This window comes from Pan paniscus, chromosome 12 (assembly GCF_029289425.2).
Source record: "Pan paniscus chromosome 12, NHGRI_mPanPan1-v2.0_pri, whole genome shotgun sequence".
Lineage (NCBI taxonomy): Eukaryota > Metazoa > Chordata > Mammalia > Primates > Hominidae > Pan > Pan paniscus.
Genome location: NC_073261.2, coordinates 78,746,528 through 79,034,885, shown reverse-complemented (window position 1 = coordinate 79,034,885; position 288,358 = coordinate 78,746,528). Strand labels below are relative to the sequence as shown.

The following is a 288,358-nucleotide window of genomic DNA, read 5'->3' as shown; positions in this document are numbered from 1 at the left end:
ATAGACTTTATAAATGCTGTACATTTAGGCTACATGAAATTAAAAATATATATTTTTCTTGGACGGGCATGGTAGCTCATGTCTGTAATCCCAGCACTTTGGGAGGCCGAGGTGGGTGGGTCACTTGAGATCAGCAATGCAAGACCAGCCTGGCCAACATGGTGAAACCCTGTCTCTACCAAAAAATACAAAAATTAGCCACATGTGATGGCGCATGTATGTAGTCCCAGCTACTCGGGAGGCTGAAGTAGGAGAATCGCTTGAACCTGGGAGGCGGAGGTTGCAGTGAGCAGAGATAGCACCATTGTACCCCAGCCTGGGCAACAGAGTGAGACCCTGTCTCAAAATAAGTAAACAAATAGAAATAAAAAGATGTCCAGTGCCTAATCTAATCAACACTGATTGGAAAGGCAGATGATTAAGCACAAATAAAGCCTGTTTAGTCAAGAAATTTACTATTGGATACATAAGATGAATCTATATATAAAAATGAAAAGGCAATGTTAGAGCTATGTAGGAATGAATGCAAATTAATAAAATGTCATTGGCGTAAGAACAGAATTTACTGACAAGACAAGATTTCCATTGAAATCTTAGTGTGTGTGGCTTTTTTTTTTTTTAGATGGAGTCTTGCTCCATTGCCCAGTCTGAAGTGCAACGGCTCGATCTCTGCTCACTGCAAACTCCACCTCCCAGGCTTAAGCAATTCTCCTGCCTCAGCCTCCTGAGTAGCTGGGATTACAGGCACCCATCACTACGTCCGGCTAATTTTTGTATTTTTAGTAGAGACGGGTTTTCACCATGTCGCCCAGGCTGGTCTTAAACTCCTGACTTCAAATGATCCACCAGCCTCAGCCTCCCAAAGTGCTGGGATTACAGGCATGAACCACTGTGCCCAGCCATCCTAGTGATTTTTTTAATCTATATATATATATATATTTTTTGAGACGGGTCTCGCTCTATCACCCAGGCTGAAGTACAATGGCACAATCATGGCTCATTGCAGCCTCGATCTCCCAAGCTAAAGCGATCCTTCCACCTCAGCGTCCCAAGTAGCTGAGGCTACAGGTGTGTGCCACCATACCCATTTAGTTTTTTTAAATTTATTTTTCTATTGTAGAGACAGGGTCTCACCATGTTGCCCAGGTTGGTCTTGAACTCCTGGGCTCAAGCGATCCTCCAAGGCCTCCCACCTCAGCCTCCCAAGGTTCTAGGATTATAGGTATGAGCCACTGTGGCCCCTCTAGATTTTTAAATGATGTTATTATTTGCAGTAATTCTTCAGTTCATAGGAACTTAATCTCAGGGCACAGCAAGAGATCAGAACTTCAATGCATTTTTATTCTTGAGACAGAGTCTCACCCTGTCGCCCAGGCTGGAGTGCAATGGTGCGATCTCAGCTCACTGCAAGCTCCGCCTCCTGGGTTCACACTGTTCTCCTGCCTCAGCCTCCCGAGTAGCTGGGACAACAGGCATCTGCCACCACGACCAGCTAATTTTTTTTTTTTGTATTTTTAGTAGAGACAGGGTTTCACCCTGTTAGCAAGAATGGTCTTGGTCTCCTGACCTCGTGATCCACCCACCTCGGCCTCGCAAAGTGCTGGGATTACAGGCGTGAGCCACCACGCCTGGCAATGCATTTTTTAAATAACCATTTTTTCCCACACCATTGAATGAATTATCCATCTCTTTCCAGGGGAATGAAATTCCCCTGTAAAGATGAGCCCTTGACTCACACCTCTAATCCCAGCACTTTGGGAGGCTAAGGCGGGTGGATCACTGGAGGCCAGGAGTTTGAGACCATCCTGGCCAACATGGTGGAAACCTGTCTCTGCTAAAAATGCAAAAAGCAGTCAGGCATAGTGGCATGCACCTGTAGTCTCAGCTACCCGGGAGGCTGAGGCACTAGAATCACTTGAACCTGGGAGGTAGAGGTTGCAGTGAGCCAAGACAGCACTACTGCACTCCAATCTAGGTGTGGAGAGACACTCTGTCTCATTAAAAAAAAAAAGATGAGCCCTCAATTACAAACTTCTTTTGGAATCAATCAGAAGTTATTAAGTGCTATAGTTTGTCTGATGCAGAAGTAAACATTTAAAGTTTTGACATAAACTTTAGGGTTGGCAAGAGCATTGAATGAGTTAATGCATACATGTTAGCTATTACATCACAAATCACTCAAATGTTGTAGTTTAATGTCAAATTATTACAAGTTGCTAAAATAGACTTGCATGGGAATCTAAAGTACAGTAAAAATAATGCTTAATTATTAGCCAAAGTGCTCTCTCAGCTAAAATGTTTACTCATTGGTCTGCCATGAATGCTTTCAAATAACAATCATTCTTTTTGGTATTCAGGAAAAGATCAGTATCCAGACTTAAATTTGGGAGCTCTGAAAGGAAAGCAATGAACTTTTCCTCCAACACTTTTGGATGTTTTTATGTACTCCCTCAACCCCATGGGCCCCCACGGTACCCTCACGATACTTTTGGGAACCATGATGTCTCTTTCTTCTGAAAAGCTCAATGCTGCACTGTGGTACTATTGCCTGATATTAATATGTAGTTATTTATTTTTTAACTTTATGTGTATGTCTGATCCCTCCCAACTGGGACGGAAGCTCCTCAAGAACAGGATCTGACTTGGCACAGTGGCTCACACCTGTCATCCCAGCACTTTGGGAGGCTTAGGCAGGAGGATCACTTGCACTCAGCAGTTTGAGATCTGCCTGGACAAAATGACGGAACCACGTCTCCACAAAAAAACACAAAAATTAGCTGGGTGTGGTAGCGCTTGCCTGTAATCCCAGCTACTCAGGAGGCTGAGGTGGGAAGATTGGTTAAGCCTGGGAGGTTGAGGCTGTAGGGAGCCATGATTGTGCCATTGCACTTCCAGCCTGGGCATGACTCTGACTAAAAAAAAAAAAAAAAAGTAAATAAGTTACAAATTAATACCATACGAGCCTGTGCTTCAGTACAGTGATTAGAAAGGTCCTAAAAGGCCCTGATGCCTGAAATATGTCTCTCAAAGACATGCTTCTGTGCCTTAGAGTCTCCACTATTGCTTACTTCTTTTATTTTTATTTACTTATTTATTTATTTATTTATTTATTTATTTATTTTTGAGACAGAATCTTGCTCTTGTTGCCCAGACTGGAGTGCAGTGGCGTGATCTCAGCTCACTGCAACCTCCGCCTCCTGGGTTCAAGCAATTCTCCTGCTTCAGCCTCCCGCTTCAGCCTCCCAAGTAGCTGGGATTACAGGTGTCCGCCACCATGCCTGGCTAATTTTTTTGTATTTTTAGTAGAGATGGGTTTTCACCATGTTGGCCAGGCTGGTCTTAAACTCCTGACCTCAGGTGATTGCCCACCTTGGCCTCCCAAAGTGCTGGGATTACAGGTGTGAGCCACCGCGCCCGGCCATGTATTTATTTTTTTGAGACAGGATCTCGCTCTCTTGCCCAGGCTGGAGTGCAGTGCTGTGATTACGGTTCATACCGGCCTCAACCTCCTAGGCTCAAGAGATCCTCCTACCTCAGCCTCCTAAGTAGCTGGGACCACAGGCACCACCACATTAGCCACCACGCCTGGATGATTTTTTATTTTTGTTTTTTGAGACAGAGTTTTGCTCTTGTTGCCGAGGCTGGAGTGCAGTGGCGTGATCTTGGCTCACTGCAACCTCCACCTCCCGGGTTCAAGCGATTCTCCTGCCTCAGCCTCCCTAGTAGCTGGGATTACAGGCATGTGCCACCATGCCCAGCTAATTTTGTATTTTTAATAGAGATGGGGTTTCTCCATGTTGGTCAGGCTGGTCTTAAACTCCCGACCTCAGGTGATTTGCCCACCTCGGCCTCCCAAAGTGCTGGGATTACAGGCGTGAGCCACTGCTCTTGGCTGATTTTTGTATTTTTTGTAGAGATGGGGTTCCACCATGTTGCCCGGGCTTCGCTTGCTTTTTTTAGATAAAATGTTGTCTCCAGGCCAGATGTGGTGGCTCACACTTGTAATCCCAGCGTTTTGAGAGGTCGAGGGGGGAGGATCACTTGAGCCTAGGAGTTTGAGACCAGCCTGGGCAGTATAGTGAGACCCCTGTTTCTACAAAAAATAAAAAATTAGCCAGGCATGATGTTTCGTACCAGCTACTTGGGAGGCTGAGGCAGGAGGATTGCTTGAGCCCAAGAGGCTGAAGCTGTAGTGAGCTGTGAGTGTGCCACTGGACTCCGGCCTGGGCAAGAGAGTGAGACTCTGTCTCAAAAACAAACAAACGTGGCCGGGTGCAGTGGCTCATACCTGTAATCCCGATACTTTGGGATGCTGAGGCGGGCGGATCACTTGAGGCCAGGAGTTCAAGACCAGCCCGGCCAACATGGCGAAACTCCATCTCTACTAAAAATACAAAAATCAGCCAGATGTGGTAGTGTGTGCCTGTAGTCCCAGCTACTCGGGAGGCTGAGGCACGAGAATCACTTGAGCCCAATAGGTGGGGGTTGCTGTGAGCCAAGATCATACGAATGTATTCCAGCCTGGGTGATAAGGCAAGATCTTGTCTCAAAACAAAAAACAATAACAACAACAACAAAAACACAAAGAACAAAACAAAACAAAACCAAAGAAACACAAATTTTGTCTCCAGAAGGCCTCTATTAGAATCTAAATACCTAACCTTCGAGGTGTAACTCACTAGCACGTTGTCTCTCTAACAGTTTCCTAGCAGACAGTTCAGGTCTAGGATTGTATCCAGGGACAGAGCTAGAGAAGCCGGAGCCCCACTGTGGGGATGCTGATGAGGCAGACCCCTCAGTGAGGCCAGTGAACAGATGAGTCCACTGGGCTGGGCACCTGTGAGATGGGGCAGAGGAACACCCAGATAGGTTAAAGGGCATCTTGACACAACCAGAGTTTATCTGTATCATAGTCTTCACAAACCAAGCCAGAACCCAAGCCAGAACCGCATGAGAGTGAATTCCCATCTGGCTTTGGGGGACAAATGACTCATCCAAGGCTACACTCACAGCGCTGAGTGGTGACTGGGAGCCAGTGCGCTCTGCTGACTGCTCCACTTTCAGAAATACTTGCAGATCTCAATTATCTAATTGCAATTGCAATGAGAACCAAAGCAGGGGAGCAGAGACAAACAATTTCTGAGGTAACCAGATGGCTTTATTAACTCAAGTTCTCACCTAAAATTGCCCTCAAGAATCCTGTGGGAATGGGTTGCAGTGGTGTGGCCCTGGATTCACAACCGACAGAGCTTCTGAATTCTGAGTGATCTGTACACAAACACACCTCTGCCTCGGTTACATGGTAAGGGCCTCATGTACATAATCGCAGCATGCTTTCCTAGAAATCGCTTGGTAGCGTGATGGGTGGGATTCAGAAGTCAGCAGGAACCCAAAGTGAGTGGAGAGGTCATGGCCATGAGTCAGAGGCCTCTGTCCTTCAGCAGCCTCCAACAGGAAGCAGACAGGGAAGGTTCCTATAGTTACAAGGGCTTGGCTGGTTTATTACTTTCATTCTAATGGGCGTTTTTATAAGACATAAGCAAAGTACGAAATATTTTATAACCATTCGGAGAGGAAGTCTGCCACACATTTCAAAGAATGAATGCCCTCTGTAAGGATAAGCACCTAACTACAAGCTCCTTTTGGAATTGACTAGAAGTTATTAAGTACCAAAGCTTATCTGATACTCAAATAAATATTTCTCTAAGTTTTGACTCTTGAGAGGTAAACTTCAAGGTTGACAGCACCGAGGCTATGTGGTATACTAAAAGGGTGTGGGATTTAGAGTCCCACAGACCTAGGATCAAGATTTATGGCCACCATTCACCAACACAAACAATAGGATCTTGGGTTTTACTTAATTTTGGTTAACTAGTTTTCTCATTTGTAAAATAAAAATAAATGATACCTAGCTCACAGTTTCTGTGAAGATTAAGTGAGATAATATGAAAGAAATCACATTGTACTTACCAAATGTTTCGTGTTCTTTTCTCTTCCTTCATATGTGTTAAGCTGAATTAACAAACTACTAAGGAAGATTTCTTTTTTTTTTTTTTTCCCTGAGACAGGGTCTTGCTCTGCCGCCCAGGTTGGAGTGCAGTGACATGATCATGGCTCACTACAGCCTTGACCTTCACCTCCCAGGTGCAAGCCATCCTCTCGCCTCAGCCTCTCATGTAGCTGGGACCACAGGCATACACCACCATGCCTGGCCAATTTTTTTTATTTTTAGTAAAGACAGGGTCTCACTGTGTTGCCCAGGCTGGTCTCAAATTCCTGGGCTCTCCAATCACATTTGGGATTAGGTAAAAAATTAAAAACAAAAAAAAATAAAAAAGAACTTCTGGGCTCAAGTGTTCCTCCCACATCAGCCTCCCAAAGTGCTGGAATTACAGGGATGAGTCACAATGCCTGGCCTAAACCACTTACTCTTTTTTTTTTTTTTTTTTTTTTGAGACGGAGTTTTGCTCTTGTTGCCCAGACTGGAGTGCAATGGCACAATCTTGGCTCACTGCAACCTCCGCCTTCCTAGTTCAAGTGATTCTCCTGCCTCAGCCTCCTGAGTAGCTGGGATTACAGGTGTGTGTGCCACCACGGCCAGCTAATTTTGTATTTTCAGTAGAGACGGGGTTTCTCCATGTTGGTAAGGCTGGTCTCGACTCCTGACCTCAGGTAATCCGCCTGCCTAGGCCTCCCAAAGTGCTGGGATTACAGGCGTGAGCCACCATGCCCAGCCTTTTTTGTTGTTGTTGTTGTTGTTGTTGTTGTTGTTTTTGAGACAGGGTCTTGCTCTGTTGCCCAGGCTGGAGTGCAGTGGTGCGAACTTGGCTCACTGCAACCTCTTCCTCCCAGGTTCAAGCCATTCTCCTGCTTCAGCCTCCCCAGTAGCTGGGACTACATGTGGGCACCACCGCACCTGACTAATTTTTGTGTTTTTAGTAGAGACAGGGTTTTACCGTGTTGGCCAGGCTGGTCTCAAACTTCTTCTTTCTTTCTTTCTTTTTTTTTTTTTTTCCTTGAGACAGAGTCTCACTCTGTCACCCAGGCTGGAGTGCAGTGGCGTGATCTCGGCTCACTGCAATCTCCACCTCCTGGGATCAAGCAATTCTTCTGCCTCAGCCTCCCAAGTAGCTGGGACTATGGGCGCGCGCCACCACATCCAGCTAATTTTTGTATTTTTAGTAGAGATGGGGTTTCACCATATTGGCTAGGCTGGTCTCGAACTTCTGACCTCAAGTGATCCACCCGCCTCAGCCTCCCAAAGTACTGGGATTACAGGCATGAGCCACCGAGCCCAGCCCTACTAAGGAAGATTTCTGGCCAGTAGCCAAATAGGACTTTGAAAATCTTTAAGAGTAGGAAGAATCTAAAAAATAATCTTCAAAAAAGAAAGCAGCATGTTTCATGAAAATGTGTAATTATGTAGAACTGGTAGTGGCCAGCCAATGCTAATTCTACTAATTCTGTGTACTAGAGTTATCTATGTGGATATCTAGAAACTCCTCGAAGGAATGTGTGAGGATGGAGAATTCATCTTGCTGACCATGAATCTCTACAGAACTAAGTACAGAGCCTTATAGTTTGATAATTCATTAAAACAGAATCATTTTATATCCCCTTCCCACTAACTGGTTCTGAAATACCATTCTCCTTGGGTAATTTTGTTTTTTTGTTTTTTGTTTGTTTGAGACAGTCTCACTCTGTTGCCGAGGCTGGAGTACAGTGGTGGGCACTATATCGTCTCACTGCAACCTCCACCTCCTGGGTTCAAGTGATGCTCCTGCCTCAGCCAACCGAGTAGCTGGAATTACAGGAATGTGCCACCACACCCGGCCAATTTTTGTTTTTTTAGTACAGACGAAGTTTCACCATGCTGGGCAAGCTGGTCTTGTACTCCTGGCCTCAAGAGATCTGATTGCTTTGACCTCCCAAAGTGCGAGGATTACAGGCATGAGCCACTGTGCCTGGCCTCTTCAGGTAATTTTGGATCCCCTAAAGGCTCACTCACAGGCTGGCTCTCACATTTTTGCCCGCACTTTATGTTCAAAACATGTGTCAGTGGTTACCTATGCTTTCGGACAGAATATTCCTACAACAGTGAGCCAGCTTGCACCACAGTCAAGTCAAACTATGCCTGTGTCCTTATCTGTAGCTGCATAATCCCAGTGGTTAGTGATCTCCATTCCATGGACCCCGTGCTGTCTCATACAAAGCATTTTGTAGTTAAGGATAGAAGCAAACTGCCATGTCCTCTATGCCACGATGCTTACTAATCCTTCACCACTCTGAGATTTTCTTGGAGCTATTTATAGCTGATTTTCCTGGGCTGACTTTTGACCAAAGAGGAGATGGAAACTTTGTTCTTAACGGTGCTCCAACTGTGTGATTCAACTTGGCTGCATTCCAGCAAGTTCTGTGAGTTGTTAATGGAGGTGAGAAAGGAGTGGGGTGGGGAGTCACAGGGATGCTAACTGTAGATCTGCTTTTTCTCTTTTTTTTAAATGTTTGTTTTTAGAGACAGGGTCTTGCTCTGTTGCTGAGCCTGGAGTGTAGTGGCATAATCATGGTTCGTTGAAGCCTCAAACTCCTGGGCTAAAACGATCCTCCCACCTCAGCCTCTCAAGTAGCTGGAACTACAGGTATGCATCACCAGGCCTGGCTAATTAAAAAAAAAAAAATTTATAGAGACAGGGGTCTTGCTATGTTCCTCAGGCTGGTCTCAACTCCTGTCCTCAAGCAATCCTCTGACCTTAGCCTCCCAAAGTGCTGGAATTTCAGTTGTAAGCCACCATGCCCAGCCCTGCAGATTTGCTTTTTTTTTTTTTTTTTTTTTTTTGAGACGGAGTTTCGCTCTTGTTGTCTAGGCTGGAGTGCAATGGTGCGATCTCTGCTCACCGCAACCTCTGCCTCCGGGGTGCAAATGATTCTCCTGCCTTAGCCTCCTGAGCAGCTGGGATTACAGGCATGCACCACCACACTCGGCTAATTTTGTGTTTTTAGTAGAGACGGGGTTTCTCCATGTTGGTCAGGCTGGTCTTGAACTCTCAACCTCAGGTGATCTGCCCACCTCAGCCTCCCAAAGTGCTGGGATTGCAGGCGTGAGTCACAGCGCCCAGCCTAGATTTGCTTTCTATAGGACTTTATATTGTCATCCTCATCACCACTATTTTAACAAGCTGCTAGTTTACCTAATAAATCCTACATGAAATAGAAATGTGGTCATTATTGGCCGGTGCAGTGGCTCACGCCTGTAGTCCCAGCACTTTAGGAGGCCGAAGCGGGTCGATCACAAGGTCAGGAGTTCGAGACCAGCCTGGCCAACATGGTGAAACCTCGTCTCTACTAAAAATACAAAAATTAGCCAGGTGTGGTGGTGCGCACCTGCAATCCCAGCTACTGGGGAGGCTGAGGCGGGAGAATTGCTTGAACCCAGGAGGCAGAGGTTGCAGTGAGCTGAGATCGTGCCACTGCACTCCAGCCTGGGGGACAGAGCAAGACTCTGTCTGCGCGGGGGGGGAAAAGGAAGAAGTTTGAGACCAGCCTGGCCAACATGGTGAAATGCTGTCCCTGCTAAAAATACAAAAATTAGCCAGGCGTAGGCCGGGTGCGGTGGCTGACACCTGTAATCCCAGCACTTTGGGAGGCCAAGGCAGGCGGATCACAAGGTCAGGAGATTGAGACCATCTTGGCTAACACTGTGAAACGCCGTCTCTACTAAAAATACAAAAAAATTAGCCAGGTGTAGTGGCGGGCGCCTGTAGTCCCAGCTGCTGGTGAGGCTGAGGCAGGAGAATGGCGTGAACCCAGGAGGCGGAGCTTGCAGTGAGCCAAGATCACACCACTGCACTCCAGCCTGGGCAACAGAGCGAGACTGTCTCAAAAAAAAAAAAAAAAAAAAAAAAAAAACTAGCCAGGCGTGGTGGCTGGCGGCTGCAATCCCAATCCCAGCTACTTGGGAGGCTGAGGCAGGAGAATCACTTGAACCCGGGAGGCAGAGGCTGCAGTGAGCCACGATCACACCACTGCGCTCCAGCCTGGGTGACAGAGCAAGACTCCATCTCAAAAAAAAAAAAATGTGGTTATTACTTTATCTATTCACAACACTTCCCTATAGACTCCTGGAGTTCACCTTCTTTCCGTAAACAGGGAACCAACCAACAGACACGACATGTCCTCCCTCTCCCACTACTCTATCCACATTCTTGGTTTCCTTTTTTCTTTCACTTCCTTCTGGAACTTGAGAGCTTGTTTGGAGGTTCTAGCAGGGGAGCACAGCTACTTGTATACCCTTGACTGAAGACCAGTCCTCTATCGGGGCTGGTCGTCCTCTTCGACCTAGCATGCAGCTTCGGGAGGGACGCACATGGAGCGGTGAGAGAGAAAGGGGACACCTACCTATCCAGCCAGATCAGCTGAATCAACCCTGGCGATCAATGGGGTGACAGATGTCATAGGAACCTTATCAATCTGGGTATTCTGAGTCAGTTTCGTGTACAGTGATGATGATGATTATGTATAGCTCAGCCAGACTATGACACTTGACAACTCCCTCATCCTGAGTAGGAGTACAAATAAAATTAAGTTTGTGACATTTAGTTCATTCTTTTTTTTTTTTGAGGTGGAGTCTGGCTCTGTCACCCAGGCTGGAGTACAGTGGTGCAATCTCAGCTCACTGCAACCTCTGCCTACTGGGTTCAAACGATTCTCCTGCCTAGCCTCCCAAGTACCTGGGATTACAGGCACACACCACTATGCCCGGCTAATTTTTTTTGTATTTTTAGTAGAGACGGGGTTTCGCCATGTTGGCCAGGCTGGTCAAGTGATCCAACTGTCTAGGTCTCCCAAAGTGCTGGGATTACAGGCGTGAGCCACCACGCCAGCCCCGTTTAGTTCATTCTTACTACACACCTTGATTTTCCATGAACATCTCAGGTATCGGAACATACAGATAATTCCAGAAAGGAGAGGAATCTGTGTATTTTTCCTCTTTTGTTTCCTTATTATGCCTTGTGAGAGGCCAATGCATGAGTTTTTAACTAGGTCCATGAGAACCCACAGAGACAGCCTCGTTTAACCCAGTCTGGTTATCAGAAGAGGGAAGTTCCTTATAATTGTGTATGTATACCTGGTTGGTTCACAGATGTCCTTAAACATGAGAACGACTATGTCTGAAAAAAACTCTCAAGTTTCACCGGGGCTGTTGCACACCCTATAAATGACCCATCATAAAGACCTCACCCCTCTCTGATAGGATAAGGCAAAGGTTAAGGTCCATCCTGTTAGCCACACTCTATTTTGCTTCCAGCTAGGCCAGAACATAATATCTGGAACCAACTGTTCTCTCTCTCAGCTGGCTGTAAGAATGCTGTATGCTTTTTTTTTTTGAGACAGGCTCTTGCTCTGTTGCCCAGGCTGGAGTGCAGTGGTGTGATCTCGGCTCACTGCAGCCTCTGCCTCCTGGGTTCAAACGATTCTCCTGCCCCAGCCTCCTGAGTAGCTGGGATTACAGGCACACGCCACCATGCCAGGCTAATTTTTATATTTTTAGTAGAGACAGGGTTTCACCATGTTGGCCAGGCTGGTCTCGAACTCCCTACTTCAGGTGATCCGCCCACCTCGGCCTCCCAAAGGACTGGGGTTACAGGCTGTATGCTTTTTATAGTGTTGGGTGGTTAAGTCTTACACAAAGTAAATGCCCAGTAAATACTTATTACTGGTCATGACTCAACCATTCAGGTTGTTACTAAGCTAAGACCAGTCACCCCATAGTCCCTGCCATACCATATGCTCCCAGAGAGAGCACTTCTGGCCCTCCCTATGATGGCTGCCACCACCACTACTTTGTGGGGAAGAATAGTCATCCTGACGGTTAGTCATCCCCAACCTTTGGACTAACTATTCACAATTCAGTTTAGGCTGATTTCTCTTTGCACCTTATATTCCTATGTGCCTCGGTCACTAGAAGAATAAGCCTTCTAGATCATCCAACATGGATAGATCATCAACAGTGGATACTATCCCAGTACCCTGAGTCCACTGCTAATCTGATCAAGCCCCTCTCCCTCTCCTTCCCAAATTCTTCCAATGTGCCTTTGCAACTCCAGATCTTTCGCCATCAAATGTCTTTGTAGCCTCGTCCTCTTCTTTGAATGTTCCCTTCACTACTTGGCAATAAATGAACCTGGCTGTCCCTGAGCACCCCATCTCCTGAGCAGTCCTCTGAGGTAGAAGCTGCTTTACTTTTCCCCTGACATTTCAGGCTCCTAAGGGCCAGGGGGTATAGTAGGTTTCCTACTTGCCATTTCCAAACTGTTCCTTGCCTCTCCTCCTTCAGACACGCAGCTTCTTTGAAGCCTCTCTGATGACCTCCTAACCTTCCAGCTCACTTACTCAAGAACTCCCACTGTCTCAGTTCTTCAACTGTATCTGACACCATTTCTCTCTTCTCTTGTCTTCACTTCCCAACCTCACTTAAGTTCCAGGGCCCAGCATTTTTATTCCACATTTGCAAATACTGTCCACAACAAACTTATCCTTCTCTCTTCTATCATATTTTATTTCTAAACAGAGTCTCGCTCTACAATAGTCACTTTTAAAATTATTTATTAGCCAGGCGAGGTGGTTCATGCCTGTAATCCCAGCATTTTGGGAGGCCAAAGCGGGCAGATCACCTGAGGTCAGGAGTTTGAGACCAGCCTGGCCAACATTGCGAAACCCCATCTCTACCAAAAATACAACAATTAGCCAGGTGTGGTGGCACGTGCCTATAATCCCAGCTACTCTGGAGGCTGAGGAAGGAGAATTGCTTGAACCTGGGAGGCGGAGGTTACACTGAGCTGAGATCACGCCACTGCACTCCAGCCTGGGCAACAGAGCGGGACTCTGTCTCAAAAAAAAGACTACCATTCAGACCATTCAGCAAACTCCAGTGCCCAGGTGGCCTGGTCCTCCATCTCGCCCTTCGCTCCATCTTGCCCTTAGCCTGAGCAACCCTGCACCCTGCTCCTTCTCCCCCTGGCCATTTGCGGTCACAGTGCACCAAGAGAAGAGGACGCCACCTTCCTGGTCTCATCCCTACTCAGGTGTGCACCCTTTGCTAGGGCCCGTGCCTCCACCCAGGTCAGAGCTTGGAGATTCACCCCCTTGCTTTCACGTTTAAATAAGATGCAAGCAAGGGCCGGGCGCAGTGGCTCACTCCTGTAATCCCAGCACATTGGGAGGCCGAGGCGGGTGGATCACGAGGTCAGGAGATCAAGACCATCCTGGCTAACACGGTGAAACTCCGTCTCTATTAAAAATACAAAAAATTAGCTGGGCATGGTGGTGGGCGCCTGTATATTCCCAGCTACTCAGGAGGCTGAGGCAAGAGAATGGCGTGAACCCAGGAGGCGGAGCTTGCAGTGAGCCGAGATCACGCCACTGCACTCCAGCTTGGGCAACAGAGCCAGACTCCGTCCCAAAAAGAAAAAAAAAAGATGCAGGCAAAGGCTGCTGTAGAATAGGCGCTGCACACTTGCTCATAAGCACTTGGTAGAAGCACATAATAGGTGCTTAACATTTACTGAAAAGTCTAGTACCTAGTAAGTGCCCAAAACCTGGTGAAAGGCCAGGTGCGGTGGCTCACGTCTGTAATCCCAGCACTTTGGGAGGCCAAGGCGGGTGGATCACCTGAGGTCAGGAGTTTGAGACCAGCCTGGCCAACATGGTGAAACCCGTCTCTACTAAAAATAAAAAAATTAGCTGGATATGGTGGCAAGCGCCTGTAGTCCCAGCTACTCGGGAGGGTGAAGCAGGAGAATTGCTTGAACCTGGGAGGTGGATGTTGCAGTGAGCCGAGATCGCGCCACTGCACTCCAGCCTGGGTGACAGAGTGAGACTCTGTCTCAAAAAAAAAAAAAAAAAACACAAGCAAAACCTGGTGAAAATAAAGCACCTGTCAACAATGCTTGGTGCCCAATGCCTGGCACTTAATATATGCTCCATGAGTGGCAGTTATAATTGTTGCTATATTCAATCAGTGTTCCACACTAATTGACATTAACTTTACAAATATGCTGAGTTGGCCAGGTGCGGTGGCTCACACCTGTAATCCCAGCACTTTGGGAGGCAGAGGTGGGAGGATTACTTGAGTCCAGAAGTTCAAGACCAACCAGAGCAAGATGGCAACACCTCCAACTACATTAAAAAAATAAATAAATAAATAACATTCAAACTCCTAACCTTTCCTTAAGGCATTGTATAAGCTCACACCTGCCCTCTCTCAATCACCACATCTCCTCTCTCAATCACCAAACTCCAGCCCCATTGACCTCCTTTCTGTTCTTCCAGCATACCTTGTCCATCTTATCAATAGCAATATGACACATCAGGTCAAATGTGTTCCTGAAATCAAGGTAGGTTATTATTTAAAGCAGTAGCTCTCAGTCAAAAGTGGTATTGCCATTCTCAGAGGGCTGGGAAATGTGTGGAGGCTTTTTTGAGGACTGTCAAAATGACTAAGGGGATTGAATGGGTAGAGGTTAATCTCCATGAAACGTTATGAAGAATATCCTAAAATTCCAATAGTGCTCCATGTAGAGACATTTAGTGCAAAACATTCTTGTGTCCACAAAAAGACTTGTGTAAGCATGTTCATAACAACTTTATTCATAATAGCCCCAAATTGGAAACATTCTGCATTTTGCTAATTTGCTGCATTACGTTGTTGTTGTTGTTGTTGTTGTTGTTGTTGTTGTTATGGAATTTCGCTCTTGTTGCCCAGGCTGGAGTGCAATGGCAAGATCTCAGCTCACTGCAACCTCTGCCTCCTGGGTTCAAACAATTCTCCTGCCTCAGCCCCCTGAGTAGCTGGGATTACAGGCATGTGCCACCACACCCAGCTAATTTTGTATTTTTAGTAGAGACAGGGTTTCACCATGTTGGTCAGGGTGGTCTCAAACTCCCAACCTCAGGTGATCCACCTGCCTTGGCCTCCCAAAGTGCGGGGATTACAAGTGTGAGCCACTGCACCCGGCCTTGCTTTTAATTGTAATAGATATCACTTAATAAGCGTCTACATGTTAATTAACTAAACTTTAGTTTAAGTGCTTACTATATAGTGCTTTATATTTTACAAAAGAATTTAAAGTGGAAAAAGATATGAAAAAGGGCTTTTTTCATGGTAAAGGGTTAGAAGTTTGGCTTTTGGAAACAAAGCTAATTTTTAGGCTGGACGTGGTGGCTCACACCTGTAATCCCAGCACTTTGGGAGGCTGAGGCCAGTAGATTACTTGAGGTCAGGAGTTTGAAACCAGGCTGGTCAACATGGCAAAAACCCATCTCTACCAAAAATACAAAAATTAGCTGGGCGTGGTGGTGCATGCCTGTAATCCTAGCTACTCAGGAGGCTGAGGCATGAGAATTGCTTGAACCTGGGAGGCGGAGGTTGCAGCGAGCCAAGATCCTGCCACTGCACTCCAGCCTGGGTGACAGAGTGAGACTCCATGTCAAAAGAAAAAAAAAAGTTGGCCGGACGTGGTGTCTCACGCCTGTAATCCTAGCACTTTGGGAGGCTGAGGTGGGCAGATCACTTGAGGTCAGGGGTTCCAGACCAGCCTGGCCAACCTGGCAAAACCCCCGTCTCTACTAAAAATACAAAAATTAGCTGGGCCTGGTGGCATGTGCCTGTAATCCCAGCTACTTGGGAAGCTGAGGCAGGAGAATCGCTTGAACCCAGGAGGCAGAGGTTGCAGTGAGCCAAGATTGTGCCACAGCACTCCAGCCTGGGCAACAGAGTGACAATCCATCTAAAAAAAAAAAGAAAAGTTAATTTTTAATGACAGATACAATGACATGGTAGAAATTCTACATATACATTTACATATTATATATATATTAAGGTGAACTCTGAATGTACAGATGCAAACTATTGTTATAAATTTAAACCAACCAAATATTATCCCCCACTCTGTGGAGTATATCCTATGAACCCAGGTTCTTTGGGATATGTGAGAAAAACTAATGAACAAGTAGCATAAATATAAAACTATTAACAAAGAAGATCTAGAATAGAGAAGGATTTGCTGCATAGTGGTTAAGGACTTTTACTCTTCATTCTATATAAAGGACTTCTGTTTTCTACTCATCTATTACTCATGGGATAACAAAAATTTTTAGAACTGGTAGTCTAATTTTATATATATATATATATATATATATTTTTTTTTTTTTAGACAGAGTTTTGCTCTTGTTGCCCAGGCTGGAGTGCAATGGCATGATCTTGGCTCACCACAACCTCCGCCTCCTGGGTTCAAGTGATTCTCCTGCCTCAGCCTCCCAAGTATCTGGAATTACAGGCATGTGCCACCATGCCCAGCTAATTTTTGTATTTTTAGTACAGACAGGTTTTCACCAGGTTGCCCAGGCTGGTCTCAAACTCCTGACCTCAAGTGATCCACCCGCCTCAGCCTCCCAAAGTGCTGGGATTACAGGCGTGAGCCACCATGCCTAGCCTGAAAATATTAATAAATGTGCTTAAATATGGCACTAGAACTACAAAAGATTCACAATTAAAACATAAAACGAGTAATTTTGAGCAAAGAATGACAAATTGAGAAGGTGTTAAAGAGGTATTAAAATAAACAATACCGGCCGGTGCGGTGGCTCATGCCTGTAATCCCAGCACTTTGGGAAGCTGAGGCGGGTGGATCACCTGAGGTAAGGAGTTCAAGACCAGCCTGGCCAACGTGGTGAAACCCAGTCTCTACTAAAAATACAAAAATTAGCCGGGCGAGGTGGCAGGCGCCTGTAATCACAGCTACTCGGGAGGCTGAGACAGGAGAATTGCTTGAACCCAGGAGGTGGAGGTTGCAGTGAGCTGAGAACACGCCATTGTACTCCAGCCTGGGTAACAAGATTGAAACTCTATCTTAAAAAAAAAAAAGGCGGACACGGTGGCTTGCACCTGTAATCCCAGCACTTTGGGAGGCTGAGGCAAGATGATCACAAAGTCAGGAGATCAAGACCATCCTGGCCAACATGGTGAAACTCTGTCTCAACTAAAAATACAAAAATTAGCCGGGTGTGGTGGTGGGCGCCTGTAATCCCAGCTATTCAGGAGGCTGAGGCAGGAGAATTGCTTGAACCCAAGAGGTGGAGGTTGCAGTCAGCCAAGATCATGCCACTGCACTGCAGCTTGAGTGACAGAGCAAGACCCCATCTCAAAAAAAAAAAAAAAAGAAAAAATACCCTGGATCAGCCGGGTGTGGTGGCTCAAGCCTGTAATCCCAGCACTTTGGGAGGCTGAGGTGGGCAGATCACCTGAGGTCAGGAGTTCAAGACCAGCCTGACCAACATGGAGAAACCCCATCTCTACTAAAAATACAAAAAATTAGCCGGACGTGGTGGCACATGCTTGTAATCCCAGCTACTCAGGAGGCTGAGGCAGGAGAATTGCCTGAATCCGGGAGGCAGAGGTTGTGGTGAGCTGAGATGATGCCATTGCACTCCAGCCTGGGCAACAAGAGCAAAACTCTGCCTCAAAAAAAGAAAGAAAAAAAAAAAAAAAAAGAAAGAAAAGAAAAAATACCCTGGATGTATACTCAGATACAATGAGTCAGAGATTAGTCTGGTATTTTGTCATTTATTTAATAATTATGCTTACTCAATTCACTTTATTGTAATTAACAATAAATAGCTGTCCAGTTATAAGAAGATGAAGTTCTCCAGATTAGGTAAACAGATTTAGACCTCAGAATGGAACATTTTGCCAATAAAGCCACAATAACCAGTTAGTTTATTCTTGGGAAAAGTATATGTAATTTGGAGAAAGGCAAACTTCCTGAAAACATCCAAAATTCAGCAGACAACAAAAATCTGGTTAACTTGTTCCTGATTTGTTAGTACTATTCTTTTTTTTTTTTTTTTTTTTTTTTGAGACGGAGTTTCGCTCTTGTTGCCCAGGCTGGAGAGCAATGGCGAAATGTTGGTTCACTGCAACCTCTGCCTCCCAGGTTCAAGTGATTCTCCTGCCTCAGTCTCCTGAGTAGCTGGGATTACAGGCGCCCGCCACCACGCCTGGCTAACTTCTTGTATTTTTAGTAGAGACGGGGTTTCACCATGTTGGCCAGGCTGGTCTCGAACTCCTGACCTTAGGTGATCCGCCCGCCTCGGCCTCCCAAAGTGCTGAGATTACAGGCATGAGCCACCGTACCTGGCCTAAATAGCTTATTTCATATACCAGGTGAAATTTAAATTATACAAAACAAATTATAGAGGTACTTAGAACAGCATGACTATTTACATTAATCAACTTGCCGGCACTTCAACAGAATACAACATAGAAATGATTGTTTTAATATAAACATAAGCTTTGATTTGACATATACTTGTAGAAATTAATCAAACTTAGCTGAATCTTAAAATTGCTTTTTTACCTTTCCTCTTTTTTTTTATTTTTTATTTTTTGAGATGGAGTCTTGCTCTGTTGCCAGACTGGAGTGCAGCGGTTTGATCTCGGCTCACCGCAACCTCCGACTCTCTGGTTCAAGCGATTCTCCTGCCTCAGCCTCCTGAGTAGCTGGGATTACAGGTGCCTGCCACCACACCTGGCTACTTTTTGTATTTTTAGTTGAGATGGGTTTCACCATGTTGGCCAGGATGGTCTCGAACTCCTGACCTCGGATCTGCCCACCTGTGCCCCCAACAAGGTGCTGGGATTACAAGCATGAGCCACCATGCCCAGCCTCCTTTCCTCTTTTTAACTCTTACTTTTATGATTTCTTTAGTGGATAAAAAGCTTTTAAAAAATAGGTTACAATGATATTACAGCTAACAAAAAATAACATTTAAAAACACTAAGTAGTATATATATGAAGTATTTATAATTTTTTTAATATTGTAATAATATAGTGTGTTGTGATTTGAATTCATTTGCACGGAAATCGATTACTGTCCTTTCTTTCTATTTCCCTATATTTTCTTTCCGAAGGCGTCATCAACATTGTTCTTTAATAGTAACCAAAACCCGAAATCATCTCGGTTCTCAGTATATGGCTCTATGGGAACACCTTTTCTTTTCTCTCTCTTTTTTTTTTTTTTTTTTTGAGACGGAGTCTTGCTCCTGTCGCCCAGGCTGGAGTGTAATGGCACGATCTCTGCTCACTGCAACCTCAGCCTCCCCAGTAGCTGGGATTACAGGCATGCGCCACCACGCCCGGCTAATTTTGTATCTTTTAGTAGAGACGGGTTTCTCCATATTGGTCAGGCTGGTCTCGAACTTCAAACCTCAGGTGATCCGCCCGCCTCGGCCTCCCAAAGTGCTAGGATTACAGGCGTGAGCCACTGCGCTCAGCCTGGGAACACCTTTTCTTACATCTTCAAGTGCTAGAAATGCTTATGAAAACTAAAAAAGAATTATTAAGAGTAATTATAAAGAAACACTCATTTTCTTCCCAAGAGAGCCAAGATTTCTTCTTTCCTCTTCTTTCTTTTTTTTTTTTCTAATTTTAAAGGAGTATAATTAAATTGCCAGGTAAAAGCTCAAAGGTCTTTTTTATAGTGTTCTGGAAGGTGCTCTGCTTGTGTTTGTATTTCCTTGAGCCTCCACGTTCCTCTATCCAGTTCCCGCACCCTTCCCCCCAGGCCCCGTTCTTCAAGGCTTCAGAGCAGCGCTCCTCCGGTTAAAAGGAAGTCTCAGCACAGAATCTTCAAACCTCCTTGGAGGCCACCAAAAATCCCTAACGCGGCCATGGAGACGAAGCACCTGGGGCGGGGCGGAGCGGGGCGCGCGGGCCCACACCTGTGGAGAGGGCCGCGCCCCAACGGCAGCGCCGGGGCTGGGGGAGGGGAGCCTACTCACTCCCCCAACTCCCGGGCGGTGACTCATCAACAAGCACCAGCGGCCAGAGGTGAGCAGTCCCGGGAAGGGGCCGAGAGGCGGGGCCGCCAGGTCGGGCAGGTGTGCGCTCCGCCCCGCCGCGCGCACAGAGCGCTAGTCCTTCGGCGAGCGAGCACCTTCGACGCGGTCCGGGGACCCCCTCGTCGCTGTCCTCCCGACGCGGACCCGCGCGCCCCAGGCCTCGCGCTGCCCGGCCGGCTCCTCGTGTCCCACTCCCGGCGCACGCCCTCCCGCGAATCCCCGGCCCCTCCCGCGCCCCTCTTCTCGGCGCGCGCGCAGCATGGCGCCCCCGCAGGTCCTCGCGTTCGGGCTTCTGCTTGCCGCGGCGACGGCGACTTTTGCCGCAGCTCAGGAAGGTGAGGCGCGGACTTGGAGCAGAGTTGTGGAGCTGGGCTGGGGGGCAGCGGCCCCCGGCCCCCGAAACGGGAATAATAGGGAGGGGACCAAGAGGCCGCGCTTTCCAGCCTGGAGACCGGACGGTGCGGCCGTGCTGCGGCTCAGGCCCTCGGCGCGGTAGGAAACGGCGAGGCGGCGCTCACTCGCGCCGTCCCGGGGAGCAGCCTCACTTTGCAGCTTTGCTCGCCTTGGTAGGGAAATGGCCTTGGGCGGAGGCGGGGGACAGGCAGGGAACGGAGTGGCCACGTCCAGGTTTCCTGCGGCCACCGAACCGGTGCCTCGCGCTCTGGCGCCCCCACGTCCTCGGTTCGGGGTGGACTTGGGGTTCCAAAACAGCCCCAGCCGGTGGCGGAGTCTTTGCCACAGGGACCAGCGGGCTCGCCCTTGTCCTTGCAGCGGGTCCCGGATGTGGGCCTCAGGCGGGGACAGGTGCCCGCAGGGAGGCCTCCAGGGCCGCTATGCACCTGCGCGCGGCAGGCGGCCCGGACTACACAGGGAGTGTGGGTGTTTTCCCTTTTCTAAGGATCATATGAGTAATGCCAAGCTTATTGTAGGGAACGCAGAAATAATAACTGTAAAGAGTAAAAACATATAATCCCAGCATTTTGAGAATCCCATAATTAGTAATTAGGTGTATCTTTCTTTTTATTTGTTTATTTAATTTTTTGAGACTGAGTCTTGCTCTGTCGCCCAAGCTGGAGTGCAATGGCGCGATCTCGGCTCACTGCAACCTCCGCCTCCCGGGTTCAAGTGATTCTCCTGCCTCAGCCTCCTGAGTAGAGTAGCTGGGATTACAGGCGCGCGCCACCACCCCCCGCTAATTTTTGTATTGTTAGTAGAGACGGGGTTTCTCCATGTTGGTCAGGCTGGTCTCTAACTCCTGAGCTCGTGATCCGCCCGCCTTGGCCTCCCAAAGTGCTCTGATTACAGGCGTGAGCCACCGTGCCCGGCCTATTTTATTTTTTTATTTGAAACAGCCTTGTTCTGTCGCCCAGGCTGGAGTGCAATAGCAAGATCTTGACTCATTGTAGACTACGCCTCCCGGCCTCAGACCATCCTTCTGCGTCAGCCTTTATGCCTGGCTAATTTTTGTATTTATTATTTATTATTATTATTATTATTTTTGAGACAGAGTTTCGCTCTTGTCGCCCAGGCTGGAGTACAACGGCGCGATCTCATCTCACTGCAATTCAGGCGATTCTCCTGCCTCAGCCTCCCGAGTAGCTGGGACTACAGGCATGCACCACAACGGTCAGCTAATTTGTATTTTTTGTAGAGAGGGGTTTCACCATGTTGGTCAGGCTGGTCTCGAACTCCTGACCTCAGGTGATCCACCGACCTTGGCCTCCCAAAGTGCTGGGATTACAGACGTGAGCCACCGTGCCAGCCGAATATTTGTATTTGTAGAGACGACATCTCGCTATGTTGGCCAGGCTGGTCTCGAACTCCTGGGCTCAAGTGATCACTCCGTCTGGGCCTCCCAGAGTGCTGGGATTACAGGCGTGCATCACCACACCCGGCCTTAAAAACAAGATTTAAAATGGTGGCTGGTATGTTGCACCGTTATTCAAATGTTAGACATGTAGTTTGATTTCAGTTTCTCTTAACTGTGGAATAAACAACTTGGCTGCCGTCTCTCTCTCTCTCTCTTTTTTTGGAAACAGTGTCTCCGTCTGTCGTTCAGCCTGGAGTGCAGTGGCACATTTACATGTCACTGCATCCTCCATTTCCCAGGCTCAAGCGATGCTCTTACTTGGACCTCCCAAAGTGCTGGGATTACAGGCATGAGCCACCGGTCCGGCATCTCTTGGTTTATTTGTAAGATGGTGCCTAGAAGTGGAGTGGCGTTTGCCAAAGGTCTCTGGAAGGGCTTTTACACTTCCACCAATGGAGTGGCCTAAATTCAGTAATTATACTCTCAAAGTAATGCAGTTTTAGTCAACTCATGTTTTTCTGGCTTCAATCTGGGACTACGGACTTAATGTTAAATTGCTTTAAAGTGGTCATAGCTGCTACAGGTTTGTGCTCAGAAAGTCTGCACCTGACTGGTCTGATTTAAATTTTACGCCCCTTAGGGATGAACAGTGTGTTTTAAACAAGTACAGGATGGGGCTGCAGAAGATTTAAACGCTTGAGAACAAGTGCTGTATTTTCCCCTTTTGTGACCCCAGTATTGAGTTTAGTGTTGGGCAGATTAAAGGTGGTTCATATCGACTATAACTTGAACAGGGAAAAATTGAAATCAACTTAGGGTACTTGGGATACGAAGGATCAATATAAAAACTCTGGTTTGTCATGCTAGCTTTTTCTTTTTTTTCCTCTTCAGTTGAACTGAGGAGATAGTTTTTGTTTTTAATGATTGTGCTCTTTTAACTAGACAAAAGGAATTAGATAGTCTTGCCTATTCGAAGTTAAATGAACTTTTGAGGTTGTTAAGGACAAAACTATTAAACTGACATCAATAATCCAGAATGGGCTGCTTAGTATCACTTTCCTTATCAGGTACTAGAATTTAATTTAGTTAGGAAACTGACTTAAAGGGAGGACTATAACTGCAGTTGAAAGTGTAATTTTTCCAAGATATAAAATGGTTTAAAGATTGAATATATTCCTGTTAAGCCCCAAAGGAAACATCCCTCATTTAAGAAAATGGGGTGGGAGAGCGAGAGAAGGTGAGGATTCACAGATCCTAGAATTGGAATAGTTGATTTTTTTTTGTAAAAGAGGCAGTGACAGCCGGGCATGGTGGCTCACGTCTGTAATCCCAGCACTTTAGGAGGCCGAGGTGGGTGGATTACCTGAGGTCAGGAGTCCTAGACCAGCCTGACCAACATGGTGAAAACCCGTCTCTACTAAAAATACAAAAAAAAGCCGGGCGCGGTGGCTCACACCTGTAATCCCAGCACTTTGGTAGGCCGAGGCGGACGGATCACGAGGTCAGGAGTTTGAGATCAGCCTGGCCATTATGCTGAAACCCCGTCTCTACTAAAAATACAAAAATTAGCCAGGTGTGGTGGCATACCCCTGTAGTCCCAGCTACTTGGGAGGCTGAGGCAGGAGAATCGCTTGATCCTGGGAGATGGATGTTGCAGTGAGCTGCGATCGTACCACTGCAATCCAGCCTGCACGACAGAGTGAGACTCTGTCTCAAGAAGAAAAACAAAAAAAGGCAGTGACTAACAGGGATGTTACTTAGCAGGACAGGAGTGTGGAAGGAGCTAAGACTGGGAGTTTCACAAAGACAAAGCTAGAAATGATACTTGGAGAGCTGTGTTCTTGTTTTAAAAAAATTGTAACAGGAGGCCAGGCACAGTGGCTCATGCCTATAATCCCAGCACTTTGGGAGGCTGAGGCAGGAGGATTGCTTGAGGCCAGGAGTTCAAAACCAGCCTGGGCAACATGGCGAAACCCCGTATCTACAAAAAGTTAAAAATTAGCCAGGCATGGTGGTGCATGGCTGTAGTCCCAGCTACTTGGGAGGCTGAGACAGGAGGATCACTTGAGCCCTGTAGGTCCATGCTGCAGTAAACCAAGATTGTGCCACTGCATTCCAGCCTGGGCCACAGAGTGAGACCCTATCTAAAAAAAAAAACAACCAAAAAAAAACAGGAATGCATGCAGATTAAACTATGTGTCTGTATACAGTATGCAAACTTTAGCAAGTGCCAGGCACTTAGGCAGTAGTCTATAGCTGAAAAATAAAACATTCAGGACCACTTTTTAAGGTTTTGTGTCCTTGTAACTTTAGGCATTATTATTACAATATAACTTAGCTGGGACATGAGAGTTAATAGATCCACATTTTAAAGTAGATTTTTTTTTAAATTTTCTAGAATGTGTCTGTGAAAACTACAAGCTGGCCGTAAACTGCTTTGTGAATAATAATCATCAATGCCAGTGTACTTCAATTGGTGCACAAAATACTGTCATTTGCTCAAAGCGTGAGTAAAATATCCTAATTACCTGTAAGCTTTATTTTGACTTAATACTTCTTTAATTGATGTGCCTTGAGTTGGAAAGAGTTTTATTGGCTTAAATCTGAATCATGTTATAAAGTAAGTGTGGGAACACATAAATTTCAAATAATCTTTGACCCTGGAACTTTAGAATTAATTTTTTTTTTCCCGTAATCATGAAATCAGTTATTTTTCAGTTTGGCATTAAGGTTTCTTTTTCAGTGGCTGCCAAATGTTTGGTGATGAAGGCAGAAATGAATGGCTCAAAACTTGGGAGAAGAGCAAAACCTGAAGGGGCCCTCCAGAACAATGATGGGCTTTATGATCCTGACTGCGATGAGAGCGGGCTCTTTAAGGCCAAGCAGTGCAACGGCACCTCCACGTGCTGGTGTGTGAACACTGCTGGGGTCAGAAGAACAGACAAGGACACTGAAATAACCTGCTCTGAGCGAGTGAGAACCTAGTGAGTGGGGCTGCCTATACTACTTGTTTTCATGCTGTTCAGATTCATTTAATTAAATTTATTTTTGATTATGTAATATGATTTCATGGTTTAGAATTCAGAAGATATGAGTGTCCAGTGAAAAGCTTCCTTATCATTCCAGTCCCCCTCGCTACCCATTGGACCTCCACAGAATTGATGTTATTGATTATTCTATAACCTTCCAGAGATAGTTGATGAATTTGTTATATATCTGTTTTATTATTTTTACATAAATGATAGCATACTAGGTATAATTTTTCTTTTATATCTTTACTTAACATTATTCAGTATTTCATTGTTGCATTAGTAGTAAATGTATGTAATTTAACCTATGTATTTGCTTATTGATTGTGTTTTAAAAGTGAGATATGCTTGTTTTAGGGATTGTTTAATGAAAAGGCACAGAAACCCACTCACGCTAGCTTAAGCAAAAAAAGACTTCATTGGAAGGGACTAGAAACTGGAAAGGATGTCAGGACCAAAGTGGGCACTTTGTTTTTCTGCTTTGGTCTTCTGGAGCCTCGTTGTCAGTTTTCTCTTTGTGCCCTTTCTTTTGTTTTTTCTTTTCTCTTTTCTTTTCTTTTTTTTTTGAGATGGAATTTCCACTCTTGTTGCCCAGGTTGGAGTGCAGTGGCACAATCTCAGCTCACTGCAACCTCTGCCTCCCGGGTTCAAGCAACTCTCCTGCCTTAGCCTCCTGAGTAGCTGGGACTACAGCTATACCACACCTGACTAATTTTTGTATTTTAGTAGAGATGGGGTTTCACCATGTTGGCCAGGCTGGTCTCCAACTCCTGACCTCAGGCAATCCACCCACCTCCACCTCCCAAAGTGTTGGATTACAGTTGTGAGCCACCATGCCCGGGCCTTTCATGCCTTTTCATCTTTTCAGTTGAACAGGGCATGACACTGCCAGCTAAACTTTGACTTAATGTGACTTTATGTATTGTGTCCAGGGAACAGAGGGTCAATATTAGAAAAGGTGTTCCCTCCTGGGTGTGTCCTTTATGAAGGATGTGTAAGGGAAGAAATTATAGGAATAGCTACTGCATAAATTTTTTTTCTCTTAGTCCTTATAATTCGAGAATTTTAGGATTAGCTTATTAGGAAAATAGTATGGAAGACTGAGTTATAGTCAACTGACATTGTCTTTTTACTTTATAGCTGGATCATCATTGAACTAAAACACAAAGCAAGAGAAAAACCTTATGATGGTAAAAGTTTGCGGACGTAAGTGCAATTAAATGCATCATATTCTTGCACAATTGGTGGCTCAAATCTTCCATCCTACACCATTAGAAAAAGCAAGTCTAAATGCTTTTTTATATTTCTGAAAAATAAAGTTACTTGAAATAGAGTTGCAAGAATAGCACAGAGATTCTGGGAATACACTTCACTCAGATTCACCAATTAACATTTTGGCACATTTGCTTTTTATATGTGTATGTGTGGATGAATATGTGTGTGTGCTTTACATCAGTGTATCTATGCATGTATAAATATTTTTCCCAGAAGCACATGAGAGCAAGTTGTAGACATCAGGCCCGTTTATCCCTAAGTACTTTAGTGTATGTTTTCCTAAGAACAAAAGGCATTCTTTTATATAAACCACTATACAACGATCAAATTTAGGAAAATTTTTTTTTTTTTTTAGACGGAGTCTCGCTCTGTCACCCAGGCTGGCGTGCAGTGGCGTGATCTCAGCTCACTGCAACCTCCGCCTGCCGGTTTCAAGCGATTCTCCTGCCTCAGCCTTCCAAGTAGCTGGGACTACAGGTGCCTGCCACCACGCCCTGCTAATTTTTGTAGTTTTAGTAGAAACAGGGTTTCACCGTATTGGCCAGGCTGGTCTCGAACTCCTGAACTTGTGATCCTCCCGCCTCTGCCTCCCAAAGTGCTGCAATTACAGGTGTGAGCCTCCGCGCCCGGCCAGGAAATTTAACGTTATATCACGTTGTGCCCATTTTCCCAATATTGTCCTTTGTAGTAATTTTTCCCCTCTGATTCAGGACCCAGTCCAAGATCATGTATCACATTTAGTTGTCATGACTCTTTAGTCTCTTTTAATATCGAACAGTTTCTTGGCCTTTCTTTGTCTTCCATGAACTTGCTATTTTTAAAGAGCATGGGCAAGTCATTATATATAATGTCCTTCAAATTTTGATTTGTCTGATGTTTCCTCCTTTTTTTTTTTTTGAGTTGGAGTTTTCCCTTTTGTTGCCCAGGCTGGAGTGCAATGGCGCAATCACGGCTCACCGCAACCTCTGCTTCCCGGATTCAAGCGATTCTCCTGCCTCAGCCTCCCGAGTAGCTGGGATTACAGGCATGCGCCACCATGCCTGGCTAATTTTTTTTGTATTTTTAGTAGACACGGGGTTTCTCCACGTTGGTCAGGCTGGTCTCGAACTCCCAACCTCAGGTGATCTGCCCACCTCAGCATCCCAAAATGCTGGGATTACAGGCATGAGCCACCTCACCCGAGCCTTGATGTTTCCTCTTAACTAAAAACAGGTTATGCATTTTTGACAGGAAAACTACTTAAGCGATCTTGTGTCCTTTATAATACTTCACATTAGGAGTTGCATGATGTCAGCTTCTCCCTTTACTAGTAATGTAAACTTTGGTTAAAGTGGTATCCACCAGGTTTTTCCATTGTGAAGTTACCATTCTCCCTTTGTAATCCATAAATAATCTATGGGCAGATATTTGGATACTAAGTAAATGTTCTTTTTCTAATTAAACTGGTACCCAGCAGTTTGAATATCAATGGATGATTCTAGCCTGAATCAATTATTATTATGATAGTTGCAAAATGGCAGAAAAATTTTAACTTTAATGACAATTTTAGACCCTGAGCTGTCTGCTTAAAGAGTAGTGCTTCTTACTGTTGTGTGGTACAAACATTTTTTTTTAATACAGATTTTAAATTCTTTACAGTGCACTTCAGAAGGAGATCACAACGCGTTATCAACTGGATCCAAAATTTATCACGAATATTTTGGTATGATTTTTTAATAAGTGAGCTTTAGCAGACAGTTCGTGAGACAGTATGTTTTGAGTATAAGGACAGCCAGTGATTTAAGTTGTGGTTAAATGCACTTACTGGAGCAACAGTTTCGGATCTGGGTACTTAATGTGAATTTCCTGTTACTGTTTTTTTGTTTGTTTGTTTCTTTAAGACAGATTATTGCTCTCTTCCCCAGGCTGGAGTGTCATGGCAAGATCTCGGCTCACTGTAACCTCTGCCTCTAAGGTTCAAGCAATTCTCATGCCTCAGCCTCCCGAGGAGCTGGGACTACAGGCACATGTCACCATGCCCAGCTAATTTTTGTATTTTTAGTGTCGACGGGGTTTTGCTATGTTGGCCAGGCTGGTCTCGAACTCCTGGCCTCAAGTGATCTGCCTGCCTCAGCCTCTCAAAGTGTTGGGATTACAGGTGTGAGCCACCACGCCTGGCCCATTGTTTTTGGTTATCGTTGTTTTCCTTCCATAGCCTTTGAAAAGCCTAGTTTTACTCCTAAAGAAAACGTAGTATCTCTTAGTATCCCTAAAACATTTGAGTTTTCTTATCCTGGAGAACCTGTCCCTGTGGATGAGCTCCAGTAACATCTTAAAGTAAATATGCACCAAAATTACTTTTGGTAAATATAGTTTTGGTGCATATTTACTTTAGGATGTTACTGGAGCTCCCATCTTCTCTGCTTTAAGGGACTAGTCCTTAACTAGTTAGCCCTTACTTAACTCTTTAAACTCTGGTTTAAAAAATAAAAAGAAGCTTGAATAGTGTGACGGAACTCTTTAAAGGCAGTATGAATTTATTCAAGAGTCTTTAGAAAGAATGTACTTTTTTTACTCTTTAAAAACAAAATGATGGCCGGGCACGGTGGCTCACGCCTGTAATCCCAGCACTTTGGGAGGCCAAGGAAGGTGGATCACAAGATCAGGAGATCGAAACCATCGTGGCTAACACAGTGAAACCCTGTCTCTACTAAAAACATACAAAATAGCCAATTGTGGTGGTGGGCGCCTGTAGTCCCAGCTACTCGGGAGGCTGAGGCAGGAGAATGGCGTGAACCTGAGAGGCGGAGCTTGCAGTCAGCTGAGATTGTGCCACTGCACTCCAGCCTGGGCGACACAGCGAGACTCCGTCTCAAAAACAAAACAAAAAAACAACATGGAAAATGCATACTGCGTTTTACCTTGCGTTTCTTTTTCTTTTCTTTTCTTTTTTTTTTTTTTGAGACGGAGTTTCGCTCTTGTTGCCCAGGCTGGAGTGCAATGGCGCCATCTCGGCTCACCACAACTTCTGCCTCCCAGGTTCAAGCGATTCTCCTGCCTCAGCTTCCCTGGTAGCTGGGATTACAGGCAATGTGCCACCACGCCTGGCTAATTTTGTATTTTTAGTAGAGATGGGGTTTCTCCATGTTGGTCAGGCTGGTCTCGAACTCTGGACCTCAGGTGATCCGCCCACCTCAGCCTCCCAAAGTGCTGGGATTACAGGCATGAGCCACTGCACCCGGCCTTACCTTGCATTTCTTTAGTAATTTAGTTTTAAAGTAGTTCTAATCCAAATAAAATACTTTCATATCTTATTTAAAAATCTTTTCAATATAAGAAAATTCTCTTAGGAAAAATTGTACATTGTAATTATGTTTGGTTGCATGGCTGCCTTATTTCCCTTTGATAGATTTAGAGACCTCCCAAAGATTTCTTGATTAGTGATAAACTTAGTTATCCACTAATGGAAAGGAACAGTGATGCATGTAGATTATAGAAAATCCAACACTGAATATTCTGATTCTCAATTAATGTTATTTTCAAATGATTTTGATTATATTAGTATTAATTTGTATTATTCAATTTTTTTCCCCAGTATGAGAATAATGTTATCACTATTGATCTGGTTCAAAATTCTTCTCAAAAAACTCAGAATGATGTGGACATAGCTGATGTGGCTTATTATTTTGAAAAAGATGTGAGTATCATCTTCTTTATTCCTGTGTTCAGGGATGTAGTCTATCATGCCTCAATGAATTAAATATATTTCATCACCTTTTTATCCACTTACAGATCAACCAAATGGTTCGCTGCTGCCATTAATTTTGTCCTCCCTGTCACTCACATGCATCTTGCTTGTTTGTATATTTATGCCTCTTATCAAATTGTTCTGCCTAAAATATCTCCCCTCTTTCTTATAATTCTTATTTATTATCTACTTGGTGGTTACTTAGTTTGTGCATATATGCTCCCCTATGATATTTATAATTTACACAAATAAAAGTCTGTTAAAAAAGACTGTGTAACTGATATGATTAAAATATTTTGTTTAAACTTTAATATAGTGAGGTATTTTCTGCTGAAATATGAGGTTTGCTTCAAAATAATCTGGGCAGGGGTGAAAGGATAAAAGGAAGAAAAGATGAAGTAAGAGAGGCCATGTGTTGTTGGCCTTGCATCTGGGTGATAGGTACATGGGCATCATTGCACTACTCTTTCTACTTTCGTGTATGTTGAAAGGTTCCTGTAATAAACAGTTTTTTAAAGTTCCAATAGATTAGATTGTTATCACTAAAACCATAAAGATTCTTGGCAGCGGTTCTTTTGGCATACAATTTGTATGTAATTATATGTGGCCATGGTTGGTTTTCTTAAATATTTTTAATTCCTTTTCTCCTTTTCAATACAGGTTAAAGGTGAATCCTTGTTTCATTCTAAGAAAATGGACCTGACAGTAAATGGGGAACAACTGGATCTGGATCCTGGTCAAACTTTAATTTATTATGTTGATGAAAAAGCACCTGAATTCTCAATGCAGGGTCTAAAAGCTGGTGTTATTGCTGTTATTGTGGTTGTGGTGATAGCAGTTGTTGCTGGAATTGTTGTGCTGGTGAGTACAGAACAAGCAAAATTTCATTTAAGGGTATATTTTTTCGAGAAAAAGTAATAATGGCTGGGCGCGGTGGCTCACACCTGTTATCCCTACACTTTGGGAGGCTGAGACAGGTGGATCACTTGAGCCCAGGAGTTTGAGACCACACTGGGCAACATGGTGAAACCTTATCTGTACTAAAAATACAAAAATTAGCCAGACGTGATGGCTTGCACCTGTGGTCCCATCTACTTAGGAGGCTGATGTGGGAGTGGTCAGTTGAGTCCAGGAGGTCAAAGGTGCAGTGAGCCATGATCACACCACTGCACTCCAGCCTGGGCAACAGAGCAGGACCCTGTCTAAAAAAAAAGAAAAAAGGAAATATGAAAAAGTAACATCCATATTCCAAAACATTCAGGGAAAAAAATCTTCATTTTTAAATAATTTTTTTATGGTGAATGAATCTATTGTATCTCTGGTCTCTTTATACAAAAGTCATTTTATGAAGCAAGAAAGGATGCTAATATTAAAAAGCTTGTGGCTGTGCACCTCACAGGCCAGTTAAATTGCTATCTAGCAGCAAGCGTCTTTCAGTTGTCATTGCAAACAATTCAACACCTAGTGCAAAATACATGAACCCCCAAACCACTCAATAAGATGAAACAACAGAACACAAAGTTAACGTTAGCCATAGAAAAGAGTTAAAAGTGATATGTGAATCAATACTTCCAAGTAAAGATGAGCAAATTGAATTTAACAGTGCTTCAGCAAAAGAATGTATTGCTTGAAGAAGTGAAAGGTTTATTTTAGGAATGTAAGGATGCTTCGGTATCAAGAAATCTTACTAACACTGGCCAGGTGTGATGGCTCAGGCCTGTAATCGCAGCACTTTGGAAGGCTGAGGTGGGTGGATCACTTGAGATCAGGAGTTCGAGACCAGCCTGGCCAACATGGTGAAACCCTGTCTCTACTGAACATACAAAAAAATTAGCTGGGCGTGGTGGCACATGCCTGTAATCTATTCGGGAGGCTGAGGCAGGAGAATAGCTTGAACCTGGGAAGCAGAGGTTGTAGTGAGCCAAGATCATGCCACTGCACTCTAATCTGGGTGACAGAGCAAGACTCTGTCTCAAAAAAAAAAAAAAAAAAAAAAAGGCCAGGCACAGTGGCTCATGCCTGTAATCCCAGCACTTTGGGAGGCTGAGGCGGGTGGATCACCTGAGGTCGGGAGTTCGAGACCAGCCTGACCAACATGGAGAAACCCCATCTCTACTAAAAATACAAAATTATCCGGGCATGGTGGCTCATGCCTGTAATCCCAGCTACTCAGGAGGCTGAGGCAGGAGAATCACTTGAACCCAGGAGGTGGAGGTTGCAGCTGAGATCATGCCATTGCACTCCAGCCTGAGCAACAAGAGTGAAACTCCGTCTCAAAAAAAAAAAAAAAAAAAGAAATCTTACTAACACAACAGAATTCAGAAAGAGGTTTGAGGGTATTTAGGAACTTAGATTTCCAGTTCAATCAACCATGTTTGGCTATCCATCTGGAACAAAACAAAAGTTGAATTCCTATTTCACTCCACCAGGCTGGCCATATTGCCCAGCTGTGTGAGGGTGGCATGTCCAGAGCACAGTAGTAGGAAAGGAGTTGGGCAGTGTATCCATTTTGAAAGACATTTACATATTTAAAAATACAAAAAAGTAAACTCCCAAGAAAATTGAGGGAATGTTTGTACAACCTTGTGGTAGGGGAAATTATGTAAGGCAAGAAATCTGGAATCCATGAAAGAAAAGATACATATATGTGTATGTATATTTTGAGAGAGGGTCTTGCTGTGTCACCCAGGCTGGAGTGCAGTAGCATGATCATAGCTCACTGCAACCTCCAATTCCTGGACTTAAGTAATCCTCCTGACCTATCCTCCCAAGTAGCAAGGACTACAGGTATGTGCCACTATACCTGGCTAATTTTTTAATTTTTAGTAGAGACGAGTACTTGCTATGGCTGCCGAGGCTGGGCTTGAACTCCTAGGCTCAAGCAATTCTTTTGGCTTAGCCTCCCAAACTGCTGGGATTACAGGCATGAGCCATTGCACCTAGTCCTATATATATATATATTTTGGCTTCATTAAAATTAAGCATTTTATAGGGCAAAGAAACTGTAAAGTAAAAAATATCAACGATGGGCATGAAAAAAATATGGCGCATAAAGCAAAAATGGATATTATACATAATACACAAAGAGTTCTTACAAATTGATGAGGAAACCTAAAGAAAGAATGACAACAGGTAGGGATAGACAGTTAATAGAAATTTCAGATGGCAAATGAACACAAGTGGTTAATGCTGGAAGTCTAATTGTTCTGTAGAAATAAATGAAAACACAAGTGCAATAAGGAAGCACATTCAGTTATTGTATCATAGCATTGCTTGTAAAGGTGAATCTGGCCAGGCGTGGTGGCTCACGCCTATAATCCCAGCACTTTGGGAGGCTGAGGTGGGAAGATCACCTGAGGTTGGGAGTCCGAGACCAGCCTGACCAACATGGAGAAACCCCGTCTCTACTAAAAATACAAAATGAGCCAGGCATGGTGGTGCATGCCTGTCATTCTGGCTACTCAGGAGGCTGAGGCAGGAGAGTCACTTGAACCCAGGAGGCAGAGGTTGTAGTGAGCCGAGATCATGTCATTGCACTCCAGCCTGGGCAACGAGAGCAAAACTCTGTCTCAAAAAATGAATAAAAACAACAACAAAAGTGAATCTGGAAAATAGCCTGAGTGTGTATCAGTAAGAGAGTAAATTATGTTTATTGTATCTACGATAGGGAATAATGTGAATGGTGAATGAGTTCTATCTTTATCTTTGGATCTGGAATGGTTGCTATGATGTTGATACAGGCTGTGCACAGGTGGTGATGATACTGCATGGTCCCATTTTTAGACCCCAAAACTTAGATGCATGTGTTTATATATGATATTTGTATTAGTGTGGAAAAGGAGGATGTGGAAGAATGCACACCAAACTGTTAAATTTCTTTCTTTTTTTTTTTTTTTTTGGAATGGAGTCTCGCTGGCCGGACGTGGTGGCTCACTGCTGTAATCCCAGCACTTTGGGAGGCCAAGGCAGCTGGGTCACGAGGTCAGGAGATCGAGGCCATCCTGGCTAACACAGTGAAACCCTGTCTCTACTAAAAATACAAAAAATTAGCCAGGCGTGGTGGCGGGCACCTGTAATCCCAGCTACTTGGGAGGCTGAGGCAGGAGAATGGCGTGAACCTGGGAGGCGGAGCTTGCAGTGAGCCGAGATTGCACCACTGCACTCCAGCCTGGGTGACAGAGCGAGACTCCATCTGAAAAAAAAAAAAAAAAAAGAAAAGGAGTCTCGCTGTGTTGCCCTGGCTGGAGTGCAGTGTCATGATCTCGGCTCACTGCAGCCTCCACCTGCCGGGTTCAATTGATTCTCCTGCCTCACCCTCCCGAGTAGCCAGGACTACATGCAGAAGCCACCATGTCCAGCTAATTTTTGTATTTTTTGGTAGAGACAGGGTTTCACCATATTGGCCAGGCTGGTCTCGAACTCATCACCTCGTGATCCGCCTGCCTCGGCCTCTCAAAGTGCTAGGATTACAGGCATGAGCCACTGTGCTGGGCTGCTGCTGCTTCTTTTTTTTTTTTTTTGAGATGGAGTCTTGCTCTGTTGCCCAGGCTGGAGTGCAGTGGCACGATCTCGGCTCACTGCATCCTCCACCTCCCAGGTTCAAGCCATTTTCCTGCCTCAGCTTCCCAAGTAGCTGGGACTACAGGCGTGCACCACCATACCTGGCTAATTTTTCTGTATTTCTAGTAGAGATGGGGTTTCACCATGTTGGCCAGGCTGATCTCGAAATCCTGATGTCAGGTGATCTGCTCACTTCGGCCTCCCAAAGTGCTGGGATTATAGGCGTGAACCACCATGTCTGGCCTAAACTGTTAAATTTCTTTAAAGATTATTCATTGTTTCCTTTTTTTCTTTCTCTTTCTTTTCTGTTGTCCCATTGGATCCAGCATTGTTTTTGATTTTGATTTTTGTTTGTTTGTTTCACTTGTCGTGGTAGACTTTTTTTTGTTTAGTAGTGAAAGTTTTTATTTTATTATATTTATTTATGGAGACAGAGTCTCCTTCTGTTGCCCAGGCTGGAGTGCAATAGTGCATGATCTTGGCTCACTGCAACCTCTGCCCCCTAGGTTCAAGCTATTCTCCTGCCTCAGCCTCCCGAGTAGATGGGATTACAGGCGCCTGCCACCACGCCTGGCTAATTTTTGTATCTTTAGTAGAGATGGGATTTCACAATATTGGCCAGGCTGGTCTTGAACTCCTGACCTAAAGTGATCCACCCACCTCAGCCTCTGAAAGTGGTAAGATTACAGGCATGAGCCACCATGCCTGACCTATTTTATTTTATTCTAATTTTTTTTTAGAGATGGAGTCTCACTCTGTCGCCCAGGCTGGAGTGCAATGGCGCCATCTTGGCTCACTGCAACCTCTGCCTCCCGGGTTCAAGTGATTTTCCTGCTTCAGCCTCCCAAGTAGCTGGGATTACAGGCGACCACCACCGCGCCCGGCTAATTTTTTTGTTTTTTTAGTAGAGTCAGGGGGTTTCATCCTGTTGGCCAGGCTGGTCTTGACCTCCTGACCTCAAGTGATCCGCCCACCTCGGCCCCACAAAGTACCGGTGAGCCACCACGCCCAGCCCAGCCCACCTTATTTATTTTTAAGAGACAGGGTTTTACTCTGTAGCCCAGGCTGGAGAGCAGTGATGCCATCTCCACTCACTGCAACCTCTGCCTCCTGGGTTCAAGCAATTCTGGTGCCTTAGCCTCCTGAGTAGCTGGGACTACGGGTGCGTGCCATGACACCTGGCTAATTTTTGTATTTGTAGTAGAGATGGGGTTTCACCGTGTTGGCTGGGCTGGTCTGAAACTCCTGACCTCAGATGATCTTCCCGCTTCGGCCTCCCAAAGTGCCGGGATTACAGGCATGAGCCACCGCACTGGTGTGAAATTTTTAATTTAAGAAGCAATAAATGTTTATGGATAGATGTTAAAATTAGTTTTTTTTCAGATCAAAATTATGTCCATTAAAAGCATATATGTCTGTTTAGATAATCTTTTTTTGAGTAGCAGTCCTAAAACAATAGTTGTCTTTCTTCCACTCAGGTTTTTTCCAGAAAGAAGAGAATGGCAAAGTATGAGAAGGCTGAGGTAAATGGATTACTTACCTAAATAGAAAGGCCCTGTTGAATCTCTTACTCCTAATCACTCTACCTTCCTACACACTGATGCATTTCAGTTATACTGGAGTCCCTTTATACTGTTGTCTTTAGGGTCTTAGGGACAGTCTTAGAATGTACTCTTACCTAAATCTCCTTGCGTGAGTTCCATGGCAGATCACCATCTGTTTTCTGCCTCATAGAAGAGTGGAATGGGAAGCCTATGGTTTTTATTTTACAAAGAGTCAACATCTAACAGAATCTTCTGAAGGCATACTCCAGTGGATTCACCTTGGAGAAACTCATTGTGACTGATGATCTGATTTATTATCTCTATGCCAGTGAGATAATCATTTAATATGAACTTAATTTGTCATAATCTATTGTGTACTAACTAGTCTATACTAGTGTAACATCAAAGTGTCAGATTGTTAGTGTGTTTCAGTCCCTTGGAATTGAATATGAACACTTATCCTTGAACCCTATCAATAACATTTTTCATATATCTATCAATTTTTGTGTATCTTTGTAGTTGTATATGGGCCACTTACTAATATTTTAGCAAGTAATAAAAATAGAAACGTAAAGGAATATTGGAAAAAGTCTAATAGAACCAGAAAGTTCTAGCACTTTTTTCCCATTCTGTAGTAGGTCATCTGGTTTATTTGGTTTGGTGACCCCAAGTCTAGAAGACTAACCCTGAATTGAATGGTAACAGACAGGCAGAATGACAATGTAGTGTTGCAGTGCAGAGCAGTACAGACCTGGGTTTGGCTGGGCAAAGTTATATAACTTCTTTAAGCCTCCATGTTTCCTCATCTGTAAAATGAGGATAATAGATAGTATGGACCTGTTGCAAGGATTAAACATAATCGGTGTAAAGTGTTGGTCCCATGCTTGCCACATAAGAAAATATTTGTCAACAGAGTGGTAGTTGTCATTATCATTGTCTCAGTTTGCCTGTAACTAGTTGTGTGATCTGAGACAAACACTAATTTTGAACTTGAGTTTCCCCACATGTAAAATGAAAGATTGATAATAGAAAGTAAATCAATTTTTTCTAGCATTAAAAATAGTATGCATTTAATAAAAATCTTAATGATCTAGCTTACCTCCAACTTGCCCTAGTCACTTTGGCGATCTTGTCTCTAAATAGAACCTTGAAAACACTTAAATGTGTGTTTCCTTGCAATATAACTTTTTCTTTTTTTATTTAAATAAGTCTTATAAATGTGGGAAAAAATTATCTTGTGTTCCTTTAATTTCATTTTTATTTAATACTATTTTCAGAATGAACAAAAGATTGAAAAATTATTTAGAATTTTTTTCTGTGCTTTTTCCTGTTTCAGATAAAGGAGATGGGTGAGATGCATAGGGAACTCAATGCATAACTATATAATTTGAAGATTATAGAAGAAGGGAAATAGCAAATGGACGCAAATTACAAATGTGTGTGCGTGGGACGAAGACATCTTTGAAGGTCATGAGTTTGTTAAACATCATATATTTGTAATAGTGAAACCTGTACTCAAAATATAAGCAGCTTGAAACTGGCTTTACCAATCTTGAAATTTGACCACAAGTGTCTTATATATGCAGATCTAATGTAAAATCCAGAACTTGGACTCCATAGTTAAAATTATTTATGTGTAACATTCAAATGTGTGCATTAAATATGCTTCCACAGTAAAATCTGAAAAACTGATTTGTGATTGAAAGCTGCCTTTCTATTTACTTGAGTCTTGTACATACATACTTTTTTATGAGCTTTGAAATAAAACATTTTAAACTGAATTTCTTAACTTTGACATTTCAAATTTCTTCTTCTTTTTCTTTTCTTTTTTTTTTTTTTGAGATGGAGTCCCACTCTGTTGCCAGGCTGGAGTGCAGTGGCACAATCTCGGCTCACTGCAACTTCTGCCTCCTAGGTTCAAGCGATTCTTCTGCCTCAGCCTCCCGAGTAGCTGACTACAGGCGCCTACCACCATGCCTGGCTAATTTTTGTATTTTTAGTAGAGATGAAGTTTCACCATCTTGGCCACACTGGTCTCGAACTCTTGACCTCACGATCCACCCACCTCTACCTCCCATAGTGCTGGGGTTACAGGCGTTAGCCACCGCGCCTGGCCTCTTTTTTTGTTTTTGTTTTGTTTTTTCTTTTTTTTTTTGAGACAGGATCTTGCTCTGTGGCCTAGGCTGGAGTGTAGTGGTGCGATCTCAGCTCACTGCAGGATTCAAGCGATTCTCCTGCCTCAGCCTACCAAGTAGCTAGGATTACAGGCTCCCACTAACATGCCCGGCTAATTTTTGTATTTTTAGTAGAGAAAAGGTTTCTTTTTCTTTTTTCTTTTCTTTTCTTTCTTTTTTTTTTTTTTTTTTTTGGGTGAGACAGAGCCTAAGTCTGTTGCCCAGGCTGGAGTGCAGTGGCACAATCTCAGCTCACTGCAACTTCTGCCTCCCAGGTTCAAGCAATTCTCCTGCCTCAGCTTCCCAAGTAGCTGGGACTACAGATGTGCACCACCATGCCCGGATTATTTTTGTATTTGTAGTAGAGATGGAGTTTCGCCATGTTGGCCAGGCTGATCTCGAACTCCTGACCTCAAGTGATCCACCCACCTTGGTCTCCCAAAGTGCTGGGATTACATGTGTGAGCCACCGTGCCTGGTCCTATTTACTCTTTATTAAGTGGAAGTGGATCATCATAAAGGTCTTGATCCTCATAGTTTTCACTTTGAGTAGGCTGAGGAAGAGGAAGGGTTGGTCTTGCTGTCTCCGGGTGGCAGAGGCAGAAGGGGTGGAGGAGGTAGAAGGGAGGCAGGTGCACACTGGGTGTAACTTTTATTGAAAAAAAATGTTCAAATGTACCCGCACAATTCAAACCCATGTTCAGGGTCAATTGTAGTTGTGACAGACCCAATGGCCCGCAGAGTCTAAAATGTTTATTGGAAATGTTTGCTGACCCCTGCTCTAGGATGCTGGGGGAAAGCTATTCCTAGGTAGGTGTCTCAGCAGACATGGAAAGCAGCCTATAATATTGCCCCAGCAGGTGGGGTATGGAACAGATGCTCAGGGAGGCTGCTGGCTGCTGTCCACTGCAGGCCCAGAAGCGTCCTGGAGAAGCCACCCCATGCTGCAAGAGCCAGATGATGGAGCAGCCCTGGATGCTGCAGGAGCCTGTCAAGCCAGGACACCAGAGCTAGGAAACAAAACCTTCCTTTTCAGTGCCTCTCTAGCACCCTTTGCTGACAGAGCTTCAGATCCATTTTCACAGAGAGGTGCAAAGGGTGAATTTGTTTTTTAGGTTTGTGTGTGTGGTTTTGTTTTTTTTTTTTTTGAGACGGAGTTTTCACTCTTGTCTCCCAGGCTGGAGTGCAATGGCATGATCTCAGCTCACTGCAACCTCCACCTCCCAGGTTCAAGTGATTCTCCTGCCTCAGCCTCCCAAGTAGCTGAGATTATAGGCACCCACCACTACACTTGGCTAAAATTTTTTTTTGTATTTTTAGTAGAGACGGGGTTTCACCTTGTTGGCCCAGGCTGGTCTTGAACTCCTGACCTCAGGTGATTCACCTGGCCTGAATTTGAACTAAGAGGCAATAAGTTAATAACTGGCACACTCTTCAACCCATTGCCTTCTAGACTCTGTCCTGTCTCTTCTGAAGCTACTTTCGCTAAGGTCAACACTGACCTGCTAATTGCTAGTGATCCTCTTCCCCCGGTGTTGAATCATTTGCTTTCTCTGCAGCCTGTCACCAGGATGACTTCCCCATTCTCTACCCCACTGTGTTTTCTTTTTTTTCCTTTGGCTTCACTGGTATGAATCTCTCCTGATTTTTTTCCTCTTCTACTGATTCTGTAATACTGATGTTCCCAGGATTTGTCCTTAGTTCTATTTTTCCTCCCTTTTTCTTCCTGGAGGATTTCATCCACTATCTTGCCTTTGTTACCTTCTGTGAGGCTCAATGAGAACAGAAGCACCATCTCCATTTCTGTTCTTTTTTCCTGAGATCTATAGTAAAGTATGTATATTTCACATAACTAGTTTTTAATGATTTGATCATCTTCACCCACAAACATATTTTATAGCTTGTATTCTCAGAATCAATTGATGGCATTGCCATGAACCAAGTCCCAAATTCCTTCTCTTTTACTTCCTCCATTGTTTTAGTCACCAGAGCCTGTGATCCTCCCCGAGAAATAAATGCTCCTCAAATCTGCCTTCTCTTACACACTTTCCCTGGTCTCTTTATAAACAATCTACTCCCTCTCCAGCCCAAACCTCATATTGCTCCCAGGATTATTTGCCTAAAGTTGATCACAGCACTTTTTTACAATATAAGATGTACCCCTTTCCCCTGCCAGAGGGGCATATATAAAGCCTTTCAGTCTGGCCCTGTAGTGTGAACCTTTTCTCCTTTTGTCTGTCTGGCATCCCATTTCCTCTGCAATTTGGGAAGAATTGTCTGCATGTTTTGTAAGAGCCAGGTCTCTACCTCCCTCTTTAGAAGTTTAAGGGCAGAGATCCTCTCATGGCTCTCAGCATCCAGGGCACAGGCACCCCCACATAGTACTTGGAATCTTGTGATGGAAAGAAGTAAGAACAGTTGAGAAAACACCCATGGGCAGTGGTGGCATGTTGCAGTGGTGGCATCCCAGCCCTTGGTCATCTCTGCCCTACATGACCCTGTGGCCATCCAGCTGTGGTTGCTCTGCTTGGCCTCCCTTGGCTGCTGATTCCTCTCCCCTCCCATTGCCAATACCCTGCTCCAGAGCTTTATCACATGCCTGGATTAATTTAATTTCCGACTTTCCCAATACCAAATTCTCCCCACTCTCAATCCTTTCCCAACGTCATTCCCAGAATAACTAAAATCTAGTCACAATCTACCTTATTTCTCACTGTACCTCCAATACATCAAATTTTCCTGCATTTAAGATTTCCCTTCCCATTCCTCAAATGTTCCTTCCTTCCTTCCTTCCTTCCTTCCTTCCTTCCTTCCTTCCTTCCTTCCTTCCTTCCTTCCTTCCTCCCTCCCTTCCTTCCTCCCTCCCTATCTTCCTTTCTTCCCTTCTTTTTTTCTTTTTTTCCCTGGACAGGTCTTGCTCTCTTGCCCAGTCTGGAGTGCAGTGGCACAAACACAGCTCACTGCAACCTCTACCTTCAGGGCTAAAGTGATCCTCCCGCCTCAGCCTTCTGAGTATATATAGGATCACAGGTGTGCACCACCACGCCTGGCTAATTTTTTAAATTTTTTTTTTTTTTTTGAGTCAGAGCCTTGCTGTGTAGCCCAGGCTGGAGTGCAGTGGTGCAATCTTGGCTCACTGCAACCTCTGCCTTCTGGGTTCAAGCGATTCTTGAGCCTCAGCCTCCTGAGTAGCTGGGATTACAGGCGCCCTCCACCACACCCAGCTAATTTGTTGTATTTTTAGTAGAGATAGGGTTTCACCATGTTGGCCAGGCTGAAATAATTTTATAATTTTTTTGTAGAGACAGGGTCTCACTGTGTCGCCCAGGAGTCTCGAACTCCTGGACACAAACCATCCTCCTACCTTGGAGGATGCAATACTGAAGTGTTAGGATTACAGGCGTGAGCCACTGTGCCTGGCCCCTCTGTCCTTTTATACCTTGACTTGGGTTCTATCCTGCCTTTGCTTATGTTCTTTCTTAGGCTTGGGAAACCCTCTGCTTAGTCAAGGCCTAGCAGAAGATCTTCTTTTACAAATCCTTTCACCACTTTAACCTCATCTTTTTCTACTATCAACACTCACAGCACTTTTGGTAGATATACTTTCCCAATTCTTTCCTATCATCCTAAGACATGTTCCCCCTCCCTCATTAAAAATTCCCACTTGAAGGCTGGGTGCTGTGGCTCACGCCTGTAGTCCCAGCACTTTGGAGGCCGAGGCCAGAGGATCACCTGAGGTCGGGAGTTTGAGACCAGCCTGACCAACATGGAGAAACCCCGTCTCTACTAAAAATACAAAAAATTAGCTGGGCATGGTTGTGCATGCCTGTAATCCCAGCTACTCAGGAGGCAGAGGCAGGAGAATTGCTTGAACCTGGGAGGTGGAAGTTGCAATGAGCCAAGATCACGCCATCACACTCCAGCCTGGGCGACAGAGCAAGACTCCGTCTCAAAGAAAAAAATTCCCACTGAAGGCAGGGTGTGGCAGCTCAAGTCTGTAATCCTAGCACTTTGGGAGGCTGAGGTGAGAGGACTGCTTGAGGCCAGGAGTTCAAGACCACCTGAGCAACATGACAAGATGCACCATCTCTAAAAAAATAAAAATAAAAATTCCCACTGATCTTAGCCTTCTAACAAGCTACCATTCCCATCTCTTTTTCCTTCTTATCAAACTTTATTTTTTATTTATTTTTGAAATGGGGTCTCAGCCTGTCGCCCAGGCTGGAGTGCAGTGGCTCAATCTTGGCTTATGGCAACCTCCTGAGATGGGATAATTCCCTTGACCTTGACCCCCTTCGTGGGCAGGAACTGGAGTGGCTCCTTTCAGCCCACTGCTGGCCACTTTTTGGAAGAGGAAATGTGTGAGCAAGCAGTGTGGGAACCAGAGTGAACGAATGCTGGAACTGGTTGGTCGGTCCTCTCTGGCGGGAGCAGGCTCTGTACAGCCCTGGCAGCAGCATCCAAGCCCCTGCCCTCTTGGCACCCGGGTTCTTGTCTGGCATCCAGGAAGAATCAGGACAAATGAATGGATTGAAGGGGTAGTGTATGTGGAGGATTTTACTGGGTGATGGAAATGGCCCTCAGTGGGATGGCAGCTAGAATGGGGATGGTGCAGGAGGTACCCTCCGAAGTTAGCTGCGTCTGCAGTCTCTGACACTCAGTAGCTTCTCTGCTCGCTGCCCAGGCGCTTATGTTGCTCTGCCAGCTGAAGTCATTATGGGCACAGGATAGGGGCGTGGCAGGCCAAAAAGGTAACATTGGGCAGAAAAATGGGGTCAGCTGTTTTCACTTAGGGCCATGGTTCCAGGCCTTAGGGGTGGGGTTTGGCCAGTAGCCCAGCCATTCTGTATCACTCTGCCTCCCAGGCTTAAGCCACCCTCCTAACTCAGCCTCCCAAGTAACTGGGACTACAGGAACCCACCACCAAGTCTGGCCATTTTTTTTGTATTTTAGTGGAGATGGGGTTTTGCCATGTTGGCCAGGCTGGTCTTGAACTTCTGACCTCAGATGATCCACCCACCTCGGCCTCCCAAAGAGCTGGGATTACAGGCATGAGCCACTATGCCCGGCCCCTTTCTTATCAAACTTTAAAAGGGAACTAGCCCATTCTGCTTTCAGAATGAACTGTTCAACCTATATAGGGTTTCCGTTCCCCACGTCAACCAACCAAAGAGCTTTCTCAAAAAATGACTTAATGGCTGGGGGCGGTGGCTCATGCCTGTAATCCCAGCACTTTGGGAGGCTGAGGTGGGTGGATCACCTGAGGTTGGGAGTTCGAGACTAGCCTGACCAACATGAAGAAACCCCGTCTCTACTAAAAATACAAAATTAGCAGGACGTGGTGGCACATGCCTGTAATCTCAGCTACTCAGGAGGCTCAGGCAGAAGAATTGCTTGAACCCAGAAGGCAGAGGTTGCTGTGAGCTGAGATTGCCCATTGCACTCCAGCCTGGGCAACAAGAGCGAAACTGTATCTCAAAAAAAAAAAAAAAAAAATTCAGATCCTTTGTCTATTTTTACTTTTTATTTTATTTATTTAGAGACAGGGTCTCGCTCTGTCCAGGCTGGAGTGCAGTGGCGCGATCTTGGCTCATTTCATTCTCCTCCTCCTGGGTTCAAGCCATTCTCCTGCCTCAGTCTCCCAAGTAGCTGGGATTACAGGCACCCACCACCACAGCTGGCTAATTTTTTGTGTTTTTTTAGTAGAGATGGGGTTTTTACCATGCTGGTCAGGCTGGTCTCAAATGCCTGACCTCCAGTGATCCGCCCGCCTCGGACTCCCAAAGTGCTGGGATTACAGGGGTGAGCCACTGTGCCCAGCCGCTTTGTCCATTTTTAAATTGAGTTCTTTATCTTCGTATTATTAAGATGTAAGATATATATGTTCTGGATACACAAGTCTATTATCAAGTATAAATTTTGAAAATAATTTCTTGGCTGGGTGCAGTGGCTCACGCCTGTAATCCCAACACTTTGGGAGGCCAAGGCAGGTGGATCACTTGAGGTCAGGGGTTTGAGACCAGCCTGGCCAACATGGTGAAACCCCGTCTCTACTAAAATACAAAAATTAGCTGGGCGTGGTGGTACACGCCTGTAATCCTAACTACTCAGGAGGCTGAGGTAGGAGAATCGCTGGAACCCGGAAGGCAGAGGTTGCAGTGAGCCGAGATTGTGCCACTGCACTCCAGCCTACATGACAGAGCAAGACTCAGTCTCAAAAACAAAACAAAACAAAATTTCTCCGATAAATAAATAAATAAGTAAATAAATCAGTTTCAACACCAGCTGGTGCGGGGGGAGGGCAGAATAAATGGAAATGATTTCTCCAAGAAAATACAGAGAACATAAAAAGATACTCAACATTACTAGTCATTCGGGAAATGCAAATCAAAACACAGCAAGATACCATTTTCCACACACTAGGATAGTAATAATCAAGAACACAATATAATAACAAGCATTGGTGAAACTTTGGAGAAGTTGGAACCCTCACACATTGCTGATGAGAAAGTAAAATGTTGCAATTGTTTTGGAAAATATTTTGGCAGTTACTCAAAATGTTAAACATAATCATATGGGTTGTAGTTTAACATAAGTATTACAGTTAAACATATGTTAAAAGGCTGGGCCTGGTGGCTCACGCCTGTAATCCCAGCACTTTGGGAGGCTGAGGCAGGCGGATCACCTGAGGTCGGGAAGTTCCAGACCAGCCTGACCAACATGGAGAAACTCCATTCTACTAAAAATACAAAATTAGCTGGGCGTGGTGGCACATGCCTGTAATCCCAGCTACTCAGAAGGCTGAGGCAGGAGAATCGCTTGAACCCGGGAGGTGGAAGTTGCGGTGAGCCGAGATCTCGCCATTGCACTCCAGCCTGGGCAACAAGAGTGAAACTCCGTCTAAAAAAAAAAAAAAGTTAAAACTATGAGCCAGCAATTCCACTTCAAGTTATACATCTAAGGGCAATAAAAACATGTCCACATACAAACTTGTACACAAATGTTCACAGCAGCATTATTCATAATGGCCAAAGAGTGGAAATAACCCAAATGCCTACCAACTGATGAAGAGATAAATAAAATATAATATAGCCATACAGTGAAATATTTAGTAATAAAAAGATGTGAAGTACTGATACATGCTACAACATGGATGAATGTTAAAAATATGCTAAATGAAAAAAGCCAGTCAATAAAGGCCCTATATTGTATGATTCCATTTATATGAAATGTCCAGAAGAGGCAAATCTATAGAGACAGAAAGTAGATTAGTGGTTGTCAAGGGCTGGGGAGGAGGATATGAAGAGTGACTGCTAATGAGTATGAGGTTTCTTTCTGGAGTGACAAACTTCTAAAATTAGATTGCAGTGATGATCATGCAACCCTATTAATATACTAAAAGCTATTGAATTGTACACTTTAAGTGGGTAGATTGTATGGTATGTGAATTATATCTCCATAAAGCTGGGTTTTGTTTTTTGTTTTTTGTTTTTGTTTTTGAGACAGAGTCTTGCGCTGTCACCCAGGCTGGAGTGCAGTGGCGCAATCCCGGCTCACTGCAACCTCCGCCTCCTGGGTTCAAGCAATTCTCCTGCCTCACCCTCCTAAGTAGCTGGGACTACAGGTGAGCACCACCACGCCTGGCTAATTTTTGTATTTTTAGCAGAGATAGGGTTTCACCATGTTGGCCAGCTGGTTTTGAACTTCTGGCTAACATGGTGAAACCCCATTTCTACTAAAAATACAAAAAATTAGCCGGATGTGGTGGCACCCTCTTGTAATCCCAGCTACTCGGGAGGCTGAGGCAGGAGAATAGCTTGATCCTGGGAGCTGGAGGTTGTAGTGGGCCAAGATTGCACCATTGCACTCCAGCTTGGGCAACAAGAGCGAAACTGTTGTCTAAAAAAAAAAAAAACCCCCCCCCACACACACAAGATTATTTAGGCCAAGTGGGGTTGCGTATGCCCGATGCCTGTAATCGCAGCACTTTGGGAGGCTGAGGTGGGCAGATCACCTGCGGTCAGGATTTCAAGACCAGCCTGGCCAACATGGCAAAACCCCATCTCTACTAAAAAAATACAAAAATAAGCCAGGCATGGTGGTGCGAGCCTGTAGTCCCAGCTACTTGGGAGGCTGAGGCAGGAGAATAGCTTGAACCTGGGAGGCGGAGGTTGCAGTGGACTGAGATTGAGCCACTGCACTCCAGCCTGGGTGACAGAGTGAGACTCCGTCTCAAAAACAAAACAAAACAAAAAAAACCCAGTCATGTTGGGGTGATAATTTTACTGGATTCTATGAATCATGCTATGTCTTCCAGTTATATTTTTGCAAAATTCCTCTTAGTTATTTTCAGAAATTCAGATTCCCATGTGGGAGTGGAAAGTATATAAAATATCTGTAAGACAACTGAGACATGAATAATACAGGGTTGTTGTGGGAGAATAGAAAACTCCAGGCAGGAGGCTGGGCATGGTAGCTCACACCTGTAATCCTGGCTCTTTGGAAGCTGAGGCAGGCAGATCACCTGAGGTCAGGAGTTCGAGATCAGCCTGGCCAACGGGGTGAAACACTGTCTCTACTGAAAATACAAAGATTAGTCGGGCGTGGTGGTGCACACCTATAATCCCAGCTACTAGGGAGGCTGAGGCAGGAGAATTGCTTGAAACCGGGAGGCGTAGGTTGCAGTGAGCTGAGATTGCACCCCTGCACTCCAGCCTGGGCAACAGGGCAAGACTCTGTTTCAAAAACAAAAAAGAAAAAAGAAAATTCCAGACAGGCATTTCATATGACTAGTAAAAAGGAAACTGTTGAAATAGCTGCATAAGCTAGAGGCTGATTAGACCCTGAGAACCAGGATGTGGGCCAAGCTGGCTAGGTCCCACTGGATGTAACATGGCACTGGATTTGACCTAGGTTTCACCTGGAACCTCATTGTTCGCTCATTAACATAGTCACACCCCCTCGGTACCACGACAGTTCCGAGAACACCTGTATTTGGTGTAAAAATGGGTGGCGCCACAGTCCAAGAAATCTTCACCTTTTTCCAGAAATCTTCATGAATATTCCACTCCCTGGTAAAAAAAAAAAAAAAGAAAAAACCCATAAATAAAGAGGCCAGATGCAGTGGTTCATGTCTATAATCCCAGTACTTTGGGAGGCCAAGGTGGGTGGATCGCTTGATCCCTGGCGGTCGAGGCTGCATTGAGCCGTGATCGCTCCACTGCAATCCAGCCTAGGCAACAGAAAGAGACCCTGTCTCAAAACAAACAAACAAACAAAACAGAAAAACAAAAACCCATAAGGATAGAAACCTTAAACCCCATAGCATGACATTCTTGAGTATGCTCACACTCCCCTTTCTTGAATGCGTACTTCTCGATTTGCAATTAATCTCTGTACTTTCACTATTTTCCAATTCGTCCCTGAATTCCTTCTCATTTGGTGTCAAGAGCCTGGACACTGGCTGGGGTCAAAGTCCCACTGGAATCGTGGGACCTCCTCTAGTCCCCCGGTATCACAACTGTTTGATATACTTTTTTTTTTTTTAATATTTATTTATTGGCCAGGTGCAGTGGCTCATGCCTGTAATCCCAGCTCCTTGGGAGGCCGAGGCGGGTGGATCACCTGAGGTCAGGAATTTGATACCAGCCTGGCCAACATGGTGAAACCCCGTCTCTACTGAAAATACAAAAATTAGCCAGGTGTGGTGGCGGGCGCCTGTACTCCCAGCTACTCGGGAGGCTGAGGCTGGAGAATCGCTTGAACCCAGGAGGTGGAGATTGCAGTGACTGGAGATCACGCCATTCCACTCCAGCCTGAGTGATAGGAGCGAAACTCTGTCTCGAGAAAAAAAAGCCGGCGTGGTGGTGCATGCCTCTAATCCCAGGTACTCGGGAGGCTGAGGCAGGAGAATTGCTTGAACCCCAGGGGCAGAGGTTGCAGTGAGCCGAGATCACGCCATTGCACTCCAGCCTGGACAACAACAGCAAAACTCTGTCTTAAAAAAAATAAAAAAGAAAAAATTATTTATTTATTTTTGAGATGGAGTCTCACTCTGTTCTCAGCTCACTGCAACCTCTGCCTCCTGGGTTCAAGTGATTCTCCTGCCTCAGCCTCCCAAGTAGTTGGGATTACAGGCATGCACCACCACACCAACTAATTTTTTTTTTGAGACTGAATCTCACTCTGTTGTCCAGGCTGGAGTGCAGTGGAGCGATCTTGGCTCACTGCAACCTCTGCCACCTGGGTTTAAAGCGATTCTCCTGCCTCAGCCTCCCCAGTAGATGGGATTACAGGCGCCTGCCACTGCATCTGGCTAATTTTTGTATTTTTAGTAGAGATAGGGTTTCACCATCTTGGCCAGACTGGTCTTGAACTCCTAACCTCGTGATCCACCCACCTCTGCCTCCCAAAGTGCTGGGATTACAGGCCTGAGCCACCGCACCCAGCCTAATTTTTGTAATTTCCTTAGAAATGAGGTTTCACCGTGTTGGCCAGGCTGGTCTTGAACTCATGACCTCAAATGATCCACCTGCCTTGGCCTCCTGAAGTGCTTGGATTACAGGGGTGAGCCACTGTGCCCGGCCCTGGCCTGATCTACTTTGAATAAGAATTTATCAGCCAGGCTCAGTGGCTCACTCCTGTAATCCCACTTTGGAAGGGCCTGGGCAGGTGGATTGCTTGAGCCCAGGAGTTCCAGACCAGTCTTAACATGGTGAAACCCTGTCTCTTCTAAAAATATAAAAATTAGTGGGGCGTGGTGGCCTGCACCTGTAGATGCAACTACTTGGGAGGCTGAGGTAAAAGAGTCACCTGAGCCTGGGGAAGTGGAGGCTTCAGTGAGCTCTGATCATACCACTGCAATCCAGCCTGGGCGACAGTTAGACCCTGTCTCAAAAAAAAAAAAAAATTAAAAAAAGAATTTATCATGAACAGTTAATACATGCACATGGTTGGAAACAAAGGATACTGTTAAAACAGTTTCAGCTGGGCGCAACGGCTCACACCTGTAATCCCAGCACTTTGGGAGGCCGAGTTGGGTGGATCATGAGGTCAGGAGATCGAGACCATCCTGGCTAACACGGTGAAACCCCGTCTCTACTAAAAATACAGAAAAATTAGCCGGGAGTGGTGGCAGGTGCCTGGGAAGGCTGAGGCAGTAGAATGGAGTGAACCCAAGAGGCGGAGCTTGCAGTGAGCCGAGATCACACCACTGGAGTCCAGCCTGGGCGACCGAGCGAGACTCCGTCTCAAAAAACAAACAAACAAACAAACAAACAAAGTTTCTTAGACAAATTGATTACAATTGCATATCAAATTTTAATTTCAAGCTTATTTCCTTTCCAAGCAGGCTAAATATTCCTCTTAGACATTTTGTAAAAAAGAAGCGTATTAGAATCATCAGTATTAGCCTGGAGAAAGCAAACAATGTCTGGAATTATTAGCTATCTTCTAAGTCTAGTTAAAGGTAACTGTCTTGTGCCAAGGCTGACAGTGAGCTAAATGAACTGTTTTTTTTTTGAGACAGGATCTTGCTCTGCTGCCCAGGCTGGAGTGCAGTGGTGCTATCATAGCTCAATGCAGCCTTAAACACCTGGACTTAAGGAATTTTTCCACCTCGGCCTCCCAAGGATTACAGGTACATGCCTGGCTGGTTTTTTAAACTTTTTTTTTTTTTTTGAGACAGAATCTTGCTCTGTTGCCCCCACTGGAGTGAAGTAGTGTGATCTTGGCTCACTGCAACCCCCACCTCCTGGGCTGAAGCTATCCTCCTGCCTCAGCCTCCCAAGCAAATAGAACTACAGGCATGTGCCACCAAGCCTGACTAATTTTTGCATTTTTAGTAGAGACAAGGTTTCACCATGTTGCTCAGGCTTGTCTTGAACTCCTGAGCTTAAGCGATCCTCCCACCTCAGCCTACCAAAGTGCTGGTATTACAGGCATGAGTCGCTGTGCCTGCCTTACAGTTTTTTGTAGAGATGAGATCTTGCTATGTTGCCAGGCTGGTCTCCAACTCCTGGGCTCAAGTGCTCCTCTGGCTTCAAGTCTTCTAAAATGCTGGGACTACAGGCATGAGGCACCATGCCTGGCCAACTCATTAAAGTGTATCAGAAATGGTAGTAGCTTCTCTAAAGGGATAGCACATGACATCAGACTATAATACTCAGGTTTGAGGCTGGGTGTGGTGGCTCACACCTGTAATCCCAGCACTTTGGGAGGCCGAGGTGGGCGGATCACTTGAGATCAGGAGTTCCAGACCAGCCTGGCCAATGTTGTAAAACCCATCTCCACAAAAATTACAAAAATTAGCCAGGTGTGATGGTGTGCACTTGTAGTCCCAGCTATTTGGGAGGCTGAGGCAGGAGAATCACTTGAAACCAGGGCGGGTGGAGGTTGCAGTCAGCCGAGATTGTGCCACTGTACTCCAGCCTGGGAGACAGAGCGAGACTCTGAAAAAAATAAAAATATAAATATAAAATAAATAAAACTCAGGTCAGAAACACATCTTCTTTCTCAGTATACAGTCTTGCTGCAGATTCTGTAAGCACACAGACGGTTAAGCATACAGAATCTGGAAGAAGACTGGATTCTAGATCTATCACTTACTAGCTCTGTGATCTGGCGCAAGGCCAGGCAATTGAATTTTAATCTGTAGGCCCGAGATTTCTTTCTTTTTTTTTTTTTCTATGGAGACGGAGTCTCGCTCTGTTGCCCAGGGTGGAGTGTAATGGCGTGGTCTCGGCTCACTGCAACCTCTGCCTCCCGGATTCAAGCAATTCTCCTGTCTCAGCCTCCTGAGTAGCTGGGATTACAGGTGCCTGCCACCATGCCAGGGTAATTTTTGTATTTTTAGTAGAGACAGGGTTTCACCATGTTGGCCAGGCTGATCTTGACCCGCTGACCTCAGCCTCCCAAAGTGCTGGGATTACAGGCGTGAGCCACTGTGCCCACCAGAGCTTTCTAAATTGAGCTGATTGTCAGGAACATCCAGGGAGCTTTCAAAAATGATTCCAGGCTGAGGCTGGGCGGGGTGGCTCATGCCTGTAATCTCAGCACTTGGGGAGGCCGAGGTGGGTGGATCACCGGAGGTTGGGAGTTTGAGACCAGCCTGACCAACTTGGAGAGACCCCATCTCTACTAAAAATACAAAAATTAGCTGGGCGTGGTGGCGCATGCCTGTAATCCCAGCTACTCAGAAGGCTGAGGCAGGAGAATTGCTTGAACCCAGGAAGTGGAAGTTGCAGTGAGCTAAGATTGCGCCATTGCACTCCAGCCTGGGCAACAAGAGCAAAACTCCATCTCAAAAAACAAACAAACAAACAAACAAAAAACAAAACCAAAAAAACAAAAAATGATTCCAAGCTGGGCATGGTGGCTCACACCTGTAATCCCAGCACTTTGGGAGGCCGAGGCGGGCAGAACAGGAGGTCAAGAGATCGAGACGAGACCATCCTAGCCAACGCAGTGAAACCCCGTCTCTCCTAAAAATACCAAAATTAGCTGGGGGTGGTGGTGCACACCTGTAGTCATAGCTACTTGGGAAGCTGAGGCAGGAGGATCGCCTGAACCCGGGAGGCAGTGAGCCGAGATTGCGCCACTGCACTCCAGTGTGGTGACAGAGCCAGACTTCCTCTCAAAAAAACAAACAAAGGTTCCAAGGCTCTACTCCAGAAATTAAGACCCATTATGTGTGGGCTGGGCACAGGAATATGTTTAAATCCCCCCCCCAGGGTGATTCTGCTGCTGAATTAGGTTTTGGAACCACTTCCATGGGGAAAGGGTAAACTAAACTGGAGAATGCAAAAACCTTTTTTTTTTTTTTTTTTTTTTGAGACAGAGTCTCACCCTGTTGCCCAGGCTGGAGTGCAATGGCGCGATCTCGGCTCACTGCAACCTCCACCTCCCAGGTTCAAGGGATTCTCCTGCCTCAGTCTCCCAAGTAGCTGGGATTACAGGTGCCCACCACTACACCCGGCTAATTTTTTGTGTGTTTTTAGTAGAGACGGAGGTTCACCATGTTAGTCAGGCTGGTCTCGAACTCCTGACCTCAGGTGATCTGCCCGCCTCGGCCTCCCAAAGTGCTCGGATTACAGGCGTGAGCCACCGCGCCCGGCCAGCAAAAACCTTTTCTAAGAGTTAATTTTGCAGGATGGATCCTGAGCTCCTTCAGGTGTTTGATAACATTTTATTTATTTTTTGAGACAGAGTCTCGCTCTGTCACCGAGGCTGGAGTGTAGTGGCGCGATCTTGGCTCACTGCCCCCTCCACCTCCCAGGTTCAAGAGATTCTCCTGCCTCAGCCTCTCGAGTAGCTGTGATTACAGGCGCCCACCACTATGCCCGGTAATTTTTGTATTTTTAGTAGAGACGGGGTTTCGCCATGTTGGCCAGGCTGGTCTCAAACTCCGGACCTCAGGTGATCCACCCGCTTTGGCCTCCCAATACGCTGGGATTACAGGCGTGAGCCACTGCGCCTGGCTGTTTGCTAACATTTTAAAATTTCATCCTTCCTCTTCCTTAACTGGTCTTCCCCTACCCCCCTCAAGACGGGGTCTCTCGCTCTGTCGCCCCAGCTGCGGTGCAGTGGCGTGAACATAGCTGACGGCAGAAGACCTCCTGGGCTCAAACGATCCTCCTGGCTCGTGCTCCCAAAGTACTGGGATTATGGCGTGTGACACCACGCCTGGCGTCAAACGTTTGTCTTTTTATTTATTTTATTTTGTATTTTTTGAGACAGGGTTTTCAATCTGTCGCCCACGCTGGAGTGCAGTGGCACAATTTACGGCTCACCGCAGCCTCGACCTCCCGGGCTCAGGTGATCCTTTCGCCTCAGCCCTGCTAATATCTGGGATCACAGACGTGGGTTTTACCATGTTGCCCAGGATGGTGTCAATCTCCTGGGCTCAAGTGATCCGCCCACCTCGGCCTCCCAAATTGCTGGGATTACAGGCGTGAGCTACCGCGCCCTGCCACAAACGCATATCTTCTAACGTACCATTTCATTTACTTGCTATATTCATTATCTGAATCTTCTCATATTAGAATGTAAGCAGAATAAAGGCAGTGATTTTTCTTTTTACTGGCGATCCTCAGAGCCAAGAATAGTCTGGGACATAGCAGGCCATATAAATGTTTTCGAATGAGTGAATCATCAACGAGTGGATGAAACGATAATGTGGCTAACAGGCAGCAGTAAGGAGGCTGTGTAGAATAAACCCGTAATCCCGATGTTGGCAGTTTGCTTAGAAAGAAAAAGGGAGGCAGTCGGAGAGGGGCACACGTTTTAACAAAATACTGGGGGGAGGAGGAGGAAGGCTAGTTTTTTTTTTGTTTTCAAGTTTCCTTCTGATGTTACTCCCATGCTTCCGGGCACATTACGAGCTCAGTATCTGCCGGAAATCTCCCACCTGGTGGCAACCTACCCTTGCATACACCCCACCCAGGGGCTCCAAGCCTTGCAGCTGAGTAAACACAGAAAGGAGCTCTACTAAGAATGCGCGTCTGCGGGTTTCCGCGCGACCTAGGCGCAGGCATGCGCAGTAGCTAAAGTCACCAGCGTGCGCGGGAAGCTGGGCCGCGTCTGCTTATGATTGGTTGCCGCGACAGACTCCCACCCACCGAAACGCAGCCCTGGAAGCTGATTGGGTGTGGTCGCCGTGGCCGGACGCCGCTCGGGGGACGTGGGAGGGGAGGCGGGAAACAGCTTAGTGGGTGTGGGGTCGCGCAGTTCCTTCAACCAGGAGGTGAGGAGGTTTCGACATGGCGGTGCAGCCGAAGGAGACGCTGCAGTTGGAGAGCGCGGCCGAGGTCGGCTTCGTGCGCTTCTTTCAGGGCATGCCGGAGAAGCCGACCACCACAGTGCGCCTTTTCGACCGGGGCGACTTCTATACGGCGCACGGCGAGGACGCGCTGCTGGCCGCCCGGGAGGTGTTCAAGACCCAGGGGGTGATCAAGTACATGGGGCCGGCAGGTGAGGGCGGGGACGGCGCGTGCTGGGGAGGGACCCGGGGCCTTGTGGCGCGGCTCCTTTCCCGCCTCAGAGAGTGGGCGGTGAGCAGCCTCTCCAGCGCGGAGGCACGGGGGCGGAACGTTGGTGCTTGTGGGGATTCCGCCGTCCCCAGGTTCTGCTTGGCTCCGGAGGGACGCCCCCCTCAGCCCTGAAACCCGGGCCTCTCCAGCCGCCCCGGATCTGAACTTGTGATCACGGAGTGTTTACGTCGTGCCAGGCATTTTAATGCATTGTTCTAGTTCATTTTCCAGCAGTCGCATTCCTCGCCTTGGCCCTACATGTAGCGCTCATTACAAACACGGCCAGAATCTCTTATTAACAAACAGCAGCCAGGAGTGAGATTTAAAATAGACTGGGGGTTTAGGAGACCCTTTTATGACACTCACGTAATTCTGCTCCCACGACGCTCCCATTTATACCGCCGGTCCAGCTAAGGGGCTGGTAATGGAGCGCCGTTGAAGAGCAGTATGATGAAGTGGTCAGGACCAACGGACTCTGGAGCTGGGCTGCTTGGGATCAAGTCGCTGCCCCTCTGCTTATTAACGTGTGACCTTGGGCCAGTCATGGACGCTATCTGCTTCAGCTCAGCATTCAGTGCTCTCCGTCACCCGACCCCATCTATCCAGGATTATCTCTCCCTGGAAAGCTACAAACGTCTCACCCTATGTGGGCCAAATGTTCTGGATAGGCCTAGTTAACCTCTTCTCTCCCTGTTTTCTTTGCGCTTTCTTGCAGCTATGTAGTTATGCTAATGAAAAGAGCATCCTAGGGGGAGTAGAGTTGTGGATTCTAGTCCTGACTAGAGGACTAGTGCAAATGCGATACTCCTGATGAAAAATGTTTCATCCGTTAGATATAAATGTGTTAGGCAGGGTTATGGACACTAGATGAAAAAAGAAATACCTCTACTTTCATAGAGATCAGTATTGGACAGCAAGGCAGAAATAATTACAATTCAAGTTGGAGGCTTATGGAGGTGAGCTTGTAAGAGGTTACAAGAGGCGCCAAGGCAGGATCGCCAAAGACGGAAGACTTTGGAAGAGTCTCATACAACGGAAGAGGCGTTATATGAGACACCAAAGTCCACGTTGAGTCTTGGTGGACTAGAAGTTTGCTAGGGAGAGGGCTTGAAACGAGGTAGATTGGCGTTGCTGGTGTAGAAAAGGAAGGAGAGGAGACTGGCCCAGGTGGGTGGGGTTAGATGACCAAAGGCTTTTCGTGTGGTGTTGAGCTGTTGAAATTTTATGCTGTAGCCAATGAAAAGTCTGAAATTTTTTTTTTTTTTTTTTTTCTGAGACGGAGTCTTACTCTGTCGCCCAGGCTGGAGTTAAGTGGTGTAATCCTGGCTCACTGCAACCTCCACCTCCTGGGTTCAAGCGATTCTCCTGCCTCAGCCACCCGAGTAGCTGAGATTACAGGCACGTGCCACCACGCCTAGCTAATTTTTGTATTTTTAGTAGAGATGGGGTTTCACCCTGTTGGCCAGGCTGGTCTCAAACTCCTGACCTCAAGTGATCCACCCACCTTGGCCTCCCGATGTGCTGGGATTACAGGTATTAGCCACTGCACCTGACCTACATAGATTTTACATAAGACTTTAAAACAGGGCGGGCGCAGTGACTCACGCTTGTAATCCCAGCCCTTTGGGAGGCAGAGGTGGGCGGATCACAAGGTCAGGAGATCGAGACCATCCTGGTTAACACGGTGAAACCCTGTCTCTACTAAAAATACAAAAAATTAGCTGGGTGCAGTGGCAGGTGTCTGTAGTCCCAGCTACTTGGGAGGCTGAGGCAGGAGAATGGTGTGAACCCGGAAGGCAGAGCTTGCAGTGAGTCGAGATTGTGCCACTGCGCTCCAGCCTGGGCAACAGAGCGAGACTCCATCTCAAAAAAAAAAAAAAAAAAAAAAAAGACTTTAAAAAAAATTATAAGAAAGGACAGACCAAGTGCAGTGGTTCGTTCCAGCACTTAGGGATGCCAAGGTGGGAGGATAGCTTGATGCTAGGAGTTGAAGACGAGCCTGTGTAACATAGCGAGACCCATCTCTACAAAAAAATTAAAAAGTTATCTTTAGAACTTACGATTTTTATGTGTAGACTCCATATAAGCAGAGGGTCTATGTTTATTCACTATTTATTACCTTCCATAGTCCCTGCACATATAATAGGTGCTTCATAAACAATTTAATGAATGAATAAATTACTGAGAAAACACTGGAAGTTTTTGGGTTAGCATTGTGTTAGGTGCTTGATATGGTTTGGCTGTGTTCCCACCCTTATCTCATCTTGAATTCCCATGTTTTGTGGGAGGTGCCTGGTGGGACATAATTGAATCATGTGGGCAGGTCTTTCCTGTGCTGTTCTCCTGGTAGTGAATAAGCCTCACAAGATCTGATGGTTTTAAAAACGGGAGTTTCCCTGCACAGGCTCTCTTTGCCTGCCGCCATCCATGTAAGATGTAACTTGCTCCTCCTTGCCTTCCTCAATGATTGTGAGGCCTCTGCAGCCATGTGGAACTGGCTGCAGAGTCATTAAACTTCGTTCTTTTGTAAATTGCCCAGTCTCAGGTATGTCTTTTTTTTTTTTTTTTTTTTTTTTTTGAGACAGAGTCTGGCTCTGTTGCTAGGCTGGAGTGCAGTGGTGCGATCTCGACTCACTGCAGCCTCCGCCTCCCGGGTTCAAACGATTCTCCTGCCTCAGCCTCCCAAGTAGCTGGGACTATAGGTGCATGCCACCATGCCCAGCTAATTTTTGTATTTTTAATAGAGACAGAGTTTCACCGTGTTGGCCAGGATGGTCTTGATCTCTTGACCTAGTGATCTTCCCGCCTCCGCCTTCCAAAGAGCTGGGATTACCTACCCAGCTGGGTATGTCTTTATTAGCAGCGTGAAAACAGACTAAAACAGTAAACTGATACCAATAGAGGGGGATGCAGCTGAAAAGATACCCGAAAATATGGAAGCAACTTTGGAGCTGGGTAACAGGCAGAGGTCAGAGCAGTTTAGAGGGCTCAGAAGAAGACCAGAAAATGTGGGAAAGTTTGGAACTTCCTAGAGACTTGTTCAATGGCTTTGACCAAAATCCTGATAATGATATGGACAATGAAATCCAGGCTAATGTGGTCTCAGATGGAGATGAGGAACTTGTTGGGAACTGGAACAAAGGTGACACTTGTTATGTTTTAATAAAGAGACTGGTGGCATTTTGCCCTGCCCTAGAGATTTGTGGAGCTTTGAACTTGAGAGAAATGATTTTGGGTATCTGGTGGGAGAAATTCCTAAGCAGCAAAGCATTCAAGAGGTGACTTGGGTGCTCTTAAAGGCATTCAGTTTTAAAAGGGAAACAGCATGAAAGTTTGGAAAATTTGCAGCCTGACAATGTGATAGAAAAGAAAATCCCGTTTTCTGAGGAGAAATTCAAGCTAGCTACAGAAATTTGCATAAGTAATGAGGATCCCAATGTTAATCCCCAAGACAATGGGAAAAATGTCTCCAGGGCATGTCAGAGGCCTTCATGGCAGCCCCTCTCATCACAAGCCTAGAGGCCTAGGAGAAAAAAGTGATTTCATGGGCCAGCCCAGGGTCCCCATGCTGTAGTGCAGCCCAGTGACTTAGTGCCCTGCATCCCAGCTGCCCCAGCTGTGGCTGAAAGGGGCCAACCTAGAGCTCAGGCCATGGCTTCAGAGGGTGCAAGCCTGAAACCTTGACAGCTTCCAGGTGGTGTTGAGCCTGCAGGTGCACAGAAATCAATAATTGAGGTTTGAGAATCTCTGCCTAGGTTTCAAAGATGTATGGAAATGCCTGCATGTCCAGGCAGAAGTTTGCTGCAGGGGTGGGGTGCTCATTGAGTTCCTCTGCTAGGGCAATGTAGAAGGGAAATGTAGGGTCAGAGCCCCCACACAGAGTCCCTACTGGGGCACCACCTAGTGGAGCTGTGAAAAGAGGGCTACCATTCTCCAGACCTCAGAATGGTAGATCCACAGACAGCTTGCACCATGTGCCTGGAAAAGCTGTAGACACTTAACGCCATCTGATGAAAGCAACCAGGCAGGGTGCTGTACCCTGCAAAGCCACAGGGGCAGAGCTGTCCAAGGCTGTGGTTGCCCAGCTCTTGCATCCGCATGACCTGGACGTGAGACATAGAGTCAAAGGAGATCATTTTGGAGCTTTAAGATTTGACTGCCATGCTGGATTTTGGACTTGCATGGGCCCTGTAGCCCCTTTGTTTTGGCCAATTTCTCCCATTTGGAATGGCTGTATTTACCCAATTCCTGTACCCCATTGTATCTGGGAAGTAACTAACTTGCTTTTGATTTGACAGGCTCATAGGCGGAAAGGACTTACCTTGTCTTGAATGAGACTTTGGACTGCAATTTTGAATTAATGCTGAAATGAGTTAAGGCTTTGGGGGACTGTTGGGAATGCATGATTGGTTTTGAAATGTGAGGACATGAGATTTGGGAGGGGTCGGGGCAGAATGATATGGTTTGGCTATGTCCCCACCTAAATCCCATCTTGAATTCCCATGTATTGTGGGAGGGACCTGGTGGGAGATAATTGAATCATGGGGATGGATCTTTCCCATGCTGTTGTGATAGTGAATAAGCCTCATGAGATCTGATGGTTTTAAAAACGGAAGTCTACCTGCACAAGCTCTTTCTTTGCCTGCTGCCATCCATGTAAGACATGACTTGTTCCTCCTTGCCTTCTGCCATGATTGTGAGACCTCCCCAGCCATGTGGAACTATAAGTCCAGTAAGCCTCTTTTTCTTCCCAGTCTCGGGTATGTCTTTATCAGCAGCATGAAGTCCAGCTAATACAGTGCTTGAACATGTAATATCTCAAATCTGTAATGTACTTTTTTTTTTTTTTTAAGGAGCAAAGAATCTGCAGAGTGTTGTGCTTAGTAAAATGAATTTTGAATCTTTTGTAAAAGATCTTCTTCTGGTTCGTCAGTATAGAGTTGAAGTTTATAAGAATAGAGCTGGAAATAAGGCATCCAAGGAGAATGATTGGTATTTGGCATATAAGGTAATTATCTTCCTTTTTAATTTACTTATTTTTTTAAGAGTAGAAAAATAAAAATGTGAAGAATTTAATTGTGTTTTAGTATTTTAAGTAGATTGTGATAGTAGAATGGTTTGAGACACTTTAATAGCAATTAGCATGTGGTTTTTAAAAACTTGCAGTTTGGCTGGGCGCAGTGGCTCATGCTTGTAATCCCAGTATTTTGGGAGGCTGAGGCAGGTAGGTTGCCTGAGCCCAGGAGTTCAAGACCAGCCTGCCCAACGTGGTAAAGCCCCATCTCTACTGAAGATAAAAAAATTAAAAAAAATTAGCTGGGGCTATTGGCACACACCTGTGGTCCCAGCTAATCAAGAGGATGAGGTGAGAGGATCACTTGAGCCCAGGAAGTTGAGGTTACAGTTTAACTTTCAGAGGCCAAGGCAGGAGGATTGCTTGAGTCCAGGAGTTTGAGACCACCCTGGGGAATGTAGGGAGATCCCAAATCTATAGAGGGATAGATTAGATAGATAATTTCTGAGGGGAGGGGAGGGGGAGGGCCAGGGAAGGGGAGGGAAAGGGGAGGGGAGGGCAGGGCCAGCAGTAAGGTCATAATAGAGACATGTATCTCTAAGATCCTTATAATAGGTGAGGATGGCCACAAATTAGCGCCACAGATTTGTATTTTTAGTAGAGACAAGGTTTTACCATGTTGGCCAGGCTGGTCTTGAACTCCTGACCTCAAGTGATCCGCCTGCCTTGGCCTCCCAAGGTGCTGAGATTACAGATGTGAGCCACCATGCCCAACCACAAGCATGCATTTATTTATTTATTTATTTATTTATTTATTTATTTTGAGACAGTCTTGCTCTGTCGCCAGGCTGGAGTGCAGTGGCGCCATCTGGGCTCACTGCAAACTCTGACTCCCTGGTTCAAGCTTTTCTCCCGCCTCAGCCTCCCGAGTAGCTGGGATTACAGCTGCATGCCGCAACACCCGGCTAATTTTTGTATTTTTAGTAGAGATGGGGTTTCACCATGTTGGCCAGGACGGTCTCGATCTCCTGACCTCATGATTCACCTGCCTTGGCCTCCCAAAGTGTTGGGATTACAGGCGTGAGCCACAGCACTCAGCCAGTTATTTTTTTATAAGAAAACATTTTATTGGCCAGGCGTGGTGGCTCACACCTGTAATCCCAGCACTTTGGGAGGCCGAGGCAGGCGGATCACGAGGTCAGGAGTTCGAGACCAGCCTGGCCAACATGGTGAAACCCCATCTCTACTAAAAATACAAGAATTAGCCAGGCGTGGTGGTGTGTGCCTGTATTCCCAGCTACTGGGGAGGCTGAAGCAGGAGAATCGATTGAACCCTTGAGGCAGAGGTTGCAGTGAGTTGAGATCGCACCATTGCACTCTAGCCTGGGTGACAGAGCAAGACTTCATCTCAAAAAAAAGAGAAAACATTTTATTAATAAGGTTCATCGAGTTTGGATTTTTCCTTTTTGCTTATAAAATTTTAAAGTATGTTCAAGAGTTTGTTAAATTTTTAAAATTTTATTTTTACTTAGGCTTCTCCTGGCAATCTCTCTCAGTTTGAAGACATTCTCTTTGGTAACAATGATATGTCAGCTTCCATTGGTGTTGTGGGTGTTAAAATGTCCGCAGTTGATGGCCAGAGACAGGTTGGAGTTGGGTATGTGGATTCCATACAGAGGAAACTAGGACTGTGTGAATTCCCTGATAATGATCAGTTCTCCAATCTTGAGGCTCTCCTCATCCAGATTGGACCAAAGGAATGTGTTTTACCCGGAGGAGAGACTGCTGGAGACATGGGGAAACTGAGACAGGTAAGCAAATTGAGTCTAGTGATAGAGGAGATTCCAGGCCTAGGAAAGGCTCTTTAATTGACATGATACTGTTTCATTTAAGGAAAAATAATTTAAAAACTCTTTTTTGTTGTATCTAATTAAAATAATGTTCTGATGTTTACAGAAACTTTGTATATTTAATTGGACATTAGAACAAGCTGTTCGTTGTGTAAGATTTATTTTACCTCAGATCTTTTCTCCCCCCTTTCCTTTCTGTCTTGTGTTCCAAAAGAGTAATTATTACGGTAAATATTACTGTAATTATGGATTTATCAAATAAGATGCAGTTCTTTAGCATTTTTTGATAATTCGAGTGGAACTTTAGCCTGTTATTTTACTATTTGTTTTATTTTAACTAAATTCTGATTGTGTCTTTTTTTTTTTTTTTTTGGGACCGAGTCTCTCTCTGTCGCCCAGGCTGGAGTGCAGTGGTGCGATCTCGGCTCACTGCAACCTCTGCCTCCCAGGTTCAAGCAATTCTTCTGCCTCAGCCTCCCGAGTAGCTGGGATTACAGGTGTGTACCACCACACCCAGCTAATTTTTGTATTTTTAGTAGAAATGAGGTTTCACCATCTTGGCCAGGCTGGTCTTGAACTCCTCACCTCGTGATCCACCCACCTGGGCCTTCCAAAATGCTGGGATTACAGCCATGAGCCACCATGCTCGGCTTTGATTGTGTCATTTGTATAGGCATGTGGTTTATTATTTAGTTATTTCTTTTTTTTTTTTTCTTTGAGGTGGAGTATCACTCTTGGTGCCCAGGCTGGAGTGTAATGGCGTGATCTCAGCTCACTGCAACCTCTACCTCCTGGGTTCAAGCAATTCTCCTGCCCCAGCAGGAGTAGCTTGGGATTACAGGCATGCCCCACCACACCTGGCCAATTTTGTTTTTAGTAGAGACAGGGTTCCACCATGTTGGTCAGGCTGGTCTTGAGCTCCTGACCTCAGGTGATCCTCCCACCTCAGCCTCCCAGAGTGCTGGGATTATAGGCATGAGCCACGGTGCCCAGCCTATTTAGATTTTTTTTTTTTTGAGACTGAGTCTGACTCTGTCACCCAGGCTAGAGTGCAGTGGCACGATCCACGATCTTGGCTCACTGCAGCCTCCACCTTATGGGTTCAAGCGATTCTTCTGCCTCAGCCTCCCAAGTAGCTGGGACTGCAGGCACATGCCACCACGCCCAGCTTATTTTTGTATTTTTATAGAGACGGGGTTTCATCATATTGGTCAGGCTGGTCTCTAACTCCTGACCTTGTGATCCGCCCGCCTTGGCCTCCCATAGTGCTGGGATTACAGGCGTGAGCCACAGCGCCAGGCCTAGATATTTCTTAAGGTATGTATCTCCCAAAGATTCTTTTTGTGGTCCTCAAGTACCATAAGCACCGCTGGAGATAACACATGTGATGGACATTTTTAGCATAGATTGTATCTAAGCAACTTTCCACAAGTAATAGTTCTGTTAAGGGTTGTTATTGTGGCTGGGCGCGGTGGCTCACACCTGTAATCCTGGCACTTTGGGAAGCTGAGGCGGGCGGATCACCTGAGGTCTGGGATTCGAGACCAGCCTGTCCAATGTGCTGAAACCCTGTCTCTACTAAAAATGCAAAGAAAAAAAAAATCTAGCCAAGCATGGTGGCTTGCTCCTGTAATCTAGCTACTTGGGAGGCTGAGGCAGGAGAATTGCTTGAACCTGGGAGGCAGAGGTAGCAGTGAGCCAAGATCGTGTCACCGCATTCCATCCTGGGCGACAGTGAGACTCTGTCTCAAAACAAAAAAAGAGTTGTTACTGTTGGGACTATTTTTTGAAAGCTTTGTGTGAACGTAATTTTATATTTTGATGAAAATTTAGTTTATTGATGTAAAAAGTGTATCAGTACATCATATTATCAGTGTCTTGCACATTGTATAAACATTTAATGTAGGTGAATCTGTTATCACTATAGTTATCAATGTTATAATTTTCATTTTTGCTTTTCTTATTCCTTTTCTCATAGTAGTTTAAACTATTTCTTTCAAAATAGATAATTCAAAGAGGAGGAATTCTGATCACAGAAAGAAAAAAAGCTGACTTTTCCACAAAAGACATTTATCAGGACCTCAACCGGTTGTTGAAAGGCAAAAAGGGAGAGCAGATGAATAGTGCTGTATTGCCAGAAATGGAGAATCAGGTACATGGATTATAAATGTGAATTACAATATATATAATGTAAATATGTAATATATAATAAATAATATGTAAACTATAGTGACTTTTTAGAAGGATATTTCTGTCATATTTATCTCAAAACCTAAACTGTGTATCAATGATATTAAGCTTTTTTTTTTTTTGAGACAGAGTTTCACTTTTGTTGCCCAGGCTGGAGTACAATGGCACGATCTTGGCTCACCACAACCTCTGCCTCCCAGGTTCAAGTGATCCTCCTGCCTTGGCCTCCTGAGTAGCTGGGATTACAGGCATGTGCCACCACGCCTGGCTCATCTTTTTTTGTATTTTTAGTAGAGATGGGGTTTCTCTATGTTGGTCAGGCTGGTCTCAAGCTCCTGAACCTCAGGTGATCTGCCCGCCTTGGGCTTCCAAAGCACTGAGATTACAGGCATGAGCCACTGCGTCCGGCCTATTTTTATAGTTTATGTACTTGGAATTATATAATATATTCTGCCTAGCTTCTTTCATTCAATATTTGTAAGATTTATCCATATTATTGAGTGTAGTTGTGGATTTTTGCATTTATATTTCATCACGAGCATGTCAGAATTTATCCATTTTACTTCCCTTCCGCCCGCCACTGCTACTCTCCCCATTTTACCTTTTTTTTTGTTTTTTTGAGATGGAGTCTCAGAATCTCGCTCTATCGCCCAGGCTGGAGTGCTGTGGCGCGGTCTCAGCTCACTGCAACTTCTGCCTCTCGGTTCAGCTGCACGCCACCATGCCTGGCTAATTTTTGTATTTTCAGTAGAGGGGATTTTGCTATGTTGGCCAGGCTGGTCTTGAACTCCTGACCTCAGGTGATCCACCTACCTTGGCCTGCCAGAGTGCTGTGATTACAGGCGTGAACCACCGTGCCCGACCCCCATTCTAATTTTGATGGACATTTGGGTAATTTTCATTTTTGGCTGTTATAAATACTGCTGCAATTACAGTTAATTTTCACAGTTTTGTTTTTTTTTTTTTTTTGAGGTGAGTTTCGCTCTTGTTGCTCAGGCTGGAGTGCAGTGGTGCGATCTCAGCCCACTGCAACCTTCACCTTCTGGATTCAAGCGATTCTCCTTTCTCATCTCCTAAGTAGCTGGGGTTTACAGGCATGTGCCACCATGCCCAGCTAATTTTTGTATTTTAATTTCACAGTTCTGGAGGCTGGGAAGTTCAGAATTAAGGCACTGGCTGATCTGTTGTCTGGTGAGGGCCCACTTCTTCATAGGTAACCATTTTCTCACTCTAACCTCACAAGGTTGAAAGTGCCTAATTTTTGTGTTTTTAGTAGAGACGGGGTTTCACTATGTTGGCTAGGCTGGTCTCAAACTCCTAGCCTCGAGTCATCCACACGCCTCGTCCTCCCGGAGTGCTTGGATTACAGCATGAGCCACTGCGCCTGGCCCCCATTTTAGTTTTGATGGACAATTGGGTAATTTTCTTTTTTGGCTATTCTAAATAATGCTGCAATTACTGTTAATTTTCACCTTGTAAAAACCATTTTCAAATCTCAAGAGATTAACCTTTAGTTTTCTTGGTTTGGATTGGGAAGGAACACCAAGGAAAATGAGGGACTTCAGAATTTATTTTCATTTTGCATTTGTTTTTTAAAATCTTTAGAACTGGATCCAGTGGTATAGAAATCTTCAATTTTTAAATTCTTAATTTTAGGTTGCAGTTTCATCACTGTCTGCGGTAATCAAGTTTTTAGAACTCTTATCAGATGATTCCAACTTTGGACAGTTTGAACTGACTACTTTTGACTTCAGCCAGTATATGAAATTGGATATTGCAGCAGTCAGAGCCCTTAACCTTTTTCAGGTAAAAAAAAAAAAAAAAAAGTTAAAAATGTTGAATGGTTAAAAAATGTTTTCATTGACATATACTGAAGAAGCTTATTAAGGAGCTAAAATATTTTGAAATATTATTATACTTGGATTAGATAACTAGCTTTAAATGGCTGTATTTTTCTCTCCCCTCCTCCACTCCACTTTTTAACTTTTTTTTTTAAGTCAGAGTCTCACTTGTTCCCTAGGCCAGAGTGCAGTGGCACAATCTCAGCCCACTCTAACCTCCACCTCCCAAGTAGTTGGGATTACAGTTGCCTGCCACCATGCCTGGTTAATTTTTATATTTTTAGTAGGGTTGCGGGGACAGGGTTTCACCATGTTGGCCAGGTTGGTCTCAAACTTCTGACCTTAGGTGATCCTCCCACCTCGGCTTCCCAAAGTGCTGGGATTACAGGCTTGAGCCATCGTGCCCAGCCTACTTTTTACTTTTTTAGAGACTGGGCTTTACTCTATCACCCAGGGTGGAGTGAAGTGGCAAGATCATAGCTCACTGCAGTATTGAACTCCTGGGCTCAAGCGATGTTCCTGCTTCAACCTCATGAGTAGCTGGGTCTACAGGCACAAGCCACCATGCTTGCCTAATTTTAAAATTTTTTCAGAGTTGGAGTTTCACAGTGTTGCCCAGGATGTTCACTCACTCCTGGCTTCAAGTGATTCTTCTGCCTTAGCCTCTAGAGTGGTAGCTCGGATTACAGGCATGAACCACCATGCTCTGCTATTTTTTTTCAAGGCTTTTTTTTTTTTTTTTTTTTTTTTGAGAGACTGGTGTCACTATGTATGCTCCCTAGGCTGGAGTGCAGTGGCTATTCACAGGAAGTGCCATCAGAGTACTACAGCTTCAAACTCCTGGGCTCAAGCACTTCTATCATAGTCTCCAAAGTAGCTGGGACTACGAGTGTGTCTCATTGTGCCTTGCTCTCGAATTGCTTTTTTTTTTTTTTTCTAGTTTCAAGCTATCTATGTAGTATTAGTCCTCACTTTATGAATAATTTTGTATACTACTAATAGCAATTTTTTTTTTTTTTTTTTTTTTTTTTTTTGAGACGGAGTCTCATTCTTGTCGCCCAGGCTGGAGTGCAGTGGTGTGATCTCAGCTCACTGCAACCTCTGCCTCTCCGGTTTGGGCAATTAGCTGGGATTAGAGGCGCCTGCCACCATGCCCAGCTAATTTTTGTATTTTTAGTAGACATGGGGTTTCATCTTGTTGGCTAGGCTGGACTCTAACTCCAGGTGATCTGCCTGCCTCGGCCTCCCAAATTGATGGGATTACAGGTGTAAACCACTGGGCCTGGCCTAGCAATTTAAAATGACATTCTAAGAAGTTTTATGTCTAAATCTGCAGTAAGTGGCTGGGTGACGTGGCTCATGCCTGTAATCCCAACGCTTTGGGAGTCCAGGGTGGGAGGAGACTTGAGGCCAGGAGTTGAGACCAGCCTGGGCAACATAGTGAGACTCTGTCTCTACAAAAGAAAAAATTAGCGGGGCTTAGTGGCGTGCGCCTGTAGTCTCAGCTACTCGAAAGGCTGAAGTGGGAGGATTCCTTGAGCCCCAAGAGTTCTGGCTTGCCATGAGCCAGGATGGCACCACTGCACTCCAGTCTGGGCAATAGAGTGAGACCCTGTCTCAACAAATAAAATAAAACTGTAGTAATTATAAAGTGGTTTTGGCTGGGGGAGAAATGTACAGTTGAACATACGGATTAAGAGGTTGAAAGTTGGTCTTAGGAAGAGGAACTTTTTGTGGAAATTTCTTAATATTTGAAGAATATTATGTTATTGTTCCTCTGTTTTTCATGGCGTAGTAAGGTTTTCACTAACGAGCTTGCCATTCTTTCTATTTTATTTTTTGTTTACTAGGGTTCTGTTGAAGATACCACTGGCTGTCAGTCTCTGGCTGCCTTGCTGAATAAGTGTAAAACCCCTCAAGGACAAAGACTTGTTAACCAGTGGATTAAGCAGCCTCTCATGGATAAGAACAGAATAGAGGAGAGGTATGTTATTCGTTTATACTTTTGTTAGTTTTATGTAACCTGCAGTTACCCACATGATTATACCACTTATTGTAATATGCAGTTTTGCAAGTATATCTTACCATTTAACGGTACAGAGTACATAGTAATAGAGTGGTAATTATTTAGATTGATTAAAGAAGTCATTTTTTAAAATAAGTTTTTTTTTCACTATAAAAGTTTATTTTATTTGAGATGGTATGGTATCGAACATGTTCATATTGTGTGTAATCTTGGGTAAATTACTCAACCTTTATGTCATAGTTTCTTCACCTTTAAAATGACATTAATAAAAGAGCTACTTAATAGGATTATAAGCATGAGATGATTTAATATGCATAAAATACTTACAGTCTGATATATAGGAAGCACTTAACTCTTTATCCTAGAAAAGATTTAAGGTGACCTTAACATATATGTCAGAAAATCTTTAAAATTGTGGAAATAAAAGGTTGTATAATTCTGCTATCCTAAAATTACTAGTATTTCAATATATTTTATTTTAGTCTTTTCTTTTAGATACAAGTTTTAAAACTTTTAAGTGAAGTGTAATGTACGTAAGTACTGCTTGATGAATTTAAGGTGATTTCTAAAGCCAGGTTTGTTGGGGAAGAGGAGTGGGATTTAGTGATTTAGAACCAGAAATTGGGGCTGGGTGCGATGTCTCATGCCTATAATTCCAGCACTTCGGGAGGCCATAGTGGGAGAATTGTTTGTGCCCCGGAGTTCAAGACCAGCCTGGGCAACTCAGTGAGACGCCATCTCTACAAAAGAAAAAAAAAAATTAGCTCAGTGTGGTGACATGTACCTGTAGCCCGAGCTACTCGGGAGGCTGAGGTGGGAATATCACCCTGGCCCAGAAGTTTGAGGCTGCAGTGGGCTATGATTGTGCCACTGAACTCCAGCCTGGGCAATGGAGTGAAACCCTGTCTCAAAAAACAAAAAAAAAAAAGAAATTGAGGCTGGGCACGGTGGCTCACACATATAATCCAGCACTTGGGGAGGTTGAGGCAGGATAATTGCTTGAGCCCAGGAGTTTGAGACCAGTCTGGGCAACAAAATGACACCCCATTTCTACCAAAAAAAAATTGTTTAAAATTAGCTGGGCATGGTGGCATGTGCCTGTGGTCCCAGCTACATGGGAGGCTAAGGCTGGAGGATTGTTTAGCCCAGGAGGTTGAGGCTGCAGTGAGCCATATTCATGTCCCTGCACTCCAGCCTGGGTGACATAGTGAGACGCTGTCTCAAACAAAAATCAACAGGCCAGATGCGGTGGCTCACCCCTGTAATCCCAACACTTTGGGAGGCCGAGGTGGGTGGATTACTTGAGGTCAAGAGTTTGAGACCAGCCCGGCCAACATGGCGAAACCCCATCTCTACTAAAAATACAAAATTAGATGGGCATGGTGGTGTGTGCCTGTAATCCCAGCTACTCTTGAGGCTGAGGCATGAGAATCGCTTGAGTTGGGAGGCAAAGGTTGCAGTGAGCCAAGATTGTGCCACTGCACTCTACCCTGGGTGAGAAACGAGATTTTGTATCAAACAGAGAAACAAAAAAAGACGCCCAAAATCAACAACAACAAAAACGATATTGGAATGATTGGATCCCCAAAGATAAGTGTTTGAGGTGATGGATATCTCAGTTACCCTGATTTAAGTATTATACATTGTATACATGTATTAAAATACTACAAACCCCCAAATGTGTACAATTATGAGGTATCAATAAAAGAGATTGGAAGGACTGGGTAATTTGCAAGTAATTAAGGCAATTTACAATTTTTAATTTTTATTTGTGAATAAGTAGTTATATGTGTCAAAATTCAAAAAGGACAGGTGGATATACAGTGATAAGTCATATCCCCTTCTCTGTCAGCTCCATAAAGAGCCCCTGTCTTGCATGGCTCCAGGGTCACATTTCCTATTGTATTTTGCCACCACCTGCCCTGGGAGCAACAGTGTTAGTTTCTTGAACATCCTTCCAAGCAGAGTCTGGGCCTACACAAGCAAAACAAGTATGTCTATTCTCTCTCCTCTTTAATTTTTTTAAAGGAAGTGATTGATAATTTAACACTCAAGCTATAGGTCATTGGTTATATTTTTAATTTCCAATTTATGGGAATAGAGGAAGTGTCAGTGATCCCCTTCTGGTTTAAGAACTGGAGGATGCATGTGTTTAGACCCTTTAGAAACCTGAAATGTCACCTAATATAATTATCAGAGTAACACTTTTTAGTAAGCAAGCTATCTATCAAAAGTAGGTTTTTGAAGAAGAGGGTAAGGAAAGGTTACTTTCATGGGACATAGCAATAATTTCTAAAATCTAATGGTTTTACAAGACTTGTTCATTAGAAGTAACATCTGTGAGGATGGCTTTATGAGTCAAAATATTATCTGCTTAATACCCCACCTGTAGGGTAAGAAGAAATATTTTTTTCTTGGTGACAATAATTTTTAGCAGCAAGTGGGGAGGGCCTGTGGCTTCCAAGGCCAAACGTTGAAATACCACAGACTAGGAAGAAAAAGATAAACTCCTTATACAGGATTTGTTTGTTTCTTCTTTTTTCTTCATTTTTGTAGAGACGAGGTCTCACTATGTTGCCCAGGCTGGTCTCTCTTTTTTTTTTTGAGCCCGAGTTTCACTCTTGACGCCCAGGCTGGAGTGCAGTAGTGTGATTTTGGCTCACCGCAACCTCTGCCTCCCGGGTTCAAGCGATTCTCCTGCCTCAGCCTTCCTGAGTAGCTGGGATTACAGGCATGCGCCACCACGCCCGGCTAATTTTGTATTTTTAGTAGAGATGGGTTTCTCCATGTGGGTCAGGCTGCTCTTGAACTCCCAGCCTCGGATGATCCACTTGCCTCGGCCTCCCACAGTGCTGGGATTACAGGCGTGAGCCACTGAGCCCAGCCATGCTGGTCTCAAGCAATCCCCACCCACCTCAGCTTCCTAAAGTGCTGGCATTACAGGTGTGAGCCCCCGTGCCCAGCCTGTTTCTTATAATTATTCCTCTTTCTCAACTCTGTCTGCTGTGGTACCTCATGCTTCCTAGTTTAAGCCTTCTTGGGAGTTCTCAGGAGAAATCTGTTATCTCCCTTACTGAGCATTTCGGATTGATCTTCCTTCCAGGTTACATATAAAACCAAGTTTTTTTTGGTTCTTTTTTTTTTTTTTCTTTTAAAAGAAATGAGATTTTGTCATGTTTAGCCTGGTTTCAAACTCCCAAGCTCAAGTAATCCACCTTCCTTTGCCTCCCAAAGTGCTAGGATTACAGGCATGAACCACTACACCCGATCTGTACTGTTCATCTTTCCATTCACTAAAACCTACTTGCAACTATGAGCATATGTTATTGCCATCTAGAAATGAGTTTCTAGGGATTTGTTCCTTTTTGTACTTTATTTAAACAGTCGAATTAGAAATTATTATTATTATTATTTATTTTTTGAGATGGAGTCTTGCTCTGTTGCCCAGGTTGGAGTGCAGTGGCGTGATCTCGGCTCACTGCAACCTCCACCTCCTGGGTTTAAGCAATTCTCCTGTCTCAGCCTCCCGAGTAGCTGGGACTACAGGCATGTACCACCACACCTGTCTAATTTTTATATTCTTAATAGAGACAGGGTTTCACTATTTTGGCCAGACTGGTCTCGAACTCCTGACCTCAGATGATCCACTCACCTTGGCCTCCCAAAGTACTGGAATTATAGGCGTAAGCCACCGTGCCCGGCTGAAATTATTTATAATAAGCAAGGCATGGTGGCTTGTGCCTGAAGTCCCAGCTACTTGGGAAGCTGAGGCAGGAGGATCACAGGTTCAAGTCCACCCTGGGAAAATAGTGAGAACCTTCCCTATCCCCAGTCTTCAAAAAAGAAAAAAATTTGCTGGAGAAGGTCACACAATGCTGATAGGTCCCATTGTGCTTTCATGCTTTCTAGTTTTCAATGATAACTGGTTGTTACTTTTATTGTCTGACTCATTATAGTGACCAACTCCCGATTTTTTACTTTCCCTTAAGCCTTCAGCTATCTCCTACCTCTAAGCAGATGATTTCTTCCTTAACACTTAAAACCTCAAAATTTATCTGTACTTCCACTCTTTTACTCTCTGGCTCTTTCTCAGAAGAAGAAATAACACTTTTATTTCTTTTCAAAGCCAACCTTTCCATACTTTACGTGGAGACATATTTCTTTTTTTTTGTTTTGTTTTTGTGAGTGGAGTCTCACTCTGTCGCCTGGTCTGGAGTGCAATGGCGCAATCTCCACTCAGTGCAACCTCTGCCTCCCAGGTTCAAGCGATTCTCCTGCCTCAGCCTGCTGAGTACCTGGGATTACAGGTTAGCACACCACACCCGGCCAAGTTTTGGGTTTTTAGTAGAGACAGGGTTTTGCCATGTTGGCCAGGCTGGTCTGTAACCCCTGACCTCCCGATCCGCCCGCCTCAGGTGCAAGCCACCGCGCCCAGCCCTAATGTAGCAATCTTAATTAGAAATATGTCTCTGGCTGGGCGCGGTGGCTCATGCCTATAATCCCAGCACTTTGGGAGGCCAAGGCGGGCGGATCACCTGAGGTCAGGAGTTCAAGACCAGCCTGACCAACATGGAGAAACCCTGTCTCTATTAAAAATACAAAATTAGCTGGGTGTGGTGGCATATGCCGGTAATCCCAGCTACTCAGGAGGCTGTGGCAGGAGAATCGCTTCAACCTGGGAGGCAGAGGTTGCGGTGAGCCAAGATCTCACCATTGCACTCCAGCCTAGGCAACGAGCAAAAGTCCATCTCAAAAAAAAAAAAAAAAGATCGCTATGTTAATCTTTTTTATTTATTTATTTATTTTGAGACAGAGTCTCACACTATTGCCAGGGCTGGAGTGCAATGGCATAATCTTAGCTCACTGCAACCTCCGCCTCCCGGGTTCAGGCGATTCTCCTGCCTCAGCCTCCTGAGTAGCTGGGATTACAGGCGCCCGCCACCACGCCTGGCTTATTTTTTGTGTTTTTTAGTAGAGACGGGGTTTCACTACGTTGGCCAGGCTGGTCTTGAACTCCTGACCTTGTGATTTGCCCACCTCAGCCTCCCAAAGTGCTGGGATTACAGGCGTGAGCCACCGTGCCTGGCTTATGTTAATCTTATTTTATATAAAAAGAAATAATATTAAACTAGAAGGCAATAAAAATGCCAAATTCAATACACAAATTATTTTGTCAGCATTTCCACAAGAATAAACTATTTTATATGCTAACATATGTTCAATGTTCCTTACAGAATTCTGACATTAAAAATGAAAAATTACCAAAGCTTCAAATGAATCTATAAATGGACAAAAGAAAAAGCTTAAAAGGATAAAGAGCAACACTCCAAGTGCATGTATAAACATAAGGGACTTAAGTCTTGGGACTTAACCTTTTTAAAAATCTTTAGGCCTAGCACAGTATTTGCTATTTAATGTATCAAATGGGTGGTTTTGACTTCATTAATCCATATATAGGACAGATGAAAAAAAGAATTATAGACTTGTAACTACAGTTCTTTAGGAACCATATTTGCTCTCAGTCTTTTAAATATGCTGTCAGGCAATTCCAGTCAGCACTTTTGAAAAAAACCTACCTACCTACCTACCTATCTATCTTTCTATCTAGAGACTGAGTTATAAGACTAGCTAGTTTTTGTATTTTTTGTAGAGACAGGATTTCATCATGTTTTCTAGGCTGTTCTTGAACTCCCGGGCTCAAGCCATCCACCCGCCTCAGCCTCCCAAAGCGCTGGGATTACAGGCATGAGCCACCATGCCCAACCAATTCCAGTCAGCTCTTAAAATGAAAGCCTAGAAATGGTAGGGTTAAAGAGGGGACAGAATGTTGATTTTAAAATACCTGAATTTGGCCAGGTGCAGTGGCTGTAACCCCAGCACTTTGGGAGGCCAAGGTGGCCGGATTGCCTTGGCCTGCCTCAGCCTCCCAAAGTGCTGGGATTACAGGTGTGAGCTCAGGAGTTCGAGACCAGCCTGGGCAACACAGTGAAACCCCTTCTCTAGTAAAATACAAAAAATTAGCTGCGTGTGGCGGCGTGCACCTGTGGTCCCAGTTACTTGGGAGGCTGAGGCAGGAGAATTGCTTGAACCTGGGAGGCAGAGGTTGCAGTGAGCTGAGATTGCACCACTGCACTCCAGCCTGGGCAACACAGTGAGACTCTGTCTCCAAAAAAAAAAACCCCAAGAATTTGATTAATTCTGTTGGAATTTTAAGGGTTAACTGATCCCCAAAATGACTCAGCTGTATGCAATTTAATGCAATATTAATTCGCATGTTGACTCTCAGAATTGCATACAGCTGAGTCATTTTATTGAGTAGGATTGATAAGTATACTATGTTATGCCAACAGTAACTGTGATACTTCTAAAATTATGATTTTTAAATTGGCATTGTCACAGAAACAGCAGAGTAGTTGTTTTTTTCTTTAAGCTTCTTTTAGCCAGAAACATAAACTGAAACTGCAATTATTACTGCAATAGTATGTTGAATAGACTTGTGAAACTAGCAATTTATTAGGCTTTTAATGATATGTGGACCAAAGGCTGAGGGAGCTGTGCTGTGTGTATGTTGCTTTGTGCTTTGTTTTTTAGAAGCTTGTCGTTTCTTTGCCATTTTACTTCTTTCTTTTTTTTTGAGACGGAGTCTTGCTCTGTCCCCCAGGCTGGAGTGCAGTGGCGCAGTTTCCGCTCACTGCAAGCTCCGCCTCCTGGGTTCACTCCATTCTCCTGCTTCAGCCTCCCAAGTAGCTGGGACTACAGGCGCCCACCACCACGCCCGGCTAATTTTCTGTATTTTTTAGTAGAGATGGGGTTTCACCATGTTACCCAGGATGGTCTTGATCTTCTGACCTTGTGATCTGCCCGCCTCGGCCTCCCAAAGTGCTGGCATTACAGGCTTGAGCCACCACGCCTGGCCCATTACCCATTACTTCTTTCTTAATGTTACATTCTCTCTCCCTCTTTTTTTTTTTTTGTTTTGTTTTTTGAGACGGAGTTTCGCTCTTGTTGCTCAGGCTGGAGTGCAACGGTGCCATTTTGGCCCACTGCAACCTCTGCCTCCCAGGTTCAAATGATTCTCCAGCCTCAGCCTCCCAAGTAGCTAGGATTACAGGCACCTGCCACCACGCCCAGCTAATTTTTGTATTTTTAGTAGAGATGGGGCTTTGCCATGTTGGCCAGGCTGGTCTTGAACTCCTGACCTCAGGTGATCTGTCTGCCTCAGCCTCCCAAAGTGCTGGGATTACAGGTGTGAGCCACTGCACCCAGTCCTTAATGCTACTTTATAGGTGAAAATTGTGAAATAACTTAAATTTCATTTTAATTAAAGTTAATTTTTGGGAAATTAATGAAAGGTTGACATTTTATTCTTTTGAATATTGCAGTTGTTATTTGGGTTTAAACTGGGGGGCTTAGGAAGGAAAGAAGCCTGATGGTTGTTTCTGAATTTTCTGAAAATTATGTTTGATATGCTGTATATGAAATCCAGCTTGGAGAGAATATGTCCATTGTTAAGGAAAAATTAATAAAGATTTGATCTAGATAAGGCATTCCAATCATTTGGAAGTGGTTTGAGTATCTTTTTTTTTTTTTTTAATTTGAGACAGAGTCTTGCTCTGTGGAGTGTAGTGGCACAATCTTGGCTCACTGCATCCTCCACCTCCCGGGTTCAATCAAGCAATTCTCCTGCTTCAGCCTCCCGAGTAGCTGGGATTACAGGTATGGGCTACCATCCCCAGCTAATTTTTTTTTTTGGATGGAATCTTGCTCCCGTCGGGCAGGCTGGAGTGCAGTGGTGTGATCTCAGCTCACTGCAACCTCCACCTCCCAGTTTCAAGCGATTAAGTGATTCTCCTTCCTCAGCCTCCCGAGTAGCTGGGATTACAGGCGTGTGCCACCACGTCGCCACCACGTCTGGCTAATTTTTGTATTTTTAGTAGAGACAGGGTTTCACCATGTTGGCCAGGCTGGTCACCAACTCCTGACCTCAGGTGATCCACCTGCTTGGCCTCCCAAAGTGCTAGGATTACAGGTGTGAGCCACTGTGCCTGGCTTAAGTTTTGTATTTTTAGTAGAGACGGTGTTCCACCATGTTGGTCAGGCTGGTGTCAAACTCCTGACCATGCGATCCGCCTGCCTCGGCCTCCCAAAGTGCTGAGATTACAGGCGAGAGCCACCATGCCCGGCCTGTTTGAGTATCTTTTAAAACCAGTAAGGACAAACTAGAGGTGTCAGCTCTCTTCATGGGCTTTGGAGAAACAAGACAAAAAGGAAAGAGATGTTTCGCTGGGCGCGGTGGCTCACTCCTGTAATCCCAGCACTTTGGGAGGCTGAGGACAGCGGGATCACCCGAGGTCAGGAGTCAAGACCAGAGCCATTGCACTCCAGCCTGGGCAACAAGAGCACAACTTTATCTCAAAAAAAAAGAAACAGGAAAGAGATGTTTTGATTTTTTAAGTCTATAGTGTTCTGTTCTTACTCTACAGCACTTAGCAGTAGTCCATCTATCCACCTTGTTTGTTCTTTACAACAAAACCCCATTGGTTCTCTCTTACCAAGTTTGCTTTATTCTTGGTTTATCCTTTGTAAGATGTGAAAGGGATATGAAGAGCAAATAGGAAGTGTTACTCTTGCTGCTTGAGAGAAAGCTGTTTTACAATTTGTTGGCAAACAATTTGTAAAAGTACAACAAAAGTATGCATTTTTGGCTTCTTATTTATGTTTTATCATTGCTATATCTCATAATTTGTGTTTTTTTAAAATAACTTTTTATTTGAAAAGCACTACAGGGTCACGTCATGTTTTTAAAAAATAAATTAAGAAGGTAAACACCCCTACTTCTACTTTACCTCTAGTCCTAGTCTATGGTGGTAATCAGTGTTAACAGTTTAGTTTGTGTTCTTACCCTTCCAGGGGTTTTTTTTCTCTATGTATACAGATATATACATTTTTAAAAACATAGTTAACACTTAAAAACAATATGGGATCGTATTAGGAATACAATTTGTATTCCTTCCCAACAGTATTTACAGTTTTTTTCCATTTCACTATGTATCTATTTATAAATTTTTTATTTCTAATAATTTCTCTTGAATAGGTGAGACATCATATAGTATAAAATTCAGTAGAAAATCAGTTTTTCAGAGGTACAAAATTGGCTGACTTTGCACAGACTCCTTTCAGTTCACAGGTAGGGATGCACAGCCACCTCTTCCACCGAGGAGAGGAAAGGATATGTGTGCCTGTGGGCTCTTCAACTCTGTTGATTAGTTATGATTTATTTTCTGGTCAGTTTGAGGGGAAACAGTGATAAAATACTGGGAACAGGGAAGAAGCATAAGATTATTATTGTGTTTTTTTTTTTGAGACGGAGTCTTGCTCAATTGCCCAGGCTGGAGTGCAGTGGCGTGATCTTTGCTCACTGCAAGCTCCGCCTCCTGGGTTCATGCCATTCTCCTGCCTCAGCCTCCCGAGTAGCTGGGACTACAGGCGCCCGCCACCACGCCCTGCTAATTTTTTTTTTGTATTTTTAGTAGAGACAGGGTTTCACCATGTTAGCCAGGATGGTCTCGATTTCCTGACCTCGTGATCCGCCCGCCTCGGCCTCCCAAAGTGCTGGGGTTATAGGCGTGAACCACCGCGCCCAGCTTTAAACTTTTTTTTTTTTTTTGAGACAGAGTCTTGCTCTGTCGCCCAGGCTGAAGTGCAGTGGCGCGATCTCGGCTCGCTGCAAGCTCCGCCTCCCAGGTTCACGCCATTCTCCTGCCTCAGCCTCCTGAGTAGCTGGGATTACAGGCACCCGCCACCATGCCCAGCTAATTACGGGACCTCGCTCTGTCGCCCGGGCTGGAGTGCAGTGGCACAATCTCGCTCACTGCAATCTGGCAAGTGATTCTCCTGCCTCAGCCTCCAGAGTACCTGGGACTACAGGTGTGTGCCGCTACGCCCAGCTAATTTTTGTATTTTTAGTAGAGATAGGGTTTCGCCATGTTGGTTGGCCAGGATGGTCTCCATCTCTTGACCTCGTGATCCGCCCTTCTCGGCCTCCCAAAGTGCTGGGATTACCGGTGTGAGCCACCTCACCTGGCCTTCCTACTTTATTAAGATAACTAAGGGATTTCTGTGATTGTTAGGATTCAAATTTCTGTGAGCATAAGAATCAAGCTGTGTGCATAATAATTGCATGGGATTTCACAGCTGGGCCCCATTCCCAGGGATTTTGTATTATCTACCTCCAAGTGATTTTGATGCTGGTGATCCTTGGACCAGACTTGGTGAAGCTCAATGCTTAGCTAGGAAAGCCCCAAAAATTTGCTTTATTGGATTGTGTAATTTGACTACATCCATTGTTTCTTTTTTCAAATGTAGAGTTATATGCCACAAAAATATTTTCTGTAGCAGTAGGCATCCTAATTAATCTCGATGTTTGTTTATAGCCCCATTGATGGGGCTATAAACTTGGCAGCAAATTGTTTTCCCACTAATTTGGCATTTTCCATAAAAAACACTTATCTGTTGTTAGCTGCCTAGACGTTAGCTGGACATGGTTTAGGTTACTTTTCTCTTAAAAAGTAAATTTTAATTCAAGTTCCTTTAAGCCAGCAGTCTCAACCTGGGGCAGTTTTTCCCTCCAGGGGACATTCAGCAGTGTCTAGAGACATTTTTGGTTGTCATGCTGAGGAAGAGAGTGTACAGTGGGTAGAATCCAGGGATGCTGTTAAGCATGGAACAGCCCCTTACAACAAAAAATTATGTAGCCTAAAATGGCAGTGTTGCCAAGATTGAGAAATTATGCTTTAAATGTGTTTTTATATATGGCCATTTTGTGTTTACTCTGGAGATAACATGCTTTTCCTCATATAACATGCTTGATAAACATTTTGGTAACACAGGAATTGTAAATGCTGGTGATGTCAGTAAATAGTTAAGAAATTTAGGGCTGTGCGCGGTGGCTCACGCCTGTAATCCCAGCACTTTGGGAGGCCGAGGCGGGTGGATCCCGAGGTCAGGAGATCGAGACCATCCTGGCTAACATGGTGAAACCCCGTCTCTACTAAAAATACAAAAAAATTAGCCGGGTGTGGTGGCAGGCACCTGTAGTCCCAGCTACTCAATTTAGAAAGCAGATTTGTTTCCTTTCTATACCTGTGTAATTTGAGGTTTAGTTTACTGTCACATCGTTTATAAACATAAGGAAGATCGTTGCTCATCTCATAGCATTCTGAACCTTGAGTCATCTGTAATGCCTATGGCCTCCAGAAAAGCTTCTCTAAAACTGTACTTAGAGATGTGTAAAATATGTAGGAACATTTTCCCATCTTCGATTGTTAGTTTACCTTTCAGTTTCAGTAATTTACCTTTCAGCTATTACTTTAGTAACATCTTCAACATTGTTTTTCAAACTGCAAGGTGTGACCCAGTATTGGGTCGTTAAATTAGTAGGTGACAGAGCATTTTTGAAGAATTAAATACAATAGAAAATAGCAGAGTGGGCTCACGCCTGTAATCCCAGCACTTTGGGAGGCGAGGCTGGCAGGTCACAAGGTCAGAAGATCGAGACCTTCCTGGCTCTAACATGGTGAAACCCCGTCTCTACTAATAGTACAAAAAATTAGCGGGGTGTGGTGGCATACGTCTCTAGTCCCAGCTACTCAGGAGGCTGAGGCACGAGAATCACTTGAACCCGGGAGCTGGAGGTTGCAGTGAGCCGAGATTGCACCACTGCACTCCAGCCTCGGCGACAGAGCAAGACTATTTCAAAAAAAAAAAAAAAAGAAAGAAAAAAAGAAAATAGAGTGTATCACATAATTAGAGTAGTAAGGATTGATTTGTGAAACCTATTTTAATCATAGATCTATGTATGTATGTGCTGGATTGTGATGTAAAGACATTTCTTGCCGTGGTTACACTGAAAAAAATGAAAAGTCACTGATTTCCAATAACTTACAGAAGCAGTATGAACTACATATTCTGTCGTTCTTGAAACAAGCTGAGATTTTATTGACTTTGGGAAGCAGTAAAATTATTTTAGTTTTTTAATTAACAGTTTTTGGCTTTGTACTGTCAAGAGGTAATTTTAGAAAGCATTCTAAAAATGTATAAGAGATACACTAAGTACTGGATTTGGCAACATTCTTGAACTGTAATTCTGTTTCGTTAAACATCACTATTTACATGTGCAACAGCGTGTCTGTAACAATGTCCCAGTAATGAAATTCTTTCTTTATTTAAGGCATGTCTGTTTGATAAAAGTCAAACAAAATTGGGTATATGTCAGTGTCTTATGATACTGCTTAATTAAACATTAATTTGACTCTTAGCTAATCAGGAAATGTTTGCCTCACAGTCTTACAGAGCTTTCCACCTTCTAAAAAAGCTAACGTTTCAGAATAGATTCAGGATTCAAGCTTCTTTCTGTCTTTTGTTTGTTTGAGACAGAGTCTTGCTCTGTTGCTCAGGCTGGAGTACAGTGGCGCTATCTCGGCTCACTGCAACCTCCGCCTCCTGGGTTCAAGCAATTCTCCTGCCTCAGCCTCCCGAGTAGCCGGGGTTACAGGCGTGCGCCACCATGCCCAGCTAATTTTTGTGTATTTTTAGTAGAGACAGGGTTTCACCATGCTGGCTGGCCAGGCTGGTCTCAAACTTCTGACCTTGAGATCTGCCCACCGTGGCTTCCCAAAATGCTGGGATTATAGGCGTGAGCCACTGCACCTAGCCTAGATTCAGGCTGCTTCTTTTTTTTTTTTTTCTTTTTTTTTTTTTTTGGAGACAGAGTCTTGCTCTTGTTGCCCAGGCTGGAGTGCCATGGCATGATCTCAGTGCACCACAACCTCTGCTTCCCGGGTTTAAGCGATTCTCCTGCCTCAGCCTCCCAAGTAGCTGGGATCACAGGCATGAGCCACCATGCCCGGCTAATTTTGTATTTTTTGTACAGACGGGGTTTCTCCATGTTGGTCAGGCCAGTCTCGAACTCCCTACCTCAGGTGATCTGCCTGCCTCGTCCTCTCAAAGTGCTGGGATTACAGGTGTGAGCCACCGCGCCCAGCAGATTCAAGCTTCTTAAATGGAATTTTGAGCTGATTTAGTTGAGACTTACGTGCTTAGTTGACAAATTTTAATTTTATACTAAAATATTTTACATTAATTCAAGTTAATTTATTTCAGATTGAATTTAGTGGAAGCTTTTGTAGAAGATGCAGAATTGAGGCAGACTTTACAAGAAGATTTACTTCGTCGATTCCCAGATCTTAACCGACTTGCCAAGAAGTTTCAAAGACAAGCAGCAAACTTACAAGATTGTTACCGACTCTATCAGGGTATAAATCAACTACCTAATGTTATACAGGCTCTGGAAAAACATGAAGGTAACAAATGATTTTGTTTTTTTGTTTTCCTTCAACTCATACAATATATACTTGGCAATGTGCTGTCCTCATAAAGTTGGTGGTGGTGACTCACTCTTAGGACACATTCAGATTTCTTTTTTTTTTTTTTGAGAAGGAGTCTTGCTCCGTTGCCAAGGCTAGAGTGCAGTGGCACAATCTCAGCTCACTGCAACCTCTGCCTCCTGGGTTCAAGCGATTCTCCTGCCTCAGCTTCCTGAGTGGCTAGGATTACAGGCATGTGCCACCATGCCCGGCTAATTTTTGTACTTTTAGTTTTACCATGTTGGCCAGGTTCGTCTGGAACTCCCAATCTCAGGTGATCCACCTGCCTCGGCCTCCCAAAGTGCTGGGAGTACAGGCGTGAGCCACAGAGCCTGGCCATGTTCAGACTTCTAATAACAGGTTTGTATTGACTCTTAGCTTCATGGCAGAAGCCAAGAGACATGAGACAGCTTAGAAATTTTTGCTTTTTGGAAATGAATGTTAGAGTTACTGGTTTGTGATTAAGGCCTATTGCACTGACAGAGGCAGTGAAAAAGGGTTTGATTGCCAAGGAAGACTCACAGGACCTAGAATGGCAATGGTTATGCATCTACAGTTTATTACAGGAGAAGGATACAATCCAGTAGCAGGATTATGGTAAGGATATGCATCACAGTCAAAGGCTGTCATAGCAAGTCATCCAGAGAGTTCAGGTGCAAGTTCCAGTTTTCCTTTGTTGTGTGAAGTCTGTGGTGGGGTGCATTTTCTCTCTCAGAGCAGGATGTGTGCACAGGACACCTTGGAACCTAGGAGCCCAAAATAGAGTCTTCACTGGACCTTTTAATATTTTTCTTGTCAAGCGGACATGTTCCTGTTCTCTAGCCTCTTTAGTGGAGGTCAGAGGAAGAGCCTCATTGAGACCAAGTGCAACTCATCAATCACATTAAACAATGCTGATAAATAAACCACCTAAATATCCCCTGACCCACAAATACAAAACAACACCATTCAATCAGTATCTTTCATGCCTTGATCAGGGGTCATTGCCATGCAGGAACTTTAACAAAACAGTACAGGCTAATAATAGAATTGTTGGAATTAACTCACACAGCACACCTATGAGAGAGAGTTAAGATAGAGAGTCTTGGTGGTCTCTAACAGTTGAATTCAAAGTGAAGTTACCAGAGTAAAGTGAGCAAAGACACATATTAGTACAATATTGGTAGATAAAATCACCTTGCTCTAATAAGCATAGTTTTAAACTTTAACCTTGTTTCTCCAGTAATTTTAGTAATTATATTGTTGTTATGTCTAATACATAAAGCATTTTTTACTTTTAAAAAAAATTTTTAGGCAATGTGGGGTCCAAAGTAATTAAAAAAAATTTTTTTTAACATAAAGCATCTTAAAATTTTACTTAATCATGATCACTTAGAACTATTAAAACATACCTTTTGATATTATGGGGAAGCTTCGTTGTTCCTTTGTAGACAGACTTAAAGAAATACAACTTTATGATGACAAGATATAAGATAATTATAGATTTAAATTTTATAGAAACCTTTTCCCTTATCTAGTGCAAGAGGTAGCTAAGTGCTTATTTTCTCAAAGTACTGTGTTATAAAAAGTATACCTAGTGTAGTCAAAGCTTCTCTTTAGACTGATAAAACTTAGAGCACCTGCATTTACTTCCAACAAAGCAGAATTAAAGAAAATGAGACTTGTCCGGGCACGTTTGTAATCCCAGCACTTTGGGAGGCCGAGGCAGGTGGATCATGAGGTTAGGAGATCAAGACCATTCTGGCTAACATGGTGAAACCCTGTCTCTACTAAAAATACAAAAAATTAGCTGACATGGTGGTGCGCACCTGTAGTCCCAGCTTCTCAGGCAGCTGAGGCAGGAGAATCGCTTGAACCCAGGAGGTGGAGGTTGCAGTGAGCTGAGATCACACCACTGTGCTCCAGCTTGGGCAACAAAAAAAAAAAGAAAATGAGTCTTTACTGGCTGGGCACAGTGGCTCACGCCTGTAATCCCAGCACTTGGGGAGGCCGAGACGGGCAGATCACCTGAGGTTGGGCATTCGAGACCAGCCTGACCAATATGGAGAAACCCCATTTGTACTAAAAATACAAAATTAGTGGGGCATGGTGGCGCATGCCTGTAATCCCAGCTATTCGGGAGGCTGAGGCAGGAGAATTGCCTGAACCCGGGAGGCGGAGGTTGCGGTGAGCAGAGATCGTGCCGTTGCACTCCAGTCTGGGCAACAAGAGCGAAACTCTCCATCTCAAAAAAAAGAAAATGAGTCTTTATACTTTGCTGTTTTCATACTCTTTTAGTGTGGTGTAGGCAGCCATGTATCCCCCTTGTGCCTCTATTTCTCCATTCTGTGAATGAGTGTCTTCTACTGCTGTGCTTTTCTGATTCCATAACCTCTTGTTTTATTCCAGTAGGACCAGCTAGAAACAGAAGGTGATTGACCAGTATTAGGGATGGAACCAGGGTACAATTATGAAGATAGGCTATCTAAACAATTCACTCTCACCATTTAAATCAGCTGTTTGATCATTTTTTTTCTATATATCTTTACCATCGCATAGTAAATAATATCCTTTTTATTTTCAAGAGGGAGTATTGGCCTTAAGTTAGGAACTCTCTTAATTTTTTTCCCCCATCATCCCACCCGCACTTCTTACTCCTTACTTTCTACTTGCTTTTATTCTTTACTGGCTCTTTACCACTGCGTATTTTTAGATGCATACATCTATTTTTTAAAAAAGCACCCTTGTTCCTGGGTCCTCTTCCAGTACCATCTATTAATATATCTCTCTCCCTCTTTCCACTCCCAGCTGGGTTTCTGAAAGCGTGCACTTCCCATCTTGCATTCATTCATCTGGTTTCCAGCCCTGACCACAGTACTGAAATGGCATTTGCTAGGTGACCTTTATTTTTTGATAAATCCAGTGAATGCGGTATAGTCCCCCCGCTTTTTTCTTTCTTTTTTTTTTTTTGTTTTTTGTTTTTTGTTTTTTTGAGACAGAGTTTTGCCCTTGTTGCCCAGGCTGGAGTACAATGGCGTGATACCGGCTCACCGCAACCTATGCCTCCCCAGGTTCAAGCGTTTCTCCTGCTTCAGCCTCCCAAGTAGCTGGATTACAGGCACCTGCCACCACACCTGGCTAATTTTGTATTTTTAGTAGAGATGGGTTTTCTCGATGTTGGTCAGGCTGGTCTCGAACTCCCGACCTGAGGTGATCCACACACCTCTGCCTCCCAAAGTGCTGGGATTACAGGTGTGAGCCACTGCGCCCAGCCTTGGTATAGTCTTTAATGAAAGTTCACTGATCTTGAAAATTTTGATCTTGAAACTCTTTTTTTTTTTTTTTTTTTTTGAGATGGAGTCTTGCTCTGTCACCCAGGCTGGAGTGCAGTGGCACAATCTCGGCTCACTGCAACCTCCACCTCCCAGGTTCAAGCGATTCTCCTGCCTCAGCCTCCCGAGTAGCTAGGATTACAGGTGCCCACCACCATGCCTGGCTAATTTTTTGTATTTTTTTAGTAGAGATGGGGTTTCACTACGTTGGCCAGGCTGGTCTTGAACTCCTGACCTCATGATCCACCCGCCTCGGACCTCCCAAAGTGCTAGGATTACAGGCGTGAGCCACCATGCCCAGCCTTGAAACTCTCCTAAGGTTATGTTAAACATTTTTGTATTCTTGGTTTTCTTTTTGTTCCATGGGTTATTTCTCTTTATCCTTGTTTTTAGCTTTCTTAAGTGTTCCTTTACCTTATCAAATTCTATTTTTGGCTCCCATTTCACTTAATAACAGGAAAAGCTGGGATTTTTTTTTTTTCTTTTGTGGAGACAGAGTCTCACTTTGTTGCCCAGGCTGGAGTGCAGTGGTACGATCTCAGCTCACTCCAACCTCCGCCTTCTGGGTTCAAGCGATTCTTGTGCCTCAGCCTCCTGTGTAGCTGGGATTGCAGGCATGTGCCACCACGCCTGGCTAATTTTTGTATTTTTAGTAGAGATGGGGGTTTCACCATGTTGGCCAGGCTGGTCTCGAACTCTTGTCTTCCAAGTGATCTGCCTGCCTGGGCCTCCCAAAGTGCTGGGATAGATTTGAGCCATTGTGCTCGTCTAAGCTGGGATTCTTTGAATGAGTTCTTAGAGGCTTCCTGAAACTTTGTGCAACATTTTGTGTATGTGTATATTTTCTGGGGAAAGGATTTGTAACTTTCTATTTTTTGAGAGGGAGTCTCTGTGGCTCAGGGTGGAGTGCAGTGGTGTGATCTCGGCTCACTGTAACTTCTGCCTCCTGGTTCAAGTGATTCTCCTGCCTCAGGCTCCCAAGTACCTGGAATTACAGGCATGTGCTACCATACCTGGCTAATTTTGTATTTTTAGTAGAGACAGGGTTTCATTATGTTGGCCAGGCTGGGAATTTGTAACTTTCATCAGATATCTCAAGGGGGATATATGTCTTTCCTGGTAGAGAGGGAAGAAACAAAAAACGTATGTAAATACCCTCCTCTCCCCCTAGAAGGTAAGAAGTACTGCTCTACACATTCCTTGGGTGATCTTTCTCACTACCTGGGATAATTAAGGAAGTTAGGGATTGGGGTTGAGGGTAACTTGGCATCCTTCCCCACAACCTCCCTGTAGAGGCACAGTCTAATATACTTGATGACAGTTTGCAACAAGTCAACAATTTCCTACTTTTCTGGTGTTAGGTTTAAGTTATATAGACCTATGGTGATCATAACATTATCTAAATCAGATGCTTCACATTATAGGTCTTGCAGCTGATGTCCAGTTTAGGTGTTTGAAGTGGCTTAGCTTGGAAAATGTTACAGGGGAAAATCTGCTTTCCATGTGTTATGCTCAGAGCTGTGTTCTTTTCTTTTACACAATATGTTTGAAATTTGTTGAATTTTAGGTGTACCCTGGTCATTAGGAACTCCCTAAAGGATCTCTGTGAGGTTTTAAAAAAACAAAACAAAACAAAAAAACAGTGGCATTTTGCAGAACTCAGTATAGCTCTTTACCATACTGACTGCAAGGAGAAAGTAAAAAGTGAGACTAATTTTGCAATTAGTCTCCCAAGTTTCTTTACAAGAAAATAGACCAAAGGTACTATGTTTAAAAGCAAAATCATGGCTTAAAAGTTTTTCTTTTTCTTAATATATTGCTATAAATTGAGTATGCTCTCTTGCTATCTTGTGTTTTTTTGGTTTTTGATTAACTCTAAGCTTAATGTTATTCCTGACAAATAAATAAATAAATAAATAAATAAATAAAGTGAATTCAGAGAGACAGTAGAGGGCAGCAGCCGTTTAGAAAGTAGATTCACATTGAGTGATTACGGCTCTTTTAAATCTTTCTCCACTAAGAGATAGCTAATTTCCGAAAAGGTATACTTGGCCTCCCATATTCCTTATGTCTCTTAAAACTAAAAAAGCTGGGACAAAACTTAAAATAACAATATTCTACGGTTAGGGCAAATTTCTGATAGTGCTTAAAACAATTTACCGAGGTATCTTTATTTTTTTTTGAGACAGGGTTTCACTCTGTCACCCAGGCTGGAGTGCTAGAGCCTTGACCTCCTGGGCTCAGCTCAAGTGTTCCTCTTACCTCAGTCTGCCAAGTAGCTGGGACTACAGGCATGCACCATCATTCCCAACTAATTTTTTAAAGTTTTTTGTAGAGATGGGGGTTTCATCATGTTGCCAGGCTGGTCTCGAACTCTTGGGCTCAAGCAATCTGCCCACCTCGTCCTCCCGAAGTACAGGGTTATAGGCATGAGCCACTGCTCCCAGCCTCAGATTTTTTTATTGATGAATTTTATTATAACAGCTACAATACTGAGATGCATAACCCTTCCCTTTCCTGATACCCAGTTATCATCTGTTTCTGTTTAATACACTCCTTCAGTACCTCACATTTGCTATTCCCCTGCCCCCCATGGTCTATGCATCTTCTTCATTGAACTGGTAGTAGTCTTTGTTAGCTCATCTGGTTATGTCATCAATTCAGAGCACATTACCTGTTTAGTTCAGAACACATTAATTGCTTCCCATAGTCTTCAGGACACGGCCCCATTTCTTCACATGGCTTGGCCATTGCTTCCCTGTTCAGCTTCCCCCACACTCCCTCACCTACACCTTCTCTCTCAGTATAGTACTGCTAGTCTCCAGACATGCCATGCCTTTTTATGCTTCTATGTGTGTTTTCCTGTCTTTAATGTCCTTGTCCATGTGATGAACCCCTACTCATTTTTCCAAGATTGAACTCAAATGTCACCTTTTCTGTGAGCTTCTCTGTTCTTCTCATGCAGAGTAGAAGTGTTTATCTCCATTGCCCTTGACCCTAAATAACAGTACATTAGTATAATAATCACATTTTTTACCTGATTGTGTGCTTTCCTTCTAAATGGAGAATAAGAATATAAAAGTGATTTATTTGGCATTTCTGCAAAGGGAGATGATAAAAAGAATCTGCGTTACTTTGCCTTTTTAAAAAACCCTTAGCCTATGAAGGCTACTATTTAAGGTTTGGTTGGATTTTGTATGTTGGAAATATGTTCTTTAAATCTCATCTTCATCAGTTTATAAAAGCAATATAAGTTCTTTGTAGATCATTATCATGCCATCCAGATGTAGTCATTATTGTTTTGATATAGGTTGTTTCAGTCTTTAAACCAAATTATACACAGTCAGTTCCGCTGTAACACTTGTTTTAAAAACAGATTTGTTCCAATGTGGGTGGTATATTAGGGAACAATTTGAGCATAATGTAAATTTTGAGTTTGCTTATGCACAAATCCCTAGGAAACACTAGGTGAATGCAGAAAAATGCATCCAGCTGAACTCAGCAGTGTAGATATATACAAAAGATACACATACACATGCTCTTCAAATACCTACCTTATTTTCCTGTATGTGTTATGAACCATACCCATTCACATCTGGTATTACAACTTTGCCACCCATTTCAGACAGTATTCCTTTGACCATTCTGCAGTAACTCAGAAGCTGCAGCCCTTTAGAAGTCTACTCCACTGTGGCTCACGCCTGTAATCCCAGCACTTTGGGAGGCCGAAGCGGGTGGATCATGAGGTCAGGAGATCAAGACCATCCTGGCTAACACGGTGAAACCCTGTCTCTACTAAAAAAAAATAGAAAAACCTAGCCGGGCGTGGTGGTGGGCATTTGTGGTCCCAGCTACTCGGGAGGTCGAGGCAGGAGAATGGTGTGAACCCGGGAGGCAGAGCTTGCAGTGAGCCAAGATTGCGCCACTGCACTCCAGCCTGGGCGACAGAGCGAGAGTCCATCTCAAAAAAAAAAAAAAAAAAAAAAAAAAAAAAAAAAAAAAAGAAGGCCACTCCACAAGCAAACCGCAGATGTTTTGCAGGATGACTTATTTATTGTAATAGTTGTGTCTTTCTTAACCATTTCACATGTATAAAACTGTGCTACTACTTTTATGAGGTGCCTGTCTTTATTTTTTTTAACATGTCACTGGTGAAGGTTCTGAGAGTTGTGGCTTGAACTCCAGTTTTCTCATAAGCACGGTTTTTTGTTGTTGTTTTTTTTGAAATGGTCTCGCTGTGTTCCCCAGGCTAGAGTGCAGTGGTGTGGTCTCGGCTTTCTGCAGCCTTGGCCTCCCAGCTTAAGCTATCCTCCCACCTCAAGCTATCCTCCCATCTCAGCCTCCCAAGTAGCTGGGACTGCAGGCGTGAGCCTTTGCCCACCTACTTTTTATACTTTTGTAGAGACAGTTTTTCCATGTTGCCAGGCTGCTTTGGAACTCCTTAGCTCAAGCAATCAGCCCGCCTTCACCTCCCAAAGTGCTGGGATTACAGGTGTGTCCTACCACACCCAGACGGCTCTGGTTTTTACTGCATAGTGTTCTGATTTTTAGGAATACATACGTTGCATTATATAGCAGAACTGGCTGTATTCAAAAGTCTAATAGAAAATATTGATAGGGTGATAATGTATATAGTACTAATTGTCAGTTGCCATAATTTAACTAATATTGTTTGACTTTTTACTTTTTTTTTTTGAGATGGGGCCTTGCTATATTACCTAGGCTGGTCTTGAACTCCTGAGCTCAAGGAATCCTCTTGCCTCAACCTCCTGAGGATGTTTGACATTTTTTGACTTTTTTTTTTTTTTGAGACGGAGTCTTGCTCTGTCTCCCAGGCTGGAGTGCAGTGGCATGATCTCGGCTCACTGCAGCCTCCACCTCCTGGGTTCAAGGGTTCAAGCACTTCTGCCTCAGCCTCCTGAGTAGCTAGGATTACAGGTGTGTGCCACCACCACGGCTGATTTTTGTATTTTTAGTAGAGATGGGGTTTCACCATGTTGGTCTGGCTGGTCTTGAACTCCTGACCTCGTGATCCTCCTGTGTCAGCCTCCCAAAGTGCTGTGGGTACAGGCGTGAGCCTCCATGCCGGCCGGCTTTTTGACAATTTAAATAGTTACAGTTACCTATTATAATTGATATTTAGCTAACATCTATTTTTATTTTAATATTCCAGGAAATTATTATGCAGAAACTTTAAAGGTCTGTGTACTTCTCTGGTGTTTTGATTTTTTTTTTTTTCTTTTTCTGTGAGTAATTTTCTAAAACTGGTTTCTAGGCCAGGCTATTTATGTCTTGCTTTTTATTTTTTTGGCGATGGAGTCTCGCTTTGTTGCCCAGGCTGGAGTGCAGTGGCGCTATCTCAGCTTGCTGCAACCTCTGCCTCCTGGGTTCAAGCAGTTATCCTGCCTCAGCCTCCCCAGTAGCTGGGACTACAGGCACATGCCACCACGCCTGGCTAGTTTTTTGTATTTTTAGTAGAGATGGAGTTTCACCGTGTTGCCCAGGCTGGTCTGGAACTTCTGAGCTCAGGCAGTCTGCCTGCCTTGGCCTCCCAAAGTGCTAGGATTACAGGTGTAAGCCACTGCTCCCAGCCTTATTATTTTATTTTTATAGATTCGGGGTATATGTGCAGGTTTGTCCCATGGATATATTGTGTAATGGTGAGTTTTGGACTTCTGTTGTGCCCATGAACATTGTACCCAATAGGTGGTAATTTTTCAATTCTCATCCCTCTCTCTGCCTCTGCCCTTTTGGAGTTCCCAGTATCTGTTAATTCTCTCTGTATGTCCATGTGTACCCATTGTTTAGCTCCTCTATTTTTTATTTTATTTTATTTTATTTTATTTTTGAGACAAGAGTCTTGCTGTATCACCCAGGCTGGAGTGCAGTGGTGCAATCTCAATTCACTGCAACCTTGGTCTCTGGGTTCAGATGATTCTCGTGCCTTAGCCTCCCGAGTAGCTGGAATTACAGGTCCGTGCCACGATGCCTGGCTAATTTTTGTATTTTCAGTAGAGGTGGAGTTTCGCCATGTTGGCCAGGCTGGCCTCAAACTCTTGGCCTGAAGCGATCCGCCTGCCTTGGCCTCCCAAAGTGCTGGGATTATGGTGTGAGCCACTGCTCCTGACCCCATATTTTTTCTTTTAATTATAAAGGTAATAATGTAAAAAGAAGTCAACTCCCAGTTTAACTGTAGCAGAGTAACCAGTGTTAATTTTTTTTTTTTTGAGACGGAGTCTTGCTCTATTTCCCAGGCTGGAGTGCAGTGATGCCATTTTGGCTCACTGCACCTTCTGCCTCCTGGGTTCAAGCCATTCTCCTGCCTCAGCTTCCTGAGTAGCTGAGATTATAGGCGCCCAATGCCACGCCTGGCTAATTTGTGTATTTTTAGTAGAGATGGGGTTTCACCATGTTGGCTAGGCTGGTGTTGAACTCCTGACCTCGTGATCCACCCGCCTCGATGTTGGGATTACAGGCGTGAGCCACTGAGCCTGGCCAATCCATTCCTTTTTATGGATGAGTAGTATTCCATTGTGTGTGTGTGTATATATACATATATATACACACATATACATATATATACACGTATATATATGTATGTGTATATATGTATATGTGTGTGTATATACACATATACATATATATACACCTATATATGTGGTATGTGTATATATATGTGGTATGTATGTATATGTGGTATATATATGTGGTATGTGTATATATATGTGGTATGTGTATATGTATGTATATATGTGTGTATATATGTGTGGTATGTATATATATGTATATATGTGGTATGTATATATATGTGTGTCTGCATATATGTATATATGTGTGTATATATACACGTATACACGTGTATATGTACACGTATACACGTGTATATATACATATATACGTATATACACACACATGTATACACATATGCAGACACACACATATATATACATATATATACATACCACAGTTTCTTTATCCACTTGTTGATTCATGGGCATTTGGGTTGGTTTCACGTTTTTGCAATTGTGAATTGTGCTGCTATAAACATGCGTGTGCAAGTATCTTTTTTGTATAATGATATCTTTTCCCCTGGGTAGATACCCAGTAGTGGGATTGCTGGATCAACTGGTAGTTCTACTTTTAAGGAATCTCCACACTGTTTTCCTTGGTGGTTATACTGGTTTACATTCCCACCAGAAGTGTAGAAGTGTTCCCTGTTCACTGCATCCACACCAACATCTATTTTTGGTTTTTTGATTATGGCCATTCTTGCAGGAGTAAGGTGGTATTGCATTGTGGTTTTGATTTGCATTTCCCTGATCATTAGTGATGTTGAGCATTTTTTTATGTTTGTTTGCCATTTGTATATCTTCTTGAGAATTGTCTATTCATGTCCTTAGCCCATTTTTTGATAGAATTGTTTGTTTTTTTTCTTGCTAGTTTGTTTGAGCTCGTTGTAGATTCTGGTTATTAGTCCTTTGTCAGATTTGTAGATTGTGAAGATTTTTTTCCCACTCTGTGGGTTGTCTGTTTTTGTCTCTTTCCTTCTGCTGACTGTTCCTTTTGCCATGCAAAAGCTCTTTTTTTTTTTTTTTTGAGACAGAATGTCGCTCTGTCGGCCAGGCTGGTAACAAAGACACAGGTACTGGTAATAACTGCCATGGCTTATTGCCTACATTAATAATGAAAGCAAATGCTAAATTTCAGCTAGAGGCTAGAGAAAATAAAACTGGAATTTTCTTCTATGTTTATATACTACTATGAATACCAGGAGTCCTTGGGTTAAGACTGTAGGGCTTTCGAAAGCCTGTGATCACTAGTGGAGAATGTAGCTTTACAAAGTCTAGTTGGAAATTGGCAACTGGGGGTTAGTACAAGTTACAAGGAAGGGATGGAATTTAAGATGCTAGTGAAAGCTTGGAGGATAAGGGAGCAGGTGAACTCATAAGGAAGTTTATAAACTGAGAAGGGCTGCAGCAAAGTGGGCTCATGTGCTTGAGGAGCCAGAGGACATGTTGAGGGTGACATAGGTTCTGAAGTTCATACAGATACTTACGCAGTATGGATTCTTGGAAAACCTTCTTCAGTCATGTGATAGAAAAATAACAGCTTATGGAAAAAACAGGGTTGAGGCAGACCTGAAAATACATGAAATTTTAAAAACCGCTTCTAACAGAAGCGTAACAGACTGTAATAAAAACTGTGGCCTTCCTGGCATTTGCACCCAAACACCAGCATTAGCCAACTCTTTGAAGCCTTAGATTTGTGGCTTTTGTTTTCTCCTGTGAGATGTAGGTCCTTGAGGGCATTTGCTTCTAATAGAGGCTAGTTTCATCAGAATTAAAAATCTGAACCATGGTATGAAATTCAATTCGTTTGTTTTTTTTTTTTCTTTTTTGAAAACACTGGCAAATGTTTTGTATCCTTGAGCTTTCCCACATATCTTAACATAGTGAGTGGAAAGTACAGTGGCTGTTAAGCCAACTACTCTGAGGTCTTCACTGCTAAGGCTTACTCTTAATTGTGTGAGAGCTTAACCTTGATCCCTTTAAAACATTAATGGGCTAGAAAAAAAACCATTCATAAACCAATGCCACCTCTGAATTTTGCTACCACAATTCCCTTATTTACCAATAGTGCATGAGCTAATTTGGAATAAAGAACTAGGCATTGTAGCACAACAGACATTATGTGGGCAAAGTGTTGTTTATATTCTGTCTAAATAGTGCTTCACACGTATGTACTATTTTCTAAATATGTATAGATGCTTTTGTGATTAATAATAAAACATGAATTCTTAAAACAATTTTGCTGACTTCATAGTAGCTTTTCACCGTTTTTTCAGTAGCTGCTAAAATTTCTGGAGAAGTTTGGGAACTATTGTTTTGGAGTGAAATGCAGTGTGTTAGATATCACTTGCAGAATTCTTCTAAGGGAATTTATTGGCGATTAGAAAAAAAATCCTTGTGTTATACCAGTAGTAATACAAAGTAATTGTTCAGCTTCTGTTAAGTGTAAAGGACTATACAAGTATTGTGTATAGTTATCTCATTTATTATTTTCTGGGTAGCTATTGTTATTATTCCTTCGTACAAAAAGGGAAAAGGAGGCTCAAAGTATCATGCTCCAGATAACAGAGCCAGTAGGTAGCAGAGCTGGGATTGCTACCCAGGTCTCTAGTCCTGCTTTTTCACACTATATACTCATTGCTTCACTTATTCCTTCATACATGATTCCCCAGCATGTACTCTTTTTTTTTTTTTTTTTTTTTTTTTTTGAGATAGAATCTCGCTCTCTGTTGCCCAGGCTGGCAGGCAGTAGTGTGATCTTGGGCTAACTGCAACCTCCACCTCCTGCGTTCAAGCAATTCTCCTGCTTCACCCTCCTGAGTAGCTGAGATTATAAGCCTATGTTACCATGCCTGGCTAATTTTTGTATTTTTAGCAGAGATGAGGTTTCACCTTGTTGGCCAGGCTGGTCTCAAACTCCTGAACTCAAGTGATCTGCCCACCTCAGCCTCCCAAAGTGCTGGGATTATAGGCATGAGCCATCATGTCCGGCCTCCCCATCATGTACCCTTAAATACCATCAAGCACAGTTCCATTGTGTAAAAACTTGGCTTGATTTAACCTGTTAATTGGAACACTGTCATTAATGGAAATTAGGAATATGAGGTAAGCTAGAGGTTTTATTTTAATGACTTTGGGTTATTAAATCTATAAGAAATGAAATTCATTTAGTCATAATTAATGTCATGTTTCTGCATCTATATTACTTGTTGGGTTTACAGACGAGGTAATGTATTATTAGTGGGAAGCTTTGAGTGCTACATCATCTCCCTTTCTATAAAATAAATTGAGTACGAAACAATTTGAATTAAAACACCTGAGTAAATAGTAACTTTGGAGACCTACTGTACTATTTGTACCTTTTGGATCAAATGATGCTTGTTTATCTCAGTCAGATTTTTATGATTTGTATTCGTAAAATGAGATCTTTTTATTTGTTTGTTTTACTACTTTCTTTTAGGAAAACACCAGAAATTATTGTTGGCCGTTTTTGTGACTCCTCTTACTGATCTTCGTTCTGACTTCTCCAAGTTTCAGGAAATGATAGAAACAACTTTAGATATGGATCAGGTATGCAATATACTTTTTAATTTAAGCAGTAGATATTTTTAAAAAGCAAAGGCCACATTAAGAAAGTTTGTAGATTTTTCTTTTTAGTATCTAATTGTAGCACCTTTGTGGACAGTGGATGTAATATTAAGTGACAGATGGGAAAAGGATTTTTAAAAAAATAGCAACTGTTTCAGTAGATGAAATAAAGATTATTAGCAGAGAAAATGAATATTGGGCATAACTGTCCTGGTTAAAGACAATCTCATAAATGAACAACTTCATAATTTCGTAAATGCAACTGCGTTTTATTTTCAAAGAGAAGGAAAATTATAGTCACTGGAAACGGAAAGAGAAGTTAGAGGTAAACATAGGACACACAAGAAAACTTTCATTTTGTTTATTTTCTTGTTTTTCTTTTGAGACAGGGTTTCCCTCTGTTACCCAGGCTTAAGTGCAGTGACACTATCATAGTTCACTAACCCCTCAAATTCCTGGATTCAAGTAATCCTCCTGCCTTAGCCTTAGTAGGTGTAAATACAGGTGTGTACCACCATGCCTGGCTAATTTAAAAAAAACTTTTTTATAGAGATGAGCTCTCGCCGTGTTGCCCAAGCTGGTCTTAAAACGCTGGCCTCAAGCTATCCTCCGGCCTCAGTCTTAGCCTCCCAAAATGCTGGAGTTTCAGTATAAGCCACCATGCCGGGCCACTTCTGTTTCTTTTCCATGTAGAGAGTTCTTTGCAGGAGGAGGTTAGAATAGGTGTGCATCTCCTAAATAGTTGTCGAATATAACTAAAAAGTTAACCAGGACTCTAAATACTATTTACTTCTAAAATTTCTTGTTAATCGGGAACATCTAGGGTTTAACTGATCTATATCTCATGTCTTTAACAATTTTGAATGATAATTACATGTAAAGTAAGAACAGTTTGTGAAATAGTTGAAAATATCCTTACATGAGAGTGAATTTTAAAGCACAGTTTATGTAATGTTAATGTTTTGTTTTGTATCTGTTAAAAATTTGTTTATATGAAAAAGTTTACAGGTTTACTGTGGTGAGCCCGTTGAATATAGTGGGTTTTTTTTGTTTGTTTTGTTTTTGTTTTTGAGATGAAGTCTCACTCTTGTCCCCAGGCTGATGTGCAATGGCGCGATCTTGGCTCACTGCAACCTCTGCCTCCTGGGTTCAAGCGATTCTCCTGCCTTAGCCTCCCGAGTAGCTGGGATTATAGGCACCTGCCACCAAACCCGGCTAAGTTTTGTATTTTTGGTAGAGACGGGATCTCACCATATTGGCCAGGCTGGCCTCGAACTCCTGACCTCAGGTGATCCGTCTGCCTCGGCCTCCCAAGTGCTGGGATTACAGGTGTGAGCCACCATGCCCAGCCTGAATATAGTGTTTTTAAGTTGCAGGACTTTAAAAATAATATTTTGAAATTTTTCTAAGTTAAATTCCCTGTTAAAATGGTCATGCAGGAATATATGCTTGCATTATTCATATTAGGGTAACCGTTTGGTTTGCTAGTTGTTAGATTCTTTGCATTCCTTTTTTTTTTTTTTTTTTTTGAGACGGAGTTTCACTCTTTTTGACAAGGCTGGAGTGCAATGGCGCTGTCTCGGCTCACCTCAACCTCCGCTTCCTGGGTTCAAGCGATTCTCCTGCCTCAGCCTCCCAAGTAGCTGGAATTACAGGAATACGCCACCAAGCCCGGCTAATTTTGTATTTTTAGTAGAGATGGGGTTTCTCCATGTTGGTCAGGCTGGTGTCAAACTCCCAGCCTCAGGTGATCAGCCCACCTCGGCCTCCCAAAGTGCTGGGATTACAGGAGTAATCCCCCACCCTTTTAAAAAATTGAGACAGAGTTTTATTCTGTCACCCAGGGTGGAGTGGAGTGGTGTGATCATGGTTCACTGCAGCCTTGAATCTGGGCTCAAGTGATCCTCCCACTTCAGCCTCCCAAGTATTTGGAACCATAGATGTGCATCACCACACCTGGCTGATTTTTAAATTATTTGTAGAGATGAGGTCTTGCTTGTTGTCTAGGCTGGTCTTAAACTTCTGGGCTTAAGCAGTCCTCCTGCCTCAGCCTCCCAAAGTGCTGAGATTATAGACATGGGCCACTGCCCCTAGCCGCATTTTTCTTTTCTTTTCCTTTCTTTCTTTCTTTTTTTTTTTTTTTGAGACGGAGTTTTGCCATTGTCGCCCAGGCTGGAGTGCAGTGGCACGATCTCTGCTCACTGCAACCTCTGCCTCCCGAGTTCAAGCCATTCTTCTGCCTCAGCCTCCCAGTTATCTGGGATTACAGTCATGTGCCACCACGCCCAGCTAATTTTTGTATTTTTAGTAGAGACAGGGTTTCTCTGTGTTGGTCAGGCTTGTCCCAAACTCCTGACCTCAGATGATCCACCTGCGTCTGCCTCCCAAAGTGCTGGGATTATAGGCGTGAGCCACCATGCCCGGCCCTAACTGCATTTTTCTTAGTATTTGTGGTTTGAGTTAATACTTGCCCTATGTGATGCTGATGTATTTTTACTGGATCATTAACTGAGGTTTAAAGAAGCTAAATCCCATTTGCTCTATGCCCTCTGGATTTTAAAAGTGCATGGGTGTGCACGTGTGTAGGTATAAATGTTTCCATATTCTAGTATATTCTGTGTCAGTGATAGAGCAGTCTTAGAGCTGTCTTTTCCATTTACTTGTAGGTTAAGAAACCAAAAAAAGTTGTGTCGTCATCCCGTTTAGGAAAACTTACATTTTGGCTATTGTTTCCTCTATAGTGCTGCTATTAGTGGAATGATTTTAGGTGTTCAACTTTCAGATCAATGGGAGACAGAAATATTGTTCTGAGACATCTGGAAGCCGAATGTGTTTTATTCCTGCCTGTCTGAGGATGTGGACTTGCCTTTGATAGGGCAGAGTTATTTGTAAACATTGCTTTAAATAGAAACATGTAAAGGTGTTTTTGATGGTTAACAAAAACTATGAGTATAATAGAGCCTAGTCCCTATTAGGGACTGGTATTGATCTGGTGTGGGAAGAGTATTGAGCTTTTCAGTGTCACCTACCTGTATTCCCTTGAAGGGACCCAGAGCCCAGGCAAAGCTCTGCTGAGGTCGGGCGTGGTGGTTCACGCCTGTAATCCTAGCATTTTAGGGGACCAAGGCGGGTGGATCACCTGAGGTCAGGAGTTCAAGACCAGCCTAGCCAACATGGTGAAACCCTGTCTCTACTAAAAATAGAAAAATTAGCTGGGTGTGGTGGTGCATGCCTGTAATCCCAGCTATTTGGGAGGCTGAGGCAAGAGAATTGCTTGAACCCAGGAGACGGAGGTTGCAGTGAGCCGAGATCATGCCACTGCACTCTAGCTGGGTCACTGAGTGAGACTCCATCTCAAAAAAAAAAAAAAAAAAAACCTCTGCTGAAATGCTGCAGTTAATTTTGTCATTTGTGGTCAGCATTCTTCTTCTAAATTGCTATAATCTTGCCTTCATATTATGTGTCTCAAATTTAAGCAGATATCAGAATGTCCACGGGATCAAATTGCCATGGCTCTAAGCCCAGAATCAGATTCTTCAGATCTGGAGTAGGGCTGGGGAATTTGCATTTCTAACACACACTCAAGTTTGTTGATGCTGTTTGTCTGGGGTCTACGCTTGCCTAACTTCTCATGTGATTTATTTCTACCAGTTTCTTTTTTTGTTGTTGTTTTATTTTTTTGAGATGGAGTCTCGCTCTGTCACTGAGGCTAGGGTGCAGTGGCATGATCTTGGCTCACTGCAACCCCTGCTTCCTGGGTTCAAGCGATTCTCCTGCCTCAGCCTCCTGAGTAGCTGGGATTATAGGCACACTGCACCACACCCAGCTAATTTTTGTGATCCATTGGCCTCGGCCTCCCAAAGTGCTCGGATTATAGGTGTGAGCCACCCACCATGCCTGGCCCTTCCTACCAATTTCTATCCTCCCTGAAATGCTGCACACTTAGGCAGTCACTGGGCAATATCTGCCCCAAAATTGGTTTGTATAACTGAGAATATTTAAGGGGTTGTTAAAATTTGAACCACTTTCTATTCTTCTGTTAAGTGTACACATCTATTAAAGATCCTCTTGTAGCTCTTTTTGTCTGGGCCATCACATTTCTGCCCAGCAGATGCAGAGGCCCTGTCCTCTCTCCCACCTCCCCACTACCTCTCCTTCCCTACTTTTGGACTGTAAAAGCTGTCTTTCTGCAGTTAATTATTTTATTCTTTGTAGCTTCTACTCGTTGATAATGTTATCTACTGCTGTAATAATTACAGTCGGCAACAGGATGATCAAATCTTGGATATTTTAAATTTACATTATGCCTTTTTTATTTTATTTTTTTAAAGTCTCTGCTTGACAGCAAATAAGCCTAACGTTCCCTAACAAATGATGATGTCCCATTAATGAATTGATGACTTCCTGTTTGTAGTTTTTATTTAGAGTGCTTGTGGGTAGTTTTTCAAAACGACATTTAAAAATCAGGATATAAATAATTTTTTAAGGATTTTTTTTAGGCGGGGCACAGTGGCTCACACCTGTAATTCCAGCATTTTGGGAGGCTGAGGTGGGCAGATCTTGTGAGGTCAGGAGTTCAACACCAGCCTGGCCAACAGGGTGACACCCCATTTCTACTAAAAATACAAAAATTAGGCCGGGTGCGGTGGCTCACACCTGTAATCCCAGCACTTTGGGAGGCCGAGGCAGGCAGATCACAAGTTCAGGAGATCGAGACCATCCTGGCTAACACGGTGAAACCCCATCTCTACTAAAAATACAAAAAATTAGCCGGGCATGGTGGCAGGCGCCTATAGTCCCAGCTACTCGGAAGGCTGAGGCAGGAGAATGGCTTGAACCCAGGAGGCAGAGCTTGCAGTGAGCCGAGATGGCGCTGCTGCACTCCAACCTGGGCGAGAGTTTGAGACTCTGTCTCAAAAAAATAAACAAATAAAAAATAAAAAAATTAACCAGGCATGGTGGTGCATGCCTGTAGTCCCAGCTACTTGGGAGGCTGGGACAGTAGAATCGCTTGAACCCGGGAGGCAGAGGTTGCAGTGAGCTGAGATCACCCACTGAACTCCAGCCTGGGCAACAGAGTAAGACTCTGTCTCCAAAAAAAAAAAAAATGTATTTTTCTTTGAAGCTTTTCTACTTTTAAATGTAATATATAGTATTATAACAAGTGAACAAAATGATACAAAGAAGTATAGTGGGGAAGGTGTGGTAGAGATGGGAAAACATATTTCCTCCAGCCTCTTAGGTTCATTGGAGGAGCTTGGGAATTCAACTGACACACGACAAGATTTACAGGAGAAAAGTTTTATTTCAAGTACACATGAGAGCTTCATAGAAAAGAAGTGAAGACCTAAAGAAACAGACCAGAGAGTTCATATGCCATTTTAATAAAGGATAATGTATTAGTCTGTTCTTATGCTGCTAATAAATACATACCCAAAACTGGGTAATTTATAAAGAAAAAGAGGTTTAATTGACTCACATGCACATGGCTGGGGAGGCCTTACAATCATGGCAGAAGGTAAAGGAGGAGCAAAGGCACATATTACATGGTGTCAGGCAAGAGAGTGTGTGCAGGGGAACTGCCCTTTATAAAACCATCAGATCTCGAGAGACTTATTCACCATCACGAGAACGGCAATGGAAAAACCTGCCCCCGTGATTCAGTTACCTCCCACCGGGTCCCTCTCATGACACATGGGGATTATGGGAGCTACAACTCAAGATGAGGTTTGGGTGGGGACACAGCCAAAACATATCAGATAATAAATTGTGGAGAGGCAGCAAGATTGAAGAAAAGAGGTTTGAGCTTCGAGGGGTGGTAAATTGTGGGAAGGTAATTATTTGGGGCAAACTAATGGCACGTAAGGATTGTTTTAGTAAGGCTTGTTATGCATACCCAAAACAAGGTGCCATCTCCAGTGATTTAAGAGTCTATCGTGATCAAGAGTAATTCTCCTCTTCCTGCTAGAAGAGGGGTGGGAGAGAACACCTTCACAAAGGGAAATTTATATTCTGCCTTCATGCAGAAAGGGGGCGAGCAGAGAGTTCCTACGTATACTGTTTCTTCATTATCTTCCTCTCAAAAGAATACTTATGCTAAAGTGGCATGATTTGGGGTGACATTCTGATCCTCTTCAGTGACAATCCTTGATATTTTTCCTTCTTTCTCTCCAGGTAAACAATGTTAACATCCTGGTATGCTTCCCCCAATTCCATTATACTAACTCTGTATTGTGGGTTAAAGATTTTTTACTTTGATCAGCAATATTTGAAACATACCTGTTATACTAGATGTACTCTGACTGTAAAATAGTGGTCAGTGTTACTTCTTTAATGATGCTGTGGGATTAAAGGATTTTATTATAAATGCCTGGGAAGAGCCTGGATTTGAGGAAGGTAAGCAGTGCAGTTAGGTGGATGTAGACTAGAAGAGGTCATTTGTTCTCATTTCATTGTTGCCCCTATGACATGCCCGTTTCTTTCTTTTTCTTTGTTTTTTTTTTGAGACGGCGTCTCGCTCTGTCGTCCAGGCTGGAGTGCAGTGGCGCCATCTCACCTCACTGCAAGCTCCGCCCCCCGGGTTCATGCCATTCTTCTGCCTCAGCCTCCTGAGTAGCTGGGACTACAGGCGCCTGCCACCATGCCCAGCTAATTTTTTGTATTTTCAGTAGAGACGGGGTTTCACCATGTTGGCCAGGGTGATCTCAATCTCCTCACCTCATGATCTGCCCGCCTCGGCCTCCCAAAGTGCTGGGATTACAGGCGTAAGCCACTGCGCCCAGCCTACATGCCCGTTTCTTAAAGTAGAAAATTTAGTAGTTGATGATGTCAGGGAAGAAAAGCTTTTTCTCTGCCTTATGTTAAGTAGTTGGGGGCAAATTAAATTAATAAAAGACAGATTAGTGAGAGAAAAGGCTGTAAGAATTTGGACTTTATATACCATCATAATAGAGGAAGTAAAGGGAGATGAAGGGCACTTAAGGGAAAACATGACTTTTAGGAAAGATAAATGAACCCTTAAGAGAATAGATGAGAAATATGAAGGTTTTGTGACAATATCTATTTAGGTGGTTACTTCTCTTCTGGTTATGAGAGTCAGTCTTCTGGTTGCTGGAAACTGCTAGGAGATTTATAACAATTGGGCTCTTTCAAGAGGCTCTTCTTTTAAGCAGATAAGGGAGTTCACAAAAAAGCCTGTTCTCAAATGATTTCAGCACACACACACACACACACACACACACACACACTTACGACACAGTTAAGTACTGTGCCAGTAAGATGTGAGTTGTGCATTTTTTTTCTCTGAGTAGACTATTTGAGGTTATTTATATCAGGACTTGTTATGCAGGTAACTGAAAACTCAACATAATCTAGGTTATGTAGTTAAAAGTATGGAGAGAAGGTAGGCTTTATTTAGAGTTGCTTGATCCTGTAGATCTCTTCTACCTTTTGTAATTTTAATTTCAACCAAGGATGGTTCCCTTTTTGGCCCTAGGACCAGTTAGCAGTTGGGGCAACATTCCAAGCAAGAGTCCTGCAGTTTGTAGTGATGGGACCATTTAAACAGTGATTGTGACCAGGGACATAGAATGGGATGATTGGCCCGAGGTAACCATAGTTGGGTATGGAGTCAGCTTCCCTGTAGGAAGAGATACACAAAGTCTGAGCACTCCTAGGAAAGGGGAGGAAGGGAATAACTGTTGTGTAAATCATCAGCAGTGTCTACTAAGATACCATCTGTAACCATAGGCTTCTATGTTTTATAATATAATACTGTCTTTTAAATAAATCAGATTCCCTGTTAAAGATCTGTTCTAGATTCCCTAGGGGGTTGACCTCATATAGTATCTTCTTTTTCTTCAGTTACAAACTTTTAAACTTGTCTGAGGTTATAAGGTGAATTCAACTGTCCACTGTCAATGTAGATATTTTTAATGGATTTAGGGATTTAAATTACATGATTCAGAACCACTTTGAGGAAATCTCTAGGGAATATCAGTTGTTTCTGTATAATTTCTGAAAGCTTCACTGTTTTCTAGGTGTGCACTTAATTCATGTGATGAAGGGAACAGTATTTACATGAGTGGTTTGGTTAATTTTTCCCCTCCTAAGCTTAGCTTTGTGTATCGTGCTTCCAGTGTTTTTGTGGCTGCTTTACATAAGTCTTTTAGAAGTATTTTCTATTTTTGAAGTAAATGTGGATCAAAACCACCCCAAGACAGGATTAAAAAAAGACAGTTTTTCGCAAGAAAGTAAATAATTTTATTTAGCTTGGGACTTTAAATGATATGTCTTAAATGTAAACATTTCTATACTGCATTTTGGCCATCTTTCGATACTAGTTTTCAGATGCATATTGTTATTTCATTTATTATTGGAAAAGTAGTAACTTTAAACAACTTTTTATTGAAAATGCTGACAGAGGCCGAGTGTAGTAGCTCACACCTGTAATGTCAGCACTTTGGGAGGCCGAGGCGGGCGGATCACGAGCTCAGGAGATCAAGACCATCCTGGCTAACACGGTGAAACCCCGTCTTTACTAAAAATACAAAACAATTAGCCGGGCATGGTGGCAGGTCCCTGTAGTCCCAGCTACTCAGGAGGCTGAGGCAGGAGCATGGCATGAACCTGGGAGGCGGAGCTTGCAGTGAGCCAAGATTGCGCTACTGCACTCCAGCCTGGGCAACAGAGCAAGACTCCATCTCAAAAAAAAAAAAAAAAAAAAAAGAAAATGCTGACCAAAAAAAATGAAATAGTTTTAAAGAAGCCACAGTTGCATGATCCTGATACAACTGTATCATTATTGTATGAGTATATATGAGTTATAAAAATAGTATATGTAAATGCTTTATAATTTTTATTATTAGAAATGAAAAAGTATAACAAGGGGGGTATTCATATTCTCTCCACTTAGAATTAACCCTCTCAACATGTTGACATCTTTGTTTATAGTAATCCTTTTTGTTTTTTTTGTTTTTTATTATACTTTAAGTTCTAGGGTACATGTGCACAATGTGCAGGTTTGTTACATATGTATACATGTGCCATGTTGGTGTGTTGCACCCATTAACTCGTCATTTACATTAGGTATATCTCCTGATGCTATCCCTCCCCCTCCCCCCACCCTACAACAGTCCCCAGAGTGTGATGTTCCCCTTCCTGTGTCCAAGTGTCCTCATTGTTCAATTCCCACCTATGACTGAGAACATGCGGTGTTTGGTTTTTTGTCCTTGCGATAGTTTGCTGAGAATGATGGATTCCAGCTTCATCCATGTCCCTACAATGGACATGAACTCATCATTTTTTATGGCTGCATAGTATTCCATGGTGTATATGTGCCACATATTCTTAATCTAGTCTGTCATTGTTGGACATTTGGATTGATTCCAAGTCTTTGCTGTTGTGAATAGTGCTGCAATAAACACACGTGTGCATGAGCGTTTATAGCAGCATGATTTATAATCCTTTGGGTATATACCCAGTAATGGGATGGCTGGGTCCAATGGTATTTCTAGTTCTTGATCCCTGAGGAATCGCCACAGTCTTCCACAATGGTTGAACTAGTTTACAGTCCCACCAACAGTGTAAAAGTGTTCCTATTTCTCCACATCCTCTCCAGCACCTGTCGTTTCCTGACTTTTTAATGATCGCCATTCTAACTGGTGTGAAATGGTATCTCATTGTGGTTTTGATTTACATTTCTCTGATGGCCAGTGATGATGAGCTATAGAAATCCTTTTTAGAAACAACAGAGCCTTGTTGTAAAACAGGTAAATGTACGTGAGGACTTCAAAAAGTTTGTAGAAAAATGGAATCAAAAGATAAAATTTAAAAATACATTTTAAATTTGTTTCCCAACATAAGCTCCTCAAGTTCAAGACACTTTTATAAATGATGATCTCTGCTGTTTAGTTCATCTGTAAAGAACTGAGGGTACTAGAAATTTTACCATGTCAATGCAGTCTCTTTACATTACTAACTAAAGAAAAATAGGTGCTCTTTAAAGATCTTTTAAGATTAGGAACAAAAAGAAGTCAGAAGAAGCCAAATCAAGGTGGATGCTTAACGACTTCCCATAGACACTTACAAAATTGGCCTTGTTTGATGAGAAGAGTGTGCAGGAACGTTGTCATGGTGGAAAAGGACTTTGATGATGCTTTCCCTGGCATTTTTCTGTAAAAACTTGGGATAACTTTCTCAAAACACTCTAATAATAAGCAGAGCTTATGTTCTTTATCCCCCCAGAACATCAGCAAGCAAAATGCCTGAACATCCCAAAAAACTGTTGCCATGACCTTTGCCCTTGACTGGTCCACTTTTGCTTCGACTGGACCACTTCCATTTTTGGTAGCCATTGCTTTGATAGTGCTTTGTCTTCAGGATGGCATTGGTAAAGCCATGTTTCGGCTCCTGTTACAGTTCTTTGAAGAAATGCTTCAGGATCTTGATCCCTTGTTTAAATTTCTATGGAAAGCTCTGCTCCTGTCTGCAGTTAATCTGGGTGCAACAGTTTTGTCACCCATCAAGTGAAAAGTTTGTTCAGCTTTAATTTTTCAGTCAGAATTGTGTAAACTGGACCAATTGTTGAGATGCCTGTAGTGTTGGCTATTGTTTCTGCTGTTAGTCATTAGTTCTCTTCAATTAGGGTATGAACAAAATTAATTTTTCCTGAAAAATTGATGTGGATGGTCTGCCGCTGTGGGCTTCATCTTCGACATGGTCTCATCCCTTGTTAGAACAAGTTATCCGTTTGTAAACTGCTGATTTCCTAGGAGCATTGACCCCATAAAATTTTCATAAAGCATCAGTTATTTCATTATTCTTCCATGCAGACTTCACTATAAATTTGCTGTTTGGTCTTACTTCAATTTTAGCAGAACTCATACTGCTCTGATAGGGGCTCTTTTTAAACTGATGTCTTAGCCTTCGTAGTGTCTCTGACTAGATCCTATTCAGACATGTTATTGCAAATTAGTAAAGTTTATTTTGGTGCCAAAAACTTTTGAATCCATGCATAGTTTTTGCACAACACATTTTCCATGAACTTTTTGAAGACCCTTCATATATTATAAGAAGAAAGTTAAAAATATCCCCTGCATCTACTACTCAGAAATAACCACTGTTAACATTAAGTCTGTTCTCAACTCTAGGCATTATTGAGGGTTTTGAGGACAGGTCTTGAAAATTTCTATGGCTACCTTTTACTGGGGGGAGACTAGGCATGTATAGTTGACCGTATAGGTTAATCCCTCCACTCAAAAAGCCACAATTTTAAAGTGTAGTATTCACTAGCATTTAGTATATTCACAGTGTTGTGAAATGACCACCACCATCTAGTTTGAAAATATTTCATCACAACCAAAAGAAAACCTCATATCTATTAGCGGTCTCTCCTGTTTCCCCAGACACCGGCAACCACTAATGTACTTTTTGTCTCTGCGGACTTGTCAGTTCTGGACATTTTATATAAATGGAATCATGTGACCTTTTATGATTGACCTCTTTCACTTAGTATAATGTTTTAGAGGCTCATCCACGTTGTAGCATGTGTCAGTACTTCATTTCCTTGTGTATTGGTCCATTCTTGTACTGCTATAAAGAAATAGCTGAGACTGAATAATTTATGAAGAAAAGAGGTTTAATTGGCTCATGGTTCTGCAGGCCGTACAGGAAGCATGATGATGGCACCTGCTCAGCTTCTGGGGAGGCCTCAGGAAATTTAAAATCATGGCAGAAGGGGAAGTGCGGCGTCTTACATGGTGGAGCAGGAGCAAGAGAGAGAAGGGGGAGGTGCTCCACACTTTTAAACAACTAGATCTCAGGACAAGTCAGTCACTATAATGAGAACAGCACCCAGGGGAAACCACCCTCACGATCCAGTCACCTCTCACCAGGCTCCACCTCCAGCACTGGGGATTCCAGTTCCAATTCAACATGATACTTGGATGGGGGCACATATCCAGACCATATCTCCTCGTATAGCTGAATAGTATTCCCTTATATGGACATACCTCATTAATTATTAATTTATTGATTGATCGATAGGATCCTGCTCTGTTGTCCAGGCTGGAGTGCAGTGGTTTGATCATAGCTCACTGCAGGCCTTGAATTCCTGGGCTCCAGTGATCCTCCCACCTTAGCCTCCTGAGTACCTGAGATTACAGGTGTGTGCCACCACACCTGGCTAATTTTTTTATTTTTTAGCAGAGACAGGGTTTTTGCTATGTTGCCCAGGCTGGCTTTGAACTCCTGGGCTCAAGCAATCCTCCTGCCTTGGCTTCCCAAAGTTGTAGGATTACAAGTGTGAGTTTAGAGAGGTATAATTTCTTACTCAACTTCAAGTATTTTATTTCTATTATCATTTGTTCTTTGGTTTGTTAATTATTTGGAAGTATATTTTTAAATTTCCAAGCTTAGTGTGTGTCAGTTTCATAAAAGTTCCCCATGTATTTAAAAATTGGATGTGTACTCTAATTTTGGGATTGTTTTTTCATTGTCTATGTATGCTTGCTAATTTTTGATCTGCTGGGTTACTGAGAAAGATGTGGGTTTCTCCATCTAGTTCTATTTTTGGTTAATATGTTAGGCACAGAGCTGTTGTTTTTTTGTGGTGAATTGAATCTTCATCATTCTTTAGGGACTCTGTCCTTAATAATGCTTTTTTGCCTTACATTTTGTTTCATTGTAAGAGAGCTATGTCAGAGTACTTTTAAAAACACTTTTTAATATGGTATATATTTTTTCTTTTTTTATGAGGTTTTTTAACCGTAACTTTAAGCGAAATAAAGCTTAATAACTGGATTTTATTTACTTTTAAATTTAATTTGATGGTTTTTTTTTTTTTTGAGACTAAGTCTCACTCTGTCGCCCAGGCTGGGGTGCAGTGGTGCGATCTCAGCTTACTGCAGCCTCCGCCTCCCGGGTTTAAGTGATTCTCCTGCCTTAGCCTCCCTAGGAGCTGGGATTACAGGCGTGCGCCACCACGCCTGGCTAATTTTTGTATTTTTAGTAGAGGCGGGGTTTCACCATGTTGGCCAGTCTGGTCTCGAACTCCTGACCTCAGGTGATCCATCTGCCTCAGCCTCCCAAAGTGCTGGGATTACAGGCATGAGCCAACACTCCTGGCTAATTTAATTCGATTTTTTTAGTAGCAGTTTTAGTCTATTATGTTTGTTGTAGTTACTAGTATCTTTGGATTTATTTCTACCTAATTATTTGGTGATTCCTCTTCTTCCTGGTTCCACTTACACATTAAAAAACAAAAACAAAAATAACTGAGAATAAAGATGGTGTCTCACTATGTTGTTCAGGCTGCTCTCAAGCTCCAGGGCTCAAGTTTTCCTCCTGCCTTGGCCTCCCAAAGTGCTGGGATTACAGGTATGAGCCACCATACCTGGCCCCCCTTGCCCATTCTGTTTTACTTTTATATTGCTTGGGTTTCTAAAATTCCATTTTATCCTCTCCCTTTGCTCTTCCCCAATCCTATCTCATCACACGCACTGGTTTGGAAGGTAGCCACTTTTTTTTTTCCCCAATGTGTTTACTTATCTTATCAGAGTCAAAAGCCTATCAGTATCTTCTCAGATATCCCAAAAAATACTAGGACCTTAAGACACCTAAAATCAGGTTACATTTCTTCATAATTGTCTAGTATTCTAGTTCTATCAGTTTTACCTCTCAGATCTCCATTCTTCAAGTCAATGTTAAGTTTAGATTTGTCCATATGCATACTAGTTTCTTTGGTATTCAATCCTTCCTGTATATTTTTAAGAAGTTCCTTTGTTGGAGGTCTGTTAGGTTTTATTTGTTTGAAAATGTCTGTATTTCACCCTTGTTCTTGAAGGATGGTTTTTCTAGGTATACAGTTCTTTTTTTTTTTTCTTTGATACAGAGTTTTGCTCTTGTTGCCCAGGCTGGAGTGCAGTGGTGCGATCTTGACTCACTGCAGCCTCCACCTCCCAGGTTCAAGTGATTCTCCTGCCTCAGCCTCTCGAGTAGCTGGGATTACAGGTGCCCACCATCACACCTGGCTAATTTTTGGTATTTTTAGTAGATGGGGTTTCACCATGCTGGCCAGGCTGGTCTTGAACTCCTGACCTCAGGTGATCTACCTACCTTGGCCTCCCAAAGTGCTAGGATTACAGGCGTGAGCCACTGTGCCTGACTAAGGCCTAACTTTCCTTCCTCATTCTTTTCATCTTGTTTCTTGGTTTCATCATCCCATTTTTTAGTTTCTTTTCAGTCTCCTTTTGTGTAGCCTGAAGCAATAACTGTGTTTCTGATGCCTAGGTAAGTATACTGTAGGTAGGCTGATACTGTTCAGCTAGTACATAGTAGAAGTCAGATGTCACATTTTTAGAATACTCCAGTTCTAGATAAGAATACCTTGTTGGGTGATATATTTTATTATCCTGGATTGTTTGGCGGATGTGATGGATTGCTGAAGACGCCCAATTTCGTGTGTGGCCCTTGAGTATTTATTTTAGTAAGTTAGAGGCTAGTTGTTCACTTTTCCCTCGTTTAACTGGGGACTCCTCAGCAGCCCTTTCAAAACAGTATAACCTCATCTGAGAAAGGAAAATGTAAGGATATTCATTAAGTTTTCTTCTCTCCAGATTTGGGATTATTTTTAGGAATTTTCAAGAGTTTTGTTGACTTACCAACTAGGTTTCTTGAAGATGGTGAGTGAGGATAGGAACTTGGCCTGGCCTGGCTCACCTCTCAGATTCATTGGAAGAGGCAAGTTCATTAGCACAGTTTCAGTCCACCATTATAGCATTTTTTTCCTGAATTATTATAAGTCTTAGTCCATATTTCCAGATAATCATCATTATCTGTTTAAATTACTGCACAGTATTCTATTTTACTGATGTACCATTGTGCAAATACTATGATGTTTTATTATTTTTAAGTTTTGCTATAACAGATAAGTCTGCAGAGATTTTATTCAGCTCTGTATTGTTTTGCTTCTGTTGCATTATTTCCTCAGATTGAATTTCTAGGAGTAGAATTGCTATGTCAAAGAGAATAACAAGTATCTCTGAGCCTTGCCGCATACTGCTTTTTTCATTTTTAAAGGTTATACCAAGTTAGATTCTCACTAGAACTGAATGAGTGTACTAATTTTACTGTAGCTAGTTTCTTTTTCTTAAAAAAAAAAAAGCTGTAGAATAATCTCAAGGTTGCTTAAATATTTCTGTCTTTTATTCTTATAGCATTTCCTGTGGATTAGTTCACTACTTATTTTCTTATCTGTGAGTTGTAAGTGCTTACACATGCCCACTTGATGACCTTGATGTTTTCTTATACATGGAAGCAAGTGCTTTTTATAAAAGAATATATTAACCTTTATCTTTTTACATTTTGTGAAGCTTTTTTTTTAATGTTTCATCTTTTAAAAATTAGGTTTATTCAGAATTTTAAATTTTAATATTATATTGAATTTCTTTTGGTTGGTTTAAATTGAGAAAGTTATTTTATGTATATTCTCTTTTTTGCTAGCTTTCTGTAATTTGATTTTAATTCCTTATTCCTTCCATAGTTTGCTTCTGGTATGTTAAAGTGTGCTCTCTCTAAGTGTATAGTAATTAGGAACAATTTATCTCAACCTCATTTATTGAATGTTTTAAATCAAGAGAACGGACTCACTCTGTTATATTAAGCTTCTATATATAATTGTCTGTTTCACTGTAATGCCTAGTAAGGATACACTTCATTCTTTTTTTAGATGTTCTTTCACAATTTCATGTAAATTTTAGTTGTTTTGTTTCAAAAAAGAATTCCTATTGAACAATCTCTAGGAATAAATAGCTTAATAATAATATTAGATCTAGTTTTCTCTTTTCATAGTTTACCTCTTCTTTCTTTTCTTTCTTTTTTTTTTTTTTTTGAGACGGAGTCTCGCTGTGTCGCCCAGGCTGGAGTGCAGTGGTGCGATCTCTGCTCACAGCAAGCTCCGCCTCCTGGGTTCGCGCCATTCTCCTGCCTCAGCCTCCCAAGTAGCTGGGACTACAGTTGCCCACCACCACTCCCGGCTAATTTTTTTTTTTTTTGTATTTTTAGTAGAGACAGGGTTTCATTGTGTTAGCCAGGATGGTCTCAATCTCCTGACCTTGTGATCCGCCCGCCTCGGCCTTCCAAAGTGGATTACAGGCGTGAGCCACCGCGCCCGGCCTCTCTCTCTCTTCTTTTTCTTTTTCTTTTCTTTTCTTTCCTTTCCTTTCCTTTCCTTTCCTTTCCTTTTCTTTCCTTTTCTTTTCTTTCTTTTCTTCTCTCTTCTCTTCTCTTTTCTGTCTTTCTTTGACGAGTCTCAGTCTGTCACCTAGGCTGGAGTACAGTTGCACGATGTTGGCTCATTGCAACCTCTGCCTCCCTTGTTCAAGTGATTGTCCTGCGTCAGCCTGCCAAATAGCTGGGACTACAGGTGCGCACTGCTACGCCCGGCTAATTTTGTATTTTTAGTAGAGATGGGGTTTCACCATGTTGGCCAAGCTGGTCTCAAACTCCTGACCTCAAGAGATCCACCTGCCTCGGCCTCCCAAAGTGCTGGGATTACAAGCATGAGCCACGGTGCCAGTCCAATTCTTGTGTAGTTTTTTAATCAGCTGAATTTAACATTCAAATTCTTCTTTTAAATCTTCCAATATGTAGTTATCTTTATAAAGATCCTATATAATCAAGACTTTGTTTCTGAATATTTTATGTATGTTTTTGCTATTGTAAATGAGATGTATTTCTCATTGTGGTTTCTTGCTGTTATTACTGGTAAGAATTTAGTGAAACAAAGTACTTAAGACTATGTCTTTAAATTGTGAGATTTTGATGAACTTTTAAGAAATAAAATTCTTTAGTTTCTTAGAGCTTTTTGAGAATTCTAAGGTAGATCCTTGGTTTGGGCAACATATAACTATTACAAGTTTTGCACATTGAACGTTATTTGGTCATTTTTAGGGAGGACATTTTAAATGTTTAGGAAAAATATAAATAAAATATAGAATACTATTGGGGACATATACATCATCAGCACTGTAACTGTTTCATATGAATCATTTTTGTACGTATAGAACTCTAAAGTCCTAATGAACAGAATTTTACATTTCTATAAATAGAAACTCCTTAATAGTTGTGACTGAATAACTTATGGATAGCAAATTATTTAACTGAAAACAGTAAAATTTAAGTGGGAGGAAATATTTGCTTTATAATTTCTGTCTTTACCCATTATTTATAGGATTTTGTCACTTTGTTCTGTTTGCAGGTGGAAAACCATGAATTCCTTGTAAAACCTTCATTTGATCCTAATCTCAGTGAATTAAGAGAAATAATGAATGACTTGGAAAAGAAGATGCAGTCAACATTAATAAGTGCAGCCAGAGATCTTGGTAAGAATGGGTCATTGGAGGTTGGAATAATTCTTTTGTCTATACACTGTATAGACAAAATATTGATGCCAGAATTATTTTATAAGTTCCCTGTCCCCAAGATGATGACTGCACATCCCTGTCAAACAGAAATCGCCCAACAGGCCCTTGTATGATGTCATTTAAACAAGCCCTATTTTAAATGTCACCTCCACTGGTAACAGGATACTCCTAGGAGGATCACCAAGCCCAATTCTTCTAGGAGTAGTGCATTGATTAGGCTTTGGGGTTTCCAAGCAGTTCATTAATGTCAGTTTTGGAAAAAGTCTGTCTTCCATACCAGCTTATTAATTCCCTATGGGTTCACACGGTTTTTTTTCCTGGATTTTCATCAAACATGTGTAAGGTACTCAGTACAAAGAAGTTTAGAAATCCAGAACAAAACAGTGTATTTAAGCAGTAGTAAGCTTCCAGATAATCTGATGCCCATACCTACATATATAAAAAATTTGCAAATAGTTCTGTAGAGAGTCCAAACATGGAGTAGATCCCTAATTAAGAGCCTTTGCATTAAAGTCCACCTTCCTCATTTCATAGCTAAGGATATTGAGGCTCAGAGAGTTTATGTGTCTGGAGTTAAAGTTATTTTGTGTTTCCTTAATTTTTCACTTACTAGAAAGTTAAAAGTACCTACAGATTTCTGTGTTTCACTATATGTTAACTTGCTTGGCTGGAAGTTTTTCTGCTGATAATTGGTTTTATGAAGGAAGAATCCTGTTAAGAATGCGTCACTGGACTGGGTGTGGTGGCTCACGCCTATAGTGATCCTAGCAGTTTGAGAGACCGAGGTGGGCAGATTGCTTGAGTCCAGGAGTTTGACACTAACCTGGGCAACATGATGAAACCCTGTCTCTACAACAAATACAAAAATTAGCCAGACATGGTGGCATGCGCCTGTGGTCCCAGCTACTCAGGAGGCTGAGGTGAGAGGATCACTTGAGCCAGGGAGGTTGAGGCTACAATGAGCCATAATTGCACTACTGCACTCCAGCCTGGGTGACAGGGTGAGATCCTGTCTCAAAATAAGAAAAGAGAATGCATCATTGGCCAGGCACAGTGACTCATGCCTATAATCCCAATACTTTAGGAGGATCACTTCAGCCCAGGAGTTCAAGACTAGCCTGTGCAACATAGACCACATTTCTACCAAAAATCAAAAGGAAAAAAACTTGCTGGGTGTGGTGATGCACACCTGTGGTCCCAGCTACTCGGGAGGCTGAGGTGAGAGGATTGCTTTAGCTTAGGAGGTTGAGGTTGCAGTGAGCCATGATAGCACCACTGCATTCCATCCAGCCTGAGGGATGGAGTGAGAGCGACACGTTGTCTTTAAAAAAAAAAAAAACAGAGGAATGCATCATAGTATATATTAAATTATTGCCTATTTTTTAATCTATTTTATTGAATGCTAATGAGAAAATTAATGGCAAAAACTTGTTTTTTACAGTATAAATTAAGTTTAATTTCATTTTAAAATTAAGCAAATTTGTTTTATTAAAAAGTATGTTGAAAGCAACATAAATAGCACTCAAATTGAGGCAGAAACTGTAACTGTAGTATAAGAAGCGTTAGGCTGGGAATTGGGAAACACGAGTTCTAGTTGCAGCTTGGAAACTTTTTCTGAAGCTCTTTACAAATTACTTAATTTCTCTGGTTTTCACCACATTCTTCTATAGCATTAACATGTTGGATTCATTGCTTTAATTCTTAGACCTACGTGTCATCAGAAATGCCATTACACTTTGAGGATTTGAGCCTTATTTTAAATAAAGTGATCCTCATGGCAGCCTAGGTTTACATGTGTTAAATAAACAGTGTTCTATAAATACCATTGTCTTCCATGTTTAGTGATGTTGCTGTTGTTAACACTGCAGTGAAATGCATATATAAGCAAACTACATTACATACTCATGAACATGGTCCTTTGTTTTGAAACTTTGATCACTGATTGTTTGCAGTCCTTCATTGTGGAACTACTCTTTCACTTTGAATGTTTTGAGAGGTTCCTTTGTTCAGATCAGTCCGATTTCGTTTCTGGATGGGTCTCTACTTTCCCTTTTCTCACTGGTCAAGCGAGGTCTGTCTTTAATTGTTTGCTACTACTAACATTTGATGGCCACGCTTCAGCAAGTACGTTTGTAGATTCTCTCTCTCTGTCTCTCTTAGTTTGTGGTCTAGAGATCATATTGGTTAATGAAATTATGAAGAGGGAATGTATTTATAAAAACTCAAATTCTTGATGCAGAAGGTCTAGCTGATTGTGAACCCAAAATATCCGAGACAGGTCTCAACCAATTTAGAAACTTTATTTTGCCAAGGTTAAGGATGCATCCATGACATAGTCTCACAAGGTTCTGATGACACATGCGCAAGGTGGTTAGGGTACAGCTTGGTTTTATACATTTTAGGGAGACATGAGACATCAGTCAACATGTGTAAGATGTACATTGATTCTATCCAGAAAGGCAGGACAACTCGAAGCAAGGGGCTTTCAGGTAATAAGTAGATAAGAGACAAAAGGTTGCATTCTTTTGAGTCCTTGATCAGCCTTTCACTGAATAAACAAGCTTAGTCTGGCTCAGTGAATCTGCGTTTTTACATAAACAGTAGGTCAGAGGAAGCAATCAGAAATGCATTTGTGTCAGGTGAGCCGAGGGATGACTTTCTGTCCCTCACCTGTGAAGATAAGCTATCAGTTTCCATTGCTAGGGTGAAATTCAACAGAATTGTTTGAGAGTGAACATCTGGAGGCCCACAAGGACTTTCCTTGTGGAGGGAAAGTATGTAGTGAGGGAAGTATGTAGTTTTTAAATCTTTGTCGCTATCTTATTTAGAAATAAGATGGAAGGCAGGTTTGTCTGACATAGTTCCCAGCTTGACTTTTCCCTCGGCTTAGTGATTCTGGGGTTCCGAGATTTATTTTCCTTTCACATATCAGTCAGATCATTTGGTTTGTGAAGTTTCCTATGCTTAACAGAAAATATGTGCACTAGTTTTCCTAGAGTTGCATTGTCAGAGTCTCAAGTTTTTGTTTGGAAATTGTATTTGCTCACATTAATTATACTCTATGTTAGTTCCAAAGAAATACCTTTGGTTAAGAAAAGAATTCTCATGCATAACTCCTCGAGGGTGGGGTTACACCTTAATCCATCCTCATGTGCTCATAGTAATTGGGGAAAATATGTTGCCCAGTGCTGGTGCTCTGCAGCCTTGGATGGGTTTACCCAGAAAGCAGCTTTCAAGTCAGAAACTAACATTCATAAGGGAGTTAAGGATTTTATAAATAGATATCCATAATTCATGTAGTTTTCAAGTAAGTAGTATTTGAATCTTTTCTGGTTAGATAATAATTGTGAGTATGCTGTCATATAATAACTATGTTTTTCACTATTTAAATAATTTTAGAATCACATTGAAAAATGGCAGTAGGTATTTATGGAATACTTTTTCTTTTCTTCTTGATTATCAAGGCTTGGATCCTGGCAAACAGATTAAACTGGATTCCAGTGCACAGTTTGGATATTACTTTCGTGTAACCTGTAAGGAAGAAAAAGTACTTCGTAACAATAAAAACTTTAGTACTGTAGATATCCAGAAGAATGGTGTTAAATTTACCAACAGGTTTGCAAGTCGTTATTATATTTTTAACCCTTTATTAATTCCCTAAATGCTCTAACATGATGTGAATGTTCTGTGATAAGTTTTACTAATGTAGTCATCAGGTAAGAGTCAAGCTTTCTTCCAAATAGCAGTCAGCTGTCGCAACACCATTTGTTAAATAATCCGTCTGTTCTCCATTGACTGAAGTGTGGTACTTTGGGTCTATTTTAAAGACTCTACTTTTACCTCGTCTCACCATTCTTTTGTCTACACAAAATATATTTTATCGCTTATTCTGTGTTACCATATCTATTAGAGCTAGTTCCCCCTCATATCTCTGCTTTAGTTATTTTCACATGTTTCTTTTATCTTTTTTTTTTTGGAGACGGAGTCTTGCTCTGTTGCCCAGGCTGGAGTGCAGTGGCATGATCTCGGCTCACTGCAAGCTCCGCCTTCCGGGTTCACGCCATTCTCCTGCCTCAGCCTCCTGAGTAGCTGGGACTACAGGCGCCCGCCACTACGCCCAGCTAATTTTTTGTATTTTTAGTAGAGACGGGGTTTCACCGTGGTCTCGATCTCCTGACCTCGTGATCCGCCCGCCTCTCCCTCCCAAAGTACTGGGATTACAGGTGTGAGCCACCGCGCCCGGCCTTATCTTTTTTTTTTTTTGTCCCCCCTGAGACAGAGTCTTGCTGTGTCGCCCAGGCTGGAGTGCAGTGACGCGCAGTCTTGACTCACTGCAGCCTCCACCTCCCGGATTCAAGCGATTCTCATGCTTCAGCTTCCTGAGTAGCTAGGATTATAGGCATGCACCACCACGCCTAGTTCATTTTTGTATTTTTAGTAGAGATGGGTTTTCACCATGTTGGACAGGCTGGTCTCGGGCTCCTGGCCTCAAGTGATTCACCTGCCTCAGCTTCCCAAAGTGCTGAGATTACAGGTGTGAGCCACCGTGCCTGACCCACATGTTTATTTTTTCTAAGAAAACTTTACTATCATTTATGAAGTTAAAAAAATTATTCTGGTATTTCAATTGGGTGTTTAAATTAGTTGAGGGAAATATGAGGCCATTCACTAGATGATAGTTTTTTTTTGTTTTAATCATGTTTCATGTTGAAACAAAAAAGTTTTTTCCTGCCAGTTTTCTGGCTAATCTCAGGAAGTCCCTGAAACAAATTATTGATAAGTAAAAAAAATTATTTAAAAAATTTTAAATTATATTTAAAATCTTCTGTGACTTATGGTGGGGGGAGGCTAAAGCCTTTCTCCTTCTGTACTGTTCTGGAAACTATGGCCTGTTCTACTCCCTCCCCTCCTGAATTTTCCCAGAACTTTACAGGTAGCTTTTATATATATGATCCCCTGTCATCTGTTTCACAAGTACTTTGAGTGTCTATTATATGCAGACATTCTAGGTGTTCAGACACCCTAGTAATTAGTTTGTTCCTCATAATTCTCAGTAAAGAAGACATGTATATTTCTTATTTTATAGGTGAAGAAGCTAAGACTTTACTTTTCCTCAGTTAGACGGCTAGTGCTGGTGGGTGCCTAAACTTAGATCTTCTGTTGCCAAATCTAGGTGTGTTGTTTTTCCAGCACACTAGAATCCTCCTGGTTCAAGAAATGTATATATTTTAGCTTGGATAAGATACAACTTTTGGAGTGTTCTAATCATCTTCAAGTTTTTCATGGGTTAGTTATAACATATGAAAAAAGATAGGACTGAATGGGCCACATGATGCCAAAAGTGAAAAAGTCACTCACTAGATTATGACCTGCAGAATCTGGTCCTTGCCTGCCTCTGCTTTTATATTTTGCAGCTTGTCCCTTCACACAGTGGTCTCACTTTTATAATGTCTTTCCCTCATGCATTTCTTTAATTCTTTTTATTTGCCTGTTTCATAGTAGTCTGTTTGTGCTGCTACTTGCCCCTGTAGTGTTCTTGAGCTATACATGTCTGCTGTGCCATTGAGTGATTCCATCAAGGCCACAATTATCATCTTGATGAACTGATTTTCTCCCACTGCTGATAATTACTTCTCTCTCCTTTCTTTCTCCTTTATATCACCTCTTTTTGTTCTTAATTTCATTCCCTCCTTGATGCCAGTGAGTATTTTTTTCTTATTTTATTATCATCTTCCTTGAGTATTGTTTATTTCAACCTTTTTTTTTTTTTTTTTTTTTGGAGAAGGGTTTGGCTTTGTCGCTCAGGCTGGAGTGCAGTGGCACAATTTTGGCCCACTGCAACCTCCGCCTCCTGGGCTCAAGCCATCCCACCTCAGCCACCTAAGTAGCTGGGACTACAGGTGTTCCCCAGTACTTTGTATTTTTAATAGACACAGGATTTCCCCATGTTGCTCAGGCTGGTCTCGAACTCCTGGGCTCAAGCAGTCCACCTGCCTTGCCCTCCCAAAGTGCTGGGATTACAGGATTACAGATGCTGTGCCCGGCCCAACCTCTAATTTTAATTTTCTCTTCAAATTGTTCAATAAGATTTAGTTTCAAGACATTTTCCTGGCCGGGCATGGTGGCTTACGCCTATAATTTCAACACTTTGGGAGGCCGAGGCAGGTGGATCACTTGAGGTCAAGAGTTCAAGACCAGCCTGGCCAGCATGGTGAAACCCCATCTCTACTAAAAAATACAAAAATTAGCCGGGTGTGGTGGTACATGCCTGTAATCTTAGCTACTGTGGAGGCCGAGGCATGAGAATCACTTGAGCCCGGGAAGCAGAGGTTGCAGTGAGTTGAGATCACACCACTGAAATCCAGCCTGGGCAACAGAGTCAGACTACGTCTCAAAAAAAACAAAACAAGCTGGGCGCCGTGGGTTACGCCTGTAATCCCAGCACGTTGGGAGGCCAAGGCCGGCGGATCACGAGGTCAGGAGATCGAGACCATCCTGGCTAACACGGTGGTGAAACCCCATCTCTAGTAAAAATATAAAACATTAGCCGGGCATAGTGGTTGGTGCCTGTAGTCCCAGCTACTCAGGAGGCTGAGGCAGGAGAATGGTGTGAAGCCGGGAGGCAGAGGTTGCAGTGAGCCTAGATTGTGCCACTGCACTCTAGCCTGGGTGACAGAACAAGACTCCGTCTCAAAAAAAAAAAACAAACCATTTTTCTTATTTTGAAAACTTTTGGTATTGAAAGATATTTATACTACAGTAATGAGAAATACTGTGTGTGTGTGTATATGTTTGTGTTTTTTTTGTTGTTTTTTTCTTTCTCTCTCTCTCTCTCTTTTTTTTTTTTTTGATAGAGTTTTGCTCCTGTTGTCCAGGCTGGAGTGCAGTGGTGCTATCTCGACTCACCACAACCTCTGCCTCCCGGGTTCAAGTGATTCTCCTCCCTCAGCCTCCTGAATAGCTGGGATTATAGGAATGTGCCACCCACACCTAACTTTGTATTTTTAGTAGAGATGGGTTTTCCCCATGTTGGTCAGGCTGGTCTTGAACTCCTGACCTCAGGTGATCCACCTGCCTCGGCCTCCCAAAGTGCTGGGATTACAGGCACCCTGCCTGTGTTTGTGTTTTAAAAGGGGTAATAGCTTCAATCTTTTTTTTTCTTTCTTTGAGACGGAGTTTTAGTCTTGTTGCCCAGGCTGGAATGCAATGGTGTGTTCTTGGCTCACCACAACCTCCATTTCCTGGGTTCAAGCGATTCTCCTGCCTCAGCCTCCTGAGTAGCTGGGATTACAGGCACGCGCCACCATGCCGAGCTAATTTTTGTATTTTTAGTAGAGACGGGGTTTCTCAATGTTGGTCAGGCTGGTCTCGAACTCCTGACCTCAGGCAATCCACCGACCTCAGGTGATCCACCCGCCTCAGCCTCCCAAAGTTCTGGGGTTACAGGCGTGAGCCACCACGCCCGGCTGGCTTCAATCTTAAATAAGGATTCCATTTAAATATTTTGTAAAAGGACACAGATCACAGTTTTACTCAGGGGAATATAATTGTTATAGCAGGAATTGTGCCATTGCGCTATTCCAAACAGTGTAAAAGAACATTAATAAATTGAATTCTAACTACATTTGTCCCTAAGGAGTTGTTCGTTTTCCACTTGTATTTCCATTTTAATTATCATTATTTGGATGTTTCATAGGATACTTTGGATATGTTTCATGTAGTACACATTGCTTCTAGTACACATTTTAATATTTTTAATAAAACTGTTATTTCGATTTGCAGCAAATTGACTTCTTTAAACGAAGAGTATACCAAAAATAAAACAGAATATGAAGAAGCCCAGGATGCCATTGTTAAAGAAATTGTCAATATTTCTTCAGGTAAACTTAATAGAACTAATAATGTTCTGAATGTCACCTGGCTTTTGGTAATAGAAAAAAAATCATGATATTTGAAGTGTGTTTTGTTATTTTCGCAAGCCATTACATTCTGACTATTTAATACGTTAGGTTTCCTATATAAAATAAGGCATGATATGTTACGGTAGGACACATAACTGGAAATTTCTCTTGCACATAGAAACAAAAAATGGCAGAAAAACACAAAACTTACTATAGTTGTAACAAGGAAAGGAAACACTAGGGCCTACAACGTACTAATGTCTTGGGTCATCTATGGGCTCATGAGGCTCTAGGTTATGGAAGTAAATACCACTGAAAAGCAAATATTAATTACACATGAGGCAAGCCTTTTTGAGTTCTGTATGTCATTTTGTAGATTTTGAGTTCATTCTAGTGGCACCATTTGAGATCATTTTCATGTAATTAAAGGAACACAGCAACCTGGCACTGTGTTATTGCCCTTAGAATGGAATGAATATATGTTTAGCACAAGGTAGGAAGTGATGCGTTAAGTTGGAAGGCTTTGCCGATCATGGTGTGTATGTTGACTAACCTTTATTGTGCCTTTAAAAAATATACTCAAGAACTACCTTAATCAAGTAATTAAAGTTAAGATTACCAATCGTGGGACAAATGACGTGTACTTCTTTGTGTGATATAGAAGGAAGGACACAGTATCACCTATATAGTATTCTTGACCAGAATATTTAACCTGATTTTAAACAAGAAGTAAAAATTCAAATAAATTTAGATTGTGGTGCATTCAAGGCCTGAACTTTAATAAATGTCCATGTCACGGCAGCACAAAAGAAATCAACAGGTCTTAAAGAGACAGGGCAACCAAACGCAGTAGACAGTAGTTGATTAGATCCCAATTTAGAGGTTGGAGTTGGGGAATAGCTATAGAGGACACTATTGGGGCAAATTGAGAAAGTTTAATATGAGACAATATGGTGTTAGTGTCATATTTCTTGTGTGAAATGGTAGTGTTATGATTAGGAGAATGTCCTTGTTCTCAGGATATGCATGCTAAGTTATTTAAGGATAAATATTTTTTTAAAAGGTTATGTGCATGAGTAATTCTATAAATTGTGTTGCTATTATGAATTGTCATGGTAAATCAAAAGGAAACATAAAACTCAAAAGGTTTTATTTTAATACACTTTATGTATTGAAATGAATGGAATTGATTTGTAAAGATTACATTTTTGCTTGTTGGTATCAGATAACTGTGACATAATAATCTTTTGCTGAATTATGTTTCTTAGGCTAGATTTCATTTTAAAGAACCCTGTAAATACCATTTATTTGAACTGTGGATCTTCCTTAAAAAATAATATTTATTAAGCACCTAGCAGGGTAAAGTTTTTAGATTTTAACAGTTAAATTGAAGGTTTTATATTAGAAGTCAACCTGAATTTAAATGAAACTTCTTCTTGGTCTGATATTACATATTATGAGCTATTTTTATTTAAAAATGTAATGGCGTCCAGACATGGTGGTTCACACCTGTAATCCCAGCACTTTGGGAGGCTGAGCTGGGAGGATTGCTTGAGCCCAGAAGTTTGAGACCAGCCTAGCCAACATAGGGGGACCCCAACTCTACAAAAAAATCCAAAAAATATTAGCCGGCTGTGGTGGTACATGCCTGTAGTCCCAGCTACTCAGGAGGCTGAGGCAGGAGAATCACTTGAACCCAGGAGGTCGAGGCTGTGGTGAGCCATAATTATGCTACTGTACTTCAGCCTGGGCGACAGAGCAAGACTCCCATCTCAAAAAGTGTAATGGATCACTTTAATAATTTTCTATCACACAATTAAGTCATAAAAGGTCATGCTATTAAGAGCCAGTTATGTGACATGCCAAGTATAGACTCTTAATTAAGATGCTTTGGTTTGCTTTTGGTTTTTATTTATTTTTCAGATGGGGTCTTACCATGTTGCCCAGGCGTTAGTGCAGTGGTGCGATCATGACTCACTGCAGCCTCAACCTCCTAGGTTCAAGGGATTCTCCCCACTCAGCCTCCCAAGTAGCTTGGGACTACTACATGTAGTAGTGCCACCACACCTGGTTAATTTTTTTTTAATTATCTTTTGTGGAGATGAAGTCTCGCTCTGTTGCCCAGGCCAGACTCAAGCAGTCTTCCTGCCTTGGCCTCCCAGAGTATTGGGATTACAGGCGTGAGCCACCCTGCCCAGCCTAGTTTTCTTTTTTTACTATAAACTTATTCTTGTCAGTATGCTAGCAATTTTACAAGTTTTAAAGTAGTTATAGCAAGTACTTCACTCATGTTTAATTCTTAAAGGCTTCTATTGCTATATAATAGGGTAGTGTGAATTCTTCCTTTCTTTTTCTTTAGAAAGACGTATTAGGTAAAAGTAATAAATTTCACAAGTGTACTGAGGCCAGGTGCAGTGGCTCACACCTATAATCCCAGCATTTTGGGAGGCCGAGGCGGGTGGATCACCTGAGGTCAGGAGTTCAAAACTGGCCTAACCAACATGTTGAAACCTGTCTTTACTAAAAGTACAAAAATTAGCTGGGTATGGTGGCAGGTGCCTGTAATCCCAGCTACTCAGGAGGCTGAGGCAGGAGAATCGCTTGAACCCAGGAGGCGGAGGTTGCAGTGAGCCAAGATCACACCATTGCACTCCAGCCTGGGCGACAGAGCAAGACTCTGTCTCCCCAAAAAAAAAAAAAAAAAAAAAAAAAAGTATACTGAAACAGAGGAAGATAATTATGTCTGCTTGGCCATTGTTAAGTTGATTTTTATTTTCAAAACATTTGATCACTGTTGTGGGGAACAAGGGAATAAAAAATAAGTTACATTTCCAGCCCCTAGATTAAACTAATAATTTTTGGTTTTCCTAGAATTAAATGCTTTTATCTTGAATGTTCTTTGAAGCTTTTGACATGATTGATAGCTGTATGATAGTCTGAATGACATGTGGGTCATGCACCAGCCCCTCCAACCTGTTAACATTTAGAATCTATTCAGAAAAATTTAAGCATTGTTAATTTCCTTCATGTTTTTTGTCTAGCATGTGTCAGATTTTTTTAAATGTATCTATTAATAGCTTTTAGTGTTAATACTCTAGAACAGTAGAATCTTGAAAATGTTTTAAGTGACAATTAGAGATTTAAATTTATGCTGACATTCTCTGCATGTGATACTGATGAGGAAAGAAAGCCAAACTGTCTTACGGTCAGTTCGTACAATATACCAGGCCTTGATGGTCACATTTCAACTTTGCTACCTTTTTGCTTACATTTTTCTTATGGTGATTTTGAGGTGTCATTCTGGTTTCTCCGATACTTAAAATATAGGAAAAGGTGTGTCTTAAAATTGAGAGAATGTCTTGGATAAGCAGCTGTGTAGTTTTATATTTTGCTGATAAGGGAAGGTACTCTATTTTTGTTTTTTGTGTGTTTTTGTTTGTTTGTTTTTGAGACAGAATTGCCCAGGCTGGAGTGCTGTGGCGCAGTCTCAGCTTACTGCAACTTCCACCTTCTGGGTTCATGCAATTCTGGTGCCTCAGCCTCCCAAGTATCTGGGTTTACAGACATGCACCACCATACCTGGCTAATTTTTGTATTTTTGGTAGAGATGGGGTTTCGCCATGTTACCAGGCTGGTCTTGAATTCCTGGCTCCATGTGATCCCCCGGCCTCATGCGATCTGCCCGCCTCAGCCTCCCTAAGTGCTGGGAATATAGGCGTGAGCCACTCAACCCAGCCAGTACTCTGTTTTTGATAGCTATTCACAATGGGAAAGGATGTAGCAACACATTTTAACCCTATGTTGAGTTTTAGGTGGGTTCCTTTCAAATTTTGTTAAGGCTAACTTTTGTTAATTTTTTTTAAAAAGTGTAAATTAGGAAATGGGTTTTGAATTCCCAAATGGGGGGGATTAAATGTATTTTTACGGCTTATATCTGTTTATTATTCAGTATTCCTGTGTACATTTTCTGTTTTTATTTTTATACAGGCTATGTAGAACCAATGCAAACACTCAATGATGTGTTAGCTCAGCTAGATGCTGTTGTCAGCTTTGCTCATGTGTCAAATGGAGCACCTGTTCCATATGTACGACCAGCCATTTTGGAGAAAGGACAAGGAAGAATTATATTAAAAGCATCCAGGCATGCTTGTGTTGAAGTTCAAGATGAAATTGCATTTATTCCTAATGACGTATACTTTGAAAAAGATAAACAGATGTTCCACATCATTACTGGTAAAAAACCTGGTTTTTGGGCTTTGTGGGGGTAATGTTTTTTTTTTTTTTTTTTTTTTTTAATCTTGGAGTAGCAATATATTTAAAATTGATGGAGAAAATTCCCAGTTCTTAACATTAGAAAGGGAACATATTATTCTTACCAGTTAGTAATCTATTCACGTTTGGATTAGAGGGAAGATTTAGAAGGTGAGATAAAAGCTTGTGAGAGAATAGTGTATTCATGTGAAACTTCTTCCATGGGTTCAGAGCATTTAGAAACAAACATCCCTTCACACTCAAAGCTTACCTTTGAGCCAGTCCTCCAATAGTGAGGTCTTTGAAGGTCAGGCCAAATTGGCTGTGGGAGGACCTCAGGTTAGGATAGGAATTATTTTAAGACATGGCACTATATTCATGTGAAACTCGCAAAAACTAGCCTTGCATATAGGCTCATGTATCATGTCTCAGCTGAGATGTTTGAGAGATCTTAACTAGATTCTAGAAAACAAAAAAGGAAGTAGTTTTGGGGCAAATATATTTGGGAAACAGTTTATTGTATTTCCTTTCCCCAAATGGATTTTCAAGTTCTTCATATAATCTAACCCCAACAAATAAATTGCCTGTTTTTCAAAAGAAAGATCATGTCTTCAGGTTTTTGTGTGGGTTTTAAATGATTCGAAAGATTTGACCATACTGATACATTCACTAGTAACCTCATTTACTAATGAGTAACGGTTTTGAGTTAATCAGGCCTGAACTACTTTTCTGGAAGTTAGTAAATTATCTCACAGGCAGCCCTGTGAGCCATGGGAAAATGTGTATATGGTCTTTCTAGGCCACAGTCAAATTACAGGTATATTTGTCATGGCTTCTCTTGATGAAAGGCCCAGTATCAGTTTGTCTGAAGATAAATAATAGCATTGCTTTTGGGGGGTAATATGGGCAGTAACTCTGTCCACATCTTTGGGCAGCCTGTGGTTCTGCTTTTATATGCTATGTCAGTGTAAACCTACGCGATTAATCATCAGTGTACAGTTTAGGACTAACAATCCATTTATTAGTAGCAGAAAGAAGTTTAAAATCTTGCTTTCTGATATAATTTGTTTTGTAGGCCCCAATATGGGAGGTAAATCAACATATATTCGACAGACTGGGGTGATAGTACTCATGGCCCAAATTGGGTGTTTTGTGCCATGTGAGTCAGCAGAAGTGTCCATTGTGGACTGCATCTTAGCCCGGGTAGGGGCTGGTGACAGTCAATTGAAAGGAGTCTCCACGTTCATGGCTGAAATGTTGGAAACTGCTTCTATCCTCAGGTAAGTGCATCTCCTAGTCCCTTGAAGATAGAAATGTATGTCTCTGTCCTGTGAGAAGGAAAAGTATATTTGCAGATTCTCATGTAAAAACATCTGAGAATGTTTGTCTTAGTTTAATAGTTGTTTTCCTGTGGACTTTATATACTTTGTATTGTCTTAAAAGAGTGATTGATGATAGCTACGGAAAACTTTGATTTTTAAAATTGTCTCTTTAAGTAGACAATTTATAAGCTACTGGTACGAGTTCACCTTATAAATCTCCACTACCATGTTTTTGCTTGGACTGTTCACACTTCCTGTAATGGTCCTTCTTGCCCTTTATCCAACTTCTTTCTAATTTTTAAGTCCCTAATGATGGGAATTCTACTTCTGTAGTGATTTTTCTGGTCATACGACCCTAAGGTCATGGGTGTTTTTCTCTGAATTCCTCTTGAGATGCCTGTAACTTGAACCACGTTTTTATTCTAGACATTACTGAAATGTTTTGTCTTTATTTCACTTTTTAGGAGCTTCCTTGAAGGTAGGGACTGTACCTTCTATTTCTTGGTATCTTTTTCTTTCTTTTTTAAAAAGTTTTTTAGAGAGACAGGGTCTCACTCTTTTGCCCAGGCTGGTCTCGAACTCCTGGGCTCAGGTGATCTTCCTGCCTTGGCTTCCCAAAGTGCTGGGATTACAGGCATGAACCACCGTGATCCTCCTTATTTCTTAGTATCTTCTACAGAACATTGAATATAGTAGGTGCCTAGTAAATTATGTATTGATTTAACTTCTTTGAGGTTCTGTTGTTTGTGAAGTATTATAAAAGCAATACAAATGTTTGTATAGTAATTAAGCAACAGGTTAATATTCATGACTTAAAAGATTAAAGAAATAAGCAAAACATGTTAGCTGGCAACTCACAGAAAAAGAATTAAATTGCCAATGAGCACACGAGCACATGAAAAATTAGCAAAAGTTTCACCCCTTTACATATATTTGGTTAAAATTGAGAAAAGAATAGTAATAGATGGTATTGGTAGGACTGTGGCAGGCACACAATTTACATGACCACCAAAAGTGTATGCAAGTATCCATGTCACCACACCCTGGTCTCATCTTCATTCAGTTTTATTTATTTTTTTTAATCTCGGCCTGTTTGATTGGCACGAAATGAATGATAGCTGCCTTATTTGGAATTCCTTTGATTACTACTAGTGTGCTTGATAATGTAAAACAATATTTATTCAAAATCTGTTTTTCCTTTCGTCTGTTGTTTGTTCATGTTCATGCCCTTTTTTTTTTTTTCCTATTCTCCTCCCTCCCTCCCTCCCTCCCTCCCTCCCTCCCTCCCTCCCTCCCTTCCTTCCTTCCTTCCTTCCTTCCTTCCTTCCTTCCTTCCTTCCTTCCCTCCTTCCCTGCCTCCCTCCCACACAAAGGTGTGTGCTACCATACCTGGCTAGTTTTTAATTTTTTTTTTTTTTTTTTTTTTTAGAGGCAAGGTCTCACTATGTTGCTCAGGCTGGTCTGGCCTCAAGTGATCCTCCCACCTCGGCCTTCCAAAGTGCTGGGATTACAGACGTGAGCCATCATGCCTGGCCCTTGCCCATTTTTCTATTGAAGTTTTAGTGCTTTTTATTGACTTTGTTTATATATTAAGATAATTAATCCATTATGTTTGTGGCATATCCTTCCCAATGTATTGTCTTAATTTTGTTTTTGTATGTGTATGTTACCACATTTTATGTGATGGGAAATTTCATGTAATTATGTGCTTCAGGTCTGCAACCAAAGATTCATTAATAATCATAGATGAATTGGGAAGAGGAACTTCTACCTACGATGGATTTGGGTTAGCATGGGCTATATCAGAATACATTGCAACAAAGATTGGTGCTTTTTGCATGTTTGCAACCCATTTTCATGAACTTACTGCCTTGGCCAATCAGATACCAACTGTTAATAATCTACATGTCACAGCACTCACCACTGAAGAGACCTTAACTATGCTTTATCAGGTGAAGAAAGGTATGTACTATTGGAGTACTCTAAATTCAGAACTTGGTAATGGGAAACTTACTACCCTTGAAATCATCAGTAATTGCCTTATTCTAAGTTAGTATAAATTATTGATGTTGTTACAGAACCCATTTACCCCTTAATTCACAGTCTGGGGGTAGGAACATGTACATCATATTTCTGTATCTCATAGTAGGACCACTCATTCTAAAGCATTCGCAGAAAGAATTATCTGTACTCTTTTTGGGACAGAATCTCGTTCTGTTGCCCAGGCTGGAGTGCGATATCGGCTCACTGCAACCTCCGCCTCCTGGGTTCAAGCGATTCTCCTGCCTCAGCTTCCCGAGTAGCTGGGATTACGGGTGCCTGCCACCACGCCTGGCTAATTTTTATATTTTTAGTAGAGACGGGGTTTCACCATGCTGGCCAGGCTGGTCTCGAACTCCTGACCTCAGGCAATCCACCCGTCTCGGCCTCCCAAAGTGCTGGGATTACAGGTGTGAACCACCACGCCCGGCCAGAATTATCTGTACTCTTGAACATCACCATGGAGGCATTTTCTGCTACCTCCCATGGCAGTATGTTTTCTTGTTGAATTAGGATAACAAACAATATGCTTTCAAGCTCCAAAGTTTCTAGCTGTTATTGTTTAACAAAATCTTCATTATAATTAGCTTATTTTATGTTTAAGAGTGTGTTATAGAAACAGGTTCATTTAAAGCTGGGGGTTCCAGAAATCTTGAAATAGTAGTTATCACATGCAGAGTGACTTATCTGTTGTTGTTTCATCCTTTCAGGAAAGTTTGTCATTCGTGGGCTTGGGTGGGATCTAGTCAGATCCCTGTATTGATGAGATTCACATGTTATAAGGCTTTCTAAGGTTTTAAAAATCATACTATAAGGATTGATTTCACTAGTCACCAGAATAACTTTTTCAGATAGCGCTCTGATTGTCCACGAACACGTTTTTCTGCATCAGTTGGTTGCACATGAGTGAGATAATCTTGGTTCTTTATCCTTTGTTATTTATACTTCATTGGGAATCCTTTTGAGTTACTATATTTGAGTCATTATTATTATTGCTGTAGAATTCAGGAACTTTTAGTAGATCTGGCAGTTAGCATAAAATTTTGCTTTTAAATCATTGTTTGTGTTTTGTATGCTATAGAAATGGGTTCAGAATATTTTTTAAAAGGCCAGATGAAGTGTGAAGATAGAAAAACTTCATCCTTCACTGTGAATGTTTAACAAACATTTGCTTCTACTTTATTTTTGTTTGCTTCCTTTAGTTGTGCAAAGTATTCAGTTCTAGAATGCATGAGATATATGACAAAGCCAAAAAATTCTTTATAGTTGATAAATAATTGTGGCAAAAACAGCTGTATAGTAACTTTGCAAGCATCATTTGATTAAATGCTTAAAAAGTCTTGACTCAGTTTTAACTATTTCCTGCAAATAATCAATATTTAATTAAAGCTACTCCAAATTAGTGACACTTTACGTGTCTTTCTTTCTCCCTCCCCTTCTCCCTTCTCCCTTCCCCCCTTCTCCCATTCTCCCATTCTCCCTTCTTCCTTCTTCCTTTCCTCTTCCCTTCCCTTCCCCTTTCCCCTCCCCCTTCCCTTCCCCTTTCCCTTCCCCCTTCCCTCTTCTCTTCCCCCTTCTCTTCCCCTCCCCCTTCCCTTCCCCCATCCCTTCCCTTCCCCCATCCCTTTCCTTTCCCCTTCCCTCCTCTTCCTCCTTCCCTTCCCCCTTCCTCCTTCCCTTCCCCCTTCCTCCTTCCCTTCCCCCTTTCTCCTTCCCTTTCCCCTTCCCTTCCCCCTTCCCTTTCCCCTTCCCTTTCCTCTTCCCTTCCCCCTTCGCTTTTCCCTTCCCTTCCCCCTTCCCTTCCCTCTTCCCTTCCCCTTCCCTTTCCCTTCCCCTTTCCCTTCCCCCTCTCCTCCCCTCCCTTCCCTTCCCATGAAATGAGAAAGCCTCAGAGATAGTGGCTTGATTAATTTTTCTTTAGATTAAGATATTTGTCTAAGCCTTTAAGGTTTATCTATTGAGCTTTTTTGTCTCCTATTTTTATTTTTCCTACTATGTTTGTCAAGGATAAAATACAGCACTGTGTGCCAAGTCATAATCACTTTTCATTTGAGACTTAATTAAAATTCCTTTATTTTAATGATATATTTGGCTAATGTATTTGAAGTAATCCGAAATTAAGTTTTCTAATGACAAGGGGAGAAGGATAAATTCCATTTACATAAATTGCTGTCTCTTCTCATGCTGTCCCCTCACGCTTCCCCAAATTTCTTATAGGTGTCTGTGATCAAAGTTTTGGGATTCATGTTGCAGAGCTTGCTAATTTCCCTAAGCATGTAATAGAGTGTGCTAAACAGAAAGCCCTGGAACTTGAGGAGTTTCAGTATATTGGAGAATCGCAAGGATATGATATCATGGAACCAGCAGCAAAGAAGTGCTATCTGGAAAGAGAGGTTTGTCAGTTTATTTTCATAGTTTAACTTAGCTTCTGTATTATTACATAAACAGGACACTAAGATGAAGGTTTTTTGTTGTTGTTTTCCTCTGTGTTTCTAGTGCTTATTTTTTAATCAGTTTTTTTGATGACAAAGAATCTATCTCTGTGTTATTTTGATTTCTGCAGTATATACATCTGCATGATCAATATTCGATTTCAAGTACCAAAGTAGGAGTAAAGGAATATTAACCTAGGTTTAAAATTAGTCATTTCACTAAAGTTAGTTATTATGGACGATAGATGTCTAGGTATATCTTTGTTCATAAACGAATATATCAAGTTCAGTTATTAAATTACACATTAGGTAAGAAAAGGACAAAGAAATAAAAAAGCATGATTCATAATTACTGCCCTCCATTTGTCTAGAATTTAGCTGGGAAGATAAGAATAACGAACGTGACACAGAGAATAAAGTGGCATATGACAAATATTTATTCAGGAAAGCTATATGTGGACGGGATGTTTCAGTTCTCATGGGAGAAGTGGATTTTATGGTGCCTTTGAGTAATGGGTCATATTTGGGCGTTCACACAGAAAGACCCAAGCATATGCCTAATTTTTTATTATTATTTTTATTTATTTATTTATTTATTTTTTAGACGGAGTCTCGCTCTGTCGCCCAGGCTGGAGCGCAGGGGCGCGTGATCTCGGCTCACTGCAAACTCTGCCTCCTGGGTTCACACCATTCTCCTGCCTCAGGCTCCCGAGCAGCTGGGACTACAGGCGCCTGCCACCACGCCCGGCTAAATTTTTTGTATTTTTTAGTAGAGATGGGGTTTCGCCGTGTTAGCCAGGATGGTCTCGATCTCCTGACCTCATGATCTGCCTGCCTTGGCCTCCCAAAGTGCCGGGATTACAGGAGTGAGCCACTGTGCCCGGCCCTTTTTTTTTTTTTTTTTAAATTAGAGGATTACTAGTTCTCTTCAATTATAAAAATCAAAGAATCTTATTTCACTGCCTGGTCCTGGAAACATGTACTGCAATATACATTGTGACAACTTTTTACCTGTCAGGTTTTTAGCTTTTACCTGTGAATTTCTTATCATTGTTCTTATGTGAAGGATAGATAGTGGCTACAATAATAATAGATGATGTGTATGGTTTTTGAGCCTAAAAAGTGTAGTTTTATCTGTTGTACCTATACAAGCAGGAGAAATATAACTTGTTAATAATTTTAGGTATGGCAGGTTGCCATCCTAAATATGAAGTGGTCTTTGTATTTGCACTTTAATGTGTTGAAATCATAGCTTTCAGTGATCCAGGATTAGGCAGACTCTTTTATGTAATCCCTTTTTTCCAGTTAGAATAGAAGTCGTGTACTTTTGATAACATTAATTATAATATATTTTGAGCCCTGTGAGGTTGGTAACATTATTCCCATTTTATGAATGAGGAATATGTGTTAAGGAATTTGCCCAAGAGTCACATAGCAAGTCATAGTCATGCTCCCTGAAGCAGCAATAACTTGGCAATAAAATAAAAATGAAGCATCTTCTGTATGTGATAACTTTTCAGTGACTGTTTATGCCTTCCAGTATTCTTTGTAAACCTTGAATTCTTTTTTTCACAGATGATTAAAGTTTATCAATTGTAAAGGTGGAGGAATTTGGGAACTAGACAGTGCACACATAAATAATAAATATATTCTTCAAATATTGGGTGGGCTAATGTGGGAGGAGTTTGAGACCAGCCTGGGCAACATAGTGAGACCCTCATCTCTAAAAATATGAAAAATAAAAAAAAAATTTTTTAAATGGGTGATATGTTTAGATGGAAATGAAACAATTTGTCACTGTCTAACATGACTTTTAGAAAAGATATTTTAATTACTAATGGGACATTCACATGTGTTTCAGCAAGGTGAGAAAATTATTCAGGAGTTCCTGTCCAAGGTGAAACAAATGCCCTTTACTGAAATGTCAGAAGAAAACATCACAATAAAGTTAAAACAGCTAAAAGCTGAAGTAATAGCAAAGAATAATAGCTTTGTAAATGAAATCATTTCGCGAATAAAAGTTACTACGTGAAAAATCCCAGTAATGGATTGAAGGTAATATTGATAAGCTATTGTCTGTAATACTTTTATATTGTTTTATATTAACCCTTTTTCCATAGTGTTAACTGTCAATGCTCATGGGCTATCAACTTAATAAGATATTTAGTAATATTTTACTCTGAGGACATTTTCAAAGATTTTTATTTTGAAAAATGAGAGCTGTAACTGAGGACTGTTTGCAGTTGACATAGGCAATAATAAGTGATGTGCTGAATTTTATAAATAAAATCATGTAGTTTGTGGAATTTGAGATGCATTGTAGTTCTTCGCAGTGTGACTTCAAATATTTTGGAAGAAACAAATAGCTCAGAGACCTCGTAAAATATCTTAAACTGGAGGGCTCCATGGAGATCATTGCGAGTGACTCCCCCAGAATGTCCATCTGTTGACAGGAGCCAGGCTGGCTGCATACGAATTAGCTAAGGAGCTTATTATATATCCAGAGTCCTACCGTGAGCCTCCATCCTGTCTGCCATTCTCCCATCCCTGGTCTGTGATAAGACTTAGAAATCTGGATTTTTAACAAAACCTTTCAGATTGAGAACCTTGATTTAGTCTACTTCTCCTATTTTACAATAAAGAGATGACGCGGTTGAGAAGTAGCAGCTAATCCTACGCAACGTGAGGGAAAAAGGACAGTCTTTTTAATAAATGCGGCGGGCTGGTGGGTTATCCATATAGGAAGAAATGAAATTGGACCCCTACTCCATGTCATATATAAAAACCTCCACTTTGGGAGGCAAAGCAGGCAATCACTTGAACTCAGGAGATCAAGACCAGCCTGGACAACATGACGAAACCCCATCTCTACAAAAATAAATGCAAAAATTAGCCGGGCATAGTGGTGCTTGCCTGTAGTCCCAGCTACTCAGGAGGCTGAGGTGGGAGGATCACCCGAGCTGGGAGAGGTTGAGGTTGCAGTGAGCTGCACTCCATCCTGGGTAATACAGTGATAACTGGGTCTCAAACAAAACAAAACAAATCACCTTCAGTGATTTTTAGACCAAATGTACAAGGTAATACTCTCAAGGTTTTAATGTTTTATAGTTCTGCAGAAGATAACATAGGAAAATATTTTTATGTCCTTGGCTTTGGGAAGAATTTAAGTCACAGAAAAACACCATCCATAAAGTTTGACTTATGTAGCTAATTGAAATTAACAACTTCTATTAAAAGGCACCACAAGTGAAAAGACATGATTCGTAATGGAAGAACATACTGGTACCTTATAAAATATCAAAGAGTTGGGCATGGTGTCCCATGCTTGTAGTCCCAGCTACTCAGGAGGCTGAGGCAGGAGGATCACTTGAGCCCAGCAGTTCAAGTCTCAGCAGTTCAAGTCCAGCCTGGGCAATATAGCAAGACTGCATTTCTTTTCTTCTTCTTTTTTAATACCTGGAATAAAGAACTCCTATAAAATCACTAAGAAAAGGGGTCACTTAAGAATCTCATTAACAAAAAGAATTTGAATATTTTTCCAAGGAAGATATGCAAATGGACTATAAGCACATGAAAAGATGCAGATCAGGGAAATGCAAGTCAAAACCACAATGAGCTACAACTTCACACTGATTACGATAGTTAAAATCAAAAAGTCAGATGGTAAGTACTGGCAAGGAAGTGGAGAAATTGAAACTGTCATGCGCTGTTGGTGCGAATGTAAAATGGTGCAGCTGCTTTGGAAAACAGTCTGGCAGTTCCTCAGACAATTCCACTCCAACGTATATCCAAGTGGAATCAAAACATATGTCCCCACAAACCTGTACATAAATGTTTATAGCAGGATTATTCATAATAGCCAAAAGGTGGAAACAACCCGAATGTCCATCAGCAGATGAATGCATAAATGAAACGTGGTCTATCCATACAATGGAGTATATTATTGAGCCATTAAAGGAATGAAGTACTGGTACATGGTGCAGCTTAGATGAACCTTGAAAACATTGTGCTAAATGAAAGAAGCTGGTTACAAGAGTCAACACGTATGATTTCATTCATGTGAAAGTTCAGAATAGAGACAGCAGTAGAGACAAAGTAGCAGTTCAGGGTTGGTGCCAGGGAATAGGGGGTAGGTGGGGTGAAAGCTAAAGGATACGGTGTTTTCTTTGTCAGATGGAAGTTCTAAAATAGGTGATGTTTATACATGTCTGTGAATATACTAAAAACCGTTGAATTGTACACATTAAATGGATGAATTGTATAGGAATTATATTTTTATAAAGCTATTTTAAAAAATCCAGACACTTCACCCAAGAGGAAATCTAAGTGGTCCATAAACATGAAAAGGTCTTTAATCACCAGTCAGAAAAATGAAAATGAAAACCATGCCAGGCCACCTCCCACCACCGTAGTGACAAGCATTTCAAGTGTGGCAGTTCCAGCTGTTGTTGAGGATGTGGAATAACACTGGTAGTAGGGGTGTTAAGATTATCTGGTGAAATTGAAAAGACGCATACGACCCAGCAATTCTCCTCTTAGGTGCATACTCTAGAGATGCTTTTGCCCATTGTGCTGCGAGATGTATACAAGAATGTTCCTAATACCTCCACACTGGAAACAACTCATCAGTGAAAATGAACTACAGCTACACAAAATGACATAGATGGAATAAAGAAATGATACAAAAGGATACAGTTTTTTTTTTTCATTTATGTGAAGTTTAAGAATAGGTGGTATTGTTTAGGGATGCAGTCTTTGGGATGGCAACTGTAAAGAAAAAGTGATTGTGTTAATCAGAGTGATTGTCTTTAGGGAAATGGGGTGCTGATGGGGAGGGGGCACATTAGGGCTTCTGGAGGGCCACAGTTCTGGTTTTTAACCTGAGTGGTGGTTTTGCATGTGCTTGCTTTATAGTTAGCTGCAATTTTTTTTTTTAAATGCAGTTAAAGTTTGGTATGAGAACAAATGTATGACCGATGAGTCCTTTCAGTTTACCAAGTTTTTTTTCGTCATCGTTAATTTAGAGTGGGTTACATCAGTTTTTCTTTTCTGGCTGCCAAAGGCTTAGGAAAAAGGCAAACTGACAGAGGAAGATTTTAAATGTAGAAATATTTATTGGTTTACAAATCCTTTTAATCACTTATACATGAAAAGCTTTCATATAATTCAAAAAGCAAACTTTAAATTCCAATGAAATATTTCATCCCGTGGTTGTGAAAGAGTGTTTTTAGATTGCTGCACAGAAGCATGTTTAACGTGGAAATCAGCTCATGGTTTTAGTTGTTAGGGCTACAGGAAATTCGGGGAGACTTCATTCCAAGAAAACATGTAGTCTATCAGGCTGTTTTCATTCCTCTAAAAGAGACAGTGTTCTAAGATGTTTTTGAAAATGAGAAAATACGTAATAGATCTGCTTAAGAAGTTTAAAACTTAATCTGTGCTTATTACATGAATATGCTAATGTAAAACCAGGCCTTCAGTTAGTGTTTCCTTCCTTTTAGAATGGTGTATGTAAAGCAAAATATAAACTAATTTCTGACCTGTCAAAGGTTTTTTCTTAAAATTTAAATTTATAATGTGGTTTGGTTTTTCTTTCCCACTCAAACATGAATTTGGGTAATACCAGAATAAAGCTGGATATATAAATTTTATCCAAAATTTAGAACTCTGTTAAGAAATCTGTTGACCACATAACCATGTTTCTGAGAAAATACATGATTTTTTGCATCTTTAAAAAAATTAGCACTAAGAAGCTAAGATGAAGTCGTTTTTGTAATTTGATTTTTTTTTTTTCCTAAAAATACTGTTTTGGAGTTAAAAGTTGTAGCAAAACTGGTATAAGAAAGATGTTTTAGGGTAGATATATTTAAGTCTTGTCTCATACTCTATTGACTAAGCTAGCCCGGTGACTAGGGTAGATGTATTTAAAGAATAACTTTTCCCCCTTAAAATCTCAATATTCCACATCCTGTTAGACTTCTTGAGTATTAAATACATCTTCTATCCTTGGTCTTTCTGCATTTAGCTTTTTTGGGAAGTATGTTTTTACCCAAGCATATGGTATGAGCTGCTGATTCAGTATTGAGTGGCTCTTTAAGCTTGTTAGTTACATTCTGCTGATTAAAATGGTGTACAGAATAGTCAGGAAAAACCAGTCCCTGGTCTGAAATAAACAGTGTTAATTAGCTTATGGGGAAGAACAAATGAGTAAGGAGAATTTTCATATACAAAGGAAATCTCTATGATTGTCTTTCTGGACTCAGTGTGTTTGGGTTAAGGAGATAGGGTGCGGCTGGAGAAAATGATGAAAATGTTCAGAATGTTACATGTATTTTTACACTGAAACTGGAAGTGGAAGCCCAATGTAATAGTTTTCTGCCCGATGTTGCCCTGTCTTCACACCCACACCACTTACCTTGATTGATAGAGCTACTACTTCCTCTTATACTGCTTCAGAAGTTAACCTCTATGGTGCAGTGCTAGGATATCACAGAGGAAATAATCCCTTGTAGACAGTGTCTTGTTGCTGGGAGTTATCAGTGCCTCCTGTTCTCTCTAAGGAGGGCAATGGGAAGCCCTTGCCTTGCATTTGCTACAGCCGTTTCCTTGACCTCCCTGGAAGAACAGTATTTCATGGTGTCAGACAACATTCAGAACATGCTCAAATTAAATGTATGTCAGTATTCATTTGCTTTGGTGTGTGGCTTGTCCAAACCAAAGTGCCCGTACATGTCTCTGGTCCAGCCATGTGGGAAATTCAGCAGTGGGGTGAACCATATGGAAATGGCAGGTGTTGGGCAGCCTTGACTGGACTGCCCTGGTCTTACTTCTGAACTTGGTGAGTAGAAGATCACACTGTTGCTTGCTGCCCTGGGTTCACCTCAAAGAGGGAAAGAAGAATTAGAAACGTAAATGGTTAAATTTAGAAACAAGAAAAAGTTCTGTCAGTGGGCAGTTTCTTAAGTCTAACAAAAAAAAACAACAGCAGTGAATTCCTTTGTGTTCAGAATCAACCAGTAAACACAACCTTAGCAATTAACCTATCACTATCATGATTGTTTATTTCCTGGAATTTTGTTGACAGAATTAGTCCAATAAATGTTATGAATAATAATTTTATGAATAGAGATAGGTTAATGCCAAATTAAGTATAATTGAATCTGAGACATTAATGCAACTGTTTTAAATTCAACCACTGACCTGCAATTTTAATATGCCTTGTCTATCCAGCAAGATACATTTTGTCCATTTTTTTCATGTTTAAAATTTAATATTTATTGTCAATTCCAGTGTGATTCATTGCTAAACATCAGGCTCAGCCAAATCAATCACGAAAATGACTCCACGTTGAATCTTTAACATCACAATGTGGATTAACAATTTGGCAACATTTGGCTGGGCGCGGTAGCTCACGCCTGTAATCCCAGCACTTTGGGAGGCCGAGGCAGGTGGATCACGAGGTCAGGAGATCGAGACCATCCTGGCTAACACGGTGAAAACCCGTCTCTACTAAAAATACAAAAAGCCGTGCATGGTGGTGGGTGCCTGTAGTCCCAGCTACTTGGGTGGCTGAGGCAGGAGAATGGCATGAACCTGGGAGGCGGAGCTTGCAGTGAGCTGAGATCGCGCCACTCCAGCCTGGGCAACAACAACAACAAAAAAATTGGCAACATTAAATACTTTGTCAGTATCTGAAAACTGCAAAGTACTGTGCTTGGCTCCCCAAAGGCTCCTCTTAATCCTGAAACGCAGGTGCTTTTATTATCTTTTATCTTATTATCTACATTTTCCAGATGAGGAAACCTAGGTAAAGAGGTTTAATAACTTGCCCAGGTCACATAGCCAGTAAGTGGCAGAGCTGGGATTTGAACCCCAGTACCCTATCTCCAACGAATCTGAGATGTACATGTGATAAATTTAATCTTTCTCAATAAATTATTAAGTGTCAAAGCAAGTGGTATGGGCAATGCACCAGGATTAAGAAAAACAGAGTGTGGTAAAGATGTAAAATATTCCTAATTCTGTTGTGGGCTGTGGCACTCCCATGGAAGGCTTGCCACAGACACAGCCAGAGGCATCCACGTGGGCCCCTGCTGCATACCTGGTTTGCTGCTACCAAGGCTGCTCTCCCGCGGCTTGTTCACACAAAGGAAAGTGAGCAGCTAGGAGCTGCATATTTGAAAGTTGACTAGTCACCAAATGCTGGCATCCAACCAAGTGATTGCATTGTACCCTGTTTGGATGAAAGATTGTGTTTAAATGAAAAGAGAGATGATGAGCCAGAAGTGTGGCAAATGAGTTAGAATAAAATGTCAGCAGTGTTTGAAGCAGGTTGTTGAGGGCTGGTGCCCTGAAATCCGGTCACTTGGAGGATGTATATGTTCCATCAGGGGCCGGAAATGTTTTATCCATGCTTTAGGAATAACCCTGGAGATTCTCTTTGTTACTCTACTGTTAAGTATGTGCTTACGGAGTAAACTTCGCATGACTAAGGTTTACAGGCCTGAATGTGCAACTGAGTTCAAGTAAGCAGCAATGTGGTGTATTAGGAAGACTGCTTGACTTGGGTTCTAATCCTTGCTTCACCACCTAGCTGTGTGACTTTAAACATCACTGTTTTTCCTCCTGCCTTCCTTCTGTAACTTAAGGGGGTTGGATTATTAGAGTTCTCAGATGCCATACCTTCAAGGCCAGGTGCAGGATGCAGAGAATAGTGGGTTAAAGTGAACACCTCAATGTAAAATCATTCAAAAATTTAAAAACATCACGGACCAAACAAATATGTCTTTAAATCTGAATTTGGTTAAGGGTCACAAGTTTATGCCCTTTGGGGTACTCTCTAACATTTTCATGATGATATGAAAGGATTTTTCCATACATACTCAAAAGGCGCTCACGCCTCTGTTGCAGTCAGTCTGGCCACTTCCAAATAGCCACCCCATGTTGGTCTCCACTTCTTCCCTCCCTCTTTAAGTGCCATGTTAATAATCTAGCTTATAATTCTCTAATCAGCAGTAGAGCACTTTGCTACTTTATTTTTTATTGTTAGGGGTGATCTTAGCAGCCCAAGTATGCTAAGTCTTAGAAATATTCATCAATGATGTTTTTCCCTGAAGCTCGTTTGGTGACCGCTAAACTAGAACCAGAATCGGAGAAAAACGACCCTGTAAATTCCAAGCCAACAAAGCCAGGGAAGAGGCATTGAACAACCTGTGGTTGCCTAAGAAACAAAAGGCAAGGTGGTTGGATGAAAGCAACACTTCCAAGCCTTTTCCAGCTTAATGAACATAAGTCTAGGTTTTGGGGAGAGCCTATCTTAGTGAGAGTGAACAAATAAAGTAGGCTGTATCTTTCAGAATTGGGTATGACTCAAATACCTTTTTTTTTTTTTTGAGACAGTCTCACTCTGTTGCCTAGGCTGGAGTGCAGTGGCATGATCTCAGCTCACTGCAACCTCCACCTCCTGGGTTCAAGTGATTCTTCGGCCTCAGCCTCCCGACTAACTGGGATTATAGGCGCCCACCAGCACGCCAAGCTAATTTTTGTAGTTTTAGTAGAGACGGAGCTTTACCATGTTGGCCAGGCTGGTCTGGAACTCCTGACCTCAGGTGATCCACCCCCCTCGGCCTCCCAAAGTGCTGGGATTACAGGTGTGAGTCACTGTGCCTGGCCTCAAATAACTTTCAAGATTGAATAATAGTAGCTTGAAGCAAGTCTAGAGACCAGCCAGCTGGAGGACAGGGCCAGCAGGAAGGAGGTATGCAAGGAAAAACCTGCAATGAATGGACCTACTGTGTTTGAGGGTACTGAGAGGAGTTTGGGGTTGAATTAATAACTACAAAACATCCACAAAGCAATTCGGAAGAAAGGGTAGGGGGACTATTAGACCTAGTAATATCAAACTTTTTTTTAAAAAAAGAGTAAATGTCATGATAGTATACTGCCCACCTCAATTGTAAAATTTTATTTTATTTTATTTAGTTTTTAGATGGAGTCTCGCACTGTCACCCAGGCTGGAGTGCAATGGTGTGATCTCGGCTCACTGCAACCTCCGCCTCCTGGGTTCAAGCAATTCTGCTGCCTCAGCCTCCCAAGTAGCTGGCATTGCAGGCACCCGCCACCACGCCTAGCTAGTTTTTTTGTGTTTTTAGTAGAGACAGGGTTTCACTGTGTTGGCCAGGCTGGTCTCGAACTCCTGACCTCATGATCCGCCCGCCTTGGCCTCCCAAAGTGCTGGGATTACAGGCGTGAGCTACTACACCCAGCCAATTGTAAATTTTATTCATTTAAACACCAACAAGTGATTTAAGAAAAATAATAAAATAACTGTAGCTGGTATGATGGCTCATGCCTGTAATCCCAGCTACTCAGGAGGCTGAGGTGAGAATTGCTGAGGCCAGGAGTTCAAGACCAGCCTAGGCAACATAGTGAGACCCCCGCCCCCGTCTCTAAAAAATTAATTAAAAAAAAAATAACTGGGCATGGTGGTGCACACCTGTAGTCCCAGCTACTTGGGAGGCTGAGTTGGGGAGGTTCGCTTGAGCCCAAGAGTTAAGGCTACAGTGAGCTGTGATCACTGCACTCCAGCCTGGGTGACAGAGCAAGACTCTGTTTCTAAAAAATAAAAATTATATTGGGATGATGGAAAGGTATAAATCTGCTCTTTCTGTAAGATGATGTCTAAAATTGGAAAATAAATAGTGGTATAAGCGTGTTATTTAAAAATTTAGAGGTAAGTGATAGAGGATTCTGAAAGTGGCTACCTCTGGGACAGTGAACAGGGCAGCATTGAGAAAGGAGCTGCCATTTTTCATCATAAGCCTCATGATGATCCTATTTGATTTTTTTAAAGATTTGTGTTCATAAAAATCAATACTGAAAGTGAATGCAGGAAAAAAACTGTCTAAATATATTTAAACAGTGACATTCACTTTGCACATTGACACCCTAAGATAAATCCAATGCAATGTCATACTCTTACCCCAAATAAGTTGCATTGTAATGTAAGGTCATTCTCTTGGGGAGAATCTAAACTGACAGAAAAATCTGTCTTAAGGAGTACCTATGATCACAAAGTACTTCAAGCGCCCTTTAAATTGTGATTAAAGATAATTTATTGTTTAGAAATATATATACCTAGGTCTGGGGAGGAATAGAAGGGAAATGGAGAGTGACTGTTAAGGTTTCTTTGATGGATGATGAAAACGTTCTAAAATTAAGTTGTGATAATTGCAAAACTATAAATATATTAGAAACCACTGAATTGCACATTTAAGTGGGCAAACTATTATGGCATATCAATTATATCCCAGTAAAGCTGTTTAAAAAATAGTAGCATAAATAAGATGTAATGATAGCCAACATTTGTTGGGAGCCAAAAGCCTGAGTGACCAGCTCAGCATTCCTGATAACCACCCACTTCTCCCTATCTCCTTTACTCAATAAATATGAAGGGCTCTAGAAGCTCAGGGCCCTTGTTCCCTAGAAGCAAGGAGCCCCCAACCCCTTCTTCCAAACACACTCTTTTGTCTTTGTCTTTATTCCCATGTTCATCCTCCTTTGTTCAGTCCAGTATGGTCTGGCAAACATTCAACAATCTCTAAGGTAGATAATATTATCCCATTTTATAAATGAAACGGGCATAGAGGAGCTAAGTGACTTTCTTAAGACCATCAGACATGAATAGATTAGAAATTATTTTTCTTTCATGTAAAAGAAGTCTGGAGGTAGGCTTTCTAGGGCTAGTAAGGTGGCTCCACGATTATGCAGCAGAGACCCTAGAACCTTTGAGTTGGTTTCTCCACTGTACATGGCTTCTCCTCTCAAGGTCCCTTCATGGCCCAAGATGACTGCCAGGGCTTCAACCAATGCATCCACATTTTAGGCAGCAAGAACGATGAGAGTGCAAAGATGCTTATCCCACCTTTAAAGAAACAAAAGTACACAGCTTCCACTTGCATCTTCCATGGGAGAACTGAGTCACACATCTACGCTGTTGGAGCCTAGGAAATGGAGTCTTCACTCCCAAAACTCATTTTGAAAAGCGTTCATGTTTTGTGAATGGCAAGGAGTTTCCGGTTTGGTGCTTGGTAAATGCTTTGAGATGATGATGTCTCTTCTGCCCACCATCTTCACAGCCTCACCTAGTCTTTCATATTTATTTCTGCTCAAAGCTTCATTTGGCCTCTGGTCTTCCTTCTCTCTCTCACAGCTTTTTTGGACTCTATTCTGTAATCGCTTTTGCACTGAATCCAACTAAACACTCAGTACCTTGTCTGTCTCGTTCATCGTGCTAGGCACAGTGCTAGGCTCTCAGGAAACATGCATGGAGTGTAGGTTCCTTGGGGGATGTGAATTATCAACACCCTTGAGCATGGCTGGAACGAAACGCCCCTCCCGAGGACAGACAGGTAGAGCCAGAGTGCAGGGCAGTCTCCCAGCTCGCTGGAGGCAGAGCTGGCCTGGAGCCTGGCCTCCTGACCCTCAGGTGCCTCCTCTCACCCTGAGTTTCTCAAACACCGATTTCCAGGCAAAGCCTCATCACACAACGATATTAAGTAAAATAGGAACGGATAATAAATTTTTATGTATGCAGAAATTGTTTCTCTCCTCCCCTCCTCTTGGGGTTAACTTAGCTGGAAGTAATGAACCTGAACTGATTTTTTGAGCACCAGATCTAAGTGGTAATTACTGAGTTGGTACCTTGTTTATAGACTTTCAGAAGACCGTAATACTTACTAAGAGAATCCTTTTCTCCTCTACTCCCACCAGTTTCTCCCTTGGCATGAGAACCGACAAACCAGAACATAAATGAGCTGGAGGAGAGAGCCCTTTCTTTTTTTTCTAGGAGTTGTGTCATATTTCTAAAGGGCAGCACTGTAAGTACTCTGCTCCCTTCAGGGAAGAAATTGTGCTTCCAGGACCCCTCGCTGAGAGCAACACCAGGGAAAGAATGGCCGGCTCAGGACTTCCATCGCGGTCATTGGCCAAACTCCTTCCTTCCGAGAATCTTACTGACAGAGGCCCCAGGGTCATCTCATGGGGCTTTCTGAGGTCAGTACCGCTTTCTTCTGACTTTCCTCAGTAGACATCTATGGCTCTTTTAATGACATTCTCTCTCCAACCTGCTTGGACTCCATCCACATCTTTCTTTGGGTTCCTCCTTCTATGAAGGAGACTCCTGTTTGTCCTCAACTGGCCTCTCCTGGGGTTCAAAGGCAGCCCTTCCTTTGAGTCTCTCCTGGGTTCGTGAGCACTCTACCTGCATGTTTTTGGGTACTTGGTAAGCCCGGCATCACAATCTCCCCTGGAGCTAGTCCCATGGTGACACCTGCCCAGATTCTGTGGTCACCAGAGGTTTCAGGTGATGGTTCAGAGAGGGCACCGTTTCCCGGTAGGCTTGGGGACTTGGCAATTCATGGGCTTTATATTCTCTTGTATATCCCACCTGGGCCCTGGAAGCCCAGTAGCTAAGTGAGGAGAGGCACAACCTCCTGGCCTGAAGCTGAGTTGCTTCTATTCCACATACAGATTTTCCTCTCCCTGGTCCCTCTCCTGGAGCTTCCAGATCTCTGCCACCCTGTCCCCCTATTCACCCCAGTGATACAGGCAGCCCGAGGGCTGAGTTCTGTGACAGCACCCTCACCACTTCAAATATGCTGACATCGGTTCTTCAGGCCTGGGCCACTCACTGAGCAATTTGATCTTCCATTTATGCCTCTGCCCAGCTGCGTCCTGATCGGTGGCTCTGGCCTGCTCTGTTCTTGTCCTGGCTTCAGCCCTTGCGCCTGCCTCTGGCCAGCTGAGCTTCAACAGCCAGAGCACCAGCTCCTGCACAGGTTGAGGCTCAAGCCGTGGCAGGGCCCCTTCCCCAAGCAGTCTTCATCTCATGTAGCTGTGACAGTCCTTGGATGATCCGAGCTGGGAGGGGCTTCAAACAACTGTATCAAGTTCAAACCCTTGATTTAAATGTGAGGAAACCACCGACCCAAGGCCACACAGGTAGTGTGAGGTGGGCATTGCCAGGAAAGGAGGGATGGGCAGTTGTGTGCCCCATCCTGAGTGTCTCTGGCAGCTGGACTGGATGACCACCACTAAGCCTTCCACAAACTCAAATCTGCTTTGACAGTGAGGAGATACCTGATGTCTTGTTTGTTCCCCAGTCCCTCCCTGTCTTTGCTGGTTGCTGCTGCTACCAATCACATGGCCCATTGTCCTGGCCACAGAAGTGGACCAATGACCCAAGCCATGTCATCAGCTTTAGATTCTGGGAACGAGAAGCTCTCCTTCCTCCATGATTATTGAGCTTGGATGCTGCTATAGCCGTCTGTGGGCATACCCCACCTCTACCTCTTCTCATCTTTGTGTACCCCACCCAGCCATCCCAGGGAGCCTATCAGCAGTGGGAAAGAATGAGATCAACATAGACGAACTATTCCATGTTGATGGGGAAAGGGGCATGGTGGAGCAAAGGTGAGCTGAGCACATTATTGGAGTCCTTGGGCTACGTCAGGGAGTCTCTAGGTCACCAAGCCAACCAGTTCCTTTTTGGCTTAAGCTGCTCTCTTATTCTACACGAACTGGGTATCCAACAATGCAACCCAATCCTGACAATAACTATCCGGACGGCATAGGTTAAGGGCTTGGTCCCACAAGACTGTCCCCACTTCAGACATCAGCTGCAAAGAAGGTGCCCAGGCTACCCACATTTCTGCCCAATTGACTATAAATTTGGGGGTTCCCACCAGCCCTCTTCATGTTTGATAATTTGCTAGAACAACTCACCGAACTCAGGAAAGCACTTTACTTACTATTATTGGTTTATTATAAAGGCTAAAACTCAGGAACAGCCAAATGGAAGAGTTGCATAAGGCAAGGTATGGGGATGGGAGTAGGGGTGGCTCAGAACTACCATGTCTTCTTGGGATGCATCACCCTCCCAGCACCTTGACATGCTCAGCAACCTGTAAGCTCCCTGAAACTTCGCTTGGGAATTTTTTTTTTTTTTTTTTAGATTCCATTAAGTAGGCATGATTGATGAAATCACTGGCCATTAGTGATTGAACTCACACTCCAGGCTAGGTGTGGTGGCTCCCATGTGTAATCCCAGAACTTTGGGAGGCTAAGGCAGGAGGATTGCTTGAGGTCAGGAGTTTGAGACCAGGCTAGCCAACATAGCAAGACCCGATCTTGACAAAAAAGAAAAAAAATTAACCAGTCATGGTGATGCAAACCTGTGGTCTCAGCTACCTGGGAGGCGGAGGTGGGAGGAGCCAAGGAGGTTGTTCTCTCTTGAGATTGGAGGGTGGGGCTGAAAATTCCAACCCTCTACACACAGGGTTAGTTCTGGCTACCAAACCCTGTCTTGAAGCTATCTAGGGTCACCTCATTAGCATAAACTCAAGTATAGTTGAAAGGGGCTCATTATAAATAAGAAAATACACTTCCATCATTCAGGAAATTCTCAGGGTTTTAGGAGCTCTGTGCTAGGAAATGGAGACAAACACCAAACAAATTTTATATACCAGAAATGCTATAAGTGCAGTTTCTGTTGCCTGTGACCAAAGGGTCCCTGGATGGTTCAGGCACTGATGGAGCCAGAATGAAAACCCATGACAACCAATTCCTAATGGGCCTCATGTTCTGTGAACTACTCAGATTCCAAATGCATCAAAGACACCACTATTGAAGGCAAGTCTGATTGTTTTGTGGGCTCATGCAGACCATAAATGTAGCCTTGCACGCGTGGGTTTGATCGAAGTGAGGTTCTATCAGTAACATGCGACTATGCCTCTTTCACAGGTTGTTGCTTCAAAGAGAAAAATAACCACTTCTGTGCTGTTCTATGTGTACGGCATCCAGCATGGGTGCTCAAGTAGAATGAAATAAATTCACCCAAGGGTCCCTACTCTGCCTCTGCACCTCAGACCTTTAACCTCATTTGTAGAAGGAGGGTGACAATCGAATCGATGTAATTTACCTATATACTAATAATCAGAACTCTTTTGCTTTCAGGTGAGAGAAATGCAACCCATACCACCTTCTACCCTAAGAACCATCTGAGGTTAGGGGTGCTGATCCCAGGCCCAGCTGGGTTCTAACACTGGAGGGGGGCATGCGGCCTCATCCTCCCTCGCTTCCTCTCTCATCCTGAGTGTCATCTTTGTCTTTCGGTTCCTTCATGTGACAGGGGACGTGGCCACTGAAAGCAATAGGGTCAGATCCTTACAGTATTTTCTTTTTCTTTTCTTTTTTTTTTTTTTTTTTGAGATGGAGTCTCACACTGTCACCTGGGCTGGAGTGCAGTGGCACGATCTCAGCTCACTGCAACCTCCGCCTCCCGAGTTCACGTGATTCTCCTGCCTCAGCCTCCCGAGTAGCTGGGATTACAGGCACACACCACCATGCCCGGCTAATTTTTTTTTTTTTTTTTTGGTTTTTTTTTGTTTTTTTTTTTTTTGGGACAGAGTCTTGCTCTGTAGCCTCGGCTAGAGTGCAGTGGTGCGATCTTGGCTCACTGCAACCTCTGCCTCCCGGGTTCAAATAATTCTCCTGCCTCAGCCTCCTGAGTAACTGGGATTACAGGCGCCTGCCACCATGCCTGGCTAATTTTTGTACTTTTAGTAGAGACGGGGTTTCGCCATGTTGGCCAGGATGGTCTCAAACTCCTGACCTCAGGTGATCTGCCCGCCTTGGCCTTTCAAAGTGCTGGGATTACAGGCATGAGCCACTGCGCCTGGCCCTTATAGTATTTTCTCAGAGGGAAAGAAGGCCTCTGTCTTCAGGGGCCACCTTAGATCCCAGAAGGATTCTGACACCTGGACCAGAGGCAGAGACGGCCAGGGCAACTCTACCCGAACCAAGAGGAAGTGGGGACAGATACTCTCCTTTGACCAAAACTTTAATGAGGCTCGTCTGAGACCTTCCTGACCAGGCCCAGCCTATGTCCTTGCAGAATTCAGTTTGAGCAAGAATCCTGCCGAGTCAGGGCAGGGAAACACCCCCAGCCTTGGTATCTGACCACTGTCTACATCTCATCAGCCTGATCTGCCTTCAGCAAGAGTCCTATTGGGTTGGTCTAACAGGATTCCCCTCTCCCCGATGTTTTCTCTCAGTTATTTTCCATTCACTGACCTCCACCCTGCTCCATGGCTGCAAGTCCCCACTTGCCCATGCTGTAGTCAGAATCGAGTGCAATCTCTCCCCACAACTGCAAGACCACACTGCAGTGCAGCTTGTTCCTCTGACCATGGCTCCCCTTGTGTAGTCTGCCTTACTATCCATAACAAGTGTCATGAATAATTTTTTCTTTAACAATACCCCCCTCCAGGCTGGGCACGGTGGCTCACACCTGTAATCCCAGAACTTTGGGAAACTGAGGCAGGAAGATCACTTGAGCCCAGGAGCTCAAGAACAGCCCAGGCAACATAGTGAAACCCTCTACAAAAAATGCAAAAATTAATGGGGTGTGGTGGTGTGTACCTGTAGTCCCAGCTACTCGGGAGGCTGAGGTAGGAGGATCACCTGAGCCCAGAAATTTGAGGCTGCAGTGAGCTGTGATCATGCCACTGAACTCCAGCCTGGGTGACAGAGTGAGACCCTGTCTCAAAACAAACAAAAACAATAAAATATCCCCCTCCAAAAAAGTAAAGGGTTGACAGTCTGAGGAAAACAGCTTGTGTCTGCACATATATATTTTTTTTAGGTAGAGTCTCACTCGGTTGCCCAGGCTGGAGGGCAATGGCATGATCTTGGCTCACTGCAACCTTTGCCTCCTGGTTCAAGTGATTCTCCTGCCTTAGCTTCCCAAGTAGCTGGAACTACGGGGTACATGCCACCACACCTGGCTAATTTTTGTATTTTTAGTAGAGATGGGATTTCACCATGTTGGCCAGGCTGGTCTTGAACTTCTGACCTCAAGTGATCCACCCATCTCAGCCTCCCAAAGTGCTGGGGTTACAGGTATGAGCCACCACACTCAGCCATCTGCACATTTCTTTATAGGAGACTTGTGAGGATTCTAGGAGAGAAGGCATGAGGAAAGCTGAGCACAGTGTCCGGCTCCCAGCAAATGCTCAACCAATGTCAGTTGCTGCCACAATGATGATGGCAGTGGTGATGAGGAGGGGAGGTGGGATGGGGAGTCGGGAGTTAATGTGCCCTGTGCTTTGATGAGGGCGGCCAGCTACACGTGTAGCCCAGTGGAACTGCACTCCAGCCTGCAAGCTGCTACATGCCAGGGTGTGTGTGGTTTGTCTGCTCAGAGGGGTGCCTTGTTCTACTTCATGCTAAGGCACTGCAGGAGCTCTCAATGGTCCTGGGAAAAAGAGGATCTCCTTGTACTAAGGTATGAAGAGCTAAGTTCCTTTGCTCATCAAAGGCCAGAAGTGGGGAAATGATTTTAATGTCTTGTAAGAGATTGCTGAATTGGAGCACAATTTGCAACTGATGGTGTAGTGAAATGAGAAAGGTTTTGGAAAATCATTTCCAAGGCCCCAGAAGCTGCTGAGCCTGGATGGCTTTCTAAGTGGGAACTGAAACTGGCCCAGTTGTCCTATAGAACTGATGTTTACTGTTTTTTTGTTTTTGTTTTTGTTTTTTTTCGGATAGACTGTAGAAATGGAGCCTCCTGCTCGGAAAGGTTGAAACTTACATTTGTCTTACCTGAGTTCCTTCCTCAGGAAACTGACCCTCAGGCCTGGCAGATGTTATTAGGAACTGAAACTTACCAGATCACCACATCAGGGCAATGAGACACCAGACCCCTCACGCATCATGATTGCCTAAGCAACCATCTGTTGTTTGACCAACTCGTTTTCCTTACCTCTCCCTAATTCCTGTTTTCCCACATGTAGTTACAATTCTTCCCTGCCACAGGAACTCCTAAATTCAGCTGGTCCAGCTGATCAATTTGAGACTGATCTTCCATCTCCTCGGCTGCAGCACCCAAATAAAGCCTTCTTCCCTAGCAATGTTCTTTGTCTCAGAGATCAGCTTTCTGTGCGGTGAGCAGCAGGACCTAGACTGAAACCCTGGTGTTTCGGCAACAGAATCAGCCCCAGGCATCAGAGGCAGTGGGCACCTAACAATATTCTGTTGTTTTGAGCTTGGGGATCCAGGCAGATCCTTTGCCTCCTGAACTCGGCTGAGGGAGGCTCTGCTGAGTGAGGACGGCAAACATCTCTCAGAAGGGAACTAAAATCTATTGCACACTTGGTTTGTGGTCTACACTCTGCATGGATGATCTAATTTCATCTGTACACAACCGGTAATGCTCACAGACAAGAACAAGGAGGCTCAGAAAAGGAAAGTTATTCACTCAAGGACACTGAGTGGATGGAAGGAAGGAGGACTGGCTTCCACTGTGCCTCCTCACCTCCTGGGAGTGGCTCACAGAACAGTCACGATCACTGTCACTCTGGCACTCAGACAAGCTGGTTGTGTAGGCAAGGTGTGTGAAGTCCTCACTTACAGCCAAGTAAGATAATACACAGAGATGTATGTATGTATGTATTTATTTATTTATTTTGAGACAGTCTCCTCTGTCATCCAGGCTGGAGTGCAGTGGTGCAGTCATGGCTCACTGCAGCCTCGACCTCCCAGGCCCGAGCAATCCTCCCGCGTCAGCCCGCCAAGTAGCTCGGACTACAGGCACACGCCACCACATCCAGCTAATTTTTTATTTTTCATTTTTAACTTTTTTTTCAGAGATGGAGTCTTGCTCTGTCGCCAGGCTAGAGTGCAGTGGTGTGATCTCAGCTCACTGCAACCTCCACCTCCCTGGTTCAAGCAATTCTCCTGCCTCAGCCTCCCAAGTAGCTGGGACTACAGGCGTGCATCTCCTTGCCTGGCTAATTTTTGTATTTTTAGTAGAGATGGGGTTTCACCGTGTTAGCCAGGCTGGTCTCAAACTCCTGACCTTAGGCAATCCACCTGCCTCAACCTCCCAAAGTGCTGGAATTACAGGCATAAGCCACTGCGCCCGGCCTATTTTTCTATTTTTATTTCTCTTGAGATGGAGTCTTGCTCTGTTGCCCAGGCTGGAGTGCAGTGGCACGATCTCGACTCACTGCCACCTCTGCCTCCTGGGTTCGTGTGATTCTCCTGCCTCAGCCTCCTGAATAGCTGGGGCTACAGGCATGTGCCACCATGCCTGTCTAATTTTTGTATTTTTCGTAGAGACGGGGTTTTGCCATGTTGGCCAGTCTGGTCTCAAACTCCTGGACTCAAGTGATCCTCCTACCTTGACCTCCCAAAGTGCAGGGAGTACAGGTGTGAGCCACTGTGCCCTGCCTACACAGAGATTTAGAAAGCTAAAGGGACTCACCCAAACTCACACACTTGAGAAGTGGCAGAGTTGGGTCTTCCGTCTCTAAATCTACCACACCAAACAACTCAACTGGCAGCATTTTCTCAGCAACATCTTTGCAGGAACCTTGTGGTCAATTCCTCCTGCAGGGGTGAGTGGCAGCCTGCAGAGAGTTCTGTGAGTCAAGTGTTTCAACATATGGATGGATTGTTGTTTTTTACTGTGGCAACAAAAGGTGTGAGATTTTTGTCTTTCATCAGCTACAAACTACACTGTTGGTCAGGCACTTTTACTGGGAGATGTTTTTCCCCCGATTCTTCCTGGGGTGACTTGAAATGTGGGCAGGATCCAGGAGGTGGAGAGAGAGGGGTCTTTGAAGGGGTGGAGGTGGGCTGCTGACACTGAAGAGCTCTCAGCTGATTGACTCACCTGCACATGACTGTGTAGGGAATGTCTGGCCCAAGGAGGCTTCCTGTAATGTATCTATCATCTCTTCATTTAGCTCATTTTTTGGGTTTCGGAATCCCTCGTGGAAGGTCCAGTTAAAATCTTGGAAGAAACCTGGGCTCTGCAGATTGTCCTCAGTGGAGCAACTAAGAGCTGAATACAGTAAAATGAAAGGCAAGACAAAGTCATTTCCTGGGTTAGGATAATTAGAATTTGAGTCACCTTCCCGTGTAAAAGGAAACAAACATTCTGATGGTCTTAATCAGGGAAAGAGAAATGTTTTATCAAATAAAGTGTAATCCTGGCAGTTGGCTTCAACTGAGGCTTGAAGAGAGGCCCGGGGTGTTTAATCTCCTGACATTTTCCCTGTACCTCTTTTATGACACTTTTCACTTTTTGCCAAGTTATTTATATCATAGCCTTTATAGTTAATTTTTGCTTCTAGATTATATATTTCCACTTCTGTGGACAACTTGCAGCAGTTTGTGCATAGTATGTATTCAAAAAATGAAAAACTATAAATACATGGATGAATTACTGAATGGATGGATAGGTGAGTGAGTGGATGGATGGGTGGATGAGTGGATGGATGGATAAATGGATGGATGGATGGATGGATGGATGGATAAATGGATGGATGGATGGATGAGTGGATGGATGGATGGATGGATGGATGGATAAATGGATGGATGGATGGATGGATGAGTGGATGGGTGGATGGATGGACGGATGAGTGGATGGATGGACGGATGGATGGATGGGCCCTGGTAGTCATGTTCACATAAGAAAGGTTGAACTTGTGGGAGAGGAGGCAAAAAGAGGAAGTGATAGTCACTGAATGTGTGTGCTAGACAGTATGTCTGGCACTTTATAATCATTTTAGTTAATCCTCACAACAATGCAATAAGGTAGATTGCTTGTTTCCCCATTTCAAGATGTTGAAACTGATTCTCAGAGAGGTTAAAGAATTTGCTTAATGGGACCCTCATCTAGATCAGTCTGAATAGAAAGAACTACCAGACTCTTAAAGTCAGCCTAGCACCAAGTAGACACTAAAACATTGATTTTTGTGATGTTGTTTCCCAGAAACATTGAGTCAGAAAGCATGTGGATGCAGATTAAAGTGGAACAGGCTCGGCCATGACTGAGCATCTGCAGGAGGAGCTGAGGAAAGAGCTGGCCTCCTCAAGGCCTGGGTGACTCAACTGTCAGCCTCCAAAGCCCATTCCCCTCCTTCATTGGAGAGGAGTTTGAGGACAGTTGTGGTTGAACCCCCAGCAAAACTATTCCAAAACGCCGTGTGCTGGGGCAGGTGGGGCCTAGGCCAAGGCCATTTGGCCCTGCCTGCTGTGGCCCTTCTCCCCTCCCATGTCTTCCAGCCTTGCCTCCCCCACAGGCTGCAGATGACACCCTTCGCAATGCTTATTCTGGAGTGTAAGAGCTGAGAGCAGGAGCTACCTGGGGGTTAAGGGGTGGGCAGGCTTTAGAGAAGGGGAGAGAAGAGGCCTCATTGTGGGAGCTGGGGGCTCCCAGGAGCCACATTTGCCAGGCTTGGCTTCAAGCTGACATCACTATCAGAGAAGACAGGTCTGGGGAATGAGAGGGCCCAGGAGTTCAGGAGCCCAAACTGTCATTCAGTTTTGGAAGCCGAATCCCCAGCACAATTGTCCACCTTACTGGCAGCATCCTGGTTCCCAAAGCCTGTCAGCCCGGGGCTGCGGGCCTCTCTCTCACAAAGCCTTGTCTAGGTGACTTGGGAGGTGAGGCCCCTGTTGGTCAGCCCCGTTCCTGATGGAACAAGCCACCCTAACCGCTCTGTCCTCTCAGGTCAGGCTTCTGACAAGCCACAATGTGAGTGAGCCTTTGTGCACTGCCTGCCCACCTCTCACCAGGAGCCCTCTCTCCCTGTGGCCTCAAGGTACCAGTGAGGCTTATTTCTGTCTCAGCCTGGCCATAAGCAGCCCTCTGCAAGAGTTCCGTTACCAGTCATTTGCATTGTAGTATAAGTGGAAACCACAGAATCGCCTTCCTCCCCAGTTATTTATACTTCAAGTCATATTGTAGAGAGAAAATTTCTGTCAGCAAAAATCTCAGGAATCCTCCTCATTTCTATTTGTATGGCTTTCAATCGTTGACATGATTTTTTCACATATGTCATTTTCTGGGGATGGATTCGTATAACCCTGCTTCACTTGCTTCCCTGTGGGAGGCTCACTTGCTTCTCGACAGGCTCTGGAAGAACTAGGCAGTCTGGTACATGGTTGTGCAAGAACCCTTGAGGGGGCCTTGGAGTGTGTGCTTGGGCCCTGGAACTCATGCCTAAGATGGAGGGCTGAGATTGCCCCTTCCCATCCACCAAGGAGTTGACAAGGGGGAGAAGAAACTTCTTGTGAGCTTGTGATGACTTGTGGCACTTGCATCAGACCTTGGAGTTCCCTGGGGAGAGGCACTCTTGGGTATGACACTGTATAGTGCCACCTGATTGCCATTTGACCCAGTTTGGCCTTGGATCCTTGAGCAAGAGGGCTGGAAAGAAAGACAGCCAGGCCCACTTTTTGGGACACTATTAGGGTCTGTAGCATTGGTGGGGAGAGAATTCCCCCAACCCCCAAAAGAGCTGAAAATGAGACACGCGTGGAGGGGTGAAAGTGGAGTGTGGTCAACAGTGTGGTTACAGAGATGTGTGTCGGGGCCACTCCCACTCACCAGGGAGACTCATGAAGCAGAAGGGATGGGGCACAATGTGGCTTCCATAGGCACACCAAGCCACCTGGAGAGCGCATCAGCCCCTTGGGTACCCCCAAGCGGAAGGAGGTTGGGTCTTTGGGTCTGGGAACTTTGGTGCTTGTTCTGCTGGAAAGGGCAGGGAGTCAAGACCAGCTGTGTCTTCCACTGCTCTTCTTGTCCACTTTGGTTACTGGCCTCTGTTGGCATGAACTGGGGAGGCAGAGGCTACCTACAGACGAGGAACTGTGTGGAGTGCGAGTGTATGCAGTAAAGGGTTAGCTTAGCTGACTTGAGGTACTCACACCCATATTCCGAAGAAAAGACTGGCCCTCAGCCTGAGCCTCCGAAATAATCTCTAAGCCCTTAGAATACCCTGCTTTGTATTCAAAGAGTATCTTTGAATGCTGAACTTAGAACCACTCTAGAAAATGTATGCTAACAATGCGATTTATGATGAACACTTGTCTTTGTTCCCCTGGGGCCCTGGGCCACATTGTATCAGTTTGAGCCCTAGAGGGACAGAGAATGAGAAACTAAGATCAGTCATGCAGGTGCCCCAGGCCTATGTGACCAACCACCAATAAAAACCCTGAACATCAAGGTTCAAGTGAGCAATACAGCTGGTCCCAACTTACAGTGGTTCAACTTGTGAGTTTTGCACTCTACAATGGGTTTATTGGGACATAACCCAGTGGAGGAGGATCTGTACTTCATTCACATGTGTTGTCACATCATTACTGGGAGAATTAAGCACTGTCCACGTGAATCCACTGGGAGAGGATAACTGGAAGCTTGCACCTGGCTTCTCCTGGATTCTGCTCTGTATGCCTTTTTCCCTTGTTAATTTTAATCTGTATTCTTTCACTGGAGTAATCTACAACTATAAGCAGAATAGCTTTTCTGAGTTCTGTGAGTCTTTCTAGTGAATCATTGAATCCAAGGTGGTCTTGGGGACCTCTAACAAAAGATGTCTGGACCTGAACTTCCTGTTGTTTCAAAGATCCTATAGCAGGCTGTCTTACCAACTTTCAGCATCAAGAAGCTGGTGGGGAGTGGGTTAGTTTAAAAATGAAACTGGGGAGAGAGATGAAGCGGGGGGAAGATGCCCTGAAATCTCACCTTATAGGCAGCCTCCGATTCACCTGAGGGTTTTTCCTTGAATACTTTCTGGGTACAAGTATTTGAGACAGGTGATGTGCTGGTCACTTTATTCTCAGCTGCTTGTGGCCTAGCCCTAACATGGGCACTGGAAACAATGGGGGTAGGGGTTGATGATGGAGAAATGGGGAGTAAAGGGATTTAAAACTTTGAAAAACTGAGCTGTTTCCATGATTTGTCTCTTTTGATTCTCACAAAACCTTTATGAAATATGTGCTGACATTTTAAGCTCTCACTTATAGTGAGAAAAGCAATCTTCAGCAAGGTGATGACTTGTCCAAGGGAAGACATGGTCGCCCTTGTTCCTTGGGAGATTTTGTGCTCCCAGGGGAAAGCATAAGCCCTCAGGAGCCATGATGAGAACAGCTATAGAGCAGCAAGTGAACAGGTGTGTATCAGTCAGGATAGGCAAGGCTAAGCTGCAGTAATAAATAATCCCCGGATCTCAGTGGTGGAATATTGAGGAGGTTTATTTCTTCTTTATACAAATATACTGTGGATCAGGATGACTCTCCAGGCAACTGTCTGTGGGACTGTCCAGGTGCGCTTGGATCACCTGGTGTTGGGCCTTGAAGTTGGTAATGGAGAGGACATGTTAGAAGAGAAGGAACTTACAAGCAGTGGGAGTGCAGCGCCCTTTTGTGGATAGGGGTCAAGGCAATGCTTTCCAAGGCTATGACTTGGTGTGGTCGAAAAAGTCAAGCAGTCTTCACTTTTTGCTGTGGTCCCAGCAAATCTGCTTCCAATCCAGGCTTCTCCCATATAAAAAGCCTCCTTTGTGTACAGTGAGTGAACTAGAACAGGGAGGAGATGCTAGTGGAGCTTGGCTTGCTCCTTCTGTGGCCAGCTGGCTTGTTTTACCACTGCCTTTGGGGTACAGTGGCAGCTGTGGCAAATCTCTCTGGAGTTTCTCTAGCGGGACCGAAGCACCTAAAGCACATGGGTGCAGGAGCAGCCAGGCCTGCACCCATAGACATGGTACAGAGAGGAGCAGGGAAGCCCGCTGCCTGCAGACTTCAGGAGGAGAGAGGTAGGGGTGGTGCAGGGGAGAGGGCCTTAATGCCTTCAGGGAAAGGAGTCAAAGAGGAATACCCAGGAGACAACTAGACTTTAGAGTTCTTGGGGCCAGAAACTTGATTCCACCTCTAGTGCTTTCTTTTAGATTTCTTTCTCTCTTTTCTTTTTTCTTTCTTTCTTTCTTTCTTTCTTTCTTTCTTTCTTTCTTTCTTTCTTTCTTTCTTTCTCTCTCTCTCTCTCTCTCTCTCTCTCCCTCTCTCTCTCTCTCTCTCTCTCCTTTCTCTCTCTCTCTCTCTCTCTTCTTAAGACTGGGTCTCGCAGTTGGGCACAGTGGCTCATACCTGTAATCCCAGCACTTTAGGAGGCTGAGGTGGGTAGATCACATGAGGCCAGGAGTTCAAGACCAGGCTGGGCAACACTGTGAAACCCATCTCTACTAAAAACACAAAAATTAGCCAGGCATGGTGGCAGATGCCTGTAATCCCAGCTACTCAGGAGGCTGAGGCAGGAGAATCGCTTGAACCTGGCAGGTGGAAGTTGCAGTGAGCCGAGATTGCACTACTGCACTCTAGCCTGGGTAACAGAACAAGACTCTATCTCAAAAAATAAATAAATAAATAAATAAATAAAATAAAAGGGATACCGGGTCTTGCTCTGTGTCCTAGGCTGGAGTACCATGGTGTGATCATGGCTCACTGCAGCCTCCACCTCCCGGGTTCAAGCAATTCTCCTGTCTCAGCCTCCCAAGTGAGTACCTGGGACCACAGGCATGTGCCACCATGCCTGGCTAATTTTTAAATTTTTTGTAGAGATGAGGTCTTGATATGTTGTCCAGGCTGGTCTTGAACTCCTGGGCCCAAGCCGTCCTCCCACTTTGGCCTCCTGAAGTGCTGGGGGTACAGGCGTGAGCCTCCACCTGGCCAGCCTCCAGTGCTTTTGCATCCTTCCTGTTAACTTGTGTAGGATTAAAACATTGTCACAATAAGACTTTTTTCCTTTTTATTGTTTTGATTTTTTAGCCAATGAGAAGGAAAATTCCTTATTAGGGAGGGCGAGGGTGAGGATATGTGGGGTGGGGAGAAGCGAACGTTCCAAGTTTCTAAAACAGCGACTCTCTCTTGGACTCTCTAGCCAGTAGAAACCTCCCTCCCACTCTCTTGCCCCAAGATCTGGTGCTTAGAAGAGAATCAAGGGAAGTTGGAACCCAGAAGACGGAGACAGATTGAGGGACTGCTGTGAAATGTTGGGGTGTTTGGTGAATAATATTAGAAGTTGGGCTGGCAGAGACCCTGTCACATAAACATTAAATCAACACTGGAGACTGAGCATTTGTTAGAAATGTAAGCGGGAATGGCAGAAAACTTGTTTTTAAGGGAAAGCATGTTACGGCTTATGTTCAGCCTCCATCCTCTGAAGGCAAAAGTTAGCAAAGTTGATGTATGGCGTTGCTTTTTCTGGGAACTTTATCTCGTTTGGTGGGGTTCCCATCTCTGTCTCCCAGGAGCCAAGACTTTCCCCTCCCTCTGCTCCAGCAGAAGCCAGTCTCAGGCAAGGCTCCCTGTACCTCATTTACACTTTGGTGTGAATATGTTATTGTACCCTCTCTCCTGGAGGTGTCTGCATTCCAAGACTGAACTTTTCTGTGAAAGTTACTGTCACTGTGAAAGGCAGTTCAGCCCCCAGGGATTGAAAAAGGAAATCATTTTGGGTAAAGGGACAGTTAGTCCAGATTTTTTCAGTTGCAAGTAAACCTAACTCAGCCAGTAGGCAAAGGGGGAAATTGCTGGTTTGAACTGGTGGGAAGAAAGCTGAGGAAACTCCTACACTTGGGGGAAGAACTGCAGGTGCCTGGCTGCAGGGAACGCAGTGGGCGCTCAGGACCAGGCAGATGCCCTGCCTCTGCTTCCCTTGGCACAGTGGCCTCCTTCTCCCTTCAAGTAGGCAGATGCTGCCTGTGGCAGAGGACAGCAGCTGATTGGCAGCCCAGCAGGGAGGATGTGGTAGACAGGCACTGAGCATCTCTTCTACCCTCCTTCTAGAGGGCTATCCTGTACTGTTGAGGCTAAAAGACTGAAAACCACATTTCCCAGCCTCTCTTGCAGCTACCAATCTGGATGAGAGTTAGATTCTACACATTAGATGCACTTTAGCAAGATTTTCAAAAGCAGATTGGAGAAGGAGCCCATGCTTCTGCTGTTTTTTTTTGCTGGCAAGTGAGGGGTTCTGTTTTTCCTGGAGTGACTTTATCATGGTGGCATCTGAAAAAGGCTATTTCTTGATCAGAGAGACAGCAACCCCCTCAGTGACCTAGTTATGTGGGTGTGTCTCTCCTGAGAGTTAATCCCAGAGCTCAAACTAGAGCTCAACCCTAGAGTCTCTTCAGGCTTCCCAGGGGTGGGGGTGCATTTAACAGTCCAAGTTAAAGAGAAAATAAAGGCCATTAAAGACCAAACATTGAGCACTGAGTGAAAAAGTTTTATTGCCAAACAGGAAACCTGATTCAGGCCAGGGTCTTGGAAGGTTGTTCAGGATGAGATGGGGGAGGTGAAATGGGGTAGGTCTTTGAAAACCAACAGATTGCAAATTCTCTGTCCCATAGCAGGAAACCACAGTCTCTGATGTCAGCTGGCTGCCAACACGTCAGTTGTATCAGCATTAGCTGGCTGGAGGTGGCCTGCTGTGTGCAGATGGTACCTGGTGCAGGATTGTGGTGTCCAGGTGTCTCTCCTTAGCACATAAGACCCTGTCCGAGGACTGTGGCATGACGTGCTAGAGTCACGATTCTGTCACCCAGTCAGGTCATCAGTGTCAGAGAGCTAGGTGGCCAGGTTGGAGTTGATTGCCAATAATAGGTCTTTTTCTGCTTAAATCAGCTGGACTGGATTCTATTGCATTAACTTGACCCTGACTCATGCCGCCAGGCCTAATTTATAAACCAAGACAAGAAAGGGCTACTCCACCCCCTCCAATTTGTGTAAGGCCAGGGGACTTCCCCCCCACTCCCCAACCTGAGGCATGCACCCTCCCTTAGATCAATGGCTGTATCTCTGAGAATGCGGAACCGTGATTAATCCAGCCTTGATGGGGAGGCAGCAGGAACTGTAGGCATTCTCACTTCACACCCATCCCAATCCCCTCCCCCTTGCTGTCCTCTTGTACAGAGGACTGAAAGCACAACACTCTCTCCCTCCCTCCCTTATAGGTGGTGACGATCATGTGACTCTTCTGGTCAATGAGATGCAGCAGAAAGTCCTAGGGAGGTCTAGGAAAAGTCCTGTTGGGAGAGAACATTTTTTACCTTCTCCCTGCTACTTCTTGCTACTAGTAACATGGATGTGAGCCTTGGAGGGGTAGCTACCATCTGGCACCTGGGGTGGGAAGCCAACATGGAAAGGATGGCAGAGCGGGAAGGAGGAGCCAGCCTTACCGATGGCATCACTGTCACTGCGCTAGCCCCAGACCACCTGCTCCAGAGTTCTGGTTATGGTAATGAAATAAACCTTGATTTTTATTCCTTAAAACTACCCTTCAATGGGTTTTCTGTTCATTACAGTTGAATGCTTTCATAACTGATACAGGAGGGACCCTGTGATTGGCAGTTCCACTAGACTGCATGGAGATGGGTGGAGTTATCTGAAAGAACAGAGATAGTGTCCCTAGAAGAAGGGGATAGAAAAGCATCCTGGGTACACAAAAGTCAAGGCTCCAGGATCTGCCCTGGGGGCTATCTCAACACCGCTACACTCTCACCGCACGTAGTTGGTCAGCTATGAATATGACCAACTCTCGTCGTTTATCTCTATTCAGTGGAACACAGCAGCACTGTGACCTGCCCACGAGAAGAAGGATTTTTAGAACTTATCTTAGGGCAATTTTAGGTAGAGGAGCAGACAAGATGGTGTACGGGAGAAACAGATCTATTAACCCTGGTATTAATATTAACTGGCTGCCCAGAATAAATGAAGAATAGCTTATTCTTTGCCAGGTTGAAGATAGAAAAGGAATGAAGGGCTGGAGAAGTACAGCTGGGTGAAGCACAGAGCAGCCTAGTGCTTGGCATGGGACTCAGATCTGAAGCAGCCTCTCCGGGACTTCTCTGAGCCTGCCCCTGGTGGTATGACTGTGATATCCCTGCTTCTATAGTTGCCAACCAACATGTCCTAGCTCCTAGACCATAGAGGGCCGGATTCATGTCTCATTGTGTAATCTCTGTGTGGCCCAGTACAGAGCATGCACACAGTAGGTTCTCACATATGTTTGTTGAGTGAATGAATACAATACCAAACGAATGGACAGGACAGAGCTGTGGGCTAGCAGGAAGGATATCTGGCTTTTGCTTGAATTAGCTAGTGAATTGCTGTGTGGCCTCCTTACTGAGCCTCATTTCCCTCTGTCTGCAGAGTCAAGCAAATCTTCCATTTTTTGTTCCCCTGCTGCCAGAGCATGGCAGAGTAAATGTGTGAGTTGAAGGGAGCAACCTCATGAGGTTTTGCTTTGTGTCTTAATTACAGCCATTTGTGGAATTAGGCTTTTAATATAAATGTTTGTGTGCCTGCGCCTGCATATATGTATTTGGACCAATGCTCTCATGTGTGCAAATACATGTATTCTAAAGAAATCTGTCCAGAACTCCAGCATCTGTGGTGTCTGTGGTGGGAGGGTCTTCCATATTACAGAGAGATGCCCACAGTGCATGACGTTACCCGCACAGGTGTGACATCACAGGGTAACCAAATGCTTTTGCCCTGGGGGTGGGAGAGGGATGGGTGCACGGTGAACAGCAGGTGGGGGTCTTTCCATAGGGGATGAGGAAGACAAGGCCACTTGGAGGCAGAGGAGACCACAGTGGGGCATGATGGTTGGGGAAGGCCTTTTACTTCTGCCCCTTAAGGATGCCCTGGAATTCAGGCTTTCGGATCCCAGAGCTCTCATTAGAGCAGCCCTGCGTTGTAGACTTTTCTGCAGTGACAGAAATATTCTATATCTGTGCTATCCAATATGGTAGCCACAAGTTACATGTGGCTATTGAACACTTGAAATGGGGTTAGTGCAATTGACGAGCTGAAAATTTAATTTAAATTCACTTACATTTAAATAGCTGTGTGTGGCTTGTGGCTGCCTATTGGACTGTGCAGTTCTGGAGAATGGTACTTTACTTGTCCTTGGGGAAGCAGAAACAAATGAAAACGAGGATCTGGAGCTCATGAAGTTTCTCATGGGGTGGGGTATGTGTGTTGAAGCTGCACCTTCAGCAGGAACCTGGCCAGTCCTTAGTGGAGGACATTTCTTTCCATCCTGCATCCAGATGGCTGGTCCTGCTCCTCCCAGTCCATGGAGAAAAAAGAATTGAACAAACTGTCTAAGCTGGGTCAGGTACTCTGCAGATGTTTGCTGAGTATCGTTCTTGATGGAAATCCCCGTGGAACTCCTACATTTTCTCCTCTCTTCTCCTTCCTTTCAGAACCTCAGAGTGACAGAGCCAAAAGACCAGTGCCTCATTTTGCTGACATGGAAAAGGAAACTTCGTGGGGGAAAGAGATCTGCTTGCAGTCGGCCAGAGAGACAGAACCGGGGCAGTGGTGAGCTCTCATGACCTGGTGTCTGTTGCCTTCTGGTTAAGTTTTTCATTTGTAATTCTACAAACATCCCTTCTGTAAACATTTCCCTCAAAATGGAGCAGGAAGCTCTCAAAAATGGACCAGAAAGGGGTCAGGAATATAACTTTCTCTGCCCAGATTCCAGGACTTACAGTGAGAAAGCGCCTTCTGGGAACTTCACAATGGCTAAAGTGTGCTAATGGGATGATGTGCCCTTGTACACCCACTGCCTCTGAACTCTGCTCTGCATTGCTGAGCAAACTACATTTCCCAGAACTCCTTGTTGGATTCCTTCCAAACAGGTTTACCACTGGGAGAGCCTGTTGGTGGGGGAGGGCAGGAAGAGGGAGGAAAGAGGAAGGGACTCACTTCCTGTTTCCAGCTGAAGTCTAAATCAATCCACTATCAACAGGTAGCTATCATACTACCCTCATTGTCACCCCTCAGAGGTCCCACTGCAGCTGCATAATGTCCTCTCAGTGGCCTGAACATGAGACGAACAACACTCTTCTTGGGAGTACCAGCCTTGCTTGGTACATGGCCACTTTTCCTGATTATCTTGCAGCTATATTAGGTCATGTGACAAAGTTCTGGCCAGTGGCAAGGGAACATAAGTGATATGTACAGATAGAAGTGTTTGATACTACATAGATTATGCTTGCACTCACTTTTAAGAGAGAGACATGAACTTTTACCGACGGAAGCCAGTATTATTTTGAACCTCTGTTAGAGTGGCTTGAATCTGTATCCTAACTTGTATCCCTAATGTGTGACCCATGAAAATTAGCCAGGCAGCACCAGTTCCAAAGAAGCTCACACTCCCCTGCGGCTGCTTCTGCCAAGGTCACTGATATTTCCCTTTGCTAAATCTTGTGGGTGTTTTCTTCAGTCCTTGTCTTAATCACTCAGTGGCACTTGGCACTCATTCCTTCTTGAAACCCTTGTTTCCCTTGGCTTTGTGGCATCCCATGCTCTTGGTTTTCTCCCACATCTCTGACCCTCTTTCCTTAGTCTTTTTTCTTCTTCCTCCTGTCCCTTAAATGCTGGTTGTGATCCTCTTTTTATCTCATTCTACACACTCACAGCCTGAGTAATTCACACCATCTTGATGCTGAGAACTTCCAAAATGTTGGTCTAGCCTGGGTCATTGTTATGAGCTCTAGACTCACAAGGCCAATTGCTTGGTGGGAACCCCTCTCTCATGGTTATCTCATGGGTCCCTCAAGTCCAACTTCTCCTTCACTGAACTCATCACCTCTTCTGTTCCTCCTCCTGGGCTCCCAGGCTCAGTGGTGGCACCACTGTCTACCTGGCTGCTTAGCCTGAGACCTGGCTCCGTCCCAATTCCTCTCTCTCAGTCTTATCATCCCCATCCAGGCAAATCATTGATTCTGTGGACCTACTCTTTCGGGTGTCCCTCAAATCTCTCCACGTCTCTCTGTTCTCACTAGCACTACCTTGGTCCACCCTGCCATCTGCTTTCCTCCTCCACTCCTGCATTCTGAGTCATTTTCGGCAGCACACGCATCCTTAAAACCCCTCCACTGGCTTGCCAGTGTCCTCAGGATTAGGCGAAAAGTCTTTGCTTTGTTTTACAAGGCCCTTCGCTATCTGGCCCCCTCATTACCTCCCTTGCTCTGCATGCTCCAGTCCTGCAGAAATACACACAGTTCCCCCAACAAGGCCCTGCTCTGTTCTTCCCACACACTGCTCCTCTGCCTGGGCCACTCTTCCTGCTCCTTGTCAGCAGGCTTGCTGCTCTCAGGCTCAGCATGGACAGCTGCTTCTGAGAGCCTTCTCTGCCTACCCAGGCTGGGTGGCTGCCTCTCTTTGGTGTGCCCATGGCAGCCCAGAATGCCTGGTGGACAGGGAGCCCTCAGCAGGCCGTACTGCAGCGCCCTGCCCCCGTCAGCCTCCAGGAGCCTGGAGTCCAGTAACATCGAGGGTGGTCCTGTCTTTCTCACCCTTGTCTCTCCAGCCCCTAACACAGGGGATGCCTGACCCCAAACTAGACGAGTTACTTGACCTCTCTGACCCAAGACAAAATGGGAGGAAAGTGCTAAATTTCCAAGATTGGCCAGGGGATTAAATAAGATAAATATGCAAGTCTCTTATCTGGGGGTCTGGCTTGGTAAATATAAAGTTCTTTTTTCTTTTCTTCCTTTTTCTTTTTTCTTTTTCTTTCTCTTTGAGACAGGGTCTTACTCTGTCACCAAGGCTGGAGTGCAGTGGCATGATCATGGCTCAATGAAACATCGACTTCCTGGGCTCAGGCGATCCTCCCACCTCAGCCCCCTGAGTCTCTTGGCCTACAGGCGTGCACCACCATGACTGGCTAATTTTTTGTATTTTTAGTAAAGACAGGGTTTCGACATGTTGCCTAGGCTGGTCTCGAACTCCTAGGCTAAAGTGATCCACTTGTCTCAGCCTCCCAAAGTGCTGGGATTATAGACATGAGCCACCATGCCCAGCTAAAAGTTCCTTTTTAAAATCTGCTTGTTAGATACACTCATAGAAAGGTAACTGGCCACAGAAGGGAGAGGAATGGCAGTCCATCCAGGGATCACTGGAGTGTCATATGAAATGTTATAGGAATCACAAGCCTTAGAACTTGAAAGGAACCCAAGGATCATCGAGGCTACTTTATGCAGGTAAAACAGCCACCTGTGCCCATCACATAGCTGGGGCGCAGCTGGAGACCCCAACAGAGAGGAGAGCTGATGGGTGACCAGAAATCAGGCCTCTCCACCACGGCAGCCTAGCTAATGGGTCTTGGCTGGAAGCTAACAGGAAGGCCTCTTTCCAGAAACACTGTAAGCCAGTGTTTCTCAGATTGCTGGGTGTAATTCATAGGCAGATCATGAAATCAGTTTAATAGCTTTGACCAGCATTAACCTATTTATGCCTAGCGTTCCCTTATTGGAACACTAAGTCTGTGAGAGTTATTTACATCCTACTGCTTAAGGTCATCGCCAAAATCTGATTTTTTACACAAAAAATTTGCAACCTCCAGCATAAATGGGTTAAAACAAGACAAAACAAAACAATACCAGAATGGAAAATAGTGCATGATCTGTACAGTATAGTTGTAGAAAACTTCTTGTTTTATCATTTGATGTCATGAAAGTCCCTGCTGTAGATAAAAGATGGAGCTTGTGCTTCTGAGTGGTCATGCTCAACAGGGTGGGGAGCCCAGGGGAGTGGGGAGTGATCGTATAGACAGAGGTGGGTGGGGCCAGTGTGAGCCTGATGGTCAATTACTTCTCATTTCTAGGGAAAATTGAAGGAAAAGAAGGAGGGGGATGTGGAGGGGAGAGAAGGCCTCAGTAGAGTTTGCACTATTATTAGGGCAAGTAAGCTGCTTCTGAAAAGAAGGGGTTTGCAAAGCCAACCCGGGCAAAAGCAATCTGCTGGAAGAACTTCATCCCCAGCTGACACTGTGGGAAGGACCCCATGCAGAAGCAATAGGGCAGCCTGGTCCCATATCCTCATGAAATGCCTCTTATAATTGTGACATCTTGCAATTGTGGAGGACTTTACACTTTTCGGAGTCCTAGCCCCTCATTTATTTCTCGTAAGACCGCTGGGAGGTGGGGGGATGGTATCATCATCCCACTTTAGAGATGGGGAAACAGGATCAGAGTGAGCTAAATGACTGCCAGATCCAAAACTAGAATTAAGACCTCCTAGTTTCTAAGTGGACGCTCTTTCTACACCACCATAATGTGAGTGTTCTGTGTTTACAGGGTGTATTCAAGTCCATGACTGCCCATTAGAATCCCCCCAAAAAATTCCAGGGCTGGCCTGAGTTGCTCCTTAGACCAGTGAAATCAGACTCCTGGGAGTACGGCCCGGGCCTCGGGATCCTTTAAAGCTCCATTTGGAGAGCCTCGGGCACAGCCAGGTTGGGTCCATCTCCCAGTCCCCCAGCCTTGGCCCAGCCTGGCCAAGCTGCCCAGGAGGTCCCTTGGTGCCCTGGGCTCTGTTTCACTGTTGTTTTGTAGAGCAACTTCTCAGTGATGCTGCCACTGGGCCCCATCCTAACAGCTGAAGTCCCCCGGGCCCTCCTGAGAGGAGGTGTGAACTGGAAGATGGGGAGGCAGGCGGCTCTGACAGACAGAAAGCAAACAGCTCAGAGGGGTGGCAGGCTGCATTTTATTCATCGTTAATTTAAACACCCTTCAAGTCCTCTCTTGGAATGCTGCTCAGAAAAATAGATGTATTGTTTGAGAAACCCTGCAGGCTTGTCCCGCATGCTCTAGCCCCCTCCTGAGAGAACAGATAGCATTAAAAATGATTTGTAAAGCAAGGGGGAGCTTCCTTAGGGAAGAAGGGGAAGGGGAAGAGGGTTTGGGGCCAGGTCCGAGTGCAGAAATCCTCAATGCATGAGACTAGCGTGGAAGGTGTAGCAATTGTGCTCTGGGGTGCCTGAAAGTGCCAGAGCTGCTTCAGGGGCAAGAGTCCAGGCCCCAAGTCCATGCTGATGAGCCCACCCTGGGGGTCAGGAATGGCCTCAGCAGGCCCTCCCTCCCTCCCTCTCCACCCTACAAAGTGAGGAGCCTTGAGTCACCACCAGCACATTATACAACAATACAAGAACCCTGCAACAGATAAAGCCCCAGCGCCTCTTCTGGACTCCGAAGTGCCCTAGGCTGGCTGTCTGGCTGTGCTTTCCAGACAGTGTGCATGTGGAATTGTGCTTTTTGTTTTTTAAGAATGTAAAAAGTTACAGTAAGATCGAACCACAGGGCCCGTCGCTCCTATGGTCTCTGCCTGACTGGGCTGCCGTCTGCCTCAGTTCCCCAGAAGCTTCTCCTTTGGCCATGAGGGCTCAGTCACCCCTCACCCCAGAGCCCACAGGAAGAGGGGGTCTGCTGGGAGGCCTGTCTGAAGGACGGAGGATCCTGGGTCAATTTAGCAGCTATTTTCCAGGGTTTGGCTTGGGTTTGGATGCTGGCTTCTGTGTGAAACCTGAATACATGCAAATTGTACATAAAACTCCCCCAAGGCAGAGAGGGATTTTCCAGGCCCTGGTATATCTCTAGAGAGTTAAAAATGGGAAATCTTTCTTCTTAAAGTGGCCCAGACTGAGACTTTTCCTTGGGGAAAAGGGTTAGTAGCTCTTTGTAAGGCTGGTGTGTATGTGTGTGTGTGTATATATATATATACATATATGCATGATGCTGTGCAAATGCCCAGGGCTGTCTGGCATTTTCCACAAAATGAGAGCCTGAGATTGCCTAAGCCTTCTGATGCCTTCTCCAGGCCTGGAGGCACTGCTTCATTCAGAGGACACAAAGGCCTGACCACCTGGCTTTAGCAAGCTAGGACACCCAGGGTGGCTTCTTTACCTTTCTGCTCAGCTCTGAGAAGGCTGCTAGCCAAGACTCTGGATTCTCTGTGGCCACAGCCATATGGTGAGGGCCTCTTGGAGTTCATTCAAACTTTAAGGGAGCCCCACAGCACCGGCATGATGGGTAAGTCCAGGCCTAAGGTTAGGAAGCAACTCCTGGAGCGTGAGGAAATTGTAGGCTACAGTGAGCTACCAGTCGTGGGCAAACTGGAGACCCCCAAGACAGTGAGAGAGGCCACAGCATCTGAGGGAATGGAGCTCTTTCTTGGCCTGAGGTTCAGAAGAACCTGCACCAAAGAAAGGCATCCCTATCAATGTCACTGTTCCTGAAATGATGGGAGAACCACATCCCTGCTTCAGGGAAGCAGTCCCTGGCGTCTGGGGCGCTGAGCCCTTTGGCCTGAGATGAAGGATGATGGTGTGATGTATCATGGCAGTGTGACTGAGACTGGATTGGGGGATGGGGACAGGGGAACATAGGCAAAAATACACATGTGCCACTGGATCCTGAGCTGCCACTGTACCTTGGAGGACTGGCGTTTCTCTGAGAAGTTGGGAGGTGAGAAGAGGAAGGGTCTCATTTTCCTGCCCCTTGAAACCATGCTTACGATTCCTTTAGAAGATTGCTCAAGCTGCCTCCAATTGCCTCTTTCCAAAACCAAAGCATAGGAAAACAAGTAAAAACAGCTGAGGCTGCAGCATAAGCAACTTAGGATAGAGTCTAGGAAGCACCGCCAACAGAGAAGACTGCCAAGAAACGTTTTGAGTTTTTCTTCTCTGGAGGTGGGTCCTGGTTCCTCCCATGGAGACCAGGATTCTGTGTAGTCCTGCACGCTGGGCGGGGGATTGCCTGGAGGTTTCTTTAGACCTGTCTAGCTCACACAGTCTTGATGCCTGGGTTTTAGGCTGCTGTACTGTTGCTGGGGCTCACTTCCTGTGGGTAGGCTGTTATTTTGCCTGCAGATCAAGTCCTCACTGTCTAGATGCCTCTATCATGGGGATCTCTTCTTCCCTCTCTGGATGGCTCTGATCCCCAAGTTATTTCCTGTTGCCTAGGTAACACCTCTAATTGGATGCCTTTTAATCGTTCCCTTTTTTAAAGGGATAAATGTGGATTTTATATCCAGGTCCTGTCAGAGGGCCCTGCCCTAGAGAACACGTGTGCCCCTGCGTGGGCAATCCCTTCACTGTGACTGCAACCATAGCTTGGATGGGGGGCACTCACTGGGCTGGCCTGACAGTCACAGTGAATCCTGAAAGCATGGTTTTCACAGGAACCCACCTTCAGGATTTAGCAAGACTGACCTCTCTCCTGGCCAGCGCTGCTTCACTGGCTTCACCCCAGATTAGGGCCTGTGTTTAAAAACCAATCCCAACTCAAATCAGAAATTACCCAAAATAGCTGGAGAGTCACTGAGATCTCAGGTAAGCTTTCCCTTCCTGCCATGAACTAGAAGGGGAAAGAAGAGTTTGACATTCAAGTTTGACTCTAATGCTGGGTGCGTGAGCGCATGCGTGCATGTTTGTGTGTGTGTGTGTGTGTTCCAGGCACATTTGCCAGGGAGAGAGATTTCACAGCATGGCTCGAGCTGGAGGCGGTAAGGCGGTGCTTTTCTAAGACTTCCTATCAGAAGCTGTGCATACTGGTGGGTCACGCCGTGCCTGTATAAACTCTGGCACCTGTTCTTGCCCTCATCATATATGAGAAAAATGGGCAGAGAGAGTGTTCGTTTACACCCCCAGACCACCATCCTTTCAATGAAGCCTGGGTATCTGGCCTTCCTCCAGGTCAGGGACCCCCTATGCTGCAGAAGGCAAGTCTGGGAGAATCTGTCCCTCAGCCTGAGAGCAAAACTGTAATCCTAACATTACTTCCATCCACCAGTTTCACCAGCTACCTCCCTCTGCCTCAAATAGGCTGTGCATGGAGAAGACAAATCCTCTTGATAAACAATATTTAGAAAGGGATTCTATCTTTCCTGACCCCAAACACATCATGGCCTCTGGAGCCAAATACCCTGACATTTGCAAGATGGCTTCTTTTGGGTTCCTGGTGCTGCAGGCCCTGGTTCCCAAGGACGCAGCTGGCAGAGGTGCCTCCTTCAGAGGAGGAGGAGGAGAAGCTGGAGGGCTGCGCCCGGCAACCCCATGATCTCTTAAAGGGGGAAAAGTTGAACTGATCAACAGTAGTTAAGAAAAAAAAAATCCACACCAACAAATAAATATCTTGTCTGAGAAGACTCAGATATTCCTGGTTAATATTGAAAAGCACTGCTGTGGATGAGCTTGTGAAAGAAAGGACGGTTGGGGGATTCAAGATCTGCCGATCAAGATCTGCCGATCCGAGCCTGGAGATCAGCCAGCTAAAAGCCCAGCAGGGCTCCTGCAGCCTCAGCACTCCCCTCCTCACAGGTGCCCTGGACCGCCCACCATTAGAAGTAGCTGCCCTGTGCTCTGTGCTAAATGGACTAACTCTGAGCTGAGAAAGGCCAGCTAAGCCCCTCACCACTGCAATTTCCAGATCTGGGGGAAATGCCACAGTCCGCAAGTTGGTGCTATGTTTCATCTCATTGCATAATACTACACCATTCTCTGTGTGTAGTGGCTGTTCTATATATATACACGGGGAGGCAACATATGGCTGTCCCAACCCCCACCTGTCAAAACTGTGACTATATCACTTCTGACGACCAGAAGGAAGCTGCTAGGCTGGGCCAGGATTCTAAATGCTGAGGAGGTAATTCAGAGCCACGAAAAGTTGCACCATATGCTTTGGGGTTGCCGGCTGCTTCTGTGCATGGGGACGGGGTTTAGTGCCAGTCTGCAAAACCCTCCTCGCTGCGGTATGCCCTGGGTGTGGGCCTGGGGGGCCACGTTTTCTCTCCCTGAAGGAGAATCTGCTGGGGGCCACGGTTCTCCAAGAGGGGACTCACAAGGAACACAGGCATCCCCAAAACCTGCCCTTGATAACATCAGGCCTGGCCAAATAGTATTTCTTTAAAAAAATTTTTTTTGTTTCATTTTATTGGATAAAGATTAAGAAAGCGCCAGCAGTGACTGAGAGAAGAGAAGCAAACCACGCCCGGCGGCCCCGCGGCCTGGAGAGGGTCCCCGGCGCGGGCGGGCGGGCGGTCTACCTGGAGGCGCTGGTCTCGGCCAGCCGGTTGTTCATGATGCCCAGCGCGCCCACGCCGCCCGAGAAGCCGTTCTGGCGCGTGTTGACGCACACGCTGCGCGGGTAGCCGTTGGCCGTCTCCGACAGCTGCTTCTGCAGCAGCGCCAGCGACACCTTGTTGGAGGCCGTGAGGTCGCGCATGGAGATGAGCTCGCCCGAGAGGCGGCGGCCCTCGGCGTCGCTGTCGCGGGCCGCGGGGTCGGCGCCGAGCGCGGCCAGGCGGCGGCGCAGCCGGGAGCCCGGGGTGATGGCATTGCGCCGGGCCAGGGGCGCGCCAGGAGCCGGGCAGCAGCGCGCGCAGCAGCGGCAGCTCAGCTTGCGCAGCATCCAGTTGAGCACCTGCTTGATGAGGATGGAGATGACGTTGAAGAGCGAGTAAATGCAGCACACGCCGAGCAGGATGAAGAGGAAGTTGCCCAGGCGGTAGAGCCCCTGGTTCCGGTAGGCGGCGTGCTGGCTGCTCACCAGGTCCCCGAAGCCGATGGTGCTGAAGGTGACGAAGCAGAAGTAGAGCGAGTCCACGTAGTCCCAGCCCTCCACGCTGGTGTACATGGCCGAGGCGCAGCAGGACAGCAGCACGGCGAACAGGCCCAGGATGAGCAGCACGTGGTACACCGAGGGCTTCCAGCCCGCCAGGCTGTCGGCCTCCGAGAGCGCGGAGCCGCGGCGGAAGGTGGCGGGCAGCAGGCCGCTGCGGCGCAGTTGGCGCTCCCGGCAGGCGCGCATGATGAAGGCCAGCAGCGAGATGATGCGCTCCAGGAAGAGGTTGAAGAACAGGATGGTCCCAGCGCAGCCGAACAGCCCGTAGGCGATGAGGAAGGCCTTCCCGCCCACCGTCGCGGGGGTGGTCATGCCGAAACCTGTGGAGACAGGGCAGGGTCAGCGCGGTCCTGGCCGCGCAGGTGGTCCTCACTGGGCGAGGGTGGGGGGTGTGGGGGCGGGGGCATGCAGGTGCTTGCGCGGCTCCTATCTCGAGTGGCACCACTCAGGTGGAGGAAAAACAGCACTTAGTCATTTATCTCCCTTGGTGGCACTTAATAGGGTTCCTGATCTTGGCAGCCCCTAAACTGATGGAGGAGACATGGCCCTTCATCTTGGGGACCTATAAACCCAAGTGGTTGGGGCAGGTAGTCACTAGGAAGGACCCATGATGACACAAAAAATAGAAACCACTGCTGCACAGGTGCAAACCACTGAGCTACACACAAAGCCAACAAGGGACACCTGCTCTCCCACTCCTCCAAATTTTTTTTTAAAAACTGTCATCTTTATTTTAGTTCATAAATACATTAATATACTAGTCTAGGTGAGTTTTGTTGGGTGAATTACAAATATTTACATTAGAAATCAAAACCAACATAGATCTCTTCAAAGATATCTAGCTTCTTATGTGCTTGTGCACTTTTTATACCAGTCTTGTTACTTGGAAACTCCACTGCCTACTTGAGAATGGTGAAAAAAGCCAAGTAATCTTAGTGCTGTGACTAATTTTCACTTTACAGGCACTTCGAAAAGGCCTTTGGTCAAAGGATCATATTTTCTTTTTTGGGGGGATAGGTTCTTTGTCACCCAGGCTGGATGCAGTGGTACAATCATAGCTCACTGCAGCTTTAAACTCCTGGGCCCAAGTGATCTTTCCACCTCAGCCTCCCAAGTGATAGGACTGCAGGTGTATGCCACCATGTCCAGTGAATTCTTTGTTATTTTTTCTAGCGGCAGAAAAAGGACCATATTTTCTTAGTCTGCCAACATTTCATGCCTCTGGAATTGGGCCTAAGGCCAAGTGGGTAGTCCGTCACTTCCCTAGTTCTTACAGTGTGAATATGGGGTGACAAGAGAATGTGCATTTCAAATCAATTCCCAGATGACTCCAAAGTCTTCCATACTAGAATAGCAGACTTTTCTGTTTAAAGGGCAGTTTTTAAAGAGTTGTCATATGTGCCCAATTTTTTTTCCCAAGTGTGCCATAGATTTTCGGTCCCTCCCTGTTATTAAAAAAAAAATCAGTTTACCAACTCTGCCTACTAACTAAAGGACCCCAAAATTAAGTGTCAATGCTCAAAAGTCAACTGCAGCTCCTCTTCTTTCCTCAAGTTATTTGGAATTGTGAATGAATCCGAGCTGAACAACTGTTGACTATGAGTTTTTCTCCGAAAGCCTGGTTTTTAAATGTAACCTGTAGTACACCTGGGCAGACAGCCTTGTTAGGGAAGCATTCCATAGGGCTTTGCCTTAATTGGGATTGTTCACTCTGGGACCAGGTAGAGTGCAACCAGGTAGCTAGAGTTAATGGTCTCTGAAAAGAGCCTTGTGAGGCTGACAAAAGGATTGTTTGAGAGTAGGCCACCCACACCCTTCAGAGACTGAGCATGGCTCTGCCATTGGGTGCCGGCTCCTTCTCAACCAAGGATCACCATCAATCATCCTTGCTCACACTTGTGGCCAAAGAAAGGCTCTGGCCCAGCTGGGTCCTGTGCTGCTGGTATATCAAATTGCTTTGTTCTGGGAGGTCTACACAACTGCGTATTGCTTCAGGCCCTTATCGTTGTTAACTTACCACTTGTTCAAAGCACAGGCTTTAAGGGTGTCTTTATCAATTGATTTCTGCAGAAGGTGTGGCTGCCTGCCAGTGTGCTCGCCCATGCCATCCAGGGCAGTGCAGAGTGGCAGCTCTGCCTCTCGACTGAGCTCCCTGCCCAGTGCTGGCTGTGGTCTGTGGGACCCGTGGTTGCCTGACTCTGGTTATGGGAGGAGGTTTCATCTCTTGGTGGAAAGATTCACTCACTGCTTGGAGTCTGAGCTGAAAAAATGGATCATTTGTCTGAGCAGCACCATGATACCGTTCAGCAACTCTGGCAGCGATCAGGGGCGTCCCTGTTTAATTTGTGCCCTATGGCAGAAGGGCTACCTGTGCCCTGCCAGTGGGGTGGGGCCAGCCCTGGGAAAGTGGAGAAGAGTTTGTCCTATGTGGCTTACTAGTTTCCTAAACAGACTATAGAAAATATTTCTTGTAATACTTTCAGAGTACATTCCTTAAGCCTTTGTGCTAACAATCATTTTCTAGACTGTCTGAAGGAAATGCCCAGTTGCCCGAGTATGGTGTTGATCTTACGCTTAATGACTCAGGTTAGGGGAAAATCTTACGATGTTACCCACGTTGAGGAAGATGGATTATGTCCCTAGATTTACAGAAAGTGAAAAAAACCAAAATAGCTGTGTAACCAAGAACTTGATAGAGGGATTTTGCTACATTTTAAAGCCACACTCAAGTTCTTGAGTTTATAAAGAAATCAGCTCTGAATTTACATGGCTATAAGTGGAGTGGGATTATATGTGTATATTTATAAAACGTTTTAGACCAGTAACCTAAATGTCTAACAACACAACTAAATGATTGTCTATTCATAAAAAGGAAAACTATACAGCAATTAAAAAGCATGAACCATAGCTACTTGAAACAACATGGATAAATCTCACAAAAAGAATGTGGAACAAAATAAGCTGGACACAAAATAATACATTCTGCATTATTCCATTAACATAAAATTCAAAATCAGGCCAAACTACAGCCTTTTTTAGGGATGCATGCATGGTTGGTAAAATTATAAGGGAAAGCAAGGAAGTAATTTTGATAGAAGTCAGAATTGGGATTTCCTCTAGAGCATGGCAGGGGGTAGTAGCTGAGAGGGGACATAGGGGACCTCTGGGGTGCTAGAAATGTTTTTGTTGACCTGGGTGGTAGTTACATGTGTGTTAGCTGTGTAATAATTTGTTAAATTGTATGTTTTGTGAGTTTTTTTGTACTCATAGTGAGAAAAAAATTTTAAATTTCTAGACTGTTAGAACTCTCAGATACCCAATCCTGACGTATCCATCACTGTATAGGTGAGGGAGTAGGGGCTGAGGGGCTGTGACCTGCATGTTGGGGACAGACTCCCACCTCTTTGTCCTGGCTTCAAGCCTGGTGCATAGACCAGTATACAGAACACTGCATCTACTCACTGAGGGAAAACAAAGTCTCTTATAGAAGGATAACTCTGTTAAATTCCTAAGGTAATTGAAAATCCTGGGCCTGGAAAACCAATACTTTGTCTAACTAAGAAAATATTGAATTGGATTTTTCAGCTAAAGCCTCAAAGCTGAGAACAGTATGTGTACATTTCTCCCCATTCTAAAGAGAAGTTCCAGACACATCCATGCTGGACTTAATAAAACAGCAAAACAGGTCTGGGGCTAGCAACCCCCCACACCCCCACCTCCAGGCTGTACGGAAAGGCTGGGGATTGATGGGATCTTCCATCAGTTGGGAAGTTGTTATGGGTAGTTGTTGTGGCAGTGGAGAGTGCTGTGGATTCTTTCACTCACCCCCAGGCCAGGGGATGGTTGGAGCAGGGAAGGTCAAGAGGACTTATGGAGTGTCAGCAAGAGAAGAGCCCGGCAGCTCACTTCCTAGCTGGCTGGGCACAGCCGCTCACAGGCCTACCCAGAGTGGAGCATGGTGAGGGTTCTGGGAGAACCCGGCAGTGTCCCCTGGAGTCCAGAGCTGTGCTGGAGAGTTCTCTGGGTGGGAGGCTGACTGGGGCAGCCCCCACAGGCAGGGGAGGAAGAGGGCAGTCACGGGGGCCATCTGTACTTCGAGGGCTTGCTGCATCAGGAGATGTGAGGGTGACATGGGTCACCAGAGGGTGACAAGTGGATACTGAAAGGAAGAGATCTGAAGAGACTGCTCAAGAGGGCTGCCTGCTGGAGCAATGGGGCCCTAGGAAGAAGAGGCTGAGGGGCAGAGGGCTGGGGACAGCATGAGAGGGAGTCACAGGAGGAGGGATGGAGAGGGCAGTGCCCACTCAGGGAATGGGGCAAGGAGTGGTCCCTGTGCAGGGCTCCCAAGGACCCATAAATAGATGCCATGAAAGCACATATGCCTGTTCTAACAGGGAGCCTTGCAGCCCCACCAGCAAAAGTTAAGAAGGAATGATAGTGGCTCCAGTGATGTAAGATCACCCCCATGCCCCATCCACTGCGGGTCCCCTGAGCCATGTGTCAGCCCAGAGCTAGAGGGGGAGGCTAAATAAGCTCTGATTAGAAGTGAATTTGAAGATTTGATTAAACAACTGAGAACGAGTCTCAATCTTAAAACTGGTACTTAATTAACAACAACAACAACAACAAAAGAGGCCGGGCGTGATGGCTCATGCCTGTAATCCCAGCACTTTGGGAGGCCAAGGTGGGCAGGTCACTTGAGGTCAGGAGTTCAAGACCAGCCTGACCAATATGCAAAAACCCCGTCTCTCCTAAAAATACAAAAAAAAAAAAAAAATTAGCCAGGTGTGGTGGCGGGTGCCTGTAGTCCCAGTTACTTGGGAGGCTGAGGCAGGAGAATCGCGTGAACCCAGGAGGCGGAGCTTGCAGTGAGCCGAGATTGCACCACTGCACTCCAGCCTGGGCAATAGCGTGAGACTCCCTCAAAAAAAAAAAAAAAAAAAGAAAAAAGAAAGAAAAGAAACAAAGAAACTGGCTGAGCCTGGTGGCTCACGCCTGTAATCCCCAGCACTTTGGGAGGCCAAGGTGGGTGCATCACTTGAGGCCAGGAGTTCGAGACCAGCCTGGGCAACTTGGCGAAACTCCGTTTATACTAAAAATACAAAAATTAGCCGGGCATAGTGGAGTGCGCTTGTAATCCCAGCTACTTGGGAGGCTGAGGCAGGAGAATCGCTTGAATCCGGGAGGCAGAGGTTGCAGTGAGCCAAGATCGCGCCACTGCCTTCCAGCCTGGGCGACAGAGCGAAACTCCGTCTCAAAAACAAACAAAAACCCCAAAACACAAAAAGACATAAAAACTATTTGGATAACTCTAGCATCTACCCAAGATGTTAAGGAATCTAAAAGGGAGTTCTTAAAGACAATAGATGAGACAAAGCCATTTCCAGTGTCGGCCCATTTAATAAACTGGTTCCACCTGGATTTTCTCTTCATTGTGGTGAAAGCCACCACCTAACAGTGCTGGCCCTGCCTGCATCATCGCATGTCATCATGACAACCTGTGGGGGAGAACAGCTCCATTCAACAGATGCAGAAACTGCAGGTTAAAGGGTGAAAAGCAGTTGCGAAGTCCCCACAGCTTGGAAATGGTGGAGCCGAGACTGAAACCCAGGTGTGCTAGCACCTAAAGTTCATGCTCTTTCCACCACATTAGACTGTATTCTGAGGGCACCAAGGAAGCTCCATTTTTCTTAAGAAACCAAATTGCAGTCCTCCAGGACCACAGCCAGGGGAGCTTCTTCGTGGGAGAGTGGCTGCTGCTCAGAGTTGTGACTCCCATCCTTAAGAGTCCTCTGTCCTCTCTGGCCCCCTTTCTACTGATCATTGCTGCCCCCTTCACAGGGGAGAGGGGCCATGGCCTATCCCCTAAAGAGTCTGCCAAGGTAGACTCATAACCTCCCCGTGGCACAGCTCAGACAAGCTGGGCTATTTACATAAGACTTGACCCAGGGCTTGAGGAAAGTGCGAGGAATGAGGTGCAGAGGAGACTGCTGCTTCTGGGTGACAGTCTGCCTGGCTGACCACAGCTGGGGTACTCATTGGCCTCTTGAGGCCCCCCACAGGCCTGCCCTGCCTGACCTACTCTCGTGAGGCCAAGGCCATCTCCTCCACTCTCTGGGGGCCTCTTCTGACTCCTCCAAACTCTTCCATGTCTGGACTCCTGGCTTCTGCCCAAGGCCATCTATTGGAGTTTGGGTTTCCAGTTGAGGATCTGCCTTTTTCCTGGATGACCAAACCTAGAATGTGACCGGCCTCATGCTCCCTCCTCACAAGGGTGTGGCTTTATCCGAGGGCCTCAGCAAGGCAACCAACACCAGACATGAAGCTGGTAAGACCAACATCCACCTATTCATTCCTTCAGCAAACGTTTACTGTGGACAGCATCAGGTTGGCAGTATCATGCAAGGCTCAGGAATATGGTGGAAAACCAGACAGATGCAGTTCCTGTCCTCAGTCTCTAGGCTGCCTTCCTAGAGGCCCCTCACTGGGTTTCTTAGCAGTTTTGTACAGATCCTACCCCCTTTGCTGCCAGCAGGCTCACCTCTGGGACAGGGCACATATAGTCTGGGCCAGAACTTGTCCTGGGGTCTTCTTACGGCCCTGGTTCAGCTTGCATTCAGCATAACAACTTAGCTAGGGAGTGCTGCAGGCCCCAAATGATGCTAAATACTAGACTAGCTGTGTTAACACCATCTGCCCAGAATGAAGGGACAGGTGAGGCAGAAGGGTCTCCGACAGCGCACAGGGCAACCAGTGAAAGCGTCCTTACTGTCCTGTTCCTGAGGTCTCTCTGTGCCTGCTTTACTGCCCTTCGCTTTCCTACAGAGCACACTCAGCTCAGCCTGGGAGACAAGGTGGGGGTGGAGGATGGTCCATCCTTCTTCCGCATCAAGGTCAGTAGGTTCAGAGCTCTGGGGGGGTGCTGAGACCCTGGGACAGGCTTCCTGCTGAGGGCACTGGGGCCTATGCTTGTGCCACTGCCTAGCCAGTTGCCTCCCAGAGTAGAGAAGCAGTCTCCCAAGCTCTTGCAATTTGTGGGGAGCCAAGCTGCTCCGGAGAGGGGCCTCAAAGCTTCAGCCAGAGAAAAGGCAAACCCAGCCACCCTGAGAATCTCCTCCTCCCCCTCAATCACACCCTGCAGAGGCGTGATCTGTCCCTGGGTTCGCACCAAGCCTGCTATTTTGTTTATGCCACAATTGATCTGCCATCCCAGTTTGCAAAGAGCAGACACTTGGGGGCTTTATTATGCCACTTTGACAAAAGCTGTGAAGCTCGTTCCCACAGCCTGTCTGGTGCCGCCTTCGCAAATGGGGCCCTGGTGATGGGGCCTTCGGAGTTCAGCTCAGAGAGCATGGAAGTGAGATGGAGAGGCCAGCACTGATCTGTATCGTGCAGCCCTGGGCGGCAGCCTCGGTTGGGCCCTTGACACACTCCTCCCATCCAGGCCCCCAGCCACCCTGTGAGGGAGGCACTATTACGCCCAAAAATGCAGGCAAGGAAATGGGCTGAGGGAGGGGAAGCATTCACTGAAGTTAGTTTGTACGTGGCTGAGCTGGCCCTGAAGCCCATGCCCTTTCCACTTGCCAGACAGATGGGAAGTCTTGACTCATTACCCGCTGGAAACTTTTCCTGCTGGGCTCTGCACTGTCAACTGTGAGAGAGGGAAATAAAACGTACTGTACAGTCCAATCTGGGATACTTCTGAGAGTGAAAGTGGCTCTACTAGTAATTACCCCAGGACAGCATGTATAAACCAGGGCTGTTCCAAGCAACTGGGACACATGATTAAAATGCAGATTCCATGGGAGGTCCCGCTCAGAGGTTTATTTAGTGGGTCAGAAAATGGGCCCAGGAATTTCATTTTAACAAATGTCTCCAGATAAATCTGATGTAAATGGAATATTCCTTTAAGAATGCCATTCCTTTAAGAAATAATGTTAATAAGGTATTCCAGATGACCCTATTGGTTGGAATCTGTCCAACTACAAATATTTTGATTTAAATTTCCATTGACCTAAAATTTTTGTGGTGGGCACTGCAGCTCTCTCCTTGCCAATCATTCTCCCAACCTGTACTATATTGAGTAGCAGCCAGGCTACTTGGAGAACAGACTGAACTCCAGGAATGGGCTCTATTAGTCTAGGCCAATCAGGATAATCCAGTTCCTTACCATGACTGGCTCAAGAATGGGTAGACCTAAGTCAATCAGTGCAGAGCATTTTCATGACTACAGAGAAACCATGGGAAGGCTGAGGCGTGGACTCAGTGGGCAGGGATGGAAAAAGACTCAGAAATACTGGGCATGGCCCATGGCTCATTAGGGTTGCCAGGTAAAATACAGAACACCCAGTTAAATATGACTTGGGTAAACAAGAAATCATTTTTTAAGTATAAGTATGTCCCAAATATTGCATAGGACATACTTATACTAAAATATAGTTGATTATCTGAAATTCAAATTTCACTGGGCATGCTGTCTTTTTATTTCCTAAACCTGGCAACCCTACTCATGACTCCACTTGTCAGCTTGGTACACTCCTCTGAGAAGCTTCTCCCAATATTCCCATCTCATTTGATCCTTCCTGACTGGCCAGTGTTGGGATTAAGAGCCTCACTTTAATCAAGGAACCCAAGGCTCACACAAGGCTGAGCCCTGCCCAGCCAGGCCAGCGGCCAGGCCTCCCCATGTCCCTCTCTCTCTGAACAGGGAGGAGTGGGAGATGGGGGAGGGCTGTGGGATGGAGGGCGGGGCTGCCAACAGCCTGCTCTGTGGCTGGAACTGCGACATCGCCTCTCTGGGAATAGGAGGGAGCTTCTGGCCAGACTCAATGGGGGAGGACTGGACACTTGAGAGGGCACTGGGCCAAAGACTTCCCTGGGACATGTGCCCCACCCCTGGTACCTCAGGGCTGCACATGTCAGCCATCTCCATGTCACACCCCCGGGGAGGACAACCGACCACCGTGGACAAGCCCTGAACCTTTTGGGAGAGCTGGTGCTAAAAGAATGGCTGGAGAAGTCACTATTGAGGACCGAAAATGCGGAGGGTATAATAACTGCTGCTGTGTATCAAGCCTCACTATTTCCACGCACCGTGCCAAGTGCTGCACGCGTATCACTTCATTTAATCCTCACAACAACTGCATGAGGCTCCATGTTTTCATTGATTCCAAGTCACAGCTTTTTTCCTCTCATGTTAACATCTCTAAAATCGTGCATCTTACAGTCAATGGCCTGATAGTTTATTTGGCAGTATTTTAAATTCCTAATGGTACGTACCATGATGGTGTGTTCATAACCAATAGTGTCTTAGATTTGATGAACTATAGTGGGGATGATTATTGTCCCCAGTTGTGAGATTAGTAAACTGAGTTGCATTTAACAGATAAAGACATTGAAGTTCAGTAACTTGCCCAAGATCACAAAGCAAGCACATGGCAGAGATTTGAAACTAGAGGAAGGAGCTTGCAATGTGATAAAGCAGCAAATGTACAAGAGTTTGGAAGAAGGAGAGGTAGGTTGCTTTTGGCAAGAGCAGCAATTCTCAATTCTGGCTGCACAACAGAATCACCTGGGGAACTGAAAATAATCCCCAATCCCCGGGTGCATCCAGACCAGTTTAGGTCAACATCAGAACTGAGGCCTTCCTGGTGGAATGATTAGGAAAGACATATGGAAGAAGAGATATTTGTGTTCAGTCTTAACAATTGGGTGGGGCCGGGCACGGTGGCTCGCACCTGTAATCCCAGCACTTTAGGAGGCTGAGGCGGTTGGATCGCTTGAGCCCAGGAGTTCAAGACCAGCCTGGGCAACATAGTGGGACCCCATTTCTACAAAAAATTTGAAAATCAGCTGGGTGTGGTGGCGTGTGCCTGTGGTCCTAGCTACTCAGGAGGCTGAAGTGAGAGGATGGCTTGAGCCCTGGAGGTCAAGGCTGCAGTGAGCCATGACTGCACACTTGCACTCCAGCCTGGGTGACAGAGCAAGACCCTGTTTAAAAAAAAAAAAAGATTAGGTGGGATTTCAAGAGATTGACAGGGAGCAGAGGCCTAGGCTTGGGAAAGGCATCCCCTGCTGGGACAGTGCAGTGCCCAGGGCCACTGGGCAGGGTGAGGGGGTTCAGCCTGCTGGTGTAAGCCTGGCCCATAGGAAATGTCCAGTGACTCTGGCTGATGGAGCAGGGGAATCTGTGGAAGAAGGCAAGGGACAATGCTGGTGAGGCAGGAGAAGAGGGAATTGGGGTAACCAAAGGTTAAGGCGTAAGAACAGTGGGTGCAGCCAGTTCTAGGCAAGATTAGGCAGCACATAGGCCACATCCTCACTCCTGTGATAAGACAGAAGTTTCCACTTCAGCCTCTGATTGATTGTGGGCCAAGCTGTCACTTCAGCCTCTGATTGGTCACGGGCCAGTCCTTCATGGGGTGTAACTAACCCTAGGCCTCTAAAGGGCACCTAGGGGTGCTAGCAAATTCTTTTAGCTTTATAAAAACCCTGGGGAGAGGCAGAGGTTGCAGTGAGCTGAGATCACGTCACTGCACTCCAGCCTGGGTGACAAAGCGAGACTCCGTCTCAAAAAAAACCCCAAAAAACAAAAAACAATATTCATTCATTCAACAAACATTTATTTGCACACGATGTAGCAGGCTGTCATAGGCATTAGGGATACAGCTTTAAACAAAACAGACAACATTGACTATCCTGGAGCACACATTCTAGTAACAATAAGCAAACAAACAAATTTGTAAATAGCATAAAAAAAAAACAAACCCTGGGGAGCACTGCAGTAGAGAGGCTCTTGGGCCACCTGCTTGAGGCTCCCACTTTGTGGAATGTACTTTTGCCTCAATAAATCTGTGCTTTTATTACTGCTTTTTTTTTTTTCTTTTTTTAAAGTTTATTCTTTGAGACAGGATCTTGCTCTGTCACCCAGGCTGGAGTGCAGTGGTATGATCTTAGTTCACTGCAACCTCTGCCCCCTGGGCTCAAGTGATCCTCCTGCCTCAGCCTCCAGAGTAGCTGGGACTACAGGCACCCACCACCACACCTGGCAACCGTTCTTTTGTTGCTTTGTCTTTCATTGCTTTATTCTTTTGTTGCTTTGTAAGGGTTTTTCTATTCTTTGTTTAACGTGCCAAGAACCTGGACAACTCACAGTCAAGGCCTTCCATCTGGTAACATTGGGAGCACCTCCTAGCCACCTGGGACTCATGTTGACCCTACAGGAGCTTTGTGAAGTGAGCATTGCCTGGCACTTTTAGGTGCCAGCATCCAAGCCTAGCACCTGGCATTGTGCCCTGCTCTGTAGAAACTTCTAGGATCTGGTAAGCCTCATGTTCAGAAGACAAACTCAGCAAGTCTTAACTCCTGCAGGCTTGGGAAGGGCCTCCCTCGGAGAGCTGAGAGCAGAACTAGGAACAGGGACGGTGGTTTCAGGCTCTGGCGCCTCCACCTGCCAAGGAGGTGACATGGACACATTCCTTACCTTCTCGGACCCTCGCTTCTCCCTCTAAAAATGGCCCAATGCCCTACTTATTTATTTATTTTTTATTTTTTTGAGACAGGCTCACTCTGTCGCCCAGGCTGGAGTGCAGTGGTGCGATCTTGGCTCACTGCAACCTCCACCTCCCAGGTTCAAGCCATTCTCCTGCCACAGCCTCCCAAGTAGCTGGGACTACAGGTGCGTGCCACCACATCTGGCTAATTTTTGTATTTTTAGTAGAGACGGGGTTTTACCATGTTGGCCAGGCTGGTCTCCAACTCCTGACCTCAGGTGATCTGCCCACCTTGGCCTCCCAAAGTGCTGGGATTACATGAGTGCGCCACTGTGCCCGGCCCACTGCCCTACCTCTGAATGTCACTGTGAAGATTAAACGAGGATGTAGTTCCCACATGCATCCCACAGTGCCCGGGACATAGTAAGCTCCCCAAAAGCACCAAGCTTAGCTGGGAAGCACGATGGGTGAGGCATGGACCTTATTTCACAGCAAAGTGGCTCAGGTGAGGCAGGCAAGGAATGGGCAAATCACGACACGACATATGGATTTCCATGGCAGGGAAATGCCCCCGTAGGCACAGTCAAGCCTGGCTCTACCATTGGCTCCCCGTTCTCCTACCTCGCTGGGGCTCCATCTCCCCACCTCTGGGCTCACTTCCTGCTTTGGCCCCTACGCTGGGTAGGAGGCCCGGCTAGAGGTTAGGCACCATCTTTTCCAGTCCCCAAAGTGAGAGTGTGTGTGTGTGGGAGGGATATTTTAAAATGGGGCTGTTGTGGAAAAGCTGAGACCGTGGGCTGCTCTATTTGTTGGCGCTTGCTGGTTTGTCTGATTTGCAGAGCTGGATGGACTGCTCCCTGAGGACAGAAGCTCTTGGTTTTCTTCCCTCCGAAGCCAGGTGTGGGGTGGGAGCATCCAGTGCACCCCTCTTGCATTGGGTGCGCAGTGATCCGGACAGAGAGGCTCCAGTCAGCCAGGCACAGAGAAAATGGCCCTCTGCCCCTGTTCTGCTTGTTTTTGTCTTGTTCTCTGGGGGCCTTTGAGGTGACTTTCTTCATTTGATGACAACAAGATGGGATGCGGGGACAGCTGAGGTGGCAGGAGTAGGGGAGCTAGGGACAGAGGATGAACCCCACAGGCTCAGGCCAGTGACTTCTAACATTAGAGAGGTTTTGGTTAACTGGAAGCAAATGCAAGTGACTTCTTTGAATCGACTTTGTACCTCGGCACAGCCTTCCTTGCTAGCAGGGCTGACTTCAACCACCCCCCACTCTGTGCTTTATCTCTGGGATTAAGGTTTTCTCTCCTCACCAGAAATCATTGAGCAAAATGAGTTATTAAAAGCCGGTTAACCACTCCTGCCTCCGGGTAGCTCCCGTTTAACAACCTCTCCTGGGGAGCAGCTGTCAAGCTCGGCCCTGAGCTGGCGGGAAGATGACTCATTTACATACAGCCCGTCTCCAGCCCCCCCCACCCCAAGATCTGTCCCTGTCTCCCTGATGACTAATCCTTTCCAGGGATGAGATCACTGCCCCTTCTAACCCCCCCCCCCCCGCCCCCACACACAGAAAGAGCAGAGCCCTCATCTCAGCCCAGAATTTTGGGAGAAGACTAAATCCAAGACCAAGGGAGGCCTTTGATGGGACAAAGACGTGACTGATGAACCCGGAGTGAGGAGCAATGAGATGAAGAAAGCTCTGCCCACCTACCCCGTCCCTCACTCCTCCCTCCCACCTCAGGGCGCTCATGTGGGGCTTGTGTGGGGAACAGCTCCAGGGTCATACCACCTCTCAGAAGGGAGACAGACCAGCCAGCCGTGAGGTGACAGACCAGCCGGCAGCTCAGAGCAGCAAGACAATGTCAATTCAATCACTTTACCTCAATTCCTCTATCACACAGGAGGAGATTTTAAAAGGAAGTCTCTGGTGGTTTGTAAAGCAACAAATCCTGCTCTCAAGTGGATAGTTCCAAGCCCTCTCAATGAATTCAGTTTTATACACCTGGAGAAGCACAGCCTCGTCCTTTCCATGGAGCTACAAGCCACATCTGGGGGCGCTCAGTGCCCAGGCTGAGGGGGCACGCAGAGCCCTCGGGGATGACTCAATGCACAGAGGCCACTCCTTAAGGGCCCGGCTCCCTCAAACTGAGGTGTCCCCATGCTTGGTCTTCCCACAGAAGCCAGCCTGGTTGGCTGCTTCAAAGGAGGAATAAAGATGAGGAGCCATGATGCAAACAAACCCACACCTTTCAGCTGCAGCCAGGGAGGTGCTCTAGAGGCCCACGGGGAGCTGTGTGTCTGCTCTGCTAGCCCGACATGCACCTGCCCTATGGGCTGGTAAAGGGGCTGCCCACAGCACCTCAGCACATGGGTCTCTCTCTTTTCATCCAGCCCAAAATGTCAAAGCACAAGGGTCTCTGTCAGGGCCTGGCTGTGGTCACTGGACTGCGGCTGAGGGGTAAGGTGCACCCCTCCTCTAATGGGGGCGCACCCCTCCTCTAATGGGAGTGGGGCTGGAGCTAATGGCACATTCCACTCTCAGCTGCCACAGACAGATGGGGAGGTTGATGGCCCGCACACAGGAAGTGAGGGATGGTGGGGATTGAATTTATGGAGCCCCTATCCTAGACCAAGCACTCTGCTGGTACTTTCACAGATGTAATCCCCAGAGCAGCTCCTGGGGGAGGTGTCATTATGCCGGTGAGGAAACCAAGGCTCAGAGAAGTAAGGCAGCACAGGTCCCAGCCCCATGCCCACAGCTCTTTCCACTCCACCTCTTGAGGCCTGACTCAGCCTTAGGTTCAGAGAATGCAACTGTGATTTTTCCCTGAGATGAGCATTCAATCATACTGCGCCAGGGTACTTGCTGTGGCCAAAACGCCTGCCCTGGATCTGTGGCATGACTTTGTGTCAGACCCTGTGCGATAGAAGGAGATGGAAGCTGAGGTTCAGAGACGTTAATGACCTTGAAGGTCAGGGTCACAGAAAATGGCACAACCGGGATTGCAACTCAGTTCTGCCCAATTTCAAATCTACCTTCCTGCCACCTCCTTGCCTTGCCTATTGTCCCCCTCCCTTCATATGACCTGGGACCCAGACTCCCTGGTTTTCTGGAAATATTCTCTCTCCTTTTGGCTCATTCTGTGCACTGTCCCAGTTGGTGGTATTGAGGCACAGCTCTGCCCAGATCACTCTCCAGCTCAGCTGCCCTGAGCTCCCCAGCCCCACCTTTCAAGGTCAGGAATGACTTATTTCCTTTTCTCTTCGCCTGTCTGAATCCTCTCCATCATCTGACAGCACTTTCAGCTCACCAGGCATTTAACTGTGTGCTGTCTTGTGACAGCCCCTGTCCTGACCATTGTCCCAGAGATTTAACCCTTTGTGTTTTTCTATGTTAGCTTGCCAATGAGGACATGGCCCATGTCTTGGACTTCTTGCCACCCTCCAGAATGCAGGTCCTCAGGAAGCAGCTGCTAAATTCCGGACACAACTGGCAGTTTGTCCAGCGATCACCAGCAGACACTGTACCAGAAACATTGTCTCCATCTTAGTTTCAGTTAACTCAACATGTTTTTGAGACCTGCTGTGTGCCAGACATGAGGGCAGGGGAAGGAAGACTATGGTGAATAAGATTGCCCACAGACCTCCAGGAACACACCTGTAGTCAAAACAAAATTGAGCTTACTGGCTCACTGCAATGAGGAAGCTTGGCCACCATGGATTCTGGGGCATCTCAGTCAGAGGGTATCAAAGAGGGCTAATTCTAGGAGTTGGGCTTGAGTTCTTGAGTTAGGTGATTTACGGAGGGCTTAAGGAAGCAGGCTTCGCTCTGGATGGGATGCTGCCAAAGAGCGGAAGTACTTCTATGACTGGGCATCTTAATTCTTAGCTGGAAGATGGGAACGACATAGCGAGGCCAAGCTGTGATTGGCCAAGAAGCAGCAGTTGCTCATACTAACCAGATGAGGGATGTTTGGTCTTTTTTGTGGTTTGGACGATGTTCTTGTTTTGGTCTGTGTTTGGACATGATTATGGGGTGAATGGTCTTGTTTTTCTCTCACTCCATCTTGGTCATAAGGCGGCCTTGCCTGATCAGGGGTTCTGTGAAATGCTTATGCTCCATGGCAGATCCTCCCAGCCCCACTGTGAGTGCCAGGCCAGCTCTCGGCGCTCAGGGGCTGCCTTCATCTTTCTCAAAATGCTGCTGTGCTTTGCAGCCCATAATAGCATTTTACTGGATGCCATTCATTATTTTTTGTAAATGAAATTCTTTCCAAGTGTTCCAATTTACTTGGCTATATATGTGCATGTGTGCACACACGTGTACTTAATTCCGTACATGGAGCACACTGCTCAGTTGTGAAAATATGGGTGATTTTCTTTCTTTTTTTTTTTTGAGATGGCATCTTGCTCTGTCGCCCAGGCTGGAGTGCACTGGCGCGATCTCAGCTCACTGCAACCTCCGCCTCCCGGGTTCAAGCGATTCTCCTGCCTCAGCCTCCCGAGTAGCTGGGATTACAGGCGCCCACCACGACGCCCAGCTAATTTTTATATTTTTAATAGAGACGGGGTTTCATCATGTTGGCCAGGATGGTCTCAATCTCTTGACCTCGTGATCCGCCCGCCTCGGTCTCCCAAAGTGCTGGGATTACAGGCGTGAGCCACCGCGCCCAGCTGTGATTTTCATTTTAAGTTTCTTCTATTTGCTTTTATAAATATTTCACATTTTCTGTGGTGCAAATAGGATAGTTGCTACTTTTGAAACCGTAAGTTCACTCCCAACAAGCACTGTTAAGTTTATAAATAAAAATGAATAAGATATGATCCCTGTCCTCATACACAATGACCACAATGCCCTATGAAAATGACAGTGAGGGAGATGTCAGGGGATTCCGGGAAGCAAGAGAAGAGGTTTGGGAGGGTGCCCCAGAGCAGGTGCCATTGGAACTGAGTAGTGAAGATGCCTTAGCCAGGAGATGGAGGCAGTTGGGCACAAGGTCTGCAAGGTCCAGGTTGGCATTCAAGGGTTCAGGTGTCATGTGGATAAGACTTTCCAGGGAGCACGTGTGGTATGAGAATGAAGGCCCCTGAGGAACTTCAGTATCTAAAGGGCAGAAGAGGAGTCTATGAAGGAGACCACATTCATTCAACAAACATTTATTGAGGGCCTACTATGGCCAGGAACTGTGCTAGGCCCTTGGGATTCAACAGTGATCTAAAAGACAAAGTCCCCTACCCTCAAGAAGCTTACATTTCAGTATGGGAGACGGAATAATAAACTACAAACAGTTACGTGGCCGGTGAGAAAGTGGCAAGTGCTACAAAAAATAAAAAATAGAGCAGGCCAAGAGGGTGAGGAGTGTGCGGGCAGGGAGGAGGCAGGTCATGGTTTTAAGTGGGGTGGGTCCAGGGAGGCCTCGTTAAGGAACGGATGTTTGGTAAAGGACTAGGGTAAGAGTGTTTCAGGCTAGTCAACAGCACGAGCAAAGGCCCTGAGGCAGAGGGGCTGGAAACAGAGAAGAAAAGAGTGAAAAAGGACTGGGCATGGTGGCTCATGTCTGTAATCCCAGCACTTTGGGAGGCTGAGACAGGTGGATCACTTGAGGTCAGGAGTTTGAGACCAGCCTGGCCAACATGGTGAAACCCCGTCTCTACTAAAAATACAAAAATTAGCCAGGCATGGTGGTGCATGCCTGTAATCCCAGTTACTTGGAAGGCTGAGGCAGGAGAATCATTTGAACCCAGGAGGCAGAGGCTGCAGTGAGCCTAGACTGCACCACTGCACTCTAGCTTGGGTGACAGAGAAAACACTGGACAAAGAGATTAGCCAGCAAATCCCTCCTGCACACTTTCAGGGCAAAGTTTAGGTGATATAAATGTCCCTGAAATGAGAAAAACCATGACTTTCATTTGATTTTAATGTGAGGGAGAAACATAAACTAGTAGTTTTACAAAAAGAAAAAGAAATATAATATTCAAGTAGATTTCAAGCAACAGCAGATATGCTGAATATATTTGATAACTGTCTTCTTTTTCTCTGTCAGCAGAGTCTCATGCAATTTTAAAAGGAAATTCGATGAAATGAACACCCATCAACATCTTTAATAGCTGCAAGCAATGTGGAGCAAATTTTTTGTCTTATTTAATGTGGTCATCACCATAACCCAGTAAAGACAATATCATCATTGCTCCCATTTTGTAGACAGGGAAACTGAATCCAGGATAAATAATGTAGCTTGCATGACACCAAGCTTCCTCAAGTCTGAGCCAGAATTTATATCTCCCATTTCTCAACCTCATCTCTCAAGCCTATAATCTTTCAGTTATAAGAAGGGAAACACTTGAGGGTGTATCAGTTTGTGTTTTGTTCATAGTGTTTATATTCTCTCAATCAAGGACGGTTTATTAAAAAATTTTAGGAGGTGGTAGTCAAAAAAAAAGTGTCTCTGGCTGCAGTACTGGGGACAGACTGCAGGGGTGAGTTCAGCGAGTCTAGTTCAGAGGCTGTGGATCAAACAGGTGGGGTGGCCCAGACCAGGAGAGTAGCCAAAAGGGGACTAAGGAAGGGAGGCCAAAGGGAGGCCACAAACGCAGGAGAGGATGAAGTTGCTGAAGCTAGAGGCCATTCAGGAAGGAAGGAATGACGGGGCAAGGGGTCAGAAATTTCTAGAAGAATCTAGTAAGATGGAAACCTAACAGTTCTACTGGGATTTGGCAACTGGGAGGAAGCTGGCTCTGTGCAGGAAAGAAGGGGGCACCGCTGTGCGGATGCCAGACTGCGAAGGGCTGCAGAAGGAGACGAAAGGGGAAGAAACGGACGCAGGTAGGGGTGGCTGCTGTTAAAGCTGCTTCCCCGGGAGGCCAAGGACATCCACAGCTGAAGTGCTCAGGACCATCCACAGCTGAAGTGCTCAGACACTGCGTTTTCTTTATCTCAGAGAGGCTGTGTGACTTGCCCATGTATGAGTACAGTGGCTAAATCACAAGCCCTGGAGTCAAGGGTTTAGGTTGATCCAGCCCCCACTACTCACTGGTGGCTGTCAGCAAGCTACTCGCTGTGCCTCAGTTTCCCCATCTATCAAGTAGACAGCACTGCCTTACAGATGGTTGTGAGGATCAGAGGGGAGGGGACAGTTGGTGGATTTAGCAGAGTGCGTGGCACAGAGGAAACACTAAATATGCTTCTTCAGCTCCTTATCAAGGTTAGGCCTCCACAAAGGGTGGAGCAGGGAAGAGAAGGCCTCACCGGGCAGACCTATCTTGGAGAAGATACAAGCAATGGTGCTAAAGTTTCACAACAGTGTCAACCCCCTCCCTCATGTGTGTACTCACAGCTACTCACTTTCCTACTCTGTGCCAGCCATGAGGTGTAGTCACTGTGCCAGGGGGCTGAGTGTCCGGCCTGGGACGTGAGAGGGCATGGGCTCACCTGCTCAGGGTTTGAATGAGACCCCGGTAACCACAGCAGTAAAGACCCCTCCAATGCCATCTCTAAATTAAAATGGGTGATCAGAAAATAGCAGGTGAACGATAGTGCCCTCACTGCCCACAGAAGTGCCTTCAGTCAGATTTAGCGCTCCATCTTCTGCCTTTCTGAAGGGACAGTGGAAGCATCCATTTGAAGACTCTTCCTGTGTCTTCTGCAAAACCAAAGAAAAACCATCACTGCCGATGTCTCTCTTTAAAGATCTGTTAGGCTAGGCACGGTGGCTTATGCCTGTCATCCCAGCACTTTGGGAGGCCAAGGCAGGGGGATTGCTTGAGGCCAGGAGTTTGGGACTAGCCTGGGCAACATGGTGAGACTCCATCCCTAGAAACAATTAAAAACAAACAAACAAACAAAAAAAAGCAAGCTGGGCATGGTGGCTCACACCTGTAGTTCCAGCTACTCAGGAGGCTGAGGCAGGATTGTTTGAGCCCAGGAGGTCAAGGCTGGAGTGAGCTGTGATTCTACCACTGCACTCCAGCCTGGGCAACAGAGTGAGACCCTGTCTCTACATAAATCAGTAAGATCCATCTGTGCAATTCCTTCCTCCTAGAATTCAGAATCTGAGGTGCTGGTTTCCTGAGGACACTTGTGACTTGCTGCCTTTTATTGAACTCTGAGTGCCCTATTGCCCAGTTTGAGTGGTCCAATGGGAAGTGCAGAGCCACTGTGGCCATTCATTGCTGTAGAGCTGCGCCCCAGTACCTGATACATCCCTCACCCTTTTCCAATTGATTTTTAGCTTCCTTCATCCCTCCCTCTTTCCCTTGTCCTCTTCGTGTCCACAGGAAGCCTGTTGGGAGCCTGCTATGGCAAGTGCTGTGCTAGGACACGGTCCTGAACTCTTAGAGTTTGTGGTTCAGTTATTCCAGTTTCAGCACTTACATTCATTCAAATGCTTTGTGGAAGCAAGCTGGCTTTTAGTCACCAGCAATAGCAATTTCTGAAAATCACCAAGCCACACCAAATATATGAAATATCTTTCTCTAAGGTGGTCTTTAAAATTTGGGCTGACTCTCCTCCCTCTAGGAATGTTCTGATGAGTTTCAGTCTGAAGGCAGGGAGATGGTCTCGGTGACCTCCTGGGCCCCTGTTCTGGGCTGAACTGTATGCCCGTACATTCATAGGTTGAGATTGTAACACTCCAGTACCTCAGAATGTTACTGCATTGGTAGAAAGGCTTTTTAAAAAAGGGAATCAAGGTAAAACGAGGCCATTAGGGTGAGCCCTAATCCAATATGGCTGGTGTCCTCACAGGAAGAGTGTATTAAGATACAGACATACACAAGGAAAACCACGTGAAGATATGGAGAAGGTGGTTGTCTGCAAGCCAAGGAGAGAGTCCTCAGGAGAAACCAACCCTGCCAGCCCCTTGATCTTAGACTTCTGGCCTCCAGAATTGTGAGAAAATACATTTCCATTGTTTAAGTCCCCCAGTCCGTGGTACTTTGTTATGGCAGCCGGAAGGAGACTGGGGCCGCCTGTTTGCTTGGCTGCAGAAGCCCCACGTGGCTGCACCCTGGCTCATTCTGTTTTCTGTAGCAGCAGCAGCAGCAGCGGCAGCAGGGAGCCCAGGATGCAAAGCTTGGTTTCTGAGCCCTGATCAGGAGGCTGTGTTTATATTTATCCTGCTAACTGCAGGGGACTGTTTATTCCCAGAGAAATAACCTCCTGGGCAGGATAGGGGCAGCCAAGGAACCAGCTGCTTCCATCAGGCCTGCTGGGCTCCTCCAGGTTCTCATACCACTTCTGTCGAGGCTCTCTCTGACGCAGCTCTCCTCACTCCACACCAGGCTTGGGCCCAGGGGCACAGCCTGGTCTTCCTGAGGATGCTCAGATGCAGAGACCGACTGCTCCTCACAAGCACCCTGGCACATGCACAGCCCAGGGACTGGAGCCTTCGCAAACAAGTCACAGTCCTAGTCTCAGATTCAGTGCAACACTAGGCGCTTAGTAGATGCTCAGTAAACAGAACAACAAGGATTTTTTTTTTTAGTTTTAAAACATTAGTCTACCCATGCCTTGATAAACTGTAAAATGCCTTTGCCACCCATTCTCCCTTCTTGCTCCCTTTCATGGGAGCTCTGAGGGGAAGGTCTCTGGGGTGGGTTCCAGCAAACCTGGGCCTGTTCTGGGGTCCTGCAGCCAGGTTGGGCTTTCAGGAGCCTATATTTCATCTGGGCCCCAGTCACACTACATAGATTTTTGTTTTATCACAGAAATCACTGCCACACTGTGACCCTTAAGGTCCTCAGCAGGGATGGCGCGAGGTGAGAGTATCAAAGCCAGGTGAGAGCACTCAGGTGGCTTCTGCCTTTGAACGTGTGAGAAGCTCACTCATGCACAGCGACAAGCAAGAAAGACATGGGAAACTGACAGGTTTTCATCACTGGCTAGTGAAAACACATTTTATACTTCTGGGCCAACAAATACCTGGGTCAATTCACACATTGGCTTGAGAATGAGTTCTTTTTCTTTTTCTTTATTTATTTAGAGATGGGGTCTCACTGTGTTGCCAAGCCTGGAGTGCAGTGGCTACTCACAGGCACAATCATAACGCGCTACAGCCTCAAACCTCTGAGCTCAAGAGATCCTCCCACCTCAGCCTCCGAGTAGCTGGGACTGTAGGTGTGCACTACTGTGCTTGGCCAACGTGTTCTTTTTTGAGGTGGGAACTTTAATTTACTTGAGCAGATGTATCAACGTAGCTGTGAATAAGGAGCTACCAGGGCATTAGACTGCAGACTCTGACACAACCACCGTCACCACAATAAATAGCAACAACCACCACCATAACAAGCACAGACACCTACATTTTTTTTTTTTTTTAGCTTTGATTACTACACTGTGTTGCTTTCCTCACTGAGGCTTATGTGGGGTTTTCTGGTTTTAGGAATCATTTTCACACACGGTTTATTTACATTTCTTCACAACCTCCTAGTGAGGTAAGCATTATCCTCGGTTTTTAGATGCACAATCTGAGGCTCAGAAAAGTGCAGTGTGAGGTCACTTTGTGAATAAGTCATAGAGGTAATGTCAGAATTTGGGTCAGAGACTCCACAAGGGCTGACCCTCCTTGTGGGTCTCTGAAGACACTGTAGAAACCCGTGGGAAGCTCTGCTGTATTGCTGGGTGCTCCCGTTCTGTGGCAAGACAACCTAGAAGGTGATAGGGGGTCTTCTCCAAGACATGTGCTCTGTTGGCTCTTTGGGAGAAAGGGCAGAGTCGGGGATCAGGACGGTCATGCAGGCTGGCACTGCCCAGGGGCTGATCTTCCAGGAGCTGGGCTAGCAAGCTCGGGATGGGGGATGGGTCATTCCCTCCTTCTCCCCACTGTCACTATAATTCTGGAGATCTGTAAAAGGATGTTTAACATGTTTAAAGTCTTTGTTTCCCATCCTTCTGCCAAGGATTGAGACATCGCCCACCCAGCTTCAATCCTCATAGCTACTTCTGCCACTGATGGGAGGAGGATTGAGGTTCTTTCTACCAAGGAGCCAGGAGGATGGCTGTCACTGCTCCTGGAAGCAGGGACTCCCAGATGTGGGGATAAGTACGCAGGGCCTGCCTTCCCTCCACTCTTGGTGGCTTCCAAAGGCCAACATTCTAGAAAGCCAACCACCCATGTCTCCTCTCTTTCTATTGGAGTGACTCTGCCGCTTCAACAGAGTATTAAAAACAAAGACAGCCTTCCACCCTGACGTCAGACACACAGACACACGAGCACGAGCATCTTGTACTACCCTGTGCCCCCATTCCCCATCAGCATACACGTGGTGTTTCGGGGATAAAGCTACACCAAAGGAACCCTCCCATACAGGCTTGGTACAGTCTCAGCCTGTAACGCTTCCCTTTCGAAGAGCTGTCCCTCCAGCAAGGCCTCATAACCCAGGGAACTCCTGGCATCTCTGCCGAGGGCATAAACCATATTAGCTCTGAATCATAAAGAATGTTTACTGAGAACCACATTTGGGAAGACCTTTCTCTTTCAAACCCTTTCTTCCCAGGCCCCCAGTGATGGCTAACACCATTGTTCGCAGCGTTCCTACTGAAACACATTGGTCGTGTGTACTTTCTTGTCTAACTCATAGATTGCAAAAGCTATAATTTCATGGGATTTGTTTTAAGTGCCCTTTTCTGGCAGATGTAGGCTCAGTATGAGCACTCTGTAATTTTCCAGCCTCCTAAATGGCCCCCTGGCAGCTTACATACCACATGGTGTAACCCACCCTTTTCCTATCCTGCAGACAACCCAATTACTCACACAGTCTTCACCAGGGCCCTCCTAGGTGGGTCCCCCAGGCTAGGTCCTGTGGGGGATGCAGTTGCACTTATAACAAACCATGGCACATCCTTTCTGAGGAATACTATGCATCCAACAAGAGGGATGCTTAGAAAGTTGATTTTGACATCACATACCAATACACAAAAACAAAACCCAAAATTCATCCAGAAAATAGACTCAAGGACAAAAAAATCCCTGGAGTACTATTTTAGTGGTGAAGCTAAAGGCTTTTTTTCCCTCTCACTTTTTTTGAGCTTCTCTCTTTTTCAAATGTTCTATAAGAAGTATCTATTATTTGAGTGAATTAAAGACCACTCGTTTTGTCATTATTTTTAAAGGCAGAGTCTCACCGTCTGGGTGGGGAGGGAAGTCATACACAAGAGAGAAGATGGCAAGGTGCTAGGAGGTTAGATCATCACTGGCAGAAGGCAAATGAAGGAGGAGGCTCCATGAAGCCTGGATGATGAAGGTGGGCTCTGAAGAGGGAGTGGGCCTTAGATACATGAAGGGTAAAGGACAGGCAGGGATGCTCCAGGCAGGGAGAATGCTATGAATGAAGACTGGAGGGACAGTTCAGGGTCTTGCTGACTAGTTTGGCTGGAGGAAAGGCTGCAGTGAGGGTAGCATTAGCCACACTTGGGCTTGGAAAGGCTGGGGACCACCGAAATGCAAAGTAGCTTCCCCTGAAAGAAACCAGGGAGGCTGCTGTCAGAGAGTGGACCCTTTGGGAAGCCTGGATACAGATGGATGTCTTTTCCCAATTCAGTCATTTATAAGTAGCTCATATGTCTCTCAATTCCTCATCATTTTCACAGCACCAACTTTGTGGGGAGTAGGGGGACTAGCTGTGGAGTCAGGGACACCTGGGCTAGAATCTCAGCTCTGTCACTTGCTGGCTCTTTGATCTGAGAAAGCCACTTAACCTCTTTTCGCCTCAATTTCCTCATCTGTAAATGAGATGTGAGCTGTGCTCACCTCCACAGGATGCTGATGAGGATTAAATGAGAAGAAGTGTGTAAAATGCTCAGCATAGTATAGCTCAGCTAATAGCATGACCACCTCAAAATAGTATAGCTCAGCATAGTATAGCTCAGCTAATAGCATGACCACCTCAAAATGCAAGCCATTTGTGCTAACTGATGGACAGCAAGGAACAGAATTTCTAAAGAGAGTAGATAAGAAAAAAATAGAGAAGAGGAGGTCATGGAATATAAAGCCGAGACTGAATTGCACTTAACTTCTTTTTTTTTTTTCTCAAATAATTTGCTCAGGGCTGGGGCAGCCAGTATCATCTACATGCTCTCTCCCTCAGGGAGGAACCCATCCAACACTAAACTTCCAGAGAAAGAGGCAACTGTGGACAGGGAAAAGCTGTAAATGAAGCAAGTGTCATAAGTTCTTCAGTAACACCCTCTCTCTTATTCAAAAACTTCCAGTGGCTTCCTAGGGTCTAGAACTGTGAGTCCCAATGATCAGGCTTGGAATCCTTTGGGAACTCTGCAGTTATTGCAAAGGCATATCAATCTACTTAGTCACCAATTGTTGTTTGCAACCTTAACTTTCTCCTACATGGTTATGCTATTACTTTCCAAAAATATGTAAATGGTTTTCTGATGAAGATGCACTTAAAAGTGCTACTGAATTAATTCAGAGGACTTTGTGTGTCAATATGCATTTTCCCTATTAATTAATGGATACTGAAAGTACATGTAACTTCCATCATACGGGTGCTGTGAAACTATTCCTCGCATTTAAAGCGATTCTCATGTTTAAAAAGTTGGAAACAGCCTAAGCAAAATGGCAAAGCCCCGTCTCTACAAAAACTACAAAAATTAGACAGGTGTGGTAGCGAGCACCTATAGTCCCAGATACTGGGGAGGCTGAGGTGGGAGGATCTTTTGAGCCAGGGAGGTTGAGGCTGCAGTAAGCTGTGATCATGCCACTGCACTCCAGCCTGGGTGACAGAGAGAGACTCTCAGTGTAAAAAAAATAGTTGGGAGACTTCTGGTTCAAGATGATTATTTAATTACCTCAATTTACCTACTCTCTCTCTTAAGATCCTATTTAAATGATGGTAAAAGGACATAAAGGTGTAAACTAGCAATAACACAGGGAATGGGCAGAGGGTTTACAGTGGAAGGGCCCGAGAAGTTTCAACATGCTTGTGCAAGATGGACAGCTTGAGAGAGCTGTAACTGATGAAGGCAGGTGGAGAAACCCACAGCTCAGAGGGAGTACAGCTGAGAAGGGGAGGGAGGAAGGGGAACTGCCCTGAAGAACCCTGGAGAGACTTGGGTGTGGGAAAGGCCATATAGATAATGGGTAGCTGCCCACCCTCTGCCCCAAAAAGAAAGCCCGCAGTCCACAAGCCCCACCTATGCACACCGAGTTTCCAGTCCAATTTTCTATTTTTAATTCTTAAATGTGAGTGGACAGCCACAGTTCAGACATTTGAGGAAAGCCTGTAAGCCCTCTCTTGCAGCTCCTCCTAGCTTAGCCTCCTTCATCTTCAAGGGCACTGCGGCTCAATCTTCAGATCTCTTCTTTTCTGGCTCCCACGATCACGCCCTGGGACTCTGTGGTTCTAACCTCGACAGCAATTGAAATTACTCTCATGAGGAGTTTTACAAAATGCTAATTCATAAGCCCCCACTTCCAGAGAGAATGATATAGTTGGTTAGGGCACAACCTGGGCATCAAGGCTTAAAAACTCCCAGGTAATTTTAATATGCAGCCAGGGTTGAGAACCACTCTCCTAGGTGATCTTTTCTTTTTCTTTTTGTGTCTGGGTCTGGCTCTATTGCCCAGGCTGGAGTGCAATGGCACGATCATAGCTCACTGCATCCTTGAATTCCTGGCCTCAAGTGATCCTCCTGCCTCAGCTTCCAGAGCCCCCTAGCTGACACTGGCAGGGCTTTATTTATTTATTTGTTTGTTTATTTATTTATTTACTTTTGAGATGGAGTCTCATTCTGTCACCCAGGCTGGAGTGCAGTACCATGATCTTGACTCACAGCAACCTCTGCCTCCCTGTTTCAAGCGAGTCTCCTGCCTCAGCCTCCCATATAGCTGGGATTACAGGCATCTGCCACCATACTTGGCGAATTTTTATATTTTTAGTAGAGAGGGGGTTTCACCGTGTTGGCCAGGCTGGTCTCGAACTCCTAACACATATAAGTGGTTCTCACTCCTGGCTACATATTAGAGTTGATATGGTTTGGATTTGTGTCCCTGCCCAAATCTCATGTTGAATTATAATCCCCAGTGTTGGAGGAGGGGCCTGGTGGGAAGTGATTGGAACGTGGGGGTGGATTTCCCCCTTGCTGTTCTCATGATAGTAAGTTCTCATGAGATCTGGTTGTTTAAAAGTGTGTAGCACCTTCCCCTTTGCTCTCTTCCTCCTGCTCCAGCCATGAAGGACGTGTCTGCTTCCTCTTTGCCTTCTGACATGATTGTAAGTTCCCTGAGGCCTCTCCTGCCAAGCTTCCTGTAGCTTGCAGAACCATAAGCCAATTAATCTTCTTTTCTTTATAAATTACCCACTCTCAGGTATCTTCTTCAGTGATGATAACATTGCTTTAGCCAGGGTTAAGAACCAGTGGTCTATAGGCTGGCAAATCCCAAATGTGTATCTCAAACCCAACCTGTCCCTTGAGTTCTAGACTTGCCTATCCACTATCTAACTGGTACCCGGCTTGGAAGTGGAAAAGTCATTTCAGAATTAACATTTCCAAAACCAAGCTCTTGATTCTCCCTCCCAACCAGCCCCTCCTTGATTCTACTTCAGCCTTCCCTATCTCAGTAAATGGCAAATCCATCCTTGCAGTTGCTAAGGGCAAAAGTCTTAGAGTCCTTTTTTATTCTTTTGCTTTCTCTCACACCCTACATCTGATCCAGGAACAAATCATGCCACCCTACTGTCAACACTTATCCAGATTCTACCCACTGACTTTCGCTTCAGGCCACGAGGGCGTAGCTGAATCCAGACTTCCCTCCCACCATAATCAACCAGGAAACCGGAAAAAGTCTATGAGATAATTATTTTCAGACATTGGAAAAAAGGTAGTTCAGGATTATGGTCCCTGAGAGAAGGGAAACAAACAAGGTGAGCCCTTCAAAAGCCCTAGTTTTTGCATGGTGGCAGTTTTCAGACAGCCATGGGAGTGGAGAGATCCAGACAGAGCCCAGAACTCTTGCTGAATTGAGGGGAGAGAAATTCAGGTTCAGGGAGGATAAAGCAGCTGTCACTGCTTAACTGCTATAACTACTGTGGAGCACTAGAGAGGAAGGAACCATCAAGAAAAAGGACTCCAGAAATCTACTAGGGGTCCCTCTTTGTTATTCGCAAAGGTCTGAATAGCAATCTGTGCAGGTATAGGGTAAAACCTAGAAAAAAATAAGACCAAGGAAAACAACTTCCAGGAAATAACAATTTCCAGAGAGCTGTAAACCAAACAATTTCCAGAGCCCTCACAAAGCCAGGAATCACCTGAGTTCCTATCAGTCAAAGGAGGAAAGGTTTCACTGAATCCACAAGGCATTCAGTAGAGACCCCAAAAAGGTTATTCTTTAATAGTGTGGCTCATCTAGTCCCAGAGAAAAGACTCCTTTAGACCTGCCTTTAAAAAGCTTAAAACAAGTCTGGAAAATATCAACTGATCTATAAAGAACTGTCTGGCAGAACAAAGTCCAACCCTGCTTGAAAGAGTACAAAACAATCAAGCATCAACAATGTAAAATTCATGATGTTCTGATCTCTAATAAAAAATCAGATATGCAAAGAAGCAGGAAGATGTGACCCACAAATAAGAGAAAAATAGTCAATAGAAACAGACCCAGAAATGCCAGAGATTATGGAATTAGCAAAGGCATTTAAATACCTGTTAAAATATGTAAAATATGCTCAAGATTTAAAGGAGAAACATAATGATGAGAAAAATGGGAAAAATTTTTTTAAAACCAAGTAGAATTTCTCGAGATGAAAAATATAGGGGGCTGGGTGCGGTGGCTCACGCCTGTAATCCCAGCACTTTGGGAGGCCAAGATGGGCGGATCACGAGGTCAGGAGTTCGAGACCAGCCCGGCCAACATGGTGAAACCCTGTCTCTACTAAAAATACAAAAATTAGCCAGGCGCAGTGGCGGGCGCCTGTAATCCTAGCTACTCAGGAGGCTGAGGCAGGAGAATTGCTTGAACCCAGGAGGCAGAGGTTGCAGTGAGCCGAGATCGCACCACTGCACTCCAGCCTAGGTGACTGAGCAAGACTCCACCTCAAAAAAAAAAAAAAAAGGAAAAATATAATGTCTGAAATGAAAAATTCACTGAATAGAGTTAACAACATACTAAAGACTGCTGAAAAAGGTTGAACTTGAAGACATAGCAATAGAACTATTCAAAATAAAGCACTGTAACCAAAAAAAGACTGAAAAGAGCCTCAGCTACCTGCAGAACAATGTAAATTAAGACTAACATATGTGCAGTTGGAGTTCAAAAAGAGAGGATAGGGTAGCAAAAATAATATTTGAAGCAATAATGTCAATCTTTCCAAATTTGAGAAAATTTATAAACACGCAGATCCAAGGAGCTCTATAAACACAAAGGAAACTACACAAAGGCACATCAAAATCAACTTGTTGAAAGTCAGGAATGAAGAGAAATCTTAACAGCAGCCAAAGAAAGGAGGCACAATTACTTACAGATAGAGAAAAATATTCACAGACTTTTTTTTTTTTTTTTTTTTTTTTTGAGATGGAGTCTTGCTCTGTCACCCAGGCTAGAGTGCAGTGGCACGATCTTGGCTCTCTGCAACCTCTGCCTCCCGGGTTCAAGTGATTCTCCTGCCTCAGCCTCCCGAGTAGCTGGGATTACAAGCGTGTACCACCATGCCCGGCTAATTTTTGTACTTTTAGTAGAGACAGGGTTTCACCATGCTGGCCAGGCTGGTCTCAAATTCCTGACCTCAACTGACCCACCCGCCTCGGCCTCCCAAAGTGTTGGGATTACAGGTGTGAGCCACCACACCTGGCCACAGACGTCTTATCAGAAACTATGCAAGCCAGAAAACAATCTTTAAGGTGCTAAAAGAAACAGGAAAACAAAACAATGAAAAAAACCCCACACTTCAGTAAATATGCATTTCTTTCCTGAAAGATATAATCACTTCTCACTGCCTCCACCAAACATGCCCTGGTCCAAATCATCATCATCTCTCACCTGGAATATTTCAAAAGCCTGCTAATGAGTCCCCACACTTCTATATTTCCCCCGTAGAGTTTTTTTTGAACAGCAATGAGTGATCTTATAAATCAGATCATGTTATGCCTCTTTTGTCTCCCCGCTTTTTTTAACCTAAGTTTTGCCTCAGGATCTAATCATGCTTCTTCTCAAAATCCTCCCGTGGCTCCCCATTTCACTCAGAGTAAAACCCAAAGGTCTTGCCGTGGCCTGGAGACCCTGCATGACCTAGTCTCTGGCTACTGCTCTGAGCTCACATTCTAACTCCCACTTGCCCCTCCTCCAAACACTATTCCAGACACACTGGCTTCCTTGCGGCTCCTCCAGCAAACCCTGCAAGCTCCTCCTAAGGGACCTTGGCACTGGCTGGAGCCCTCTTCCTCCAGGCAGCCACATGGCTCACTCCCTTACTTCATTCCAAGCCTCCACTCAGGAGTCACATCATCCAAGAGACCATTTCAGACCACCCTACTTCCATCACTTTATTCTTACCCTGGTTTTGTTCTTTTTGCAGCATTTACCACCACCTGACATTTATTTGTATGTTTATTTTCTATCTCCCCCAACTAGAATGTTAGCTCCATAAGCTAGGGACTTTGTCTACTTGTTCACTGCTGTATCCCTGGGGATTTTAAGTTGCTGGCACATAGTGGGGCGCTCAAGAAATATTTGTTGAATAAATGGATCAATGGGAATCATGTTTTCTGGATGCCAAATTAGAATACAGGGCCTGCTAACTGTTCTGGAAAATATGATGTGTGAAATCAGTATTACCCCCTACCCCACACGGCACCATATTTTTCCGGAGCTCTCCAGTTCCAGACTCGTTGACGCATAAAAATATTTTGGTGCTAGTCCTGGGGAAGGCAGATTATTGGTTTAAGATTCAGTTCTAGCCACAGGCTGCACTGTGCATAAATCTAGGGGACTACATGGAGTTCTGAATGACATGTGTCTCACTACAGTGGCATTACAGAGAAAGCCTGGAAACATTACAAGGGAGTAGAGCCAGGGCCTTGTAGATACTGGCTCATTCAATCCTGCAACCCAGAGGAGCTGGGCCTCCTCCTGAAGGGCCTGCATCACCTCCTTCCTTCTTGTTTGGCCCTGGGGACGACCGGTGGCGGGGAGGCGGGGGGAAGGTCAGGAACTGAGATAGAATTTATCAGCGTACTGGCTCCGAGTCTGCAGCTAGGATGCCCTTTAGCCATAAACAGCTATAAAAGAATACGTTTTATGGAAAAACATTAAAAAAGAAATAAAGCAAGAATGTGGATGGAAGTGAAGGGGACTCTAGGGACAAAAATGCTAAGAATTAAGGTCATTGCTACACACCAACCTCTGCTGCACCCCCGCCTCCACCAATGGTAGTGCCTTTCCCACCTGCAGGGCACAGGGGGCTGCCCTCAGCAATCTCTGAGCAGTGAGGGGAGGGCTGCCCTGCTGAGCCCAGCTTTGGAGGAGGGGTATCCTCCTCCAGCCTCAGCCTGCTTCATTCCCCACTTCCTGTGTGGCTGCAGCATCTTCAACTGCCTTCCCCCCATTATGAGACATGCGCACAAATCTCCAGATGCATTGTTAGAAACCCTGGGGCCCTGTAGAGCATGGCGGCTCATGCCTGTAATCCCAACACTTTGGGAGGCTGAGGTGGGCAGATTACTTGAGTCCAGGAGTTCCAGACCATCCTGGCCAACATGGTCAAACCCCATCTCTACTAAAAATACAAAAATTAGCTGGGCATGGTGGTGCATGTCTGTAATCCCAGCTACTCAGGAGGCTGAGGCACAAGAACCACTTGAACCCAGGAGGCACAGGTTGCAGTGAGCAGGGATCGCACCACTCCACTCCAGCCTGGATGACAGAGTGAGACTCTGGCTCCAAAAAAAAGAAAAAAAAAGGAAAGAAATCCCCAGGCCCATGGTCAGCCCCTTTGCCTAGATCTTCCTGTGTGGGCATGATGTCAAGAAATGAGGGGGGACCCAAGATCAGCAGAGGTCTTGTTGAGTCTTGTTGAGTGACGATAACCAAATTCTGTCTTTGGCTCCTGAAAATATCTCTTACCCCTTTTCTTTTGCTCCTTTCCAAAGGCCACATGATCCCCCAGTTCCTATCCCTAGTCCCTTCTACCCAATTCATCCTGCCACAAATATTCAGCATCCTGGGCTGCCATATAAACAAATGAACAAACAGTTACTGGTTCTCAGGCTATGCAAGGGTCCTCCCCATGACCCTGTGAGGTAGACCTCATTGCAAGAGTATATAGCTCTTCAGTCTAATGTGACGAATTCTGCTCTTTGTTTAAAGTGTGAACACCAGTAGCTATAAAATAAAATTATAACTCCTAGATTATGAACCACTTAGAGCACGTAAAGAAACAATTCATGTTGGCAGTCCTCTTGAATAAGTTTGGGATCATATAGCAGTTCAGAGCTGAATATACAAACTAAGCACATATTCCTCAGTGATTTATCACTGATAGAGATATATAAGCTGTTTTTTTTGGTGGGGTGGGGGGGCACCCAGGATCTCGCTCTGTCACCCAGGCAGAAGTACAGTGGTAAGCTCTTGATAAAGTGAGGGGACAGTTGATAATGGCCTGATTTAATGTTTGAGGTGAACAGCCAAAACAAGGGACTTCACAATTATCTGGTTGTTTGAAGGTAGTTCTAGAGACTAACAGTTTAGACTAACGAGGTTGCCTGACTTAACGGCGTAACTATATGGTGACTAAAGTGCCAGAATCTTCTTCTAAAATAGTCATGATCACATTACACCCCTGTTCAAGAACTCCAGTGGTTTCCTGTTGCCCCCATACCAAGTCTAAATGTTTCCACCTGGCTTTCAAAGCTCTCCAATATGACCTTAACCTATTGAAGCAGTTTCACCTGTCATTGTTCCTTAACTTGCTTAAGGCAGGCTGGTCCTGACCTCACTCACACTGTTCTTTCAATACTGCCTACCCTGCAACCTGAGAGGTGGCATCAGGCATACTGGAAAGAACAAAAGATCTGGGGTCAGAGAACTCAGCTCAGGGTTTAGCTTTGCCACTCACATGTGAACTCAGCCAGATTATCTATTAATAAAAATATAAGCCCACATTAAAGTGCTTATGAAATACCAGGGCCAGACTAAGTATCTGCATTCATTGTCTCATATAATTCTCCCAACCACCACATGATACAGGTGTTATTATGATTCCCATTTTATAAATGTTAAAATGGAAGCTTTGGAAGTTCATCTATTCAACAAACACAAGGTACTGTGCTAGGCAATGGGAATATAATAGTGGACAAGAGGGACGAGAACCCTGTTCTCATGGAGCAGGGAGTGAGCAGAGGTCAGGGAACAAACAAACACATAAACACCTTATTTGTTCATGAACAGGATGATTTCCAAAAACGGTACATGTTCTAAGGACAATAAGGCAGAATAGTGTGAGGGACAGTGACTAGGGGTTAGTGGGGGGACACTACTGTAATCAGGGGGACCAGGGAAGGCTCCTCAAGGGTGACATTTTAACTTTAGATATGAGGCTTGAATGTGGTTAAGAGAAGTCAGCCATGACGTGACTCACAGAGCAGTGCGCCAGGCAGCAGGAACAGCAAGTGTAAATGCCCAGAAGTCTGATCTGGGTAAGTCCAGTGTGGCTGTAGTGCACTGAGTGAAGGGGAAAGCAGTGCCAGTGCCAGTGAGGCTAAGAGGGATCAGGGCCAGATTATGCAGGGCCTTGAGTGTCATGGTGAAGAGTCAGATTTTGTGCAACAGGAAGTCACTGAAGGATTTCAAACAAGCAAAGGACTTGGCCTGACTTCCACTTTTAAAGATCTCTTTGGCTGTGTGTGAAGAACAGGCTGTCAAGGAGCATAGAGAAAGCTGGGGGATTGGTTAGAACGCTAACTTAGTTGCCCCAGCAAGAAATGATGGTGACAGTTGGAGTAGACTGGTCGTGATGGGCAGGGAGACAAGTGGATGGAATCAGAATGTATTATGCGGATTGAGCTGACAAGAGTTGATGATGAATTGGATATGAAAGTTTAGGAAAAAAAGAAGAATCAGGACAACTCTATATGGATGACATTTATTGATATGAAGACTCATGGAGCAGTGTACCAAGGAGCAGGAACAGCTTGTGAGGGGAACAGTCAAGAGTGGGATATAGCAGGAATCAGGAGTTCTATTTTGGGCTTTTAAAAGTTTTGATACATATTGAATATCCATATGGAGATGTCAAGTGGGCAGTTGGACCCATGGTTCTGAAGCTTAGTGTAGAAGATGGGTTATTCATCAATAGATAAATGGGTTTAAAGCCAAAGGGTGTGAAGGGGATCAGAGTATGCCATCCCCAAATATGTCACTTTAGCACAAGGATTGTTTTGAGCTGCAGGCAATTTGGAGGCAGCAGATGCAAAGAAAGCTCCTTATCCTCCCCTATCTGCCTAAAGGCAGGACATAAATTTCCCTTTGCCAAGGTGTCTTCCTTACCCTCTCTGTACTCTTAATCACTGGGGACCCCATTATCACTCTAGAGATTGTACAAGATTGAGTTTGCATAACAAACCTTACTAAAACCAAAGCTTATTCTCCATTAGTTTCCCCCCTATATTTATCTTCCCATAATTTACCACTTCTAGAAGTCCAAACTCCTTTTATCTCATCATTACTTCACAATTTATCACTCTTTGTTAAAATGGTATACAACTTCTTTTTAGGTAATTACTTTTCTATGAAGGCCTCCATGTGTATATGCAATAAATCTTTTCTCCTATTAATCTGTCTTTTAATTCAGGGCCCTAGCTGCTGAAAATAAGAAAATGTAGGGGAAAAGCTTTTCCTCTACAGGTGAGAGATTGTTTGGAGACAGTCCAGAGTGAGGACTGAGCATGGGGCCCTCTCATACTGAAAGGTCACATAGAGATCCAGCAAAAAGGACCAAGGAAAGCAGCCAGTGAGGATCAAGGACAGCATGATGTTCTGGAAGCCAAGAGAAAAGAGGAGTTTGAGGATAAATGGTCAGCCATGTCAAATGTTGCTGAGATGCTGAGGACAGGCAAGTCATCACTGGATTTTTTAGGAAGGGGGCCACTAGGGACCTTACAATAACGTAGTCACTGGAAAGGTGGGGCTGGACTCCTGATTGAGTTGGATCCAGGGGAGAAGGGCAGGTGAGAGAGAGGTTGACTACTCTTCTCAGAAGCTTTCCTGTAAAGGAGGGCAGAGAAATGGGAAAGTAGCAGGAGGGTGATGCAGGGTCTATTAAGAAGGAAGAATATACATGTTTGCATACCGATGGAGTATAAATTAACAATGCATGGGGAGTGGGTAATGACAGGAACTAAGCCCTGGAGGAAGTTAGAGGAAGTGAGACCCAGTGAAGCTGGCATTTGTAAGTGGGCACTTCATCCACTGCCACAGGAGAGAAAGCAGCTCCACATGGTGGGTGGATTTAGGGGTGTGAAGATAAGGAAGTCCCCTTCTGATTACTTTTATTACCTCAATGGAGTGTGAAAAAAAGGTAGTTAGCAGAGAGTGAGGGGAATGGGAGGCTAAAGATGGGAGTGGGAGGATAAATGGTGGACACAGTAGGAAGTACAGTGGGATGTGGGGGGTGCTGCCAGTGTGGAGTGTCCAGCTGGTACTCAGGGTCACCAATTTAAAGTTGGACCAGTCAGCATCTCTGCATAGTTCATTAGCCATATTCAGCTGCTTGAGGGCAGATGAAGAATATGTGGAGAGTTGGTATTTTGATAGGGGTACAACATAGGGAGAGAGGGGCAAGGAAGTTAAGGGTCTCTGAAAAGGGAATGAATCCAAGCTGAGTTAAAAAAGAAATGCAGGCTCAAAGAAGATGGTGGAAAAATAAGAGGGAGTGTAAAAGACCTGTAGGTCTTACAGCCAAAGGATTATGATCTCACCCAAACAGGGTGATATCAAAGGATGGGAGCTGGAAGCATGGGAGGTGGTGGTCAGAGGTGAGATGTTTAGAGTCAAAAACTTTGAAGGTAATGCAGTTACTAGTAATAGCAAGGACATACATAGATAGAACCAAATGACCTGCTGGGGTGGGATGGAAAGAAATATGGTTATAGATGAGATGGTTAAGGAGCCCAGTTCTTGGATGCATCATCTGTGGGAGGCTGGAGAAGGTTGGAGAGGAACTCAGTGAGGCAGACTTCAGTGAATGGGCAGGAGATGCATGCTGGCAACCCCAATGACAGAGCTTGCTATGGTTTGAATGTCTCCTCCAAAACTTACGTTGAAATCCAATGGCTATTGTAAGACTTTTAAGAGGTGAGAACTTTAAGAGGTGATTGGGTCATGTGGGTTCTGTTCTCATGAATGGATTAATGTCATCATCACTGGAGTGGGTTGGTTATTGCGGGAGTGGGCTCCTGATAAAAGGATGAGTTTGGGCTGATTCTGTCCTGCACTTGCTCACCATGTGATGCCTTCCACATGGATGACTCTTGCCAGATGCCAGAGCCCTCTATCATAAACTTCCCAGCTTCCAGAATGGTGAGTTAAATCAACTTGTTTTTTTTTGTTTGTTTTTTTAATAAATTACCCAGTCTGTGATATTCTGTTATGGAAGCAGAAAACAGACCAAGACAAGCTAAAATTAATACCCAAGACCAGGGCCCCCAGCATTCTCTCCCTAACCACTACATTGTACTGCAAATTGTCACTTGGCAATGCAGATTTCTTCATTCTTAAAATGGATACATGAATAATGCATACCTGCCCGGCTGAACAATGCACATCAAGGAGCTTTGTAAGGCAATTTCCGTATGTTAGGCATATAATCCAATCTCTGCTTGACTGCACCAAGAGGCCCGAACAACTCCAATCAGTACAGGTGTATGACCCACTTCAGCTCTTGTTATATACTCTTCTGAACTGCCTTCTGGGTCATGTATATTGCTCACTAATTTGATGTTAGGGACTGAGATGCCTTAGGGATTTAGGGACTGTGAAGGTAGAAATGGCAGTAAGGTGGACTTCATGCAGCTGCTGGGTTCCTGACATTGGTTACAAGTTACATCTCTCTTTAAATATAATGGGGTATGTTGCTGCTTACAGAAGCTTTGGAATGAATCCCTTTGAGAAGCAAAGCCTTCTTTTACAAAGCAGGTCATCATCTGATCATCATATTTTACTTTTTATAAAACAGGTGCCTGCCTAGGTAGAGTTGGGAATCTTGGAAACAGCCATTCATTCAAATTTACATTGATTCCGAAAATATTTCTGTAGCCCCTCCCATGTGCCGTGCCCTGTGCCAGGCATTGGAGACATGGAGGGGAATGGAGGAGATAGCGTTCTCATCTTCCAGGAACCCAGAATCTGGCAAGAGAAGCAGATGCTAAGCACACAGTCACACAAGTGATTCCATGCCAAACCAGCAGGAAGTGTGGGGAGTGACAAAGAGGGTGCTGGCAGGGGCAGGCCCTGCAGTCCCACTTCTGCACTGACACAGGCAAGGACCTCTTCCCTGCCTGCCACTGAGGCTGCCAGACCTTCAGAATTAGCTCCCAGGCAATCTCAGCTTTCTTTCCCGACCTTCCATTTTAGAAGAGAACCCAGCAATCCAAACCTGCATGGCCTCCAAAATGCACCCCGCCCCTAGGAAATGCCAACACACTCAGCACAGGCAGAGGCCCGTGCCTACCTTTCCCTCTCGCACCTGGGCTGTCCCTGCAGAATTCCTGGCAGGTCCTGGTGTTAGCAGCTAAGCAGGCTCACACGAGGCGCTCAGAATTCAGAACACTTGGCAGCAGGGAAGAGGATCATGGCCATTTGGAAAGGATTAGAGAGGAGTCACGCGGAGTGCGATTCGGAGTTTGCGTTTATCTCAACTGAAACTTTCCAGAAAGCTAGGACAACTGATTCCAATAAAAGCTTCCCCAAGTATTTTTGGAGGCATTGTGATGGTGCTGGGCCGTGTGGGTGGGGGTGGCTTTTCCTGGTTTGTGGAATTGCATTTCATTACTGATTAAACTTCCGTCAAATGTGTGAAGCAACCTCCAGTTTCTAAGGAATGTGTCCTGGGCAGGTGAAGAGAAAAGGCAGAACCACTGGACTGAGAGGTGGAATTGAGCAGGGCCTCTTTATGGCTAAGAGATGTGGCCAAGGCCAGGGCCAGATAGGAAATCTGAGTCAGTGGGAAAACTAGGACCAGAAGCCCTCCTAGTTCAGAACTGAACTTTTCCTACTGCTTTCTGAGGGTAACAAGGGCTGAGGCTTAGAATTGTCTAGTTTGGTTTCAGTCCAGGGCAGGGTCAGGATAAGGACCCAGCTGACTCAGAGAGCCATGGAAACAGCACTGCCAGGGAGGGGAGCTCCAGAATGAGCTGGCTGCCCTGCTGCACACCTGCCAGCCACTGAGAGAGCATTAAAGCAACGGCCCAGCAGAGGGGCTCATGCACAGCCAGCCCCTCCAGCTGTAGGAGTGGGGAGCCCGGCAGGGAGGCCCTGGGAGGTTCTGGAAACCTGGCCTGGGCCCAGCTTGCTCAGTTTTTATTTTTCGTTGTTAATTTCCAGCAGTCCAGGGTTTTCAGTTACTCATTCATTCCATCCACTCAACATATGTTGATTAATCACCTACTTTGTGCCAAGTATTATGCTCCATGATTGACAGAAATTACCTCTTTGCTGCACTTCAAAGTAGTCATTCAATGCATTGCTGCTGCCATCATGGTTATTATCATGTTATTAATTGTAACAGTGACAAGCACTACTAAGATGTAGCTTCTGAGGTGGAGAAAGAAGAAACTAAGTTTTCTGCATACCTACTATGTGCTGGGCCCTGGGCCAGCTTTAGACACATCTTAACCCACTGAACGGTGGCTTACTTCACAGATGGGGAAGCTGGCATAGAAACAAATGATTGTCACAGGTCTGAGGGCAGTAAGAGGGACTTCACAGTAGGTCCCTCTCTAGTGGCACCATTTGAGCTGGATCTTGAAGACTGATTTCACCTGGTAGAAAACAGGGAGGAAGGGAAGGGCATTCCAGGTGGAGAGTACAGCATATGTAACAGCCTAGAGGCTTAAAGTGCGAGGTAAGGGGGACAGAAGTTAAGGGTGGCTAGAGAAGAGAGTAGCACTGGCAGGTGCTTGGTGCAAGGTCTAGGCAGGGTCTGTTTCAGGACATGACCTTAGGCAGAGTCTCCCTCAAGCCAACCAGCCTTCAGGAGGCGAGTTCTGAGCTGGCCATGTCCCCAGGCTTTCCTTGCTGGTGTGCTTAAGGGAGGCCGTCCTGTTTTTTTGGTTTTCTGTCCCGCCTGTCCATGCCCACTGCAGCTGTTTCCAGTGCAAGGCTGAGGGTTCTCAGGTCTGGGCGGGAGCTCGGTCCTCTTCAACAAGTTCCCAGAGTTCTGGTGAGCTCTGTGGGAAGCACGTGCTCTACCCTCTTCGATCTGGTTGGCAGCCTCCTTCACAGAGAGGTACTAGGTGGCGAAGGATGGGAAGCAGGCAGCCCTCGCTTTAGTGTAGCCACTGACACTGCCAGAAGCACAGCACAGCCAAATCCCAGAGTCCCCAAACTGTGCTTCAGCTCTCGCTGATGTCTCCTCATCCTCCTCCTCCACCCACACAACCCTGCAGACCCCAGACTGGGCTATGGTTCTTCCCCCTCTGTGGAACTGCACAATTCAGAGACAGCAGAGATCTTGAGCAGTCAGGAGCCCTGGATCCTCTATTCTGCCATTGACTGACTTGCTGTGTGATGCCAAGAAAGTTGCTTAACCTCTCTGAGCCTGTCATCTGTGAAATGGGATATAATTTTCTTTGCTGTCCTAGGATTTGTGGGAGCTTACTGAGTAAACGCAGATAAAAACACAGTGAACTGGCAAACATGACATGTGGCAGGGAGGGGAGTCAATCAGGGAGACCAACAATGCCTCAGTTATCCCCCTCACTCCCCAGAACAAAGGCATTGGCTGCTGGCATGATGGAGAGTTTGGAAAGGGGAGATACTGGTGGGCTCTGCGGCCTCCCCTGGCCCCAGATCCTGTCCTGCTCCGGGAGGCTTCTGCCTGGGAAGGGGGTCCCGGTGCTTCCTCCACCCACCAGGGAGTCATGGTAGCTCCGGGGTGCAGGGAGCAGCAGGCTGGCACCCACACGTGGGACTATTTGCTGCAGTGCCTTCCTTCAGCGACCTTCACCCAGCAGCCATGACACTGGACCCACCTCAGAGAAGTGTGGCAGGACCTGGCCTCAGCCAGCATCTGGCTTCCCTGCTACTCTTCAACTCCATGACCTCCTCCTCAGCCTCAGCATTGCCAAGAGGCCTCAGCACACCTGGAAACAAGGAGGGTGGCCAGGAGTGTGGCTGCCCAGGGCTCTGCTCTGGGTGTGGGGGGCAGAGAAGCACTGGATGTCACTGGTCTAACTCACCACTCAATCATTCATTCAGTTATCCACCAATTATGTCCTTGACAATGATTAAAGAGCACTGCGCCTATGAGGGATGATTAAGATATTCTAGTTGAGGACCCAAAGAAAATGCATTTTCAAAAGTACCCTTCCAGGCCGGTTATTTAACAGCATAGGACACAACACACCCGAGAGGCAGTGACCAACCAGAGTGCAGCAGGTGCCACACAGCAGGGGGGCTGAGGCCCAGAGGACTGGACCATGCACAGGGTGGTGTGGCCGGGTGAGCTACAGGGAAGGAAATGTGTCTTGGCCTCCCCTCCTTCACACAGAGGCAGGGCAGGGCTCACCAACAGGGTTGCCGAGATCTGGGGAGCAGATGCTACTCAGGGTTACCAGGCACTGCACCCATGGGTTAGAGCCTTCAGTCTTTAAAGTAACCCCATGGGGTAGGAACCATCATGGTCTTCACTTTAGAGAGGAGGCAACTGAGGCAAGGAGAAGTATATCCACTCACCAAAAACACACAGTTTGAATACTTAAGAATTAGGACGTGAATCCAGGCAAGCAGGCTGGCTGCAGTGCTGGTTTGTTTAGAGTCGACACTAAACTATACTGGAAGGAAGGATATGAGCCAATAGTCTTCCCAGGTATAAGAACATCTGAGCTAAGAAGGGGCTCAAAGGACCTTTGGCATTCCCTTCTGTTAGTAAGGGAGAAACTGAGGCACTGAATGGTGATATGTCCTGCCTAAAGCCACGCAGCCAGTTAGTGGCAGAGCCAGGTCTAGACTCCTAGTGCCTGACTCACCGCTGTTCTCTCTACCCTAGCGACTCCAAGTGCATCAGCATAGGCATTGCCAGGAGCTCATGAGGAATGCAGACTGTCAGGTCCCACCCTAGACCTACTCAACAGAAACTACTTGGTAAGCAGATTCCCAGGTGGTTCCAGGCACCTTACAGTTTGAGAAGCACTGCTGCATGCTATCCTACCTTCCTGGTCTGTAACATCTGTTGCTGTTGAGTATAAAAACACTGTGAACATTGTAAAATCTGCAATTACAAGATTCTGGATGCTTCATCCTGAGGTCACCTTGGAATGAGATCCTCTGGGATCTGGAGGAAGCAGATGGAGGAGAAACCCCAGGGCTCAATTTTTCTAAGGGCCCAGGCACACCAGTTACCACTGACCTGCTAGTAAGCCAGGAAGTTAGCCCCATGTTGGGGGATGGCCAAGCGCAGGGAGGAGGCAGCACTCACAAGACAGAGTCCAGAGCATTCTCCACCATAGCCAGTGGCCACTTGGAGAGGGGACCTAGAGTCCCCTGGTTGGTGGCTAGGGAATGGCAGGGTTTGGGGTAGAACTTCCTGGGGCCAGAGTCTCATAGCAGTGGTGGCAGCCAAGAGTTGGCTTAGGGTGAGAGCCAAGGGGCTTCAGTACCCTTCTTCATTCTCTACCAGCACCTCCCCAACCTCCTGGAAAGTGCTGTGCTTCCTGCAGTTTCAAGCCCCTCCACCCCCTGTTCCTCACCAACTCTCCCCGTGTAGAAACTCTGCAGAGAGTATGACCGTGTCTCTTAAAAAAACTTTGGTGAGGATCAGAGGCTGGACTCTGCCCAAAGCACGCACCTTGGGCTCCACACACTTTCCGGATTGCTGGCTGGTGGCCCCATGCAGAGCCCCAGACCCCGGAAAGTCAGTGGAACTGGACGGAAAAAATGGAAGGGCCAGAAAACTTGGGGAGGACTCCAGAGCTGGGGGTGACACAGGAATAGACCAACGGCCTTTTGTTGTTTCCAAGATCCTCTGAATCTGAGGCAGCCAAACAAGGCAAGGGAGTGCTGCTCCAGGTGTCAGGGATGGGGACACTTACTGAACACTTACCCAAGGCTACCACCACCATCTCCAGATCAAGTAGGAGTTTTTACCCAAAGCCCCCTCACAAGTCACTCAGCCTGCCTTCTGTTCCTCAGATACCCACCCTTCTCTCCAGCTCCTCCCCTCTGTGCGTAGCGCAACACTCACCCCTTCTGGGAAGCCTTGGTGCCCTCTCAGAACTGTGCTGGATTCTCTACTTGTCTATGTGAGCAGTGTGTGTGTGTGTCTGTGTGTGCTGTTTGTGAGAATTATGTGTGTAAGAAAGGGTGTGGGAGAGTGAGAGAGATACACCTACCTTTGGCAATATTGATGTAACTCTTCTAGGGAGGATGAGAGCTCAAGCTCTCAGCGAATCCCCCTTTGACTTGCTGGGTAACTTGGGCAACCTCTCCTCCTCTCTGAGCCTTGTGTAAAATGAGGAACGAGGGTAAATTCACCCTCTTTGGGCTGGTCTTGGAGATGCTCTAGGGCTCCTCAGAGAAGACTTCAGGGAGCGGGCGGCAACTGAGGAAAGGCCCACTGGTCCGGACTCCGGCCCCCACCCCCAATTACAGCAGCTCTGCTCCTATTTGCTATAATGGGCGGATTGTTGGCTTTTGTTGACAAAATGGTCTACATGCCTGGGGAAAGTTATGAAGGATCTTTGTGGTGCTTCCAGCTAGAATACTCTAGGAGTGTACCTTTGCTCCATTCGGCACAATTCTGAGCTGTTCGACGCGGGGGCCCTTGGGCATAGTCAAGACTGAGTGGAAATATGTTCTCTCTCAGCTGGCTTGGCCCAGGAATAGCGGCAGACCATTCCTGGGAGTCCAGGGGAGAGCAGGGGGATCCAGGTACCTTTCTTGTCTCAGTTTTTGATGGCCTGGCAGTGCCCCCACCTGTTTTTTCTTCTTACCTTTCTCCACTCTCCCAGAACTTCCCAAAGGAAGCTGCTCTCATTAAAATAAGGGAGGTTGAAGATCCTAACGCCACAGCCTTGTTCGGGAGGCAGCTCACCTCCTGGAACTGAGTGCAGTCCTGGAGAAAACCAAGTGGATGTGCGGCCCCTTTCCATGGAGCAATTAGCTGGATAACTGTCCAGTCGCTCCTAGGCTTTGTAGAGGCATAGGCTCAGATACAAAGAGACCAGACAGTCTCTCGCTCCAAAGGGGCTGGCCACAAGCACCATGAAGACAGCAGTACCCACTGACTCAGCAATTTCACCAGCTGGAAGTCATCCCAAGGAGATATCACAGAAAGAAAAGGCCATCTTGCATAAAGATGATCACTGTGGCATTACTCAAAATAGCCCCAAACTGGGAAACACCCAGCTATCCAGCAATAGGGGTAGTGAATTACAGAACATCAACTAGATGGAATATTATGCACCCACTAAAATTAGACTACGTGAAAACAGAGAAACAACATCAGTAATAAAATGTTAATAAAACAGAAGCAGCTCAGTACACATCAGTTACTTTCCTTTCTTTTTCCTACAAAAGGCATGACAAGGAACTGCAGGGGAACGTGCAGACATGAAGAGTTGTGTTAGTGCAGTGGTATCATGAATGACTTGTTCTCTTATTCATATAATAAATAATTATTGTTTACTATGGGCTAGGTCTGATGCTGGGTGCTGAGGATGGAGCAGTGAATGGTAACACATTTCCTGCTCTCCACTCAGAGTTTCAAATTTAAGGAGGTATTTTCTTCCTAAATGTCCTTCAAAGCTGTCACAGCATCATCTTTCAATAAAAAATAGTTGATGAGACTGGGCATGGTGGCTGGTGGCTCCCGGCTGTAATCCCAGCACGCTGAAAGGCTGGGGTAGCAGGATTGCTTGAGCCAGGGAGTTTGACGTCAGCCTGGGCAATGTAGCGAGGCTCTGTCTCTTAAAAAAAAAAAAATTAGCCAGGTGTGGTGATGTGTGCCTGTGATCCCAGCTTCTTGGGAGGCTGCAGTGGAAAGATTGCTTGTGCCCAGGAGGTTGAGGCTATGGTAAGCTGTGTTTGCACCACTGTACTCCAGCCTGGGCAATGGAGTAAGACTGTGTCTCTTTAAAAAAAAAGTTGATGAGAGAAATACGCAAGGAAGGATGCGCCTCTCCTTCTGGATAATGTATTTCATTCCAGATATCAAAACTATCTCCAGCTGGATTACATACATGTTAGAAGAAAGTTGAATGTAAATGTGGTAGTGACATTTTGGGCTTATAATGTCTTAGTTTCCTTTGTAGCAAAAAGAGTTTTTAAAAAATCCCTGTTGAAAAAGAGGGAAAAAGTTAGGACTTGTTACTAATCTCGTGGCTGAATAATTAAGTGTGCCTAATTCTGAAAGTAGCAAGCTAAATTATGCAGTGCCAAAAGTGACAACTCTTATACCTACACCATCCCGTCTACAGCGGCATGATTTTAGCTTTATAGCTAAAAAACGCTGCCAGAAAACCTAATAAAAGGAAGCAAAAATATTTCTGTTTATATCAAGCTGCCATTTGAGAAAGATTTTAAAATATGTTCTTTCCTATGTGTAAATCTGACAGCAGATGCATAATTAAAACCCCAGTGGAGAGTTTCCATTTAATCTTTTCAAAGTTAACTGATAAACATCCTTTAGGATGTGAAGTGATGGGTTAATTCTGTTTGGATTGTTTGGAATATCTTTGAGCTGGAATACTGTCTTCAAGAATATTGTTTCGTGCTAAAAGAACACAAGACAGTATCTTTATCTTTAGGAGTTCATACAATCACAGGAAGTGCAGACAACATGCCAAAGGCCACACATGCATCTATGATGAGTGATGCTTGTCTTAGATGTTTGTTAATTGGCGGAATGAATAAATGGATACATTCACATTAAAACAAACTTGATTTCAACCCCTAGGGAATATGTCATATAGCATAAATTGGAGAAATAATAATTACCCAGGATTTCAGTTCAGTGTAAGCAATTGGTATGAATAATTTAGACTACAAAGTAGATTTTTATTTCGCTTGAGCTATTCAGATTAACTTTCTACACAGCCTGAACGGCTGCTGAATAATCACAGGCAAAATTTTCCACTGGTACCGCACTGTGTAGACACACGTGTATCTACACGATTGCAAACTGCCCAGCTGTGGATACGGGGCCCTGTTCAAACCAAATATCAGGACAAACATTCTACTTCATTGTGGTGTTCCATGTAACCTTGAGTACACACAGCCATACCTGAACCTTTCATTACGTCTTCCACCAGGTGAAAGCCCATTCCTGCCCCTTCTTCCCCTCCTCTATACACATGTGCTCTCAAGAGTGTGTGTGTGCACGTGTGTACACACACACGTGCACACACACATACACACACTGGTGCAAAAAAGGGCAGAAAGCAAGTGACTTCTGTCCTTAGACCACAGTTTGCCAGAAGTTCTCCTACTTGCTAGTACCCCATCTCTGCCCTTTAGGCTGGCTTTTGCCTGTCTAGCTAACTAAGACCTGCCAGATGCTTCTAACTTGTCTGGCCTGTAAATCTGTCTTGTCCTTCAAGTTTTCTCTGGACTTAATCAGTTGATGACGTGACCAATAGACCAGCAGACCAGTCCCTGCCCTGGTTACACACACATACACTCTCTCTCACACTCAGACAGACAGACATTATTAAATATTGCAATCTGAAACAAGAACGTTCCCACCAATTATATGCATGAAATTGGTGGATATTGCACAACTTGGTTTCTGGACCTAGCTGAACCCCTCATTAACTGTGTGACCACTGACAAGTCCCCTAACCCTGTGCCACATGAGATTGGACCAAAAAGGTCCCCTTCTTGTTCTAATCATCTTCAGTGAGGATGGCCAAGATATGTTGCTCATAAATGCTGTGATCCAGCTGCCCATGTTGGAATATGTCTTAATCTCTGCCATGCAGAGTAAGCTTTAACCTTTCAAAATACAGCCTGATACATACAATCATGTTACGGAATGAATGGAAGGAAAGATTTCCAATACTAAAGTCTAGATGAATCATATATCTGGGTCTACACAACACACACACACATACATATGTCCTTTTGATTAGGCAGTATAAATAGCTGAATCAAATCATTTTGTTCCCCTGAATTCCACAGCACTGTATGAACCATATACACTGTGATACTCACTCATCAAATAAAACTGAGTATGTGCTAATTTTCCTCTTCATTGGATAAAGAGTCAGATAAAGAATCCTGACTGCCCATTTTTTGTGGACTGAGCTTTTGCTCCCTGATCTGTTGAACCCATACAAGCATCAATAATAATAATAATTGTCTTTGAAGATTCAGGCCATTTAAGAGAAAGGAACTATGTAAGCAGAAGAGAAACTGACCTGTGGAGATCTTTACTTAAACCTCATCCAAATGCATTTTGCAAAGAGAAAGCTGAAATGCCAATTATGCTACTTGGGGATTCAGCAGAATTTATCTGACTGATGGAAGTGACCAATTTGAACCACTGACCCCAGAATATCCCAGCAGGGGCAATAATCAGCAGAGACCCTGCTACTTTTGTGGCTGTCTTGGCATCCTCACAGAGGGCTGGTTCAACCCTGAGCTGTACACAGGCTGGTTTAAATGTTTCCCCGCAGATTTTGGAAGCAACGTGCTGGGTCACTCGTAATATAACCACATGCTTCAGTGTAGCCCTCCTACATTGCTTGCCTACATCTGAAAACACGAATCAAGAAAGAGAATATAGCTCCTTTCCACTTGACTAAAGAACAGTCAATCCTGCCAGTAGACTAAAGGCTGGGGCATGGAACAATTTCCCAACACACTGACTTGATTTTGTGTAAATTGCTGAAAGAGAAGCTTTAGAAGCTGTGGCTGGGCTCAGAATCAGTGCCTCCAAAGGAGCACCGAATGACAGATTGATGGAGCTCATCAGAGAGGCACAGAGACCACAGGCCATTGGAATGGGGCCTTATTTGGATGGACTCATGGCCCAAAAAGGAAAGGGACACTGCCAACAGCTTCCCCTTTAGCCTGTGGGTTCCATTAGGAAGCCAGAACATGTCACTGGGAAAAAGTGCTATGACCACCCAATATGTGCACAGGTGCCTCTAGGTGGAAGAAAGGGAAAGGGCGTGTTTACAAGAAGAAGAGCACAAGTCAACAATGAGCTATGGATGCATGATGTCATCCTCTAGGACTAAGCATCCTTAGTACTTTTAAAGCACTTAAAAAAAAACTCTAGTTGCTATAGCAACTTGATGCAGCTCTTAAAAGGGGATTTTTTTTGAGGGGGTCATTTTATATCTTCTATCACCATAACAACATGATATAGCTTTTTAAAGGGTATTTTTATCCAATTTGTGTGTGCCTTGGACTTGGGCCATATTTGCCTTTTCTATTTAAAATAATCAGATCAAGCATGACACATGAAAAATCATTGAAGGCAAGGAAGTGCTTTCATAGACTATACATATACACTTAGAGAGACATCTCTAGCTGCTCATATGCTGCACATGGAGGCAGCCTCTCTCCCTGCCTCCAACCAGCCATCTGCTGTGGCTTATCCTGGGCAGTTACAGTCCATGCCTCTGTATCTGAACTGGCATACCAAACCACTCCAGAAGGTGTGTCTATGAAATCCCTCACTTCTCAAGCCCAGCAAATCCAGCCCCCTCCTCCAAAACTGCACAGGAGAGAGTGCCTTAGGGTGACTAGAGGTGTGACCAGCCAAGTGCCTTCTTCCATCCTGGGATTCAAAGCAGGAGTTGGGGGACACACACAGCCTTGTCAAGGTGATAAGCATGCATTTCTGCTGCACTCTATACAGGTGAGTAACCGAGGGTGGGGGCTTTGTTTCACATGACACCCAGGGCCCAGGGAAAGTGGGGGATGGGAAAAGTGAGTGAGAGGAGAGGAAGAAAGAGGAATGAAGGGGTGGATGGAGAGCAGGGGTGGCTCCAGAATTTCTCCACAGGAGCTCAGAGGCAGCAATCTGGCCACAGAGAGAGGGGTGGGGGCCTGAAGGACTATTGACACAGCATTCTTCATAAGGTTGAGAAAACGTGAACTGTTTATATCCAAAAAAAGAGAGAAGAGATGATGGAAAGAATAGGGGAACTATCCCTGCTCCCAGCTACCCCTTGGTACCACTAATGGTTGGAAAAAGTGGCAAGGGAACAAAAAAAAGGTCAAGAAATTGGAGAAGGGGCTGGGAGCTGGGGGAGAACACAAGGAAGGGAGGCAGAACAACAGCAGCTGAAGTCCTGGCCTCAGGCTAACGGGCTTTACTTTGGGGGGCGGTATAGACTGTAGGAGAAGCAAGTGGGAAGGAGATCTAGGGAAAGTGATTCTGGGGCAAGTGGTCACCCTCTCCAGGGTAAAGGAGTTAGAGGCCACTGAGGGAGAAAACAGGGTAAAAGAAGAAAGCGGGGGAGACTATGAAAAGAAATAAAAGCGCTGAGGGTGGAGGGAGAAGGGGCTTTTGAGATCATCCTGGAGAGGAAACTGAGGCCTGGGGGTTGTGGGTGGAAAACAGGAAGGAACCGGTAGCCCTTGGCACGTATTCTTAGAGGAGAAAACGGAGGCTCACAAAGGTCAGGTCACAGAGCCAGCCAGTGTTGGAGCACAGGCGGCCCGGGGTGAGCGCCAGAGGTGGGCTTTCTTCCCTCACTGAAAGCCGGGAGGGAGAGAGAGAGAGAGAGAACCGGGGCCGGCGGAGAGGAGGGCGAGACGAAAGTAAGCAAAGGGACATTAGAAGGGAAGGGAGAGCCGAGGGACGCGGACCGAGCGGCCGAGCAGTGGAAAGGGCGGCAGGTGAAAGGCACAGAGAGGAAAGATGCGCGGGGGACGCGCCGCTCACCTATGGTTGACACCACGGTGCCCACGAAGTAGAAGGCGCCGGGGAAGTCCCAGCGCGGGCGCAGCGCGTCGGCGCGGACGCCGGCGGCCAGCGCGGCCTCGTAGTGCCGGAGGAAGGCGCGCAGCTCTGGCTCGGCCACGCCGTGCGCAGCGCTGAAGTTGCGCAGCGTGGCGCCCCAGCGCGCCCGCGCCTCCGCCTCGCCGGGGCTCTCGAGCGCCGAGAAGACTGTGGCACCCGCCACCAGGTAGAGGCCGATGAGCGCCGCCAGCAGCACGAAGCGGCCGGTGTCCTCGTTGAGGTGCGAACGGCGGCAGCAGCAGCAGCAGCAGGAGGGGCGCGGCAGGCGGCGGCGGCTACGGCGGGGCGGGGGCCGGGGGCTGCGGGAGGACATGGTCCGGAGCTCAGCCCCGGGGCCGGGGCGGCGCTCGGGGCCCGGGCCACGACATCCCCCCGGCGGGAGCAGGAGCGTGAGGATGGTGGCCAGGGGTCCGGGGCCGCCGCGGAGCCCCTCGCCGCCTTCGCAGAGCCCCTCGTCGCCTTCCCAGAGCCCGGACAGAGGGGCGCCTCCGCCTCCTCCCCGGCGCTCAGGCCACACGCGAGTCCCGTGGCCCAGCGGGTGCCCGGGCAGGGGCGCTCCTCTGCGCGCCCCGACGCCTCGCCGGCTCCCGCGGCTCCTTACCCGCCGCTCTCGGGCGCGGGGCTCCGCAGCTAGGCCCCTGCCGCCCGGTGGCCGGCGTCCGCGGGGCCCCGGGCCTCATACTCCTCTCCAGACAGGCCGCGGGCTGCGGGCGGGGTGGGCCGTGGATCCCGGGCGCCTAGGACCGGGACGCGGCAGCAAGGCGTGGAGAGAGCCCCCGGGGGCGTCCCATGAGGCGTTCGGGCTCGGCGCCTCCTAGGTGCGGGCTGTGCGGGCAGTCCTGCTCCCGCCCCCGGGGCTGAGCTGGCGGCGTCGGCTTCGGAGCCTCGGAACCGAGCCGAGTCCGGGGAAGCGCTCCTTTCTCAGCTCCAGCCGAAGAGCCGCCCGGCAGGGAGAGGCGGAGTCACTGGCGCCCGGGGCGGGGTGTTGGGGAGGGGTGAGTAGGGACAGGAGGGAGGGGGTGGAGAGTTGGGCTGCTGCGACGCCTCCCGGTGGCTCTGGCGGCACCAATGCGGGGCACCGGAGCAGGTGTCCGACTGCGGTGCGGGCTACCACTCCGCCGGGGAACCTCGTCTTGCTCCTCCCTGCGCTTCGCCTCTGGAATTTCTCCCTTATCTCATGCCGCGGTGAAACTTTGCTCAAGTTGGTGGTGCTCTGAGGTCTCCAGGGCTGGAGGCCGCGCGACGCGAATCGCCGACACTGGATTCTCGGGCGTTAGTCCGAAGTTGAAGTTCCCTTCGTTCACTCCTTTGCCCTGGATCGAACCGCAGCCCCAGGACGCAGAGGGTTGCACTGGAAACGGGGAATCGGGGAGAGGCGGTCGCTGGGCTCCGGGCGACCTGGGAACGAGGGCGTTTGCTCCCCCTCCCGACTGAGCGGGCGGCCGGCGTCAGCACCGCGGACAGCGCATCGGTGCCGCAGCGGCGGGCGGGCGCCGCTAGGGCTGCAGGGGTCCGAGGCGCGGGCAAGGCTGCTCACCCCGCTGCGCTGTGCACCCCAAACCCTCCCTGTTTTCCTTTCTACCTCCCGTGTGCACCCCCCTACCCGCCACCCGAGGCAGGTGCGGTCGCTGAAGCAGGCTGCTGACAGGGCGGGGACGCTGCGGAATAGAGACGGGGGAGGAGTCAAGCGCGGGTAGGGGGCCAAGGTGCCACCGGGAGAAAGAGCCCAGGCCCGGCGGACTGCCGGGCTCCTCGCGCCACCCCAGCTCACCGACCCCTCTAGCCCGGGGCGGGGAATAAGACCCTGGCTGCGGTAGAGAGTAGAGGAATAGAGGAGGTGTAGGGGAAGCTCACTAGCAGCTCCCCTGAGGCCGGCGCGGGGAACTGAGTGCTATGGAACGCCCCTGGGAAATGGTCGCCCCCCTACGCCCCACCGCGGCAGGAAAAGACGACGGATGCCCCGCGCGGCTGCGGGTGCTCCTCTGCTGGACACAAGCCGGCTTTGCCGGGGCCACAAAAGTTCTGGCGAGGAACACCCTCAGTACAGGCGGAAAATCATCCTCTTCGGGCAGCCAGCTCCTTCCCTGTCCTCCCGCTTACTATGGACTGCGGGAAGCAAGACCCTGGTGATGATATGATGGCAGAAAATAAAAATAATAATGGTGACTGTACTTAGATATCCCAGGTGGGTGAGCGGTGGCAAAAAGCAGACCCCTGCCCCCTGCCCTACCGCCCATTTCCAATCCCGGGCTAAGGTCAACCCCAAGTGGTGGCAGCAGCGTCAGTCAATTACGGGTCATAGTACTAAAAGTGTTCCCTCCACTACTCACTGAGCATTTCCCGCCTTCGAAACTAGGGCCGGTCGCAGAATGAGAGGTGGACTGCAGACAGGAGAGCTGCTGAAAGCTGAAAGGCATCTGACTTGGGGTGTTGATTGTCCCAAACCAGGGTGCTCTGGAGATTTGGTTCTTCCCAGATATGCTGCCTCAGTTTATAGATGGAGCCAAGTACACTTCCCTCTGTGGTAGGGACAGATGGGTGGAAACTCCCCCACCACCATTTCAGAACTAGGCTTCCTGGCACTGGATGGCATGTGGCTAGTTTTGCAGGGCTCTTCTTACAATGGGCCTAGGGTATCGTTGTGTGAGGGGGAGAATATCTTATCCACCAAGAAAGTCGAACCTCCCTCTTTTCTGGAGCACAGCAGAAGGTGTATACAAACACAAATTTTTGTTATTGCAGACTATTGTTATTATTGCCAAAACAGTCAACTCTTTCTCCAAGGCTTTGGCTCCCCTGGACTCTCCACAGATGCTGCCCTAGGCCCTGTTCCCCCAGTACCCCCACTCTTAACAGCTTCAGTACACAGTGAGGACAGCCCTGTCATGGACCTCTGGGGCTGGATTCCGCTTGGCTGGTCAGCTCTTGACAGAAGCCCTGAGACGTGTCATTCTAGGAGTTGCCCTGGAGACTCCAGATGTAACTGAAGGGCATTGCCAGGCCTCTCAGAGGCTATCTTTGCCCAGACTTCCCAAGCAAACACAGGGTGCTTCGCTGCAGTATTCTCTGCCTCTGGGACCAGTTCCTTGCCCAGTTGGCAGAAGGCCTGTCTTGTCCTCCAACTTGCTATTCTAGCTTGATTAGTAGCAAATCTCTGGCATCAATCTCAGCTCCGAATGACCTAATCAATTTGTGTAATAGGGAAATGATGAGTTCCCTGCACATAGGCACAGGATTTTTAGGGAACCAGCCCCGTGATAAATGCGGCTTTTGCCCACTAAATCAATATTTAAGCTACTGACTTCCAGCTGGCTATGCTCAGAGCCTTTACCTCAGCCCTGAATTGCTGCAATAGACTCCTAAGGACAAGGGCTTGCTTAATGTCTCCCCGCTTAGGTCCATCCTGCCTGCACCTGCCAGTCATCGCTGTGATCATGCCCATCTGATATGATCATGTGATTGATGTATCTAAACCACAGTCTCCAATGGCTCCCCTAAAGCTATAAAAATGTAGTCTTTAAACCCTTGAGGCTGCCATTCAAAGACCTTGATGAGGTGATTCCTAACAAATCATTCCAGCCTCTCCTTCTACTAACTTTTACTTATTCCCCAAGTACTCTATATCCAGCCCAATCACCAGGCCTTTACTTGTGCTGTGGCCCCTACTACAGCACTATCTTCTCTCTTCTCTCCAGCTCTTTACAAAAACCAGCTCAACTCAAGTTAGACATTTTTTCCAGAAAGTTTTTCCTTTGTAGGATGTTTTGAGCCAATCACTTTGATGCCATCTTTTCAACTCCATGATTATTGAATCTGCTATGCATGCAAAAATTTCAGATAAGACACGCAAATAGGTACGGCCTCTCTTTCTCTTTTCTGTCTCTCTCTGTGTGTCTTTCTGCCATACACACACACACGCACACACACACACACACGCACACACATAAACACAATATAGGAGTGTTAACCAAGAAAATTAGGTAAGGTCAAATGGAACCAGTTGGCAACTCCACTCCTAGGTATATACCCAAGGAGATAAACAAAAATGTACCTTCACAAAAACTTGTATATGAATATTCATAGCAGCACCATTCATAATAGCCAAAAAGTAGAAAGTGATGAATCTGTAAGTCCATTAATTGATTAATAATAAATGTAGTATATTTATACAATGACATATTTGGCAATAAGGAGGAATGAAGTACTAATATATACTACAATTTGCATAAATCTTGAAAACATACTAAATGAAAGAAGCCAGTCACAAAGGACCACATATTGTATGATTCCGTTTGTATAAAATATCCAGAATAGACAAATCTATAAAGACAAAACACTTAGTGGTTGCTTAGGGGTGGGGGTTCAGGAGAATGGTAGTGTCTGCTAATGGGGATGGGGTTTCTTTTGGAAGTGATAAAAATGTTCTAAAGTTGATTGTGGTGATGATTGCACAGCTCTGTAAATATACTAAAAAGCATTGAATTGTACACTTTAAATGAATGAAGTGTATGGTATGTGAGTTACATCTCAGTAAAGCTGTTAAAAAACAAATACAATGGACCAGGCACGGTGGCTCATGCCTCCAATCCCAGCACTTTGGGAGGCTGAGGCGGGTGGATCACGAGGTCAGGAGGTCGAGACCATCCTGGCTAATACAGTGAAACCCTGTCTCTACTAAAAATACAAAAAAATTAGCTGGACTTGGTGGCAGGCACCTGTAATCCCAGCTACTCAGGAGACTGAGGCAGAGGAATTGCTTGAACCCGGGAGTCAAAGGTTGCACTGAGCCGAGATCGCACCACTGTACCTCTGTACTCCAGCCTGGGTGACGGAGAAAGACTCTGTCTCAAAAAAAAAAAAAAAAAGATATGAATTGAGATAATCTTTATCCAAAAAATGGAAACAGAAATTTATCCCAAGGAGGCCGGGTGCGGTGGCTCACGCCTGTAATCCCAGCACTTTGGGAGGCCGAGGCGGGCGGATCACGAGGTCAGGAGATTGAGACCACCCTGGCTAACACGGTGAAACCCCGTCTCTACTAAAAATACAAAAAATTAGCTGGGTGCAGTGGCGGGCGCCTGTAGTCCCAGCTACTCCGGAGGCTGAGGCAGGAGAATGGCGTGAACCCGGGAGGTGGAGCTTATAGTGAGCCGAGATCGGGCCACTGCACTCCAGCCTGGGCGACAGAGTGAGACTCCATCTCAAAAAAAAAAAGAAAGAAAGAAATTTATCCCAAGGAAAATAATTGCTTTTAGAAATGAGAAAATTTGAAACAATTTAGTTGTGTTACAGAGAAAATTATGAAATTAAATTTGAATAAAGGAGTTTGCTCCAAAATACTTCCTCTTAAAAATTAATCTGTGATGGTAAAATTTTGGTGACAAGTTTTGCATTCCAAGTAGTAGCAGATTCAAAATGTTCTGGTTGCCTTCAAACCTCTTTGATCTTCTTGTTCTCAGAACTCCTCTAGTACTCATTGTCTGCATTACTTATTGGCAATTAGCTGTGTAACGGGATACTTTTTTTTTTAAATATGGAGAAGATGGTTATCGCTATCCTGTGAAGGGTCAGTTGCGTTGCCTTCTTAGTAGTATAGATGCAGCAGCTCTTCTCCCCCCATTCTCCTGGAATTAGGTTTTTATAAAACCTTTTATGTTTTAAGTCATTTGGCAAATGTTTCCTCACACCATGTTTCACAGAGCTGGTAACTGGGAAGAAGTGAACCAGTTTTACCCAGGGCCTTCCCGAATGGAAGGGAAAGACATCTGATTTGTCTTCTGTGAATTTAAGATTAAGGGGTCTTGTTGAGAAAAGCATGGGGAGAGTCTGGTCACAGCCCAGGAGCTGGGAGAAAGGCCCCTTGAAATAAAATTATTCTGGGGAAGCAAGAGTCTGACTGGAGGCTTAGACAAGGGTCTAAGTGCTTTGGTGACACAGGATGTAACTGATGCTGGATGCCCTGTAGTTCGATCTCCCTAGAACTGTATGGGATTTGAAGACAAGGGTTGAATCTGGACTTGTGACCTGAGAAGACAGTAGCCTTGGTGCCTGAAGTGGTTCCTTATGATAAAGTGCATCTTGAGTGGTAATAGGCAAGAAATGTCTCAAATGGTGCAGCAGCACTTAACAATAACATTTGTAATAGCACTTACAATACTGTCCTCCTTTTCTTTCCATTGGCATTTGGAGGACAGGGTTCCTGTTGGACTGAAAAAAAACATGGGTAACATGCCTCTATTTTCATATTGCTCTTATGTCTAGATGTTCTATCCATTATTGAAGGTGAAATATTGAGGTCTGCAACTACAAGAGTAAAACTATCTAGTTCTCCCTTCAATTATGTCAATGCTGGTGTCACATATTTTGAGGCTCTGTTGTTTGCTGCATATATGTTACAGTTGTTATAGCTTCTTGATGGATTTACCCTTTTGTTAATAGAGATGGTGTCTGATTTACAATGGTTTGACTTACAAATTTTTGGTTCTACAATGGTGTAAAACCATTGCACTTTTGACTTAATGTGTAGTAGTCAATAAATTACATTAAGATACTCAACACTTTATTATACAATAAGCTTTGTGTTAGATTATTTTGCCCAATTGTAAGCTAATATACATTTTGGACTTAGGATATTTTCAATTAATGATGGAAATATAAAAGAATTTATCCCAAGGAAAATAATTTCTTTAAAATAAAAAAAAGGGAAAATTGGAAACAATTTAACTGTTCTGTAGAGAAAATAATGAAATTAAATTTGGATGTAACCCTATCATAATTTGAGGAGCATCTGTATATGATGTCCTTTTTTGGTCTCTTATAATAAATTTTCTTTTTGAGACAGGGTCTCACTCCATTGCCCAGACATAAGTGCAGTGGCACATTTATAGCTCACTGCAACCTAAAACTCCTGGGCTCAAGCAATCCTCCCACCTCATCCTCCCAAGAAGCTGGGACTATAGGCATGTACCACCATGCCTGGCTAATTTTCTTATTTTTTGTAGAGATAGGGTCTCACTATGTTGTCCAGGCTTGGTCTCTCAAAGTGCTAGGATTACAAGCATGAGCCACCACAACTGGCCTACAACAATTTTTGGCTTACAGTCCATTTTTTCTAGTATTTGTATAGCCACCCAGTTCTCTTTTGGTTACCGTTTGCATGGAATATCTTTTTCCATTCTTTCATTTTCAACCTATTTGTCCTTAGATCTTCAGTTAGTTTCTTGTAAACAGCAGATAGTTGGGTCTTGAGACTATCTTATAACTCAACTTGTTAAAAATTTGTGACTGTTCAGCTGCTCTCTGGTTATTTCCAAATAACTGATGAACAGATATTTATTGAGAACCTACCAGGTATAAAGCAGTGTACTATAAACTGTGTGTGTGTGTGTGTGTGTGTGTGTGTGTGTGTGTGTGTGTGTGATGAACCTTACTCTCCCTGCAAGAGCTTAGAGTCTGGCTGGGGTGATAAGATGCACATGTATGAAGCAGTAAGGACTATGATATAGCAGATACAGTTAGGAGCTGACTGTATGGTGCTGGTCACGGGAGGTCAGAGAAGGGAGCCTGTAACAAGGGCTGCAGGAGTCAGAGGAAGCTTTGGATAACAGGAAGAATGGGGGCAAGGCCTAACAGATGGGTAAGGTTTGGATTGACTGAAAGAGAGGGAACATCCCAACCAGGAGTATTGACCTGGGTGCAAGTATAGAAGCAAGAAAAAACATACTGCGTTCAAGGAACTATGGTGGGCTCGTGTTGAGTATGGGTGAGAGGAGAGGGAAGAGTCTGTTTCTTATAATCCAGGACCTCCATTGGTGGCTTCTCAGCCTCTCAATACAACTTTAGGGCATAGATTAACTGACCCTGTGAAACCCAAAGGTTAGTTTTTTCCTTCTAAAATGAGAGTCAGATATATAATATACGTGGACTCTGGCTTGATGAAGCCAATTTTATGGCAAACTTTGTTTTCCCACAAACATGGCCACACTGAAAGGCACAAGCTATGTCTGCAGGGGAAAAGGAAGACAAACTGGGAACATACTGGGTGCAAAGTTGGGGGCTCTGGTATTAAAACCTCCTTGGGCTCAGTTGCCATATCTGTCTTTGTGAAGAATGCACTATGTCATCTTTAAGTCACCATAATATTTGAGGATTAATGAAGCTGATTGCTGCCTGTTGATAGGGAGTTTTGAAATGAAGACAAGAATCCCAGAGTGAAGAGGAGCCTTAAAGCTTTGAGGGCAACTCCTTATTTCCTAATACTCTTGTGTAGAAAGTTGTGGGTTCCTTGTCTGAATGTCTTTATGGAGTCCTGTCTTCTAATGCTGAATCACTCTTTATTAAGAAGTGATTTTTTAAAAATGATTTTTAAATATCTATTTCAACTCTTTCTTATTTTAAAATCTAATCCAGATTTTTTTGTTCTCTAGGTAAGGCCATACATGTATTGATTTTTGTCTCAAATGGATTTTGATATAACTTTTTAAGACTGTATAAGTAATGCATAATTAAATTCTGATAAGACTTTTAAAAACTATATAAAGTAATGCATAATTAACTTAGAATAATTGGAAAATTCAGGAGAGCTAAAAATAAGAAAATAAGAATTACCCCCAATTCTATCACATTATGCAGAGAAAATTACTGTTATCAATCATTTTAATGATCTTACTGCCTGGTTGGTTGGCTCTATCTATCTGTCTATCTACATATACATACACATATTTGATTTTAGTAAAGTTATAGGATATTTTACATACTACTTTAAACTTACTTTTTTATTTAACATCATACATCATTCAAGACATCTTTTGATTTAAACATATTTGTTGAGCACCTACTATGTGCCAAGCACTGTTCAAGGTACCTGAGATTGTTCAGTGAACATGGAGTTTATATTACTTTCATGTCAATAAATACATATGAAGTATCATTTGTTGGCATAGTGTACTCTAAAATAAAGTTTTAGCTGAATTTCACATTGGTAGGTATTGCTGGATTCTTAAGATTTCCTACTCTTCTTCCCTCTTCTCTGTCTTTAGTTCATCACTCTCTTTTTTCCCCTATTAAAATATCAGCACATGTTTGAGTTTGGCTTCTCAATGAGACTTCTAGTTCCCACCCAAATCTCTGTTCAACCTCTTTTTTAGCAATAGAACTCCCATTTTATTTGAGATGTCACTGTGACCAGTTAAAAGACCCTATTTTCCATTCTCCCTTATAAGGTGAAACTGTATTTTTTAATTCTAGCAAAATATTATGTGGGACTTCCAGGAAGGCTGCATAAAAGAAAGCTAATTCCACAGGAAGGGGGGCCCTTTTGCCCTTCTGCCATTTCTCCTTCCTCAGTCATGCTTCCTAGAATATAGATGTGATGACTGGGACTCCAGCTGCCATCTTGAATCATGAGGTGACTTTGAGGATGGAAGCCACAGTGTGAAGGAGCAAGTTCCTGCATGAATGAGTCTGAGATTGGAATTTGAACCTTCAAATGTGGTGAGACCATCAACAGGCCTGACCTTCATTTGCTTCCATTTTTTCCTCTTATCTCCCAATCTCCCCTCTTCTCTCAGGTATTTGTACCTTGTGTTCTCATCATGGTTGACTTTCCTGTGGGATTTTTCCCTCCACTTGGTTCCTCTATATTCTTGCAATTGGGAGAGATGAAATGTCAATAACTTTTCCAATCCAAAACCAATAGGCTGTCAGAACCAAGAGCAAAAACAAAGCAAGGGAGGAAGGCTTAGGAGAAAGATGCTAGAGGGTTGCCGTAGCTAATATTTCATCATTTGAATGAGTCAGGAATCTATGAATATTGAACTGATCGTTTTAGAGAGTTAGAATATTTGTATTAGCTAGGCAACTCTAAAAAGGGGATGAGACCCAGAGGAGGAAAGAATGGAAGGTGGCATTGGAAGTAGGTAGATTATGGAAGCAATGATTTTTATAATGAAACATTCTCATTTATTAACTTGTCTGTGGGTTGTGAAACATGCAAAGACGAGATTTGTTCATTAGACATTAATTAAAACTGCAGTGCTGAAAATGGATCACAGCATAGAACATGATGTTTGATGTAAATAAATGCGTAGGAAACTGGGGGTAACTGTTTTACTTGCTAATAGCCCAGGAATGAGCATTGGTGAGTGGGGAAATTGGAGGAGGGGTGTGTAGTAGGGGATGATGTGTGGAGGAGTAGCACTGGTGCAGTTAGGTGTGGGGATGGGTTGGGGAGAAGAGTCTTGGGGATGCCTTTCCAGGTATTACATGGGTCAATAGGGCTTCTAGGGGGAGGAATGTTTCTTGTGAATAGAAGGTCTTCTTTATAGTTGAGCACATGAGTGTGGTCAGTCAGCTTCCCTTTTTCTCCCTCCCTCCCTCCCTTTCTTCCTTCCTTCCTCCTTTATAACAATTTTTTTTTTTTTTTTTTTTGAGACAGAGTCTCGCTCTGTCGCCCAGGCTGGAGTGCAGTGGTGCAATCTCGGCTCACTGCAAGCTCTGCATCCCAGGTTCATGCCATTCTCCTGCTTCAGCCTCCCAAGTAGCTAGGACTACAGGTGCCCACCACCACGCCTGGCTAATTTTTTATATTTTTTAGTAGAGACGGGGTTTCACTGTGTTAGCCAGGATGGTCTCCATCTCCTGACCTCGTGATCCACCGATGTCAGCTTTTAAACCTCTACTCTGTGCCAGGCACTGTGCTATTAAGGATCCTAACTCATTTAAAATTGCCTATGTATTAATGACTGGGTAGGAGGGAGGGTGGGAGTACCATTAGGGGCTGTTGGAATAGCAGATAAAGAAGCTAAGGCCCTGAAGGGCAGTCAGAGGTACTCACTTAGTAGTGCATTTGCAGTCTCCATCAACCCAACAATCCCCTGGGCTGGCTGGCCTTGAAGTGGATGGTATTCTACCTCCTTATAGTATTGGACCCTCCTGCATGCAAGTTCCTTGGGGCTCTTATTGAATATGCAGGCCCTTCTGTTCGGCATATTCAGCAACTCAGAGCCTCATAGTAGAACAATTGGAGGAGAATTGTCAGATGGAGATGAGGGAGAATGAAAGGGGAGACAGAAGACAAAAGCTGGAGAAGAGAACAGCTTGAGAAAGGTTTCCTGGAAAGTTGAAATCTTTGCATGCATATTGAGCAGGAGCAAAAGTGCTAAATAAATGCATTCTCAGACATTGATTACAATCTGGGTGGGGTTGTCTCACTGTATGAGCCCTCATTATGTTATACTTAAAAAGCATAATATACTGTAACCTGAGGGTAATAAGCCAGCCAAAGCACTTGCAGGATTCACCCTGGGAGCTATAGCCACCCTTAGCATTCTTCATAAGCAGATTTTATCAGGAGAAAACCTCAGGTTGGGGTAGAGGAGGCCCCACTGAGTGAAAATGCCAGGATTCGAGTGACTCTCTCCCCTCTTCCCAGTTCTCTTAACAGAAACTATATCACAAAGGGCCCCAGGCTCATTGGAAGGATCCCAGTTTGGTTTGCTCATTTCTTTCTCCATCAAGTATTATGGAACACCAATTAAATACTAGATATGTGGCTAGATGCTGGATACAAGAGCCAAAATTGACTTGGTTTCTGCCTCATTCAGCTTCAGGATCAAAAGTTACACAAGTCAATGAAAAATGACCATGGTGACAATGGCTGTGAAGAAAGACTATGTTGTTTCAGGAGATGCATATAGGGATATTTGACTATGGCAGGGCTGAGACAGGTAGGCATTGACCAGAAAGAGGGTGAGTGAATGACAGAGGGCAGCTGTGCAGCTTGGAATGGCATGCCAAGGCTGTTGGCAGGAGGAGAGAACTATGGAAGACCACTGTGAGGTCATTTGGGGCTGGGCAGAGGCCTGATCCTACAGGGCTTTGGAAGCCCTGTTACTGGAAAGGGGTCCCAGTCCAGACCCCAGGAGAAGGTTCTTGGATCTCGCGCAAGAAAGAATTCAGGGCGAGTTCATAGACTAAAGCAAAAGTAAGTTTATTAAGAAAGTAAAGGAACAAAGAATGGCTACTCCATAGACAGAGCAGCCCCGGGGGCTGCTGGTTGCCCATTTTTATGGTTATTTCTTGATTGTATGCTAAACAAGGGTGAATTATTCATGCCTTCCCTTTTAGACCATATAGGGTAACTTCCTGATGTTGCCATGGCATTTGTAAACTGTCAGGGCGTTGGTAGGAATGTAGCAGTGAGGATGACCAGAGGTCACTGTTGTCACCATCTTGGTTTTGGTGGGTTTTAGCCAGCTTCTTTACTGCAAGCTGTTTTACCAGCAAGGTCTTTATGACCTGTATCTTGTGCCGATCTCCTATCTCGACTTGTGACTTAGAATGCCTAACTGTCTGGGAATGTAGCCCACTAGGATTCAGCCTCATTTTATGCAGCTCCTATTCAAGATGGAGTTGCTCTGGTTCCAACACCTCTGACAGCCCCATAAGAATTCCTAAGAAAAAGGGGAAGCCATGGTGTTCTAAACAGAGGGTGATGGACTCACCAGCTACTTCTGCCTCACCCAAGGTCTCATTGTGCATCAGGAGAAGGCTGTTCAGAGCCTTGACTCCCTCTCTCTTGCACTTGCCCCATCTGGGGATACCCAACTGCTGTTTGTCATGCGCATCTGTGTGAAGAGACCGCCAAACAGGCTTTGTGTGAGCAATAAAGCTTTTTAATCACCTGGGTGCAAGCAGGCTGAGTCTGAAAAGAGAGTCAGCAAAAGGTGGTGGGATTATCATTAGTTCTTACAGGTTTGGGATAGGTGGTGGAGTTGGGAGCAATGTTTTGTGGGCAGGGGGTGGATCTTACAAAGTGCATTCTTAAGAGTCGGGAGAATATTACAAAGTACCTTCTTAAGGGCAGGGAAATATCACAAAGCACATTATCACAAGGGCCGGGGAGAATATTACAAAGCACCTTCTCAAGGGTGGGGAGGGTGTATTGTCAAAAAGTCAATTGATCAGTTACGGTGGGACAGGAATAAATCACAATGGTGGAATGTCATCAGTTAAGGCAGGAACTGGCTATTTTCACTTCTTTTGTGGATCTTCAGTTGCTTCAGGCCATCTGCATGTATACGTGCAGGTCACAGGGTATATGATGGCTTAGCTTGGGCTCAGAGGCCTGACATTCCTGTCTTCTTATATTAATAAGAAAAACAAAACAAAATAGTGGTGAAGTGTTGGGGCGGCAAAAATTTTGGGGGGTGCTATGGAGATATAATGGGCGATGTTTCTCAGGGCTGCTTCAAGCAGGATTAGGGGTGGCGTGGGAACCTAGAGTGGGAGAGATTAAACTGAAGAAAGATTTTGGGATAAGGGGTGATATTGTAGAGTTGTTAGAAGGAGTATTTGTTGTATAGAATGATTGGTGATGGCCTGGAGGCGGTTTTGTATGAATTGAGAAACTAAATGGAACACACAAGGTCCAAATAAAAGAAGAAGAAAAATAGGTATTAAAGGGCTAAGAAGTGGGAGTACCCAGGACATCCAATTAGAGAGTGTTCAAGGGGTTCAGCATAATTATTTGCTTGGTTGGTGAGTTTTTGGGCTCTATCCTTGAGTTTTTTTATGTTGTCATGTACCAGGCCAGATTGATTTAGGTAAAAACAACACTCTTCATTTAAAATTATACAGAGTCCTCCTTTTTCAGCAGTGAGTAAATCAAGGCCTTGGCAGTTCTGGAGGACAACTGCAGCTAAAGAGTCAACCTGGGCTTGGAGGACAGATAAAGTTTGTGATATATCTGTAATGGTAGCAGAAAAGTCATTAGAGAGGGTGTGGAATGTTGTGACAGAGGTTGATATGCCTGCTATTCCAGTTCCAAGAGCAATAGTAGAGGCAGAAAGTCCTAGACCTACAAGTGTAGGGATTAGTGGGATGACTCTTTTTTGTTGTGTTGGTGTCATGAGAGGGACAAGCAGTTGTTCATTCCCATCTGCAAACTGGATTTTGGGGGTAAGGAAGACTAGAGTACATGTGCCCATCCATTTGGCAGGTAGGCACATGTAGGTGGAAGAGCCACATAAAAAGAAGAGACCTTGTGTCAGGCAGAACTGGAAATGTAAAGTGAAAAAGTGAGAGGGTGTACTCAAAGAGGAGTCCTGCACCCGAAATCCTAGAGATCCAGCAAGGGCAGCAGCCATTAGAGGTTATAATGGGGATTGATGGTGCAACTGCATAGAGGGAGAGGTTTGGTTTTCGTGGTATATGAGAAAGTGCATAGTGTCTATGACTAACCTTTCACTGCTATTCATGGGGCTTGGTATAAGCAAGCAAGAGGAGGGCCTAGGAGGAGATTCAGACAAGCAGGGGGAGGGTAGCCAAGGATGGAGTGAGATGCAGGGTAGGTGTCTTCCTTAACAATAGTGACTGCCAATGTTTTTTAGTTTGTTAATAATGATAGAGGGCTTATCAGTAATGTGAAGTTGGAACGCTCCCATCTCTTTGATAATGTGTGTCGCTGGGTTCTGGAGATAAAGAGTAAAGGAACGTTTGGATGGTGGAAGGTTGCCTAAAGGGATTCCAGTAGGCTGTTGTCGGGAGATGCATAAAGGAGCGGCAACAGGGATAGTTGTTTGAGTGGTTAGAGGTCCAAATATGGCGGGGTGGAGGGGGGGGGGTGGAAATTGACATAAGCAGAAAGGTGCCGTAAATAGATGTGGAGAAGTGTGACGCAGCTTGTTGGTGAGAAATGTCTGGGGAGTTCTCACCAAATCTGTCTAGAAAGTAAAGAAGTTCCTCAGATGGGTAAAGATGAGGGCTATTAAAGGAGGTTCGGAGGTATAGGGACACAGGAGAGTAGCCCAGTCGGCCTGTAGAGCAGGGACGGCTGTGTAAGAGTGGGAAGAAAGGGAAATGCATAGCCAACAATTATTTGCTAGAGAAGGATTGGAGGCAGTGAGGAGAGAGTGGGTGAGATTGATAGTGTCCTGGAGGTAACTAGGGAGAGGTAGAGAGTGACTGGAGAATGGGGGCAAGGATAAGAGTGAGTAGAAAAGTAAAAAAAAAAAAAAGGCCTTCATCAGGATAGAAGAATTGGAGTGTACCTTGCCACTGAAGATCTTCTATCCACTTCAAGAGAGACTTAGGGGTGGCGGTTTGAGGTAAAACCAGGAGATATCAGTTATGATGGTTTGGAGGAAAAGTGTGGTATTTACAATTAGTTGAGAATGGTGAATAGGAGTGTGACTAGACAGAAGACAGTAGGGATGACAAGTTTTTGGGGTGCAGTCCAAGTAGTGGGAGTGACTGTGTAAAGCCCTGTTGCAAAAAGTAGGGTAAGGATGAATAGACCTAATAGAATGAAGGGATGTATTAGGCTCATAAGGGTTATTACTGCTCTTCAGAAATGCGAGTGAGTTTAAGGGAAGTAGGGGAGAGTACTTGCAATTTCCAGGAGGAAGAGGAGAGATCAGGCTGGCTGTCTGATGGGCACAGCTTTACTCTGGAATGGTGAACCCAATGGGGAGGGTCCTGCAGGAGGATGGCAGTTGGGGTACTATAGATGACTAAGTAGGGTCCAGTCCATCGAGGTTGTAGAGTTTGAGGGGTCAGATTCTTAACAAGAACTGAGCATCCAGCTAGGGTGTCTTCATATGGCTGGGAATCTGGAGTAGGCAAGAGAAGATTAGCAGCCTGGTGAATTTCCTGTCTAGCCTAATGGAGGACTGGAAGATAGTCACATAGAAGGCTGGTGTCTGGGATGAAGTTGGGGCCGAGCAAGAAAGTGTGTCCGTATAAAAGTTCAAATGGACTATACCCTGTAGCATCTCAAGGACAAGCTCTAATTCTGAGAAGGGCAAGAGGTAAAAGTACTGCCCAGTCCTTTTTAAATTGGAGGCTGAGCTTGGTGAGGTGTGTCTTTAAAAGACCGTTAGTCCATTCTACCTTTCCTGAAGATTGAGGACAGTAAGGGGTATGAAGATTCCACTGAATACCAAGAGCCTGAGAAACTGCTTGGGTGATTTGACTAATAAAGGCCGGTCCATTATTGGACTGTATAGAGGTGGGAAGTCCAAACCAAGGAATTATGTCTTACAGAAGGGAAGAAATTACCATGGTGGCCTTCTCAGACCCTGTGGGAAAGACCTCTACCCATCCAGTGAAAGTGTCTACCCAGACCAAGAGGTATTTTAGTTTCCTGACTCGGGGCATGTGAGTAAAGTCAATTTGCCAGTCCTGGGCAGGGGCAAATCCCCACGCTTGATGTGTAAGGAAGCAGGTGGGGGTGGTGGGGAGGGGAGCCTGAACAATCCCTGAGGAGTAGTAGAATAGCAGATGGAACACTGAGAAGTGATTTCCTTGAGGATAGATTTCCATGAAAGAAAGGAAATGAGATGTTCTAAGAGGTGGGCTAGCGGCTTGTAACCTACATGGAAGAGGTTATGAAATGACGGCAGAATAGAATGGGCCTGTGAGGCTGGAAGGAGATATTTTCCTTGGTCCAAGAACCATTTGCCTTGTGTGAGAAGAGATGGATAGATGGAGGTTTTAGTGGGAGAGTAGGTGGGAGTTACCAATGAGAAGGAGAAAAACTGGCCATGAGGGACAGAAGTTGTAATGCTCGCTGCTTCTTTAGCTACCTTATCAGCATAAGCGTTGCCCTGAGTGATGGGATCTGATGCCTTTTGATGGCCCTTGCAGTGAATGACTCCAGCTTCCTTTGGAAGTAAAGCGGCCTTGAGAAGAGTTTTTATTAAAGTGGCATTAATGATGGAGGACCCTTGCGTAGGGAGGAAACCTCTTTCAGCCCATATAACAGCATGGTGGTGCAGGATACGGAAGGCATATTTAGAGTCAGTATAAATATTGATGTGTAGTCCCTTTGCAAGAGTGAGGGCCCGAGTTAAGGCAATGAGTTTGGCTTGCTGAGAGGTAGTGGAGGGGGGCAGAGTGGCAGCCTCCATGATAGATGGAAGGTACTATAGCATAGCCTGCCTTTGCTGGTTAGTGGCGATTAGGCCTGGTGAAACTGCTGTCAATAAACCAAGTGTGATCAGGGTGAGGAACAAGAAAGAAGGAAATATGGGGAAATGGAGTGAATGGCAGGTGGATCAGAGAGATACAGTCATGGGGGTCAGATGTGGTATCCGGAATAATGTGGGAGGCCGGATTGAAGTCCAGGCCAGGAACAATGGTAATTGTGGGAGACTCAACAAAGAGTGAGTATAGCTGAAGGAGCCAGGGAGCAGAAACTATACATGTCAGGTGTGAGGAAGAAAATAGATTTTGGAAGTTATGAGAACTGTAGAGTGAGTTGAGCATAGTTTGTGATTTTGAGGGCCTCTAAAAGTATTAGGGTGGCGGCAGCTACTGCACGGAGACATGATGGCCAGCCTAAAACAGTAAGGTCAAGTTGTTTGGATGAAAGGCTACAGGGCATGGTCCCAGTCCTTGTGTAAGAATCCCGACTGCACAGCCCTGCACTTCTGCTGTGTGTAATGAAAAGGGTTGGGATGAGTCAGGGAGAGCTAGTGTGGGGGCAGTATCTAAAGCTGTCTTCAAGGAACGGAAAGAGGAGTGGGAAAAGGATTTAGGATCTATGGGGTCCCTTTCTGAGTTTATATAATGGTTTCCCTTTGTGAGTTTATATAATGGTTTTGTTAGGATGGCAAAACCAGGTATCCAAAGGTGAAAGTATCCAACCATGCCCAGGAAGGAAAGGAGTTGTTGTTTTGTAGAAGGGGTTGGGGTTTGAGAGATCAGCCAGACATGACCGGCAGGGAGAGCATGCGTGTTTTCATGAAGAATTATGCCGAGGTAGGTAATGGATGGAGAAGAAATTTGAGCTTTGGAGGGGGATACCTAATATCCCTTGGAGAATAAATATTAAAGGAGCAGGAGGGTGTCTTGTTGAGAAGATTCAAAGGAGGGGCTACAAAGTAGAAGGTCATCAACATATTGAATAAGGTGAGAAGTGGAGGCGTGGAAAGAAAGTAAGTCATGAGAAAGAGCTTGGCTAAAGTAATGAGGGCTGTCACTGAAGCCTTGTGGCAGTACAGCCTAGGTAAGCTGCTGGGACTGATGGGTGTCAGGGTCAGTCCAGGTAAAAGCAAAGAGAGGCTGGGATGAGGGGTGCAGGGAAATAGTGAAAAAATCGTCTTTAACATCAAGAACGGAATAGTGAGTTGTGGAGGAAGGTATTGAGGACAAAAGAATGTATGGGTTGGGCACCACAAGGTGGATAGGCAAAACAATTTGGTTGATAAGGCACAGATCCTGAACTAACCCATAAGACTTGTCCAATTTTTGGACAGGTAAAATGGGGGAATTGTAAGGAGAGTTTATAGGCTTTAGAAGCCCATGCTGTAGCAGGCAAGTGATAACAGGCTTCAGTCCCCTTAAAGCCTGTTGTGGGATGGGATACTGGCGTTAAAGCAGGGTAAGGGTGATTAGGTTTTAATGGGATAATAATGGGTGTGTGATTGGTTACCAGGGAGGGAGTAGAGGTGTCCCATACTTGTGGGTTAAGGTGGGGGGATACAAGAGAAAGACACAAAGGAAGCTTTGGGTTGGGGAGAAGGGCAGCAATGAGATGTGGTTGTAGTCCAGGGATAGTCAGGGAGCAGATAATTTTGTTAAAATGTCTTGACCTAATAAGGGAACTGGGCAGGTGGGGATAACTAAAAAGGAGTGCATAAAAAATGTTGTCCAAGTTGGCACCAAAGTTTGGGAGTTTTAAGAGGTTTAGAAGCCTGGCCGTCAATAGCCACAACAGTTATGGGGGCAAGGGAAACAGGCCCTTGAAAAGAAGGTAATGTGGAGTGGGTAGCCCCCGTATCAATTAAAAAGGGGATGGACTTACCCTCCACTGTGAGTTACCTGAAGCTTGGTGTCTATGATGGTCCAGGGGGCCTCTGAGGCAATCAGGCAGCGTCAGTCTTCAGCCGCTAAGCTGAGCAGATCTGGGAAGGAGTCAGTCAGAGAGCCTTGGGCCAGAGCTCTAGGGGCTCTGGGAGTGGCTGCCAGGTGAGTTGGACAGTCCAATTTCCAGTGGGGTCCTGCACAGATGGGACACAGCTTAGGAGGAATCCCGGGCTGTGGGCATTCCTTGCACCAGTGACCAGATTTCTGGCACTTGAAGCAACATCCTGGGGGAGGAGGCCCTGGAGGAATGCCTGGCCACTGCAATTTAGGCGTTTTGAAGTTCTTGTGTGGTGGAGATGTGGCTGGGGTTTCTCTCACAGTGAAGGCAAGTAATTGCAATTCAGAAATATGTTGCTGCTTGGCTGCCTCTTCTCTATTATTGTACACCTTGAAGGCGAGGTTAATTAAGTCCTGTTGTGGGGTTTGAGGGCCGGAGCCTAGCTTTTGGAGTTTCTTCCTAATGTCAGGAGCAGATTGAGTGATAAAATGCATATCGAGAATAAGACGGCCTTCTAGCCCTGCTGGGTCCAAGGCTGTAAAGCATCTCAGGGTTGCTGCTAAACAAACCATGAACTGGGCTGGGTTTTCATCCTTTCCTTGGGTAGTTTCTTTAAGTTTATCATAATTAACAGATTTGTATGCTGCCTTTTTAAGCCCTTCAACTAGGCAAGCAGTCATATAATCTCGCCTAGCTATACCTGGGGGAATCTGCCTGATAGTTCCATTGGGGATCCTCTTGGGGAACTGCTCTAATGCCTTCCTGGAGGCCTGGCTCATGAAGCTGGTGGTTGTCAGTGTGAGATTGGGCTAGAGAAAAAACTCTTTCCTGTTCATCTGGGGAGAGAGTAGAAGTTAGGATGACATTTAAATCACTCCAGGTTAAATTGTAGGACAGAGTTAGATATTGGAATTCCTGTATATATTTAGCGGGATCTGATGAGAAAGAGCCTAAATGCTGGCTGATTTCAGAAAGCATTCAGAGAAAAAGGCACATGTACCCTGACTATGCCTTCAGCTCCAGCCACCTCTCTAAGAGGAAATTTTTGGGCAGGTGGGGAAGAGCTAGTCATGGAATGAAACTGTAAGCCAGACCAGGTGTGAGGAGGAGAGGTGATAGAAGGGTTGTAGGGTGGGGGAGCAGAGGCTGAAGAAGAGTTGGAACCTGATTCAGCCTGGCAGGGAGCAACCTGAGGAGGAGCAGTCTGGGGAGGAGGGGAGAGGTCAGATGGGTCGGTAGAAAAGGAAGATTCAGAAGACTCAGCGATGCTTGGGGTTGGTACTGAAGGGACAGGTGGGAGGGAAAGAAGGAGGATTTGGGATGAGTTGCATTGGGAACAGAGACTAGGGAGGGAACAAAGTGTGAAAAATGCCTGGACATAAGGCACCTCAGACCACTTGTCCATTTTTTGACAAAAATTATCTAGGTCTTGTAGGATGGAGAAATCAAAAATGCCATTTTCTGGCCATTTAGAGCCATTATCAAGTTTGTGCTGGGGCCAAGCGGTATTGCAGAAGAAAATAATATGCTTAGGTTTTAGGTCAGACGAGAGTTGAAGAGGTTTTAAATTCTTGAGAACACAGGCTAAGGGAGAAGAAGGAGGAATGTAGGGTGGAAGGTTGCCCATAGTGAGGGAGGCAAGCCCAGAGAAAAGAGAGGATAGAGACACAGAGAGGGGGGTGGTACTTGCCACCCAGGGGAGGTGGTGCTTGCTACCCCAGGGAGGTGGTACTTGCCACCAAGGTGAAGGATCAAGGCAGGCGTCCCCGTGGTGATCAGACACCTCTGAAATGTGGGTGAATAATCAGGCAGGCATCCGCACAGTGATTAAACACCAAGGTAAGACTGTTTTCCTGAGTCTGTGACCAGCACCAGAGTTTTGGGTTCATGGATAAAACACGTCTCCTCTGTCTCTACCAGAAAAAGAAAGGAACCGAAATTAAGGAAGAAAGAGATTGAAGGGTGGAGGGATGGTGAGAGAGATTGGAGAAGAGAATGAAAAGACCGCTTACCCGATTTGAAATTGGTGAGATGTTCCTTGGGCTGGCTGGTCTGAGGACCCAAGGTCATAGGTGGATCTTCTCACAGAGTGAGGGCGAGGACAGGGGACTGGTCTCCCGAAGGAGTCCTCCTGTCCCAGGTCTTTGGCACCAAATGTCATGCATGTCCGTGTGAAGAGACCACCAAACAGGCTTTGTGTGAGCAATAAAGCTTTTTAATCACCTGGGTGCAGGCGGGCTAAGTCCGAAAAGAGAGTCAGCAAAAGGTGGTGGGATTATCATTAGTTCTTATAGGTTTGGGATGGGTGGTGGAATTAGGAGCAATGTTTTTCAGGCAGGGTGTGGATCTTACAAAGTACATTCTTAAGGGCGGGGAGAATATTACAAAGTACCTTCTTAAGGGTGGGGGAATAGCACAAAGTACATTATCACAAGGGTGGGGGAGGATATTAAAAAGTACCTTGTTAAGGTTGTGGGAATATCACAAAGTACATTATCGCAAGGGTGGGGGAGGATATTACAAAGTACCTTCTCAAGGGTGGGGAGAGTGTGTTGTCAAAAAGTCAATTGATCAGTTAGGGTGGGGCAAGAACAAATCACAATGGTGGAATGTCATCAGTTAAGGCAGGAACTGGCTATTTTCACTTCTTTGGATCTTCAGTTGCTTCAGGCCATCTAGATGTATACGTGCAGGTCACAGGGTATATGATGGCTTAGCTTGGGCTCAGAGGCCTGACACTGTTTATTCAGCCTTAGAAATTCCTCTCAAATGGATGTTTCCTTCTTCCTGAGCCCACTGCCTCTGCAAGAGTGGGAGGCCTAGCCTTTCCAAACCTGGACTGTTGCATCCTCCTGTTCCTCCACTTGACAGTCTTCCTCTGCAACCCACCGTCCATGGCTGGTTTCCTTCCTAAAACACACGCTGACCTTTGCCTGGCTCCCCAGAGCCTAGAGGAGCAATCCCAGTCTCATTTAAGGAGCCCTCAAGGCTCTGCTTTTTCTGACCTAACTTACCTGTTGCCTTGTCTCCTTTTTCCCCAAAATCTTCCTACCTTCCCTGTACATCTGATGCTTTAGCCCCAAGGACCTTCTTGGCCTTCCCCAAACAACACACCATCTCTGCTATTCTCTCTTCCTGGAATCCCCTTCCCTCTTTTTACTGGAAAACTGTAACCATAATAGGTCCATTGTCTGTTGTGTACAGCAAATCAATACACCAAGATACTGGGATGCAGCAGAGATAAGAGATTTAATCATAGAGTTGCCCAGAAAAGAGATGAGAGGGAACCTCAAATCCATCTCCCTGAGGAGTTTGGGGCTAGGGTTTTTAAGGGTTTTGGAGTGGGCCAAAGTGTGGAGACCATTGATTGGTCAAATAGTGCAGGGTGAAGTCATGGGACAGGGAACTGAAGAAACTGTATTCTTATGCTAATTCCATTTCTTTGTGGGAGTCTTCAAACTGGCTGGCATCAGCTATTTTGCTGGAATTTGGGATCTGAAAAACATCTTAAGCGATCCTTAAAAAAAAGCCTTATGATTCAAATGTCAGAAATCCTCTTTATAGAAACAATGGGTATGCAAGTGGTCAGGTGTCTTGTGCTAGGAGACTTATAGCAACAAGGAAGTGGGTCAAAGTGCAGCCTAATTAATGCTTAGTTATAACAATATTTCTGTACAGAATTCTTGTTAACCATGTGAGGATGGCTTCAACTCCTTTTCCTCTGTCAACATAGCAAAGGAAATGCCAGAACACTATTGGCTGTCCCAGGCAGGATAATTCTGCTGCTGCAGGTCCTTTTCCCTGGCTGGACCGAACCTCTTGAGGGCAGATAGTCACATAGTACCTGGCCCATGGTGGATGCTCAAGGGATGATGAAAGGAGAGGTCACATGTTATATGCTCCCATTTTTGTGAAATTTCCAGAATAAACAAATGTGTAGAGACAGAAAATAGATTAGTGGTTGCCAGGGGATAGGGGGAGGAGGGAACTGGAAGGTATGAGGTTTCTTTCTGGGATAATGAAAATAGTCTGGAATTAGATAGTGGCGATGGTTGCCCAATATTGTGAATATACTAAAAACAATGGAATTGTATACTTTAAAATGGTTACAATGGTGAATTTTGTGGTGGATGAATTTTATCTGAATGTTTTTATTTTTAAAATGTTAAATACAATTTATAGGAGGCCATTGATTGAGACTGAGCTCTTGCACTAGGCCCCTGTAGGCCAAGCCAAAATGGAATCCCTTGTGCTAAAGTTTCACATCACCAAACTGAAACTAAATTGTTTATCTTACCTTGCAAGGAATCAGGAGAAAGAGAGAGATAACAAGCAAATCCCCAAACAAGCCAGTGTTATTCCTCACGATAAGGAAGTCCCCTCTTCTTTAACCCTGAGGAAAGGAACCTAAAGTAACTTGATGCTAACCAATCCACTTTTTGTTCCCAGTTTCTGATTTTCTCAGCCTTTTCTGCCTGTAAAACCAACCTCCTCGGCTCAGCTCATCATAGGAATTTTCTAAATTATTGGAGGAGATGTCACCCCAATTCATGAATTGTAAACAAAAGCAAATTCGATCATTTAACTAAATTTGTTGTCATTTTGAATTTTGTCTTTTGACAGAAATGATGAAAAGATGAAGGAATAATAAAATACTTTTTCTTATTTTCTAATTTGCTTTTATCCCAGACCCTTTTTGTCATTCTTCAGCTACTCCCCCATGTGGAACTATTATAATCTAAATGAAAGTGTTTACTCAATCACAGACCACATCTGAATTATAATCAAATACCAATTAGCAGTCTTGTATTGATGGTATCTGTTACTTTTGCTGTTTGTCCTTTTCCTGCTGAAGTAGAAACTCTGCAGGGAGAGAAGCTGTCTAGACCTGGTGGGTGTCATCTCTAATACATCCATCTGTCTACCTTGCTAGAGACCAAACTTGGACTAATCCCTGCAAAAGAAAAACCAGCAAGGAGAAAAGGCATCATTAGGAATGTAGTTTGTGACAAAAATAGCTCTTCAGAGCTTTTCACACACACACACGGGTTCATTTATTCATCATGAAAACCAGTGCAGGGCAGGGGGGTACCTTTTGATGGGGAAAAAAAGCTTCTGACCTGCCCTCACTAGTGAGTGGGCTGAGGGGGTGAGCTAGGCTCTTCTGACCTGTTGGTTATTTCTGCAGGATAAGGAGAGAGAATGTGTTGAGCTTTCGCTGAGTGAGGCTTGTACCTGTTACTCTCATTATTTCACGAGTACAGCCCAGTCTACCTGGAACATTGGAAAACAATAGGACATACAAGCATTGAAGGCCCCACTGTGGCCACTTCAGGAGAAAATGGCAAAGACAAGTCCTGATTAATGAAGTGACCTATGACAACGCCACTTCAGACAATTAACTCAAGTTCCCATCTTCAGCTCCCAGAGAACTGAGACACATCATTAACTGTAAATTATAGTGACTCCTCCACCCTGAGGTGTCCTAAACATTCTTGTGACCAGAGAATTTTCAGCTGATAAACTTAAGATATGATAGGAAAAAATGGAGTTGGGGAACCAGTTACACTATGAAAACTTTTGTAAGTAGTTTCCATGGATTAATAAGAAAATCTCCACTCATATTACACAAAGATAATTTCAACCCCATTATAGACACATGATGTTATTATTTGTGGTAAGCCAACATTTTCATAGCACATGCAATGTTGCCAGTGACAGAGCAGGAGCATTGCCATCTTGGACAAGCACTGCCATTTTAAAGTTCCCCTTGATCAAAAACTGCCTAAATCAAACCCAAAGGGCATCAGCCTAATGGCTAATGTCAGTATGACCATAAACCACAACTGACATCTCTGACCAGAAACATTCCAACCCTAAGATAAACCCCTCCCCGACCAAAGACATGCCAGCGCCAAGATAACCTCCCCTTTGACCTGAGAAATGTCAGCCCCAAGACAATCTCCTCTCCAACCAGAGACATTCCAACCCCACAATAAGCTTCTCCTCCACACAGAAACATTCCAAGCCTGTGATAAGCTCCCTCTCCCTGAACCCTTAAATATTCTTAGTCTGTCAGAGAGAGTGCTTCTGACCAAAATCAGCCAGAAGCCCCTCTCAGGTTTATTCTCCGAAATAAACCTATCTTTGACTGTTGAGCTGCTTTTTTTTGTATTTCTTCTCTTCTTTAATTCTTACAGCAAGCACTATTTTAAGTGCTGTTGGTAAACTAACCCATTTAGTCTACACAGCAACCCTATAAGTAGATTACTGTTATCCCTTTTTACATATGAGGAGATTGAGGCACAGGTAATTTGCCCAAGGTTACACAACTAGCAAATGGCAGAGCTGGAATTTGAACTCAGGCCACCTGGGTCCAGAGTCCATTCAACAAACAGAGCTCACAGGGTTGTGTGGTTAGTGAGATGGGCAATCCATGCAAACATGCAATTTGGGCCAAAAGGCTCCCAGTGCAGGACACAGCACACAGAAGTAAATCTGTGTTTAGTAGGATTTCACAGAAGAGTTATTTGTGATTGTGAAAAGCTTTCTGTTGTGCAGTTTTTGTTTTTTTTTTCCCCAGACAGGAAACAGATTACATGGACTATTTTCATATGTCTGTGAACTGGCCATTTGGGCCAGATTAAGGGGTCAGGCATTGGTGGGGAAGGGAGTGGAAGAGGTGGGGTCAGCCTCATTATCCAGCCCTTCCATCCTACACAGCACTCCCCAAGGCTGCATTCTTCATTTGAATGCATTTCAAAGTGCAGCCTGATTAATGCTTAATTATAACAATATTTCTGTCCAGAATTCTTGTTAACCCTGTGAGGATGGCTTCAACTACTCTTCCTTTGTCAACATAGTGAAGGAAATGCCAGAACACCATTGGCTCTCCCAGGCAGAGTGATTCTGCTGCTGCAGGTCCTATTCGCTGGCTGGACTGAACCCCTGGAGGCAGACACTCACACAGTGCTCAGCACATTCTTCAAATGAAGCATTCTTCATCCGCCTCCTGTGCCTTCCCCTGGCACACTGGATTCCTTTCACATTCAAAAAGACCTCACATCACCTCCCTGTTCTCTAGAGAGAAGTGCCCTGTTTCTTAAGCAAAGTGCTAAACAGAGATAGTTAAATAAATTTTCAAGTAAGTAAGAGAGGGCTTCGGTAGTTCCCTAATGTACGGGCAAGCCCAAATTATTTTAAAATTGCATTGGAGAGACTCAGCAAATTCTGAGTACAAGTTGGATGCCTGCTGACTTGGGCCCAGACAAAAGACCTAGCACCCACCTTCTCCCTTCCCCACCCCACTCCCACCTCCTGGCTTCTCGAGAAGCTCAGCAGCTGTGCTAGTTCATCCAGGCCCAGGAACTGAGTGGAGATGGGGGCTGGGGTCCCTGGGATGGGTCATTCCCAACTGCAGAGGACAGAAGCCTTCTGGAATAAAAGCCTTCTGCCAGGCATACCCCTTTGGTCAATCCATCACCAAGTCTATAATCAACACTAAAGTGGTCCTAATTGTGTGGGCTCAGGGAGTGCTGGGAAGGAAGACCTGGTGTGGGCACAGTGATCATGGAGGGAGGTCTTAGAGGGCTTGGATTCAAGTGTGAGAGAAATGGCAGCTCCCCATGAGGGAAGGGGCATGTTTTCTCTTTCTTACCAGCTGTATTCTCCTGATCCAACATCATTATTCATCATCAAAATAAAATTCCAGAGGGCCAGCTTGTTCTGGCATGGCAAGGACAGTTAGATGACCTGAGGGGGCATAATGAGGGGAAGGATCATACAGTTAGTGGGGCTGAGACACTGGTGGCATTGGGACAGATGAGTGGAGATCAGGGCTATGCCAAGGAACTCATCTTCCCCTCGTGCTGCAGCCTTCAAAAGTATCTCAGCACAAGAAGAGGGAGGGAGAAAGAAAAGCTACACTTTCCAGAGTCCTGGAGTGGACATTGGCTATTTCTTCCCACCCAGATTCCATTGCCTTTGAGGAACACCTCCTCCCCTTTCTCAGCCCCTCTGCTTTGGATGAGGCAGATCCTATGATGCTCACCCCCAACCCTTGCCACAGGGTCAGACCAGGACCCACCCTGGCCAGTTAGAGCATTTTACCTGCCTGGCCTCAGGGACTGGCTCAGGCAAATGAGACTCCAATTAGGGGCTTTTGATGAATCCACTGGGAAAAGTGAAGCTTTCCTTCAGTGGGGATCACTAGCTCTAGGGATAATGTCTGATGGAAGGTCCAGAAGCCAGCATGTGGCCAAGCCTGCCAAGGGAGCAGCATTGAAGGATGGAGGGAGAGAGACCAAGTCCTGATGAGATCCTTCAAGTGCCTAGATTTGGGGGGCATGGAAGCCCACAAATTCATTTTTTTTTTAATTGACCATCTTAAAGTGAACAAATCTATGATACCTAGTACATTCACAATGTTGTACAAACACCACCTCTAGCTCCAAAACACTTTCATCACCCCAGAATAAAACCCTGTGCTCATTTAGCAGTTACTCTCTATTCTGCCTCCCCCCAACCCTGGCAACCACCAGTCTACTTTCTACTTCTATGAGTTTACCTATTCTGGATATTTCACATAAACGGAATCATACAACATGTGATCTTTTGTGACTGGCTTCTTTCACTTAGCATAATGTTTTAGAGGTTCATCCACCTTATAGCATGGGTCAGTACTTCATTTGCTTGTATGGTGTATTAGTCCATTCTTGGGTTGCTATAAAGAAATAGCCAAGACTGGGTAATTTATAAAGAAAAGAGGTTTAAGTGGCTCACGGTTCCACGGGCTGTACAGAAAACATGATGCTGGCATCTGCTTGGCTTCTGGGGAGGCCTTAGGAAACTTACAGTCATGGCAGAAGGTGAAGGGGGAGTCAACACTTCATGTGGCCAAGCAGGAGCCAGAGAGAGTGAGGGGGAGGTGCTATATACTTTTAAACAACCAGATTTCATGAGAACTCACTCACTACTGTGAGGACAGTACCAAGGAGATGGTACTAAATCATTCATGAGAAATCCACCCTCATGACTCAATCACCTCCCACCAGGCTCCACCTCCAATATTGGGGATTACAGTTTGACATGAGATTTGGCAAGGACACAGATCCAAACCGTATCATATGGCTTAATATTATTCCTTTGTGTGGACATACCACATTATTTACTTATTTAGACACAGGGTCTCACTCTCACCCAGGCTGGAGCGCAGTGGGGTGATCATAGCTTGCCTAATTTAAAAAAATTTTTCTTTGTGGAGACAAGGGTCTTGCTATGTTGCCCAGGCTGGTCTTGAACTCCTGGCCTCAAGCAGTCCTCCTGCTTTGGGCTCCCAAACTGCTGGGATTACAAAAATAAGCCACTACGCCTCGCCAACGTACCACATTTTGTTTATTCATTCATCTGTTGATGGACGTTTATGTTGTTTCCACCTCTGGGCTATTGTGAACAGCACTGCTATTAGAATTCATATACAAGTATTTGTCTGAACACCTGTTTTCACTTTTGGGGGGTATATATCTAGGAATGGAATTTCTGGATCACATGGTAATTCTGTGTTTAACTTTTTGAAGAACTGCCAGACTCTCACAGCATCTGAGCACAAATTCCTTTTTTATTGTCCCATTTGACTGAACAAGATCTCGTACATGCAAAGACTGAAACCTTTACTGTCCCCAGGGCCTCCAGCAGAATGTCCCTCACTAGTTTCGAATTGTTCCTGGGCTGGTGACTGTGATGGTGCAATCCATAGCCCAGGAATGACCACAGCTAAGAAGCCTTGCCCCAAAACAGCCCCTTTTCAGCTGCTGGGGGAGGCCTGTCTGGCCAGTGACTGTCAGTGATTCTGTCTGTGCCTTCTGCCTGGATGGCCTCCCACAGAGCAGTGCTGAGAGGTCACTGGCTGGTTTGGGCTGAATTTCGGGTAGGGGCAAGGCTGTGGGATGGTCTGTCTCTCCATAGATCCAGGCCTTTGGATGGCCTTTTCCACCCATCAGCAGGTATGGGAATGCCAAGTATAGGTGCTATGCTCTGAATGTTTGTGTCCCTCAAAATTCATGTGTTGATATCCTAACCCCCAAGGTGATAGTATTAGGAGGTGGAGTCTTTGGGAGGTCATTAAGTCACGAGGGTGGAGACCTCCTGAATGGGACTAGTGCCCTTATAAAAGAGGCCCCAGAGAGTGACCTTGCCTCTTCCACCATGTGAGAAGGTGCCACCTATGACAATGGGATCCCTCACCAGATACCAAATCTGCCAGTGCCTTGATCTTGGACTTCCCAGCCTCCAGGATGGTAAGAAGTAAATTGCGGTTGTGTATAAGCTGCCCAGTTTATGGTATTTTGTTATGGCAGCCTGAATAGACTAAGACGGTGGGGGGGGGGGGTAACCATGGAAAGAGAACCAAGGCCAGGACACTTGTACTTCACCTACCACCTATCCAGTATATGGCATTGAGGAAGTCACTTTCTGTCTCTGGGTTTCAGTTTCTCAAGTGACAAATGAGAGGGACCTATTAAATGATGACATTGGCAGTCTCTGGTCCTGGGTGCATCTCACTCCATCCTGCTCTCCAGCTTTCCCCATCTCTCTGAATCTTCATAAAAGTCTAGGATTTTGCAGCTGGCAGAGGCCATGGAGATAATCCAGACCACCTGCCCTGGTGTCTCTTCTCATCTCTCAGAGCTCGCATGCTGGCCGCTGTGTGCCAGGCAACTCCTGGAGGGCATTCATGATCAGCACCAGCATCTTCCTGTGGCTGTCCCAGCAGATAAAGCAGTTATTACTGATGGAGGGACAATGAGGTGTGCTCGCCACAACTGGCCCTTAATGATGTTGGACTCCCCAGGATTGCCTTGGCTAGGCAGCTTCCTGTTTAAATGCAGGGCCTGGAGACACCAATTTCATCTACACCAACAGCAGCATTGTAAGTGCCCTCAATGCCTGTTGCAGCAGCTGTGGAGTGCTGAGCAACATTTCGGGTGCATTTTCTGTGTCTTTCTTGTACACACACACACAGAGAGCTATCATGAGGCTTGCCCTCTACTACATACACCTAAGAGTGCCCCTCTGTAATATTTCATCATTTTAATCAAATGTTCACTCTTTCACAACATGTATAAGTGTACTTGGTATACCAAAAAATGCTATCACAGAGTAAGGTGCTTTGTTATTATTGCTATTATAATTGCCCAATCCTTATAAATCCAAAAGATACAAATGACAACCTCCTAATTGCAATTTCAAGAGGAGTCTCAGTACCCAAACTTTGATGTTCATTCACATGGGAAATCTAATGCTCTTGGACTGGTATTTTAAATACGACATGATAGAGGCCAACACTTGGGCCCTTTCTGTGGGAGTGGGGCAGGCTGTGGTTTGAAGAACATCCTGTTCATGTCATGGACCCCTGCTTTTTGAAGGGCCACTCAATTGCCTTATTGAAAGATGGGTGCTGTATGATCCCTGGGGCTCCATGCCCCATCCCTAGGTGTCCTCTCAAGGAGCCGAGATTACCATGGCTATTGGTGGGCTGAGGGGCCTTGACGACAGGCAGCACCAAGGGGGCCTTGGTAATGACGGGCAGTGAGGGGGTCAAGGCCCTGTGTGGAGAAGACTTGGGCAGTGGCGTTCCTGCTTTTTAAGTGCTGCTGATGTTGGCAAGGGGAGGAAGGCAACGGATGAGGGTGGGATAGGGGCAGGATGCGATGAAACGACCCCTAAGTAGTTCCTACCCCGAGATCCAGGGTCTGTGAGTAAAGCTCTGCAGCCCCTGAGGATTTGGGCCATATGGTTTCACCCTGCCCTGGGAGGCACCCTTAGGCCCTCATCTCTCAAGCCATCTGCATCTCCCCAGCCAGGAAAGGGTATGTGGTCTTCTCTGTAGAAGGTGGCACAAAGCAGGCACACAGTGCCACAAAAAGGCCTCGCTCTTGATTGACTCATCAATGCTGTGTGGCATGTGAGGAGTGGGGATGTGTGCAGGAGACCCCTGCTCCCAGCACTGCGCTTACCCCACTGGCCCCCAGGCATTCTGCCAGCTGGGCAAAGCAGGACAGAGGCACAGAGAAGGTGAGGCGCTGTGTGTGTGGCTGTGTGCATTTGGGGACATCCATCCATCAATCCAGTCAGACCAGGGCAGGCTCTTCCTTGGACCCCTTCTGTTCTGTCCCTTAGGCCAGGAATATGGAATGGCCAGGAATATGGAATGGCCAGGAATATAGACTGGCCAGGGCCACCGGAATCTGTGCCAACGGGAAAGGGCTAACAGAGCCTGACAGTGAGCCAGGGGTCTGCACAATGGAGAACTCTCCACTGGTGCTGACCAGGAACCTGTGTTGCCCTTTGACCTAGGCAAAATAGACAGCTGCCTGTGTGGTAGATAGTGAAAATCAGAAAAGACTCCAGTGCCCCCTCAATGTAGTTCTCCTTTGTGCCTGATATCCCCTCATCAGCAGTTCTCACCTTTGAGTTTTAATGGATTCAAATGGATATGTTTCTGGAGAGGGGGAGGGTATCACACGTGAAGACCCTTCTCTTCAGCACTGTATTTCTCCCATGATAGAAGGGCCCTTAGCCCCCACCCCTGCTGCCCCCAAGGCCTAGAGCGTGGTAGGGGCAGGGTGCCTCAGTGGGACAGATGTGTAGAAGTCCAACCTTCTTGACTTCCTTGCTTTGCTGTGAGCATCACAGCAGTGCGCGAAGGAGGGGGAAGGCAGGGGAAAGGGGTAGGCTTGTGTGAATGGCTGCTGTGAATTTTAATTCAATTCAGTCTGGCTGGCTTACTGAATCAATGTTGGGAAAACATAGCGCTCTCCTGGGAGGAGAGGTGTTTGGTATAAATAGAAGGTATTATCATTAAGAGGCAATTAGGGGACGTCATGTCGCTCAATACAGCGCAAGGCAGCAGCCAGAGCCCCAGCCGTGGGCTGCAGAGCTACAAGGAACTGCTTTCATTTACTTGTCCCTGGAGAAAAAGACTCCTCCATTCCAGGGCTCTCTCTGGTCCCTTAGCCCCTTCTCTGCTGGATAAATTGAGCCACCTTATTCTCAGGGGTTGCTCGATGGGGTCGTAACCACACCAGTGAACTAACCTTAGAAAGGGGTTACCATTCTCCACTCAAACTCTGAGCAAGAGCATTGCCTTCCCTCACATACCACCTTACTCTTTCTCAACAGCTTTATTGAGGTACAACTTACATAGCATACAATTTACCCATTTAAAGTATATGATTTGTCCAGGGGCGGTGACTCGCGCCTGGAATTTCAGCACTTTGGGAGGCTGAGGCAGGCAGATCACCTGAGGTCAGAAGTTTAAGACCAGCCTGGCCAACATGGTGAAACCGTGTCTCTACTAAAAATACAAAAACTTAGCCAGGAGTGGTGGCAGGTGCCTATAATCCCAGCTACTCGGGAGGCTGAGACAGGAGAATTACTTGAACCCGGGAGGTGGAGGTTGCAGTGAGCTGAAGTCATGCCATTGCACTCTAGCCTAGGCAACAATAGTGAAACTCTGCCTCAAAAAAAAATAATAATAATAAATAAAAAATAAAGTGTATGATTCAATGGTTTCTAGTATATTCACAGATATATGCAACCATCACCACAATTTTAGAACATTATCACCCCCAAAAAGAATTTTATATCGTTTAGCTGTCACCTGTCCATCTCCCCAACACATGCCAGTCCTAAGCAAAAACTAATCTACTTTCTGTCCCTACAGAGACTTATTCTGGACATTTTGTGTAAATGGAATCATATCATATGTGGCCTACTGCCTTCTTTCACTTAAACATAATGTTTTCAAGGTTCATTTATGTTTTGGCATGTATCGTTAATTCCTTTTTATGGCTAAATAATATTCCACTGTATGGATATACTACGTTTTGTTTATCGGTTCATCAGTTACTGGGCAGGCATGTGGGTTATTTCTACCTTTTGACTACCATGAGCAAGTTTTTGTGTGGGCATATTTTTCCTTTCCCTTGGGAACATACCCAGGCGTGGAATTGCTGGGTCGTATGGTAACTCCATGTTTAATCATTTGAGGAGTTCCTTCTTGCTCTTTTTAAAAAAATTATTATTTTTTTTTTCCAGGACACACAGATGCCAGAGAAATGGGGTCAGTTCTTCCTCCTCCTTGTTCTTAACAACACTTATTAAATAACTACTACTATTAACTGGGGACCTGCTGGGCAATCATTTAGCAAGTATCTGTTTAGCCTTTTTATGTTCCAGGCACTGTTCTGGAAGCTGGGGGACAGCAGAATGGTGAATGGTGAGTCAGCGATGTTGCTTCACCACTATGAGGACTTTGGCTTTTACCGTGAATAGGATGCAAATAACTTGGAGGTTTGTTTTTTCTGTACAGGTTTATTGAGATATAATTGACAAACAAAACTCAATAAACTACACACAAAGTGTACAATTTCATGAGTTTTGGTGTGTGTATATATACCCACGAAACCATCACCACCATCAAGATAATGAACATCTTCCCCCAAAAGCTTCCTTGTTGTGCTTGGCAATTCCTCCCTCCTGCCTGCCTGTCCCTACCCACCTATCTTGAGTCAACCATTGAGCAAACTACAGATTAGTTGCATTTTCTAGAATGGAATAGTATGTGGTCTTTTTTAGTGTCACTTTTAAAATTTGGCATAATTGTTTTGAGGTTTATCTATATTGTTGCTTATATTAGTAGTTCATTTCTTTTTATTGTTGACTAGTAGTTCATTCTATGGATGTGCCGCAATTTGTCTATCCATTCCCCAGTTGATGGACATTAGGGTTCTTCCATGTGGGATCTTATGGCAGATGTATGTTTAACTTTATAAGAAACTATCAAACTGTTTTCCTAAGTGATTGTATTATTTTATACTCCCACCAGCAGTATATAAAAGTACTAGTCGATTGCAGTTTTTTTCCAACACTTGGAATGGCGCATCTTTTAAATTGTAACCATTCTAATAGGTATGTAATGATATCTCATCATGATTTAAATTTGCATTTCTCAATGACTGGTGATGTTGAGCATCTTCTCATATGTTTGTTTGCCGTCTGTTTATCTTCTTTAAAGAAGTGTCTGTCTAAATCTTCTGCTCTTTTTTTTTTAAGTTGGGTTTCATGTTTTCTTATTATCGAATTCAGAGAGTTCTTTATTAAGAGTCCTCTCAACAATGTTTTGTAGTTTCCAGCATGCATCTCTATAGGATATCTGTGTTCCCACATACCCTGGTGTGGAATCACCGCCTCCTGGGTGGGCTCAAGGCATATTGCAATGGTTACCCACCAGGCACGGCGGCTCACGCCTGTAATCCCAGCACTTTGGGAGGCCAAGGCGGGCGGATCACCTGAGGTCAGGAGTTAAAGACCAGCCTGACCAACATGGAGAAACTTCGTCTCTACTGAAAATACAAAATTAGCCAGGTGTGGTGGCGCATGCTTGTAATCCCAGCTACTCAGGAGGCTGAGGCAGGAGAATCGCTTGAACCCGGGAGGCAGAGTTTGTGGTGAGCCGAGATCACGCCATTGCACTCTAGCCTAGGTAACAAGAGTGAAACTCTGTCTCAAAAAAAAAAAAAATAGTTACCCAATTGACTGATACAGCAAGAATTTTCTCCTGGGGCCACTTGCTGGGATCATGGAGATCCTTATTAATACATGGTATCAGCAGCTGCCTACTCTCCCTGCCAGGGAGTACCCTGTGGCCACCACAGGGAATGATGAGCCTTTCTGGCTGCCATCCTACAGACCTGCAAGAGCAGCCCAAGTGCCTTGGAGCTTTATGGCATCCAATTCCAAGAAGCAAGGTTAACCCTATAGGAGAGGAATAGCTTTTCCTCACCCATTGCTAGGTTCACAGCTGAGGTCCCTATAACAAAAGATAGATCAACAAGAGATCTATCAGATCAACAAGAGAAAAGATCAACAAGAGAAAAGCATAAAAGTATTTAGTAAGTTTTATGTGAAACCGATTACAGTTTATAAGGAAATGAAGACACAAAGAAACAGTAAAACCTGTGGATTTTTAATGCTAGGTTTGATGAAGAAGTGAATGACGGCGGTGAAGTATGATTGGATTAGAAGTATGATCTAATGCTAACAAACTAGGGGAGCTTAGCAAGGCCCATTTGTTTGGATCCCCTCTGTGACCCTTTGTCTTCAGAGATGAGAATGTTCCTTACCTCTCACACAAGGGTCTTCTGATCCGCTGTAGGGGAGGGCAGAAAAATCTTTCCTAGATCAGATGGCCTGCTTCAGGGGAGAAGAGGGGAAGGTGAAAGTGATCTTCCGACTTCCACTGTTTTGCAAATGCCAAGATACCATATTTGGGGGTAGCATGCCCTGAACCCCATCAAGCCAATCTTGCAGAGAGCCAGCTCCTTCCTCCCACACGGCATTGTGCTTCCTGACATGGGCTTGTCAATGCAGCTCTGCTTGTGTCCCCTGAATCATTTTCTTGGCTACTACTATAACTTTTTCCAGGAACACACCCACAGATGAGAAATAGCTAGACCAATGTTGTTGATGCCAAAAGCCAAGAATTAGTGGTGGCAGGGTGAATCTGGAGCCCAGAAGAACTTCTGTGAATCTTCCACGGGGTGTTTCTAAGATTGGTCTACTCCCCTCCCCCATGCCCCGTTATCTCATGCTGGGTTAAAGCCATAGATGCCGGGCTCATCTCCTTGCCTCTAGACTCTTATCTTTAAGCATTGCTGCACAGTATGGGCCAGATTCATTCTCTTCTGTTACAATAACCATCATCTTGCTTCCCTGTTCAGGAACCATCCATGGCTGGGGACAGCGGCTCACGCCTGTAATCCTAGCACTTTGGGAGTTTGAGGCAGGTGGATCACTTGAGGTTAGGAGTTGGAAACGAGCCTGACCAACATGGTGAAACCCTGCCTCTACTAAAAATACAAAAAAATTAACCAGGCATGGTGGCAGGCACCTGTAATCCCAGCTACTTGGGAGCCTGAGGTAGGAGAATTGCATGAACCTGGGAGGTGGAGGTTGCAGTGAGCTGAGATTGCACCATTACACTCCAGCCTGGGTAACAGAGTAAGACTCCATCTCAGAAAGAAAAAAAAAAAAAAAAAAAAGAACCATCCATGACTCCTCTGTGCCCTCAGGATGAGTTCTAAACTCTTGGCCTCAAGTTCAAGAAAGCCCAACACCTGGTCCTTCCCTATGTGTCCCAAATACTCTGCTCCAGCCAGCCCAGTTTTCTTGCAGGCCCCAGCATGCTCCTACCTCTAAGCATTTCTCATGTATGCCCTGTCCTGTCCCTCCCCACACCCACCTGCCCAAATCTCACCTCTCCTTAAAGGTCAGTGCGAATCCTAGTTTTCTATGAAGTGTTACCAACAATTATGGCCGACTTCACCATCTTCTGTTCCTTAGGGTTAATCAGAGGTTTTATTTTAGAACTTGCTTTCACTTTTATTAGTTCTATTAGTTCTTTATTAGTTATTAGTTCTATTTATCAGTTCTATTAGCTCCCTTTTAGTGAGGCTATGCTAGACACGACACATATACACACACACTTGTACTTTTTTTGCTTGGTTTATACATGTTGGTTCCTCATAAGAGTTGTTCTAACTCAAACAGCAAAAGTCTGGACTCCCAGAAACTATGTTTGTAGATGCCAACATGGGGATTCAGAGAGCCCAGGTAACTTGCTCACGTCCTACAGTGAGTGAGTGTTGTGGGTGGGCTTTGAGCCCATGCCCACCCCCTTCCTGCTCTCACATGACCTCCCATGGCCCTGGAGGACAGGCAGGGCTGAGAGCCTCGAGCTGCAGGGGTAGAGAACTGAAGCACAGAGAGGTTGCTCCCTTCAAGGACACACGGGAGCAAATGGCAACCAAACATGGAAAGTGGGTCTTTCCATTTTAAAAAAAATTATAGAAAAACACTACATAAAATTTACTATTTTAACCTTTTTAAGTGAATAATTTGGTGGCAATAAGTATACTCCCAATGTCGTACAACATCCTCACTATCTAATTCCAAAACATTTTCATCGCTCCGAAAGGAAACGTTGTACCCATTAAGCAGTCCCTCCCTGTTACCTCCTCCCCCAGCCCCTCATAACCATGAATCTGCCTGTGTCTCTGTGTATGTGCCCATTCTGGACATCTCAAAGAAGTGAAATCATGTGATATGTGGCCTTGTGTTTCTAGGCTTTTTCACTGGGCCCTTTCATTTTAATGCTGCACTTGAGATAGCTCATCTGGGTTGTAGTGTAAAATTATGTGTCAAGTGGCTGTATCAAAATGGAATGAACCTTTTCTCTTGCTGATCTCTCCTTTGTTATAGAGACCTCAGCTGTGATGTTGCTCAGCCTGGAATCTAGGTTTTCTGATGCCTATTGGTGAAGAAAATGCATCCCACTGCCTGCCCCAGTGCTTTAAGTTTGACCCCTAGCCTTGAATTGCCTCTCTTTCATGAGGTCTATCTGTCTTCTTGCTTTTCTTCCAGACCCTACTCCCACATGAAACACACAGCCCCTGACACAGAGCTGGGCATGTGTGGGCTCTCACTAGCGCTGGCTGAACTGCCTGCACTGGCAGGGCATCTGGCCTGCTTCAGCGGAGAGGGCCCAGCAGGCAGGACTCCAACCGCCTCCACTACTCCAGCTGAATTCCAGCCCCTGCTCGCCCGTCTCCAGGTCAGAACATCAGCATTTGAACTTGAGTACTTCCCCCATGCCTGTCCTGCGGGACTTGGGGCTTGTACTCCCTCTGAGGTTGGACCACCCTGAATTGGGGTTTTCCAGCTAGAAGAATCCCTCCACAGAAGCTTGAATTTTCCTTCTGTTCTCTCCTTTGCTCTGCACTTCTCAGCAAAAAGCATCACCTATAAATGTGAAGGCTGATTAATTCTAAGTCTGGGGCCAGTGTTAATACAGACACAGCTGGCGAGATACAGAATTAAATAAACACAAGGTCCTCTGCTGACTCAGCAGTTGGTGGAACAGGGGATAAGCCCTTGGGCATTCTAGAAAGTCCTGCCTGCCCAGTGGTAATTTTCCCTTTCAGGTTTCTTACCTGGAAAGAAATTCCCAGCCACTCTTGCCAGCCTGTCTATTTCACTAAGCCAGAGAACATATTTTGTTGTAAGAGATTTGGACATTACTTTCTGGTCTCAAGGGACCCCCCTCTATCAAGTCCAATTTTCTGTCCCTGCCTTTACCATTAGAGAGTCTCTTTGGTGGAGCAAGGCACTACCGTCTCTATGCTTTTTTAGTGTTTGGTAGAGGCAGTGCCAAGGGATGGCTGGGAGGATGGTTAGCTACCAGCTCCATTTCTTTTTTTTTTTTTCTTTTTTTGAGAGAGAGTCTCAATCTGTTGCCCAGGCTGTAGTACAGTGGCACAATCTCGCCTCACTGCAACCTCCGCTGCCCGTGTTCAAGCGATTCTCCTGCCTCAGCCTCCCAGGTAGCTGGGATCACAGGCACCTGCCACCGTGCCTGGCTAATTTTTGTAGTTTTTAGTAGAGATGGGGTTTCACCATCTTGGCCAGGCTGGTCTTGAACTCCTGACCTCGTGATCCACCTGCCTCAGCCTCCCAAAGTGCTGGGATTACAGGCATGAGCCACAGCGCCCGGCCGCCATTTCAGAATAAAAACACTGCACTTTATAATGCTAGCACTGTTTCCACAGAAATCTGCCATCGTCCTTCTTCCAACCAATTGCCCTCCCTAAATCCTTTCTAGATAGACATTCCATAGTCACACCACCCCTCGTATGAATGAGTTGATCAGGCCTTTCCCTTTGCGGGAGGCACAGCTTGCAGGCCCATTTTAGTTGCTGGGTCTCTGCATCTCAAATTCTGTGCATGAATATGGGTAGATTTTTCATCTGTGTCTTACATGCCTCTGTGCACATGCAACGTGCAGACTGTTCACCCCTTCCAGGCAGCTTTCAGACTTTGCTTCACTGTGGTCAGCAGTGGGTATAAGGGATGGTGTGCATGTACAGATCCCAAGTACAGCATTGGCTTGGGGTCTCATGCCCCCTGGCTTGTTCCTTAGGCTATCATAGGCCTACATAAGTGACTGATGTATTTCCTTTCTTTTTTTTTGGGGGGGGGTTCTTGCTCTATTATCCAGGCTGGAGTGCACTGGCACCATTATGGCTCACTCCAGCCTTGAATTCCTGGGCTCAAGCTCCTCCTGCCTCAGCTTCCTGAGTAGTTGGGACCACAGGTGCCTGGCACCAAGGCCACCTTGTATTTCCCCTCTTGCCACCTTACCCTGAATGTGATCTGAGATCCAACAGTTTCTTTCCTGGCCATTTTATTTGTTTCAAATTGTTAGGCTGTTACAAATGATGCTACAGTGATCATCTTTGTGCCTTCCATCTGTCATTGAAGTAACCTCAATGGGAGCCATGCAGACAGGGAAGGATGTTCAGAATCCAGTTGGATTTAAATATATTCAAGAGGTATGGCCCCGACAGATTGGAAGAGCATAAAAAGAATTCAGAATAGTATTAAGCAGTCAATAGAGGACTTTTAATGCAGAGGGGAAGGATCTGGGTTGCTGGTGAGGGGCTGGTTTTGTAAACTCAAATCAGGCTTGATAATTGGGGAAGATATAGAAAGTAAGGAAGATATAACCCAGAGCACAGGCTGTGAGACCACCCCATTTGGAGGGTTTGAACTGGGAATCACAAAGTTTAGGCACAACTTCTACATAATCGGGCTCAAGTTATTTGTTGTTGTCATGAGAAAAATTTTCCTGGGTGTCTATAGCTCCAGATCTCATGACCCAGCCAAAAATACGGTCTATGAGCAACCCAGCCTAACAAGAGGGTCATCCAATTTCCTTGGAATGTTAATCCCAATTTCTTGCAATGGTAAAAATATTTTTTTTTCTTAGTGACTTAGAGTCTTTAACCCAGAGGAAGTTTACACTTAATTGTGGATATAGGCCAGGCTTGGTGGCTCACGCCTGTAATCCCAGCCCTTTGGAAGGCCAAGACAGGTGGATCACTTGAGGCCAGGAGTTCAAGACTAGCCTGGCCAACATGGTGAAACCCCTGTCTCAACTAAAAATACAAAAATTAGCCGGGCATGGTGGCATGTTCCTGTAATCCCAGCTACTCAGGAGGCTGAGGCAGGAGAATTGCCTGAACCCAGGAGGTAGAGGTTGCAGTGGGCTGAGACTGAGCCACTGCACTCCAGCCTGGGTGACAGAGCAAGACTCCATCTCAAAACAAAACAAAAAAAAATTAATTATGGATATAAAAATGCAAATCAAAATAATAATATTACTAGTTTTTTAAAAATTAAGTTTAGGAATAATCCATGTCTATTTGGTGTTCTTAAAGTGCTTGTTAAGAGTAATTAATAAGTTAGCCTCATGAGATGGTCTTTTCCTACCCCTCCCCTACAGTGCTTAAAACAATAACAGCATTAATTTTGCTCTCTTTACGTAGCAAAATTGAGGCCTGCCCAATTTCAAGGGGAAGAGAAATAAATCCCCACTTCTTCTTAGGGGGCAGGCATTATTGTAGCGGTCCTCCAGGGCCATCGGCTTCCCCTGACATTCCCCTTGAGTCCCTTTAGGTTTTCATTAACCCCTTCATCAAGGTGCTTCCAGCCTCCATTGCCACCTAGTCCCAAGTTGCATTCTTTGGGTTTCATTATGGTGGTATCCCACTTCCAGGTATCTAAGTCTATGTCAAGTATTAATTGCTGAGCAATAAACCATCCCCAAACATAGTAGCTCAAAACAACTAATTTTTCTCATGGGTCTTCAATTTGGCGGGGACTTGGTCGGGATAGCTTATCTCTGCCCCACACCATACTAACTGGAGCAGCTTGAAGGCAGGGGCCTGGGTCCTCTGGAGGCGCAATCACTCACCGGTCTGGCAGCTGGTCCTGGCTGTGGACTGGAGCCTTAGCTGGGGCCCTTAGCCAGCAAATCTATACATACCTTCCCCATGTGGCCTGGGCTTCCTCACACCATGGTGGCTGGGTTCCAAGGGCATGCGTCCTGAGAGAGGCAGGTATAAGCAATATATCCTGTTATGGCCTAGAGTCATGAACTGCACAGCATGGCTTCCAGCACATTCTGCACAGAAGTAGTCACGAAGGCCCACCCAATTTCAAAAGGAGGGAAAACAGACTCTGCCTTTTGGTTGGGAAGCAGCAGTGTTCTAGAAGAACACGTAGGACCAAGATGTGGCCATTTTGAGAAATTGTAATCTGTCACAATTTTGTACTGGTCTGTCGTTGGCTATGACCTACCCTGGGGTAGAGGGTGGTAGGGGGTGAATACAAACACCCAGGTGCTTTCGGCTGAGAAAAGGATCTGCAGTAACTGAAAGGTTATCTTCTTAAGATAGTCACTGGTATGGGGTGTTCATAATAAAGGCATATAGAAGTTGAGGAAGAGATGCTCAGAAATACTCAAGGGTAGGTTTAGGGCTTATGGGAAGCATCACCAGTGTCTGCTACAGGATAGTAAAACAAAATACTAGGCCCAGCATGGTGGCTCATGCTTGTAATCCCAGCACTTTGGGAGGCCGAGGAAGGCAGATCACTTGAGGTCAGGAGTTCCAGACCAGCCTGGCCAACATGGCGGAACCCCGTCTCTACTAAAATTACAAAAATTAGCCAGGCATGGTGGTGGGCACCTGTAGTCCCAGCTACTCAGGGGGCTAAGGCAGGAGAATAGCTTGAACCCAGAAGGTGGAGGTTGCAGTGAGCTGAGATCGCGCCACTGCACTCCAGCCTGGAAGAGAGTGAGACTCCATCTCAAAAAAAAAAAAAAAAAAAAAAATACTGATGGTTCAGAAGTCAGGCCCAGCTGTAGTGGTTCACATCTGTAATTCCAGCTCTTTGGGAGGCAGAGGCAAGAGATCACTTGAGGCCAGGAGTTCACGACCTTGCTATGCGCAACATAGGAAGACCCAGTCTCTATGAAAAAGTTTTAAAAATTAGCCAGGTGGTATACGCCTGAAGGCTAAGATGAGAGAATTGCTTGATCTCAGGAGTCTGAGGCTGCGGAGAGCTATGATCATACCATTGTACTCTAGCCTGGATGACAGAGTGAGAGCTTGATTCTACAAAAAAAAAAAAAAAAAAAAAAAAAGTCAGGGTGAATTATATTCCCTCATGTGATCACAGAAGGCAGAGAAGAGGGAACCCGACATCTCAGTCTTTCAGGAAACATTAAGTGACAGAAAATGTGAACCTGAGATCGGCTTGGTGCCCTGCTATAACTGAGAGCTGGCCTGACCCCGTGTGTCCATCTCTCAAATCTTTCTGGTCTCTTCCCACTGAAGGGATGGACCAGTGGCTCTCCACTAAATCATGCCATCATTTTGTCATAACTTGTTTTGATCCAACATAGAGTGTAAATCAATCATTTTGTTTTTACACATGGTCCCATATGCACGTAAAATAAGGAAGTCTTTATCCACTGAACATATTGTTTAAATAACAGCTACCAAAATACATTTAAAGATCTTTATTGGGATACTAAGACTATAGCATTTTGGGTATGGTGAACTAGCTTCTCTGAGAAAACAATAGGCAAGATCTTTTTTCTAAGGGTGAGTGGGTGGAAGGACGGAAGGTGGGCATGAAGTAGCTAAAGAGCACATGCCCCAGCTGTTAAAGCCAGGGTGTTTAATGTATTAGGTAAGACGGTGCCATGGAATAGAATTTTCCACTATAAAATTTTTCACTCTATACCAAACCTAGAAGTTTTTCTCTTACTGCCAAAACCTCACAGTAAGGTGAGGATAGACCCCTCCACCATCACAGTGTGGCTTTGAGGAAGGAAGTGAGGCCTCACAGAGGGCAGGGAAGGAGGGGGAGCCATTTCTAGACACAGAAGACATCCTTTATTCTAAAAAGTGGTCTCCTAAGGAGTCTGCCACCTCCAGTTCTGACATCACAGGGAGATGAGCCTGCCAAGCTGCCTCAGTTTCCTCAATGCAATGGTGACGTGACTGGTCTGAAGAGACACTTAGTGGGGAAGGAACACTCAAGGATCACTTGTGCTTGGCTGTTTAATTTGCAAACCACACCTCCCAGCCCTTGCCAGGAGGACTGGACAGGCCATGGCGCTCACATGATCTGACAGAAATATCCAGTGGGCATTTCTAGAGGTGGTCAGGCTCCAGCCTCTTTAAGCGCCCAGGTCTGTGGCTGTGACCTCCATGGCTAAATGCTGCCTATTTCTCTTCTAGATCAAGGCTTTCTTCTCCTGGTCCATCTCAGAATCTTTAATGGAGATAATGTAATATACAAAGTACCTTCTTTGAGAAAATTGGTCATGTAATTCCTGGCCTCTGTCTCCTTGGAAAAATAATGAATGGTCCCAAACCATAAGAGAAAGCCATTGTACAACCTCAACACACATGTCTGGGCAGCCCTAAGGAGAAGGACTGCCAACGCCAGAGAAATACAGCGACTTTCCATTGGATTTCAGGGTCATACTTGGCCAAGCTGCTCTCTCTTTTTTCTTCTCTGGTGGAGGCCAAGGGACCCTTCAGATGGACTCTGGGATTTGTTGCTACAGCTGTCTCCTAGAGCAATGGAAAATGAACCAGATTTGGAAATGCAAGACCTGGGGACAGGCCCCAACTCCCCTCTTACTAGCTATGTAACTGGGGCAAATCCCTTAGCCTCTCTAAGCCTGCCTACCTATCCTCACAGGCTGGAGGTGGACCAGATGAGATGGCATGAGAAAGAGCCTGCTGGGTTCTAAAACTCTCTGTCTGGGCTGGGCGTGGTGGCTCACAGCTGTAATCCCAGCACTTTGGGAGGCCAAGCTGGATAGATTGCTTGAGGCCAGGAGTTTGAGACCATCCTGGCCAACATGGCGAAACCCTGTCTCTACTAAAAATACAAAAATTAGCCGGGCATGGTGGCACATGCCTGTGATCCCAGCTACTTGGGAGGCTGAGGCAGGAGAGTCACTTGAACCCAAAAGGAGGAGGTTCCTCCTGGACAAAATAAAACTTTCTGTCCATATATAGAAGATCGTAAGTGGCACTGGCTCAGCGCAAGGCTTCAGGTTCCTCAATTGGAACATTGAACAGATCAGGTTCTGAGTCCTCTGCAGGATCTTAAAGACAGAATTGACTATTCTCAGTTGACCCCTGGGCTTCCCTCGGGACAGGCTTTATAGCTTCACCCGCTTAATGCATCCCTCAAGCCTCTCAGACACACAGCATCTCACAGCAGTGCTATTGAGGGTGGACTGTCTGTGGGTATGGGAATTCCATATGGGTGGGTATGATGGATCCCTCCTGTAACTGGCCACTAACACGGAATATAGAGAGCTGGCTTATGGAATTAACGAAGACCTCATAGAAAAGTGAAAATTGGGATGAAATGCCAACATAGCGCTGGGTGCTGAGATACGATCAGTGAACTCAAATTTGTGGCTGGTTTGAGCTGGGCACTCTCCCTCTTCAGCTGCTCAGAGCTCCCACCTACCAGAACCCACTCTCAGGAAAGGCCTGCTGTCAGCCAGTAACTTCCATCTTTGATGTCAGTGGAAGTTACTTGACCCTTCTCCTGTGGTTGTCTGCACTCCCAATGCAGAATGGAAGGCATTGGTCCCAAGTTGAGGACCATCAGCCCTCAACTAGCGTGTTAGGGATAATCTTTTGGGGCAGGAGGATTGCCCTGGTGTCCTTAAAATTCTTCCCTTTCTCTGTCTGAGTCAGGCTGGACTTGGAGAACCCTGAGATCTGGGCTGTGAAACGTCTCAGGGATTACTTTCCACTTTCGGATGAAATAAACAAATATAGAGAAGTGTCATCTCCTCCACCCCTATAAAAATGGGGAGCCACCCAGCTTCCCAGGGCTCATCTGACAGCTGTAAACACCACCAGCTGAAACCCAGGTGGTGTGCTCAGCTTTCTGTTGAAAGAGGCACTTTAGAATGAGACCTTCTCAAGGTCAAAGGCCTTGAGTCCAGACTGGGAAAGAGCCCAATGTGCGGTGTGATTTCAGGGGCTGGGAAGGAAGCCTCCTCTCCCCACCACCAAACTTAAAAAAAAAAAATAGTTCTAATCTGATCCTTGGGCTGTGTTTAAAATGCAAATTCCCCTGGGAGGGTCACAGTACTTTAAGTTTCTGGTGATTTACCTTGCAGTGTGAATGAGTCCCAGACCTATTCTTGGAAGTTTTTATTGGAATAACCAGGTGAGCTCTGAAGGATATTCAAGGACAGAGTTAGCTACGATAATAGAGTGCTGCTGGGGGCCGGGCAGGATTAGACACTAAAGTATATTTTCTCATGTTGGTCTCACAATAACTATGTAGAGTTGGGCTTATCCTTATTGTATAAACGAGGAAACTGAGGCACAGACAAGCAAATTATCTAAGATCAGTCAGCCAGGAGTAGACACAGCTGGGACTGGAAGCCAGGTCTGCTTGGCCCCAAAGCAGTGAGGATCTCATGGGCCTACACTCCTCTAAGGCAGAGGAGAGGAGGGTGCTGATAGTATCAGAAGGGAAGAATGGGATCCAAACAGCAGATGAAACATCATCAGGCTGTCAGCCTCCTAATGCACAGCTCCAGGGCTTCAAGGAGAGGCTGTTCCAAACCACCCTCAAGGCCACCATGTGCCCTGCACAGTGGGTGGTGCTCTGAGTCTAGAAAGGAGAAAACCTAGAGCAGTGGTTCTCAATCTTGGGTGTTGTCAGGGAGCTTGTGGACACACACATTGCTGGGCCCCATCCCCAGAATTTCTGACTCAGTAGGTCCAAAGGGAAGGGTCAAATTTGCAATTTACACAATTTCCCAGGCGATGCTAACCCTGCTGATCTGGGGACCACACTTTGCAAACCACCTGAGTTAGTGCCCATCTCAAGGAGTTTCTCTCTGTTGAGGTCAAGATATGTACCGGTAACCAGCAGAGAGATTTAGTAGATGGGAGTCGGGGAAGCTGCTGTAATAAAGAGACCCTACAATAAATCAGTGGCTTAAAGAAGATCAAAGTTTCTCCCTTAGGTGACAGTCTGCAGTGGATGTTGTGGTGCACCACCCAGACCCTTTCTTCATCCATTTCCCCAGCTGCTGGGCGCATTGGTTGTTGAGGGCTCTTAGCTTAGTCCCTCTCTGGGAATTACCCTTGGAAAAAGGGGGCTGCCTCACCCAAGTTGTGCCCCTTTTGGGAGCAGCCTTTATCCAAAAAGGACTAGTAGGTATGGCGTAAAAAGTTTCCATCCCCTTGCCTCAGTCTAGGACATCTTGGAAGGGCCATCCCAGGTCTAGAGCTCCCCACTGGATCAGTGCAGGGCTCTTGCCCAACTTCACTGTGGTTCAGTTTCTCCTGCCCTGCCACTTACAGGTGCTGCTCCTGAGAGCTTTCCCCAGCAAACCTCTTGGGGAGTCTGTTCCTAGTCAACTGATCTAAGATACAGTCAAAGTGAGCATTACTGGTTGGCAGGTAGCTTTGCTGCCCTTGATCATTGAGGGACCCAAGTTTTTTCCATCTTGTTCTTTATCCCTTCAGCTTTGTCCCAGGTTGAAGCCAGGTTGCAGGCCCCTCTGTGCTCCAGCTTTGTGGGAAATGGAAAGAGAATGTAGAGGAAACACACTGTGCCTTAAGACATCAGCCTGGAAGTGGCACACATCGCTTCTACCACTTCACTGTTTCTTAAAACATAGTCACGGGGCTCCACACAAGGAGGCTAGGAAGCACCCAGCAGCTGGGCAGCCTGGTAGGCTACACCTGCTACTTTGGAAGAAGAGTAAAAGAGAGGGTGGTGGGTGGCCAGGAGTCTCCATGGCAACCTCTGAATAAGAATTTGTGTAGCCCTGAGAATCTGTGTACCACAAAGCTCGTTAGATAGGGCGGCAGGTGTGAGCCATTTACTGGGCACAAAGACCCCTACAGCACTGTCATTCATGTGGACAAAAATTTCTAGAGCTCCTTAGGCATTGCTCACTAGGGACTCTCCATAAAAAGCAGCACTGCAGATTTTGCACAATACTCTTGTGCCGGCCATAACTTGTCATTTCTTCTCCATTCAAGACAGCTTAGCTGGACATAAGTGAGACAAAGTAACACGACAGAGATAACCTTCAACAGACTCAGTCAAAGAAAATGATTCCCAAGCTTCAATTTTTTTTTTAATTAATCACAAATTACTTGTAAAAGTCTTCCATCTGATCAAGACAAGTGGTTGCCTGATTTTGCTTGTGCCCTCCCCACTTGAGAGCGGGGCAAGCAGTGTGGGTTTGACAGTGCCGAGGGGGAGGGCTGGCTTATTGCACCCGGATAGGGCAGACAATCCTTGGCTGTCACGGAAGTCTTGTCAAAGGCCCAAGCAAAGGGTCACATCATACTGACCCTACCATACCCCTGGCTTAGAGTTCACGGTCCGTCTTTGTTATAACTTTGCTGCAAACACCCTCAACTTGTTTGCCTCCCTCCCACTCTGACAAGCCTTTGTCTCCTCCATTCTGTGCCTGAGAGGCCAAACATTGCTGGAGAGAATCTTATATTTGGGCCAATTCACTTAATGTTTATTACCCTAAACCTCAAATGTGCAGGCAACACCATGGGGCAGTTTTTGCCTTGCATGCCTCCTCAGGAAATTCCTGCACAGCTTCCCACTCAGCCCCCACATCCACTTTCCCTCTCCATTCGAGCCCTTTGCAGGCGCCTTGTTCTTCGTGGAGAACATAGAAAGCATTAGAGGAGACTCCTTCTCCAATCTCTCACCAATACCACCAGTGCCCACTGCACCTCACCCCAGTCTCTAGTTTCTGTCTAAGGCCAACCCCTCCTCTTGGTCTATAAGTCTTATCCCCAAGTCCTGAGTTTACATTGGCAGCCCTGCCGGCAGACTCAATACTGAGCTGTCTGCTCAGCATCCGCACTGGGTGTCCAGTGGCAGAGGGAAAGCAAGGGCTGTGCTGGGGAGATGAGTGATGGGGAAAAGCTGTGGGAGGCCACCTCCACCAGGAGGGAGTGACCCACTGCCTCCCAAATACCTCTGATGGGAGGGTTAGGCAAAGCCCCCCTCAATTCTACTCCCAACAGGCCACATTCTTTGGCCTTGGAGCCGATGGCCTCCCTGGAGGTGACTTCTAAGACTGGCTCTCTTCCTGAGCGGGTGGGAGAGTTGGGGCTAGGCTTCGGTGCTTGTCCTTCTCTATCTCAGGGGGTGCCAAATTGCCTGAGGCCCAAGCCATGCCAGGGAAAATTTGCTGACAGGCCTGTGTCCCGGTGTCCCTTCTGGGGAAGGGAAGGGAGGCACCAGCTGGGTGAGGAGGGAGTGCTCTCGCAGAGGAGCCCCTCCCGCCTGCCCTGCCTGGGGGCGCCAAGAGCTCCAGGTTCTAGATCAGCAGCAGAGGCATCTCAGTAAGAAGCTGCCTGGTGCCGGGTGAGGGGCAGTCTGTTTACTCACCCTGCTCCTGGCCTGTCCTCTCTCCGACTCCCCACACTGTCCAACTGGTTTGTTCCTTGGCCAGCATCTGGGAGCCAATTTATTCAGGCCCTGAGGTTTGTTTTGTTAAGGACTTTAAAATGTATTAAGAAATGCGCAAAGAGCTTTGTCATCACTTTTCCCTTTCTAACGTACCTGAGCAATTGGATCAGGAAGTCCTTGCCTGCCTGTCCTCCTGGCAGACCACCAGAGCTAGCCGAAGTCCCAAAATGGGGCAAGAAGGTAGGGCTGTGTCCCCTTCAAGCCATTCCTCTGGCCAAATAGCCTGAGCTGTAGCAATCTGAGCCAGGAGGGGTGTTCATGGAGGAGGGTGTGATGGCTCGTGGCTGTAATCCCAGCACTTTGGGAGGCCAAGGTGGGTGGATCACCTGAGGTCAGGAGTTTGAGACCAGCTTGGCCACCATGCCGAAACCCCATCTCCACTAAAAATACAAAAATTACCCGGGCATGGTGGTGCATGCCTGTAATCCCAGCTACTCAGTAGGCTGAGGCAGGAGAATCGCTTGAACCTGGAGGGCATAGACAAGAGGTGGGCCCAGGTCTCTCTTAGGAGTTCTCCCTGTGGCTGTGGAGAGAATGCCTGATGTTTCTCTCGTCTTAGCCCAGGCACTGAAGAGAGAATGCTTGTCTCAAAATGAGTTCAGAGGCTTTTATGGATTCAGTTGTATCTCCCTCCAAAAAGGTATGTTGAAGTCCTAACCCCTGGTACCTCAGAATGTGACCTCACTTGGAAATAGCATTGTCATGGATATAATTAGTTAAGATGAAGTCACATTGGAGGAAGGGTCCCTAATTTAATGTGAGTGGTATCTATTTTTTTTTTTTTTTTTTTTTTTTTGGCATGGTCTCACCGTGTCACCCAGGCTGGAGTGTAGTAGTGTGATCATAGCTCACCGCAGCCTTGAACTCCTGGGCTCAAGGGATCCTCCCATCTCAGCCTCATGAGTAGCTGGGACTATTGTGACATACCATGATGAATGGCTAATTTTAAAACAATATTTTTTAGAGATGGGGTCTTGCTATGTTGTCCAGGCTGGTCTCAAATTCCTGGCTCAAGCAGTCCTGCACCTTGGCCTCTCAAAGTGCTGGGATTACAGATGTGAGCTACTGTGCCCAGCCTAATGTGACTGGTATTTTTAAAAGAAGAGGTCAGGCTGGGCATGATGGCTCATGACTGTAACCCCAGAACTTTGGGAGGCCAAGGTGGGTGGATCACCTGAGGTCAGGAGTTTGAGACCAGCCTGGCTGCCATGCCGAAACCCCATCTCTACTAAAAATACAAAAATTAACCGGGCATGGTGGTGCATGCCTGTAATCCCAACTACTCAGGAAGCTGAGGCAGGAGAATCGCTTGAACCTGGGGGGCGGAGGTTGCAGTGAGCCAAGATCGTGCCATTGCACTCCAGCCTGGGCAACAGAGCAAGACTCTGTCTCAAAAAATAAATAAATAAATAAATAAATAAATAAATAAATAAATAAAACAAAATAAAAGAAGAGGTCAGAGTCATGCAGGCTAAAGCCAGCCATTTGACAGTGGAGGCAGAGATGGCAGCAACACATCTCTCTGTAAGCCAAGGAATGCCAAAGGCACTAGAAGCCAGAGAGGCAAAGAAGGATTCTCCCCTACAGGTTTCTGAGGGAGCATGGCCCTGTCAACACCGTGACTTCAGATTTCTAGCCTCCAGAACTGGGAGATGATATATTTTTGTTGTTCTAAGCCACCCAGTTGTGGTGCTTTGTTACAGCAGCACTAGAAAACTAATACAGAGTTGAAAGCAGCTTCACTCCGCAGCACCCATTTAAACAGGATTTATGTCGTCTGTGCACAGCCAGTTAATGGTCCAACACATCCTGGAGGTTCATCAGTCACTCCAGTCCTGAAAAGCCCTCAATGGAACCTAGTCACTATCAGGACAAGGAGGGTACCTGTGTGTCGAGCCCCACTAGGATCTTGGGCAGAGATCAGGCCTCTGGGGTCAGGGTGGTTAATAGACCTGGACCCTAATCCAGGCTTTCAATATGTCTTCTGCAAAGCCACATTAAGGGCCAACCCTGGGAAATCTATAAGATGCACTGTCTTACTCAAAGTTAATGTGCTTCAGATTAATGTCTCAGCAAAACAGCAGGTTATTATTAAAGGTCACAAACCTTTAAATAAAAGGTTCACAAACCTTCAGAGTTGACTAGAGAATATCTGACTCTATGAATGTTACATCTGTGAATGCTGAGGCTATGGCAATGAATGAGGTATCCTGATACATTCCAGCACATCTGCATCCTACCCTAAATGCCCTGGTTGGTCCTGGATGTGCAGACCTGTCCTCCTTTTCCATGCGTCATGCTTGGGGGCTCTGCTGCACAGCTCTCATGCACACCACCAACCCCATGAAAACTCAGCTCTCCCAAAACCACACCTGGCTAATCTGAGAAACAAATTCAGGTCCTCAGTAATAGTAACACGCCCCATTTGTTCACCTCCTATACCCTGCTCCAGGCAGCATTCCATTTTATCCTCACAATAACTCTGTGAAGTGGCCTGTTATCTCCTTCTTACAGATGAAAACACAGCAGCTCAGAGAGGTTGAGGAGTTGACCCAAGGTCACACAGCTGGTGATGGGCAGAGCTGGAACCGTCCCAGTCCATGTGACTCCAAAGCTGCAGCTGTCTCCACTCTGTCCTGATGGAAGGGTCACTCTGCCCTCCTCCCAGGAGAGCTGCCTACTTCCCGACAGAGGCCTTTTACAAAATCATAATCCTTGAGAATTTTAGGCAGTGTGACGTGCCATGGTTGGAAACCACTGGAGAGGCAAGTCCTTCTAGGGCAGTATTTATGCCTATGAATTCAGGAAAGTCTAAATGCTCAGTTCTGGGTCTATTTTTAGCTCCTCTCCATCTTGCCACTGGCCCAGGAGTGGCCTGAAACTCTGTTGGCCTCCTAGGGCAGCACTGCTGAGCGGATTGGGCCCCATCTATTGAAATGCTCATGGCATTTGAGATGAGGTGCTTTTCCCAATTAATTCTAACCTGTCAGTTTTGATTTTTTTCCTTTGAAGCCCAAATAACAACGTGTCACCTTTCTCGACAAAAAGCCAGCATTGGCGTTGACTTTTCTCTTTGGGCTAGACTCATGGAAGGTGCCAGAATCAGGGAACTGGAGCTTGTTTTTGTGTATATAGGGGAAAAAATCTTGGAGTTACATAAATCATGCAGGATCTATTCCATGGAAAGTAATGCAGCTATTACAATGCCAACGTATTTATTAACATGAAAAGGTGTTTATACTACATTGTGGAGTAACAAAAACTGTGTGTAGTATAATCCATTTTGTATTTCTTTTATCTACTTATCTGTTTTTTTTTTTTTTAATCCTAACTTTTCTCCCAAATTAAACATGTATATCAGCTCTTCAAGTGGGGGAAATTTTTTAAAAAAGAAAAGGAAAAGGAAAGAAAATACATATGTGTTTAAATTTATAAATAAATTTAAATACTACAGCAAATTTACTGTTAAGTGTGGAGCTGTAACAGCAAACCCTAGCCCTGAATTTCAGTGGATACTGGTCTCTCAATCAGTTACAATAAACTTAACATTTGGATAAATTTCTGTGCAGACTCATATTCTATTTATTTAAACTTTTTTTTTTTTTTTCCCTGAGACAGTCTTGCTCTGTCACCCAGGCTGGAGTGCAGTGGCTCGATCTTGGCTCACTGCAACCTCTGTCTCCCGGGTTCAAGAGGTTTTCCTGCCTCAGCCTCCCAAGTAGCTGGGATTACAGGCACCTGCCACCACACCCAGCTAATTTTCTGTATTTTTAATAGAGACGGAGTTTCGCCATGTTGGCCTGGCTGATCTCAAACTCCTGACCTTATCTGGAACTCTAATCTGCCCGCCTTAGCCTCCCAAAGTGCTGAGATTACAGACATGAGCCACTGCGCCAGGACTCATTTAAACATTTAAAAATTTTATTTTTATTGACATATAATAATTGTACATATTTATGGGGTACAATGTGATGTTCTAATACATGTATACATTGTGTAAAATTCAAATCAGGGTAATTAGCGTATCCTTCACTTCATGCATTTATCATTTCTTTGTGGTACGAACATTTGAGATCCTTCTAGCTATTTTGAAATATACAATACAATATTGTTAACCATAGTCACCCTACTGTGCAATAGAACGCCAGAACTTATTTCTTCTATTTAATTAGTTGTTTAAATTTTTAAATTTTGAATTTTTGTGGGTATATGTGTATATATTTGTGGGGTACATAAGATATTTTGATACAGACATGCAATGCACTATAATCATATTGTGGGAAATGGGGTATCCGTCAACTCAAGCATTTATGCTTTGTGTTACATACAATCCAATTATACTTTTAGTTATTTCTAAATGTACAATTAAATTGTTATCGACTATAGTCACACTGTTTTGCTGTCAATTACTAGGTCTTATTCATTCTAACTGTTTTTTTCTGTACCCATTAATCATCCTGATCTATCCCCTATACCCGCACCACTAGCCTTCCCAGCCTCTAGTAACCATCCTTCGCTTCTCTATATCCATGAGTTCAATTGTTTTGATTTTTAGATCCCACAAATGAGTGACAGCATGCAATGCTTTTTTTTTTCCTGTACTTGGAGGGCTTATTTCACTTAACATAATGATCTCCAATTCCATGCATATTGTTGCAAATGACAGGATTAATTCTTTTTTTATGACTGAATAGTACTCCACTGTGTATATGTAGCACATTTTCTTTATCTATTCATCTGTTGATGGACACAAAGGGTGCTTCCAAATCTTGGCTATTGTGAACAGTGCAGCAACAAATATGGGAGTGCAGGTATCTCTTTGATATACTGATTTCCTTTTCATTGGGTATATGCCCAGCAATGGGATTGCTGTATTCTATGGTAACTCTATTTTTAGTTTTTGGGAGAACCTCCAAACTGTTCTCCATAGTGGTCGTACTAATTTACATTTCCACCAACAGTGCATGAGGGTTCCCTTTTCTCCACTTCCTCTCCAGCATGTATTACTGCCTGTCTTTTGGATGAAAGCTATTTTAACTGGTGTGAGATGATATCTCATTGTAGTTTTTTTGTTTTGTTTTGTTTTGAGACAGAGTCTTACTCTGTTGCCCAGGCTGGAGTGCAGTGGCACAATCTCAGCCCACTGCAACCTCCACCTCCTGGGTTCAATGATTCTCCTGCCTCAGCCTCCCAAGTAGCTGGGATTATAGGTGCCCACCACGCCCAGCTAATTTTTGTGTTTTTAGTAGAGATGGGGTTTCACCATGTTGGTCTTGAACTCCTGACCTCAAGTGATCTGTCAAGTGATCTGTCTGCCTCAGCCTCCCAAAGTGCTGGGTTTATAGGTGTGAGCCACTGCATCCAGCCTCACTGTAGCTTTGATTTGCATTTCTCTGATGATCAGTGATGGGGAGCACCTTTTCATATGCCTGTTTGCCATTGTATGTCTTCTTTTGAGAAATGTCTATTCAAATCTTTTGCCCATTTTTTTAGTCAGATTATTAGTTTTTTTTCCTATGAAGCTGTTTAAGCTCCTTATATACTCTGGTAATTAATACTTGTCAGATGAGTCGTTTGCAAATATTTTCCCCCATTGTGTGGGTTGTCTCTTCACTTTGTTGATTGTTTCCTTCACTATGCAGAAGCTTTTTAACTTGATGTGATCCCATTTGTCCATTTTTGATTTGGTTGCCTATGCTTGTGGGGTATTACTCAAGAAATTTTTGCCCAGACCAATGTCCTGGAGAGTTTCCCCAATGTTTTCTTGTAGTAGTTTTATAGTTTGAGGTCTTAAAGTCTTTAATTCATTTTGATTTAATTTTTGTATATGGCAAGAGATTGGGGTTGAGTTTCAGTCTTCTGCATATAGATATTCAGTTTTCCCAGCACCATTTATTGAAGAGACTGTCTTTTCCCCAGTATATGTTCTTGGCACCTTTGTTGAAAATGAGTTCACTGTGGGTGTGTGGATTTGTTTCTGGGTTCTCTATTCTGTTTCATTGGTCTGTATGTTTGTTTTTATGCCAGTACCATGCTGGTTAACAAAACTCTGTAGTATAGTTTAAAGTCAGGTAATGTGATTCCCCCAGATTTTTGGGTTTGTTTTTGTTTTTGTTTTTTGCTTAAGATAGCTTTGGCTATTCTGGGTCTTTTGTGTGGTTTTTTTTTTTCTATTTCTGTGAAGAATGTCAGTATTTTGATAGGGATTGCATTGAATCTGTAGAGTGCTTTGGGTTGTGTGGACATTTTAAAAATATTGATTCTTTCAATTCACGAACATGAAATAGCTTTACTTTTTTTGGTGTTCTTTTCAATTTCTTTCATCAGTGTTTTATAGTTTTCATTGTAGAGATTTTTCATTTCTTTGGTTAATTCCTAGCTATTTAATTTTATTTGTGGCTATTTTAATGGAATTATTTTTTTCATTTCTTTTTCAGATTGTTCGTTGTTGGCATATAGAAATGCTACTGATTTTTGTATGTTGATTTTGTATCTTGCAAATTTACTGAATTTGTTCACAAGTTTTAATAGTTTTTTGGCAGAGTCTTTAGGTTTTTCCAAATATAAGATCCTATCATCTGCAAATAAGGATAGTTTGACTTCTTCCTTTCCAGCCTGGGTGCCCTTTATTTCTTCCTCTTGTCTGATTGCTCTAGCTAGGACTTCCAGTACTATGTTGAATAACAGTGGTGAAAGTGGGCATCCTTGTCATGTTCCAGATCTTAGAGGAAAGGCTTTCAGTTTTTCCCCATTCAGTATGTTATTAGCTGTGAGCCTGTCCCTTCTCTCTAATTGTAACTTTGTACTCACTGACCAACTTTTCCCTGCCCCTGCCTCCCTCATCCCCTCCCAAACTTCTAGTGGTCACTATTCTACTGTCTACTTCTATGAGATCAACTTCTTTAGATTCCAAATCTGAGTGAGATCATGTGATATGTGTCTTTCTGTGCATGGCTTATTTCACTTAACATAATGCCCTCTAGGTTCATCCTTGTTGCCATGAATGACAGGATTTCTTTCTTTTCTAAGGCTGAAGAATATTTCATTGTGTATATGTATCACATTTTCTTCATCCATTTATCCATTGATGGACACTTAGGTTGGTTCCATATCTTGGCTATTGCGAGTAGAGCTGCAATGAACTTGGGAGCACAGATAACTCTTTGACACAATGACTTCCTTTCCTCTGGATATATACCCAGTAGTGGGATTGCTGGATCATATGGTAGTTCTATTTTTAATTTTTTGAGAAACCTCCATACCGTTTTCCATAATGGCTGTACTAATTAACGTTCCCACCAACAGCGTAGGAGGGTTCCCCTTTCTCCACATTTGTATCATTTGCTGTCTTGTTTTCTGATAGCAGCAGTTTTAACAAGTGAGAGATAATACCTCACTGTGATTTTGATATGAATTTCCCCAATGATTAGTGATGTCCAGCAATTTTTCCTGTAACTTTTGGCCATCTGTATGTCTTCCTTTGAGAAATATCTATTCAAATCTTTTATCCTATTTCTAACTGGAATCTATTCATTCTTTTTACTTGATTTTCTCTTTAGAAAAACTTAAAACCCACAGAAAAATTGCAAGAATGGTGTACCATTACAATCAATACCCAAATTTCTTTCACCTAGTTGGATTGACTAGGATCATTTTGCCACAAGTGCTGTCTCCATGTGGTTCTATATATGTCACCCCTCATCACCTAACACTGTGCTGAATAAATGAATGGCTGGAGTGGCAGAAAGGCCAGTCCTTAAAGGGCAAGGGGGGTCATACAGTGGGCACTATCTGAGGTCCAGTGGGTAGCTGGAGGAGAACCAGAAGCAAACAGACATCACAGGCAGAGAGCAGTGTAAGCAAAGGCTCAGAGGGGGCCAGTGCAGAACTTCAAGGAGGATATAGATCTGGCCAACAGGATGAGGGAGGGAAGGTGGAGATGAGCCCGGAACTGGGGAGATTCCCAGAAGTCTCAGCTACAACCCAAAAGTGACAAAGTGTAAGGGGAGTGATATCATTTAGATCTGTGTCTCCACCAAATCTCATGTTGAGTTATAATCCCCAGTTGGAGGTGGGACCTTGTGGGAGGTGAATGGATCATGGGGGCAGAGTTCTCATAAAGGGGTTGGCACCATCCTCTTGGTGCTGTTCTTATAATAGTGAGTTCTTGTGAGATCTGGTTGTTTAAAAGTGTGTGGCACCTCTCTGCCCCCCTCTCTTCCTCTCGCTCTGGCCATGTGAACTGCTGGCTTCCCCTTCCCCTTCTGCCATGATTGTATGTTTCCTGAGGCCTCCCCAGAATCCCAGCAGATGCTACCATGTTTCCTGTATAGCTTATGGAACTGTGAACCAATTAAACCTCTTTTCTTTGTAAATTACCCAGTTTCAGGTATTTCCTTATAGCAGTGCAAGAACAGACTAATAATACAGGGAGCCACTGAAAGGAGTAACGTGAGCAGTTCTGTGCATTTTATTTTATTTTATTTTATTTTGAGACAGAGTCTCGCTCTATTGCCCAGGCTGGAGTGCAGAGGCGTGATCTTGGCTTATTGCAACCTCCGCCTCTGGGGGTTCAAGCAATTCTCATGCTTCAGCCTTCCGAGCAGCTGGGATCACAGGCAAATGTAACCATGTCCAGCTAATTTTTGTGTAGAGATGGGGTCTCAGCATGTTGGCCAGGCTGGTCTTGAACTCCTGGCCTCAAGTGATCTGCGCACCTCGGCCTCCCAACGTGCTAGGATTACAGGTGTGAGCCACCATGCCCATCCAGTTGTGTGCATTTTAAAGATCTCTCTGCTACCATGATGAAGAGGGACTTTCAAGGTGCAGTTGGAGGGATGGAAGAGAAGACAAGTTATGGTCCAGGACAAAGACAAGGAGGCCTGAACAGGTGAGAGGGGCCAGAAGGATGTAGAATGAGTAGCTCTTGGAGTGACTGCCTGGGTGTGGTGAGGTGGGGAGGATTCAGGACAACTCCCAGGGTCTGGCCAGGAACACGTGACTAGAGGCCAGTGCTGTTTCTCCAGATGGGCAATACAGAGGAGAAGCCAGTGGTGAGGGAGTGGGGAGTGAAGGAGGCACTGACTTCAGTTTTTGATGCATGGAAGCTGAGTGGCCTATAAGACATTTAAATGGAATACCCAGCAGGCAATTGAATCTGAATCTGGATCTCGGGGCCAAGACTGGTCTGGGGATGGAAATGTTGGAATCATAAGAGACTTATGGATAGGATGACCGCCATCCTGGATGGCAAGTGCAGCCCCTGTTCATGCCTATGTTCCAGCATATTTATTAATTGTTCCCTCTTTCACTTTTCCAATTTGAGCAATATTTTGTTTTGTTTTGTAGAGATGGGGTCTCACTATGGTGCCCAGGCTAGTCTTGAACTCACGGCCACCTTAGCCTCCCAAAGTGGTAGGATTACAGGCATGAGCCACCGTGCCTTGCCAAGTTTGAACAATAATTAATACAGTCACCCTAAAAAGGGTAGATCAGTCACTCCCTGTATTCACCTAACACTTGCCACCCCTGGCCTGGTATGGTTCTGTGGGTGTTTCATGCTGTATGTGGTTAATCACTAGAGGTCTGTGGCCTCTGTTCTTGCGTATCTCCCACCGTTCTTCCCTTGCTATCTTTCAGGTAGATGGTGCCTAAGAAATATTTACCTGTCCCGTGGTTGAGAGATTCATAGGCCCCAACCTACTCAGGGGAGAGAAGGTGGGAGAAGCTCTATAAGTTATCTTACTGGAGGCTGATGGATTAAGGGGCACCCTTGGACCAAGTCCCTACCACATATGGGATTTAGGAAATGTAGAGAGAAACAGGGAATCTAAAACATTCCCCGTTTTCATAACTGGCCCGCACTGCTCCGCTTCCTTCACCCCTTGCATGGGCTGTGACAGCTGGAGTGAGTTTGCAGGCCTCTCCCTTTCAGTGCCTCCTCAGAGGCAGTGTGGCTGCCTGGGTCTGAGTGAGACCTTTTGGAACCCACCCTGCTGACAAGAGCCACACCCTGACTGTCCTTGGACAAGCCCTGTCCACCTCCACCTTCTGCTGTTCCCCTCCATGTGGCCTTTGCTCCAGCCACATTCTGAACATATCCTGATCATGTTTGCCTTTGGGACCAGTAAAGCCCTTTTTCCGTACCCTCATTGCCCCTACTCCTATGTCTATTAAAATCTACCCACTTGGCTGGGCGTGGTGGTGAGCCACCAGCGCATGGAGCACCTGTAATCCCAGCACTTTGGGAGGCTGAGGTGGGTGGATCACAAGGTCAGAAGATCGAGAACATCTTGGCCAACATGGTGAAACCCCATCTCTGCTAAAAATACAAAAATTAGCCGGGTGTGTTGGTGCATACCTGTAATCCCAGCTACTTGGGAGGCTGAGGCATGGAGAATCGCTTGAACTCGGGAGGCGGAGGTTGTAGTGAGCTGAGATTGCACCACTGCACTCCAGCCTGGGCAACAAGAGCAAGACTCCATCTTGAAAAAAAAAAAAAAAAAATCTACCCACTCTTCAGAGCTGACTCAAACATGACCTGGTGCCTAGGAGACTGTCCTGGATTCTCCCTGCTGGAGGCAAGGCTCCCTTCATCCAGAACGCCACTGTGGTCCCCATTGCCTCCTTCATAGTTTCATCTGAGTTCTTGCCTTACTTACTGTTTGGAACTCAGGGTGGAGACGCTTTCTTTTACATTTTTGCATTTCTCCATAATGCCAAACATGGGGGTAATTATGGTGTGTACAGACAAGATGTGGAATGAACTGCCACAGATTTTGTCTCCAGGTAAGAGGGCAGCATTAAGGGTTATGGAGCAGGAGGTAGCAGGGTGAAGGAATCTGCATTCATTCGTTCACTCATTCAGCAAATATTTATTGACAGCTTCTGTGTACTAGACATTATGTTCCATGGTACATTTAGAGAAATAAATCTTCAAGGACCTCATTATCTAAAGGAGAACAAAAAGGAGACATGTAAACAAAGAGTCACCAAACAATGCAATAAGCACCATAAAACAGCAAGGCCAAGTGCACAGATGGAGGAACCCATTCTGTCTCATGGAGTCTGGTAGCGTTTCACCAGGAAAGTAACATTTAAGCTGGGTCTTGAGGCATGCCTAGGAGGTCGCCAGGTATCAAGGAAAGGGTACTTTTTACTGTAGAGGGAACAATAAAAGCAAAAGCACTGAGCCCCAGAGAGGCTTGTGTAGTGGACTGGAAGGCATTCACTGGGGAAGAGGAGAAGACAATAAGCATGAGGGTAGGGGAGGCAAGGGAATGCCAGGAGATGAAGCAAGGGAGGGAGAAAGGAGCCTGACATTGTAGGCAGAGGGCAAGTTTTAAGGTGAGTGAAGTCCTGGTGACCACAGCAGCATTACAGGAATTACAGGCAAGTTTTCAGGTGAGTGAAGTCCTGGTGACCACAGTGGATTACAGGCATGAGCCACTGTGCCTTGCCAAGTTTGAACAATAATTAATACAGTCACCCTAAAAACGGTAGATCAGTCACTCCCTGTATTCACCTAACACTTACACAGAGTGGAAGAGAGATACGGTCCTGAGCACACAGCTGCTCCCCACCCACATTTACCTGGGGCTGCCCTGAATTGTCAGTCATGACTGCCTTGCTTTGGATTGCAGCTCCCTGCAGGGAGCTGCCCACCTTACACCACTGAGTTGCTGGCAGCTGCCACAGAGGCCAGCCACCTCCTCACCTACTCTCCTGGACAAGCACTTCTGAGGACAGAGTCCTTGTCAGGGCTGGTTTCTTGGCTGAACCCTCCTTTGCCACCAACAGAGAGATGCCTGCACCCCTCAAGGGCAGGCAGATGGCTAGGCCTGCCCTCTCAGCTGGGCAGCACACTGGACTGGCCGTGCCCTTTCAAGTGTGCAGGAGTTGGCAGGAGCCTGCAAGCCAGTATCCACCCTCCCAGGTATCCACGCTTGGCAGCCTCACTTGTCTCCAGCCTGTGTTCTTGCAGATGAAACTAGCAGAAGGAAGGAGCTTGCTGCCAGTTGGCTCCCTAATTTTTTTAAAATCACAACTTTGATGTTTCCTAGTCTGCTGGGTGACACCAGTTGTCCTTGTTTATTACTGCTTAGTGCTCCCAAATGGTGTTGGTCAGCATGGAGTGCAGGGATTGTCTCCTTCTTCACCCTAGCACTTACCAGTCCCTGGTCCTTGCTGGCCTGCCTAGAGGCCTGTCTCGTTGTGAATGTTTACACAAATGGAAAATGTCAGTGTTTAATCTGTAAAGGGAGCCCAGATTGCAAAGCTCCAAAAGGAAACATCTAAAGGTGAGCATCCTTCCTCTAGGTGTGGGACATTACAATGTCACATCAACTCACATCTCCACATTCACTTAGCACCTCTGTGGGCAAGAGGATGGGGAAGGCTCCCTGAACTTCCAGAGCTTCCTAAAGAAAAAGACAAACTTACAACTTGTAAAATCCCAGAGTCAGTGTCACAGTGCTGTGGCTAACTGAACTGTCAAGCAGATGCAACTTGCCCCAGGCATGGACAAAAAAGGTTTAGTGGGCTGGGCACAGTGGTTCACGCCTGTAATCCCAGCACTTTGAGAGGCCAAGGCGGGTGGATCACCTGAGGTCAGGAGTTGGAGACCAGCCTGGCCAACACGGTGAGACCCCCGTCTCTACTAAAAATATAAAAATTAGCCAGGCCTGGTGGTGCATGCCTATAATCCCAGCTACTTGGGAGGCTAAAGCAGGGAGAATCGCTTGAACCTGGGAGGCAGAGATTGCAGTGAGCTGAGATCGCATCACTGCACTTCATCCTGGGCGACAGAGCGAGACTCAGTCTTAAAAAAAAAAAAGTTCCCGGTGAGTTAGGCTGGGAACTGGGGATGAATAGAGATGGGGAATGGATGGAGATGCTTCCAGGAGGAAAAGGACATGAGAGGTGGTGAGGAAATTTCATGCTGGAGTAATGATAGAACCAGAAGGCTGAGGGGAGAGCTCAGGAACATAGATGATGAGCAAGCCTGAGGGGGTGAGGAGACTTGAATACCTGTCCAGTGAGTTAAGCCCTTCTTTGCTCAAAAGAAGGGAGGCAGGCACACCCAATCCTGGCTTTGCCACTAATCAGCCTGAGCCTTGGGCAAGATACTTCTCCCTCTGGGTCAGATGACGGGGGTGGACCCCAGCAAAAGTTCCCAACCAGGAGGACAGGGGTGCTTTACACATGCACGTGCACACACACACACACACACGCATGCATCTAGAGCTAGTTCTGGGGTATCTCTGGGGATATTCCCTGGACATGTCTGGGTGTTTAAAGATGCTTGGTGCTTCTGGTGTGGATCACTGGCTGAAGTCATTTCTAAGATCCTGTTAGCTCTAAAATGACCATGTTTCTGAGGCATGAGTAGTTGGTGACATGGCCGGTGTGAAGAAATCACTGGCCAGCCCAGCACTGGCCTTTAAAACCAGAGGCTGTGGATTCACCTCATGTGTAGACAGTGCGTCGGAATCACCGGGGTGATGCGGATAATTTCAGAACAAAGCTGGTGCTGGGGGCTGGGGGTGGAGAGAGCCTTTGGGCCTGAATGATCCAGATAATTGCAGTGCTGGTGATGCCCTCTCAGCATGCCCCAGGGTGGGTGGTGGGAGCCCATTAGTCATGGGGTGGGCTGAGGCGAGGTGGCTGAGGAACAGGGAATAAATAAAAGGAGTGAGCAGTCATGTCTCAAGCAGGCCTGCAAGGGCGGGGGTGGCTGCCAGTGTCCCAGGCAGGGTGGCTGAGACATGAGTCACACCCGGAGACGCTGACCTGGCAGCACCCAGCCTCTCTAGGAGAGGGAAGGAGGAGGCGGGCGCTGGGAGTTCTGAATGTCAGGATTGCCTCTTGCTGTATCCTTGGGCTTGAGATCTTTGTCATCCCTTATCACCACCCTTTGCAAAGCTACATGGTGGAGACACCTCTGTTCATAGCTCTTCTGCCACTCTTTATCCTTAGGCTATCAAAAGCTCTACTTCTACCTTAAGGGCCATAGCCACTCCGTTATCATTCTGGACCATAGTAACCAGAGCATTCTGACCTTTAGAGCTGCCCTATGTGACCATTCTCTGTTTTAGACAGCTGGCCTGGTGTGTGAATGGGAGGGAGGAATGAGCTTTGTTACTACCTTCTCAGCAACCTGCTTCTCCCCAAGGCCTCAGTTTGTTCTTTCTCCCCTTCAAGTGTAACCCATGGCCCGTACAGGAGATCGTCTTCCCAGAGACGAAGGCTTTCCTAATGTTCAGAGAAGATCCAGACCCCCAACCCCTGGACAACATAGACAGCTCTTCAGGACGCCTGAAAAGCCAGCTATTGACAAATCTGCCTAACACTCTCGCAAACTCCATTTTCTACAGGGTGAGATGCAGACATCTTTCCGTGACACCTGTGGATGCTCTACAGTCTGGCCCAGGCTGACCATATCCTGCCTGGAGGGCCGGGTAAGGGGGGCACTCAGGCTTAGAACAGCCACATGCCTTCCCCTCCCTGTGGGACCCACTTTCAAGGGAGCCAGCCTGAGGCTTGCATCACTGTTTGGTCTCCTCCTACCCTTCCAGATCTTCCTGGTGCTGGGGTTAGTGCCCCCCTTTTTTCTCAGCTGAGTCATGACCCTCACCCAGCCCAGCCCAGCCCCCTACCCTAGATCTGCTCCTACACCTGATTGATGCCCTGGCCTCAGGCAGGGCTGGAGCTTGGGGCTGGTGCCTCGGGCCTTCAGCCTTGCCCAGGGCAGCCTGGGCAGAAGCTGAGATTGGATATAGTTTGTCAACCTTGGCAGAGAAGTACTGAATGCGTCAAAATAATTGAAGGTTATTTGGTGCCTGTGGGAGGGATTTTTATTCCCAAGGATTCTGCTGGACCATTTGGGGCAGCCCTGTTTGGCTAGCTGAGAGTTCCTATGTTTTCCAACAATTGGATGTTTACAGTATCTGTGCTCTTGCTTTTTCAAAATGTCCTCATTTAGAATAGCTTCCTTTTATTATATGTTTTATCTTCCTTTTTATCTTTTAAGCGGGAAATGGGAGATGAGTATGAGGGGACAATTGTGAAGCTTGCCTGTGCTCCAAGTTAGGGACATAAGACCCCTTCACCCCTGGTTTTCCCCTGTAATCCTTCCAGAGCTATAGAGCTGAGCTTGTATTCAAGCCACAGACAGGGCCCTTGACCTTGAACCAGACAAGGCTGACAGCCCCGGAGCAGGAGCGCTGCTGTGAAATAACTCGGAGATATCCTCCCAGAGCAGTGAAGAGGCTGGAAGGAGTCAGGAAGCCTCAAATCCCCAGCCTCTGAGTTACAAAGCACCCAGACCTCCCTCAGGACTAGACAGAGCAGCCGTTTCACCCAGAGCTGCCTCCATTCCAGCACTGGGATGTGGTTGGTAATGTGAGATTCTCACTATCCAACGCCGCAATCAGAGCCATATGCGGCTATTTAAACCTCAATTTAAATGAATTATAATTAAATAAAGTTTAAAAACCAGTTCCTCATCCACACTAGCCACATTTTAAGTGCTCATGAGCCACATGTGACTGGTGGCTGCCTCACTGGACAGCACAGGTTCAGAACACCTCCGTCATCACAGGGCTCTCTTGGCAGGATTTATGGGTCCCCTTTACACTGAGCTGTCTACCCGTGTTGCCTAAATGCCTTTCCTACCTAATAGTAGCTGTTCAGTGGGTGCATTTGCCCTACAGACTCTCCCAAGCTTCTTTCTCCACCAGTAGAAGTAGCTATGTGGCCTTGTGAGGTCTCCCTTCTAGAAAGAACAGGTAGCATGCCTCTGACAACCACGTTGACCAGGTGACCTGCAAGCGTCCCCAGGATCAACTAGTAACCTGACATTTGCTGCCCAAACTAATGCTTCTCCCTGTCCAGTGGACACTTCTCAACTAGGCTGCCCTTCTGCCTCACTGCTGCTACTTAGTCACTGGTTGACTTTGGAAGAAGAGGCCCTTCAGAGGCTCCAATGACCAAGAACATTCCCTTCCCTACTCCTCAGTGTCACGCCCCCCCTCCTCCCAAGCATCACCATCACCAAAAATAAAACTGCCTTGGTATCCTTGCTGTAGTCCATGAAGCTTCTGTATTAGAATTACTTGGAAGGAAGAGGCTTGTTTAAAATGCAGATTTTGGCTGGGCGCGGTGGCTCACACCTGTAATCCCAGCACTTTGGGAGGCGGAGGCAGGTGGATCACCTGAGGTCAGGAGTCTGAGACTGGCCTGACCAATATGGTGAAACCCCGTCTCTACTAAAAATACAAAAATTAGCCGGGTGTGGTGGCGTGAGCCTGTAGCCCCAGCTACTCAGGAGGCTGAGACAGGAGAATTGCTTGAACCTGGGAGGCAGAGGTTTCAGTGAGCCGAGATCGCACCACTGCACTCCAGCCTGGGGGACAGAGAGAGACTCTGTCTCAAAAAAAAAAAAAAAAAAAAAAAAGGCCAATTTCTTCTCCCCACAGCAAGTCAATGGAATCAGAATCTCTGGGAGGTGGAGTCTACTGAATTTGAGACCCACTGCAAATGAGGAAGCCAACAGGAAGGACCTTGGGAGTCCTTGGAAACTAGAAATCAACCCCCTTTGCATTCTAAGGTCTCTGGTTTATTGCAGACCTGCTCTCCCCAGGGCTGAGAGCCAGATACTGGGAGCTTGTGGTAGTGGTGATGTGACAGAAATGTTCCCCATGGCCTCCTGTTGTCCTCCTGCCCACCCCCCACCTGCACACACACAGGTGCATACACACATCCACATGCACACACTACTCTCTCAGGAGGTCTGCTGGGAAACCAATAGACTTTCAGAAAAGCCTGTTCCAACCCTGGCTTCGTGGGGCATGGTAAGCTCCTGGCCTTCTCTCACAGGCTCTTACTGGGGAGGAAAGATTTCTCTCCCTCACCCATCACTAGGTTTATGGCTGAGGCACCCATAGTAAAAGACAGATTAACAAGAAAAAAGCATACACATTTATTTAATATCTAGGTTTGACATGACATGGGAGCCTTCAGAAATGAAGACCCAAAGAAACAGGAAAACCTGTGTGTTTTTATGCTTAGGTTTGATAAAGAGTGGACAGTCGTGCAGATGTGGACAAAGGGGGTAATACACTAATTTATTACTATTCCAATGATAATAAACTGGTGGGAACTTAGCAGGGCCTGTTCAGAATCTTCTCTGTGTCCCTGTGTCCTCAGAGATAAGAACATTCTTTTCTTGTGGGTATAGGGTGGGCACCTCATGTAAGGGTCTTATCACCTACTTCAGAGCAAGATCAAGGAATTCTTTCATGGCCTGCTTTAGGAGAAGCACGGAAGAGGGTCAGAGAGGCTTTCTTGTTTCTGCTGCTTCCTCCAATGCCAAAGTGCCATATTTGGGATAGTCTGTTCTGAACCCCATCATCCTGCTGCATGAACCCCCCATGACCTGAGTCTCCTGCCTCAGAGGGACCTTTCTTTACTCTAAATCAGTGTTTTGAAATCTTTTTTAACCCTTGCCCCACTTTGGTGAACACAAAAGTCTATCTCTGGGATTTTAATATGCCACTTTCTTCTCTCTTCATATCCTCCCCAAATATCCTGCAGTTTGTGTTACAAAAATAAGGTTTTCTCCTTATTTTCCAAATATAAAATTATATGCACACAATACTTGAAAGAGTATAAAGGTAGAGTGTATTGCTAGAAAGAAAGTCATACTGCTAGACTCTAGCATGAGCCTGCATCAGAATCACCTCCAGGGCTTCTTAAAATACAGATTGCTGGGCTCTACCTCTGGAGCTTCTCATTCAGGGGGTCTGGGATGCCTGGGGGAACCACACTTTGAGAATCACTGCTCTAGAATGATGATACACACTCCCTAGGGCCAGAAGAAAGGCCAAGCCTTTAACACAACAGACACCAGATCATCTCGTGGGGCTCCCTTCTCTCTCTGTGCTCCCTCCCTCTTCAGCGTGGGAGCATCTACCTGGGTCTCAGTAACACTGAGGGCCTCTCCTGGGTGAATCTCTGCATTGTTATGTAGACCAAGTCTCCATCTTGGCAAATACTTCACCCACTTCAGGGAGAAAGGAAAGAAAGAGGTGAGAAATGAAGAACCCTTTCTTGCCAGAGTGATATTGAGCACATGTTTTCAAACTCCACATCCGGAAGGCTTAGGATATGTACATGGGGTGTGTGTGTGTGTGTGTGTGTGTGTGTGTGTGTATGTGAATGTGCACATGAGACACACATATATGTTTTTTGTTCGTTAGATTTCTGGGCACCATGTGCAGTAACCAAAGCAGAATATTCATCCTGTGAATCTGAACAGCATTAATGAAGAATGTAGGTCTCCTATTCCAGCCGGGACTCAGAGCGGAACAATGGCATAGCGTGCATATTTATTTAGGCCTTGGCATCTCAGCAATGAAAAAGTTCATGGAATAAATGAGCAAAAGATGGAGAACTTTTCTGCTCTGTGTTTATAGGTTTCAGCTGTTCCCAAACCATCCATCTTGAGCTCTCACCGTAAAGGAGGCAAGCAGCCCTTTGACGTGCGCATCTTGAAAGTTTTACACTATTTATTTTTTCCTCTGGGAAACAATCTAGGTCTCTGCCACTGAGGCTGTCAGGCAGTAACAGAGTGCCTGAGCTCATTCCATTGTTTATGAGGCTTTCTCTGAAATCCTTCGCCCTTTCCTACGGATGGGAAAAGCAATGAAAAATCTCTTAGCAACAACCGAGCAGGGCTCATCTGTCCTCCCTGTCCTGATGCTGCCTCCTGTTTAGTATTTATCACTAAACAGAGATAGTGATAAATGGCTCAGCTGGTCCCTTTCTACCTGGGGCTGGAGCATTACACTCAGTTCAAGAAAGGAACTTTAAGAGGAGAATGACCCATATGGTGAAGAACTTTAAATTATGCCTTACAAGGAAAGACAGAGGGAACTTGGAAGGCGTAATCTAGAGGTGGACACTACCCCTTGTCATCAAATATCCAAAGAGCTGTTAGGTAGAAGCCCCTTGAACTTGCTTCCTGTGGCTCTTAAGGGAAGTCCTATGATGTTCAGGGTTTGCCAGGGTTCCCTCCTCTACCAGGCATTAACGTTAGCGGAGACTCTTTTCTCTTCTTCCTCTCTCTCTAGGCAATCTCATTTCTTCTCATGGCTTTAAATATCATCTTTAGGCTGATGACTCTCAAGTGTATATGCCTAGCCCAGATCACTTTTCTAAAATGAGAGCTTGGATATTCAGCTGCCTACTCACGTCTCCACTTGCTGTCTCCGTGACATCTCCAACTTCAATGTGTAAAAGTGAACCCTTGATCTGGACCCCCTAACCCAAATCTTATCCTCCCACCATTTTCCCCATCTCAGTAAATGGCACCAGCCTCCACCCAGTTGTCAAGTCAGGAATCTGGGTGTCATTCCTGGCATTTCCTTCTCATTCACACCTCACATCCAATCCATCACCAAGTTCTGTTTATTCCACCTCCAAAATATTCATTGAGCTCCTCTATTCCTCTCCACCTTCATATCCACCACCCTCATTGAAGCTGCCATCATCTCTCATGGGGACTATTACAAATGCCCTCTAACTACTCTTCTTGCTTCCATGTTACCTGCCATCCTCCCATCCAACAGCCAGAGAGACACCTGAAAACTCAACATCTGACCATGTCATTCCCCTGCTTAAAACCCTTCAATGGGCTGGGCATGGTGGCTCATATCTGTAATCCAGCACTTTGGAAGGCTGAGATGGGAGGATCATTTGAGTCTAGGAGCTCAAGACCAGCCTGGGCAACATAGTGAGACTTCATCTCTATAAAAAATTTAAAAACAAAAATTCCTTCAATGGTGTCTGTTGCAGTTAGATAAAGTCCAGGCTCCTTCTGAGATGCACAGGGTCCTGCATAATCTCTCTTCCCTCATCTGGTACCACCCTCCCCACTGCTCTACACTGGAGCCACACTGGCCTTTTCAGCTCTTCAAATGTACCGAGCTCCTTCCTGACACCTCTGCCTTGATTTGCCGTCCCCCAGCGCCCCCTCCCCTCAGTCTTTTAGTTCTCATCTCACATGCCATCTTTCCAAAGAAGCCATCAATTTTAGTTATCTTTCGCTGCAAAACAAACCATCCCAAAACTTAGTGGTTAAAAACAACAACCATGTTATTTCTTGTAATTCTGTGAGTTGCCTGGGTCTTAGCGGGATGGTTCTTCTGCTGATCTTGCCTGTCAGGTGTTCACAGTGAGATGGCACCTGGGGCAGAAACATTCAAGATGGCTTCACTCACATGTCTGCCATCATGGCAGGAACATCTCACCTGGGACACTGGGATGGCTGGGCCTCTCTGTGTCACCACAGGGCTCACTCTCCCGGTGGCTTCTTCATATGATCTCTCCAACAAGATGACCACACTGATTTGGGGCTGGAATTATCCCATTAAAAACTTTGTTAGAATAGAGAGCTGTGGATATTGGATATGTATACTTGTTAGTGTGAATAAATGGTTCCCAGGAGTGAATGGTGTAGTATACTGAAAAAGAACAGGGCTTTGGAGTCCAAAGTTCAAGTCCCATCTCTACCATGTATGATTCTTGCTTATTCATTAAGGCTACTTTGGTTACTAACAATAGAAATGGATTCTGGCGAGCTTAAGCCAAAAAGGGTGAATTTATTAGAATGTATTAGAGTTCTTCAGAAAAACAGAATCCATAGGATGGAGATATATATATATATATATATATATATAGAGAGAGAGAGAGAGAGAGAGAGAGAGAGATTTACCAGGAGGGATTGGCACACACAATTATGAAGGCTGAGAAATCTCACAATCTGCCATCTGTAAGCTGGAGGCCCAGGAAAGCCAGTGGTGCAATTCCAGTCCAAACCCCAAAGCTGGAGAACTAGGGAGTGGGAGGGGGGAAGTGAAGGGGATGGGTAGGATATAAGATCTGGTCTGAGTCAGAAAGTCCAAGAACCAGGAGCACAGATATCCAAGAGCGGGAAAACCTGGATGTCTCAGACAGCAAGAAAATATACACTTCCCCTGCTTTTTTATTCCATTCAGGCCCTCAGCAGATTTGATTGTGCCCACCTGCATTGGCGAGGACGATCTTCCTTAGTCAGTCTACCAATTCAAATGCTAATCTCTTCTGGAAACACTCTCACAGACACACCCAGAAATAATGTTTTACCAGCTATATCATAGCCCAGTCAACTTAACACATGAAACTAACTATTACAGATCACATGGAAGGGTTGACAACCATGACTCAGCAGTAGGAGGCTTTTTTTCAGAGTGTTGCTACTAACCTTTCTCAACCTTAATGATTTCTGTGTCTCTCTCTCGTTCTTTAAAGTCTTTTTTTTTTTTTTTTTTTGAGACAGAGGTTCGCTCTTGTTGCTGAGGCTGAAGTGCAATGGAACAATCTCAGCTCACCACAACCTTCGCCTCCTGGGTTCAAGCGATTCTCCTGCCTCAGCCTCCTGAGTAGCTGGGATTACAGGTGCCCGCCACCACGCCCGGCTAATTTTGTATTTTTAGTAGAGACGGGGTTTCACCATGTTGGCCAGGCTGATCTCGAACTCCTGACCTCAGGTGATCCACCCGCTTCGGCCTCCCAAAGTGCTGGGATTACAGGCGTTGAGCCACTGTGCCCGGCCTCTAGTTTTAAGTCTTACATTTTCATCTGTCTCAAGACTGTTTGACCCAGCTTGGTTCAAGTATCAAATTCCTTGGTCGGGCCAGGCACAGTGGCTCACACCTGTAATCCCAGCACTTTGGGAGGCCGAAGCAGGTGGATCACCTGAGGTCAGGAGTTCGAGACCAGCCTGGCCAACATGGTG

The 288,358-nt window shown here is 45.1% G+C and overlaps 3 protein-coding genes across 5 annotated transcripts; 2 read left to right on the top strand and 1 right to left on the bottom strand.

The window, feature by feature from the left end:
* The first annotated feature begins 19,867 nt into the window (after nucleotides 1-19,867).
* On the top strand, nucleotides 19,868-37,623 carry EPCAM (epithelial cell adhesion molecule). Its single transcript, XM_003822677.4, has 9 exons — nucleotides 19,868-20,232; nucleotides 24,106-24,213; nucleotides 24,451-24,691; nucleotides 25,877-25,942; nucleotides 27,650-27,713; nucleotides 29,586-29,687; nucleotides 30,399-30,599; nucleotides 35,777-35,821; nucleotides 37,179-37,623. The coding sequence occupies exons 1-9, from the start codon at nucleotides 20,157-20,159 to the stop codon at nucleotides 37,218-37,220; spliced, it is 945 nt and encodes a 314-aa protein (XP_003822725.1). The 5' UTR covers nucleotides 19,868-20,156; the 3' UTR covers nucleotides 37,221-37,623.
* A 16,028-nt stretch (nucleotides 37,624-53,651) lies between these two features.
* MSH2 (mutS homolog 2) lies at nucleotides 53,652-181,376 on the top strand. Of its 3 annotated transcripts, XM_055108003.2 has the most exons (17): nucleotides 53,653-53,984; nucleotides 58,897-59,051; nucleotides 60,590-60,868; nucleotides 62,913-63,059; nucleotides 64,754-64,903; nucleotides 66,789-66,922; nucleotides 80,126-80,325; nucleotides 93,729-93,838; nucleotides 111,114-111,237; nucleotides 114,744-114,894; nucleotides 119,062-119,159; nucleotides 123,168-123,413; nucleotides 124,507-124,711; nucleotides 126,468-126,715; nucleotides 129,011-129,186; nucleotides 160,344-160,461; nucleotides 181,105-181,376. In XM_055108003.2, exons 1-17 carry the CDS (start codon nucleotides 53,774-53,776, stop codon nucleotides 181,359-181,361), a joined length of 3,009 nt encoding a protein of 1,002 aa, XP_054963978.1. In that variant the 5' UTR covers nucleotides 53,653-53,773; the 3' UTR covers nucleotides 181,362-181,376. The 3 variants fall into 3 exon arrangements, with proteins under 3 accessions (XP_003822726.3, XP_054963978.1, XP_054963979.1); XM_003822678.5 differs by lacking the exons at nucleotides 160,344-160,461; nucleotides 181,105-181,376 and adding an exon at nucleotides 131,087-131,531 and having other exon boundaries at nucleotides 53,652-53,984; XM_055108004.2 differs by lacking the exon at nucleotides 181,105-181,376 and having other exon boundaries at nucleotides 160,344-160,508.
* Nucleotides 164,617-219,830, bottom strand: KCNK12 (potassium two pore domain channel subfamily K member 12). The gene is made up of 2 exons (XM_034953077.4): nucleotides 218,094-219,830; nucleotides 164,617-169,867 (listed from the first exon to the last, which is right to left on the bottom strand). The coding sequence occupies exons 1-2, from the start codon at nucleotides 218,482-218,484 to the stop codon at nucleotides 168,966-168,968; spliced, it is 1,293 nt and encodes a 430-aa protein (XP_034808968.1). The 5' UTR covers nucleotides 218,485-219,830; the 3' UTR covers nucleotides 164,617-168,965.
* Nucleotides 219,831-288,358: the final 68,528 nt, after the last annotated feature.

Coding starts and splice junctions, on each gene's coding strand:
- EPCAM (XM_003822677.4), top strand. CDS start 20,157: ATGGCGCCCCCGCAGGTCCTCGCGTTCGGGCTTCTGCTTGCCGCGGCG. Junction 24,214..24,450: donor TACTGTCATTTGCTCAAAGC/GTGAGTAAAATA, acceptor TTTCTTTTTCAG/TGGCTGCCAAATGTTTGGTG. Junction 25,943..27,649: donor GATGGTAAAAGTTTGCGGAC/GTAAGTGCAATT, acceptor AATTCTTTACAG/TGCACTTCAGAAGGAGATCA.
- KCNK12 (XM_034953077.4), bottom strand. CDS start 218,484: ATGTCCTCCCGCAGCCCCCGGCCCCCGCCCCGCCGTAGCCGCCGCCGC. Junction 169,868..218,093: donor CACCGTGGTGTCAACCATAG/GTGAGCGGCGCG, acceptor CTGTCTCCACAG/GTTTCGGCATGACCACCCCC.
- MSH2 (XM_055108003.2), top strand. CDS start 53,774: ATGGCGGTGCAGCCGAAGGAGACGCTGCAGTTGGAGAGCGCGGCCGAG. Junction 119,160..123,167: donor AATTGTCAATATTTCTTCAG/GTAAACTTAATA, acceptor ATTTTTATACAG/GCTATGTAGAACCAATGCAA. Junction 129,187..160,343: donor AGTGCTATCTGGAAAGAGAG/GTTTGTCAGTTT, acceptor CCTTCCTTTCAG/AACCTCAGAGTGACAGAGCC.